Source organism: Hemicordylus capensis, chromosome 2 (genome assembly GCF_027244095.1).
Source record: "Hemicordylus capensis ecotype Gifberg chromosome 2, rHemCap1.1.pri, whole genome shotgun sequence".
Taxonomy (NCBI): Eukaryota; Metazoa; Chordata; class Lepidosauria; order Squamata; family Cordylidae; genus Hemicordylus; species Hemicordylus capensis.
In genome coordinates this window covers 247,426,098-247,685,679 of record NC_069658.1, presented here as the reverse complement: position 1 = coordinate 247,685,679, position 259,582 = coordinate 247,426,098, and the positions used below count along the sequence as shown (strand labels likewise).

The following is a 259,582-nucleotide window of genomic DNA, read 5'->3' as shown; positions in this document are numbered from 1 at the left end:
TTAAAACGGGCTTTAACATACTAGTTACCTATAAAGAGCCAGCATGGTGTAGTGGTTAGAGTGCTGGACTAGGACTGGGGAGACCAGAGTTCAAATCCCCATTCGGCCATGAAACTAGCTGGGTGACTCTGGGCCCGTCACTTCTCTCTCAGCCTAACCTACATCACAGGGTTGTTGTGAAAGAGAAACTCAAGTATGTAGTACACTGCTCTGGGCTCCTTGGAGGAAGAGCGGGATATAAATGTAAAAAATAATTTAAAAATAATAATAAAGCCCTTAATGGCTTAGGTCCAGGGTACTTAAGAGAGTACCTTCTCCGTCGTGAACCCTGCTGCCTATTAAGATCATCTGGAGAGGTCCGGCTGCGGTTGCTACCAACTTGTTTGGTGTCAACTTGGGACCGGGCCTTCTCTGTGTCTACCCCAGGGTTTTGGAACGCGCTCCCTGCTGAAATAAGAGCATCTCCTTCTCTGTTTGTTTTTAGGAGGACCCTGAAGATGTACCTATTTTCCCAGGCTTGTAACTGAAATCCAATTTTTAAATTTTAATGTGTTTTTAGTTATTATGATTTTTATCTTTTTATGAATTTCAAATGTTTATATTTTGTATTATGTTTTAAATTTTATACACCACCTTGAGATTTTATATTAGGTGATATATAAATGCAATCAATCAATCAATCAATCAATAATAAACATTCATATATAATGAATGAGCTTGCTCTTTGAGAGGTGATGCCTCCCCATTGGCTGCTGCCTGTTTGTGATGTCACAAAGGGACATGGGCAGTGTGAAGCACAAACAGTTGAGCTAGAGGTGAAGTGAGCAACTGCCAGTGCCAAGGAGGTATGGAGGCGAGAGGAGTCCCAGGAGAAGGAGGGAGAGGCAGAAGAAGCTGGGGCCACTGGATAGGAACAGCGAGACGGGGCCAGCAGGACATACAGGAGGGTTCACGCTCACCTGGCCTGTGGAGTTCTTGATTTAAAGTATTGCAAGGTGAGGATAGATCCATGATGCCCTGAGAACATATACATCCTGAGAACTTGCCTTGGGGGGTGTAATCTGTGGGACTGAGGCAGAATGGCCCCTGAGCCCTTCAATAAACACATCTTGACATTTAATTTATTTTATTTTTTACATTTTATATCCCGCTCTTCCTCCAAGGAGCCCAGAGTGGTGTACTACATACTTAGGTTTCTCCTCACAACAACCCTGTGAAGTAGGTTAGGCTGAGAGAGAAGTGACTGGCCCAGAGTCGCTCAGCTAGTATCATGGCTGAATGGGGATTTGAACTTGGGTCTCCCCGGTCCTAGTCCAGCACTCTAGCCACTACACCACGCTGGCATTGTAATTCTGTCGTGACTGCCTCTGGTGGATAACCCTTCATACCCCAGTATCTAGATTAGCTGTAAGCTTTATCAGGAAACTTTTCTGTGTAAGACTCCAATACAGACATTACACTGCATGTGGGTTCATGTTCCATGTTCCTGACAAGGGTATTGTAATGAGAGTATTGAGAAAAATTTGAGAGAAAAACATCTATAAATCAAATAAATAAATAAATATCAAATTATCCATTTACTTATATAGCAAACACTTAAGAACCATCACCCCAATACCTTATTGTGAGTAAATTTGTTACTACAAAAGTAATCTAAATGCTCCAAAAAGAAGAAAAGAGAGAAGCTATGCTCTAGCAAGAACAATCTGTTTTTGTTTTTTATTTCTGCCTTTTGGTTTATCATGGTGACTGTTGGGGTGGGGGTTGAGGATATTAGGTCCTTAATAAGGATCTAATCTGGCTTTAAACTGGTATGTGTTTTTGTTTGGTATGTATATGTGTGGCATTGCCACACATATACATACCACAAATAATATAAATAATATCACAAATATTATACCTGTATGTGATATTATTATATTTGTGTTATATTGGTATATAATATTATTATATATTTTATATATTATATTATATTCTTAAATATTAAGAATATTTATATCCTGCTTTTTAACAAAAAGTACTCAAAATGACTTTTAAAGAAAATGCCCCCCCGCCCCCCAATGACTCAAAATTCTGTGTGTAGGAATGGGAGTGTGAAGAATCATAGGTTGTTTGCTGGTGCTAAGGTGACATGATTGGGATTTTTCTCATTATATAATATACCATTTGCAGGTCCTTAAAGAGTCCTCAAGAAATTCATACCTGCCGTGTCCCAATTTTCTCATACAGGTGAATGGGAAAATAGGGACATGTTGGCAGGCATGGAGATTTACTTAGCAAAAGAAATGAGAAAATAGACACTGTGTCTATTTTATTTTGCTTTGTCCTTGTACAGGGGCGTAGCAAGGTTGGAGTGGGCCCAGAGACAAGATTTTAAAATGCGCCCCCTCACTGAAACTTAGCTCATGAAGTAAAGAAATCTTAAATGAGGCCGAATTGTGATAACACAAAGCGTGTGTGTGTGTCAAGTAATTTAATGGCACTAGAGAAAGACATGCTGTTCTGGTAGCTCCAGGTCTTAACACTCCCATCAGTTTCAGCGGATGAATACAACTGAAGGAAGCCCGGGTGGGTGCGTGGCTGGGGGAGTCAGTCATGTGACTTGCCCCCAGACAACTGTCTCCCCTTGCCCTGTTATAGTTACGCCCCTGTCCTTGTACTATAAAGTAAAGTGTGTCATCACACACACACACACACGGGGGAACAGCCCCACATTTTTGAAAGTGGCTTCACTCTTCTTCACAAACTACAAAACTGAGAATCAAGCATTTTCCCTCACCTTCCCACCCCGTCCCACCCCAAATACATAATTTTGTGATCTCTTTTTTTGCATTTATTTCAAAATAAACCTTTCTAAATCAGATCATGGGGAACCTGTTTTAAAGGCTGCCTTTTTCTCTTGCCCTTGAAATGCTTGTTTATCTTTAATTGCTAAGAAACTGGAGTAACTCCACATATGCCATTCTGCAGTTTCAAATGGTGGTTAAATAGATCTAAATTGTTCATAAGTTGATGACTTTTCCTAATCTTTGACATGCACTCTAATGTGTTGCCTCTATGGTATTAAGGAATTCTGTGTGATATGTGATTATGACTTCAAAATGAAAAAAAAAAGTTAATTGAAGAGATCAAAGTGGGCTACTCATCTCTGTGATAGCATCTATTTGATGCTATCTATTTACATCTATTTGAATTTACTTCTGGGTTGACATCTTAGGATAGAAGTGCATGTAGCTAAAGGTGAACATAAATCTGCATATGTGCATCTATTATGGAATTTATATACTGCTCTTCCTCCAAGGAACTCAGGGTGGTTTATTAGTATTATTATTATTTCTTGTTCACACAGTCAGACAGGTGTTATTGACTGGTTTGTTTTATCCAGACATTGAGTCCTTCCCAAGGACCTGGGATGCCAGAATTTTATTGTCAGTTGTTATAGATATCATCGCAGAATATAGGCTGTTCCCAATAAAACTGCTTTTTGTAATTGGCCAATGGTGATTTCTGTGGCCCCTATGGTGTTAAGGTGCTCTTCAAGGTCTTTTGGAACTGCACCCAGGGCGCCAATTACCACTGGGATTATTTTGGTCTTTTTCTGCCACAGCCTTTCCATTTCAATTTGTAGATCTTTGTATTTGGTTATTTTTTCTATTTCTTTTTCTTCTATTCTGCTATCCCCTGGTATTGCTATGTCGATTATTTTGACTTGTTTTTCTTTCTTCTTGACTACAGTGATATCTGGTGTATTGTGTGGCAGATGTTTGTCTGTTTGTAGTCGGAAGTCCCATAATATTTTTACATCTTCATTTTCTTCAACATTTTCAATTTTATGGTCCCACCAATGTTTGGCTACAGGTAGCTTGTATTTTTTGCAGATGTTCCAGTGTATCATCCCTGCTACCTTGTCATGCCTTTGTTTGTAGTCAGTCTGTGCGATCTTTTTACAACAGCTGATTAGGTGGTCCACTGTTTCATCTGCTTCTTTACAAAGGCGGCACTTGCTGTTGTTGACTTTTCTACTTTTGCTCTTATTGCATTTGTTCTTAGTGCCTGTTCTTGGGCAGCCAGTACTAAACCCTCTGATTCTTTCTTCAAGTTGCCATTCGTAAGCCATTGCCAGGTCTTGGTGATGTCTGATTTTCCACTTATATTGTGCAAATATTGACCATGCAGGGGCTTATTTTTCCATTTTTCTGCTCGGCTCTTGACTTGTTCTTTCTTGTAGGCCTACTTTGTTCATTGGTGTTGAATAGTTTCGCATTATTGACCATTTGAAGTGCATCTTCTTCACTGTCCTTGATATATTCTTCAAGGCCTCTTTTCTCCTCCTCTACTGTTTGATGGACTTGCAGCATTCCTCTTCCACCTGAGCTGCGAGGGAGGTAGAGCCTATCGACATCACTGCGGGGGTGCAGAGCATGATTGATGGTCATTATTTTCCTGGTCTTACGATCTAGCGTCTCTAGCTCTGCCTGGGTCCAGTCTATTATTCCTGCAGTGTATCTGATAACAGGTATAGCCCAGGTGTTTATGGCTTGTATGGTGTTCCCGCCATTGAGTTTGGACTTGAGGATTTTTCTGACTCTCCTGATGTATTCACTTCCCATTTTTCTTTTAACTTCAGTGTGTGCAATGTTATCAGCCTGGAGAATGCCCAAGTATTTGTAATGTTCTTTCTCTTCCAGGTTCTTGATCTTGCTTCCATTGGGCAGTTCTATTCCTTCTGTTTTTCTTATTTTCCCTCTGTTCATTATTAATGCAGCACACTTGTCTAGTCCAAACTCCATTGCTATATCGCTACTGAATATACGGACAGTGTTTAGCAGTGATTCGATTTCTGACTGGGACTTTCCATACAACTTCAGATCGTCCATGTACAGCAGATGGTTGACTTGACTTGATGTTTTAGATGTTTGGTATCCGAGGCCTGTTTTGTTTAGTATATGTGAAAGTGGGGTCATGGCGATTACAAACAACAGAGGGGATAGTGAGTCCCCTTGGAAAATGCCTCTTCTAAAGCTAACCTGTCCAAGTGCCTCTCCATTGATTGTTAACTGTGTACTCCACATGCTCATTGCTTTTTAAAAAAATAAATATCTGAATGTTTTTGTTGACACCAGTTGTTTCTAAACATTTTAGTATCCATGTGTGAGGCAATGAATCGAAGGCTTTATTGTAGTCAATCCATGCAACACTTAGATTGGTTTTTCATCTCTTGCAATTTTCTAAAATCATTTTGTCAATCAGCAGCTGGTCTTTTGTGCCTCTGGTGTTCGGGCAATTTCCTTTCTGTTCAACTGGAAGCTGTTTGTTAGTTAATAAGTGTTGCATCACTTCATCTGCTATTATTCCAGTTCTTCAGCTTCTTGTCTTTCATATCTTTCAATTTACTAGCATCTGATCTGAGCCTGGAGATTTTATTTTTTAATCTAATCTTCCATTTAGGTGATGTACTGCTTTCTTTTTTTACAGGTCCACTGATCTTATATCCGAGCTCTTGTGTTGTTATTGTTGCTGCACTGTACATTAGTTGGTTTGTTTCTTGCAAATTATTGGTTGATATTTCTGCAAGTGCAGCATTGACATCTTTTAATGCCTGAGTGAGTTGTTTTTTGGCAACTGTTTTTAGAGCTAGAAATCGAACCCTGGTGGTTGTTTGGTTCATATGCTCAGTTATTTTTTGTTTTAGTTCTTGTTGCTTTTCTGTTAAACGGCATTTGGGTTTTTGAGGTGAAGGCAAAGGGGAGGTTGCCTGGTTTTGATTTTGAAACAGTTCAGCAACAGTGGCATCCTCGATTTCCAGCATCTCCTCCACCTGCGCCTGAGCAACTGCTTCAGTTGGTGGTAATTCTTCTTCCATATCTTGAGCCTGTGTTGCTCTTTGCAGTTCTTCCAGCTCAACTCCTGTGAATACTTTATTTCTTATTATGAATCTTCTCTGGTCTGCTAGCCTTTGTTCTGTTATTTCTGTATCTGGATGCTTCTCTTTCCAAATTTGGTACATTCTTTTAAATAACCCCTTCTAGTTGGACTAGACTTGTAATAGCAGATCATTATTTCCTTGTTGGCATTTTTCGTGTTGGTTTTTTTTTTGGTTAAGCGACGTTTCTTCCAGTAACTTTGCTGTCTCCAGCCCTGGTTGCTCAACTGAAGATCCTGAGTCCTGTTGCCTACTTGCCACCAGATGTCCAGGGACTCCAGCACCTGGCACGGTCCTTGTTGACCCGGGCGACGACCGATCCGGTATAGATTTATTAAAGTTACGTCTCACCATATTGTTGATGGGAGAGGCACTCTTTGTCTGGCTCCTCTGGTGAGACCTGTCCAGTATGGTTGGACCTCTGGCATAGCTCTCACCTTCCTCAGAGCTCGCAAGCCCCACAACCAGGCCAAGGTAGTGCCTCACTGGGGGATTATTATTATTAATTATTATTATTATTATTAATTATATATTTTATTACTATATCCCACTTTTCCTCCAAGGATCCCAGTGGTGTACAACATACTTAAGTTTCTCTTCACAACGGTTAGCCTGAGAGAGAAGTGACTGGCCCAGTCACTCACCCAGCTAGTATTATGGCTGAATGAGGATTTGAATTCGGGTCTCCCCTGTCCTAGTCCAGCACTCTAACCACTACACCATGCTGGCTCCCTGGTTTACATGGTTCTTCCTCTCCAGTTTTATCCTCACAACAATCACGCAAGGCAGATTAGGAGTGGGGGGAGAGTGTCTGGCCTAAGATCACACAGTGAGCTTCATGGCTGAGTGGGAAAGGACTTGAACCCAGGTCTCACCAATCTTATTCTTAACCACCACAACACACTGGCTCGCAACTGTGTGGGATAGATTACAGGAGAACTCTTCTGCAAGGAATAAAAGAAGATTTAAATCTTCATTTTAGCTGTGAAGCAAACAAGTGAAGAAGATTACTTTAGAGAGCATGAAAAGGTTTAATTATCAAAATGGGAGGCCTGCTAGGCCTTGGATCTTTTCAGCATCACCAAAGACCCTGTTTGAAACACGAGCAGGATACTTCCTGAACCATCCTGTGATGTGGATGTGCTGAAATCTGTGGATACCCACCGCCTCCTAGGACTGGGTTTGGAACCTATTCCATGGTAAGGAGAAGAACTTCAGCACCCTTTTTGACATCCCCCTCTCCTTCATGGTTTCTGTGTTTGACAGGAGGAGAGAGAGAGTGCTGGCCTAAGTGAGCTTCACAACAGAGTGGGAAAGGACCTGAACCCAGGTTTTCCCCACCCTTGTCTTAACCTTGAAACCACCACACCACGACCACACCAGCTCTCCATTGTGTGAGGTATTGATTACAGGAGAGATCTGGTGCTGGAGAAGAAGAAGAAGAAGAAGACTGAAATCCTCGTTCTACCTGAAGCAAACTAGTGGGGAAGAGATGGCTGGATTCCTTTAGAGAGCATGAAAATGAAAAGCTTTAATGATCCAAATGTGGGGAGGCTATGAAGAGATCTGGGGCCTGGATCTCTTTAGTATCAGCAATGCCCCAGTTTGGGAAGCAGTGTTGGAGATGAACTTCCAGTGCATCGACCTTTTGCACCAACTGTCCTAATGACCACTAGGGGCATTGGGAGTAGAGACAGTGAGTCAGGGTCTCCCTGTCTGTCCCTAGTCTATGACCCCTGAACTGACTCTGCAGCACTTCCTGTGCTGAGTCACAATCCTTCCTTTCCTCCTAGAGAGCAGATGGAAACATCTCTCTCTCTCTCCTTACCTATCCACTATGTAGTCCTTTAGATTAGAGATAGGTCTTTCCTATCTAAGTGTATTTAACCAATAAATGTTTAGTGTTTAGTCACACAAGGATCTCCATGTGTTTTCTCTAAATAGCTGCAATATCCAAACCATCCTCTGCTACCTACTCTGTAACTGGAGTGTGTGCTCATTCCTTAGTGCTCTGCTGTTTTACCTATTGTGGGTAAAAATCAACAACTTCTGAGCAAATGAGTTCCGCAAATGAGTTCCGCAAACATCCTGTGCAACCACTAGTTCACGTAAGCTGCATCTTTGAAAAAGACTGAGCCGGGTCTCACGATCAGTGAGACCTGGTTTGTGCAGCAGAGTGGGGAGAGCAGGCTAAGCCCACTCTCCCCACAGATGATCAGAGAGGGAGCCCTGGGCAGCTGAATCGGCCGCCCACATGATTTCCGGCTCCATGACGGAGCCAGTGGGGGCTGGGGGGAGCAGGGGCCGATCAGCCCCCAGAAGCTCCAGCATGCCCTGTGCGAGCGTGCAGGGCATGCTGGCAAGACCCCCGGAGCCAGGAGGCGGCTTTTCGCCTCCCCTCCGGGGGTCTCCTCATAAGTAGCCGTGCCGCAGTAGCCGTGCAGCTACTCATGATTTAAAAAAAAAAAAACGGGTTTGCGGAGTGCTCGCTCCGCAAACCAGGTTTTAGCGGAGGGGTACTTAGGCGTGTTAACCGCTTGGGAGCCACCTAGGCTCCCCTAGCCCGATTTTGCCTGATTGTGGGAATAGCCCCACTGAGTTGCAGGTGCAAAGCTTGTAGGTAAAAGGAGTTCCAAGTAGGCCACTGTCTCTAGGCCTAGCTGAATCCAAATGGAATCAAGGAGAGATGGGGTGGTTTTCTGCCAAATATCCATGACAGTTCTCAATTGTTTCCCTCCCAGGAAGACTGAGGTGAGCATGCAGAGGAAGCCTGACTGACACCAGGGTGGAGGAGACCATTTGGCAGCAGTGGAGCCAAGCGATCTCTACACAGACGGGAGCGGGTCATGCAGTGGCTGCGGAGACGAGGCAAGTTCTCTTGCACGGAAGGCTGGAGGCGAGCCTGCGCGTGAAGCCTGCTGATGCCAGTGGCTTGAAGCTGGTGGATGCTAGCCGAGCGGACCCGGTGGAAGCTGGTGGATGTTGGGGGTACGGAAGCCTGTGGCCATCCGTATTCGGAAGCCGCTGGATTCTGTCGCTAGGCGGAAGAAGCTGGTGGATGTTTGCAGATGAAAGCTGGTGGAAGTCCCCCTTCGGAAGCCCGTCTCCAGAAGCTAGTGGATACTTGTGGATTGAAGCTGGGGAGTGTATGTGAATGGCTGGTGACCGAAAGGGAGTGAATGGATGTCGGCGGTGTCCCTCACAGGCTGCCCTGGCGTGCGAATGTGTGTGTGCGTGGTTGTGAATGTGGTCGAGGCGAGTGTTAGTCTATAGTGATGTGTGAAAGGATAACCGGTGGATTGAAGCGGTTGAAGCTATGTGGAAGTTGACAGGTGGAAGTCGGGGATGATGTTGGCTGGCCGAAACTGGCGGATATGCCCGGGCGCTGCTCGCGGATGGTGTGGATAAGCCGACCCCTTCCATGGCTGTCTTTCTTTTTCTTGCAGAGATGTCTGAAGCTGGCGCGCTTTTCTCATGTGGACACCCCAAAAATTGAGCCAGAGGATGGGTGGATGTGGTGAAACCTGCGGATATCCACACACTCTGAGGACTTGGTATCTGGACCCCTCACCATCTTTGTTGTCTCTGGAACCCATCCCAAGGTATGGAGAAGATCTTCAGTCAGCACCCTTTTGACGTCCCCCTCTCCTTCATGATTTGTATGTTTGCTTGGAGGGGAGAGAGAGCGCTGGCCTAAGTGAGCTTCGTGGCTCAGTGGGAAAGGACTTGAACCCAGGTTTCCCCCATCCTAGACTTAACGTTCTAACTGTTGGAAATTCTCTATGGTAAGAGAATCCCTTTCTCGTTATAGCAGAGTGCACAGAGGCACAACACAGCGGAATTCACTTAGGCATGCGTGTATGCTGAGAGTAAAGTAACTTGGAGCCAATTCATAGTTTCAAATCAATATATAAGGCATTTATTAAGGAACTCCATTCTAGATAGGAAAGTGAGGAGTTAGGATCTCTAATCTATCTGTCTAGCTGGATGCAGATGGATTCTGCATCTTGTCTGCACACATGGTGCAGGGAGAGGAGCTTGCCATGTTGCAAGGTAGAAGGACAGGAAGGGAAGAGAGAGAGGAAGGAAGTTAATCCCTAAGAGTATCAATCTACATTTCAAAGGGATAGTGTCAGAGCAGTGGAGAAGGGATGACCAATGTCTTGACCCTCTAGCCCTCTGACTCACTAGTCTGTCCTCCACTGTCTGAGACAAGAGACAGCGCAAAGTCCTTAAACTTCCAACACTAACAACCACACTGGCTCTGCATTGTGTGGGGTATTGATTACAGGAGAAATCTGGTGCTGGAGAAGAAGAAGGCTGAAATCTTCGTTTTAGCTGTGAAGCAAACTAGTGGGGAAGAGATGCTTGGATTCCTTTAGAGAGCATGAACATGAAAAGGTTTAATGATCCAAATGTGGGGGGGGGGGGGGGCTGTGGGCCTGGGCCCTGGATTTTTTCAGTACCAGCAACGCCTCAGTTTGAGAAGTGAGATCAAGTGGCCACTCCAGAAATTGAGCCAGAGGTTTGGTGGATGTGGTTAAACCTGCGTATATCCACAGCCTCCCTTGATTTGGTTTCTGGACCCCTCACCATCTTTGTTGTCTTCAGAACCCATTCCAGGATGTGGAGAAGGACTTCAGTAGGAGTTTTCCTCTCGGTTTAGGATTGTATAACCCCTTCATCATTTGTACATTGAGTTTTGGCAGTATACAAATACGTTAAATAAATAAATGGTTTTTAAAATAGTAAAGTCTCCTCCTGCCAATTGCTGCACCTCTCTGTCTGTTTCATTTCTGGTCAGGGTGAAGATATCGAAATATATGGAGTCTGCCTATGGAAAGTAGTGGGGGGGGGGTGTTTACAGGCATTGGGAGTGAGCAAGAAGCACCTTCCCTTGCAAGCTTGGGAGTCAATTCACCCAGTGGGCATGCCATCCAGTGTTCCCTCTAACAGGGATTCCCATGTATTGTATACTACAACTCCCAGAATCCCCAGCCAATGGCTACTGCAGCTTGGAATTGTAGTGAACAACATCTGGGTATTTCTGTTAGGGCAGGCCTACTCAACTTAGCCCCCCCCAGCTGTTTTTGAACGATAACTCCCATAATTCCCAGCCTCTGTGGCCAATAGCCAGTGATTATGGGGATTTGTAGGCCAACATCTGCAGGAGGGCCAAAGTTGAGCAGCCCTGTGTTAGAGGGTACAGGGGTGCCAGCCCAACACAGTGCACTGCCTGAAATGGCTTCTCTCTTTGTGAGGGAGTTTTGGCCAAGGGAGAGTGACTGGCCCCAAATCAGCCAGTGAGCTTCTGAGAAAGTTAGAAGTTAGAATGTAAATTGAGAACCGAGCTGAGAGACACTCCTGCCCTGCAGACTTGGAGAAGCCGCTGCCAGTCTGTGTAGACAATACTGAGCAAGATGGACCAATGGCCTGACTCAGTATATGCCGGGTTCCTATGTTTTATACAGGGATTTTCCATAATGTTTCCCACATTAAATTAGCGCCCCAATCTCATAAATGTTTATTGGGGCAATTTCAATCGATGAAAGGCACTAATGCCAGAGTGTCAAACTGTGGTCCTCCAGCTGCTATTAGCCTGCAATTCCCATTATTGGTGGTGACTGGGGATGATGTGAATTGTAGGCCAACAACAGCTGGAGGGCTGCAGTTTGACACCCCTGAGAGCCTCAGCCAGTAGAGATGTGCACGGAACTGGTTCCGAGGCCCTTTTTGGGCCTCGGAACCAATTCAAATGGTGGGTGGTTCTGCCCATTCGAAGGTTGGGGGTGCATCTTTAAGGGCGGGAGAGGGTACACTTAGCCCTCCCTCTGCTTTCCCCCTGCTGATGCTCCATTTTCTTAAAGTCCACCGGGGCATCAGTGTACCTCCCTGCTGCCCAATTGCCCCCTTTAGCGGAAGTAATCTGAAGTATCCGATGCACTTGTGCCTCCGCCCATGAAGCGCCTGGGCCCGGCGTGTGCAGAGGCATCAGCTACTTCTGGTAAATGGGGCAATGGGGCGGCGGGGAGGTACGCTGCCGCCCCGATGGGCTTTAAGAAAATGGAGCGCCAGCAAGGGGGGAAGTGGAGGGCGGGGTAAGTGCACCTTCCCCCGCCCTTAAAGATGCACCCCCCACCCCCGCCCGGTTCTGTGCACATCCCTATCAGCCAGTGCGGTACACGTTTTGACCAGGGTCTTAACCAGGCCTGTTCAACTTAGGCCCCCCAGCTGTTTTTGGACTACAACTCCCATAATCCCCAGCCATAGTGGCCAATAGTCAGGGATTATGGGAATTGTAAGCCAGCATCTGCAGGAGGGCCAAAGTTGAGCAGCCCTGGACTCTTAACCAAGCATGTGGAACGTGATATGTGAAGAACACATCAAGAACAAAACACAGAAGTACAAGGGTTGTGTGAAGCAGTCCTGTTTTGATCTGGGGAAGACTTTGATGCTTTGCAAGGGGCTCCCCCACTGTCCTTTGGGATTTCAGGTGAGGGGCGCCAGTCCTCCAAAGCTGCACTTCTTTGGCCTCTGTCTCTCCCTGTTGAAATACTTACAGGACCACATGGGTCAAGAGGCAGACTGCTTTCCTGTATCCACATTTAAATACAAAGATGAAGAAAAATATTTATATAGGCTTTTCAGCAAAAGTTCCCAAAGATGTGTTAACTTACATAGATGTCAGTAGATAAATAAAATGGCTCCCTGTCCCCAAAGGGCTCACACTCTAAAAAAAAACCAGCAACAGCCACTGGAGGGATGCTGTGCTGGGGATGGATAGGGCCAGTTGCTCTCCCCCTGATCAGTAAAGAGAATCATCCCTTCAAAAAGGTGCCTTTTTGCTCCGTTAACAAGGGAGCTGTATTTCCTTTAACCACCGTGGGACGTTTTGTGAAGATGTGAGATATACCTATTTTAAACAAGCATTTTCTTTCTCAGTAGTGAGGGAGCAGGAAGTGTTTTCTGCAATCTCTATATAAAATCGCTTGAATGAAAACAAACAAACAAAAGTCAACATGCTGCACAACATAGCACCAGAATTAGGAACTTGCCAGGACACCAGCCCTGCTGGCGCAGTGTGACAAGGAAGCTACACAATGACTGAAACCACTTTGGGACAGTGATGCCACACAACTTCAGTTGTTCTCAACAGAGGCAGGGTCACACAACTGTCCCAAAAGGTCACTGAACCGTCAGGGTTGCCTTTCAAGTCGCACAGCAGCTCAAGCAAGTCCTGAACTCTGGTGTGGTGTTGCACTGTGCGGCATGTCAGCCACTGTCCCTGGAGTCCTAAAACTGGCACTGGTGCTCCTGGGAGTTGTAGTCTTTTCTGAGGCTGCAGCCATTTTCTGAAGGGTTTGGTCTAGTTTGCTTTCCTTTAGTCTGGATTTGACCCTAACCAGATGGTGTTTTGCTTTAGGATGACGCTAAACAGGCCCCAGAAGACTCACACAGCCCTAATAATCATTTTAATTTTAATGAGTTTTAATCTGGTTTAAATGTTTTCTGATTTCAGTTTTTTTATTACGAACACAAACCTTTCAAGACCGCTTTAATGCGCAAATAAAACAAAACATAAAACAAACGTTTCGATGTTACACATTCGCTTCAGTGCTATACCGTTTTGCTGAAACGTGCTCTTAAGTACAATACCTCCGGTACTGCATGTTTCAGCCACCATGGTATAGCATTGAAGCTGATGTGTAACCTCAAAACATTTGCTATTTTAAATATCTGTTTATGTTTTATTTTATTCACGCATTAACGAGGTCTTGAAAAGTTTGTGTTCTTTTGGAGAATGTGTATTTCATCACCGTTAAACCATCTTGTTTTATTATGTGTTTTTTATTTTAATGTAAACCGCCCTGAGCCACTTTAGGAAGGAAACTGAATGAATAATACACCAACAAATGTATACTTTGTCACTAGTAACAGGACTTATTTAGAACACATGACCCAACAAACAGGCAATCAGTTAATATGGTGACTGACATGGCCAGCATTACAGAGCTGTTGACACAGTGCCCTGGGTGGGGCTGGGGTGTGTGTGTGTGGAGGGGGGCACTAAGAACCTCTGGAGGACCATGAAGCAGAAACACAGATCAAGGCATCTAACAGTCTGCCAAATCAACATTAAAAAAAACCAACCCTCACACACATAATCTGGGGCAAATTTATTAAAAATTTATAAACGCTCCAACAATGTTGTGCCACGAGAAATTCAAATTTGTTTCATGTCCTTAAAAATGTGGAGTATACAATACAGAGATTGCTTTGCTCTATCTAATGGTTCCTCTTGTCCAGGATGCTGTCCTCAGGCAGATGTTTCTGGGGAATTCCTGAGCAGGTCACGGACATGTTGAGATGGAGAGGCTATTTGTCCCTAGCGCTTAGTAGTCAGAGGTATTCTGCCCTGGCAAAAGGAGGGTCTGTTCTTGGGTGTCGTGGATGTCTCACTATTATAGAGCTCTCCTCCATTAATTTATTTCTGCTTTAAAAAATAAAGCTGTTGGCTGGCCACACATCCTGTGGCAATGAGTTCCATAAATCAATGTTGCATTGTGTGAAGCAATACTTCTTTTGCCTGCCCTGAATCAACTGCTGAAGTATCAATTGCATTAGGGAACTTGCAAGTTTTCAGGTTATGGGAGCGGGCAAGTCTCTTTAGTTTCTACACAATATTCATAAATACAACTCTATCATGTCTCTGTTCATTTTTCCTAAACTCTTTGCCTGTTGTGACAGGGAAGGCTCTTCAGCCTCCAGGGCTGTCATTTTGCCCTTGTCGACACCTTCTCCAGATCTATGGTATCCTTTTTGAGAAAGGAAACTAGCATGCATTTGGTATACCCAACAGCTGCCGCTTGTTTGAATGCTGTTTGGTGCCACACCTGGGAGGTCGGGTCATAGGATTGCCAACTTTTTAACCTGCTACTGCACCAAGGTCTTTAACAGCCACTTGGTCAGTAGACATTAGCAGAGGGAGATGATTATCTCTTGGTTGTGAAAGGTTTCACCTGACGATTTCTGCAAATCAAGGTGCTAGACATAGGAACAGACCAGGCCATTTTTTGCTAGTCGGTTGGAAGACTGACAGTGGCCACTGGGTGGAAGAGATGAAGACAACTAATAAGAAAACCTCTATACATCAAAGGAGCGTGCTGAATTCAACGTGTAGCTAAAATGCTAGTTAGTCTGTTACAATAAAGGAAAAACTAAAGTGGTTGGTGTACCAACTAGAGTTCTTTGCTTCTACAATCTCAAGAGTAAACATAAAATAAATATTGTCTTGACTTTGCTTCTTTATTGCTAGGTCAGATCTGACCTTAAGTTTAGAGTCAAGTGTAAGACCAGGTTAAGTATTGCTTGTTAACAATCTCCATCCATAAACAAAAGGTTTTGTTTCGATTTTGCATCTGAGCAAGAAACGTGATGTAGGAAATAATAAAAGATATTTCTCCTTGCAAAATTTGTGGGGAGATTTTTAGGTCTGTAGCTGTGTGTGCGCAAACCATAAAAACATCCTCTTTTGCCTCGGCTGTTAGGATTGTACAACCCCCCTGCTTTAACAGAACCACAAATGATACAAATTTCGACAAAATGTCCCATCTTTGGTTCTTCCAAAGGGTGCAAAGATATTCACTGAGATTTTGTCCCGTTGTGTCTTCCGTAAAGAATGAAATGCCGCTACCACTGTGGATTCACAGCAGATTTATCAAGCAAACTGTATCAGCTTAATTAAGGTTGATGTTAAACATAAAGAGCAGCAGGGTGTTTACGCAAACCTTGGGTCCCCAGATGTTGTTGGACTACAACTCTCATCATCCATATGGCTGGGGAAGGAGGGAGTTGCAGTCCAACATCATCAGGGAACCCACGTTTGAGAAAGAAACTGGGGCTGAGTGCCACATTCTCAATCAGTTCTGCTCTATGTAGGGATAACTGGATACTTATGGGCCTCCCGTTTTCAATCAGAAAAAAAGCACGTGCCTTTAGCACCAGAAATTTGGAGAGCACTGCTAGACAGGGTTACCCACCCACTTCCCTGTATGCCTGCCCTGCACTCCCCTCTTTCACCTACTCTTTACCTCCATATCACCACTGGCTGGCCTCTCCTTCTATAGCTGGCCTGCTCAACTTTGCCCCTACCCCAGGCTGTTTCTGGACTACAGCTCCCATAATCCCTAGCCACAGTGGCCAATAGCCAGGGATTATGGGAGTTGTAGGCCAACATCTGCAGCAGGGCCGAAGTTGAGCAGGCCTGTTCTATGTAGACTTGTGCTTGAGAGGATCTGTATCCAGGTTCACTTTTAAAATGAACGCAGGTACAGCCATTCACACAAAAACATGCAGATGTGTACAGACAGGTGGACACATGCCAGAAATGTGGGGTGGAAAATGTTCCCATACTTACTTTTCCTGTGGAAATATTCCATCTCTAATACTTCTGCTTCACTAGTTGAAAGACTAGAAATACAGCAAGGGGAAATTAATATAGTGGAAGTAGTGGTTGTTGTTGTTGTTTTTACAGTATAAAAATGCCAAATCAGGTCAAAATCAATTTAGGGCATTAGGAAAATTGTGTGGTAATTTCTTTAAGGGGGGGGCGGAATAATACAATTTTGATGCAAATGAAAGGGAAATTTTCATGGGAAATTTTTCCAGGAAATCTTGCAATTCAAAAATTTCAAGAAAACTCACATCTCTGCCATACATACAACATAATGTCCAAACAGGGCTCCAGTCTCACCCAAATCTATTAGCTGAGGGGGTGGTGGTGGTGCTATGCTCGATACCCACAAGGCTGAGGGTCCCTGACATATTATTATTATCTACTGACCCCTCCCTCCCCTCGGATGTGTGTGAAACGCTTCGTGCACATCCGTACAGGATTTCCAGTGGTTGGTAGGCAGGCGGGCAGGAAGGTGGAAGACAGGAGTTTTATTGCCTTTCCTCCTCACAGCAGAAGCAGAATAAATTACACAAACTAAGGAAATCTATGTTTAATTTAAACAGTTTGCGAAATCTAACTGTTGTAGGTGAAGAATATGGGATACCAGGCTGCACAATTTTGAGGGTTATTTTGCACTGAGCACATAGAATCCTGATGTAGGCCCAGTTCATACTAAGGCGATCAGGCTATGACTGGAAGCTGAGACTTATATTATAAGTGGAGGTGCATTCAATACACACAAAATCCCTGCATACAGAAAGTCAGCATCTCAGGGAGTCAATTGAGTTTAGAAGCCTGAGGTGCCAGTTTTCTGTAAGTGGGGAGTTCTGTTTGTTTGTTGCATAGAGGTGGATTCAAAGACATGAGCCCTCTGCTGCAGAGTGAGTTGGTACAGCCTGTGCTTAAACCCATCTGCAAGAAGCAAATGAGCCCACACTTGCAGACTAAATAGGTACAGTCCAGACACAAAGTGAGAACTATGCCCAAATCTAACGAATGACATACTGCGCAATGGCATGTCAGCCTAATAGCATTGCCTTTGTGCAAGTTTAATTTCCAATGGCCTTACTTTCCTGTAACACAATTTGCTCATGTTGTGCATTTGCATGATATTTTGCATGCGCACGTCGGGTACTTCCGGTCACTTCCAGTCCAAGAAGGCAACGGGGCAGCAGGGAGGTACGCTGCTGTCCCACCAGACCCTTTTACATTGCGGCACCAGCGGGGGAAATGCGGCCAGGGGGTGTGGAGTGCACCCTCTCTAGTCCTTAAAGGTATCCCCCCGCTTGGAACCAGTTGAACCACCAGTCTTTCGAACCTGTTTGGAGGCCTGTAAAAGGGCCTCCAAACAGGTTTGTGAACATCCCTACTCCCCAGGCTGGCTGCTCAGGAAGGAATCTAGCCCTATTCAGATATTATACTCAATGCCCATATAATCCATATGCCGTGTGCCCACATGTATGCATGTATCTGTACATACGTACAGTAACTCACACATCATATTGAACATACGTACTCATCTGTACACATGTACAATTAGTTATTCACCAGTTATGTTGGACACACATACAGCTCTGTATACATATACAGTTCTTCAGATCTGTCTGTACACAAGTAGTTATTCACACGTTGTGTTCAACGCATGTATAATCTGTGTATGGTGTACACATGTGATATTCATACATCACGTTGAACACGTGCAATTTCTGTACACACAAACATCTGTATGCATGTCGAGTTCTTCAAAAGTTATGTGATATGCATGTACAATCTGTGTATAGTATATGCACATATAGATCTGTATGAGTGTATACTTATTTATACCTTGTGTCAGATGCACTAACAGCAGTACACTTCCTATTTGTGCCTGCATCTGACCAGGTGTGTACCCAGGTTCATTTTCTAAGTGAATGCATGCCATTCTCACAAGAACGTGTACATGTGTGCAGATACCTGAATGCATGCACAACATAATCTCTGGATAGGACTTCTAAGATGCCTCATTCCAGACCTCCTCTAAAGCAATGGTCAGGGGAGTGCCTCACTCTACAGATCTGTAAGGGTTGTACCCCCGTGGCAGAGTGCAAAAATACTATGCTGTGTTCAGTTACTGGGGTGTTCAGAATATGAAGTCAAGCTTCAGAGATGGCCCACAGGTTCAAAAAAATGTGGGGAGAGATTGGGCTGGAGGTATAGCTTGCAGGACAAGTGGTTTGAATCGTGTGCCGAACCCGGCAGGCAGGGAAAGGAAGGTGGAGAGGAAGGAGGGGAGGGGAGGAGGCCGTAGCGTAGCGCAGTGGCAGAACATCTGCTCTGCATGAAGAAAGACCCAAGTTCAATCCTGTGATGTCCAGGTAGGGCTGGGGAAGATTCTACCTAAAACCATGGAGAGATGCTGCCAGTCAGAGTAGACAGTACTGAACTAGATGGACCAAAGGTCTGATTCAACAGAAAGTAACATCTTATATTCCTTCCTAAAGCAAGCCAACAGGCTTGGTCCATCTGCAACAAGATGTTGTTTCCACTTGACATCTGAGTGAGAAAAGTGAGCAGGAGATAGTCAACTGCTCCAGAAAGGAATTTAAGACGGTTATAGCTTATAAGCTTGATAACAGTGGGGTGGGGAGTCTGGGCCTCCACCATCACAAAGCAGCACCTTCCGGCAGCACCTGCCCTGGCTGGATCAGCACTCCTCCCTCAACCTTGGTGGTGCAATGGGTGGGGGGCATTTGTTTGCCACCACAGTGACCAAAGGAGAAGCAATACTAGGCACAGAAGCCATGGTGGGCACCTAGCCTCTGCCCTTTCTTCCTCCCAGAAATCACCAGGCTTCTGTCACAGGTCACCCCACCACGATGCAGGGAAGGCGGTTGGTGCAACGAGCTGATGGCTAACATGGCTTCGACTTCTGCAATGATAAATGAAATAAAGCAGAGGTTCTCAAACTTGGGTCCCCCAGCAGCGTTCCCTCTAAGGCGTGTGCATGCGCTCCCAGTGTGAGAGCCAGCATGGTGTAGTGGTTAGAGTGCTGGACTAGGACCGGGAAGACCCAAGTTCAAATCCCCATTCAGCCACAATACTAGCTGGGTGACTCTGGGCCAGTCACTTCTCTCTCAGCCTAACCTACTTCACAGGGTGGTTGTGAGGAGAAACTCAAGTATGTAGTACACCACTCTGGGCTCCTTGGAGGAAAAGCGGGATATAAATGTAATAATTATTTTTGGATGGCCACTCAGTTAATTTTAGATCCTGCTCAGGTTGAATCAGGAAGGCCCCACTCTGAATGCACACGCACATACACTGCCTTGATACTGCTGCCCAGAACAAAACTCATCCTGCACACAGATGAAAGAGATTAGAGGGAACACTGGTCTCCAGATGTTGATGGAATTCAACTCCCATCTTCCCCAGTCACAATGGACAAAGGCCACTGTGGCTAGCATCATGGGACTTGAAGTCTAACAACATCTGTGGACCCAAGTTTGAGAACCCCTGAAATAAAGACTTGTCGTGCTGTCAAGGTTAAGGGAGGCCCTGGAGCCCAACCCCAAACCTGGAGCTGGCGGTCCCCTCCATACCTGCAGCAGGCCCTATCTGCCACCTCCCACTCTCTCTCTGGAACAGTTCTCTCCCCACAAAATACCTAGTTGGTTGTCAAGGCAACAGAGGGTGCACAGAACCTGTTTCAACATTTTCACTCTCCCTCCGGACTCTCCTGGCCTTCACACACAAATCCCATTGTGGCAAGGGGTGCCTTATGTTGCCTTAATAGGTTACGTTAATATGACTTTTTTTAAAAAGCAAAAGGAAACCCGATTGCCTCTCAGTGATGGTGCTTGATAAAGTTTGAGTTGTCACTGAATCTCTTCCCGCAGACAGAGCACTCGTACGGCTTCTCCCCCGTGTGGATTCGCTTGTGGACGATGAAGTTGGAGTAGTCGTTGAAGCGCTTCCCGCAATCCAAGCACTTGTAGGGCTTCTCCCCGGTGTGGATTCGCTTGTGCCTCGTGAGGCTCGAGCCCGTGTTGAAGCCCTTCCCACAGTAAGAGCACTTGTAGGGCTTCTCCCCGGTGTGGACCCTCTGGTGGATGAGGAAGGCGGCACGGCTGACGAAGCTCTTCCCGCAATCCGAGCAGTTGTACCACCTCTCCCCCGAGTGGGTTCTCTCGTGTGCGATCAGGTTGGACCGTCGGCGGAAGCCTTTGCCGCACACGTGGCAGGCATTGTCTCTCTCGCCAGGGAGGCTTCTCTGCTGCACGATGCTCTCATCCAAGTCCTCATACGTCCCCTGGGAATTAATGAATTTCCCCACTTCCTTCTCTAAGCAGTTTCCAAAGAGGCTCTCAGAGGATTCTCCACTCTCAAGACAGTGAGGAACGTTCTGTTCAGATCGTCCGGATAACATCCAATTGTCCAGCTGCCCAGAGTTTTCTGGCTGGTTTTTCTCCTTCCTGCATGCCTTCTCGTCACCCGCTAGAACATTGAAAATAAAGTAAATTTATTCTAGATTTTCAAAGAATTTGTATGTGAAAAATAAAATCATACTTCTCAATGACCTACAGATTCCAAATTTTACATGAACAAGTCTGCCCAATACACTATTTTTACATCTGAATATGCTCAGGGGAAAGGTTAATTTTTTAAAATATATATATTTTTAAGAAGAAATTCTGAATATAATCATCATATTTTAACTGTTATTGTTCTCAACAGATTTTTAACACTCAATAATCAGATCACTAATTCCAAAACATCATACCCGAGAAAAGCAGAAGATCCTTCTGAGATTCAAATTTACTGTGATTTAAAAAAAATATATATTTGAAGTATTTATATTTATGCCCCACCCCTACAAAATAAATCAACATCCCTGTATTTAGAAAATGAGTATGTCAAGGAGAAAGGTTTTAGTCTAGCCTTTTCCCTGACATGCTAGTTTTCTATGTACAGGAATTTTGTTAATGTTGCTGTTCTATGGAGGAGCATTCAGCTATGTGAACCTGTATCTGTGGTCATAGGAACATAGGAAGCTGCCTTATATTGCGTCAGATCATTGGCCCATCTAGCTCAGTATTGTCTGCACAGACTGGCAGCGGCTTCTCCAAGGTTGCAGGTAGGAGTCTCTCTCAGCCCTGTCTTCGAGGTGCTGCCAGGGAAGGAATCTGGAACCTTCTGCATGCAAGCATGTCGATGCTCTTCCCAGAGTGGCCCAATCCCCTAAGGGGAACATCTTACAGTTCTCACATGTAGTCTCTGATTCAAATGCAAACCAGGGCGGACCTTGCAAAGGGGACAATTCATGCTTATTATCATAAGACCAGCTCTCCTCCCTCTAAGGAGGGTACAGCCTACATGCACACTGATAATTTCCAGGAGAAACAGGTATGTTAGGCTGAGAGACAAGTGGTTGGCCCAGAGTCACCCAGTGAGTTGCATGCCTGAACGGGGATATGAACTCAGGTCTCCCCAGTCCTAGTCCAACACCCGAACCACTACATCAGCTGAGTAGCAACATGAACAGAGTGGATGTTCTGTTCATCTTCATGTGTTCATCAGAAGTTCGGCTCATCTTAGACATTTCAGAGCAACTCCGAGTCCTTACCCAGCAAGGTGGCATCTTTGCTGCCCTCCTCTTTGACACCTCTGAAGAGCGGCCTCCGCCAGGCGTCCACTGGGGCCTTCTCCAATATGTCTTCCTCTTCAAGCGGAGGCATCACCTGAAGCAGCACACAAGATCCCATTCAAGGACAAGAGACAGTGCAAGTGGCAGAGAGCAGTGTGCCTTCTAAGGCGTGCACACGCTCACACACATTTTTTGGTGTCTGCTCAGTTAATTTTAGATCCTGCTCAGGTTGAATCAGGAAGGCCCCACTCTGAATGCAGGTGCGCACAAACTGCCTTGATACTGCCTCCCAGAACAAAGCTCATTCCGCACATAGATGAAAAAAATGAGAGAGAACACCGGCAGAGGGATGAATGGAGTTTCTCCACCCACAACCCTGCCAACACCCCACTGAAAATCGGTGGGGTAGGAATCATGGTCTGGTTGTTCCCCTGCCTTGTTTCTGCTTGCTAATTTTTTATTTTAAATTAAAAGGACCACCAATGCCTACATAAACCTGATGAATATTAAGATTATAATATTATAATTTATATTCCGCTTTTCAACAAAGGCGTTCTCTCAGAACGGTTTACATAGAAAAAGAATGATAAGATAATTCTCTGTCCTCAATGGGCTAAAAGTCTAAAAATATAGACAAGGGAGACATCAGCAACAGCCACTGGAGAAAAGCTGTGCTGTGTCGGACCATCACTTTAAAAGGTGCCTCTTTGCTCAGGTAGAAGGGGCACCAGCTCAAAGCTCAAAGATGGGGGTGGGGGGTGGGGAGTCGTCCCTGCAGTTTCGTTGAGCCTCAGAAGTGCTCCAAAGCTGTCAAAAGAAGACCACTCCTTCCAAGAGATTAGGGTTGGGTTTTTTTAGCAAGCACACATTTTGACCAGAGACCAATGCCAGTGCAAAGGGATAGACCCTGGCAGACATATGAAGGTGCTCTATCTCGTGCCCGACTATTGGGGTTCATCTAGCTTAGCATGGTCTACTCTGACTGGCGGCAGCAGTTCTCCAGGGTTTCAGGCAGGAGTCTTTCCCAGCCCTACCTGGAGATGTCGGGATCCTTCTGCATGCTAGGCAGATGCTCTACCACTGAGCTGTGGCCCTGGCAGTGTGGAATGCAGGGTTTTGCCCATATCCCGAGTCCTCTTCCCCATGCCCAAGCTCTCTCAGTCCCAGCAGCATGTCTCACCTGCTCTTCCTGCAACTCATCTTGTTGCCGCTGCAGAAAATCTTCAGCCAGGATGACGGCCTGGGCGCAAGTCTGGGGGCTGCATTCCCGTACCCAGCCCTGCATCTCGTGCGGCAGGATCATCAGGAATTGCTCCAAGATGACCAGCTCCAGGATCTGCTCTTTGGTATGTCTCTCTGGCTTCAGCCACTGGTGGCAGAGCCTCCGGAGATGCCTGCAGGCCTCTCGGGGCCCTTCGGCCTCCTGGTAGCCGAACTGCCTAAAGAGCCGGCATTCAGCGTGGGAACTGGACATCTCCTCACCCAAGAGCTCCCACTTGGCTTTCCTGCCATCTGTCTTGTCTTTGGCTTGCATGTTTCTCTTGGCTTGGAGGGTTTCTCCACTGAGGCTAGGTAGGGGCTGGGCACCTCTCTCTTCTCTAGGCCGCTGGCTGCCGTCAGCCATCCCTTCAAAGGGTGTGAGGCAAGCCCGAGTATTATTTCTTGGAAAAGGCCCCAGGGACTGTGGGATGCCCGCTTCAGGGTGGGGGGACTCCAGAGCCTTCAGGAACTCTTGTAATTGGGATTCCCACCTCTGTTGCAGGCCCTTCCGTTGTTCCCGGGTCACCTCCTCTGGCATGGTCCTTTCCCAGAAGTCCCGGATGCTCTCCACATGGAGGGCACGGGAGCCTCTTCCTTCTCCCTTCCCTGCCTCAGGGCCTGCCGGGCTCTGCACTTCCATTTTCGCCCCCTTCTCCTGTTTCTCTTCCTCAGCCTGCAAGAGTCCCACGGCTGAGGCATCTCTGTGCTCTGTAGCCATTTTTCTCTCTCAAGGCAAAATTGGCCAAAAATTGATCAGTTGGTCACTCTTGGCAGTGTTAGTAACTGCTACTCTCCCAAAGAAAGGGAGAGGGCACAGAGGTAGAAACTGAAATTTCTAGATAGGGAGCAGGGCCTCTTCCTGAAACAGAGAGAGAACATCAGTCAGTATCAGCAAACCTATAAACTCTATTCAGACATTATGTTGTGCTTGAGTTCAGGTGTCCGTACACCAGGGCTTGAAAAATCCCAGGAAACAGGGAGCCATGGTGCCTAGAAATTTAACTGGGGTGCCTACACTAGGATATTGTGGCAAAGTAATTTAATAAAAACCTTTATTGGTTGCAGTCACCCCTGTTTCTATTCAAAGTACATTACCTGTAAAGAAGACAAAGAGATATCCATTTACTCTCCCTCCCACAATGTGGGAAGTCCAATAATTACTTCTGGGCTGGCTCCTAGATCCAAAGAAAATTTGTCAAGGCCTGCTGTGCGCAACATGCACATGGTTTTGTGTGAATGACTGCATCTATGTTCAAAGTAAAGCTGGATACAGGCCCCCTAAAAGGCATGGTCCAGATAGGAAGCATACTGCTGTATGTGCGTACAACATAACATGTGAATAACACAGGCCTTGACCATTTTTCTGTGGATCGAGGAGCCAGCCCCCCAAATTTAGGAGCCAGACAATGGTCACTTGACGAAATTTCTGGACTTAGTGATTCAGGATGTGCACAAATCGCAATCTGAACAGCGATTCGCAGCACATCCCTGGCACCCTTAAAAGAGAAGAAAGCGGTTCCATACCTGCTCCTCTGACACTTCCTGTTTTGGCAGTGCTCCCCCCAGCTGCCCTCATGCAACAGCAGCATACATATGGCCTCCGTGCATGTACGGAGGCCATTTGCATGTGCGTGCAACCGTCACACGAGGGCAGCTGGTGTGCAATAGGGGTGTGCACGGAACCGCAGAGCTGCAGTCCGGCACTGTGGGGTGGGTTTCTTTAAGGGAGAGGAGGGTTTACTTACCCCTCCCGCCGCTTTTCCCCCTCCAGGGCTCGTATATATTGTAATAATTGGGGCGGCAGGATACCTCCCTGCCGCCCCTTGTCCCTCTGAATGCCGCCTCCAGGACGGGGTGGGCGCGTGCGCGGCTCTGCGAAGGGAAGATCCTGAGGACTCGCGTTTTAAAAGTTAACTACCGATGGCAATGGTAAACCCCAACGAGAAGGCCGCACAGCACCGAGCCGGCCTCCAGCGCCTCTCCGCTCGGCGGCTCCCCCATCCTGAGCCGCCGCCAGCAGCCACTGCGAGGAGCTCCGCCAGGGAGGACACGCCCAGCCCACCCTCACTTCTGGCTCCCAGGCGACTTCCCCCCACATACAGCGTGGCTGCCTGCTTCTCCTCCTCCCATTGGGCCACGCTGTATGTGGGGGGAAGTCGCCTGGGAGCCAGAAGTGAGGGTGGGCTGGGCGCGTCCTCCCTGGCGGAGCTCCTCGCAGTGGCTGCTGGCGGCGGCTCAGGATGGGGGAGCCGCCGAGCGGAGAGGCGCTGGAGGCCGGCTCGGTGCTGTGCCGCCTTCTCGTTGGGGTTTACCATTGCCATCGGTAGTTAACTTTTAAAACGCGAGTCCTCAGGATCTTCCCTTCGCAGAGCCGCGCACGCGCCCACCCCGTCCTGGAGGCGGCATTCAGAGGGACAAGGGGCGGCAGGGAGGTATCCTGCCGCCCCAATTATTACAATATATACGAGCCCTGGAGGGGGAAAAGCGGCGGGAGGGGTAAGTAAACCCTCCCCGCCCTTAAAGAAACCCCCTCCACCCGAACCGAACCAGCCAGGTCCGGACCGGTCCGGACAATCCGGAAGCCTTTACAATGGCCTCCGGACTGGTCCGGACCCATCCCTAGTGTGCAATGATAGCTGGGGGGAGCACCGCCAAAACAGGAGGTGGCGGAGGAGCAGGTATGGACCTGCTCTCCTCCCTTTTAAAGGTGTCGGGGATGTGCTGTGAATCGCTGTTCGAACTGCAATTTGTGCACATCCCTAATAGTGATGGAAATTTGGGGGGGGAGAGTAAATGGATTTCAAGTAATATTACTTTGCAAGTAATATCCTTAGAACAGAAACAAAGTTGCTTGGGACAAATAAAGATTTTATTAAATAACTCAATATCTGAATATCCTAGTCCAGGCACCGCTGTCGAGTCAGTGTTGACTCCTGGCGCCCACAGAGCCCTGTGGTTTTCTTTTGGTAGAATGCAGGAGGGGTTTACTATTGCCATCTGCCATGCAGTATGAGATGATGCCTTTCAGATTCTTCCTATATCATTGCCGCCCAATATAGGAGTTTCCCATAGTCTGGGAAACATACCAGCAGGGATTCGAACCCGCAACCTCTTGCTCCCTAGGCAGGTTACTTCCCCGCTGTGCCATTAGGTGGCTAACACAGAGGGAATGTGTATTGAACATAATGTGTGAATCAGGCTACTGCCTGGGGTGACCTTAGTTCTAATCCTAAAATCAATGGTATATAAGAATAGCCCTGCTGGATCAGATCAAAGGTCCACCAAGTCTAGCACCAGGTTTCTCACAGAGACCAACCAGATGTCTCTGGGAAGCCCACAAGCAGGACAGGAAGGGAATAATCTTCCCAGCATCTTTTTCTTCTTGTTCTCCTTCCAGCAACTGATATTCAGAAACATATTGCCTCTAAACTTCCATCTCCAGGTAGGGCTGGGGGGAAAAACTATGAAGCCCTCGAAAGTCACTGCCATTTATAGCAGTCAGTATCTAGCTAGATGGACCAACGATCTGACTCTGTGTAAGGCAGCTTCTCTGTGCTTCCAATATTCCAATTTAATGAAACTGTTTATATCTAGCTAGCTAGCTATTTATTTATCCACTGTATGTAAGTGTCTGGTGATGCAGTGCTAAATAATAATTAGCATTGACTCTGCATAACGTTTTCAAATATCCAAAGCACTTCAGACACATCATTTAGAAAACCAACATGTCAGGGAAACTAGGCTAGAACTCTTCTCCCTGACATGCTAACTTTCAAAGTGCAGAGGATTCTTTTTTGACATGGGACATTTCTCTCTGCCTACTTTTTCCACTTCATTCCTAATTCTATAGACATCTCTCACATCTCCCCTTAGTTTTTCTTTCTCAGCTAAAATATTCTTTTGAAAATATTCTTTTTAAAAAAATTAAATTGTTGTTATGTTTTAAATTTTTCATTTTTGTTTTAACTAATGTTTTACTTTTTTTTTTTTGTAAACTGCCCAGAGACGTAAGCTTTGGGAAGTATAAAAATATGTTAATAAATAAAAATTAAAAAATAAATAAAACACCCCAAATGCTTTAGTCGTTCTCTTCTGCTCATTTGGTTGTCCTCTTCTGCCCCTTTCTCAGCTCTACAATATCCTCTTTTGAGAAACAGTGACCAGAACTATGCACAGTATTCCAAATGTGGCTGCACCAAAGCATTGCATAAAGGCAGCGTGACACTAGATGCCTTACTTGCAGCTCCCCTCCAAATAATCCCTAGCACAGAATTCACCTTTTCCACAGCTGCTTGCCGACTGAGTTGAAGTTTCTATGGAGCTATCCATCACGATGCCAAGATCTCTCTTCTGGTTTGTCACCAACCACTCAGGCCCTCATCAGCGTATACATGAAGTTATCACCTGCTAATGTCTGCAGATCAAACTGCTGTTAAAAGACACAGGGGCTGAAGCAATAAAAAAAAGTTGGCAGCCCTAGCCTGTACTTGGGAAAAGAACCTTCTGCTTTGTGTTTCCCCTCCATTTTGCACCATCTTCTCTGGACTGCTCACCTCCTTCCAAGCGGATCATTTCTCTTCTTCACCAAAATGCACTTTTAACTTACCTGATTCCCCTCCCAGGAGCCAGGAAAGACCTTCCAGCAAGAGTCTAGGAAATTCAAAGGCCACTTTCCCATTGTAGGCGGGGCAGGAAATGACTTCCACTGTTTACATCCCGCCCTTCCACCACAGCATCCTGTCCCTTCTAGGAAAAATAACCCTACTTGTTCCATTTAACCCTGGAAACACTATTAACATTACAGTTACATATTCAAATAAATTAATTCATAAAGTTTTTTTTCCTCCCCGAAACACACATTCCTCTTTATAAACTTACAAAATAAACAATAACCACCCTTTCTTGCTTTGCATCCTGAAACGTGTAAAGAAACTTCCTTACGTTTCAGGATGCAAAGTCAAGAGATCCGTAACTGTATCCATAGTTTCTCTCGCGGCACCTCACTATCACTAAAGAGATTCAGTGTCCGTCTAACGTTATATACTTACGCCCGATTTACTATATTACTGGTTATATTGTATTACTGGTTGTACTTCTCCCCTTCTCCAAACTTGAAGTCATTATTTGTTTGGTCATATATTGTAATGCGAAAATCTTTCTCTCTCCTATGCAGGCATCACGTTTGCATAGGTTTGATTGTACGTACATTTTTAGAACTGAAATATTTCCAATATTACACTTTTATTATTTATTTATTTATCACATTTTTATACCTCCTGATATGTATATCTCTAGGCGGTGTACAAAATTTAAAATATTTAAAAGTTACAAATTAAAATACATGACGATAAAAATAATAGAATAAAATTATTAAAACAAGTTTTTTTAATTATTAAATTTAATTATAATTAAAAGCCTGAAAGAACAGGAGGATCTTGAGGTTCTTCCTGAAAGCAGGAGAGGAGAGCTGGTCTTGTGGTAGCAAGCATGACTTGTCCCCATAGCTAAGCAGGGTCTGCCCTGGTTGCACATGAATGGGAGACTTGATGTGTGAGCACTGCAAGATATTCCCCTCAGGGGATGAAGCTGCTCTGGGAAGAGCAGAAGGTTTCAAGTTCCCTCCCTGGCTTCTCCAAGATAGGGCTGAGAAAGATTCCTGCCTGCAACCTTGGAGAAGCCGCTGCCAGTCTGTGAAGACAATACTGAGCTAGATAGACCAATGGTCTGACTCAGTACATGGCAGTTTCCTATGTTCCTAAACAGAGAAGGAGATGCTCTTATTTCAGCAGGAAGCTTATTCCAAAGCCCTGAGGCAGCCACAAGACCTCTCCAGAAGATCATAACAGGTGGCAGGGATTATGACAAAAAAGGTGCTCTCTCAAATAGCCTGGACCCAAGCCATTAAGGGCTTTATAGGTAATAACCCAGCTCTTTGTAATTCACCCAGAAACATATCGGCAGCCAGTGCAGTTCTTTTAGAACCAGTGTTATGTGGTCCCTTCATGTTGTCCCAGAGACCAATCTGGCTGCCGCATTCTGTACCAAGTGTAGTTTCTGGACTACATACAAAGGCAGCCCCACATAGAACGCATTTCAGTAGTCAAGCCTGGAGGTTACAGCATATGTTGTTGGAGATGAACTTCCAGTGCATCAACCTTTTGCACCAACTGTCCTAATGACCACTAGGGGCATTGGGAGTAGAGACAGTGAGTAAGGGTCTCCCTATCTGTCCCTACTCTATGACCCCTGAACTGACTCTGCAGCACGTCCTGTGCTGAGTCACAATCCTTCCTTTCCTCCTAGAGAGCAGATGGAAACATCTCTCTCTCTCTCTCTCTCTCCTTACCTATCCACTATGTAGTCCTTTAGATTAGAGATAGGTCTTTCCTATCTAAGTGTATTTAACCAATAAATATTTAGTGTTTAGTCATACAAGGATCTCCATGTGTTTTCTCTAAATAGCTGCAATATCCAAACTATCCTCTGCTACCTTCTCTGTAACTGGAGTGTGTGCTCATTCCTTAGTGCTCTGCTGTTTTACCTATTGTGGGTAAAAATCAACAACCTCTAACATATGTACCACTGTTTTAAGGTCATTCACCTCTAGAAATGGCTGACCTATCAAGCTGACCTATCAACCGAAGCTGATAAAAAGCACCCCTGGTCACTGCCTCCACCTGAGAAAATAGGGAGAGCTTTGGGTCCAGGAGCACTCGCAAGCTTATTAATCCCTTCAAGAGCAAACATGGAACAGAACTGTGCAACAGCCTGCAACAGCCCAGGCTATTTCACTTTTATTAACTCTTCCACAGCCGGAACTGTGTGAAAAAGCCTGGTACAGTCCAACTGCATCCCCAAAACACCCAGACCCCTACTTCCACACAAGTCACCCTACCCATGACTGCCTGGGGTCCCCTTGGGCCTAAGTTGAAGTCCCTGGAATGGTGGTGGTGTGTCTCTACGGTTTGGGAATACATTACCTGCAGAACCGGCACAACCTCCCTCCCCTCGGGTCAGTACCACCATGACACACGAAGGTCATATTAATTTTTTATCCACCCCTATCTTTGGACTTGACTGTTGGTACTGCTTGCCCAGCAACTGACTGCCTTGGAATAAGAAACTGAGGTCCCTGTCTATCTCCATGCTCAGACTTTGGAGTTGACCAGTGCAGTGCAGACCTTGAGACCTCCTCAATAAGATCTATCCACTTGGCATCACTCCCAAGACAGCAGAATCTATTAAAGATATAAAGTCTCCCCCCACCTCCCCACAACAGGACACGTTTCACAAAATGTTTTAGTTTTGCTATTGCATCCAGTTGCACAGCTTTTCTTAAAACCCCATCTCCTCCCCCACCCCCGCCTGCCCCACCCCACCCTCCTTCCTATAGAATCACAGGAGCCAGCGTGGTGTAGTGGTTAGAGTGCTGGACTAGGACCGGGGAGACCCGAGTTCAAATCCCCATTCAGCCATGATACTAGCTGGGTGATGCTGGACCAGTCATTTCTCTCTCAGCCTAACCTTATTTACACGGTTGTTGTGAGGAGAAACTCAAGTATGTAGTACACCGCTCTGGGCTTCTTGGAGGAAGAGCGGGATATAAATGTAATAATAACAATAATAATAATAAGACCTGGCAATGGCTTAAGAATGGCAACTTGAAGAAAGAAACAGAGGGTTTAATACTGGCTGCACAAGAACAGGCACTAAGGACAAATGCAATAAGAGCCAAAGTCAAAAAATCAACCACAAACAGCAAGTGCCGCCTTTGTAAAGAAGCAGTTGAAACCGTTAGATGACAACCTAATTAGATGACCACCTAATCAGCTGTTGTACAAAGATCACACAGACTGACTACAAACAAAGGCATGACAAAGTAGCAGGGATGATACACTGGAACATCTGCAAAAAATACAAGCTACCTGTAGCCAAACATTGGTGGGACCATAAAATTGAAAATGTTGAAGAAAATGAAGATGTAAAAATATTATGGGACTTCCGACTACAAACAGACAAACATCTGCCACACAATACACCAGATATAACTGTAGTCGAGAAGAAAGAAAAACAATCAAAATAATCAACATAGCAATACCAGGGGATAGCAGAATAGAAGAAAAAGAAATAGAAAAAATCATCAAATACAAAGATCTACAAATTGAAATTGAAAGGCTGTGGCAGAAAAAGACCAACATAATCCCAGTGGTCATTGGCGCCCTGGGTGCAGTTCCAAAAGACCTTGAAGAGCACCTCAACACCATAGGGGCCACAGAAATCACCATCAGCCAATTAAAAAAAGCAGCTTTACTGGGAACAGCCTATATTCTGCGACAATATCTATAACCACTGACAATAAAATTCTGGCATCCCAGGTCCTTGGGAAGGACTCAATGTCTGGATAAAACAAACTAGTCAATAACACCTGTCTGACTGTGTAAACAAGAAATAATGTTAAAGTGGAAGGGAACTTGGTGGTTGTAGAGGTTGCAAAGACAGACTAACAGCCATTTCAGAAGAAAGAGTACAACAGAAGAAGTCATCTCCCAGGAGAAGCAGCCCTTCTTTTATTTAACTCCATGTCCCCCTCACATGTTAACCGTTTAACGCTTTAAGTGCTATACACTGAGGTGGGGGGGATCTTCTGAACCTGGGATCTTCTGCATGTAAATCAGATGCTCTTCCACTGAGCTATACGAGTCATAGGAAGAACATAGGAAGCTGCCATATACTGAGTCAGACCATAGGTCCATCTAGCTCAGTATTGTCTTCACAGACTGGCAGCGGCTTCTCCAAGGTTGCAGGCAGGGATCTCTCTCCTATCTTGGAGATCCTTCCAGGGAGGGAACTTGGAACTTTCTGCTCTTACCAGAGCGGCTCCATCCCCTGAGGGGAATATCTTGCAGTGCTCATACTACTAGTTTCCCATTCAAATGCAACCAGGGCAGACCCTGCTTGGCAAAGGGGACAAGTCATGCTTGCTACCACAAGACCAGCTTGTCCAGATAGAACTATGCTAAATATGGATATTCATCTGTACCTCCTCAAAAAAATTCAGCTTACCTTGTCTCTTTGATTTCAGTGGTGTTCAGCTACAACTAACTTATTCTGGATGCTGCCCCACCCCCACCCCCCGACTGCTTCTTTTCCTGTTACGGGAAAGATGCACAGCCAGAACTAAGATGAGGTGTCATTAGGGGCTGACTCATGGGACTAGGGCCCCCAATGATGGCTCAGAGCCCTAAATCTAATCAGCCACATCCTTCTCATAAGAACAGAATAACAGCCCTGCTGGATTACTCCCAAGACCCATCCAGTCCAGCATCCTGCTTCACACAGTGGCCCACCAGATGCCCCTGAGAAGCCCACAGGCAAGAGGTGAGGCCATGCCCTCTCTCCTGCTGTTACTCCCCTGCAACTGGTATTTAGAGGCATCTTTCCTCTGAGGTTGAAAGTGGCTCATTACCACTAGATTAGTCGCCATTGATAGACTTGTCCTCCATGAGTTTGTCTAAGCCCCTTTTAAAGCCATCCAAGCTAGTGGCTGTCACCACATCTCATGGCAGATAATTCCATAGATTAATTATGCGCTGTGTTAAAAAAATACTTCATTTTGTCAGTCCTAAATTTCCCAGCATTCATTTTCATGGGATGACTCCTGGTTCTAGTGTTGTGAGAGAGGGAAAAAATTGCTCTCTGCCCACTCTCTCTACTCCATGCATAGTGTTATATACCTCTATCATATTTCCCCATAGTTGCCTCTTTTCCATACTAAAAAGCCCCAGACGCTGCAGCCTACTCAATTTCGGGGGCAGCTGGTTGTCTCTGCTGCTGCTCCAGCAACAATGAATGATCACTTCTCACCTCTGTCTCCCGCTTAAAGGGTGTTGTGCTGGGGACAAAAACCGATGTTTCAGCCCCCAATATGGTATCTATCTCCACCAGTTTCCCTTTGGGGGAATGTGAGGATTAATTATTATGTGGGGCGGGGGGGCAAGATTGAGTTTAATTATCAAAAGCGGGGCCATGGGCCCAGGGCCGAGATCTTTTAAGTACCTAGGAACCAGGAGTGGCTTGTTCCAATGATTAACCAGCCACAGTGCTCTACCTGATGAATAGCCAGCCTGCAAGCAGTGCAGTTCTCATTAACACTGGGATGGGGCAAGATGGGGGAGAAAGGAGCAAATGGGGCAAGGGTATCACTAGGAGAGAAGGGGCCCGTGTTCGTCCATCTCTCTGGTGGCCCTTCGGAGTGAGGGAAATCATGGAGAAAATAGGGAGGGGTGGAGCTGGAGGCCCTCAGGAGCTGGTGGGCCCAGGTTTTTTGTGTTGGAAGTTAAAGGAATTTGTGCTGTCTCTTTGTCTCAGACAGTGGAGGACAGACTAGTAAGTCAGAGGGCTAGAGGGTCAAGACATTGGTCATCCCTTCTCCACTGCTCTGATGCTATCCCTTTGAAATGTAGATTGCTACTCTTAGGGGATTCAAACTTCCTTCCTCATTCTCCTCTTCCTACCTGGCCTTCTACCTTGCAACATGGCAAGCCTCTCTCCCTGCACCATGTGTGCAGAGAGGATGCAGAATCCATCTGCATCCAGCTAGATAGATAGATTAGAGATCCTAACTCCTCACTTTCCTATCTAGAATTGAGTTCCTTAATAAATGCCTTATATATTGATTTGAAACTATGAATTGGCTCCAAGTTACTTTACTCTCAGCAAACACGCATGCTTAACTAAACTACTGCTGTGTCGTGCCTCTGTTGCACTCTGCTATAATGAGAAAGGGATTCTCTCACCACAGAGAATTTCCAACACTTTGAACCCCTTCGCTCAATTATAGCGATGCCCCTGAAATGGAGCTGCTAGGAAGAAAGGCAGCTATGCCTCCTTTGCTGCCACCCCCCTCCTCCCACTTGGTCGGATGAGCTGTTCCTCCTAGGAATGCCCCTGGAACTATGGAATTGAGCACAAGTTCAACCCTACCATTTGATTTTGGCCATAGAGCTAAGAACACACTCCCCCCCTGCACACTCCCCCCCCCTGAACACACTCCCCCCCTGCACACTCCCCCCCCGAACACTCCCCCCCCTGAACACACTCCCCCCCTGCACTGCTGGTCCTCCCCCACACCTGCCACTCTGCACAGAAGCTCTGTCCAGCAGCTCCATTTCACTACCCACCCTCTCTCTTTCACAATTAGCAAAGCAAGCCTTCTTACCAGCAAGACTGGAATAAAGCAGCAGGACAACAGAGACTGACAACTGGTGTGCCATTCTCCCTTCCCATTTGGCTAGCAAATCAGATACTGTAAATGAGTCTGGGATCTACTAGTAGGTGATGCTCTACACCCCTGCTAGAGAGATCTCCAAGATCTCCTAGAACAGGGACAGCCAAGCTGAGTCCACACTGCAAAATGCTACAATGAATAAAATGCGGGGCAAGGCTTCTTAGAATGGAAAAAATACAGCTACTTTCCTGCAGTGCATTTACAAATGGCCTAGGGCAAAAACGCATCATTAAAATTCGAATTAAGGCATGGAAAATGTGAATGCACCCTGCTGACAACTTAGCAATGTGGAAACACAGGCAATTTGGAGGGGCACTTAGAGGATGTGGTGTGAGTACTTTACAGTGTATAATCTGGAAAACACTTGGGTGTTGTGGTCTAGCAACAGCTGGAGTGCCTCAGGTTGGTGATCCTTCTCCTAGAGATTGGGAAAGTGAAGGAGAATGCCAAGAGACCATGTTGGCTCATTAGAAAAAAATCCCAAAGACCAATTTGGACAATACCTTTGTAACTAGACACAACAAAATTACACAAAAGCCTTTGAGCCCTCCAGAATTCTTTGTCATGCTGGATGTGAAGCCATGCAAACAACCAAACAAATAAAAACTGCAGGAGTTACACACAACTCTTGCTTCAGATTCCCATTTGAAGCTGCAAAGTATAGGGAGAGCATAATGAGGGGGCCATTCTATCTCAGATCTCTGTGGCTCCCTGTAGCTGCTCGCTTTACTACCTCATTCTTGACGTGTGGTTGTGCGTGTGTAGGCCAGGCCTCCAACTGAGCTACTGAGGTTCCTGAGGTCACAGAGACTGAAGGAGGGCCTTTCTCTCCTGACAAATGGCAGTGGCCTTTCAGGAGGTGGCTGTGCATTTCTCAGCGCAGGAGTGGACTCTGCTGGATTCGGACCAGAGTTTTGCATAGGGAGGACATTACAGAAATGTTTTTTCCCCTCCCCATGTTTAAATTTTTATTGATTTTAACAGTATCTTAACATTTACATCACATTAAACAAATATTGACTTCCCACTCACACCTCCTCGTGAATCACCAACTATAGAATTAACCCTTGCTATAATAGTAATTCAAAACATATATCTTAAACCTTACAAACTCGATATTGATCTACCCAACCGGCTATTATTACTAAATTTCAAACCCTATTGTAAAATTAATATTAGGGAAATAGTTCTTTAAGTATAATAAAAATGGTTTCCAAACTTCTTTAAAACATTCCACATTTTGATCTCTTATCAGTGCTGTGAGTTTTGCCATCTCCGCATATTCCAAAATTTTTATCAGCCAATCTTCTTTTGAAGGCAGTTCATTACTCTTCCATTTCTGCGCATATATTATTCTGGCCGCCGTAGTAGCATACATAAAGAATGTTAAATTGGTTGCAGAAAACACTCCTTGTGTTATTCCCAGCAGGAAGGATTCTGGCTTCTTAGGAAATGTCATTTAAAATTTTTTCTTTAACTCATTATATATCATGTCCCAAAAGGCCTTAGCCTTCCTACAAGACCACCACATATGAAAAAAAGTTCCTTCAGAGTGTCCACATTTCCAGCATTTGTTTGAAACACTTTTATACATTAATGTCAATTTTTAGGCATAAAATACTACCTATACATCATTTTATAATAATTTTCTTTTAAAACATAACATTCAGTGAACTTTAAATCAGTTTTCCATAATTTTTCCCAGGCTGCCATTTCTATATTATAACCCACATCTTGAGCCCATTTTACCATAGTCGTTTTAACCACTTCATCTCTTGTCTCCTCCATAAGCAAGAGCTTGTACATTTTGGAGACTAATTTTTCGTCATTTTCACACAGCTCCTTCTCAAATCTCGACATCTGATCCTCAAATCCAACGTTAAGATCTTTCTTATAAACTTCATTTAACTGATGGTACTGAAACCAATTACTGACCCAATTTTGTACTTCAATTAAACTTTTTAACTTACAATCCTTTTCTTGAAAACATAACAAATCCCTATAAGTACCCCATTGCAATTGCATATTTACCTCTTTACGTACTAAAGCTTCAATCGGAGATAACCATAGTGGAGTTTTAGGTTCCAACCATTTTTTATATTTTACCCAAACTCTCATTAAACTCCTTCTTATATAGCGGTTAAGGAAATCTTTATGTACTTTACTTTTGTCATACCACAAATAGGAGTGCCATCCAAATCTTCTGTCAAATCCCTCCAGATCAAGTATTCTAGAATTTCTTAATGTTATCCATTCTTTTAACCACGTCAAACAAACAGCATCAAAATACAACCTTAAGTCTGGTAGGGTAAGACCACCTCTTTCTTTTGCATCTGTTAAGTTTTTAACATCGATTCTTGGTCTTTTCCCTTGCCAAACAAATTTAGTTATGTCCTTCTGCCATTGCTTAAAACAAGTTAAAGTATTAATTATGGGAATAGTCTGGAAGAGAAACAACGACATTACAGAAATGTTAGGAATTTCAGGATGAAAATAATGGTGGTGGTGGTGGTGGTGATTGCTACTGTTGGGAATTATCTCTGATAAGAGATACCCTTCTATTACAGCAGAGTGCACAGAGGCAAAACACAGCGGAGTCTGCACAGGCATGCGTGTCTGCTAAGAGCCAAAATAAACTTGGAGCCAGTTCATAGTTTCAAGTCAATATGAGGAGTCTTTATTGGAGAACTCCATTCCAGATAGGAAAGTGGAGAGACAGGATCTCTAATCTAGCTAGCTAGCTAGATGCAGAAGGATGGTTTCTGCATCTATGCACACATGGTGCAGAGAGAGAGGCAAGCGTGTGTGATAGGGAGAAGAAGGAGGAAGGAAGGAGGGGGAGGCAGGCAGGAAGTCCGTGAGAGTAGCAATCTACATATAGGGATAGTGTCAGAGCAGTAGAGAGGAGGAATGACCAATGTCTTGACTCCTCTCAGAGGCGTAACTAGGGAAAACGGCGCCCAGGGCAAGCACTGAAATTGTGCCCCCCCCATCAGTACAATAGCAATCACATAAAGCTGTAAAAACACGCAATACACGTTTCCCATGCAAATAGCACTAGATCAGAGCATGCAATTGGTGAGACTGGAAGACATCTGCAACTCCTTCTGTTTACACCTGTAAAGTGCTGAGCCTCTCTCATGAATGTTGTGTGTCATGTATGAATATGCTTAGTGCAAAAGATATACTGAGTATACATTTTGGGCAATGGAGGTTTTACATCTGTTTTGCAGATGGATTCCAGCCCAAACAGATTTTTAAACCCTGCATGCTAAAAACACCCGGATCAGTCAGTCCTTAAGGGGGTTGATATTTCTACGCAGCCAGTATAAAAGTAATGCTTCTTACAACCTGCAATTATCTTACAAAATTCACTGCCACAAGATTTGACACTTGGTTTTAGATGGGCTTAAAATGAGATTAGCAGAATTCAGGGAGACAGAGAGGTCTAGCGACAGCAGTTCTTAACCACAGTAGTTTAGGGGAACCTCCATGTAGAAAGGTAGTATATCTGAACACCAGGTATAGTGGTAGAGCTGTGGTTTTCATGCCCTGCCTGTGAGCGTCCAAGAAGCACCTGTCTGGCAACCAAACACCACCAGACAGAACATATCTTTGATATTCTTATAGAAATTCTCCCAACACACATAATACACATGCACACACATATTAAGATAGCAAAGCAAAGGACCATGGCCCCAAATTCCATTCCACCATATTTAGTCTTTTTAATGCCCTCTTCCTCATTAGCCTAGGAGTCCTTGTTTTATTCCTCTATTCTTTTTTCCAGGACGAAAGGAATTCTGGCCTCTGCCTCCTCCTGCCGCAGCGACTGGCAGAACTGGGGTCCCTCAAAGGGGTTAATTCCTGGCAGGCTATTCCAACCCATTGGTTTTTCTTTTCTTTTCTCCTGCCTGTTTTCAACTCTGGGGCGCAAAAAAGAGGGGGCGCTTCACGTGCACTCTGCGCCCCTTGACACCAGCTAGAGTCACTTCGAAGGCTCTGGAGAACGAAGAGGAGGTGCGGGGCAGCCTTTTCCTTTTTTAGAGAGCCCTCGTCTTCCCTCAGAACTGGGGCTGGTGCGGGGAAGAGCAGGGAGGAAGGGAGGCATTTGGAGAGGATCCCTAACTAACTTGGCCGAGAGGGAGAGCAGTGTGTGTGTATATATACACACACACTCTCCCTTCTTCCTCCCTGCTCTTCCCCGCCCCGCCAGCTCCAGTTCTGAGGGAAGCAGGCTCTCTAGAAAAAGGAAAAGCGGGGGGGGGGGGGCATGGATGGTTTGCGGATTTTACTTGATCGGATCAAGTAAAAGTTGCAGCAACACAAAGATCTTAGATATATGTACATTAATTGAATAAAAGATTGCTTATAAAATAATTGCTTTTTTTTCGTCGTCCGCGGTCCGTCCCCCCGCCGCCCTTTCCCCTTCAGCCTTTAGCGAGGCTGGGCAGAGACTAGAGGATAAGTTCAGATCACACACAACACACACCTATTGTTAACTTTCCTCCCTCCTCCGTCCTTGATGCTGGCTGGCTGAATCCTTCCTCCGACTGTCCTCCCAGTCCGCTCTTCCTTGTCCAGACAGCACGTGCAGGCGGCAAGCTCTAGGCCAGACACGCATGCGCGGCGTATTCTCCCGACACGCATGCGCAACTGGTGGCAGGGCGGGGTGGCGACTGAGCATGTGTGATGTCAGCGGACTCTCTCAGAGTGTCGAGTAAATTGACGAAGAAGTCTGTGAAGCTGCAAAGCAAGCAGGCACTGCAAACAGCAAATGCGGCGCCCAGTGCAGCGCCGGAGGAGCTGAGCAATCGGGGGGGGGGGCGCCAGCGCCAGGACAGGGGAGGGGGAGGGGAGGGGGACTGCTCTTAATGCAGACTGCTGCAGTCAGTGCACACTCAAAAAAAAAAATCACAAAAAAAATTTCCCTAAAAAGGCAGGGGATTGGCGGGGGTACTTTTTGACACCCCCTAGCAAGTGGCGCCCAGGGCACGTGCCCTGCCTGCCCCCCCATCATTACGCCCCTGACTCCTCTAGCCCTCTGACTCACTAATCTGTCCCCCTCTGTCATTGAGGCATGAGACAGAGCAGAGTCCTTCACTTCCAACAATTATTTGGGGGACACTGTTCCTATTTGCCGTCCTGTTGCTATCCCCCTGATGCCACATGAGTAGTAGGGCTTAGATCTTTTGGGATAGCTCCACAGTCGTCACGGTGACCACAAAGTGCTGGGCTGCCCCAGAACAGAAAGTCTCAGCATGGATGTCAGAGTCCCTCCGTTCATAAACTTGGAGAGCTTCAATACCGGAGCCAAGACCACTTCTGTCACACTGCATATCCCCTCATCCTTCTCCATTCGTCTTTGTGTGAAGGTCAGACCTCTGCCTGAGCTGCTGAGAGGGTTTCTGAGGTAGTGTGGAGATGGAGGGAGGGCTCTTCTCTTCTTTCAGACGGGAGTGACCTTTGAGGAGGTGGCCGCCGTGCATTTCTCCACAGAGGTGTGGGGCCTGCTGACTCCAAACCAAAGAGCCTTATACAAGGAGGTCATGCTGGAGAACCATGGGAACATGGCCTCACTGGGTAAGGAGCCCTCTTCCTCACTGGGGGTGGGGGAGGTGAGCCGAGAGAGTTTCATCATATTAAGCGGCCAAATCATTCGTTAGCTTTCGCCTAGTCCCTCTTTTCAGGAGGAGGTTTACTAAAAAAAGCCTTATTTAATTTTGGAAACTGCAATTCAGTTTCTTCTTCCTCTTACTGGGAGCCAGCATGGTGTAGTGGCCAGAGTGCTGGACTAGGACCGGGGAGACCCGAGTTCAAATCCCCATTCAGCCACGAGACTTGCTGGGTGACTCTGGGCCAGTCACTTCTCTCTCAGCCTAACCTACTTCACAGGGTTGTTGTGAGGAGAAACTTAAGTATGTAGTAGTACACCGCTCTGGGCTCCTTGGAGGAAGAGCGGGATATAAAATGTAAAATAATAAAATAAAATAAATCCAGTTTCTTCTTCCTCTTACTGGGAGAGTAAAGGAGGGTTGTGGCATATCCATCTCTCTTTGGCTTCTCAAGGCTGTTCCTCCAAGGCAGGTTAAGGTGAGGGGTGGTGCCTTCCCTGAGGCAATCCCCCCAAAAAAACTTGCTGGTGCTGAAGAATAAATAGGGCAGTTTGACTTTGGTAGTGCCGTTGGTATTTCTCTTTTTGCCATCTCATCTGGCATTCCAGCATCATCCCTTTACTCCAGGGCCAAGGAGGAAGGGCCTCGCTGTGGAGGGCTGTCCAGTTGCCTCAGGCAGAGCCTTTTAACAAACTGATTGATTGACTGATTGATTAAGTGCCATCAAGTCGGTGTCAACTCTTAGCGACCACATAGATAGATTCTCTCCAGGAAGATCTGTCTTCAACTTGGCCTTTAAGGTCTCTCAGTGGTACATAACAAACTGATTACTAATAATAAAACCCAGATTGGATTCTTATTTACATAGACATCCTGTCCTTTCTCCAAGGAATGATGTACATGGGAGATCTCCTTTCTGTCCTCACAACAACCCTGTGGGGAAGGGTTAGGCTGAGGCAGACTGACTTGCTCCCGTTGCCCAGGGAGCTGCATGGGGATTTAACAGGGGTGGGCAGATTTTAAGCGGGAGCTACCTCGACATCGACCCGATGGCACACTTTACCTTTCACTTCCTATCCCCCACCTCTCCAGAGCTCTGGGAGCTACCAGCACAGGAAAGAAGCTTCGGGTGCCAGAAAATGGTGGTTTTGCAGTGGAGCAAGTTGCAATAAGGCAGCTTGTACAAAGATTAACACCTACAGAATAAGGTATTTTAACATCCAACTCCTTGAATCTCCAGGGAGTTATTCGCACATCATCATCAATTATTATTATTATTATTATTATTATTATTATTATTATTATTATTATTACATTTATACCCCGTTCTTCCTTCAAGGAGCCCAGAGCGGTGTACTACATACTTGAGTTTCTCTTCCACAACAACCCTGTGAAGTAGGTTAGGCTTCATGCTGCGGGGTAAATGTTGAGCGAAGCCACTTCGAAGTACACTCGCAGCCTTGAGGGAGGTGGCCCCTCCCCTCTGCTCTCCGATTTGCTTTTGATGCAAAAGTTTTCCTTCTAGCCAGTGGGGGGCGGGGGGGAGAGAGATTACTAAAGAGCGACATCGGCATTTCTAAAGAGAGCATCCTTCTACATCAGTGCCTCTCCCTATTTACTCCAGTGTTTTCAGAAAAGGTAGTGTAAAACCAGCATTTTAAAAAACAGGAAATACCTCAAGGTAAGCTAGAATTCTCAAAACAAAGCCCGACTTGTGTGTGGAGTGCCTTCCAAGGATCTTGAAGGGACTTTGGGGTACGTTTGGCTGGTGTGTGAACGCACACACACTCTCCTGAAGGAGATTTGGGGTAGAAGCCCTGTGTGTAAAGCTTCCTGGGGAATTTTGCTGTAGAGCAGGAGGAGAGCAACAGACACTGCTTTATGGTGTAGTGGTTAGAGTGCTGGACTAGGTAGGACCAGGGAGACCTGAGTTCAAATCCCAATTCAGCCATGAAACTCACGGGATGACTCTGGGCCAGTCATGTATCTCTCAGCCTATCCTATCAGGGTTGTTGTGAGGATAAACATAGCCATGTACACCGCTCTGGGCTCCTTGGAGGAAGAGTGGGATATAAATGCAAAACAAACAAATATTTGTTTGAAAAAGAAATGTGATAAATGATGAGAAAGTAAAAGCAACTAGGGATGTGCAAGGAACTGGGTGGGGATGGCTAGAGAGGGTGGGAGGTCTCGCTTTAAGGGCGGGAGGAGGGTGCACTTATCCCACCTCCTGCCAGTGCTCAGTTTTGGTAAAAGACTTCGTGGCAGCAGGGAGGTGCACACGCTCACCTGATACTTCCGGCCACTTCTGGCCAAAGAGGAGGAAGAGGCAGCAGGGAGGTACACTGCCGCTCCAAAGGCTTTTACCAAAACCAAGCACCGGTGGGGGGAAAGTAGGGGGAGGGGTAAGTGCACCCTCCCCCACCCTTAAAGCGAGACACCCCCCTGCCCTTGAACCTTGAACCCACCCAGTGTTCAAACCTGTTCGGAGGCCCATAAAAGGGCCTCTGAACAGGTTCGTGCACATCCCTAAAAGCAACCTTGATCACTTGGGAAGAGGAAGAGGTTCAAAATGGTACAGGCATGCCAATGAGCCAAAGATTCAAAATGGTACAAGCAGCCAATCAGATCTGCAGTATTTGCTGGAAGGAAGGGCAGGATGAGCAAACACCTGCTTCAGATAAGCCTGGAAGCTAACAGTAGCTCCCAAGCTACCTAACTCCCTCTCCAGTTTAGAATAAAGGGCTTCCCCATACATACAGTGAAGGGAGTCTTCTCTGTCCAAAAGATTTGTGTTGGCAATGGAGCAGTGTCATTGTGGATCCTCTCCTCCTCCTGCAGAAAGGGCCTTGCATGTCTGTGAGTTGGGGATGTTTTATGATGTGTGATGGGATTCCTCCTGATGCACCGTTCCCCCCCCCCCATTTCCCATGTGGGATCTCCAGTCCCTAAACCTGACCTCACCTCTCAGCTGAAGCAAGGAAAAGAACTATGGGTGCCAGACGGTCTGGTTTTGGATGAAGTGGCAATCTTGGAGTGTGACCCCAATTCAGGTAAGGAGACTGGGGTGAGCCGGGTGAGCCACCCAAAGCCCATTGGCAATTTCTCCTCTCCTGTTGCAAAATGGCAAGCTATGTTCTTGGTCATCTCACTCAAAAGCACTGGATGAGCTGTCCACAAAAACTCTGGTCATGTTAAGATAGTTCCCTCACCAAGCCAGCCCTGCAAGCATCAGATTTAATTTAAAATGAGGACTTTGGAACCTTGTAACACCAAAGTTACTCAGTGGATTTTCAGCAAACCACAAGGGGCATCCCCGGCAATAGCTTTGTATTTTTGACATAATTGAAACTGGGACCAAGGGGAAAGCAAAAGTATATTTGGGTCAGCAAAACTGGGTCTCAAACAGTGAAAACTATAGGGACATGGGAAGCTGTCTAATACTGAGTCCGACCTCCGTGTTGATGCCACACACATGTATGTGGCCAGAAATTGGAGTGGGGACATGCAATCCCTCACCTCCTCCCAGCTGGCATTTCATTTGCTGGCTGGATGCTTTCTTTCTCACCCTTGTGAGCAGGGGTGTCGTTAGGGGAGAGGGGGCCTGTGTCCACCCCTCTCTCTGGTGGCCCCTCAGAGGGAGGGGGATCATGAAAACAGGGCAGGGTGGAGCTGAGGGCCCCCAGGAGCTGGGGGCCCGGGTTCTTTGAACCCTTTTGCTCAATTACAGCTACACCACTGCTTGTGAGCGTGAGAAAGAAAGCATCCAGCAAGCTGGCCAAGTGTGGGCTGGGAGGAGGCAAGGGGCCACAGCTTGAATTCCACACTGGCAAGTGCTTCGGGAGCTAGCTGGGTGCAGGAGGTTGGTAAGGGGTACCTTGGGGGAGTGGGGGAGAGGGCACCATAGCAGCTCCCAGACCCTGATGGCCCAGGGACATTTGTCGTCATCCCCCCACATCCATTGGTGACTATGTCCCTGGTTCTCCTGTGGTCTTAACTCTCATCTTCCATGTGCAGATGACAATAAGGTAGGCAGCCCTTCTTATTTTATTTATTTAATTTATATACTGCCTGACTCCGAAGGCTCTAGGGGTGGTTCACAAAAGTACATACACTAAAGGCAAGATAAAACAACCATTAAGACAACAATTTAAAACATTCACAGGTTACTAAAAGCCAGACTAAAAAGATGCCATCACCAATGGTTATAAGGAGGGCATTCCAGAGCCCAGGAGCAACCGCAGAGAAGGCCTGCTCCTGAGTTGCCTGAGCACACACACACGTGCAGCCCAAACACACACACACGACCCCGGCTCAGGTTAAGGGTGTGCTCGTGCCCTCTAAAGCCGGATAAGGGCCAGGGGTTAAAAGTTGGGCTTGTGGTGGAGGCAGCACCAGGATTGGCCTTGATCCAATCCTGGGATGGGCTGCTCATGTGCACAACCTCAAGGTCTTTCCCCCCTCTTGTAATTAGGGTCAAAACGGATGTTCTAAGAGACATAGCGTGCCTTTCCCTGCTCAACAAACCTCTAATTTAACACAATGGGTGATCCGATGTCATTATGCTGTGCATTGCCCCACTTTATTGCCCCACCTAATATCATTGTGACAGTGTGATGACATCATGTTAAAGACTTGGGTCAGAGAGAGATATGGAAGATATTGTGGATGCCTGCTGGTTTGTTTGTTTTATTGCAAGCCCTTTGGGGACAGGAAGCCATCTTATTTTTATTCTTTTTTAAAATAAACCACTTTGTGAGCTTTTTGTTGAAAAGGAGTATATAAATAACAGTAGCATTTTTTTTCTGAGGTTCTTTCCCAGCCAGACGATTTCTCTGCCACACCATTGCATTCTCTCAATGTCATCCAGCGGGACCTTTCTGGGTGGTGCGGGGCCTTTTGAAATCTGACCCCAGGCAAGATGTATTAGAGCCCTTGGTAGCATGCTTTGACACATTTGCACAGCACTTTGAGTGTAAGGTTGCTTGCATTCGCCAGGGCGTTTTCCAGATTACATGCTGCAACGTACTCACACCGTATCCTCTAAGTAGCAGCAGGAGAGAGGGCATGCCCTCAACTCCTGCCTGTGGCTTCCAGTGGCACCTGGTGGGCCACTGTGTGAAACAGGATGCTGGACTAGATGGGCATCCTTGGGCCTGATCCAGCAGGGCTATTCTTATGTTTCTCAGTGCCCCTCCAGATTGCCTGTGTTTCCACATCAGTGTCACTGCATTGTCAGTAGGGTGCGTTCACATTTATGTTACATTTATGAATATGTTACAGTGCTCACGCATGTCTCTCATTCAAATGCAAACCAGGGCAGAGCCTGCTTAGCAAAAGGGACAATTCATACTTGCTACCACAAGGCCAGCTCTCCTCCCTGTTAAGAGTTGGAAGAGAGCTCAGAGGTCTTGTGCAAACTCCTGTTCAGTGACGGAACCTGCTATGGTGCAGCATCCCTAGAGGAACATATGCTAGTATCGGCTCCCATCGGACCTCTAAGTGCAGCTCCCTGACTACTTGTTTACTGGGCCTGTGCAAAGCTTTGGCTGAAGCTGAACACTCTGCACAGCCCCCCTGGCCCTCCCACTCTGCAGAGCTGCCCTTGGCCCAGTGCCGGTGGGGCTCCTTTAAGGGAAACAGAGCCCTTGCACCCTCTTAGAAGGTGTGAGCAGCAGTGTTCCCTGTAACAGGGATTCCCAGATGTTGACTACAACTCCCATAATCCCCAAAGGCCACCTAGAAATCCCTGCTACAGGTAACACTGGTGCACAGAGTGCTGGGAAGACTGCTCTCTTTCCCAGTGCTTTCCCCATAAAGCTCTTAAGAGAGGGCCCCATCTCTCTTACAGGGGGCTCCCAGCACTGAGACAAGCAGAGTACTGTTGTGTGGAGGTCAGCACAGAGAAATGGCTCTCACACTGAAGTGTTTTTTTTTTTGCCAAAGTGGCCACTTCTTGAAAGATAGTAAAGATCACTGTGCTACCGTATATGTGACAAATGGTGATTCAGCCTGTTCATAAACCTCCAATGAAGGGAAGCCCACCTCAGCATGAGGCAGACTGTTCCACAGCTTAAAGTTAGGTATGTCATTTACATAACCAATACAAGTCACAGGAGTCAGTATTGTAGGGCAGAGTGCACACAGCCTCCAGTTTTAGTTAAAGTTTTATTACCAGCTTTAAACACTTGCCGTCCAACTAACAATCTATACAAAAACACACCAATTCTCTTTGAAGCTCTGCTAAATCCGTTCTCCAACAGAAGATGTCCTAACTTTGGGGGCATTCATGTAGTTCCTCTCTTCTGAGGGATTTATTGTGCGTTGGAAGGCCTGCATTGCATGGATCCTTTCATGCGCGGTAAGGTTTGCACTCTGACTAAAACTTTTCCCACAAGTTGGGCATGTGTATGGTTTGATACCCGTGTGGGTCCTGGCATGGACTATCAGAATGGACCTCTGGTTAAAGCTTTTCCCACACTCTGAGCACGTGTACGGTCTCTCCCCTGTGTGGATCCGCTTGTGCGCCTTCAGGTGCGACGGGTTGCTGAAGCTTTTCCCACAGTCCGAGCATTTATGCGGCTTCTCTCCCGTGTGGATCCTTCGGTGTGTAATGAGGTGCGACTGATGGCTGAAGCTCTTCTCACAGTCGGCGCACTTGTACGGCTTCTCTCCCGTGTGGACCGTTTCGTGGGCGCTGAGGTTGGAGCGGTGGCTGAAGCTTTTCTCACAGTTCGGACACTTGTATGGCCTCTCTCCCGTATGTGTTCTCTGATGTATAATGAGGTTCGAGCGACGGCTAAAGCTTTTCCCACAAGCTGAGCATCTGAATGGCTTCTCTCCTGGATGGGTGCTTGTCTGTGTGGCAACATCAGGATTCCAGCTAAAGCTCTGCCCACACTGAATGAATGTGTCCCCTTCTTTCTCCAGACAGCCCTTTTGATGGCTCTTGGAGTCCTTCTCTTGCTCAGGAGTCCCTTCTCTTGCTCTTGGAGTCCCTTCCCTTGTGTTCCTCTTGATTATTCCTGGCAATACCTCACTTAGTTCCACTGCCCTGTGATCTCCTGCTTGATTCTGTGGCATATCCTCTGTCTTCTCAGCACCTGTTGGTATAATGACAGATTTCTACCATGAGTGGCCCATTCAGCCATTATGTTCACTTGTACAAATGTACAGTGTACACAGTTACAGTCATTCACATGTTATGTTGAACACAGGTACAGAAATACACTTCCTATCTGTACTATCTGGTTCCTATCTCTACCATGCATTTAAAGGGCCTGTATCCAGGTTCACTTTTAAAATGAACACAGGTACAGTCATTCACACAAACATGTGAACAAGTGTACAGATATCTGTTCACTCCCACAGCATAATGTCTGAACTGGGCTAAAGAGAAGCTTATAATGGGCTGGACCAGGCAATACCTTAGCCCACATCCTCCACATCATCTTTTAACACCAGAGTGTGTGTGTGTTCATATGAATATAGGAAGGTGCCATATACTGAATCAGACCAATGGTCCATCTAGCTCAGTATTGTCTACACAGACTGGCAGTGGCTTCTCCAAGGCTGCAGGCAGGAGTCTCTCTCAGCCCTTTCTTGGAGATGCCAGGGAGGAACCTTCTGCATGCAAGCAGGCAGGTGCTCTTCCCAGAGTGGCCCCATCCCCTGAAGGAAATATCTTACAGTCCTCACACATGTAGCCTCCCAATCAAATACAAGCCAGGGCTGACCCTGCATAGCAAAGGCAACAATTCATGCTTGCTACCAAAAGACCATGCTGGGAGGTTGTTGGGACATTCTCTGCAGAAATCCTGACAGTCATGCTACCAGCGCATCCCCTTTCCAAAAATGTGAGCAGGGACTGTACATCCAAACCGGCACATTAAGGTTCCATTGTTTATCTCCTGCATGCTCTCCACAGCTGATTTCTCTTTATTGAGCAGGGTAACTGGCCCTATCCACCCCCAGCACAGTACCCCTCCAGTGACTGTGGCTGGTGTCTATTTTATGTTTCTTTTTAGATTGTGAGCCCTTTGGGGACAAGCATCCATCTTATTTATTTATTATTTCTCTGTGTAAACTGCTCCGAGCCATTTTTGGAAGGGCAGTATAGCAATCGAATGAATGAATGAATGAATAAAATCTTTGGCTTCCTAGTCAAGTCATTTCCCCGCTGTGCCATTAGGTGGCTGACAGCCTGGGTTTTAAATCCAGGCAAAAAGTGAGGGAGGAGGGTATGTGTCTGCCTACCCAGTCCTGTGGATCTAGAGTAGACTAAATTAATCATAACCAACTCCCACTGAAATTAATGGGATGGAAGTGAGTCACGGCTAACTTATCTCATTGATTTCCTATTGTGTTTAGTCACTACTAATTTAGTCTAGATCTTCCCCAACGTTATTGATTTTGTAACAGGAAAAGGTGAAACAGTGGCATATCCCACTTAGACTGAGTGGCATATTCCATTGCTTAGACTGAGAGGCCTAAGGAATCCTTACCCAATGAAGCAACGTCATGGTCCTCGTCCTCCTGTTTGATGATGAAAAGTGACCTCTGCCAAGGAGCTGAAGAAGCCCCCTCTGCCTCAGAGGAATTCACCTCCTCCATTTTGCATGGCGCTGACATCTGAAACAGCAGTAAATAGCCCACTCAGAATGGATTAGCAGTGGGAGGACCGTAGCTCAACATCTACTTTGCATGCAGAAGGTCTCAGGTTCAATCCCTGGCAGCATCTCCAGGTAGGGCTGGGAGAGACTCCTGCCTGAAACCCTGGAGAGCTGCTGGCAGTCAGTGTAGATCAGTGTTTCTCAACCACCGGTCCCTGGACCGCTGCCGGTCCCCGAAGGGTTGAGTGCCGGTCCCTGACTGGGAGTCAACCCCCCCCCAACTGAAATCAAGGCACTCATTTCCTCAATTTTGCACATGGCACGGAAGAGGAAGAGTATCACGGAGGCGTGGGACCCTTCTTGTGCCTTGCCTCCACGTGCTGCTGAGATCTTCCTACAGCTATCTTATTCCCTATCTTTACAGCTTCAAACTGTATGTGATGCGGGGGCATGGAGGAAAAAGTATGGCAGTGGGCGCCACTTGAAGGGCTGCTGGTTCTTGCATGCTCATTGTTTGCAGCCAAAGGTTGGTTGATTGAAACCCAGCTGCCTGTTGTGGTCGAGGCGCCTTGAGAGGGAACGCTGTTTCCCTCTTGCATCAGTGGGGCTTGCTTGTATGTTGTTTTCATTGGCCCCATGTAGCTTTTGAATTTTTCTAATGGCCCAACATCCCCTCTCCATTGAGTAATCACAAGCACCTCCACTCCAGACATACTGGAGACAAATTTGTTCACCCAGGCTTTTAGATTTAGGGGTTCTCAACCTTGGGTACCCAGACGTTGGTGGACAAAATGCCATTGTTGTTGGGGGTTATGGGAGTTTAACTGAGGGACCCAAGGTTAAGAACCCCTAATATTCCATGTTTGCAAAAGATTCCAAATTTAATTATTTTAATGCTTATATTATTTTCATTCTAAACTGCCCAGAGATGCAAGTTTTGGGCAGTATAGAAGTCTGATAGACAGATAGACAGATAGATAGATAGATAGACAGACTTGAAACCCCTTTACTAACTGCTGGTCCGGGAAACTGCGCATGAAGAATGTAGCGGTCCTTGAAACTCTGCACGAAGAATTTAGCGGTCCTTGACTCCAAAAAATTTGAGAAACACTGGTGTAGATGATATTGAGCTAAATTGGCTGACTCCATACAAGGCAGCATCCAAAACATTCTGAACTTTTGTATGGTGTCCCTCCGGGCTCCATATTGTCTCCAAAGTTGTTTAACATCTACATGAAACCGCTCAAGGAGATCATCAGGAGATTTGGTGCAGGGTGCTATCAGTATGCTGATGACACTCAAATCTATTTCTCCTTGTCAGCATCATCAGGAGAGGACATAACCTCCCTAAATGCCTGCCTGGAGTCAGTGATGGGCTGGTTGAGGGATAACAAACTGAGACTGAATCCAGATAAGACGGAGGTACTCATTGTGCAGGCTCGAAACTCGAGAGACAATTTTGTTCTGCCTGTCCTGGATGGGGTCGCACTTCCCCAGAAGGAACAGGTACGCAGTCTAGGGATGCTTCTGGATCCAAGCCTCTCCCTGGTGTCCCAAGTTGAGGCAGTGGCCAGATGTGCCTTTTATTATCTTCGGCTGATACTCGCCAGCTGCGTCCATTTCTTGAGATGAACAACCTCAAAACAGTGGTATGTCTGCTGGTAACCTCCAGACTGGATTACTGCAAGGTGCTCTATGTGGGGCTGCCCTTGTATGTAGTCCGGAAACTACAGTTGGTCCAGAATGCGGCAGCCAGGCAGGTCTCTGACTCATCTCGGAGAGACCATATTACTCCTGTATTGAAGGAGCTACGCTGGCTGCTGATATGTTTCCGGGCAAAATACAAGGTGTTGGTTTATTTATTTATTATTATTATTATTACTACATTTATATCCTGCTCTTCCTCCAAGGAGCCCAGAGCGGTGCACTACATACTTAAACTATAAGGCCCTAAACAGCTTGGGCCCTGGGTCTTTAAGAGAACGTCTTCTTCGTCATGAACCCCACCGCCCACTGAGATCATCAGGAGAGGTCCGTCTGCTTTTGCCACCGGCTCGTCTGGTGGCCACTCAGGGATGGGCATTCTCCTCTGCTGCCCTGAGGCTTTGGAATGCGCTCCCGAGTGAAATAAGTGCCTCCTCATTTCTGACAGCTTTTTAAAAGTCTCTAAAGACACATCTGTTCACCCAGGCTTTTAATTAATATTGTTTCAATTGTTTAATGCTGTTTTAGAATATTGTTTTAAAACATTTTAATTGTTGTGTTTTAAATTTCTTGTTTTTGTTTTAAACTAATGTTTTACTTTCTGTTTTTATTTTGTTGTAAACTGCCCAGAGATGTACGTTTTGCGCGGTATTAAAATATGTATGTTAGTTAGTTAGTTAGTTAAATAAATGTACACAGCTCTAGGCTCCTTGGAGGAAGAGCGGGATAAATAAATAAATAAATAAATAAATAAATAAATAAATAATAAACCAATCAATAATACCTGTCTGACTGTGTAAATAAACAATAATAAAACTAGCAGGTGTCATGGACCAGACGCAGCCCATATTTTTCAACACCCCCCTGCCCCACCCCAAAGTGAACAGAACTGCACAAAGCTCTATGGCTAGAGATAAGCATATTGCTGGGGAATTGTGGGCTATAGATGTGTGAGTCAGAGACACAGCTGGAACATGCTTCTGTGACTGCCTAACTACCTCCGAGCCGTCTGGCCAGTGTCTTCTCTTTACTGCTCTTCGGATGTGTATCCTAAGAATTCCCCTGGAGCTCACACCCTCCCATTTTCTTCCTACTTTCCTCCCTTCCTTCTGATGAATGGCAAAAAGACCACTCTGAGGAGACTGACCAGGGGCTTTTGCTGCTCAAGGACAATGAGTTTTTTTGTTTGTGTGGGGCACACTGGAGCTGGTAGAGGGAAGTGATAGACTGTGGAGTGATAGACTTTGATATACAATGTAGAAAAGGGGTGCAACACAGGAGAATGCTGGAAAGGTAAAGGCCAGAGAGACAGAACCCCCAAATGAAGCAAGGGGGAAGCGGAGCCTCCTCACTTTGCCAAGCTGCGGGCCCCGGAGGGGCCAACATAGGAACATAGGAAGCTGCCCTATACTGAATCAGACCATTGGTCTATCTAGCTCAGTATTGTCTTCACAGACTGGCAGCGGCTTCTCCAAGGTTGCAGGCAGGAATCTCTCTCAGCCCTATCTTGGGATGCTGCCAGGGAGGGAACTTGGGTCCTAGATGCTCTTCCCAGAGTGGCTCCATCCCCTGAGGGGAATCTTTTTCAGTGCTCACACTTCTAGTCTCCCATTCATATGCAACCAGGGTGGACCCTGCTTAGCTAAGGGGACAAGTCATGCTTGCTACCACAAGACCAGCTCTCCTCTCCCACTTTTTTGTGGAAGCTGCAGACCAAAAGTATCAAAGCATCAACAGCCCTGGGATGATATGTGAAACAGACTCTGCTTAATCCATCCTCATCCCTCTCCCTGCTGCCTCTTTTATTTTCCCATGCTGGTTCTGGGTAGCTTGACTGTGAGCTGGCTAATCAGCATCATTGCTTTTTATTATACACTTTTCTCCATCTCTCCTAAATAAATGCATAAAGGAATTTGGTGTGTGTCTCTTGTCTCCACAATCGCCAACACAAATACGGAACCCAAGCAAGGCTGTGCCAGACTCCTAGTGCTTATGCAGAGCATGTACAGACTGCCCTAGGAGTACCTGAAGCACCAGGCCTTGGCAAGTTTTCTTTGGATCTATGAGGCAGCCCAAAAATTTAGAAGTCAGACAACGGGCACTTGGCAAAATGACTGTACGTAGTGGCAGACACTGTGAATGGGGAGGGTAAAAGGGCTTCTCTTTATCACCTCTACAAGCCACATCCTTAGAACAGAAACAGGGCTGCCAGGGACAAATAAAGATTTGGTTAAATAACTCTACCTCTGAATATCCTAGTCTAGGCGCCACAGCTAAATTCCCAGACGCTAGCATTTGTCAAATGCTGAAAATCAGCATTCCCCCACCTGCGGTCTGAAGGGGTGCTCATTGGGCCGCATACACACAGACCAGCCTCTGTTCTGAGCGCTTGCGCTCTTCCAACCTCTTACCTGCTCTTCCCACTTCTTTGCCTCTTGTTGCTTAAGCAGGAAGTTTTCCACCAAGGCAACTGTCTGGGTGCAGGTCTCTGGGCCACTTTCCTGAACCCAGTTCTGGATGTCCTTTGGCAGAATGGTCAGAAACTGCTCCAGGATCACCAGCTCCAAGATCTGCTCTTTGGTGTGTCTCTCCGGCTTCAGCCACCGATGACAAAGTTCCTGGAGCCTCTGGCAAACTTCGTGAGGCTCATCTCCTTCCCGGTAGCAGAACTGCCTGAAGAGCTGGCGCTGGTGATCCAAGTGGCCAGCTGCTGCCGCTGCCTCTTCCACTATCTCTTCCTTCACTTCCTTGCAGTCTGCATCACCTTTGGTCAAGAGGTCATTCTCAGTCCATTGAATCTGCCCACTGAGGCCTGGCAGGACTTGGGTCAGCCTCTCCCCTCCAGATTGCCAGCCCACATCAGCAACATCCCCAGAAGAGGACAGAAAAATGGTAGATTTGTCCCTTGGTATGGATGGCAGCAGTTGTGGATTGCCCCCTCTTAAGTGGGGGGACTCTACTGTGTTCAAGAACTCCTGCAGTTGGGTTTCCCACTGCTGCCGCCGCCCTTTATATCGTTCTTGGGCAACTTCCTCTGGCCTGGTTCTTTCCCAGAATTCCTTCATGTGCCCACTTTGGATAACTTGGAGGTTTCCTCTTGATTCAAGGTCTCTCTCTTCCTCCTCCTCCTCCTCCTTCATTCTCTTCCCTAACAGAGCTTGCTGCTGGAAACCCAGGGCAAATTCCCTTCCTTGGTTCTCAGCCATTTCCCTCATTCGGGTCAAGGGGCTCCTGAAAAAGTGCAAGAAGGGCTTCCTTAATGGGAGAAATCTGACCTTTCAGACTCGTGAGAAAAGCTTCTCCCTGTGGGCAGGGGTAGGAGAAGAGACCATTGTCAAGAATACTCTGGTAATTCAAGGTTAATTACCCTCTCAATTTAAAGCTTCTATGAACTCAAAAGATAGGTGGTTCTTCTTGGAATGTTGGATGCTTTTTTTTTTTTTTTTAAATCAGGTCTTGGCCAGTTTTCTTTGACTCAAGGAGCCAGCCAAAAATATTGGGAGTCAGACAATGGACCCTTGACAAAATTACCAGACTTAGTGACAGGCACTGTGGAGGGGGTGGATAAAGGGGCTTCTCTTTATTTATCCCCTTGACAAGTGACATCCTTAGAACAGAAACAGGGCTGCCTGGGACAAAAATATTTTATTAAACAACTCCACATTTTTTAGATTGTGAGCCCTTTGGGGACAGGGATCCATCTTATCTATGTAATCTGCTTTAGAAGCTTATGCTGAAAAGCAGTATAAAAATATTTGTTATTGTTGTATGACCTAGCCTAAGTGCCACAGTTAAATTTCTAGGTGCCATGGTTCCCTGGCACCTGGGATTTGTCAAGCCCTGTTTTATTGATAAATGGAATCAAAATTATACTAGACCAGGAGGATTAAAGGTAGTGTTTATGCTGTAATATTTTAATGCTACCTTGTAAGACAGTGGAAGTTGAACTCTGTATTCAATACTTTTAATATTTGTTAAAATATTGTGTTCGAATGCAAGATGTCTTTGAGGTATTTCTGTCAACAGTGAAATTATTTACTATTTTGCCATTTAAAATGGTATTGTCTTTTTATTTTGTAAATAAATTGTTTTCAATGAGAAAGGAGGACGAGGGAGGCGAAAAGTTTTTATTTGGAAGCACATTTTTGTAATGATCTGTATATTCTTGAGGGAATTGCTTTAAATGGTATATCATAATAAGATACTTGCAGATAGAGTTGCCATGCCCCCTGGAATTCTGGGTTTCACCCAGGCTTCAAGCATCTCACCCTGATTGCTTAGCCCACCTATATTAGCCCAGATTTTTGCTTTCTTTCTTTCTTTCTTTCTTTTTAAAGCTAAGCTCTAGCACTTGTAGAAGCAGAGTTATGGAGCAAAACATGCAGTCAATATTCTGCTCAAAAATTATTTTCAAGCCAATTTACATAATATGCAAAATTAGGCACCCAGATTTGGAAAGCTAGAATATGGCAACCCTACTTAGAGACCCCTCTGCCCATAAGAAAGATGTTTAGTCTAAATGTCTGGGGCATTTTTCACAAAACAAATTATTAATTATTAGTACCTTTTCCTTTGCTCTTTGGTTCTTTCCTGATAACTCCTCCCCCGCCCAAGGCATACTTCACTTTCTCTGACAGTAGCAGCACTTGGTTTTGGAATATAGAATTTGAAGAGAAACAAAAGACCGGCCCTACTGTATCCATGTAAAGTGGTATTTGGTTATTTCAAGCATTTAAAAAAAATTACTGTAAATGAATCATGTGGAAAGTAGCTTACAGCATGATTCAGCCAAAGTAGAGACCAAGCAGAACACTTTCCACATACTATTTTATAAAGCAGGGGTATAGAAATCGAATGAATGAATGAATGAATGATTTTGCAAAAGGGCTCCTTTAACTGAAGACTGGTAGGCAGGAGTTCAACAGATGAATAGTTTCCATTTAGAAAATACTTCAAGGCACAACCAGTCTTTCCCAGTGAGGGAAAGACAAGATAAGTTATTGCAACTCACAAATTACTAATCCGGTTGCTGACAAAACCAGATAAGGACCAGTTACAACAGCCAACTCTGTTTATGTTCTTTACTCCATTTCTGTGGTCCTTTCTCTTCCCCACACCTCCTTTTTTCTTCTTTAGCATTCTGGGAAGTGTAGTCATTAACAGAGTCTACAGAAAATCTCAAGGAACAAACTTGCCAATATACAAACGCGGGTAACAACTGCAGTGACAAGGAAATAAGGAGCACGCAAGCAAAAAGGGAACTGGTAAGCGAGATCTGTAGAGGGCGTGGGAGATGAAAAGGGACAGGTTTTGTTTTTCTTTAGTCTTACAGTTGTGCCAGGAATTTAGTGACGAGATCTGTCTCTTTTATGTTGCTTCTGGCGCTTATTTTGAAATCTCTGCTGCTTTTCCTGAGTTTTGCCTCCCCTACGACTGCAGTCTTCGTCTCCCTTCATCGAAAAAGCCCTTTGCACTCACCTGATTCTCCAAAAGATTCCTCCAGCTGCAGGCAACCCGCGTGGGAAATTCAAACGCGACTTTCCCACGGTAGGCGGAGCCGGAAGTGACCTACTGCGCGACTAACCAGCATTCCTACCTACCATTCAGCCCATCTAGGAATCCTCCTCCTTCAGCTTTAACTCTTACTTTTATCTAGAGTTATGAAGTCCAGGCTTGGAAACAATGCGGACCCAGAAGCAGAATGTCAAATCTTATGTAACCTTTCAAAGTTCAGTGGAACTTTTCTTTTGTCGTTTTGTGTGACTGTTTACTGGTTGAGCTGTAGTTTTTCAAATCTGCTTTTAAAACAAAATAACAAAATTTAAGTTACGGCGGATTTCATGTTCTGTTGTTTTGTTCTGTTTGAATTTTCAAACAGTGCTGAGAAAGGATTGGCGAAAAAACGTGAAAAGGCATAATATAATCAGTGTTTTAAATAAGCATATAAAGTAATATTATTCTTGTTTCGCTCGCTTTGTGGTTGACAAGAATGCTAATGCCCAATACAAATGACATTTTTCGCCCTCCCTTTCCCACCTTAACATATCGCACGATGCAGACCCCTGGTCCCTCTAGATCAGGATTGTCAACACTGACTGGCAGTGACTCAAACAAGGTCTTCCCTAGTCATGCCTTGAGATGCCAGGGATTGAACCTGAGACTTTATGCAGGCAAAGCAGGAGCTCTACCACTGTTCCAGGAACTGACTATATATATAGGTAAAGTTGTGCCCTAAAGTCAGAGTTGACTCCTGGCAACCACAGAGCCCTGTGGTTGTCTTTGGTAGAATACAGGAGGGGTTTACCATTGCCATCTCCCGTGTAGTGTAAGATGATGCCTTTCAGCATCTTCCTATATCTCTGCTGCCTGATATAGGCGTTTCCCATATTCTGGGAAACATACCAACGGGGATTCGAACCGGCAACCTCTTGCTTGCTAGGAAATATATATACCGTATATATATTACTGATATTACGATCCTGCTAACACAGGACTGCTTATTTAGATACTGCTTTTCAACGACACAGTTTCCAAAGCGGTCAGGAATAAAATGGCTCCCCGTCCCCAAGGGGTTCAGAATTTAAAAAGAAGCACGTGGGACTCAGTGCTGTACTGAATAAGGGACTCCTGCATTTTGCCTGCTACATAGAAGAGAGCCGCCCTTTGAAAAGGTGGCTTTTTGCCAGGTTGGCAGGAGTAACATTCCCTATCCCAAAGGTGCTCACAGTCCAAAAGGAAGCACAAGGAGGGGGACACCAGAATTAGGCACTGTACCCTAAGGCTGAGCCTAATGCTATGGCTCCTCCCCCAAATACATGAAGTTGCCTTACACTGAAGGCAGACTCTTAGTCTCTCTAGCCCAGTACTGCCTGCTTGGATGGGCAGCTGCTGCCCAGGCCCAGGGCTTGCACTGGAGGTCTTTCCCCAGGCCTGCCTGGAGATGCTGCTAGGGATCAAAGTTTCAGAACTACCAGTTTAAATGAATAATTGGGGAAGGGCTAGAACTCAGCAGCTCAGGGCTCTGTGGTTGCCAGAAATCAACACCAACTCGATGGCACACTACAGTGAGCTAAGGCTAAATTTGTAGATCCCTGTACTCACAGGAAAAGGTGCCAAAGAGGGCAACCAAGATGATGAGGGGCCTAGAGCACCTTTCTTATGAGGCAAGGCTACAACACCTGGGGCTATTTAGTTTAGAAAAGAGATGACTCTGGGGAGATGTGATAGAGGTCTATAAAATCATGCATGGAGTAGAGAGAGAGAAATTCTTCCCCCTCTCCCATAATACTATAACCAGGAGTCATCCCATGAAACTGATTGCTGGGAAATTTCGGACCAGCAAATGGAAGTACTTTTTTCACACAACCATAATCAACTTGTGGAATTCTCTGCCACAAGATGTGGTGACAGCCAACAACCTGGATGGCTTTAAGCGGGGTTTGGATAACTTCATGGAGGAGAGGTCTATCAACGGCTACTAGTCAGAAGGCTATAGGCCACCTCCAGCCACAAAGGCAGGATGCCTCTGAGTACCAGTTGCAGGGGAGTAACAGCAGGAGAGAGGGCATGCCCTCAACTCCTGCCTGTGGGCTTCCAGTGGCATCTGGTGGGCCACTGTGCAAGACAGGATGCTGGACTAGATGGGCCTTGGGCCTGATCCAGCAGGGCTGTTCTTATGTTCTTAAACACTTCAGCCATCATTTTAACACAGAAAATAGTTCATATTCTTGCCCCCTCTCCAAGATTTTTGCAGGAAAAATGGCTTCTGAAGAAAAAAAATAGTTTCTCTCACCCTCCCAATTTTTCTGACTGCCCCCACTTCACATTTTTACAATTTCCCTGCTGTAATGATGGACATGTTGCTAGTTTTCAGTACAGGCAGCTGCAGAGCAGAACATCCTGTGACTGTAGCCCTGTTCAGATATTATGTTGTGTCTGTGTGCCTACTGGTGCCTATACTGTACACATGTACCTATTTTTGTGTGAGTGACTGTATATGCATTTGTTTTAAATGTTTGAGGGTACAAGCCTCCTCAAACTCAAGGTGCAAATAGGAATTGTAGTATTGTATGCACTTTGAATATAATGGCAGATATCCTAACACTTCACTTAGACTTCACAGTCTAAGTCTTCTCTGAATATACTAAGCAAATAATTGTTCTTTGAAACTGACTTTTCTACTCTTCTATAAAGTTACATGGTCATACTTAAATCCAGAAATGGCCCACAAAGTATACTTCTTGCCTGTGGGCTCCCCAGAGGCATCTGGTGGGCTACTGTGTGAAACAGGATGCTGGACTAGATGGGCCTCCTTGGGCCTGATCCAGCAGGGCTGTTCTTAAAGCAGAACCGACCACAAGCCTCTCTTTGTGGAGGACTAACACTGTGCTAACACAAGGCTGTTGTGCAAAATCTGGAGCTTTATTTATTGTTAGATTTCTATACCGGCTTTCATAAAATTATCTCAAGGCAGTTCGTCTTGCTTTCCGGAGTAGCATGGTGCTAGCACAAACATATCAGTAGCACACCTCACATGTTTTATTGAGAATTTTGTGCAATAATGTAAGAGTGCACTTTGAATTTCCCCGACTGATCGTACAGCTGCTCAGTCTTCTTGCGCTAGCCCAACTTCCTTTATTGCACAAGAGCAATATTAGGACAGAAACACAGGAAGCTGCTTATACCAAGTCAGACAGTTGGTCCATCTAGCTCAATAGTGCCTACGCTGATTGGAAGCAGCTTTCCAAGGTTTCAGGCAGCAGTCTTCACGTGGAGGTGCAAGGGAGTGAACCTGGGACCTTTTGCAAACAAAGCATATGCTCTACAGAGGAGATACAGACAATGTGTGGATAATCACTCTGTGTGTGTGTGTGGATATGTACATGTGTACACTATAAACAGAAACCCTATTCACACATTACATTCAACACTCATACGAGGTACAGATATGTACACAGGTACAGTTATTCACATATTATGCCAGACACAGGTAAAGCAGTACGCTTTCTATTTGTGTTCTGCATTTTAGGAGGCCTGTACCCAGGTTCACTTTTAAAATAAACGCAGGTACAGTCTAGTGTTCCCTCTTACAGGAATTCTCAGATGTTGTTGACTACAACTCCCAGAATCCTCAACTGCAATGGCTTTTGCTTGCGGATTATCGGCATTGTAGTCAACAATATCTGGGAATCCCTGTTAGAGGGAACACTGGTAGTCATCCACAAAAAAACAAACATGAGTGTACAGCGTATAGAGTTACAATCTAGTCCTATTCAGACAAGTGTTGAATGTGATAAGTGAACAGAACCCGTGTAGTAGCATTAATGGACAAATTAACACAACAGCCACATATATTTTCTGAGATGTCTCATTCCGAGACTTTCATTATTTGCTGGTTCCCACTAATCACTTGTGCCAATAATCACCAAGACGTTTGTCATATTACAAGTGGTCATTATACATTTTGGAAAGATGTCCTTACAGTATGATAACTCTGTGTAGTATGTATATACAATTTTACTTTGCCATGTTCATGAAATTTTGTTTCACAAAAATGTCAGAAAAACCACAAATAAAAAAAATAGGGCTCATGTAGCTTTTTTTCTTCAGAGTTGGTGTATACAGCTCTTCAGTTCAAAAATGCTTTATGTCTTTCTTTTATCTGTTGTCCTCCAAACAACCTTGTGTGTGAAGTGACTGTTATTCCCATTTGTCAGAAGGGGATGAGCTCAGGCTGAGAGAAAGAGACTCCCCCCAAGTCACAGAATTTGTCCACGGCGCTGGCGGCTTGTCACCAAAGGGAGCCCTCTGGTCCACCAACGAGACCGAGCCATCACCCTTCCCAGCCTCCAAGCACTTTAAAGATTTCTCCCCATTGTGGATTCGTTCGTGTCTAATGAGAGTTGACTGGTGACTGAAGCTTTTCCCACACTCTGAGCACTTATATGGCTTTTCACCCGTGTGAGTTCTGTGGTGGGCAATCAGAGACGACCGATCGCTGAAACTCTTCCCGCAGTCCGAACAAGAATATGGTTTCTCTCCTGTGTGAGTCCTCTTATGCGTGGTCAACGTGGATCGGTCGCTGAAGTTCTTCCCACAGTACGGGCACTTGTAGGGCTTCTCTCCTGTATGGATGCGCTCGTGTTTCACCAGGTGAGGCCTCTGGCTGAAGCTTTTCCCACAGTCCAAGCACTTGTAAGGTTTCTCTCCAGTGTGAGTCCTCTCATGCAGAATGAGGTGCGATCGCTGGCTGAAGCTCTTCCCGCAGTCCAGACATTTATACGGCTTCTCCCCAGTGTGGATTCGCTGATGAGTAATAAGGACGTTTCTTCGGCAAAAGGTTTTCCAGCAAACTGAGCATTTATATTGGGACTCCCCAGTGATAGTCCTCTCGTGCACAATAAGATCAGATCTGAGCCTAAAAACTGGGTCCAACTGAATGCCTGTGTTCTCCCTTCCCTTGAGGATTACTGGTTGCTGCATCATGTTTTCGTTCAGATCCTCATAGCCCCCCTGAGAATTAATGAATTTCCCTGCTTCGGACTCCGGATTATTTCCCTGTAGGTTCTCCAACTCCCGATCACGGTGGCAGACAGCTTTCTGCTCAACATCTCCTGACAACTTCCCAAACGGCTCCTGTTCCTCAGGATTGCCTGGGCAATTTCTCTCCTTCTGACCACCTCTCTCAGGACCTGCTGAAATGAGAAGAGAATTCAGAAGAGTAGCTTATCCTCTGCCGAAGGAAAGCGAGTCTCGTCAGGTTTAACACTGATCAACTCATCAGCCATCTTCTCTTAGGTTACATAGGAAGCTGCCTTATAGCTCGGTACGATCTACACCAGTTATTCCTAATCAGGGTTCTTCCAGATGTAGTTGAAGTACAACTTCTAGCATCTCTAGCCACAATAAATTGTAGTTGGGAATGATGGGAGTTGTAGTTCAGCAACATCTGAAGGAAGTCTGGTTGGGAACCACTGTTCTACACCGACTGGCAGCAGGGAACCATCTAGTTTATTCTTCTATGCTAACTGCTTTGAGAATTTTTGTTTTAAAAGGCAGTCTATATTATTAACAACAACAACTTTCCAGCTTAGATGATGGCCCCAGAGAACCTATAGCAGAACTGAGTGGTTAAAAGGATAATGGAGAAATATTTTATTCTTGATCTTTAGATATTTATAAACCAAGTCTCTCCTCTATATCTATATCTATTTTAATTTTTAATTTAATTTAATTTTAATTGTTGCATTTCTATACCACCTTTCGTTAAAAGACAACCCCAAGGCGGTTTACAAAAGTTAAAAACATACAATAAAAAGACAATAAAAACATCAAGCTAAAAAATATATAAAAAAATTTTTTATCTATCTCTCCTCTATTTCTATATCTATTTTATAGTTAGATTTATATACTACCTTTCATAAAACCTATCTCCAAGGCGGTATACAGAAGTTAGAATACAACAATATAAATCCATAAAAGTCCCTTTAAAACATTAAAATCAATTACAAATAAAAACCATAAACAAGGGACAAATTTATACATCACAAAATCACACATATACAAATGTCACAACCATCCCTGGCAGGCAAGCAGCTTTAAAGCAGGGGTAGACAACTTTGTCTCTCCAGCCGTTGCTGAACTACAACTCCCACCATCCCCAGCCAGTGGGTTGTGGCTGTGGATGATGGGAGTTGTAGTTCAGCAACAGCTGGAGAGCCAAGTTGCCTACTCGTGCTCTAAAGGCAGTTCTAGTTTTAACTTTTTAACTTTTTCATTGTTGAAATGTGTCAATCTTTTTATCGGTTGTTTTTATTGTTTTGTAAACCACCCAGAGAACTTGTGTTTTGGGAGGTATAAAAATATGGTAAATAAATAAATAAAATAATCTCACTGGATTTCTTGAGAGTTTTCCTTCACCTGCACTCTAGTCACCGTCCTGACAATTCTATCACGTGCCTCCCTTGTACTGGTGAGCGGCTTAGACTCTGTTCAGGAGCAGCATCAGACACCTAGAGGTATTGTGTCAACAGGTCAGACAACGGCAAGCCTTACCCAGAGAGGTGGCATCTGTGTCGACCTCTTGTTTGATTTCCCTGAAGTGTGGCTTCTTCCAGGTAAGTGATGAAGCCCGCTCTATCTCAGGGAAGTGACGTATCGCCTCCTTGAACGGTCCCAGCCCCTAGGAACAGCAAGAGAGGAGGGTCTCATTTGAAGGCTGAGGCAGGTATGCTATGGGTAACAGCTGGAGGCCCCTGACCAGATGTATCCCCCCCACTCCACTGCTAGCCCTATAAGTCAGGATGCATTTTTAGCCTCAGAGCTGCTCTTCTGGAAGCAGGTGTGATTTCTCCCCTTTGTTAAGCAGGGTCCACCCTGGTTGCTTATGAATGGGAGACTGCATGTGTGAGCACTGTAAGATATTTCCCTTAGGGCATGGAGCCACTCTGGGAAGAGCATCTAGGTTCCAAGTTTCCTCCCTGGCAGCATCTCCAAGATAGGGCTGAGAGAGACTGCTGGCTGCAACCTTGGAGAAGCCACTACCAGTCTGTGTAGACAGTACTGAGCTAGATGGACTAATGATCTGACTCAGTATATGGCAGCTTCCTATGTAAGAAGGTTTGACCTGTAAGGATTCATCTTAAGCCTGGGCGACAACTATGTTAGATAGAGAGCTGCCTTATACCAAGTTGGATCATTGGTCCATCTAGCTCAGTACTGTCCACACTGACTGACAGCAACTCTCCAAGGTTTCAGGCAGGAATCTCTCTCGGCCCTACCAGGAGATGCCAGGGATTGAACCTGGCAATTTCTAAATGCAAGCAGATGCTCTTCCATAGTCTTTCCCCAAATGCTAAACTAGACAGACAGGTGTCTAGGAAACCAACCTTCTTGATGCAAGGAATGTATCAATCTGAGCTTGCTCAGGTTCCCACAGAAATTTTTTTGAGAATAGGGGATAATATTTAGAAGTGTCTCATGTCATTATTACTCAATATAGAACTTATTGCTTAATATGAAAATGGCTTGGTTGCTAAGCCAATTAGAATACCAGAAAGGTTGGAGTAATCTGGTTGGACTATTAAACTTGCTTACTAGGGAAAGTGAGCTTCCTTTTTTCACTTTACTCTATCCCTTTTGTATTTCAACCCAAAACAGGGCTTCTCAGACTTGGGCCCTCAGTTGCTGTTGGACTACAACATCCATCATCCCTAGCTACAATGACCTTGGTGGTTGTGGTTGAGGATGATGGGAGCTGTAGTCCAACAATTCTGAGGACCCAAGATTGAAAACCCCTGCCCTAAGGAAAGGAAAAAAAACCCTTTGGAAAAGATTACTTCCCCATTTTAAGCTACACATTCTTTTTCTGGTGGCATTTTTTGTATTTTTCTCCTGATTTTTACATTTGACCTTATCCCTTTTTATAATTCTTTGATTTTACCTTCATATACACTTTCCTTGGTTGGGGGTTCCAACTTAAAGCAAGAGACTCCAACTTTGGGGTTCTTTGCTCCTTTTCTATTCTCATCTTCTTTGGTGGCGAAGAGAAGTTTCTCCTCTTTTTAAGCAGTTTCATTTTTAGCTGGAGATTTTGCTTTCATCTGTTAATTTTTTGCAGGACTCCAGACTCATAAACTACTTTTCCTAGAGTGGAAGTGCCAATCTCAGGTCCTCAAATGTTGTTGGACTACAGCTCCCATCATCACCCCAACCACAGTAGCTGGGGATGATGGAAATTGTAGTCCAACATCACCTGAGGACCTAAGATTGTGAATCTCTGTCCTAAAGGATTAACAGTGTTTCTAACTAGTGGGGACTCTTGAGGTCTCTCCAACATTTAAGAACGTAACATAAGAAAAGCCCTGCTGGATCAGGCCCAATGCCTATCTAGTCCATATAAGAGCCCCTGGTGGCGCAGTGGTAAAACTGCCGCCCTGTAACCAGAAGGTTACAAGTTCAATCCTGACCAGGGGCTCAAGGTTGACTCAGCCTTCCATCCTTCCGAGGTCGGTAAAATGAGTACCCAGAATGTTGGGGGCAATATGCTAAATCATTGTCAACCGCTTAGAGAGCTCCGGCTATAGAGCGGTATATAAATGTAAGTGCTATTGCTGCTAAGTGCTAGTCCAGCATCCTTTCACACAGTGGTCCAACAGATGCCTCTGGGAAGCCCAGAGCTGAGGGCATGCTCCTACTGTTACTTCCCTGCAACTGGTATTTAGAGGCATCTTGCTTCTGAGGCTGGAGGTGGCCTTTAGCTTTTAGCCACAGATAGACCTCTCCTCCATGAATTTATCTAAACCCCTCTTAAAGCCATCCAGGCTGTTGGCTGTCACATCTTGTGGCAGAGGAACCCATAGGTTTATTATGCATTGTGTGAAAAGAAATAAGTACTTCCTTTTGTCAATCCTAAATTTCTTGGCAATCAGTTTCATGGGATGACCCCTGGTTCTAAGTGTTATGCAAGAGGGAGAAAATTCTCTCTCCATCCACTTTCTCCACATCATGCATGATTTTATAGACCTCTATCATGTCTCCCCTCAGTCATCTTTTTTCTAAACTAAAAAGCCCCAGGTGTTGGTAGTCTTGTCTCATAAGAAAGGTGCTCTGGGCCCCTGATCATCTTGGTTGCCCTCTTCTGCACCTTTTCCAGTTCTACAATGTCCTTCTTAAGATATGGTGACCAGAACCATACGCAGTATAAATGTGGCTGCACCATAGTTTTGTATAAGGGTATTATATTAGAATTTTTATTTTCAATCCCCTTCTAATGATCCCTGGCATGGAATTGGCCTTTTCCCCAGCTTCTGCACATTGAGTCGACACTTTCAATAAGCTGTCCACCATGACCCCAAGATCCTTCTCCTGCTCAGTCAGGCTCAGATCCTATCAGTGGACAGCTCAGATCCTATCAGTGCATATGTGAATGCTATATTAGAATGCTAGATATCAAATTCCACATACAGAGGTCCTTAAACGTGAGCCCCAGATGTTAGCTTTCACCATTATGGTTGGGGATGGCAAGAGCTGTAACCCAACATCTGGGGACCCATGATCAAGAACTCCTGCTTTAACGCAATAAGCTGTAAAAATGTTACTAGATATGGGGTGGTGAGATGGCTGCTAGCATTTCTTTGTCCTTTAAATAGCTCTTCTGTGTGCTCTGATCCATTGTGCCTTATTTTACTGAGGACAGAACTTGAACCACTGGATTGAAGTCACTAGGATTTAGGGTAGACCTTAGGGGGAATCTCCTAACATTCAGCTCAACCAATCAGTGTCAGAGAGGTGTCACTGCTGCAAGCACTACACAGTGCAGATTATGAGATAGGAAAAAGAAAATAACTATAAGAAATGATCTTAAAATACTCTCTCACTCTCTCTCTTGCAATGAACTATGAATCCGAGAGCAGGCTTTCTAACACTGATGCAAGACTCGTTTCCTGGCACTGAAATCCAAACTGGTACACAAAGACTGGAGCACATAATCCACTGTACCTGTCCACAGAGATGTGGGTTTTTGGAAATTTTTGAATTGGAAAATTCCTTTCCCCCCAAATTTCCCATGCATTTTAGCTCATTCAGGGCACTCAGGAAGTATCAGGCAATCCTGAGCGAAGATAGAGATCTGTGTTTTGTCACAATCTGTAAGAAGTTTCTTGCAGAAAATTTTACTAAATAAATTTTTCAGATGCCCTAAATAGAGTCTGGCCTGATTTGGCATGTTGTTTGATCCGTATATTTAGTAAGAAAATCTCAGCATATAGAATTTCAGACACTATCACCAAGTTTTGCAAAAACTTTATGGGGTTGGTGGGGAGCGGTAAATAAAGACACTTAATATTGTTTAAAGGTTATACTGAAACAAAATTCAATGGTGTGGGCAGATATTTAGAAGTAGAAAATTTTCCACAGAAATCCTACATCTATGCCTAGCAATTCCCTGCTGTTTCAAAAATACTGGTATTGCACAGTTGAGGCAAGCTGATTTTATGCTCCGAATCCTTACATGGACTCTCAGGCTTTTGGAATCGCCCGTATCGAACTGACTTACCTGCCCGTTGTCCTCTTGCTTCCTCAGCAGAAAGTCTTCTGCCAAGGCCACTGCTTGAGAGCAGGACTCCGGCCCGCCTTCCCTCACCCAGTTCTGCATCTCCTGGGGCAGGATGGCCAGGAACTGCTCCAAGGTCACCAGCTCCAGAATCTGCTCCTTGGTGTATTTCTCTGGCAACAGCCACTGGTAACAAAGTTCCCGGAGTTGGTTGCAAGTCCCTCGGGGTCCCTCGGCCTCCCGGTAGCTGAACTGCCTGAAGTGCTGGCGCTGTACATCAGAAAAGATGGCCGCCTTCTCCACCTCCTCCTCCAGGACCTCTTGTTTCACTTGCCCACAGTCTGCCTTGACTTTGGTCAGCATGCTGTTAGCCGACTGCTGGGCGTCTCTCTTTAGGCCTGGCAGGAATTGGGGCATCCTTTGCCTCCTTGAACACTGCCTGGCATCATCTGCTCCCTGAGGCGGTGACAGGACAGTCTGAGCCTTATCCCTTGATGCCGACCCTAGCTGGTGGGGAGTATTTCTCCCTTCCGAGTGGGAGGACTCCATTTCCTTCAGGAACTCCTGCAGCTGGGATTCCCAGGGCTGTGGCAGCCCCTTCTGCTGCTCCCGTTTAACGTGGTCAGGGAGCTTTCTTTCCCAGAATTCCTTAACACTCCCCATCTGGGCGAGGCTGGGACCTTTTCCTACCCCCTCCCCTGGTTCAGATGGGTCTGGCTCCTCCACTTTCATTCTCTGTTCCACCACGGCCTCTGGCAATGGATTCAGGGTTGCGGCATCTCCTCCTCCAGTTGCCATTTTCCTCCTCAAGCCGACAGGAAGCTACGCTGGTGCCAGTGTGTTATCCAGTCTAGCAGAGTCTCCGTCAAATGCTAATGTCTCCAGTTGGGTAGATAGTTTGCAGGCAAAATGCAGTGTTCTGAAAGAGGGGTGGGGATGGGGGCGTGGAAATGACCATGACAAAGAATTAGACCATTCTTATCCAAGTGATGAACAAGTCATTCTAAGTTGAGGCCACTTCCATCTACTTAGAAAAGGGATGGGGCTTTTGATCTGTGGTAGAGCACCTGCTTTGCATGCAGAAGGTCCCAGGTTCATTCCCTGGGATCTTCAGGTAGGGGCTGGGAAAACCTCCTGTCGGAAACCTTGGAGAGCTGCTGCCAGTCAGAGAAGACAATACTGAGCGACTTGGACCAGTGGTGAGACTCAGCAGTCGGCAGCTTTCACTTCTTTTAACATGGTGACTCTTACCTAGGACCCCTTCCTGTGTGCTGTGATTTTGGTTTGTATCTAACATGGTTTGTTTCCAACATGTCAGAACATAGTTTACAAAGGGGTAAACCTTTGGAAGCCATGTTCTTGTTACAAAGTATACTTTGAGTGCCTGTCATCTTGAACCATGGATTGGCCCGAAATATAGGAACATACGGTAGGAACATAGGAAACTGCCATATACTGAGTCAGACCATTGGTCTATCTAGCTCAGTATTGTCTTCACAGACTGGCAGTAGCTTCTCCAAGGTTGCAGGCAGGAATCTCTCTCAGCCCTATGTTGGAACCTTCTGCTCTTCCCAGAGTGGCTCCATCCCGAGGGGAATGTCTTGCAGTGCTCACACATCAGGTCTCCCATTCATATACCCAGAATGTTGGGGGGCAATATGCTAAATCATTGTAAACCGCTTAGAGAGCTTCCAGCTATAGAGCGGTACATAAATGTAAGTGCTATTGCTATTGCTATATGCAACCAGGGCAGACCCTGCTTAGCTAAGAGGACACCCCTTTCCCTGTGCAATGAATGTGGTTTCTATCTGACGGTAAACACAGAAGGTGTTCGACAGGGACACACACATAGACACACAAACACAGACATAGTGATGTCATAAGTCATCTTCCCTTCAGAGGGACTAGGTCTTGACTTTGATGTTATATGGCACTTCAGGGGTGCTTCAAGCTCTTCTGAGGCCCAGTGGGGCTGGAGAGATAAGCTCTGAGCCGCCTCCCCAGCTCTAGGGTTGTGGGGAGTAAGGCCATGTTCCTGTCTGCTGAGCCTCAGAAACACAGGAAAATCTACAATATTTTGTGATATTAAAAGGTAAAGTGTGCCGTCAAGTCGGTGTCGACGCCTGGCGACCACAGAGCCCTGTGTTTTCTTTGGTAGAATACAGGAGGGGTTTACCATTGCCCTCTCCCACGCAGTATGAGATGATGCCTTTCAGCATCTTCCTATGTCACTGCTGCCCAATATAGATGTTTCCACCAGCGGGGATTCGACCCGGCAACCTCTGGCTTGCTAGTCAAGTCATTTCCCTGCTGCGCCAGTAGGTGGCTAGCTTTGTGATGTTACTGAACTGTTATTGGCCATAATACTGGAGCTATGGTGTCCCTATGCGGCCTCAGGAACAGGACTTCCTTAGTTGAGTAAGTTCAGCTATAGAGCAGGAATGCCCGGCTGTGGGTCCCCAGATGTTGTCAGCCATTGTGGCTGGAGCTATAGTCCAACAACATCTGGAGACCCCAGATTGGGAACCCCTGCTCCATAGCTGTATTTACCCAGCTAAATCTGCCAGTGGTGTGGATCAGAATTGTGGAGTATGCCGGTACAGTGAATAAACAGAGTACAGTCTTATTAAGCCTCCTCTTTCCTTTGACTTGGGAGAAACCCTGCTGCAGGCCTGTGTAAGGCACCCTATCTGGGAGCTGCATAACAAAAGAGTTTACATCCCGGCTCAGATAACACAATTATCTACTTTCTGTCAACTCCTGATCCAACCACCACCAGTAGAATATATGGCACCAGGCCAGCTCAGACAGTATTTCCTCTCCCCCCCCCCAACTAAAATGGGAATCTGTCATTTATTCACACATCTCAGCATCTTCCTAGCATGTCATCCCTGCATGTTTCTTAATCATACAAGTGAGTGGTTTGTCCAAATTGCTCCTCTGCACATGCTATACATTTATAATTTAAAGTTTAAAGCTATTAAGGAATGCACCAAGAGGAGATTTCTCCTGGATCAAGAGAGAGAGGAGGTTGTGCTGTGCTGAACAAGGACAGTGTGCAGTTTATTCACTGTGCCAGTGGCCTGCCAGTGGATCATACCACACAGTCATGATCCACTGGCAGACTGCTGGTAAAGAGCCAGCGTGGTGTAGTGGTTAGAGTGCTGGACTAGGACTGGGGAGACCCAAGTTCAAATTCCCATTCAGCAATGGTCCTTGCTGGGTGACTCTGGGCCAGTCACTTCTCTCTCAGCCTAACCTACTTCACAGGGTTGTTGTGAGGAGAAACATAAGTATGTAGTACACCACTCTGGGCTCCTTGGAGGAAGGGAGTTCGATCCTGACCAGGGGCTCAAGGCTGACTCAGCCTTTCATCCTTCCGATGTAAGTGCTATAAAAAGTAAAATTAAAAAAAAATTGTGGCAGGCTACTTATTTGATGGGTGGGGAAGCAGCATGGGGATGTCCAGGGTAAATAAGTAAAATATTTTACCAACTATCTTTCAGCCATAAGGGCTTCCAAGACTATTTGCAATTAACACAAATTTAAGAGTCAATTCATGACAAGAATCAAATCTAAAAACAGAGGCTGGCCTCCAGAGCAAGGAAGGGCCAGTGTAGCAAGAGAGCAGCTCAACAGAACTTTCCAAGTAACTGTACTGGGAAAGCAGCAATTTTTTATGCTTTCCCCTTTCTCAGGAAGTCCTCTGTGCAACCTGAAAAATATGTTCCTGAGGATTGTGCAGCCCATCCCTACTTGGAGATGCTGGGTGACTGAATTGAGAGAGCCAGTGTGGCGTAGTGGTTAGAGTGCTGGACTAGGACCAGGGAGACCTGAGTTCAAATCCCCATTCAGCCATGAAACTAGCTGGGTGACTCTGGGCCAGTCACTTCTCCCTCAGCCTAACCTACTTCACAGGGTTGTTGTGAAAGAGAAATTCAAGTATGTAGTACACCGCTCTGGGCTCCTTGGAGGAAGAGCAGGATATAAATGTAATAATAATAATAATAATAATAATAGGGAATCTTCTACATGCAAAGCAGATGCTTTGCCACTGTGTGCTCCTGAGAAACATATGATGCTGCTATGTACTGAGTCAGACCCTTGGTCCATCTAGCTCAGTATTGTTTACACTAACCGGCAGCAGCTCTCCAGGCAAGAGTCTTTCCTAGCTTTACTTGGAGATGCAATGGATTGAACCTGTGACCTTCTGCATGAAAAGCCGGTAGAGGTAGAGTGTGCTGTTGAGTCGGTTTCAACTCCTGGCAACCACAGAGACCTGTGGTTGTCTTTGGTAGAATAGAGGAGGGGTTGACCATTGCCTCCTCCCACGTAGTATGAGATGATGCCTTTCAGCATCTTCCTATATCACTGCTGCCTGGTATAGGAGCTTCCCATAGTCTGGGAAACATAAAGCAGGTGCTCTACCACAAAACTACAGCTGCTCCCTTAATGACAGATCTTTTATCTATCATTTTCAAGTCCATCAAGAAGTTCTTAAAAACACAAGCCTAGGATTTATAACAACAAAGGTCCATTTAAAAACAAAAACAAAAAAAAACCCATTACCACCGACGATACAAGCCACATCATTCCACAGAGGTATAAACTCGTAGATGCAGACGCAAAGAGACAGCAGTTTTTAAAAAGGAAGCATCGTTCACAAAACTGCAATAAGGATATATACGGATCAGTCTTGAGATGAAGGCTGCAGAGAAAAAGCTACTAGTCCTCAGCAAGTTGCACGATTTATTTAAATTCACTTGATTACCCAGTCACTCAACTAGCAGATGATCAATTCCACCACTCACCTGATCATCCCCCAAGAAAGCTTTCCTCCCCACACTTCTTTAATTTAGGCTTGGCCGCGCCTGAGAAATTCAAACTCCACTCGCCTTTCCCATAGTAGAAGAAAAAGGAAGTGATCACAGCACTAGAAGGAGGTTAAAAAAAGAAGAAAGAATAGAGTCACGCAACAGGCTGAACTTCCGGTATTGTATTGAAACCTGCCATTGGCCCATAGAGATAAAGTTCTATACGCCCCCTGGTTTCCGGTTTGCTTTGGACGCTCCATGTTATGGTATTGAGAGTGGTAAAAGCACAACATACCTGCGTAGGAGTGAATGCGACGGACTACCTGCTTTCCTCACTGAGTGCTGGCTTTGGGAACAAGTTAACTAACATATATATTCGCTGCAGTCTAGGTGTGGATGTGGACTGTGCGCGCGATCTCTTCTGCAGCAGTTTTGGACATTTCTGTGTAATGCTAAACACACTTAGGAGTTAGGGAAGACCCACTCACCGAACAGAGTGGAGCTTAATTCTAGGTAAGTGTCCATAGGATTGCGGTGATGCAGAGCAAGCCTATGCCTATGTAGAGCCAGCGTGGTGTAGTGGTTAGAGTGCTGGACTAGGACCAGGGAAGCCCGAGTTCAAATCCCCATTCAGCCATGAGACCTGCTGGGTGACTCTGGGCCAGTCACTTCTCTCTCCGCCTAACCTACTTCACAGGGTTGTTGTGAGGAGAAACCTAAGTACACCACTCTGGGCTCCTTGGAGGAAGAGCAGGATATAAAATGTAAAAAAATAAAAATGTTTACCCACTGTATTCAATGACACTTTCTCAGGTAATCATGCTCTAACAGTGTAGCCTTAGTCATCGTGTCCAAAGGAACCAGGAAAATTGGGCTGGTGGGGGGAAGGAACTGACAATTTTCTAGTTTCTTATTCTAGATCAGGGTTTCTTAACCTTGGGCCCCCAGATGTTGTTGGACTACAACTCCCATCATCCTCAGACATGGCCTTTGTGGCTGAGGATGATGGGAGTTGTAGTCCAACAACATCTGGGGGCCCAAGGATAAGAAACCCTGTTCTAGAGGGTTAGCCCTGTGTTACCCAGCAGCAACAGAAAGAAATCTTGTGTTACCTTGGGGACTAACAGTTTATCCGTGATCAAAAATGGAATGAGGCAGCAGCTTCATTAGGCTAATTAATATTTAATACATGGGCTTGCGTGGGTTATCTCACTTCCTCAGACGGGTGAGGTGAAAGGGTTTGTTGTAGTAAGGATTTGTTGTAGTGAAAGCTTTCCACTTCATTAATGTCTGTGTTCATAAGAAGAACCACACAGCCTGAATGCTATCAGTAGTATACAGAGATATGGTAAAAGCTTGGAATACATGTAAAGTATTATAAAATCCTTTGCTTCCATCACGATAATTAGGTAACGGTTAAAGCACTAGCAGAAATTCAACAGGCATGGTTCATCCTTCTATGAAGTTTGAGTGCTAGGGATAACTGCCTGTTGCATTTTTCCCTGCTATGTCTGAGGCTCATGTGAATAGTCCCAGGAGCATATGAATCCTGTGTGTGATTAGAGTCACAGGATTAATATGAAGTTGACTTGCCATGTTGTTATCAGTGATCTGGCTATTCTAGTGCTGCCTACTAACAGTTCCCCAACATCCTCTTGCTAGCTGGGCTGAACAACCTTGAGCATGCATTTTAGGCTCAAAAAGAGGTGTTCAACATGCAAAGTTGCCTTATTGTACTGAGTCAAGCAATCTAGCCCAGGAGCAACCAGCTCTGAGTCCCCAGATGTTAGACTATAACTCCCATCATCCCCATGCCACAATAGCCCTTGGAGCTGGGGATGGTGAGAGCTGAAGTCCATTGTGGCTGTGGATGATGGGAGTTGAGTCCAACACTATCTGGGGACACAGGCTCAGGAACCCTTGATCTAGCCCAATATTGTCTACCCAGGCCTCTCACAGTCCCCTACCCATTTGAAATCCGTTTTTTTTTTTAAAGCAGAGATACCAGGGACTGAACCCAACATCAAGCTCATCTAGATGCAAAGCATTCTACTACCTTCCAAATTAACTAGTTTATTCATTTTATACAGTCCCTGACAGGACTCCTCATAATGGAGGCTTCCTTGACTGAGGGGATCACACAGGCTTCATCCCACTTTATAGGGAATGCTGGGATTCTTTGGAGGCTTGTTGGGAATTCCTCCATGAGAAGGCTGGAAATGAAGAACATGCATTGCTGAAAGGCAGTTTGACCCACCAGTCTTCTCCGGCTGTGACATGAAGCCACAGGGGGCTGTTCTGGAGTGCACATTCAGTCCACAGGCAGCAATATAGTATAAACCAGTGTGGTATATAGTGAGCCCATTCCCAAGACTGGGCAGGACTTTGCCCCACTTACCTTCCTCCCCAGACAATTGATAGTTGCTGGGAGCACCATCTGCACTCCCACACAATCCATCCCCGGAGATCCAGGATGACACGTCCCGACCTTCGAGTATCCCACAATGCACCATGCACAGTGCACTGGGGGATTCCCTCAGGGGATGGCCGCTCTAGGCACCTGTCTCTGTGTCAGCATGAGCTGTAAATAGCTTGCACTGACACATGATCCTGGGAGCCGGGCTTCACCGTTGGGTTTGGCGCTGCAGGGTCGCCGGAATCCACACAGATCCCAGCAGTTCTCTGGGTGTGGCTGCTCGTGAGAACAGCCTCAGTGTGTCCAAACTTGGGAATAGGGCTGCAGCTGAGTGATAGAGCATCTGCTTTGCATGTAGAAGGTCCCAGATTAAGTCCCCGGCATCTCCAGGTAGGGCTGGGAAAGACTCCTGCCTAAAATCCAGGAGAGCTGCTGCCAGGCAGTGCAGACAGTACTGATGGACCAAGGGCCGGACTCCGTATAAGGCAGCTTCCTACATTCCTAGGATTAAGATGTCTCTAGTTCAGATCCTTACCCAGTCACAAAACTCACCACAGGTGCCTTTCGACTACATCTGCTGCTTCTCCATTTGTCGCTTTTTATTTTCCTGGTGCCCTTTAAATGTATCAGCTCAATTATGCTTTGTGAATTTGTTTCTTGCTTAAAACAGAGAGGAGAAATTTCTGGGGCTATTCTCACGACCAGCAAAAATCGGGCTAGGAGAGCCTAGTCTGATTTTTACTGGTCATGTAAACCACTGGGCTTGCAAGTGAGCCCGGTGGTTTGTTTGTTTGTTTATTTATTTAATTGCATTTATAAACCGCCCCATCCAGAGGCTCTGGGCGGTATACAATAACTTTTAAAAAGATATAACACCCACAATTAAAACAATGCTAAAACAATATAAAGACAATTCAAAAATGATTAAAACTATTTAAAACCAATTAAAATACTTTTAAAAACAACACTTTATAAGCCTTGGAAGCGGGTTTACAAGCGGGTAACCCGCTTAATTGCTCCTGCCGCGAGTGCTCTGCTAACTCTGTCTTTGTGCTCATGTGTTGCTGCGGCGCGGCTCCGCACCACAGCAACTCACGAGTAGACCCCCAACTGGAAGGCTAAAAAACAGCCTCCCGGCTCGGGGGTCTCTCCAGCATGCCCTGCGCACTTGCGCAGGGCATGCTAGAGCTTCCAGGGGTCATGCATCCCCAGATCCTCCCAGCCCCCACCAGCTCTGTAATGGAGCAGGCAGTTGTGTGGGCGGCTGCTTTGGCCGCCCAGAGCAGACTGCCTGCTCGTATGTGGGGAGAGCGGGCTAAGCCCCCTCTCCCCGCTAACCCACTCCAGGCTCTTCTCACTGATCGTGAGAAAAGCCTGATTGATTGATTGATTGAATTTATATACCGCCTAGTCTAAAAATCTCTAGGCGGGGTACAGATATAAAACATAAAATATAACATATTTACAATTCATAAAAAGATTAAAATTATAGATAAAAACACGTTAAAAACACATTCAATTTTTAAAACGGAATCTCAGTTGAAGGCCTGGGAAAACAGGTACGTCTTCAGGGTCCTCCTAAAAGCAAACAGAGAAGGAGGTGCTCTTATTTCAGCAGGGAGCGTGTTCCAAAGCCCTGGGGCAGCCACAGAAAAGGCCTAGCCCCGAGTTGCCACCAAACGGGTTTGCAGCACCCGTAGTCAGACCTCTCCAGATGATCTTAATAGGCGACAGAGCTCACGACAGAGAAGGCACTCTCTTAAATACGCTGGACCTAAGCTGTTAAGGTAATAACTAGCACTTTGTATTTCATTCAGAAACCTATCGGCAGCCAGTGCCAGTGCCTATCGGTGCCTATCGGCAGCCAGTTCTTTTAGAATTGGTGTTATATGGTCCCTTCAGGTAAACCCAGAGACCAGTCTGGCTGCCGTATTCTGTACCAATTGTAGTTTCCAAACTATGCACAAAGACAGCCCCACGTAGAGTGCATTACAGTAGTCAAGCCTAGAGGTTACCAGCATATGTACCACCGTTTTAAGGTCACTAGTCTCCAAGAACAGACGTATCTGGCGTATCACCTGAAGCTAATAAAAAGCACTCCTGGCCACAGCCTCAACCTGAGAAACCAGGGAGAGTTTGGGATCCAGGAACACTCCCAGACTATGAACCTGATCTCTTAGGGGGAGTGTAACCCCATCCAGAACAGGCAGATCTAAACACTTTCAGATACCCACTCCCTACAGATAGTACCTTCATCTTGTTTGGTTTCAACTTCAGTCTGTTATCCCTCATCCAGCCCAATATCGTCTCCAGGCAGGCACTCAGGGGGATCATGCCATTTCCTGATGCAGTTGGTATAGAGAAATAGAGCTGGGTGTCATCAGCATATTGAGAGCATCCCAGTGTCACACCCCCAGTCTCAGATAGTGAGGAGAAAGGGAATACTGACAGCCCTCCATCCAAAGCAGGGGTACCTGGCGGGTAGCAGAGCCCGGCTGTCAGTTCCCAAGAAATAGCTGAAGCAGGTCCGGCTGCTGTCCCAGAACAAACACAGCAGTCTGAGGCAGCAGAGTCAGGGACTGAGGAATCAGGTGATGAATTAAACAGGCAACCCCCAATGACTCCACAACAGAGGCGAGTCACAAGATGGCACCAACAGCTAGAAACCGTCGGGAGAAGTAGGCGGACCTTTCAGAAAGTTGATAAGCCCTAAATCCCTGCCAGCTGAGAGTTATCAGCTCAGACTATAAATCACGTCTGCAGCCTGCAGTCAGGGCTGGAAGACAACATGCATCTTGTGTGGAGCAATTATCAGCCCCTAACTTAAGCCAGAGAGATTCCTAGCCATGTGTTAGCCTCTGCGACCCAGACTGGAACACTGTCTCTTGCCAGGCCCTGCTCTGCTTCCGGCCCTGAAGACTCAACAACTTCTCTGCTTCATCCCTTTCTGGACAGACTCCCACACCGGGTGGCTTAGTTGCTGACACCCAGAGCAAACTTCCTGACGATCCTGAAATAATGTCACCTTGTGCTTTTTTGAAAGGAAAGATGGTCTGAAAAGTCCTTGGTAAATAAATCCTTACACTTAAGCCACCTCACAGGATTATTGGGAGGATCAATCATCTCACAAAATTATGGAAATATTATGATCATTAGGGGTCCATAACTGGAGCACTTGTGGGTGAGAAGTATCAGCAGACTTAGGGTAATTGCAGATATGTTCGTTTCACAAAAACTTGAAGAAAGCCTAAGGGACAACCTCCCCACAAACTGCTCAATGGAATGGAATGTATGCAGAATCAGAGGCAGCTAAGAAATAATCAGGTAGGCGGAGCTAATGGAACTCAGAGGCAAGGGAGATGGGGGAGTGCTTGAACAAAGAGAGTGGGAAATTTCTCAACTGGAAAAATACTCCCTCAAGACAGTCACAAACCTTATGCTTCTGAGGGGAAAATGTGCCTGAAACTTTCACCATCCTCAAGCACAGGCTCAGGTAACACATGCGTGCCAGGGATATACAATATAGATTGTATTTTAACTTTTGTAAACTGCCCTGGTATGTCTTATGAAGGGCAGTATAAAAATTGAACAATAAATAAATATATTGCAACATCTTGTTGTGGGCCGCTGCTACTACTACGATGATGACTACTACTACTAATAATGGTGTGATCTGCTGGTGAGACTGGACAACAAAGCAGGTAACGAAGGGTCTTGTTTTTTATTCTGTTTTTAAAACCTATTTTTAATCTGTTCCTTTCATAGTAGTTCATCAGTAAATAAGTTAAAACATTTCCCAGGTCCCTCATCCCCATTCACCCATTCCAATCAAAATCCATTACTGCTACCTTCATGGGTTACATTTGTACAACTGTTTTGGGTTTTTTTAGCAAATGGTTTCTCCGTGGATAGTCTGATGCTTGTTATAATTGGAGAGGTCATTAAAGCTTCTCCCACAGACAGAGCACTGATATGGTTTCTCTCCTGTATGAGTCCTCCTGTGCACAATGAAGCCTGAAGTGTCGCTGAAGCTCTTCCCGCAATCTGAACACACGTACGGTTTCTCTCCTGTGTGGATTCTCTTGTGCCTGATGAGTGCCGATGTCCCATTGAAGCTTTTCCCACATTCCAGGCATTTGTACGGTTTCTCTCCTGTGTGTGTCCTTTTATGTACAATGAAGCTTGAAGTGTCATTGAAGCTCTTCCCACAGTCGGAGCAGATATAGGGCTTCTCTCCTGTGTGGATTCTCTTGTGCCTAATAAGGTGCGACCTGTCGCTGAAGCTTTTCCCACAGTCAGAGCACACATACGGCTTCTCGCCCGTGTGTGTCCTCTGATGAATTGCAAGGACATTGTTCCTGCAGAAGCTTTTCCCGCAATCCACGCACTTGTACGGCTTCTCTCCGGTGTGGGTCCTCTTGTGCAGCACAAGGTGTGAGCTGCGGTTAAAGCTTTTGCCACAATCTGTGCATGCGTATGGCTTCTCCCCCGTGTGGATTCGCTCGTGGCTTACGAGCTGTGACTGCTGGCGGAAGCTCTTCCCACAATCGGAGCATTTGTATGGCTTCTCTCCCGTGTGGATCCGCTGGTGGTTAATGAGGACGGACCTATTGTTAAAGTTTTGTCCACAGTCTGGGCATTTACAGGGTTTCTTTTTCATGTGCGTTTTCCCCACAAAGGGTTTTCCACATTCAGTGCTTGCTTCTTCTCCCTGACCCTTGAGGAGCATTGGCTGGATTAGTCTCTCCTCAAACTCCTCGTATCGGCCCTGACAGTTAATAAACTGTTCCTTTTTCTTCTCTGGACGGTTCCCCTGTTGGCTTTCAGAGGTGTCTGCTTGATCAAGACTGCAAGAAATATTCTGTTCAGCTGTTCCGGGCCACATCCTTCGTAGTTTCAGCTCGCTGGCATTTTCTGTCTGCTTTTGCTCTTTTTCAAGTGAGCTCTCAGCATTAAATCCTGGAACAAAGAAAACAGCCAAATATGAGCTTTCCCCCTACCAATGAGAACATCTATATATTGGGAGACAATGTGGTGTAGCAGATAATGTTAGACTAGAACCATGAAGACCTGAATTCAAATCCCTGTTCAGCCATGAGGCTCTTTGGGTAGCCTTCGGTAATTTGCCATCTCTAAGCCTAAACTTCCTTGCAGGCTTCTTGTGAGGATGAGGTAGGTGGAAAAACCATATGTGCTGTCCTGAGATTTTTGGGGGACTGCAATAAATCACATCTGTATTCACATGGTGGCCCACCAGATGCCGCTGGAAGCCACAGGCAGGAGTTGAGGCAGGTGCGTGCCAGCATTGCGCAGGGGCAGCTGGGGGAAAGCGCCTTGATTAAAGCAGTGGTGGCATCAGGCAGGGCAGGTACGGGCCTGTTCTCCTCCATGTTAAAGGGGATGTGTAATCCTTCCTGTTTTAAAGGGATGTGCTGCAATTCAGACTCCGAATCGCGTTTCGGGCACATCCCTACCAGGGACTGAACCCAGGACCTTCTGCATGGGAAACAGGTGCAGTTCCACTGAGCTACGGTCTCTCTGAACCCACTGCACTTCCAGGGTTGAAGCAGGGTTAAGAACATAAGAATAGCCCTGCTGGATCACGCCCAAGGCCCATCTAGTCCAGCATCCTGTTTCACATAGTGGCCCACCAGATGTCACTGGAAGCCACAGGCAGGAGTGGAGGGCATGCCCTCTCTCCTGCCATTGCTCCCCTACAACTGGTAATCAGAGGCATCCTGCCTTTGAGGCTGGAGGTGGCCTTTAGCCCTCCGACTAGTAGCCGTTGATAGACCTCTCCTCCATGAAGCTATCCAAACCCCGCTTAAAGCCATCCAGGTTGTTGGCTGTCACCACATCTTGTGGCAGAGAATTCCACAAGTTGATTATGCGATGTGTGAAAAAGTACTTCTGTTTGTTGGTCCTAGATTTCTTGGCAACCAGTTTCATGGGATGACTCCTGGATGCTGGACTAGATGGGCCTTGGGCCTGATTCCAGCAGGGCTGTGCTTATGTTCTGTCCTTATCTGGGAGAGGGGAGCTGGTCTGGGGAGAATGAACTGGTCTGTGTTAGCGAACGTGACTGGTCCCCGTGCTAAGCAGGGTCCACCGTGGTTTTCATTTGGGTGGGTGACATGTGAGCGCTGTTTGCTATAGGATATTCATGTTATATTTATTTATTTATTTATTTATTTAATCCATTTATATACCACCCCAAACCAAAGTCTCGGGGCGGTTCACAACTATAAAACAACAATATAAATAAATAAAACATTAAATTCAATTAAAACTCCCAAAGCTGCTAAAAACAATACTGAAAATTACAGAAGTTAAAAGGCCTGGTTAAAAAGATGAGTCTTCAAAAAATCTTTTAAAAACCGCTAGAGATGGGAAGAGTCTTATCTCAACGGGAACGGCATTCCAAAAGTCTCGGAGCGACAACGGAGAAGGCCCACCCCTGAGTGGCCACCAAACGACTTGAGGGTAGCCACAGACGGGCCTCCCCTGACGAACACAGTGGGCAATGGGGATTGTGCAGAAGAAGACGCTCTCTTTAATACTGTGGCTCAGTGGCAGAGCATCCGCTTTGCATGCAGAAGGGCCCAGGTTCACTCCCTGGCATCTCCAGGGAGGGCTGGGAAAGACGACTGCCTTGGAGATCGGCTAGCATTCAGTGCCGACAATCCTAAGCTAGCAGGACCAAGGGTCTGCCCTGGAAGAAGGCAGCTATATCTATAGCTACTATATAGCTATATCTTCTATATCTGGAAGAAGGCAGCTTCCTGTGATGTTATCCACCATTGGCAATTCTGTAGGTGGTGGTTTTGATCTTGGAAAACAGCAGAAGGAAAAGTGTTAAGTCTCTCTCCTCTATATCTTATTCCAGGCCAAGCTGCGATCTCTGCCAAGGCAGGGATCCACAAGAGACACAGACCCTGGACAGCTCCAAAGGAAAAGGGGCCAGGATTTAGCTCTGTGCAAGAAAGCAAGAGAGCTGGTTCTAGCAAGGCAAGAGGGATCTGGCTTGAGCCGCTGCTTGGACTGTGGGCTTTTATGGATGCTGCTCTGACAGAGTGAACTGGCCCTTCCCTAGACAAGGCTCTGTTGTTTAAAGGGGCCTCGCACCATTTTCTCTGCAATGGCTCTGGCAGTGCAGGGGATCATAAGGACACAGGAAGCTGCCTTATACTGAGTCAGACCATGGGTTCATCTACCTCAGCATTGTCTACACAGACTGGCAGCAGCTCCTCCAAGTTGCAGGCAGGAGTTTCTCCCAGCCCTATCTTGGAGATGCTGCCAAGGAGGGAACTGTCCTGCAACCTTCTACATGCAAGCAGGCAGGTGCTCTTCCCAGAGCAGCCCCACCCCTAAGGGGAACATATGACAGTACCCACATCCCATTCAAATGCAAACCAGGGCAGACCCTGCTTAGCAAAGAAGACAATTCATGCTTGCCGGGATCTCCACCAGGGCTGACTGGTTCACACAGCACTCTTTTGAGTCAGATGATAAGAGCAGAGCTGTATCCTCAGGTCATAGAGGGGGTGCTGGCTGGGGTTCTCCCTGCTTCTCCTGGTGTCTGGTTTGTAGGATCTTCTCCCCATCTCATCTCCTGGCCAGTCTACTTTGTCCCCCATTGGGGGGGATCCCCGATCTGGGGTCAGGACACTCTCCCAGTGCTGCTAGTAGCTACCCCAAGCTAATGCCACGCCCTCCCTACACCAGGCATGGCTCTGAGATCTGATCACAGATCTCTGACATCACACCTCGCTTGCCCTTTAGACTGTTCTGTGCAGCAGCCAACACAATGCACTAGAAAGGAGTTGTTCAATGATACACTCTTCTCTAAAAAGGTAGGGATTTGTTTAAGTGCCTTCTGCCCCATTCCTCTGGAGCCTGGAACCTGGCCTGCATTATCAACTGCCAGGGATCAGAAGAGACTCCCCAAAGCACCTCCTTCCAATATATCACACCTTTTTGTGGATTTGAATTGCAAGCCCTGTTGGGACCCAGTCCTGGCTGAAAAGCAAGTTGTGATGTAAATAGATAAATAACATCTTGGTAAGCTGCCTTGGGGCCCCCCATAAGGGACCAAAAAGTGGGATAGAAATGTCTTAACAAGTGGACATGGGAGAGGCTGCAGGGAAATTTAATCTGGGGGTCACAACAAGAGATAATGGATTTCATATACCTACAAGTGGTCCCAGTTTCTTCCTAGGACTACCAGAACATCCATGAAGCCCCTGTTCAAGGAATTCTTACCCATAGACAGGGCATCTCCGTCCCTCTCCTGTTTGATCTCCATGACGAGTGGTCTGTGCCAGGGATCTGATGGAGCCTTCTCCGCCTCTGATAAAACAAGAGCCTCCTCCTTCAAATCCCTAGGAAACTGAGCAGCACAGCAAGGATCCTGTTGAGAGGACAAGAATGATAGGGGGTAAAAACAGGAAAGAGATGGACTGTTTCTTACCCATTCCCATCAATTTCCACACTTATGGGTAGAAATAGATCTCATGAAGGAAACACACGGCAGGGGTGTGCAGGGACTGGTTCATGGTCAAACTGGTCCACTGTGAACCAGGTGGTCTGAGTAATTTGACCGTGAACCACTCCAAACCGCTCCGAGCTGGTTTGTCGGTCCCAATGGCCCAGCCGGTTGGTCTGACCAAACCGGTTCACAGAGTAGTGGTTTGGTCTGAATTGGGAATATACTGGCACACGCTTGGGAACTCCAAAGCTTGTCTGCGGTAGTGCTCCAGGCTTTGGGGCTTGCTTCTCCCTCATTTCCTCTCAATGCTGCACATTGTTATTCAAGGCTAAATTTAATCAAACAATCAATCAATCAATCAATCAATTAATTGTATTTGTATACCAACCCAACTTCCGTCTCTGGGCAGTTTACAACAAAATAAAACAAATTAAAACAGAAATCAAAACCTTAATACAATTTAAAACCACAAATCTAATTAAAAAGCTTGGATGAATAACTGTGTCTTTAAAGACTTTTAGAAAGTTGTCAGAGATGGGGAGGCTCTTACTTCAGCAGGGGGGAACATTCTAAGGTCTCAGGGCAGCAACAGAGAAAGCCCGTCCCTGTGTAGCCACCAGACAAGCCAGTAGCAACAGCAGAAGAACCTCTCTAGATGATCTCAATGGTGGTGGGGCTCATAGTGAAGAAGACATTCTCTTAAATACCCTGGTCCTAAGCTGTTTAGGGTTATAAGCAGTACCTTGTATTTTGCCCCTGAAACTTATTGATAGCCAGTGTAATTCTTTTATATTATGGTAATATAAAAGAGTAATACGGTCCCTTTGAGATGACCCAGAGACCTACCTGGCTGCCACATTCTGTACCAACTGCAGTTTCTGGTCTACATACAAAGGCAGCCCCACATAGAGCGCGTTGCAGTAAAGTCTGGAGGTTACCAGCAAGTCTGGAGGTTATCAGCATACTACTGTTCTGAGGTTGTTTATTTCAAGAAATGTATGCAGCTGGTGAAGCAGCCAAAGCGGATAGAAAGCACCTCTGGCCACTGCCTCAGCCTGGGACACCAGGGAGAGGTTTATGTACAGAAGCACTCCCAGACTGCATACCTGTTCCTTCTGGGGAAGGGTGAACTCATTCAGAACTGGCAGATCAAAACTGTCTCCCGAGTTCCGACCCTGCACAACAAGTACCTCTGTCCTATTTGGATTCATTCTCAGTTTGTTATCCTTCATCTAGCCCATCACCATTTCCAGGCAGGCATTGAGGGAGGTTATGCCTTCTCCCGATGATGCTGTCATGGAGAAAAATATTTGGGTGTCATCAGCATACTGATAAGATCCTGCACCAAATCTCCTGATGATCTCTCCCAGCGGTTTCATGTAGATTATTGCTGGTGATTTTAATGCCAAAATCAGATAATAATGGGAAATAATACAATAATGGGAAATAAACAATAATGGGAAATTTGCAAGGCTGGGTTTTGATTGGAAATATATTTTCCCTTTGGGCAGTTGCTCTAAAGATTCCTGTCTAAGCAGCAGCAGCATTCAGCTCTCTAAGCATATTCACCATCCTAACTTGCTCCCCACACCTCCAAAGGGAGTTTTCTTGATAGATCAGAAGATAACTTTACCTTCCTGGCATTGACTGGTGCCTCCATGATTGACTACCTCTTAATCCCCCCCCCCATTATTAATGTCAACAGTCTACTGGATATCCTAAAACAAATTCAAAGTGGTCACTTGCCCTTAGAATGTTTTGCTGTTAAAATCCCTCATTGTTTCAATGTGAATTTTTGTCCAAGCTGCCATTTTGAGAATGGCAAAATGCCTCCCCAAGCAGCTATTTCAAGCCAGTAGCTCCCAAGGCTCTGGAAAAGGATCCTTCTCTGGAGAGCTGGCCTTGCGGTAGCGGCATGATTTGTCCCCTTTGCTAAGCAGGGTCTGCCCTGATTTTCACTTGGATGGGTGACTACATGTGAGCATGGTCTGCTTTAAGATATTCCCCTTCAGGCAGGGTTTCCCAACCTGTGGCACTCCAGCTTGCTAAACTACAACTCCCATCATCCTCAGCTACAATACTGAGCTTGATGGACCGAGAGTCTGGCTTAGACTCAGCTGCCTTAGACCAAGTCAAACCCTTGGTCCATCTAGCTCAGTATGGTTTCCTCTCTCACTGGCAATGGCTCTCCAGGGTTACATGCAGGAGTCTTTCCCAAGCCTACCTGGAGATGCCGCCAGCGATTGAACCTGGGACCTTCTGCATGCAAAGTAGATCCTCTTCTGGTGAGTTATGGGCCTCCCCCCAACATAGGAAACTGCCTTTGTCTGAGCCAGATTCTTGGTCCATCAAGCTCAGTATGGTCTACCTGACTGGCAGTAGCTCTGCAGGCTTTTAGACAGGAACTCTCCGCTACTTGGAGATGCCAGGAATTGAATCAGCAACTTTCTGCGTGCAAAGCAGGGGCTTGACCACTGAACTACAGCCCTTTGCCTCCACCATTGTTCCCCTTAGCCCAGCAGAGAAGAGAGCTGGTCTTGTGGTAGCAAGCATGACTTGTCCCCTTAGCTAAGCAGGGTATGCCCTAGTTGCATCTGAATGGGAGACTTGATGTGTGAGCACTGCAAGATATTCCCCTCAGGGGATGGAGCCGCTCTGGGAAGAGCAGAAGGTTCCAAGTTCCCTCCCTGGCAGCATCTCCAAGAAAGGGCTGAGAGAGATTCCCGCCTGCAACCTTGGAGAAGCCGCTGCCAGTCTGTGTAGACAATACTGAGCTAGACAGACCAATGGTCTGACTCAGTTAGTATACGGCAGCCAGCAGCACCCTTGACCAGTGGCTCTACAAGGCCTCAGTCAGAGATCTTTCCCAGCTTGGCCACCTGAGATCTATTCAACTGGATTTGCTGGGAGGTGAGCCTACGACCCTCTCACATGCAAAGTATATGTCCACCCTTTGAACTGTGTATCCTCTCTGTATTCAAGAAGCTGTTTTCCCCATTTGGTGTATGACTGAAGCCTCACCGCCCCCCCAACCCTGCTGCTAGATTTCTATATTGTAGTGAATAGAGCAGAGCTTCTTCGCTTTGGGTCCATGGATCCAGGTGGTTAGTGGGGACATCTTTGCTGCACTGGATTTAAGTTGCTTGCTGCTGAGCCAGAATAAAGTTCTTGGGGAGGGGTGTGTGAAGAAGAAGCTGTACCCCCTTCCATCTCTCATAGTTCCTAATGAACAGGAGCATGCGAAGCTGCCTTATACTGAGTCAGACCATTGGTCCATCTAGCTCAGTTTTGACTGGCAGTGGCTCTCCAGTTTCAGGCAGGAGTCTCTCTCAGCCCCACCTGGAGATCAGTGTCCCCTCTAACAGGGATTCTCAGACATTGTTGACTACAACTCCCAGAATCCCCAAGCAAAAGCCATTGGAGCTGAGGATTCTGGGAGTTGTAGTCAACAACGTCTGGGAATCCCTGTTAAGAGGGAACACAGCTGGAGATGCTAGGAAGTGGACCTGGAACCTTTTGCATGCAAGCATGCAGTTGTTCCTCTACTGAGCGATGGCCCCAGGGATATCTTACAGGGCTCACATGTAATCACCCATCCAAATGCAAACCAAGGTGGAGCCTGCTTAGCAAATGGGGACAATTCATGCTTCCTACCACAACAGAGGCACTCCTCCCCTGCAATTTTGCTTGCCTACACTGAAACACATGGAATCCTCACTTCATCTCCGTGCACATATTCTTAAACTTGAGATTACATAGGAACATAGAAGTGACCATATACTGAGTCAGACCATTGGTCTATCTAGCTCAGTACTGTCTTCACAGACTGGCAGCGGCTTCTCCAAGGTTGCAGGCAGGAATCTCTCTCAGCCCTATCTTGGAGAAACTGCCAGGGAGGGAACTTGGAACCTTCTGATGCTTTTCCCAGAGCAGCTCCATCTCCTGAGGGGAAGATCTGACAGTGCTCACCCTTCTAGTCTCCCGTTCATATGCAACCAGGGTGGACCCTGCTTAGACCAGCTCTCCTCTCCAGACCAACCCCAGACACTCTCCCACCTGTGTTTCCTGTCTCTTGTCCTCTCGCTGCCCCAGTACAAAACTCTCAGCCAGGGTCACTGCTTGGGAACAGGTCTTCGGACCCCCTTCCCTGACCCGGCTCTGGATTTCCTGGGGTAGGATCATCAGAAACTGTTCCAAGACCACCAACTCCAGGATTTGCTCCTTGGTGCGTCTCTCTGGTTTCAGCCAGTGGTGACAAAGCTCCCGGAGTTGCCTGCAAGCCTCCCGGGGCCCCTCGGCCTCCAGGTAGCAGTACTTCCTGAAGCACTGGCGCTGCACATCAGAGCTCACAGCCTCCTCCTCTGGGATCTCTTCCTTCATTTCCCCACAGTCTGACTTGTCATTGGCCAATGGGTTGCTGGCCGTCTGCTGGGCTTGTATACTGTGGCCTGGCAGGAGGTGGATCCTCTCTTTAGGTCGCTCATGAGTGTCGGCTGCTCCCCTGACGTGATGCAGAAAATCCTTGGTCTTCTCAAGAGGCTTCAGCCTCAACGTCTGCAGGGTTCTCCATCCAGAGTGGGTGGTCTCTGCTGTCTTCAGGAACTCTTTCCACTGGGCTTCCCAGCGTTGCTCTATCACCTCACCTGGTTCCTGTTCAGCTTGTTGCAATACCATTCGTTCCCACAATTCCCTGATGCTCTCAGCCTGGGTGACAGGAGGACCATTTCCTGTTCCATTTCCTGCTTCAGGACCTGCTGGATCTTCCTCCTCTGTTTTCATGCCCTGTCCTAGGGTGTACATCAAGTGGATGCCCCAAGCCGACGTATTCTCTTTGTCTGTGGCCATTGTCTTGGGAGGCAAAGGTGGCCTAAATGGGGGTTATCACTTCCTAAGGGGAAAAAAAAGAAATATTTGAGAGAAAGAACCTTCAGATGGGCTGTTTTCAGTCCACCTCACCTCCCCATCATGATGCTATCACTGCTCCCCAATGGAGAACACCACTGGGATGACAAAGGGAGATCTATAGTTAGATACCGTATTTATTTATTATTTATTTATTCGATTTCTATACCGCCCTTCCAAAAATGGCTCAGGGCGGTTTACACAGAGAAATAATAAACAAATAAGATGGATCCCTGTCCCCAAAGGGCTCACAATCTAAAAAGAAACATCAGATAGACACCAGCAACAGTCACTGGAGGTACTGTGCTGGGGGTGGAGAGGGCCAGTTACTCTCCCCCTTCTAAATAAAGAGCATCACCATGTTAAAAGGTGCCTCTTTGCTAAGTTAGTTACCCAAATAGAAGATGACTCTGAATCCCTCTTAAAAGCTAGAGACTAAATACAGGTATATACCCCAAAAGAGAAGGGCTTGGAATTTAGGTAAAAAGTAAAGTTGTGCCGTCAAGTTGGTGTTGACTTCTGGTGCTCACAGATGTGGTTTTCTTTGGTATAATACAGGAGGGGTTTACCATTGCCATCTCCCACACAGTATGAGATGATGCCTTTCAGCCTCTTCCTGTATTGCTGCAGCCCGATATAGGAGTTTCCCATAGTCTGGGAAACATACCAGCGGGGATTCAAGCCAGCAACCTCTTACTCCTTAGGCAAGTTACTTCCCCAGTGTGCCATTAGGTGGCTTCGGAATTTAAGACAACCCTGCAATTTCTAAAACCAAAGAACTCAGAAAAAAATTAGTCTTGGATTCAGGCAAGTACAGTAATAACATAGGATGAGCCCAGCTAGACCAGACCAAAGGTCCAGCAATTCCAGAATCCTGTTTCCCACGGTGGCCTGCCACCATTTGGTACTCCAGTGCATGTATCTGCACACTAACAACATTTTTAAAAAAGCATCTCAGGGACGATGGTTTATCAGGGATGTGTAGCAGAAAACCAAGACTGACCCTGGTAAACAGAGAGATTTTAAAAACATCTCATTTATCATGTTCGAGATTTCTTACAAGTCAGTAGATCAATAAAAAAACAATAAACTTTAAAAACAAACCCAAAAGCTAGAAGTTAGAAGTCATATAAAGGATTTCCTAGAACACTTGTCTTGTTTTTAGATTGTAAGCTCCTTGAGGCAGAGATCTGTCTTCTTATTGCTACTCTGTAAAATACTAAGAAGCTGCCTTGTACTAAGTCAAACACTTGGTCCATCTAGCTCAGTGTACAGTGAACAGTGGCAGCTTTCCAGGGTTTCAGTGAGGAGGCCTATTAACCTCTTATTTGTATCATTTTATGTACTTAATAAAGTAGAGAGTTTCAGATTACAACTCACATGCACTTGCTGGGGAATAGAATCATAGAGTTAAAAGGGATCTTAGAGGTCTCCTAGTCCAATCCCTTTCTCAGTGCAGGAGAAATCTCATTGAACTCAGTGGACCTTTTTGAATCAGTGTGCTGAGAATTGCACTGTGACATTGTATAATAAGTGTTTGTATAAATCATGTGTAAACAGACACCACAGAGCAGTGTTCCCTGTAACAGCAAATTCCAGAAGCTGTTGACTACAACTCACTGCATCTTCAGCTGCAATGGCCTTTGGCCGGGGATGCTGGGACTTCTAGTCAAGAACATATTGGATCCTCTGTTCCAGGGAACTGGGCTGCAGAGGTATGTCTTAGACCCCAGCAAATTGTAGGAAGGCATTTCCACTGCTAACTGAGAAAGAAAAGGCCTTCTAAAGTGGTGGCTCTCTTACACTGAGCAGGGAGAGAGCAACTGTCCCTTTTCAACCCCAGCCATGGGCGTAGTGCCTATTGGATAAGCAGGGACAAATGTCCCCGGAGGCCCAGAGGGTCAGGGGGCCCCCAAGGGTCCCCCGGGCAGACTGCCCCTGTCCTGCCTCTGCCACCGCCCCTGCCTCCCTGCCGTTAATCATGTTTGCCTCCGGGCAGTCCCAGGGGGGTGGATGAGCTGGGTGGCGGCGGGTGCTGTAGCTGGCCAGCTGGCCTCTTCGGCGGCCTCTCTGGCTGAGCTGGTGGCAGCAGTGGGTGCTGTAGCTAGTTGGCAAACAACAGAGATTTCATTGAAATCTGTGTACTTGCTCTGTTATGGGATAGCTGGATTAGATGAAGAATTCTTCCAGAGCACACACATCTGGGATTCTACAGCACCTCTGGAAGGGTCCCTTGGCATATCCATTAGCACCAGCAGTACCCTTCGGGATGAGGCGATAGTTCATTGGTATCTGTTTTGCATGCAAAAGGTCTGACATCTACAGGCAAGGCTGTGAAATACTCATTTGAAATCCTGGAGAGTTGCTGCCAGTCAGTGCAGACAGTACTGAGCTAGACGGACCAAGAGTCTGACTCAGTATAACGCAGCTTCTTAACTGTTTTCCTTTTGTTTCCCTTCCCCTCCACGTTCACAGACTGGGTTTATGGTCTGATCTCTTCACTCATATATCTGTCCGTGTTACTTCCTCCTCTCATAACCTTCATTAGAACACGCATCTGCTTTCTATGTAAACACTCTTTTAAAAACAAACTCACTTGGTCTCTCTTTGAAGTCTTGCAAAATATCCTAGCCCTGATTCTGAGCCTGGGAAACCCAGAGGCCATTTTCCCACGATGAGCGGGTGCGGGAAAGACCTTCACGTTCCTTCCGCCATTCTAAACACCCGTGCTTCTCTAGGAACAGGAATTCTATGGATTTAACCCTTGCTTGGAAAGCACCTTAGTGGCAACAAAAAGGAGAAACCGTGTTCGTCCATACCTGCCTTATGTTGCAACGAACCATCTCTGTATTCTGATACCTGTTCCTGGCATAAACAGTCCATATTTTTATGCCTTTTGAGCATCTTCACATTTGTAGGAAGAGTTGCTGACCGGCGTGCAGATGCATCTTGTCTCTAACCCACGTGCATGCGATCAGGACTCAAGTTTGTGCGGGATTCGGAGATGGGTAGTTATATGGAGAATGTGTTCATGTGTGTGAAAGTGTGTTCATGTGTGTGAAAGTGTGTTCATGTGTGTGAAAGTGTGTGTGAACAGAAACGTTTCTGTTTTGTTTGTGAAATGCGGTAGGGTCAGTATTATTTATTTGTTTATTTAATCGCGCTTATTTTGCTCCCCTTATTTTTAGGAGCATGTGGTTATTGTTGTTGTTGTTGTTGTTGTTGTTGTTATTGCTACAACTGTACTGGCTCCCACTATCTGAAGAATGTAAGGCACTTCGTTTCTAAGCTGGCCAGGGACTTTGAAGGAAGGCATATGCTAAGCTGAGTAGAACTCGATGATGTATCCATTGCCTTTGCCATTATGAAACCAGTTATATGACTAATATTTACCAATACATCGAATATTTATATACTGCTTTTCAACAAAAGTTCCCAAAGCACTTTACATAGATAAATAGATATAAATAAATACATACATACATACAATGGCTGTCTGCCCCCAAAGGGCTCACAGTCCCCCCCCAAAAAAATGTAGGATAGACACCAGTCACTAGAGCAGGCCTGCTCAACTTAGGCTGCCCAGCTGTTCTTGGACTGCAGCTCCCATAATCCCCAGCCACAGTGGCCAATAGTCAGGGATTGTGAGAACTGTAAACCAACATCTTCAGGAGGGCTGAAGTTGAGCAGGCCTGCACTAGAGGGATGCTGTGCTGGGAATGGATAAGGTCAGTTGCTCTCCCCCTGCTAAATAAAGAGAATCACCACTTTAAAAAGATGCCTCTTTTACTCAGCAGTTGTGAAGAGTAACAGTATTTGTGAGTTGTAGGAGTAAACTCTTTACAAGCAAACTTGTAAACTCTTAGCTGTGAATTTCTAAACTGAGCCACTGATGCAGACAAAGGAAGGGTCGAAACGCATTTGGCCAACAATTCATCAGCAGCAAACAGTTCATCTATTATTTGGCGTATTTATTATTATTATTTTAAATTTGATTTCTATACCACCCTTCCAAAAATGGCTCAGGGCAGTTTACACAGAGAAATAATAAATAAACTAGCTGAACCAGGCGCAGGACATCTGCACCTCTAGTCACCCCCTCCCCGCTTTCTCCCCCCCAAGCCCACTCGCCAGTTGCTGCTTTCTTCCCCCCCCCTCCGTCCGCATCCGCTTTCTCCCCCACCCCGCCATGGCTTTTTTCTCCCTCCCATCCGCCCGCCGCCGCCACTTTTCTCTTCCCCCATCTGCCTGCTGCCGCCACTTTTTTCTCCCCCCATCCGCCTGCCGCCGCTTCCCCCCCCATCCACCCATCGATCCGCCCACCTGCCCAGCAGCAGCCGCTGCTGCTTTCTTCCCCCTCTCCCTCCTTACCTGGCCAGGCTGCCTCCATTATTATTGCCGGAACTCTCACAACGTGTCGTGAGAGTTCCGCTGCCAAATCCTGGGTATTCATGCCGGCTAAGAGAATTAAATATATAGATATATATATATGGATGGATGGACCATCTTAGAATTCATTGTTTTGCATACCAGTTAATTTCAAGTCTCTTTTGCATGCTGAATATTGATTATTGTACATTAAGATATTTTTGTCATATATCTGGGGATTTTTTGAAATTGATATCAGTATTTTTAAATTATTTGAATAAATATCACCGGATGCAAAGCACACATTTCTGCCCTGGAGTTAAAAGCTGTGAATATTGTACTGGGCCATGTTTTTCTTGTTTTTGATTTTGTGATGGTTCCCTCCCTCCCACACCTTCACCTGGGGGCAGAGCTAGGGCTGAATGGAAATGTTTGAGAAACCAATGGGACTTTTCCTGTTGTAAAAACAAAGGTTGACATCCTGACTAATGGAACCTGTGTGCTCACTGCCAGAAGCCCCCTGCAAGATCAGAAAGATGAGGGTCCGTTTGTTGTAACTGTGGGGCAATTTTTAGCAGACTGTGTTGCATTTAAGCATATGATGTGTAAGGTAAAAGGTAAAGTTGTGCCCTCGAGTCGGTGTTGACTCCTGGCGACCACAGAGCCCTGCGGTTTTCTTTTGGTAGAATACAGGAGGGGTTGACCACTGCCTCTTCCCGCACAGTGTGAGATGATGCCTTTCAGCACCTTCCTATATCACTGCTGCCTGCTATAGGTGTTCCCCATATACTAGCAGGGATTCGAACCGGCAACCTCTTGCTCGCTAGGCAAGTCATTTCCCCGCTGCGCCATTAGGTGGAAGAGTCACATGATGTGTAGACCTTGTCAAATAGATCACATGTGCCAAGTTTCGATTTATTAGCTCAAAAGGGGTCACATTTATAAGAAATAGAGGTTTGAGGCTTGTAATGGTGAAAACTTCTTTCTTTTGCAACTCACCTTAACTAAAGCGGCCTCCCGTGCTCATTTAAATGAGCATACACATTAACCTTTAATCCCCAGCTAACTGAGCAAAGAGGCACCTTTTTAAAGTGGTTATTCTCTTGATATCACAGTGGGAGAGCAACTGGCTCTATCTATCCCCAGCACAGCATCCCTCCAGTGGCTGTTGCCAGTGTCTATCTTATGTTTCTTTTTTAGATTGTGAGCCCTTTGGGGACAGGGAGACATTTTATTTATTTATCTATATCTATGTAAACCACTTTGGGAACTTTCCCCCCCAAGCAGAATATATATATCTGTCATATTCGTAACCTTAGGAAAATAGAAATGTTAAGGAGAGGAGAGCTGGTCTTGTGGTAGCAAGCATAACTTGCCCCCTTAGCTAAGCAGGGTCCACCCTGGTTGCATATGAATGGGAGACTAGAAGTGTGAGCACTGTAAGATATTCCCCTCAGGGGATGGAGCCGCTCTGGGAAGGGCAGAAGGTTTCAAGTTCCCTCCCTGGCGGCATCTCCAAGATAGGGCTGAGAAAGATTCCTGCCTGCAACCTTGGAGAAGCCGCTGCCAGTCTGTGAAGACAATTCTGAGCTATATAGACCAATGGTCTGACTCAGTATATGGCAGCTTCCTATGTTCCTATATGAGGCAGGCTAGCAAATCTGACAAGAGCACATTACATTTCTAGCCTTATTATGCTGAAATTTGCTCATGGCCCACTAAATAAGTAAAAAATGGCCACGTGGCCCTCCCTTGTGTAAAAAGACAGGAGAACCCTGCTGTAGCCCACGTTATCATCCACATTATCATCCAGCAAAGGACTTTCCCAGCCAGCTCACATGGAATTCAGGGCCGATCCAGGCAATGTGTGAACACACACTCCCCATGGGCCTGACCCAGCAGAGCTGTTCTTATGTTCTTATTCTGGAGGATCTGTGAGCTAAAACTCCTGTGAGGAAGATTTCCTGGAGATGTCAGAATTATACTTGGGATCTTCTACAGGCAAAGAACAAGCTCTACCATTGGGCCACTGGAGGCACCAGGAAAAAAAACTGAGGGGGTGGGCACAGTAGGGGCAAAGTGCATTTTGGGGTGGGTGAGGGGCGTCTCACGTGTTTGATTTCTGAAACAGAAATGGGGGCGGTAGAGTAGGGGGGGCACTTTTCTGGGTGCACTTCCTTGTAGAGATCATCATCTAACCAATGTGCGAGGCCTGAGAGGGCTGAAGGTAGGTTAAAGAAAATCCCTTTGAAATGAAGGTATTTCTAAAAATCCCTTTTTTGTCAAAGGTTTGGCAAGTGGTTCTGCAAACTGCCCAGAGGTTGCCACCCCAAATCCTCACTTCTGGGCAATGTGGCCACCCTGAGGCCACAAAGAGAGGGCTCCCCCCTCCCATAGATGACCTATCACCACTTAAGGCTGCCAACCCTCCAGGAATCTGCATCAATATCCAAGTAGCTATTGAGATCGATCTTGGAGATTTAATGGCTTGACAACTGTGACAAATCTTGGAACGAATAAATCTCTGAGTCAAGACATGCCCTGGTTTTCCCCCTGGGTATCCTGGATCTCCAGCACCCCCGACCTTGTTTTGAGGATGGAGGAGGGTGGAGGCAATGGGTGCTCCCTGTCACCACCCCCTCTGGAAGTTACCTGTCCCCCCTCCTTCCAAGGCCAAAGGGGGAAGGGATGGGCAGAGCACCTTCTCCCAGGGTCCTCTTCCGTCCCAGGAGTGGAGGAAGAGGAAATAGGGCCGAGTGCTTGGTGGCCCATCCCTCCCTCTTTCCATTCCAGCGCACACAGACTTGAAAAGAGGAAGCGGGGTTGCTGGGACTGTGGGCTCTCTCGGAGAGGTGGCCCCAGCCTTGTGGCACTGTGGACACATTGATATGCTATTGTGGGTGGCCAGCCCTCCAGGATGGACATTAATCTTGACTCTTGAAAGCATTCCTGAAGATTTCGGTGCTTTGGTTTTGCATACAAAATACTGAGGGGATAATCTGCAGGAATAGCTTCAGTCAGAAGCAGGCAACCCTATGCTTGAATGGATTTTTACTTGAAAGCAAACTGTCTGTCTGTATATATATGTATGATGAATGAATGATTTAATTGAATAACATGGAAAAAAAGTCAGGGGATCCTGGTGATGCCTCCCCAGCTGTTGTCATTGGCTGCTGGCTGTTTGTGATGTCACAAAGGGACATGGGCAGCGTGAAGCACAAACAGTTGAGCTAGAGGTGAAGTGAGCAACTGCCAGTGCCAAGGAGGGATGGAGGCGAGAGGAGTCCCAGGAGAAGGAGGGAGAGGCAGAAGAAGCTGGGGCCAAGGGAAAGGAATGGCGAGATGGGGCCAGCAGGACATACAGGAGAGTTCACGCTCACCTGGTCTGTGGAGTTCTTGATTTAAAGTATTGCAAGGTGAGGACTGGTCCCTGACGCTCCCAAGAACATGTACATCATGAGAACTTGTCTTGGGGGTGTGTGTCTCATCTGTCACTTGGTGGGACTGAGGCAGAATTGCACCTGCACTCTTCAATGAATCCATATTATTTTATTTTATTTATTTATTTCACACATTTATATACTGACCTATATAAAATCTCTGGGCGGTTTACAATGTAAACAAACAGCAACTTAAAGCTAAAAATAATATAAAACAGAATAAAACTTTGAAATATCATTAAAAATCGTTAAAAAACAAGCATCTTGAAGTTTGCCTCTGGTGGATAACCTTCACATCTCTGTGTTGAAATTAGATTAGCTGTAAGCGATATCAGGAAACTGTCCCGTGCAAGGCTCCAACCTAGAAATTACACCGCACGTGGGTTCATGTTTCTCACAAGGGTTTTGTAATGACAATATTTAAAGAGAAAAATGTGAGAGAAAAACTTGTCTCAAACTATGAGTTGACTTATACAGCTTCTAGTACAGCAAATGTAAGCCCCCTAATGGCGCAGCAGGGAAGTAACTTGCCTAGGGAGCAAGAGGTTGCTGATTAGATTACCTGCTGGTATGTTTCCCAGACTATGGGAAACAACTATATCAGGCAGCTGCGATATAGGAAGATCCTGAAAGGCATCGTCTCCTATTGTGTGGGAGATTGTAATGGTCTACCTCGCCTGTATTCTACCAAAGAAAACCACAGGGCTCTGTGATCATGAGGAGTCGACACTGAAGAGACCCCCTGGGGGCCCAGGAACAACATTCTTGTAGGGGGCCTCACCTCTTGCATGTGCAAGGTGTGCACGGCCCCAAGACAAGCCCCCTGCATCTGATGTCACACGCAAGGGGCGGGGCAACAAACATATCTCCACTGCAGCCCCTGCCTTTGCCCCACCGCTGCTTCTTATCTTTGCCACCGTGTGTCACGCCCTTGATCTCAGACAGCGAGGAGGAAGGGGAAGCTGTCAACTTTTCAGCCGATGCCCGGGGTGTCTGAGGGGCTGCCCGGCTATCAGTTTCCAAGAAACGGCTGAGGCAGATCCGGCTGATGATTCAGAGCAGGCACAACAACCTGAGACAGCAGAAACCATGACGGACCAATCAGAAGAGGAGCTATGCAAGCAACCCCCACTGACTCCACAACAGAGGCATATTACAAGAAGAAGAACACAGCTAGAAACTATCAGGAGGATTAAACGCCTCTTGCAGAGGGCTGATGAATTCCTGCCAGCTGGGAGCTCTCGGCTTGTGCTATAAATTATGTCACAAGCTTTCTATTCACTGCTGGAAAGCAACATTTGTCAATTTCCGTGTCGACAGCTTGCAGCCAAGCCTGATAAAGAAGAAGCTAGTGGATACTTGTGGATAGGGGTGTGTCCGAACCGGTCTGGAGGCCATTCTAAAGGCCTCCGAACTTCCAGACCGGTTCGGACTTGGCTGGTCTGGGTCCGGGTGGGGGGTCTTCCTTTAAGGGCGGGAGGGCTTGCTTACCCCTCCCGCCTCTTTGCTCCCTCCAGCGCCCGTATTCTATTGTATAATTGGGGCGCTGGAAACCAGCCGCCCCAGCCGCCCCAGCCGCCCCCCCGCGAGCGGATTAGGGGCAAAGGAAAGCTACTCCCTCCCCCCTCCCTCCCTCCTGCCGCCCCCCCGAGTGCTCACCACGTTTGCCAAAAAAAGAGAGGAGCTCGCAAATAGAGCTCCTCTCTTGCCAAAGTCTCCGGCCCAACTGGGGCCTTGGGCGCGCACGCACGCGCGATAGGACTCCTCAGCTAATGGAACTTTCGCCAGAGGCCTGGTCTACCCGGTCTACCTCTTCCCGGCAGGTAGACCGGGCCTCTGGCGAAAGTTCCATTAGCTGAGGAGTCCTATCGCGCATGCGTGCGCGCCCAAGGCCCCAGTTGGGCCGGAGACTTTGGCAAGAGAGGAGCTCTGTTCGCGAGCTCCTCTCTTTTTTTGGCAAACGTGGTAAGCACTCGGGGGGGCGGCGGGAGGGAGGGAGGGGGTGCGGGAGTAGCTTTCCTTTGCCCCTAATCCGCTCGCGGGGGGGGCGGTGGAGGCAGCTGGGGCGGCTCATTTCCAGTGCCCCAATTATACAATAGAATACGGGCGCTGGAGGGGGCAAAGAGGCGGGAGGGGTAAGCAAGCCCTCCCCGCCCTAAAAGGAAGGCCCCCCTTCGGTGCCGGTCCGGACTGCTCCGGACCACGAACATCCCTACTTGTGGATTGAAGCTGGGGAGTGTATGTGAATGGATGGTGACTGAAAGGGAGTGAATGGATGTTGGCGGTGTCCCTCATGGGCTGCCTTGGCGTGCGAATGTCTGTGTGCATGGTTGTGAATGTGGTTGAGGCAAATGTTAGTCTATAGTGATGTGTGAAAGGATAACCGGTGGATTGAAGCGGTTGAAGCTATGTGGAAATTGACAGGTGGAAGTCGGGGATGATGTTGGCTGGCCGAAACTGGCGGATATGCCCGGGCGCTGCTTGCGGATGGTGCGGAGAAGCCGACCCCTTCCACAGCTGTCTTTCTTTTTCTTGCAGAGATGTCTAAAGCTGGCGTGCTTTTCTCATGTGGACACCCCAGAAATTGAGCCAGAGGATCCGTGGACGTGGTGAAACCTGCAGATATCCTCCAACTGCTAAGACATGGTTTCTGGACCCCTCAGCATCTTTGTTGTCTTTGGAACTCATCCCAAGGTATGGAGACGATCTTCAGCACCCTTTTTGATGTCCCTTCTGCCTTCATGGTTTGTATGTTTGCTAGGAGGGGAGAGAGAGCATTGGCCTAAGTGAGCTTCATGGCTCATTGGGAAAGGACTTGAACTCAGGTTTTCCCCACTCCAGACTTAACGTTCTAACAACCACACCAGCTCTCCATTGTGTGGGGTAATGATTACCGGAGAAATCTGGTGCTGGAGAAAAAGAAGACTTGAATCCTCGTTTTAGCTGTGAAGCAAACTAGTAGGGAAAAGATGTTTGGATTCCTTTAGAGAGCATGAAAATTAAACGGTTTAATGATCCAAATGTGGGTGGGGGCTGTGGGCCTGGGCCCTGGATCTTTTCAGTACCAGCAACGCCCCAGTTTGGGAAGCAAGAGCAAATGAGTTCCTCAAACATCCTGTGCAACCACTAGTTCACATAAGCTGAATCTTTGAAAAAGACTGAGTTTCAAGTGCAAAGCTTGTAGGTAAAAGGTGTTCCAAGTAGGCCATCGTCTCTACACCTAGTTGAATCAAAATGGAATCAAAGAAAGATGGGGTGGTTTTCTTCCATATATCCATGACAGTTCTCAATTGTTTCCCTCCCAAGAAGAGAGCAGAGAGCATGCAGAGGAAGCCTGACTGACACCAGGGTGGAGGAGACCATTTGGCAGCAGTGGAGCCAAGCGATCTCTACACAGATGGGAGCGGGTCATGCAGTCGCTGCGGAGATGAGACAAGTTCTCTTGCACGGAAGGCTGGAGGCGAGCCTGCGCATGAAGCCTGCTGATGCCAGTGGCTTGAAGCTGGTAGACGCCGGCTGAGCGGATCCGGCAGAAGTTGGTGGATGTTGGGGGTACGGAAGCCCGTGGCCGTCCATATTCGGAAGCTGCTAGATTCTGTCGCTACGCGGAAGAAGCTGGTGGATGTTTGCAGATGAAAGCTGGTGGGAGTCCCCCTGTTGAAACCCGTCTCCAGAAGCTAGTGGATACTTGTGGATTGAAGCTGGGGAGTGTGTGTGAATGGATGGTGAAGGAAAGGGAGTGAATGGATGTCGGTGGTGTCCCTCATGGGCTGCCCTGGCATGCGAATGTGTGTGTGCGTGGTTGTGAATGTGGTCGAGGTGAATGTTAGTCTATAGTGATGTGTGAAAGGTTAACTGGTGGATTGAAGTAGTTGAAGCTATGTGGAAGCTGACAGGTGGAAGTCGGGGATGATGTTGGCTGGCCGAAACTGGCGGATATGCCCGGGCGCTGTTTGCAGATAGTGCAGATAAGCCGACCCCTTCCATGGCTGTATTTCTTTTTCTTGCAGAGATGTCTGAAGCTGATGTGCTTTTCTCATGTGGACACCCCAGAAATTGAGCCGGAGGACACGTAGATGTGGTGGAACCTGCGGATATCCACCCACTCCTAGGACTTGGTTTCTGGACCCCTCAGCATCTTTGTTGTCTTTGGTACCCATCCCAAGGTATGGAGACGAACTTTAGAAGCAGGTTTCCTCCCAATTTATGATTGTATAGCCCTTTTTCATATCCCCTTCTCCTTCCTCATTTGTATGTTTTCCCCACAATAAAGTCTCCTCCTGCCAATCACTGCATCTCTGTACCTGTTTCATTCCTGGCCAGTGTGTAGATGTAAAAAGGCGAGGAGAGCATCTGGCCATGAAAAGTAGGGGGAGGGAGCATGTACAGGCATTGGGAGGGAACAAGGAGTATCTTCACTCCTAAGTTTGTGAATCAACTCACCTGTGAATGGGTGTGCCAGCCCAACCTGGTACAATGTCTGAAATGACATTTCTCTTTGTGAGGGAGGTTTGGCCAAGATTGAGTACTAGCCTTGGCAAAGTGATCTCTCATGGGACCCACCCAGACTCTGACTTGCAGGAGAGCATCCCAGAGGAAGAGGAGAATGAGGATGCCTTAGTCAAGACTCCTCCCCCAGTAAGACTCCCTATAGCATCATGCAACAGACGCCAGTAGCCAGAGTCTGTCACCCCTGCAGTCACCCTCTCGGAGAAGTCCTTGAGCTCTGGGAATCTGGTGCCCCAGCAAGGAGATCTTGTCCCTAGAACCCACTCCATCTCCCTGGGACCCTAGAAACAGAGGTAACACCATGCCAGGACCAAACTCCAGCACCAAAATCCAAGGGCTCAGTTGGCTTCTTGGACCTACACCTCAAAAACATTCAGATATTTATAAAAAAAGCAATGAGCATGTGGAGTACACAGTTAACAATCAATGGCGAGACACTTGGACAGGTTAGCATTAGAAGAGGCATTTTCCAAGGGGACTCACTATCCCCTCTGTTGTTTCTAATCGCCATGACCCCACTTTCACAAATACTAAACAAAACAGGCCTCGGATACCAAACATCTAAAACATCAAGTAAAATCAACCATCTGCTGTACATGGACGATCTGAAGTTGTATGGAAAGTTCCAGTTAGAAATTGAATCACTGCTAAACACTGTCCGTATATTCAGTAGCGATATAGCAATGGAGTCTGGACTAGACAAGTGTGCTGCATTAATAATGAAAAGAGGAAAAATAACAAAAACAGAAGGAATAGAACTGCCCAATGGAAGCAAGATCAAGAACCTGGAAGAGAAAGAACATTACAAATACTTGGGCATTCTCCAGGCTGATAACATTGCACACACTGAAGTTAAAAGAAAAATTGGAAGTGAATACATCAGGAGAGTTAGAAAAATCCTCAAGTCCAAACTCAATGGCAGGAACACCATACAAGCCATAAACACCTGGGCTATACCTGTTATCAGATACACTGCAGGAATAATAGACTGGACCCAGGCAGAGCTAGAGACGCTAGATCGTAAGACCAGGAAAATCATGACCATCAATCATGCTATGCACCCCCGCAGTGATGTCGATAGGCTATACCTCCCTCGCAGCTCAGGTGGAAGAGGAATGCTGCAAGTCCATCAAACAGTAGAGGAGGAGAAAAGAGGCCTTGAAGAATATATCAAGGACAGTGAAGAAGATGCACTTCAGATGGTCAATGACGTGAAACTATTCAGCACCAATGAAACAAAGCAGGCCTACAAGAAAGAACAAGTCAAGAACCGAGCAGAAAAATGGAAAAATAAGCCCCTGCATGGTCAATATTTGCACAATATAAGTGGAAAATTAGACATCACCAAGACCTGGCAATGGCTTAAGAATGGCAACTTGAAGAAAGAAATAGGGTTTAATACTGGCTGCACAAGAATAGGCACTAAGAACAAATGCAATAAGAGCAAAAGTCGAAAAATCTACCACAAACAGCAAGTGCCGCCTTTGTAAAGAAGCAGATGAAACCATGGACCACCTGATCAGCTGTTGTAAAAAGATCACACAGACTGACTACAAACAAAGGCATGACAAGGTAGCAGGGATGATACACTGGAACATCTGCAAAAAATACAAGCTACCTGTAGCCAAAAATTGGTGGGACCATAAAATTGAAAAAGTTGAAGAAAATGAAGATGTAAAAATATTATGGGACTTCCGACTACAAACAGACAAACATCTGCCACACAATACACCAGATATAACTGTAGTCGAGAAGAAAGAAAAACAAGTCAAAATAATCAACATAGCAATACCAGGGGATAGCAGAATAGAAGAAAAAGAAATGGAAAAAATCACCAAATACAAAGATCTACAAATTGAAATGGAAAGGCTGTGGCAGAAAAATACCCAAATAATCCCAATGGTAATTGGCGCCCTGGGTGCAGTTCCAAAAGACCTTGAAGAGCACCTCAACACCATAGGGGCCGCCTTAGCCACCTGCATGATTTAAATGGTTGGTTCTGAGACTTTGGTCCCTAGCAGCATCCCTAGGCAGGGCTGGGAAAGACCTCTGTTGCAGACCCTGGGGGAACTTCTGCCAGTCAGAGTGATACCTGTGAGTGAACCAAACTAACACCACGATCTTGGTGAACTCAGCATGAACTGAGCAAGTCCTTTATAGCAGTTTTATATCTTAGAGAATATATGGCTTACATCTGCTTCGTTGCTCTACTCTTGCCTGACACTTGCCTTGAGATTATCAACCAAGTATTTTTTATTATTATTACATTTATATCCCACTCTTCCTCCAAGGAGCCCAGAGCGGTGTACTGCATACTTGAGTTTCTCCTCACAACAACCCTGTGAAGTAGGTTAGGCTGAGAGAGAAGTGACTGGCCCAGAGTCACCCAGCAAGTCTCATGGCTGAATGGGGATTTGAACCCGGGTCTCCCCGGTCCTAGTCCAGCATTCTAACCACTACACCACGCTGGCTCTCACTACACCACACTTCCTGCTAGGCTTTCTGATCACAGCAGGAATGCACCCTGATAAGGGTTAGCTCTCTAGAAACAAACAATCAGGTATGTGAACAAAGACATTGCTGTGATCTCAGTTTTCTTTTATGATGATGCATCATCAATGAACTACATGTCGAGGCTGTTATTGCAGAATGTAGCAAATAGTTGGAATTGTAACCCTTTTCTATAAACTGCTAGGACAGACTCCATTTTAGGGTCATCCTGTTTTTGGAATCCATTTCCCAGGGCCGCTGCTTAACTTGCGCAGCAGAGTAAATAAAAGCGCTTAAATATTAGTCTCCTCTTGGTTCGTTTATTGGCTACAAGCACACCAGGCTAAACCTGTTTGCAGGTAACAAGAGTAGACTGTCTTCGGCTAGAGGAACCAACAGTCGTGAGTTCAGTGTAAGGCAGCTTCATATTTTTGTCTCCACTCTCCAAACAGATTAAGTCATGGAGACCAATTCAATGTTCATGCCCAGGAGGCTTTACACTTGTGGCTTTTAGCTCGCATCCCCTCCGGGATGGAGGCTGCGAGTCCACATATCAGCTAGATTTACCCCGAAGTCCCTGCGAGCTATCAGGGACCAGTAAACACCCGACTCTGCTTTCCCCTGAATTAATGTTAAGAATGACTGCGCATTCTAGCTTGGCCTAAATTATTTCTGGGGTTTAAAAAAATCCTTTATTTGCGGCAGCTTTTTAAAAGGAAAACCAAACTGTCTGGAATGCTGTGGGGCTTCTCCCTTGATGTGTGGCATGGCCATTGCCAGTAATTCAGCGTTTTCCAAAACTCAATGAATGGGAGTTTGACAGCTGTGTTGGGTATGATTGGAGCATCTGCTGATCCTCTTCACAGCCTCCCCCTGCCTGGGAGGGGCAGCAAGCTGCCTGCCTGCCCTGCATCCCAACTACTGGTGTAGAAAGCACCTCCATGCTAGCAGGCTGCGCCCAAGTGCAGATGACCTGGGAGGATCCCTGCTGCTGGTGGGGGGCAGGTAGGTGGGTTATTATTTTTATTTTTACATTTTATATCCCGCTTTTCCTCCAAGGAGCCCAAAGTGGTGTACTACATACTTAAGTTTCTCCTCACAACAACCCTGTGAAGTAGGTTAGGCTGAGAGAGAAGTGACTGGCCCAGAGTCACCCAGCAAGTCTCAAGGCTGAATGGGGATCTGAACTTGGGTCTCCCCGGTCCTAGTCCAGCACTCTAACCACTACACCACGCTGGCTCTCCTTTGGTTGCGAACAGGCAGGCCTGAGGTTGCACACCATCCACTTCCTGGCTGGGTCTGGGTCTCTGGAGTGCTGTGGGGATCGACTCCCTGTGCCGAGTAAGAAGCGCAGGGATGCTGCTACTACAGTGGCGGTGGCAGCCACACCAAGCAGAGGAGCTTCTGGAGCCATCCTCCCTCACTGCTGGGGGACCCGGGCATGCCCTCCCTGCCAGGCAAAGCTGTCCCCCCTCCCCGCCCACGCCATCACCCCACACACACACTGCCTCACCTGCCTGGCCAGAGAGACACCAGGCCTCTGATTGCGGAGTGGGGGACTTCAAGCTGAGCTGCTCCTCTTGGCTTCTCCAAACTTTAACCCACCCACCTGCTCAGCCCAGCCCTCTACCTTCTGCAAAGTGCCAGCAGCAGCGTGGGAAATCATCAGCTTCAATGTAACCTGAGCCCTTTAAACTTCCCGACCTCTTAAATCGTCTGGGGTGTTGCGGGGGAGGGTTTATGAGGTGATGAAGGCAGTCACTCACAAAGGCAAGTTCATTATAAATATCAGCAAGGATTTGGGTTAAGTGCTCTGCTGTTTGATCTGGCTGCTTGGCAACTTGTCATGCCGTTCCTTCTTCCGTAACCAGCTGTCAAACTAACAAAACAAAACGAGAAGAAAAAGGTCTCCCTGCCTCCTCCTCTGGTATGTGATTGGTGGGAGAAAAAACCCGGAGCAATCAGTGAGAACGCACAAAGGCGAAAGATCGCAGAGAGTGTGGGGAGAAGCCAACGGTTATGTGAACTGTCCATCTAATCCCCCGAATTAAACATCAGATACATGAAGGCATGTGTGAATAACTCCCAGCTGAGTCTTTCTTTATGTCAGAAGTACCTAAACATCGAAGACTGTTCTCTATGGCCAGATTTTGGTTGGTTGGTTGGTTGGTTGGTTTTATTTATATGCTACCTGACTCTGAAGGCTCTAGGTGGTTCACAAAAACGAAACATGAACCAAAACAAACATGAAAAAGCTCAGAAACTTTACACCACTGTTTTGAAGACAATGTCACATCATTTTACAGAATATGAAACATAGAAAATGATGAAAAATTTAAAAATTACATATACCTAATGCTAAATGCAGGAAATGGCCAAATTCGAGGAGAAAGAAATGGTGAGTGTTTTTTCTTTCTCCTTTGTGTTCTTAGGAATACCCACTGAGAATTTAGCAATGATTTAAAAAGTAGATAAATACGGTTCTGTATTGCAGAGGTCTAGAACCTTCAAGTTGGTTTGCTCTGAAAAGATAACCAGGGAGCCCTAGAAATTGTCCTCTCTCTGGGGTCTATTTGCTGTTCTGGTTTTGCTGCTGGGTTAACTTATTCATTTGGGAGAATGGCCAACGTCCAGGCTAACACTGTGATTGACAACCGAAAAGCTGCTCAGATTAACAAGGAAGATTTTTAAATAGAAAAATGTGTTATTTAATTCCTGGCATTTCCACATACGGCTGAGTTGAAATTCTGTTTGCAGCCCTGGAAAGCTGCTGCCAGTCAGTGTAGACCAGGCTGCACAACTTTCAGCTGCTGTTCGACTACAATCCCCATCATCCCTGACTACTGGCTACTGTGGCTAGGGATGATGGGAGTTGTAGTCAAACAGCAGCTGGAAGGCTGAAGTTACATACCCTTGGTTGTAGACAATACTGAGCTAGACGGACCAAGGGTCTGATTCACTGTAAGGCAGCCTCCTACATTCATTAAAGTGCTGCGTAAGATTTCCTGGAGTCAGAGAGCACGGCTTAAGTAGAGAAGCAGCAAAACATAGAACGCTCCATCTTTTCAGTTTGCATAGGCTGCAACTTATCTTGACATAGTATCTTGATTTAAAATAATAATAATAATTAGTATGAGGTACACAAACAGCCTTGGGACTGACCAAAGATTCTGCCTTATTGAGCATAGGAAGCTGCCTTATGCGGAGCCAGACCTTTGGTCCATCTAGCTCAGTACTGTCCACACTAACTGGCAGCGCCTCTCCAGACTTTCAGATGAAACATTTTCTCAGCTGTTACACCAGGGACTGAACCTGGGACTTCCTACATAACCAAGCAGGTACCATGGAGCAAAGGATGCTCTTGACGAACATATGAAGCTCCCTTGTACTGAAGCTCCCATCTGCCTTGGTATTGTCTACTCTGACTGGCAGCAGCTCTCCAGGCTTTCAGACAGGGGTCTTTCTTGGCCCTATTTGGAGGCATCTGGAATTGAACATGGGATCTTCTGCATGCAAAATAGGGGCTCTACTAGTACATAGGAAGCTGCCCTATACTGAGTCAGACCATTGGTCTATCTAGCTCAGTATTGTCTTCACAGACTGGCAGCAGCTTCTCCAAGGTTGCAGGCAGGAATCTATCTCAGCCCTATCTTGGAGAAGCTGCCAGGGAGGAAACTTGGAACCTTCTGATGCTCTTCCCAGAGCGGCTCCGTCCCCTGAGGGGAACATCTTACAGTGCTCACACTTCTAGTCTCCCTTTCATTTGTAACCAGGGTGGACCCTGCTTAGCTAAGGGGACAAGTCATGCTTGCTACCACAAGACCAGCTCTCCTCCCAAGCAGCCTTTGTTTTGCCTAATTACTCAGTGCATTAATAAGATTATTCTTGTGCATGTGTTCTTTCATGTTTCACACAGTCAGAAATTTGAAAGAAACCTTTCCCACAGTGCGAGCACTGATGCACTTTTCCCCCTGCATGAGTTCTCTTGTGTTCATTTAGACTCGACCCCGTGCTGAAGCTTCTCCCGCACTCCAGACATTTATATGGTTTCTCTCCCGTGTGTCTCCTCTGATGAGTCACCAGGTCTGTCCTCCTGCTAAACTCCTTCCCGCAAATAGAGCATTTGTACGGTTTTTCCCCTGTGTGGATTCTCTCATGGTTAATCAGCTGTGATCGCTGACAGAAGCTTTTCCCACAGATTGAGCATTTGTATGGTTTCTCTCCCGTGTGGATCCTTTCGTGCTTCATGCAAGTCGAGCTCTGGCTGAAGCTTTTTCCGCAGTGCGAACAGCGATACGGCTTTTCTCCCGTGTGAGTCCTCTTGTGCGTATTTAAATTGGATCGGTCGCTGAAACTCCTCCCGCATTCAGGGCACATGTATGGCTTCTCTCCCGTGTGGACTCTCTCGTGTGCGATGAGGTGAGGCTGCCGGCTGAAGCTTTTCCCACAGTCTGGGCACTGGTACGGCTTCTCCCCTGTGTGCATCTTTTTATGGGCGATAAGGCGGGATTTGTAACTGAAGCTTCTGCCGCAGTCTAAACATTCATACGGTTTCTCGCCGGTGTGCATTCTTTCGTGGGCAGTGAGTTCGGCTCGCCATCTAAATGCTTTCCCACACTGAAGGCACGTTTTGTCTCTCCCACCCTTGAGGATTCTTGGCTGTGCAGGCCTCTCACTAAGATGCTCATAGACTTGTGGGTAATAGAAGTCCCCATCTTTATCTGGAGAGTTGACCTGTTGGTTCAGAGGCACTTCTTCCTGATGAGAAGGCTGGGAAACATCCAGCTCTGTTCTTCCTGACAGCATCCAATATGGCTGTAGCTCCCCGGGGTTGATTTTGGGTTGATTGGTCTCCTCACAGCACTTCTCATCACCTGCTTGGATAAGGAGAGAAGCCTCATGTGAGTGATTTCAAGCTCCAAAATATACAAATCAAGAGGGACGCTGAGGGCCAGACTACATGTGACATCAGGGATTCCTAAAGTTGGGCCCCTAGATGTTGTTGGATTACAACGTCCATCAAGCCCAGCCACAATGGGGATGGTGGGAGTTGTAATCTAGTACAGGGATTCTCAACATAATGTAATTGGACTTCAACTCCCATAATTCCCAACCAAAGGCCACTGGGGCTGGGGATTATGGGAGCTGAAGTCCAATTACATCTGGGGACCCACACACTGATAAACCCTGGTCTAGTAGCATCTGGGGATCCAAGTTTAAGAACCTCAGCATTTAAGAACCCCCAAGTTTAAGAACCTCTGTCTTTCAGGAGAACCCTTAAAACCGATCTGTTTGGCCTGGCCTTCCAGGGTTTTTAAGTTACTGTAAACTGTTTTAAGAGGTTGCCCTGGTTTTCCAGGGTTTTTAGCTGTTGGAATGTTTAAATTGGTTTTATTATATTTTTATAGTTTTGATTTTAATTGTTAACTGGTTTTAATTGTTGTTATCCTGGTCTAAACCACCCTGAGCCATTTTGGAAGGGCGGCATATAAATAAAATACATAAATAATAAAATAAATAAATCACACCGTGCCTGTTATTAAGAGGCAGGTTGAATACAGGAAGTGGTAGTAACCTTTTTTTCCGTAGTGGTAGACCCCTATGGTAGTGACCCTTTTTTTGTGGGGGGGGGGTCAAAAATCCGCTGGGATCAGAAAGGGCAACATCAATTTTGGAACTGCAAGGGGAGGGGCTTAACACTTCCCCCCCAGCTATTGCAAAAAAAAGAAAAAAGAAAAGAAAGCTGCCCCCCCCCCCGTACTTTGAAAAGGCACTTTGGAAGCAAATTGCTGGGTCAGGGTGTAGGTTTGGTAGGAAAGTAGTAAAAGGGGAGCGTGTGACATGTGCCCTTCCTGTGGTTCTGAGCCAGATCTCCCCCTGCCCGACTGCTTTTTGGACAAAAAGGGACACTTCCACCCCACAAAGGAAGGTTCACACTGCATCTCTGTGTGATGTACTGCTCAGGATTCAATCTCCTTCCAATCATCTTCGCCTGGTGATGGGTCAGTCTGCAGCACCCATACATCAAGTGAAACTGTACAGTTCAGTCATGCCAACTGAATTACCTGGCCTCAAAAGGAACACAACTGATATTTATATGCCGCTTTTCAACAAAAGATCCCCAAGCAGTTTACATAGATAGATAGATAGATATTCAAAAAATGGTTCCATGTCCCAGAGGGTTCACAATTTTAAAAAGAAACATAAGACAGATACACCAGCAACAGCCACTAGAGGGATGCTGTGCTGGGGATGGATAGGGCCTGGCTGTACTATGGGCAGAAACGATATAGGAAGATGCTGAAAGGCATCCTCTCATACTGCGCGGGAGGAGACAATGGTCAACCCCTCCTGTATTCTACCAAAGACAACCACAGGGCTCTGTGGGCGCCAGGAGTCGACACCAACTCGATGGCACAACTGACTGGGCTTGCCTTCTGTTGGGCTCCTCCTCTCCCAGAGCGGTCTTCCTTGGTGACCGTTCCACCTGGTCATTACTATATAGCAGTGGTAGGCCACCTCGGCTCTCTAGTTGTTGTTGAATTCCAACTCCCATCACCCCCTGCCACAATGCATGTCCAGTCCTCAGATGCAAGGCCACCTTACCCACAGAGAGGGCACCTCTGTCTGCCTCCTCTTTGACCTCTCTGAAGAGCAGGTTCTGCCAGGTGTTTGATGGAGGCCTCTCTGCCTCTGGAGAATTAGCAGCTGCCTCCTTGCTCATCCCCAGCTCCTGAAAAAGCAGCAAGAACCACATTCATTGCAGAGGACGAAGAACACCAGGGGGAATATGAGAGAGGAAGGGCTGCCAACTGTTTTATCAGCCTCTGCTCCTGTGTCTTTCGTACAGCAATGTGATCTGCAGATGGGAGCAGGTGAGAACGCTCGCTCGTCTTGAGGCCACAAAACTCTTCACCTGCTGATTCCTGCATACCAAGTGGAGGTTTATGAGAACCAGTGTAGTGTTGTGGTTAAGAGACCGACCGGTGAATTGGGAAATCTCTAGTTCAAATCTCCCCTTCTCCATGTTGCCTACACCTGCCCTATATAGCAAGGGGTACTCAACTGGTGGTACTTTAAATGTTGCTGGACTACAATTCCCATCATCCCCAGCCATAATAAACTGCAGCTGGGGATGATGGGAGTTGTAGTCCAGCAACATCTGGAGTTGTTGGGAACCCCTGAACATCACCAGTTGGGAAGCCCTGCTCTATAGCATGGGTGGCCAACCTGAGGCGCCGCTGTTTTTATTGAACTACAGTTCCCATCATCTACCACTGCAATTTATTGCAGCTGGGGATTATGGGAGTTGCAGTCCAACTGTTGGAGAGCCTCAGGTTGGCCGCCCTTGCCCTACAGCGAGAGGCTCCCATTTTGACTAGAACGGCAGTATTTTGGGGAAGGCTGTTCAACCATTCGCTTTCACTTTCCCTGCAATCTGAATTCCTCCCTGAGAAAGCTATCAGCCCCTGTATGGGGGGTGGTGGTGGTGGAATGCAGGTACATACAGCTTTGGGGTGGGGGATGGAAATTTAGATCAGGGAAACAGTGTGGAGGGGTGGGGGGAGAGAAATCTCTCCTCTCCCAGCAGCTAATTTTAACTAAAATTAAAAAAAACCCTACGATTTGATTATTTATTTATTTCTCATTAGTTAATGTGCCATTACGTTTATATTTTCATAAGGCATATTACAACGCAAGTATTGAAACCACACAATCAACAAAACAGTAAAACACAGCTCACAGAAGCAGCAGCAATGCCTAAAAACAAAACAAAAAAACCCCAGTACCCCTTAAAAGACAAAGGCCTGATTAAACAAGCTGGTCTTTACTTGCCTCTTCAAAAGGCAGAGAGGGAAACGGAAGAGCGGATGTTCATTGAGAGAGCCTTCCAAAGCCTAGGGGCCATGACTGAGGAGGCCCTGTCCCATGCACACAACAAATAAGCCTCCCGCAATGTCGGCAAATGGAGCACAGCCACCTCCTGCGTATCTTGTCTAGCAGGCAGAAACATTTGGGAGCAGTCCTGCAGGTATTAATTATTAGTTAATTATTATATTTATTTATTCGATTTCTATACCGCCCTTCCAAAAATGGCTCAGGGCGGTTTACACAGAGAAATAATAAATAAATAAGATTGATCCCTGTCCCCAAAGGGCTCACAATCTAAAAAGAAACATAAGATAGACACCAGCAACAGTCACTGGAGCTACTGTGCTGGGGGTGGATAGAGCCAGTTACTCTCCCCCTGCTCAGTAGAGAGAATCACTACGTTAAAAAGTGCCTCTTTGCCAAGTTAGCAGGGGTTATCCAGGACTCAAACCACAGCTCAAGGCTCTGTGTGCCAGATGCTCTCCCCACTGTGTTCACCCCCCTCCCCTTCGTCCCCCTTTTGAAAATAGGGGGCAGAAGGGTATCTTGCTAACTCACTGGTGCCCCAATAAGTCTGCTGCCCGAGGCAATCCTCCTCATAGGAAGAACATAGGAAGCTGCCATATACTGAGTCAGACCATTGGTCTATCTAGCTCAGTGTTGTCTTCACAGACTGGCAGCGACTTCTCCAAGGTTGCAGGCAGGAATCTCTCTCAGCCCTGTCTTGGAGATGCTGCAAGGGAGGGAACTTGGAACCTTCGGCTCTTCCCAGAGTGGTTCCATCCCCTGAGGGAATATCTTGCAGTGCTCACACTTCTAGTCTCCCATTCAAATGCAACCAGGGCGGACCCTGCTTAACTAAGGGGACAAGTCATGCTTGCTACCACAAGACCAGCTCTCCTCTCCTCTGGTACTTCCTCTCATGGAAGGACCATGCCAGCCAAAGGATGAATGGCTTTGATCAGCTTGAATTGGATCTGGAGACCCATTGGCAGCCAGCGGTGCAGCTCTTTCAAAATGGGTGTAAGCTGCTTAGTACCAGATCTAATGTAGGATGGACAGCATAGAATCGCCTTACCTGCTCTTCCCACCTGTTATCCACATGCTGTTCCTGCAGGAGAAAATCCTCCGCCAGGGCCACCGCTTGTGTGCAGGACTCTGGGTTTCTTTCCCTGACCCAGATCTGGATTTTTTGTGGCAGGATGCTCAGAAATTGCTCCAAGACCAGCAATTCCAGGATCTGCTCCTTGGAATGTTTCTCTGGCTTCAGCCACTGGTGGCAAAGTTCTTGGAGCTGGCGACAAATATCCCGGGGCCCATCAGCTTCTCGATAACAGAGTTGCCTGAAGCGCTGGCGGACGGTCTCTGCATCCAGGTTCTCCTCCTTTACTGTCCTGCCGTCTTGTTCTTCTTTGGCAGAGAAGTTTTTGCGGGTTGGATGGACTTCTCTGCTAAGGCCAGGCAGGAATGCCCTTTCTCCTCTAGGTTGCAGAGAAGACAAAGCAGGCTGGGGTTCGTCCCTTTGCCCAAGCCCGGGTGGCTCTGCATTTCCTTGTCCAGAGTGAGGAGACTGCACGGCCTTCAAGAACTGCTGCCATTGGGCTTCCCAGCATTCTTGCTGCCCTCCCTCGGGTTCCCGTTTAATGTGTCCTGGTGCAGCCCCTTCCCAGAATTCTTTCATATGCCCTGGCTGGGCAGCACGAGGGTCTTTTCCCACACCCCTCCCTAGTTCAGCATCTCCTGGGTCCAGCTTCTCCATTTTTACTCCTGGCTGTGCCATGGTGGCCTCTGTGCTGGGATCAAAGTTGGAGGCATCTCTGTCCTCTGATGCCATTTGTATTCTCAAGCGAGCATTGGCCTGAATAGGCAGGATTTGCCGCCCATCAAATTAGCAAGTTGATTGGTCCTCCAGGGCAAGGAAACTGGCATCTGCTTGGGGGGAAAGAGAGACAATAATCAAAGAGGACATAGAACACTTATATTGTGTCAGACTATTGGTCCATCTAGCCCAGTACCATTAACTCTGATTGGCAGGTGGCATTCTGGGATCTCCAGCCGTGCTCCCTGAGAGCCTTTTAACTAGCAATGTGAGGAATAGAATCTGGGATCGTCTGCCTTTGCTCTGTCCCAAAGTTAGAGCCCCTCCCCACACCATCATTAAGGCAGCAAGGTGCTAATTGGAGGGCAGACCTGGAAAGAGGTTGATGCACAGCAACACTGACAAAGGAGAGGGCAGCTGTAGAGAGCACACTCTAGGCAGCAGCACAAACATAAATGTGGAAGCAAATTAAAACACACACACACGTAGATCATTAATTGCTCTCTCTTTATTACAATGAGATCACAACAGCGTGGTGTAGTGGTTAGAGTGCTGGACTAGGACCAGGGAGACCCAAGTTCAAATCCCCATTCAGCCATGAAACTAGCTGGGTGACTCTGGGCTAGTCACTTCTCTCTCAGCCTAACCTACTTCACAGGGTTGTTGTGAAAGAGAAACTCAAGGATGTAGTACAGCGCTCTGGGCTCCTTGGAGGAAGAGCGGGATATAAATGTAATAAAATAATAATAATAATAATAATAATAATAATAATGATCAAGGATAGTAGCTTAGAACACCAATATTTATAAAACCATTTAAACAAATATGTATTTAAGAATTCTCCCAAATTCCACTAATGCAACAAGTCACTTCTGTGCCTGGTGCATGACAGCAACACCAGAGGCACCTCTGAGACTGGTGGATCCCATCTTTAGCAGGGAGAGCAGCTGTGTCTCTGCTGAGCCTAGGATTGTGTTCCTCCTAGTGGACACTGTTGGGGTCTCCCTTGAGTCTCTTTCTAGAGTGTGAGCTCTTTCGGGAGAAGGAATGCATTACCAATGCCAGAAGTACCGTGGGCTTGGCCGGGGTCCAGGGACAGGCTGCCAGTTCCCCAGGCTAGCCACCCCCCCTGCGCTGGTGTCAGACCCAAGCTGGCACAGGGTGTGTGGCTAGCACTGGGAAGGTGCTGCACGGCCCCAGAGCTGCTTTGTTTGACAGCTGGATGCGTCTTCTCCCTTGCTTCTGCCTGTTCCTTAACAGACAGAAAGCACTCAGCCGGCAGGCGAAGCACTCCACTGGGAGAGGCCAAGGGGCTGTGCCTTGTGCTCTCAGCCATTCAGCACTTCGTTTGCTGGCTGTTTGCAAGAGAGGGGCAAGGGGGTTCCCTGGGGGAGGGGTAACATGGTGACCCACCCACTCCCAGACCCCAGGGACGTTTGTTTCTCCTTGTGCAATGGCGGCTATGCCACAACCCTGCTAACTGGGGAACATAGGAAGCTGCCATATACTGAGTCAGACCATTGGTCCATCTAGCTCAGTATTGTCTTCACAGACTGGCAGCAGCTTCTCCAAGGTTGCAGGCAGGAATCTCTCTCAGCCCTATCCTGGAGATGCTGCCAGGCAGGGAACTTGGAACCTTCTGCTATTGGAGCGGCTCCATCCCCTGAAGGGAATATCTGACAGTGCTCACACATGTTGTCTCCCATTCATGTGCAACAAGGGTGGACCCTGATTAGCTAAGGGGACAAGTCATGCTTGCTACCACAAGACCAGCGGAAAGAAGCATTTTTTAAAGTGGTGGCATAATTAGGAGGGGGAGAGCAACTGTCCCTGTTAACTGAGCAAAGAGACAGTTTTAAAGCGGTGATTCTCCTCTATTTAGCAGGGGGAGAGCAACTGACCCTATCCAACCCCAACATCCCTCCAGTGATTGTTGCTGGTGTCAGCATTATATTTCTTTTTTTTATTGTGAGCAATTTGGGGACAGGGAACCATTTTATTTATGTATTATTTATTTTTCTATGTAAACCACTTTGAGAACATTTTGAAGAGTGGTACATAAATAATTGTAGTAGTCCCTGTGTAGGCCAGCATACCGTCTTTTCCAGTAATCGTGCACATGGTGGGGTTTCACAGTCAGAGGCTGAACTTTAGGGGAACCTCCGTGATAGAGCCTCTGTTTTACGTGCAGAAGGTCCCAGGTTCAAGCCCTAGCATCTCCAGGGAGAGATGGAAAAGGCCCATGTTTGAAATCTGAGACAGCTGCTGCCAGTCACTGTAGACAATACTGAGTGAGATGGCAGTTTCATATTTTAATATATGTCACCTTAAGTGGCGCAGTGGGGAAATGCTTGACTAACAAGCAGAAGGTTGCTGATTCGAATCCCCGCTGGTACTATATCGGGCAGGAGTAATATAGGAAGATGCTGAAAGGCGGCATCTCATACTGCGCGGGAGGAGGCAATGGTCAACCCCTCCTGTATTCTACCAAAGACAACCACAGGGCTCTGTGGGCGCCCGGAGTTGACACCAAATTGACAGCACACTCTACTTTTAGTTACATATATGTTCATATACTGCTGACTGCTTACAAAGTGTGTGGATATGCACAGAGCCTCTGCAAGCTCCCATTAAGGGTGGGGGCATTTGGGGATGCTGGAAGGTGCCACTAGTGATGTCAAAAAATGTAAGTTTTTTGGGGGAAGCCCATACTTCCCCACAGAATCAAAAAGCATCTCTTAAGAGGCAGAGAGCACATATGCTTTGCAGCCACATGGAATGCATGAACAGAGACTCTGAAAGGAGGTTCTTTTCCTCCTGTCAATCAGTATGGCACAGCCATTAACACTGGAAGTTTGCGGGGAGGAAGATGAAGAAAGAAGTGTATGGAGGGAGAGCAGGAGCAAGAAATACCATTGACAGTAGGTGAATGTTGGTGTTAACTGTTACAGAAGACATAGGCTATACAAAAGAGGGAGAAAATGCCAAACACAACAAAGAGAGTACGCCCTAAAAAAAACAACTTTTTTAAAAAAAAAGTTTAGTTAAAAAAAAAAACACTAAAGGGGAAAATAGAGAAAGCAATGGAATATAAAGGTAAAGTGTGTCGTCAAGTCAATTTCAACTCCAGTTGCCCACAGAGCCCTGTGGTTTTCTTTGGTAGAATAAAGGAGGGGTTTATCCATTGCCTTCTCCCGCACAGTATGAGATGATACCTTTCAGCATTTTCTTATATCGCTGCTGCCTGATATAGTACCAGAGGGGATTTGAACCAACAACCTTCTGCTTGTTAGTCAAGCATTTCCCCACTGCGCCATTAGGCAGCCCAATGAAATATACTGCACCAAAAAAGAAAACCATTCTGACAAGACCCTCTTAACCCTATATTTCACCTTCCCTCTGCCCATCAATGTCTGCTCTGCCCCTTCCTGACCATTATCACACATGAGATTTCAGATCTGGTGCAACTTTTATGTCAGAGGTTTGGTTTATACACTTATGCTGGAAAATAAAACCCTGAATTTCTAGGGGCATGCATCCAAGATCATTTAAATAGGACAGGGCTGCTAAAATTCAGCCCTCCTGCAGATGTTGGCCTACAACTCCCATAATCCTTGGTTATTGGCCACTTTGCCTGGGGATTATGGGAGTTGTAGTCCAAAAACAGTTGGGAGGGGCTGAGCAGACCTGAAGGAGAGGAGAGCTGGTCTTGTGGTAGCAAGCATGACTTGTCCCCTTAGCTAAGCAGGGGCTGCCCTGGTTGCATTTGAATGAGAGACTAGAAGTGTGAGCACTGTAAGATATTTCCCTCAGGGGATGGAGCTGCTCTGGGAAGAGCAGAAGGTTCTAAGTTCCCTTCCTGGCTTCTCCAAGGTAGGGCTGAGAGAGATTCCTGCCTGCAACATTGGAGAGGCTGCTGCCAGTCTGTGAAGACAATACTGAGCTAGATAGACCAATGGTCTGACTCAGTATATGGCAGCTTCCTATGTTCCTCCTATGTTCCTAAGACCACTGACCCTAGAACTGTTGACTTTGACTTCTGAGCAGGACTCCATCACTGTGCTGGGAACAGCTAGCTCTACTGAGTATAAGATTGCCAACTTTGGAAGCAGCCCCTCAAGCTGTCCCTTAAACAGACACTTGATTTGTAGCCATTAACCAGTGATGGTGTTGCAGTCGCGAAGGCTCCACTGGATCACACTAGCTCAGCCAATCAGGGGGTGCTAGGCTCCACTGCCCCAACCACAGATTTGTATTCCTATCGAACATTTGCAGGATGTCTTGCTTTTATTTATTTCTTGCACTGTTTGCAGCCTTATCTCCAAACCTCCCACCTAACTCACCCAATCCCTTGCCGAGAAGATCCTTCAGATCCCTGAAGACACACCTGAGAAATTTAAAACTGCTACTTTTTTTCCTCCCATAGACTTTCACCAGAGGAGGCGGAGTAGGAAGTGACTTCCTGGCTTAACCTCTTTCTCTCTCTCCCCCTTCCCAGGTTTGTCTAGGAATCAACTTGTTCAGAGAGAGCAGCATCACGCTTACCTTGTCCAGGCAGCTCCTGAAAGAACAAAGCCACGGATGGTGTGTGCTTGAATCTACAGCACAGAAATGCCCGGGAGGGAGGATTTCCTATGGGAAAGCTCCATCTTCGCCCCTGCAACTACGTTCCCCAGACTCAGTGCCTGGGAGAAATAAAGCTAGGAACGGGTTAGGGTGGGCTCTTGCGACACAAAGAGAACCCTTTTCCGCGGCACAGCTGTGTCACCATTTCCACCTCAGTCAAAACTACCATTCCCAGAATCCCTGAGAGAAGAGGCGGGGTTAATCCAATCAGCCGCAGATATAATTGCCCTCCTTTCTGTAATGGTTAGACCGTAGCAGTCTGCCTTGTGGAAATCAGGTCCTTTAATTGCCGCAGGGGGCGGCGAAAATATGGTACTTGCTCAGAAAACCCATTGTGGGTGGGTTGGGATGATGGGAGTTGTCGTGCAATCCCTGGGGACCTGCGTTTGAGAACGCCGGAGCGAAATCATTCTCTTTGAGGACCGGTTGCTACCTAAAAACAAGGTGTATTATTTGTTTCCTATTGCAGCACAAGTGCTGTCTGGAACTTACCTTACCATCCCTTTACTCCAGAATTTTCTAAGCGAAAGGAAAAAAGATGGAATAGGAGAGTGAAGAGCGAGGGAGGGGGACATAAATGCGTGAATAAGAGAAGAAAAGGGGAAAATGAGAATGAATGGAAAAAGAGAGGCGGAGGCGGGGACAAAGACAGTCAAGGAAGCAAGCAAAATGGAGGTGCCTTGTCAAGAAAGGCCAAGAGTAGGAGAGAGCTCCAATATCCTTTAAAAATAAGATTATGAAGTTTGAAACGAAATGATCTCTCCCTTATTTTCTTTTTCTCTGGTTTTCCTTTATTACTTTTGAAGAAACCACTTACTTCCGTATTCAGCGCTCTAGGCCTTACTTACTTAAACTGTAGTTTACGCAGCATTTTTTTGCTTTGCCCTGCACAAATTGTCAGCTGCACATTAGAATAAATCTTGAAGTAGCTAAGGTGGGGGCTGCATCCAATATGGGTTATGAAAGATAAGGGAGCCTGGCTGCTGTGGAGGGAGCTGAGCCCTTAAGGAGGACAATGCAAATGTGCAAAGTTTTTAACAAGGCACCCTACAAAATCAGGGAGAAATAGCAGAAAATAGGGCCCGTTCGTTCACGTGTGTAGTCCCAACATTTCACCGAGGAAACCTGGGACATTCGTGTGCATCTGCAATGCTCCCACTTCCCCTGCATTTATAAAGTACTGCTGAAACTAAAGAAGAAACTAAAAAGCTGCGGGGAAACTCAAAAGGTCAGAGCAGCTTGTAGCACTGATAGGCAGTTTCAATGCAAGTATCACAACGGAAAAGTCCCGTCTTCACACCCCACCCAGCCAGCCTGATTTCCAATGGCTACAAAACTTGAAGCCACCTAATGGCACAGCAGAGAAGTAACTTGCCTAGGGAGCAAGAGGTTGCTGGTTCAAATCGTCACTGGTGGGAAGGAGAGCTGATCTTGTGGTAGCAAGCATGACATGTCCTCTTAGCTAAGCAAGGTCCGCCCTGGTTGCATATGAATGGGAGACTTGATGTATGAGCATTGGAAGATCTCCCCCCCCCCACCAGGGGATGGAGCCGTTCTGGGAAGAGCAGAAGCATCCAAGTTCCCTCCCCAGCAGTTTCTCCAAGATAGGGCTGAGATTCCTGCCTGCAACCTTGGAGAAGCCGCTGCCAGTCTGTGAAGACAATACTGAGCTAGATAGACCAATGGTCTGACTCAGTATATGGCAGCTTCCTATGTTCCTAGACTATGGGAAACACCTATTATCAGCTGAAAGGCATCATCTCATACTGCACAGGAGATGGCAATGGTAGAGCCAGCGTGGTGTAGTGGCTAGAGTGCTGTGACTAGGACCGAGGAGACCCGAGTTCAAATCCCCATTCAGCCATGAGACTAGCTGGGTGACTCTGGGCCAGTCACTTCTCTCTCAGCCTAGCCTACTTCACAGGGTTGTTGTGAGGAGAAACCTAAGTATGTAGTACACCGCTCTGGGCTCCTTGGAGGAAGAGCGGGATATAAAATGTAAAATAAAATAAAAAAATAAATAAACCCCTCCTATACCAAAAACCCCCACATGGCTCTCCGGTCACCAGGAGGACGACACTGACTCGGCCAACTTTACAAGACCTGAAGCAGGCCCTCTGATGATGAGCACCACAGTGAGTGGGACGGGAGCATCATGCAGGAGACGATCCTTCAGTCTGGATTCAAATTATTCAGAGCTGTAGCTCAGTTGTAGAGCATTTGTTTTGTATGTAGAAGGTCCCAGGTTAAATTCCTGGCCTGGGGGAGAGACTCCTGTATGACACCTTGGAGAGCTGCCACTACCAGTTAGGGATGTGCATGGGACCGGCTCGGAGGCCCTTTATGGGCCTCCAAACCAGATCGACAGCAGCGGGGGTCTATCTTTAAGAGTGGGGGAGGGTGCACTTACTCCTCCCGCCGCATTTCCCGTTGGCATCCGTTTTTGTAACAGCTAATGGACGCCGCAGCATACCTCCCTGCCACCCCATTGCCCCTGTTGGCAGAATATGGCCAGAAGTTCCAGACGCACCTGCACGTGCCAGAGCAGGCGATGTGCGTGTGCCCACGCAGGAGCGTCTGGAAATTCCAGTCAACAGGGGCAATGGGGCAGCAGGAAGGTACGCTGTTGCCCCGATTAGCTATTATAAAAAAACAGACACCAGGGAGAGGGAGTGGTGGCTGGGGGGGGGAGGAGGGAGTGCACCCTCCCCGCTCTTAAAACAGCACCCCCACCACATTTCCATGCACATCCTTACCACCAGTCATTCCATGCCATGAAAGGCCGATTTCTGCAAATCAAACCAAGACACAGAAATAGGCCAGGCCCATTTTTCTGATCAGTTGGCAACTTTATTCTCAGACACTGAAGCTCCATCTGTCATGGAAGCAGTTCCCACATTAAGATGATGTATAAGCCACCTTTCAAATCATAAAACTCCAAGATAAAGTTCTAAATTGTTGGGACTTTGAACTCCTTTGTGGCAGGGAGCCATCTTCTCATTTCTTTGAAACTGCTTTGTGAAAAGTTGTGAACTACAGAAATATTCTAATAATAGAGTGGTTTTCAAACCAAGTTTCAAGGAATCCTGCAGAGGCTCAGTATTAATTATATTTTTACTCCAGCTTTCCTACATATAGCTCAGGGCAGGGTACACAGCTCTCCTCGCATACCTGCTTTACCTTCACAACAGCCTGGCAAGGTAGATTAGGCTGGTTCAAGCGTTGGCAACTCTATATTCCATAGACCCACCATTCCCTAGCATGAAGATTATTTATTTACATTTCCACCCCCCTCTTTCCCACTAAAGGAATGCATGACCATGTCATCCAATTAACTTCACAACTTTGCATGGTAGGATAGGCTGAGCGAGAAAAAGGGACTAGCCCAAAGTCACCCAGTGTGCTCTCTCAGTTGTGGGGATCTGAGCCCGGGGGAATAGCACAGCGGGGAAATGACTTGCCTAGCAAGCCAGAGGTTGCTGGTTTGAATCCCCGCTGGTATGTTTCCCAGACTATGGGAAACACCTATATCGGGCAGCAGCGATATAGGAAGTTGCTGAAAGGCATCATCTCTTACTGCACTTGAGGAGGCAATGGTAACCCCTCTTGTATTGAAGGGATAGAATCTAACAAGCTAGAAAACCTAGGTGGACTGGAGTCCTCCACAGAAACCCTGTGGGTGACTATACAAGGCCGGAAAGGAATCGTGCTACTGGGGACATGCTATCGCCCTCTGGATCAAAATGGCGACAGTGACTGGGAGTTGCAGGAGGAAATCAGGGAGGCATCAAGGAGAGGCAGGGCTGTAATTATGGGTGATTTCAACTACCCACACATAGACTGGGTAAATTCACATTCAAGTCAGGACAAAGAGGTCAAATTTCTAGATACGCTAAATGACTGCCTTAGAACAGTTGGTCATGGAACCGACCAGAGAGAAGGCGACCTTGGATCTAATTCTGAGTGACACCCAGGACCTGGTGCGTGATGTCAGTGTCAACGACCCTTTAGGGAACAGTGACCACAGTGCCATCAAATTCAGCATACATGCGGGGAGAGAATCACCAATGATGTCAAACACAGACATTTTAAATTTCAAAAGAGGAAACTTCTCCAAAATGAGGAGTATGGTGAAAAGAAAGCTGAGAGGGGAAATCAGGAGAGTCACTTCGCTCCAGAATGCATGGCGTTTACTCAAAACCACAATACTAGAAGCCCAATTAGATTGTATACCCAAAAGGAGGAAAGGTACCACTAAGTCCAGGAGGATGCCAACATGGCTAACGGGTACCGTCAAGGAAGCCATAAAAGGGAAGAAGACTTCCTTCCAAAATTGGAAGGCCTGTCCAAATGAAAAGAACAGAAAGGAACACAAACTCTGGCAAAAGAAATGCAAGGTGACCATAAGGGAGGCAAAAAGAGAGTTTGAGGAACATTTAGCCAAAAGTATCAAGGGGAATAACAAAAACTTCTTTAAGTACATCAGAAGCAGGAAACCTGCCAGGGAGGCGGTTGGGCCATTAGACAATGAGGGAGTGAAAGGGATTATTAAGGAGGATATGGAGGTTGCCGAGAAACTGAATGAGTTCTTTGCCTCTGTCTTCACGGCAGAGGATACTGAGCATATACCTGTTCCTGAACCAGGCTTTTTAGGGATGGAGGCTAGAGAGCTGAGTCAGATAGAAGTGACAAGGGATGATGTTCTAAACTGTGGAAAAACTGAAAGCTAACAAATCACCAGGGCCGGATGGCATCCATCCAAGAGTCCTCAAAGAACTCAAATGTGAAATTGCCGACCTCCTTGCCAAAATACTTAACTTATCCCTGAAATCGGGCTCTGTACCAGAGGACTGGAGAGTAGCAAATGTAACACCGATTTTCAAAAAGGGATCCAGGGGCGATCCGGGAAATTACAGGCCGGTTAGCCTAATGTCCGTTCCAGGCAAATTGATGGAAAGCATCCTCAAGGATAAAATTGTAAAGCACCTAGAAGAACAGGCCCTGCTGGGAGTGAGCCAGCATGGCTTCTGCAAAGGTAAATCTTGCCTCACCAACCTTTTGGACTTCTTTGAGAGTGTCAACAAGTATGTGGATCAAGGTGATCCAGTTGACATAGTCTACCTGGACGTCCAAAAAGCTCTTGACAAAGTTCCTCATCAAAGACTCCTGAGGAAACTTAGCTTTCATGGAATAAAGGGACAAGTACATGTGTGGATTGCTAACTGGTTGAAAGACAGGAAACAGAGGGTAAGTATAAATAGAGAGTTTTCACAATGGAGGGAAGTAAGATGTGGGGTCCCCCAGGGATCTGTACTGGGACTGGTGCTTTTTAATTTATTCATACATGATCTAGAAGCAGGGGTAAGCAGCGATGTGGCCAAATTTGCAGATGATACCAAACTCTTCCGGGTAGTGAAATCCAAAACGGATTGTGAGCAGCTCCAAAAGGATCTCTCCAAACTGGGGGAGTGGGCGACAAAATGGCAAATGCGGTTCAGTGTTAGCAAGTGTAAAGTGATGCACATTGGGACGAAAACCCCCAACTTCAAATATATGCTGATGGGATCTGAGCTGTCGGTGACGGACCAGGAGAGGGATCTTGGGGTTGTGGTTGACAGCTCATTGAAAGTGTCTATTCAATGTGCGGCAGCTGTGAAAAAGGCCAATTCCATGGTAGGGATCATTAGGAAGGGGATTGAAAATAAAATGGCTAATATTATAATGCCCTTATACAAAACTATGGTGCGACCACACTTGGGAGTACTGCGTACAATTCTGGTCACCACATCTTAAAAAGGACATTGTTGAACTGGAGAAGGTACAGGAGAGGGCAACCAAGATGATCAGGGGCCTAGAGCACCTTTCTTACGAGGCAAGACTACAACACCTTGGGCTTTTTAGTTTAGAAGAAAGACGACTGCGAGGAGACATGATAGAGGTCTATAAAATCATGCATGGTGTGGAGAAAGTGGAGAGAGAGAGAGAGATTCTTTTCCCTCTCACACAACACTAGAACCAGGGGTCACTCCATGAAATTGATTGCCAGGAGGTCTAGGACCAACAAACAGAAGTACTTTTTCACGCAACGCGTGATCCACTTGTGGAACTCTCTGCCACAGGATGTGGTGATGGCCAACAACCTGGATGGCTTTAAGAGGGGTTTGGATGACTTCATGGAGGAGAGGTCTATCAATGGCTACCAGTCAGAGGGCTGTGGGCCACCTCCAGCCTCAAGGGTGTGCCTCTGAGTACCAGTTGCAGGGGAGTAATGGCAGGAGAGAGGGCACGCCCTCAACTCCTGCCTGTGGCTTCCAGCGGCACCTGGTGGGCCACTGTGCGAAACAGGATGCTGGACTAGATAGGCCTTGAGCCTGATCCAGCAGGGCTGTTCTTATGTTCTTATGTATTCTACCAAAGACCTTGACCTTTGGTCCCCTAGTCCAACTCTCTTAACCCAGAGGTTTTCATCCTTGGGTCCCCACATGATGGACTACAATGTGAGAACCCCTGATCTAACCACGACGACTGGCTTTCTAGCTCAATGGTGGCTTCTCAATGAGAAGAGACTGGTAAAGGTGGAGAAGCTTGTCAGAACAGATTGGATCACCCCTTCTAGTCTTTCTATGCTATGGGGAACCTTCATTCTAGACCTCATGTCTAGGCCTCAACCAGGCCAGTAGGCTGTCCAATGTGTACATTAGAATATGTCCCAGAATCCTTTGCAGCAGACAGGAGTTAGCAGACAAGCAGATGTGGAAAAAGGTCCCCTGATGGTAGAGAGCTTGAAAGCTTGGCTGGTGAGAAGCTAACTTTCCAGAATAACTGAACCAGAAACACTGCTTTGTTGATCAATAATCTTTATTATTCTGTAATGCTGAATACAAGATAGCTGAATAAAATACAATCATTTTTTTTAAAGAAAGGTTAGGAGAGTACAAGGTTATGTAGCCAGATTAAAAAAACAAAACAAAACAAAACCAGAACAAAAACAGAGCAGTTCTTTTGCAGAGTGCAATATGGCCTGCTATTCTAGGTATCTACTTTTCCAAGACTCCTGAAAGGCTCAGAGAGGGACTATCCTTCTATCCTCCTCCTCCAATGAAGCAAATCAGTAATGGTGGATGAAAACTAGCTTGCTTACCCACTGCTGATCTTCCTTGCAAAGTATAGCCACTGGAGGAATGCTGGGAGTGCTGCAGGTTCTCGGGGTGGGTGGGAGGAAAGGCCAGAGCTCCATGCGGTGACTGTGAACCCTAGGATATATATCCCCATTGAAGAATCCTCTCGTTCTTCAGCAGATGGCTTGATCCAGACGGCTCCCTGCTCTCTGAAAGGCTGCAAGCCACTGCCGTCAGCCAGTGAACTAGTTCGATGGCTTTCTTACGGAACAGGAGGGAAATAAGAGGGTCCCCAACATGCAGCAAGGCTTGGACTCAGCCTGAACCCTTTGTTCATTACATTTCTGTTAGGGCTGCAAAATGGATTTTCCAATTCTGACAAAAACGCCTCAGATCCCAGTGCAGCTTGGAGATGGGCACTCCTGGTGGATTCCGCTCCATGCAGTTACCTGCCATTTTTTGTGCCAAGGGAGGCTTTTTGGCCTAACTGGGAGGTGCCCGGGGACCCTGAGAAGGTGCAAAGGGGACATATAGGAAATGTAGTTCCTCCCAGTGCTTTCCTCACGGGTAAAGCACTGGAACGAGAGTTTGCAAATGCACGGCATGGTTTCTCCAGCATCTCCTTTACATGCTCATGGCATGCCTACATGCCTCGGTTCTGCTCAAAAGTCTCCCCCAGCACTAGAAATAGCTGGCTACACCAAAAGCACCCACCTCCCTGTGGCACCAGGAGGATGGTGCATTTTTGTCAGAATCTGGAATTCCGACACACTGCGCTACTTTCTATCCCACCCTTCCTTCAGGGCATCATACATGATTCTACTGCTACCCATTTTTGCCCCACAACAACCCTGCAAGGCAGCTTAATCTGAGGGATAGAACTGGCCAAAGTCACTCTGAGCTTCACAGCTAAGATTTGAACCTAGATTTCCCTGGTTCTAGTCCACTCTATCCACTACACCACACTACACTTCTCCATTTGCTGTTTTACATCACACATGGGGGTGGGGAACAGTTCTGCTCTCTCTCCTTTCCCTATTTGATAGCGGCAGGGAATGTAAAGAAACAGGTATTAGAGATATTGCAAATTCATAACTTTTATTTCTTTTAATATTTTCTTCCTCATGGGGACCAAGTTGTCCCTGAAAGTCTTCTCAAACATTTTGTTCTTCCTCTTTTATGTGGGTTTTCTCATGCGCAATGAGGTTTGGCTTCTGTGTGAAGGACTTCCCACACTCAGAGCACTTATAGGGCTTCTCTCCCGTGTGGATCCTTTCGTGTTTCAAAAGATTCGAGCGATGACCGAAGCTTTTCCCGCATACTGAGCAACTATATGGTTTCTCCAACGTGTGGGTTCTCCTGTGCACGACAAAAGCAGATTTATCCCGGAAACTTTTGAAGCAGTCTGGGCATTCAAATGGTTTCTCTCCTGTGTGGATCTTCTCATGCTGAACCAGCCCGGCATTCTGGGAGAAGCTTTTCCCACACTCCAAGCATTTATATGGCTTCTCACCCGTGTGGGCTCTCTTGTGTTTCATAAGGGACGATGCGTCGCCAAAGCCCTTCTCACATCCATCACACTTGTATGGCTTCTCTCCGGTGTGGATTCTTTCGTGAGCGACGAGGTTGGTACGATGCCGGAAGCTTTTTCCACAGGTCGAGCACCCATATGGCTTTTCCTCTGTGTGGATTCTCCGGTGTACCCGGAAAGCTGATTTGTTCCGGAAACATCTCCCACACTCAGTGCATTCATGCGGCTTCTCTCCCGTGTGGATTCTTTGATGTCTAATCAGGTCGAATCGCTGCCGGAAGTTTTTCCCACAGTCAAGGCAGTTGTAGGGCTTTTCTCCTGTGTGGATCCTCTGATGAGCAACCAGTCCAGTTCTCCTGCTAAAACTCTGCCCACAGTCAGTACAGACAAACGGTTTCTCTTGGGTGTGGGTTCTCTCATGCGCAGTGAGATGCGATCGCTGATTGAAGCTTTTGCCACAATCTGGGCAGATGAAGGGCTTCTCTCCGGTGTGGATCCTCTGATGAGCAACCAAGACGTTCCTCCTGCAGAAGGTCTTCCCGCAGTCTGAACAGATGTATGGTTTTTCTCCTGAATGCATTCTCTGGTGTTCGACGAGTTCAGACCTGCATCGAAAGGTTTTGTTGCACTCATCGCATGTCTCACCTTTGAGGATTATTTGTTGGACTGCCATTTCACAGAATTCCTCAGTACTCTGCGGAAAATGATCAGGTTGGCCTTCTTCATCACAGAGCTGTATCTTCTGCTGGCTCTCGGAAGCTTCTCTTTGACCAGGAGACTGGGGATTGCCCTGCTCTGCTCTTCCGGGCAGCATCCACTGAAAACTCCCCGAGTTTTCGGACTGATTTTTCTCTTTCCAGAAGGCTCCCTCCTCATCTGCTAGAATAAGGAGAGAATCTTTATAGGAGGGATTTCACCCGAGAAGGACGACCTTAGATCTAATCACACACCAGGAAAGAGTTTTGTTTGTTTGAAAAGATATATATTGTATATTATTTATCAAATCTGAGAATCTGCCTTACACAAAGGCAGACTATTTAGCTCACAATTATCTATTTGGATTGGCAGTGGTCAGATAGATCTTGGTCTCTCAGGAACATAGGACGCTGCCTTCTACCAAGTCAGACCATTGGTCCATCTAGCTCTGTGTTGTTTACACGGATGGACAGAAACTCTTTGAAAGTCCCAGGCAGAAGTCTTTCCCAGCCCTACCTGGAGGGATTGATCCTGGGACCTTCTGCTTGCTCTACCTTCAGCCCCATCCCCCTTTGTCCAAGAGGTCTTTCTTAGCTCTGCTGCCCAAGATCTTTTTAACTGGCAATGCCAGGGAGCCTGAGACCGTTGTCAGCAACACAGCTGCTTGACCACTGCGCTTGGGGAGAAATACACCCCAATCCTACAAGACCTGGGAAAGCGTAGAGACCAGTGCCTCCTAGAGGAGGACCTCAAGTCTAAAAGCACTTGTCAACATCCATCCTTCCCTTCCTGTGATTTGCCCCATGGTCTTTTGAACTATAGGTTCCTTGGGAGTAGGGACCCGTCTCAGAGTTCCCCAACTATACTGTAACTGAGCCTAAGTACGCGTACATGAAATAACTGTATATTCCCCCCAGATTTATCCATGTCCCCACCCCTCCTCTGTTGTGCCTATTTTTAGACTGAGAGTCCCTTAGGGCAGAGACACCCCCCTCCCCAACACACACTGTAACTCCAACACTCCAACGTAAGTAATAATAATTAATAACTAGCTGGGCTAGGTGCAGAACATCTGTGCCTCCAGTTGGCCCACCCACCACTGCTGTTCCCCACCACCACCTCCACTATGCTGGCATGCCTGGGTTGCTGGCTGGCTGGCTGGCCGGCCGCTCTCCTCCTCTTGGCAGGCAGGCAGCTGGGTCAGGCCGGCCCACCACCATTGTCTCCCGTCCCGTCGCTATTCCCCATCCACAGCTGCTCTCGCGAGATCTGCCATACATGGGATTAGTGACGGGTACATTTAGGAGAATCAGACAGACAGACAGAGTTGGCATCAGAGTTGAAGTCTGCCATAGGGAATTCAAAACATATGATCAAGGAATCCCTTACCAGGAGGTCCCCAAACCTGGGTCCCCATATGATGGTGTACGGCAACTCCCATCATCCGCAATGGCTGCGGGTGATGGGGGCTGTAGTCCAACACCATTTGGAGACCCAGGTTCAGGGAGCCCTGCCTTACCTAGAGAAGCAGCGTGGTCGTTGTTGTCATCCTCCTGCTTGATCTCTCTGAAGAGCGGCCACTCCGAGGAGTCTGGCGGAGGCCCTTCTGCCTCAGAGTCTTCATCAGGCCAAATCATCTGGAAAGGCAGCAATAACCCATTGGGGTAGAATAAGAAGGACTGGCAGAGTTATGGCCCTTCACAATCCCATCCCAAACCTTTGGGCAGAACCCTTCAAAAAGGGGTCAGAAGGTTAATTTTCAGCAGAGTATGTATTTATCTACATTTAAGGCAACCCCTGCCAATTTGGCAAAGAGGCACCTTTAAAGGTGGTGATTCTCTGTATTAAGCCAGCGGAGAGTAACTGGCCCTCTCCACCCGCAGCAGAGTACCCCCGGTGACTGTTGCTGGTGTCTGTCTTATGCTTCTTTTTAGATTGTGAGCCCTTTGGGGACAGGGAGCCATCTTATTTGTTTATTTCTCTGTGTAAATGGCCCTGAGCCATTTTTGGAAGGGCGCTATAGAAATCAATCAATCAATCAAATAAATAAATAAACCCACACGGGGTTGCCAGGCAGTCACCCATCCAGGCACTGGCCAGAAGTAGGCCAACTTTGCTTCAGCAAGGTGGCTGTGTCATGTGTAGTGTAGTGGTTAGAGTGATGGGCTAGGACCAGGGAGACCCGAGTTCAAATCCCCATTCAGCCATGGAACTCACTGGGTGACTCTGGGCCTGTCACTTAACTCTCAGCCTAGCCTACCTCACAGGGTTGTTGTGAGGATAAAAATAACCACATACCCAGCTCTGGGCTCCTTGGAGGAAGAGTGGGATATAAGTGCAAGAAATAAATAAATGTGCCCTCAGACCAGGCCCTGGAACCCTGTGACAGAAAGTGGCAGACCAGAACTGGACCACCAGGAATAAATTACCCCAGCTAACTGGGCCAAGAGACTCCTCCAAGAATAGCGACTCTCATTCAGCAGGGGAGAGCCTCTCATTGACCCATCCCACGCCCCATTGTGCTTATTTTTAGACTGAGAGTCCCTCAGAGCAGAGACCTATCTTCTCGTACTTTTCGAAGCCTCCCCCACACAGACAGATGGTGCTTATCTCTCTCTCTCTCTCTCTCTCTCTCTCTCTCACACTCACACACACTCACACACACTCACACACACACACACACTCACACACACTCACACACACTCACACACACACTCACACACACACTCACTCACACACTCACACACTCACACACTCACACACACTCACACACACACACACTCACACACTCACACACTCACACACACACACACTCACACACACACACACTCACACACACACACACTCACTCACACACACACTCACTCACACACACACTCACTCACACACACACTCACTCACACACTCACTCACTCACACACTCACTCACTCACACACTCACTCACACACTCACTCACTCACACACTCACTCACACACTCACTCACACACTCACTCACTCACACACTCACTCACTCACACACTCACTCACTCACACACTCACTCACTCACTCACTCACTCACACACTCACTCACTCACACACTCACTCACTCACACACTCACTCACTCACACACTCACTCACACACTCACTCACTCACACACTCACTCACTCACACACTCACTCACACACTCACTCACACACTCACTCACTCACACACTCACTCACTCACACACTCACTCACACACTCACTCACTCACACACTCACTCACTCACACACTCACTCACACACTCACTCACACACTCACTCACTCACACACTCACTCACTCACACACTCACTCACTCACACACTCACTCACTCACTCACTCACTCACTCACTCACTCACTCACTCACTCACACACTCACTCACACACCCTACCTGTCCCTATTCAGCCCAGCATAGCATCCCTCCCAGGAACTGCTGCTGATGTCTCCTTTGCGTTTTTTAGATTGTGAGCTCCTTTGAGACAGGAAATGAATTCCCTCTAATTGGTCAGAGACACTGTAGAAACTGGAGGCTCTCCTATTTCAGCAGGGGGAGAGCGACTGTCCCTGTTCAGCCCAACACAGTATCTCTCTTCAGTGGTTGTTGCTGGTATCTCCTGTGTGAGCCCCTTGGGGACAGGGAACCTTTTCCTCATTTCTTTTGCTATAACTGCTTTGAGAACTTCTGTTGTCGAAAAATGGTATATTTATAATTTACATTTCCTTATACTGTATATTAGACATATACCCCGCCTTTCTTCAAAAATTGGAACGCAAGATAGTGGTGATGATAACAAAATTACAATGGTGCTCCCCAATCTGTGCTGGCTCCCTAGTCAAGGTGCCTAAATGGCTCAAGCTCAACATAGTTCCTCCCATTAGGATCTCTGAGATCTGCCAAGGGCTTCCTCAAGGACAAGCTCTAGGGACAAGCATCAGGAGGGCACTGATGGATCAGACCAAAGGTTCCTCTTGCCCATCATCTCAATCAAGGGCGTAGCTAGGTGAGAGGGGGCCCGTATTCACTTCATCCCTCTCTCTGATGGGCCCTCCGAGTGAGGGAGATAATGAAGAAAATAGGGAGGGGTGGAGTTGGGGGCCACTCAGGAATTGAGGGGCCCGGGTCCTTTGAATGCTTTCACTCAATGATAGCTACACCCCTGATCTCAGTTCCAAGAGCAGAGAGCAAAATGCCTCAAGGAAGTCCACAGGTAGAGATACATGGGAAGCTTCCTTAGGCTGAATCCCACCCGCAGTCCATCTAGCTCAGCATTGTCTACTCTGATTGGCAGCAGCTTTCCACGGTTTCAGACAGGATACTTTCCCAGCCCTACCTGGAGATACTGGGCATTTAAAAAAAAATGCTTCTCAAAGTTGCCTTCTACCATGCCAGACCCTTGGTCCATCTAGCTCAGAATTGTCTACACCGGGACTGCTCAGCTTTGGCCCTCCTGCAGAGGTTGGCCTACAACTACCATAATCCCTGGCTATTGACCACTGTGGCTGGGAATTATGGGAGTTGTAGTCCAAAAGGAGCTGGGGGCCCCAAAGTTGAGCAGGTCTAGTCTACACTGACTGGCAGCTCTTGGGGACCTTCTGCATACAAGGCAAGTGCTCTGCCACTGAGCTATAGTCCTTTACCTCGTGACGGCAACCACCCTCTCCTATCCCTCCAGCAGCTGGTACTCAGAGGAATACTGCTTGGAGGGGTTCTGCTTCGGTATTATGGCGAGTAGGAATTGGCAGAGCTCTCTGCTAGGAATGTGCTGAATCATCTTTCCATCTATCAGAAGAATTAGATCAAGATAAATAGACTAAATATTATTATTATTAATTAGATTTTTATACCGCCCTTCCAAAAATGGCTCAGGGTGGTTTGCACAGGAAAATAAATAAATAAATAAGATGGATCCCTGTCCCCAAAGGGCACACAATCTAAAAAGAAACACAAGATAGACACCAGCAGCAATCACTGGAGGGATGCTGTGCTGGGGATGGAAAGGGCCAGTTACTCTCCCCCTGCTAAATAAAGAAAATCACCACGTTAAAAGGTGCCTCTTTGCCAAGTTAGCCGGGGACAATATACGAAACTAAATAGTCATAGGGCAATGCTGCATTGGGGTTGGATGGGGCAGTTGTTCTCCCTTTGCTAAGTAAAGAAGAACCACCACTTTAAAAGGTGCCTCTTTGGTCAGCTAGCAGAGGACAATAATCATACCATATTTACCCAAATAGAAGGCGACTCTGAATTTAAGATGATGCCTTAAAAGACAGAAATTAAATACAAGTTAAACCTGTACTTACCCAAAAGAAAGAGGACTTTGATTCCAAGACAACAACCCCCACCCATATTAACAAGGGGGGGAAAGGGGGGAACCTCATCTCCAATTTAAGCAAATATGGTAATAAATCTATCAAATCTGTCTAAAGCCAGCAGCCCATAAAACAAATAAAAATTCCATTTAACAGAAGTGAATGCCTGTGGTTAAGTATCCCTATTTTCTGAGCTGGACCACTCACCTCCGGGATCTCTTGATAGTCCTCTCTGCGCTGGAAATCTTCAACCAGGTTCACCGCCTGAAGGCAGGTCTCGGGGTGGCTCTCCCGGACCCAGTTCTGCATTTCCTCGGGCAGGACAGTCAGGAACTGCTCCAGCACCACCAGCTCCACGATCTGCTCTTTCGTCTTCTTCTCCGGCTGCAGCCACCGGCGGCAGAGCTTCTGCAGCATCCTGCAGAGCTCCCGGGGGCCGTCGGCATCCTGGAAGCAGAACTGCCTGAAGCACAGGCGGTCTATTTCGGAGGCTACAGGGACCTCATCCGCTATCTCTTCCTTCACTTTTATGCACTCCGCCTCGTCACTGCAGATGCCACCTGAGAGCTGGGTTGCCTTCTCTTGCCTAGGCTGCAGTTCGCTGTCTGAAGCCTTCTAGAAGAGAGAGGAGGCAGTCTGAGAACTGTCCTGAGGCAGCTGCGCATTTCGCTGCCCGGGGAATCTGTAGCATTCAAGATGTGGGTGCTGCTAGCACTGGGCACATGCCCCAACTAACTAGCTGCGTGCCTCAGACCTCTTGCCCGCCTGTCCCCACACTGACCTCATTCGGGCAAAGCAGAAGGCAGTGGCTGCACCTAACCATTCCAGCCCTGCAAGTGCTCTCTGTCACTACAACCTCCTCCTCCACCAAGCCTCCCTACTCTGCGCACTTGCAATGGAGCAGTGGGGGGAGACGACGGAGCCACTACGGCAGGCCTGCTCAACAGAACCCCCCCGGCTGTTTTTGGACCCCAACTCCCATAATCCCCAACCAGAATGGTCAAGATCATGGGAGCTGAAGGCCACCATCTGCGGGGGGCGGGGGCAAAGTTGAGCAGCCTTGCACTAGAACAATGAAGCAAAAGGTTGAGGGGTGTCAAGCTAATGCACAGTACTCTCTGCCCCCAAATGTCACACAGAGACAAGGTTGCCACAAGTCGTGATTGCAGAGGGGAAGGAAATCTGAAAATAATGCAAGTGCTGTGGGCCAGGAACTCAATCCTAACAGAATCCGAGCAACACCCTTGGCTAAAATGAACCAGGTATAACAAGGATATACCGGTGATTAATCGCTTCAAGAACCAGAAGAGCAGGTTGGGTTCCTTTAGAGGGCAAGAAAAGGTTGAGTTATCAAAATGGGAGCTTGAGCAAGGCCCTATTGGCCCAAGCCTGGATACTTTAGATCTCTCTCAACACCCCCGATTCAATCACTGTTGCCACTGGACACCCCAACTTTCCCAAAACCCTCCCTCTGCTTCCCCTTTAACATGTTATAGGGCAGTGCCTTCCCAGAATCCCTTACTGCTGACACAAGGGTCTTTTCCCAAATCCAGGTCCAAGTCTGCTGGATCACATACCTCCGGCTTTCCCTCCTTGACTGCAGCACTCGGAAGGAGATGCCGAATGACGGTGTTGCTCTGCCCTTCTGCCATTTTCACTCTCAATGCAAAGAGCGGCCGGAAGTGGTGCCAGTCACTGCAGTGTGGTTAGTCTGTGTTAGCTGGCAACACAGACGACGTTTCAGGATTGGATCCAAGGGTTTGCGATAGTCTAAGGTGAATGGTGCTTCTGCCTGAAGGAAAGAATCAGATGGGAACATATGATGCTGCTTGTACGGAGTCAGACTGTGGTCCATCTAGTTCAGTGGTGTCCACTCTGACTGGTAGCCTCACCAGGGTTTCAGATAAGGGTCTTTCCCAGCCTTACTTGGAGATGCTGGAGCTTGAACCTTGGACCTTCTACATACAAGAGCCCCTGGTGGCGCAGTGGTAAAACTGCCACCCCTGTAACCAGCAGGTTACAAGTTCGATCCTGACCAGGGGCTCAAGGTTGACTCAGCCTTCCATCCTTCCGAGGTCGGTAAAATGAGTACCCAGAATGTTGGGGGCAATATGCTAAATCACTGTAAACCGCTTAGAGAGCTCTGGCTATAGAGCGGTATATAAATGTAAGTGCTATTGCTATTGCTATACAAAGCAGGTGCTTTGACACTGAGCTATGGATGCTCCTGATGAATGTTTTCATAGAATTCATTATTCTTGTTCAACTCACTAAACAGAATGCTGGACTCTATAAACATGGAAGTTACCCGTGTAACTCACCAGACGAGATCTGGGGATGGACACCAGTTAGATGACTTATTATTAAAGAATATTTATAGACTGCTTCCCAATCCCGCCAAAAAATGTTCTCAAAGCATTTAACAGAGAAAAGGGAGTAAGACGGATCTCCGTCCCCAAAGAGCTCACAGTCTAAAAAGAAACACAAAGTAAGGATCCAGCGACAGTCACCAGAAGGACTGCTGAGCTGGGATCAAATGGAGATAGTTGCTCGCCATCTGCTTTTAAAATGTGACAATACATAATAGAGCCTCCATGTTCAGAGACAGTATACGTCTGAACGTCGTTGCTAGGAGGCAGACAATAGCAGAGGTCTGCGGTCTTCATGCTCAGCCTATGATCACCCCAGAAACATCAGCCCACTGTTGACAACAGCAGGCTGGTCTTCGTGTATCTCTGGCAGGGTGGATTTGATTTAAATCAAACTATTTAAATCACGATTTAAATCACTAGCAGGGTGGATAAAAATCAAAAAAATCCGATTTAAATCAAAAAAATCTGATTTAAATAAAAAAAATCCAATTTTTTTGATTTAAATCGGATTTTTTTTATTTTTATCCACCCTGCTAGTGATTTAAATCGTGATTTAAATCAGTTTGATTTAAATCAAATCCACCCTGATCTTTGGTCTGACAGGACTCTCATGTTCTTTAAAGAAATGGGGAGCAGACTTAAGGTTTCTGGGAGGTTTGTGTGTGTGTTTTGCACCAGAACCTTGGGAACTACCAGCATGAATTAGTGGCTTGAGAAGATGGAGCCTGTTACAAAATGGTGGCTTGGGGGGGAGACAGAACCAGTTCTAAAATGGCAGCTGGTACAAAAATTTACATCAAGAAAATAAGGGATCTAAACATCACAACCCCTGAATTCCAGCATAATTTTGCTCCCCAAGGGATGGGAGCAAGATAAGAAAGGCTGCTTTATAGGGAAGAAGTTGGAGAGAGAAAGAAAAGGAACCCTGAACACCCAAAGAAAAAGAAATTGAAAAATGGTGCAGCCAGACCCGAGTCAGCCAGACTGATCATGCTGACTGCAAGGTGAGGGGGAGAGAAGCCCAGCTGCCTAAAGAGCTCCTTCTGGTAAGCCTGGGAGTTACCAGCAACTCCTGAGCTCTCCAGTAGTCACCCCTGCTTTAAAGCAAAGGGGGGAGGGGAGAGTCTCTTCTCTGTTTTCCCCCAGGGCTCTTGTCATCCTCTTAAAAGTGCCCTTCTCTTCTTTCCTGCTGTTTCTATGGCAGCCACACACCCAGACATGACCCAAGCATGGGGGTGGGGAAGGCTGCACTTCACTAGGGCCCGGATATCCAGGGAGGACGTGACCCAGGCTGCAACCCTACTATTATGAAGGGGAAAAAACGCTTAAGGCTGAATTGTCCAAATCTGTAAATGTTAGCCTTAGGGACTGGACCTACAATTAACCCCTGCTAACCGAGCAAAGGGCAACCTTTTTAGTGGCAACTGCCTTGTACTTAAGAGGGGGAGAACCACCACCCCTATCCAATCCCAGCACAGAATCCCTCCAGTGTTTATTGCTGGTGTCTGTTTGAGGTTTCTTTTCAGATTAAGTGTCCTTTGGGGACAGGGAGACATCTTAGTTGTTTTCTTGTTTTAATGTAAACTGCTTTGAGAAGGTTTGCTGAAAAGTGGTATAGAAGGAGAAGGAGGAGGATGATCTGTAGGCCATGCTTAAAGATATTCATGGAAAATGACATACTACTTATTGGGTCTCCACTGTGAGATTTGCTGGTGTCTATCAGAAATAACGTCCTGAACAGCAAGTTGTTGGCCCAGGGCCCCGACGTGAGAGAGAGAAGCCCTATTCACACATTATGCTCAGCACTCATACAAGTGTATACGGGAAGTTATTCACACATGATGTTGAACAAGTGCAACCGTACACTTTATCTGTGGCAGGTGTGGTGTCAGAGCCAGCGTGGTGTAGTGGTGAGAGTGCTGGACTAGGACCGGGGAGACCCGAGTTCAAATCCCCATTCAGCCATGAGACTTGCTGGGTGACTCTGGGCCAGTCACTTCTCTCTCAGCCTAACCTACTTCACAGGGCTTTTGTGAAAGAGAAACTCAAGTATGTAGTGCACCGCTCTGGGCTCCATGGAGGAAGAGCGGGATATAAATGTAATAATAATAATAATAATAATGCACATGAGGGGCCTGTGTCCAAGGGCACTGTTAAAACACACACAGGTACAGTCACTCACACAAACACATGTATGAGTGTGCAGACATCTATATAATCAAACAACACAGGGTCTGAATAGGGCCAGAGAGCATGCTTGTGCAGTTAGTTCTAGGACTTATAGTATACTTCCTTATGTGGCCTGCTCCAAGGAACCACAAGCCCCAGAGCCCCTTTTGCATATAGATGGGAGAGGGGAGGGACAATGCACAGTATTTATTTTTGTTATCTATATACACCACCCTTCATTCTAAGGTCCCAGGGCGGTTAAAAAGATAAACACAACATTTCAATTGAAGCAACATAAAAACAGAACACACAGAGCTAGGAATTTAAAGCAAGAAGGGGCCAACTCATTGGCTGAAAGCCTGAATAAAAAGGGCAGTCTTCACTTTCCTCCTAAAGGCTGGGAGAGGGAGCCATGAAGATCTCAGCTGTGAGTGCCACAAATGAGCCTCAGCAGGTGTCAGCATGCAGAGCCCAGCCGCTAGCCCCACCCTCGCCTGCAGCCAAACTGGTCAGGTAAAGAGGTTCAGCATGGAGCAAGCAATCCCTAAGGTACCTGGGACCCATGGTTTTTAGGGCTTTAATTTGGGAATAACCAGCACCTTGAATTGTACCCAGAAAGAGATTGGAATATAACCACACTGACCCGGGCACAGGGGAAGCCAGTTACTGGTAGAATTAACAGCTCCAAAACTGATTAATGAGGTAGGCCTAGTGGTCTACACCAGAGAACATAGGAAGCTGCCATATACTGAGTCAGACCACTAGTCTATCTAGCTCAGTGTTGTCTTCACAGACTGGCAGCGGCTTCTCCAAGGTTGCAGGCAGGAATCTCTCTCAGCCCTATCTTGGAGATGCTGCCAGGGAGGGAACTTGGAGCCTAGATGCTCTTCCCAGAGCGGCTCCATCCCCTGAGGGGAATATCTCACAGTACTCACACTTTTAGTCTCCCTTTCATACGCAACCAGGGCAGACCCTGCTTAGCTAAGGGGACAAGTCATGCTTGCTACCACAAGACTAGCAGGCATTCAAGACCAGGGGCAGGCATTCAGTAGCTCAGGAACTATGGTAGGCTCCCAGGCTTGTCTGAAGTAGCTCTCCTATAGGGATGTGCACGAACCGATGCACTGGGTCAGCACCACGGCGGGGGGGGGGGGGGGGAGTGGGATCTTTAAAAAAAAAAAAGAGGCGAGCAGGTCCTTACCTGCTTTCTGCATGCAGCTTCCTGCTGTGACATCCCTGCCCCCAAGAACTCGCATATGGTCGGCACACACCATGCTGCAAATGGCAGCCACGCATATGCCATGTGTGTGCTGGCACTGTGTGTGGGTTCTTGGGGGCAACGCCATCGCAGCAGGAAGCGGCATGCGGCAGCAAACACATAAGGACCTGCTCTCCTCTTTTTAAGAGACCCCGCTCGCCACTCCCCTTCCTGGGTGCCGAACTAGTGCACGAACCTTGGTTCATGCCCATCCCTACTCTCCTGGTGTTTGCACTCGCTGCTCTCTTCCTACCAGTCAATACTGCTAATCTGACGGGCTGGCTATGCGGGGGCATAGCTGCACCATTTTCTGTTGCACTCAGAACTGCTTTTGTTTTCTCTTCCAGGAGATTTCTCTCCAATTTCTTCCCCTACCCAGCAGCAGCTCTTCCTGCCCTCTTGCCCTGCAGCAAAATGCTCTGGGAATTCAGGTGTTTTTGTGTTAACATCCCTTATTATATTATTATTATTACATTTATATCCCGCTCTTCCTCCAAGGAGCCCAGAGCGGTTTACTACATACTTGAGTTTCTCTTTCACAACAGCCCTGTGAAGTAGGTTAAGCTGAGAGAGAAGTGACTGGCCCAGAGTCACCCAGCTAGTTCATGGCTGAATGGGGATTTGAACTCGGGTCTCCCTGGTCCTAGTCCAGCACTCTAACCACTACACCACGCTGACATTTTCTCAGTGTCAATTTTTGTATAAGCTGCCATTTTGTGCCTGGCTCCAGCTCCCCCAGCCACCATTTTGAGCTACTAGATCCTAAGACTCTGGCAAAATAAAAAAAAAGGAAGAGTGAATCCTTAAAAGTCTCCCCACCTCTGCTGTAGTGACTAGAGGACATTCATTTCTCTCTCACACACACCCCACCTGCAAACAGCTATAAATACAAATCAACCAGCCAGAAATGTAAGACGAAGGGAATTAAAATAAAGGCACCACTCAATTTGCCAGTTTTTCAGATAAGATAAGTCCATTCTGCAGCCTGGCGCAGGAAGAACCCTAACTAAGGATATAAGTGAAGAAAAAATGGTTTCGGTATAGATTGTACCTACTATCGAAGAAAAGCTTTCAAATGTCCCCTGCTAACTGAGCAAAGAGACACCTTTTAAAAGTGGTGATTCTTTTTATTGCGCATGGGGAGAGCAACTGGCCCTATCCATACCCAGCACAACTTCCCTCCAGTGGCTGCTGGTGGTGTCTATCTTATGTTTCTATTTTAGATTGTGAGCCCTTTGGCGACAGGGAGCCATTTTATTTATTTCTATATATACAGATCGCTTTGGGAATTTTTGTTGAAAAACAGTATATAAATATTTGTCGTATTTGTAATAAATAATGCAAACTAATTTTTTTTCAGTCCCCAGCACAGCATCCCTCCAGTGGCAGTTGCCCTTTGGGGACAGGGAGCCATTTTGTTTGTTTATAATTATGCTTTGGGAACCAGTGTTCCCTCTAACAAGGATTCCCAGATGCTACTGACTACAACTCCCAGAATCCCCAGCTGCACTCGCTTTTGCTTGGGGATTATGAGAGTTGTAGACATCTGGGAATCCCTGTTAGAGGGAACAGTGTTGGGAACACTTGTTGAAAAGCAGTATATAAATAGCTGTCATATTTGTATCAAAGCAACTCAAATCTCAAAAGATAGTTAGCTAGTATCAGCAAATAGCACCACTATATTTAGAAGGTCTATACAAAAGGAGGGGAGAGGAGTATGATTCATATTATAGTCATACCCAGCCCAAAACATGAATTCTATCTGGCATCCTGAACTGTGAACAAGTGTAGAAGCTAACAGTGCCAACAGTGTTGGCGGGTATGATTTTCCTGCATTTCTTCTCAAATGTAGGATTTCCAATAGAGAAAATAGATTGTCTTATTCAATCCAGATTAAGATTGAGGAGAATTGGTCTTGTGGTAGCAAGCATGACTTATCCACCTTATCCAAGCAGTGTCTGCCCTGGTGGCTTATGAATGGGAGACTTGATGTCTGAGCACTGTAAAATATTCCCCTCAAGGGATAGAGCCACCCTGGGAAGAGCAGAAGATTCCAAGTTCCCTCCCTGGCAGCTTCTCCGAGATAGGGCTGAGAGAGATTCCTGCCTGCAACCTTGGAGAAGCTGCTGCCAGTCTGTGCAGACAAGACTGAGCTAGATGGACCAATGGTCTGACTCAGTATATGGCAACTTCCTATGTTCCTAATCCCTGGCAGCATCTTCAGATAGGACTGTGAAAGTCCACTGTTTGAAATCCTGGAGAGTTGCTGCCAGTCAGTGCAGACAAGACTGAGCTAGATGGACCATGGGTCTGACTTGGCAGAAGGCAGCTTCAAGTGCTCTTGAAGAGCATCCACAATTCAATGCTAGAGGTCCCAGGTTCATTTCCTGGAATCTCCAGGTTCTGTTGGTAAAGATCCTTGTCTGACCACTGCTAGTCAATGTAAATCAGTGGCAGGCACTAGGTAGCTCAAGAGCTTTCAGCAGCTCCCAAACCTATCTGAAGTAGCTCCTCAAGATTTGGGCTTCCCCTCCTGCTCCAGCCAGTACTGCAAATCTTATTGGCTGGCTGAGTGAGGTGTGTGCCATGCCATTTTCAACGTCTCTCTTTCCCCTCATGGTCACTCATTTCTTTATGCAAATTCTTACTTATGACAAACAGGAAAGTGTGGGGAAAGTTTCTTGGAAGTTCTAAAAAATGAGTGGATTTTTGTATGCTGTGAGACAGAATGTATAGTCTGGTAGAGTTTTGTAGCAAGGGCGGTGAGTAGGCTTGCGCCTCCATTATGGAGGCCTCCGAAACATTTTGGCTCCGGGGGCCGTTTCGGTGCTTTGGCACCGGGGGGGGGGTAGTCCTTTAAGGGCAGGGGAGGGTGCACTCACCCCTCCCGCCGCATATCCCCCGCTGGCACTCCGTCACTTTTAAGCCCCTCGGGGAGGCAGCATTCCTCCCTTCCGCCCCGTTTTTGTCATCGTCCGGTTTTGATTTTTGCTTAACTTCTAAGGCTGCAACCATTTTTAGTTGCTTGATTATTAAAACCGGGCTATCGATTATAAATACTGAAACAACTTGCCCCTTTAAAAATTGCAAATAAGAATTCAGTGGCTGGCTTTGGGTTTCTCTGTCAGCCTTAGTGTTCCTCATCTGGTAAGTGAACATTAATCGGTTGCCTTTGATCAAGCCTTGGCCCAGTTCTGCAGGCCATTTGTCATGTTTTGATATTAAAATTGCTTAATCTGTATAGTTTCACACATTTTGCAGCTGCCATTCTGTGACTGCTCCACCTCCCTAAGCCACCATTTTGCACTGATAGCTCCCAACTTAAACTCTGGCAAAAAAGAAAAGAAAACCTTGGGTTCCAGAAGCCTCAACTCTGCCCTCCTCTAGATAGACTAATGGTCTGACTCAGTAGAATATCACCACCTCTAAACCCCTGCTAACTGGGCAAAGAGGCACCATTTTAACATGGCAATTCTCTTTATTTATCGGTGGAGAGTAACTGGTCCTATCCATCCCCAGCACAGTACTTCCAGTGACTGCTGGTGTCTGTCTTATGTTTCTTTCTAGACTGTGAGCCCTTTGGGGACCGGGAGCCATCTTATTTATTATTTATCTATGTAAACCGCTTTAGAAATGTTTGTTGAAAAGCAGTATATAAATGTTTGTTGTTGCAGTGTCGCAGGCCCTGTTACTAACAGATTCGGTAGGCAGGGACTAGGGACAGCGCTCCACCCCACCCCCATGCTTTGTCAATCTCCCTCCTTGGATAGATTTAAATATATGAATGTGACAAATATTTATATATCTCTTCTCAACAAGTGTTCCCAAAACAGTTTACACAGATACTAAATGGCTCCCTGTCCCCAAAAGCCTCACAATCTAAAAAAGAAACAATATACCAGCAACAGCCACTGAAGGAATACTGTGCTGGGGATGGATAAGGCCAGTTGCTCTCCCCAATAAAGAGAACCACAAATTTATTTTATTTATTTAAAATACTTATACCCCACCCCTCCAGTACACTACTGCTCAGGGCAGCTCACAACATTAATAAAATAGATACAATGAGAAATAAGACTAGTAAAGTTAAAAATTAAAAGACCAGACTAAAACCACAATTAACCACAAGTTATTTAAAGAGCTAAAAACTGGCAGCTATTTTAAAAAAAACAACCCTAAAGAACCTACCAGATATACACAGCAGATGGAACATTAAAAAGCCTCTTTAAAAATGTGTTTTGTTTAATAAAAAAAAACACTGAGGGAGCATGGCAAAGCTCTTTATTTTAAAAAGATTCCTTTTTGCTCAGTTAGCAGAGAACAAATATGAAAACAATCTTTTTAAAAGAAGCATTTTAAAGTTTGTTTCAACTGGGTTTGCAGTGTTAATCCCACCTACTATTTTATTTTGCAACCATTTTGTTTTAATGTTTGCTTTATTGTAAGCCAGTCCGAGCCACAGTGTGCAGGAGGATATAAGCATTTTAAATAAAAATTGGGTTTCCAGTTTTAATCCGTTTTAGTCTTGTTCTGCTGTTTTTTTTATTGTGTTATTGCGGTTTATTATAAGCCACCCTGAGCAGCAATGTGCTGGAGGAGCAGGACAGAATTATTTCAAATAAATAAGGCAGCTTCCTATATTTATCAGGATTATCCAACAACCAAAAAGTTACAAAATAGCCCGTAAGTTTTTCAATCCTGCTCTCAGACTGGAGATTAAAAACAAACAAACAAAAAATCGCAAAAAGAAGGGCCTGATGTGGGGGCCTCGAAAAACCCCACCTGTGCCCCTTTGGAGAAATGCAGAAAAGGTAATTCGGGAAACACTTTCCTCCATGACTCATGCAATTGTATGGAGGGTGGCATGGCGTGCATGGGGGAGGGGACCCCGTGCTGCAAATTGTACTGCGCCCAAAGAAAGGAGGCTCAGGCTCCATCTCCAGCTGCTCTTTGCGCTCACCTGGCCGCCGTCACCTCCTGCTACTGCTGCTCCTAGCAGCCGAAAAGGACCCTTCCCGCCTCCGATGCTACGCCTGGGAAAGTCTTTAGGAGCACAAAATGCATCACGGAGCCATTAAGAGAAAAAGGAAGAGAAGGACTTACGCTGCCTGCGTCACTTCCTTCCCTCCAAAGAGACGCTCTAGCAATCTCGTCTCGCTCACCTTCACCCTTGAGTGACGGGTCTAGCAGACAGAAAAGCTTCTCTCTGGGTGGGAGCTACTTCCTGCCCCAATTTAAGCCTCCGGAGCTGTGCTGCTGGCTCGGAAGCCTCGAAATAGCTGAGCCAGTCGCAAAATGGCAGCGTGTGCAAAAATTTGCATGGACCAAATAGAGGGTTTTAACATCAAGAGTTCTAACGATTGGGGACGGGGAGAAATTTTCAATTTCTGGAAAGCAAAGTTAGCTTTCTGTCGGAAAAGCTGCCATTTCAAATTAGTAGCAAATTAGGATGATGAATAGGCTTAAAGGACGTAATGCCCCTGCTATTGAAACAGGAATGGCGGTTCTCAAACGTGGATTCCCAGAAGTCGTTGGATTACATTTCCCATCATCCCTAGTCATAGTGGAGGGTGGCGGGAATTGTAGTCCAACAATGCCTAGGGATCCATGTTTGAGAACGTGCCTTATTATTGGAATATTGAGTCAGGAAGGCGAACGCAGATGGTCCAAGTCCCCGAGGAGATTACAAATCTAAAGCAGACTGGAGAAAACAACTGAGGAGTTGGATAGGCAGGGGGAACGAGAGAAAAACGATATCAAATAATAGTGATGACAGGGTTGTAGTAAAACTCATTTTTTAATCTGCCCGCTTTTCATTCAAATCGAATTATTTTCACAGCATCATACAACAGATTGCAATAGAAGTGCAATAAAAAAACAACGACAACCAACACACGTGAGCACTTTACAATTCTCTCTTCTTAGCATCGGAGCATATGACAAAGGGAAATATAATAACGATAACGCTAGAGCTACTACAGCAGCTTTAACCGTTGAGAGGAGACTTGTCACATGGCGGGGCGGGAGGAGAAAAGCTGCCTGCATAGGAAAAAAAATTCCTTCGCAAGTATTCAAGCTGCGAGTTCATGCACGCATAAAGGATGTTCAGACGAGCGAGCTCCTCCACGCGTGTTCTGGGCGCGTAGAGGAAAGTGTAGTCCGCTGAAAACGCCTCCCAATTCGGCGCCCACGTTAATCTTAAAAACCCATGGGGATGGTTGGGAATTTGTCAAGAAGACTGCAAATTCCACCTCCCCCCCGCCCCGCCGCCGCGCTTGCTCTCTCTTCCAGCCCGGACCAAGCAAGTTCTGTCTTCCCTCAGCTCTTCAGAGGAAGGGTTAAAACGACCAAGTCTTTCCTTAGGAGGGATCCGCTTGCCAGGATGGAGAAGAAAAAATCACTTCCTGCTCCGCCTACCGTGGGAAAGTCGTGTTTGAATTTCCCACGCGGGGCAGCAGAGGATGGAAATCTTCTTGGGGCTCCTGGAAAAGGAAGCGGTGGAGGAGCTCAAGGGCGAGACGTGGCGTGAGTGTCGGGAGAAAGGGAGCAGAAAAATCAACACTCCGGATTTTAAGAACTGAGGTCAGGCGAGCAAGCCACTGGAAATGGCTGCCTCCCATTGTGTCCTGCCTGTGGGCATCCCAGAGCGCAAGGCTGCATGGGCCTCTGGGTCTGATCCAGCACAGACCTTACGCTCTTTTAGATGGGAAAGATTGTGTTGGGTGTGATATTAAGGTACCTCACTGGGGAGTCTCTTGGGAGTAGGGTTGTATGACCTGGGATGGGCCAAAGCTTATGTTGGAGCATAGAAAAGCTACATAATTGCACACTTACCTGGGAGTAAATCCCATCTAACACAACAGGGCTTACTTCTGAGTAAACATACATAGGAAACTGCTTTCTACCAAGTCAGACCATTGGTCCATCTAGCTCAGAATTGTATACCCAGACCGGCAGCAACTTTTCTAAGGTTACAGGCAGTAGTTTCTCTCAGCCCTGTCTGGTTTGTTGGTTCAATAAAAAAAATCTTATCCTATTTTTTTAAAAAAATAAAAAAATCTTGTCCTATCTGGAGATGCCATGGAGGGAACTTGGAACCTTCTTCATGCAAGCAGGCTGATGCTCTTCCCAGAGCAGCCCCATCCCCTAAGGGGAATACCTTACAGTGCTCACACTTGCAGTCTCCCATTCAATTGCAAACGAGGGCTGCCCCTGCTTAGCAGAGGGGATAATTCATGCTTGCTACCACAAGACCAGCTTAGATTTGTCTGTATTAGACCATACTTAGACTTGTCTCTATTCAAGCTGCTACTGGAGGATCCCTGGTTTCAGTGATACTGCTATAAATGATTGGGCCCTCTACCAAATACCCAGACTCCGCACCTGCAACAGGTGGATAATAATCCTGGTCTACACGGTAGAGCTGTTGCAAGGATGATTGAGAGAGAGAGCCGCCAATTTGAATGCTCTTGAAGTGTGTGTGTGCTTATGTGTCTTTAGCGGGTAGAACTTCTGCTCTGTATGTGGAAGGTCCTAGGTTCAGTCCCTAGCAGCATCTCCAGGTGGGGGCTGCCTGAAACCCTGGAAGGCTGCTGCCAGTCAGTGCAGAGCAGACCATGCTCAGCTAGGTAGTCCAAGAGTCTGACTTGGGTATAAGGCCACTTTCTGTGTTTGGTGCTGCAGGGCCGTAGTCCAGTGGGAGAGCTGGTCTTGTGGTAGCAAGCATGACTTGTCCCCATAGCTAAGCAGGATCTGCCCTGGTTGCATATGAATAGGAGACATGGTATGTGATCACTGCAAGATATTCCCCTCAGGGGATGAAGCCGCTCTGGGAAGAGCAGAAGGTTCCAAGTTCCCTCCCTGGCTTCTCCAAGACAGGGCTGAGAGAGATTCCTGCCTGCAACCTTGGAGAAGCCACTGCCAGTCTGTGAAGACAATACTGAGCTAGATAGACCAATGGTCTGACTCGGTATATGGCAGTTTCCTTTGTTCCTATGTTCATCTGCTTTGCGTGCAGAAAGTCCCAGTGTCAGTCTCTGGCATTTCCAGATAGGGCTGGGAAAGATCCCCATCAGGAACTCTGGAGAGCCACTGCCATTGAGTGACAATGCTATACTCAGTAGTACAGTATTGTCAGTGTGCAGGCAATAGAGTTAGATGGACCAAGCTTCTTACTCATCAGTAGGCGCTTTCATACGTTCATCAGCAGCATCTGCAGCTCAGTGGTAGAGCACAAGAGCTGGCCGTGTGGTAGCAAGCATGGCTTGTCCCCTTTGCCAAGCAGGGTCCACCCTGGTTTGCATTTGAATGGGAGACTACATGTGTGTGCACTGGTAAAAGATTCCCCTTAGAGCAGGCTTCCCCAGCCTCCAGCCCTCCAGATGTCGCTGAACTACAACTCCCAGCATACACAGCTACAATAAATTGTGGCTAGGGGTGCTGGGAGTTGTCATTCAGAAACATCTGGAGGGCTGCAGGTTGGGGAAGCCTGCCTTAGAGGATGGGAAGAACACCTGCCTGCCTGCATGCAGAAGGTTCCAGCTTCCCTCCCTGGCAGCATCTCCAAGGTAGGGCTGAGAGAGACTCCTGCCAGCAGCCTTGGAGAAGCCGCTGCCAGTCTGTGTGGACAATACTGAGCTAGATGGAGCAATGGTCTGACTCAGTAAAAGGCAGCTCCCTATGCCCCATGCTTTGCATGCAGAAAGTCCTGCGTTCAATCCCTGCCATCTCCAGTTAGGACCTTGAAGAACCACAGTCTGAAACCCTGTAGAGTTGCTGCCTCTTGGTGTAGAGGAGACAATACCGTTGTGTTGACTGGGTAGGAGGCAGCTTCGCATGTCCATCAGGAGCATTTATAGCTCATTGCAAAAGCATCTGTTTTGCATGCAGAAGGTATCGGGTTCGATCTCTGGCATCTCTAAATAGCGTTGGGGTGTGTGTGTGGGGGGAACCCCTGTCCAAAGCTTGGAAGGTTGCTGCCAGTTGGTGCAGATCAAGGGCCCCCAAATGTCCTTGAACTGCAACGGCCTTCCATTGTGGCTGGAATTGATCATCCAGCCATATCTGGGGACCCAAGGTGTGAACTCCTGGTGTAGACATTACTGAGCTAAATAGACCAATGCAGCTTCCTATTATGTAAGCTCAATCCCTGACATCTCCTGGTAGTGCTGGGAAAGACTCCTGCCTGAAACCCCGAAGTGCTGCTGCCAGTCAGTGTAGAGCAGGGCTGCTCAACTTTGGCTCTCATAAGGACGTAAGTCAGTCTCGACTCCTGCAGATGTTGGCCTACAACTGCCATAATTCCTGGTTATTGGCCACTGTGGCTGGGGATGATGGGCGCTGTAGTCCCAAAAACAGCAGGGGGGCCAAAGTTGAGCAGGCCTGGCAGAGACAATACTGAGCTAAATGGACTAATGGTCTGACTCGGTATATGGCAGCTTCCTATGTACGACGGGACGTATAGTGCCTCCCCATAGCTAATAATAGGGAGCTGGCAATGGTCAACCCCTCTTGTATTCTGCCAAAGAAAACCACAGGGCTCTGTGGTCGCCAGGCGTTGATACCGACTCGACACGGCTTTACCTTTATATAAATGCTGTGTTCCGATCAAGGGAGAATAGGTGGAGGGGGAGAAATAATAATCACAGAGGACAGGAGATAGTCTGGCTGAGGGTCAGGATGGGAATGAGAAGTTAGATTGCATGCGTGAGAAAGTAGGGGTGGCAATGGCTTTTTTGAGGGAAATGAAGACAGAAGGAGAAGATTGCAGGGGCCTACACCGTTTGACTTTTAACCCCTAAAGATGTTATAATCCACCTCTTAAGTGTGCTGCTGGTTTTGAGGTTCACCTAGCCTTTTGACCAGCCACCTAATGGGACATCGGGGAAATGACTTGCTTAGCAAGCCAGAGGTTGCCAGTTTGAATCCCTGCTGGTATGTTTCCCAGACTATGGGAATCACCTCTATCGGGCAGCAACGGTTTAGGGAGATGCTGAAAGGTATCATCTCATACTGCACGGGAGATAGCAATGGTGAGCCAGCGTGGTGTAGTAGTTAGAGTGCTGGACTAGGACCGGGGAGACCCAAGTTCAAATCCCCATTCAGCCATGATACTAACTGGATGACTCTGGGCCAGTCACTTCTCTGTCAGCCTAGCCTACGTCACAGGGTTGTTGTGAGGAGAAACCTAAGCATGTAGTACACCGCTCTGGGCTCCTTGGAGGAAGAGTGGGATATAAAATGTAAAAAATAATAAATTAAATAATAATAATAAACCCCTCCTGTATTCTACCAAAGACAACCACAGGGCTCTGTGGTCGTGAGGAGTTGACACCGACTCAACGGCACACTTTGCTTTTTGACCACTGTCTCTCTCTCTCCCTACTAGTTTAGACCCCACCACAAGGCCTGGGAGACAAAATGGCCACCGAGGATGGAGATGCCTCCGCCCTGGGCCTCCCGTGCCCCGCTGTGCTAGAAAAGAAAATGAAGGCGGAAGAGCTGCATCTATCGGGCCTTGAGCCAAGGAAGGGAGAAGAAAACTGCCCCTTGGCTATCCAAGCTGGGCTTGCTGAAGGGCCTGGGCGGCGAACCGTATTGGAAGAAGTGGACGAGGAGCCAGAGGGAGGTTTAAAACACTGCTGGGAAGCCCAGTGGCATCAGTTTTTGAGAACAGTGGAGGCTGCACCGTCAGAAGGGGGAGGCCTCCAGGAGGTGGCACCAGTGGAAGACGCCAGGGGTTTTCTGCATCATTTTGAGAGGGCAGCTGATCCTCGGCATGGAGGAGAGAATCCGGCCCAGTTTCCCCCAAGTCTGAGCACAGAGGCCCGATGGACTGACAGCCATCCGTTGGCTGAAGATCAAGCAGACCACCAGAACGTGAAGGAGGAGGCCTTGGATGAGGAGGTCTGCGGTGCGGAGATGCAGCGTCAGCGCTTCAGGCAGTTCCACTACCAGGAGAATGAAGGACCTCGGGAAACCTGCAGCCGACTCCGGGAGCTTTGCCACCAGTGGCTGAAGCCTGAGAGGCATGCCAAAGAACAGATCCTGGAGTTGGTGATCCTGGAGCAATTCCTGGCCATCCTGCCCCACGAAATCCGGAACCGGGTTCAAGAAGGTGGGCCAGAGACCTGTTCCGAGGCAGTGTCCCTGGCTGAGGATTTCCTGCTGAGGCAGCAGCAAGGGCAGGTGAGAGAGAATGCTAACCCCGAGGTATGCAGGCTGAGTGCAAGGGACCCAGAAGTTGATCCATGCATTTTATGCCAGAATGATGGGGGAGGTAGCATGGATGCTACCACTTCAGGCTGCAAGTGGGTGTCACTTTTTTTTTTTAAACATTCCCCTGTATTAAAAACCAAAACTCTTCCCAGTAAGTAGAAAAGTAGCACTAAAGGGGATAGGCAGGGCCACAACCTTCCTTTCTGCTGAGCTTTAAAAAAAAATGTACAGGGGAGTTTTTACTGGCTAGAGCACTGAGTGAAGTTTCCCACCTGTGGAATCCAAAATGAAACCCTCTACCCCCTCATTCTTCTATATCTAGAATGAGGACTTGCAAAACAAAAGCTATTTGTTCCATTTGCGGAACATCCCAATTGCGGTGTTTCATGTTCCTTCCTGCTCCTTGGCCATCCCAGGGCAAGAGTTGATAAGTTGGTGATGCTATGCGCCTATTAACTTCCAAACAGTTCTCTCCACCACATCCTCTTTATCTGCGCAGAAAATAAAATATTATTCACCAGATGTTGCAGGTTAAAAAGCAAAACAGTTTCAGTGTTTAAAAAAACCTCCACCATCTTCAGTTGCTAATACAGACTGTGTCTATTGCTTATCTCTTCCTTCCCACAAGATAAGCAAGAGGCAGGGGAGACAAAAGAGGGAGGGAAACATCACAGCTCCAGGGGGAAGAAAAATTAACACAGCTTTCATCATTTCAAAGACTAATAAATCTCTTTATTAGCCAGTGTGATGTAATGGCTAGAGTGTTGGACTAGGACCAGGGAGATCAGAGTTCAAATCCCCATTCAGCCATGACTCTGGGCCAGTCGCGTAACTCTCAGCCTAAACTACACCTCACAGGGTTGTTGTGAAGAGAAACATAACCATGTACTGGGCTTCGTGAAGGATGAGCGGGATATAAAATAAAAATAAAATAATAATAATAATAAATGTCATAGCCAGAACCATCTCAACATTTATACCTGGTTTTAACTTCTCTGTATACATTGCCTCCTTTATTTTATGCTTCTGCAAGTTTATTTCCACCATTGGTACAGAAACCTTAGTTCCAGCCACTCGTCCAGCATGCCTTCTATACGTAGACCACAGTTTGGCACATCTCCAGGGCAAGAGGTTTGGGTTGCAGAATGCAGCCCGTCCCTTTTCTCTCTCCTAATCCTGAGCTGTCCTGTGTATGCGCTTCTCCTTCTTGTTTCAGGGGCTGAGGCTATTCAAGGAAGAGCCAACGGATGATTTCCCTGAGGCAGAGAGATCTCCAGCAGACACCAGGCAGAAACAGCTCTTTGTAGAAATCAAGCTGGAGGAGGAAGGAGATGCCACCTTACTGGGTGAGGAAGGATCCCTTGACTTAATACATGCTCTAAGTAGGCTGGGGCAAGAAAGGTAGCTCAGTAGAAGCGCATCTGCTTCACACGCAGGAGGTCCCAGGTTCAATGCCTGGCATCAGTACTGCCTACACTGATTGGCTGCAGTTCTCTAGGGCAGGGATTCTCAACGTTGGGTCCCCAGATGTTATTGGACTTCAACTCCCATAATCCCCAATTGCAGTGGCCTTTGGTTAGGGATTATGGGAGTTGAAGTCCAATAACATCTGGAGACCCAACGTTGAGAATCCTTGCTCTAGGGTTCCACATAGGTCTTTCTCTAGAGATCACAGAGCTGGAACGGATTTTGGAGATCTTCTAGTCTAGACCCTTTTCAGTGCAGGAAACTGCCACAGGTGGTTGGACTAGAAGATCTCCAAGGTTCCTTCCAACTCTAAAATTGGGCTGGTTCTCACGATCCCTGTGATTTCAGGGGGACTGGGAGTCAGGAGATTTGTGCTCCTGCTTTCCGATTGTAAGAACCCAGAGGTTTCCAGCGATGTCTGATTGTCAGAGTGCCAACCCAACATTTAACTGTGATTGGTAATCTAAGGTTTGATCTAGGGTGGCTGATCCCGGTTAAATGTTTGATTGGCAAGCTGCCAAAACTTCCCTTCTGGGTCCTTACGATCAGAAATTGGAAGTGCAACTCTCGTGATTCTCAGTTCCCCAGTATCATGGGGATTGTGAGAACCAGCCCGTTCTATGAATTCTCGGTAGGGCTGGGAAAGACTCCTGCCGAAAGCCTTGGAGAGCTGCAGTCAGTCAGTATAGACCAGGCCTGCTCAACTTAGGCTCCCCCAGCTGTTTTGAACTACAGCTCCCATAATCCCCAAATACAGTGGCCAATAGCCAGGAATTATGGGAGCTGTAGGCCAACATCTGCAGGAGGGCTGAAGTTGAGCAACCCTGGTGTAGATGATACTGAGCTAGATGAACTAATGGTCTGACTTGGTGTAAGGCAGTTTCCTAATGAAATGTTTCTGTCCAAAATGTATAATTGGTGTATGGAGTAAAATGCTGCATCATCATCATCATCTTTATTAATATAATACTACCAAGAATAAACCACCACAACAACAAATATCAAAGCAGTTTACACAGCAAAATACATGAGAAAATTACTCTTGTCTCAGAAGGGCTTGCAATCTGAAAGAAACCCTGGGAAGACACCAATCACAGCCACTAGGGCAGATGTTGTGCTGGACAGAGCTAAAGCTACTTCCAGACAGGGGTGCTTTTTTTGCAGGCGCTTCAGTGAAGGACCTCAGGAACTTCTTGCCAGAGTCAGTTTTGGGCATCAACACCTACGTAGCTTTCTGGTCGTTCTTCCCACCTTTTTTCTGGTCTCCACAAGAGCAGATAAGAATGATGAATATTTATATACCGCTTTTCACCAGGAGTTCCCAAAGCAGTTTACAAAGATATAAATAACTAAATAAAATGGCTCCCTGTCCCCAAAGGGCTCACAATCTAAAAAACAAATATAAGATAGACATCAGCACTGTTCCTTCTAAGGCGTACGGACGTGCGCGTGCTCACAGGTTTTGGGATGTCCGCTCCGTTCAATTTAGATCCCGCTCAGGATGAATCAGGAAGGCCCTGCTCTGAATGCAGGACTGCCTTGATACTGCCACCCAGAACAAAACTTATTCTGCACAGAGATGAAAAAAATGAGAGGGACCAATGGACAGCAGCAATAGCCACTGGAGGGATGCTGTGCTGGGGATGGATAGAGCCAGTTGCTCTCCCCCTGCTAAATCAAGAGAATCACCAATCACCACTTTGTTGTTGTTGTTAAATTTATATACCACCTTTCATTAAAACAATCCCAAGGCGGTTCACACAGAAAAAATAAAACAAGACTATAAAAATGCACAATTAAAATTTTAAGCTAAAATATAAAAACATGAATCTGACTAGATTAAAATACAAGCATAAAATAACCATACAAAATACAGTATACAAAGAAGCAGCAGTAGAGACAATCATATAAACGCTTGGGTAAAAAGCCAAGATTTAACACGCTTTCTTAAAAATGTGATGGAAACTGAAGAGTGAATAGCCACCAGGAGACAATTCCAGAGTCTTTAAAAAGGTGCCTCTTTGCTCAGTTAGCAGGCGACAGGGATGTTGTGGGTTGCAGTCCCTCCCGCAGTCATTCCATTCACTGGAATTCTGAAAATTTCTCTTTAATTTTTTTCTTAGTATCCTAGGCTTTCACTACTTCCCTGCTCATAAGTTATACACAATGGCGCTCTTACCCCTGGACTTCACTGTGTGTGTGTGTGTGTGTGTGTGTGTGTGTGTGTGTGTGTGTGTGCACGCATGCGTGTGTGTGTAGGGGGATGATGCTTAACTTGCAGCGGGGGGACAGGCTCCAAAGGCCTTTAGGTCCAGCCTCCAAAATTACCTAAGTGCACCTCTGGTTATGCATTCCTTCTACATACTCACTATGTCACAGAAGATGCCAAAGTTACTGCTGCATTTTGGTCCCCACTCCCACCAGCTATTAAGGCAAAAGCACAATAATGCTGTTGCACTGGGTTTGTACTAGGAACATAGGAATATAGGAAACTGCCCTATACTGAGTCAGACCATTGGTCTATCTAGCTCAGTATTGTCTTCACAGACTGGCAGCAGCTTCTCCAAGGTTGCAGGCAGGGATCTCTTTCAGCCCTATCTTGGAGATGCTGCCAGGGAGGGAACTTGGAACCTCCTGCTCGTCCCAGAGTAGCACCATCCCCTGAGGGGAATATCTTACAGTGCTCACACTTCTAGTCTCCCATTCATATGCAAACAGGGCAGACCCTGCTTAGCTATGGGGACAAGTCATGCTTGCTACCACAAGACCAGCTCTCCTTTCCCACTAGACCAGTATAACACAAGCAATGTCTTTCCCTGCTCCACAAAAAGGGATCAAATACCACTCAGGTTATACATAAACAGCTAAAAAAAGAGCCGATCTGTATGCAGAAATGCTCCTTTCCTTTTCTCAATGAAACACTTTCTCCCCCATTTTTCCCTTGTGCAGAGAGAGACTCGCATTTGGATTCTGTTCCTGAAGGTCATCGGAGGCCATATGGGAAAGAGAAGGATCAGGCAGAGCATTCCAGAGAATTGGAACCAAATGAGATGTTGTCAGGGAGACTGGAAGAGAACGTTTCCCATTGCCCTGATGAGGGAGAAGCCTCAGAGAGCCAGCTGGAAAGCTTTTCGGAAAAGGAAGGGGTTCGATCCGTTCAGAGTGACCTTCTAGCACACAGTAAGATGCATTCAGGCAGGAAACCACTTAAGTGCTCCTTCAGCGGGAAATGTTGCAGCCAAAAGAAGACACTTACTGCGCATGAGAGAATCTACACTGGAGAAAGACCCTACAAATGCTCCCACTGCGAGAAACAGTTTAGCCACCTTTCGACTCTCACTGCACACACAAGGATCCACACGGGTGAGAAGCCATACATCTGTGGGGTCTGCGGCCAGAGCTTCAGCCGGAGCTCCTACCTTATCCTTCACAAGAGGATCCACACGGGAGAGAAACCCTTTCAGTGCTCCGACTGCGGGAAGAGCTTCAGTCAGCGGTCACAGCTTGTGAACCATCAGCGCACCCACACTGGGGAGAAGCCGTACGCATGCTCTGATTGTGGGAAGCGCTTCAGCCATCGCTCCAACCTTAATGCGCATGCGAGAAGCCACATGAGAGAGAAACCCTATAAATGTGGCCTCTGTGGGAAAGGGTACAGCCATCACTCAACCCTCATTGTCCACGAGAGGACCCATACAGGAGAGAAGCCATATAAATGCTCCAGCTGTGGCAAAAGCTTTAGTTATCTTTCCAACCTTTATGCGCACGAAAGAAGCCACACGGGAGAGAAGCCCTTTAAATGTGGGGTCTGCGGGAAAGGCTACAGCCACCGACCATATCTCATAGCTCACGAGAGAATCCACACAGGGGAAAGACCACACGCGTGTTCTTCCTGCGGGAAACGCTTCAAGCAGAGATCGGCTCTTATTGTGCACGAGCGGATTCATACAGGAGAAAGGCCCTACAGATGCTCCAACTGTGGGAAAAGCTTTAACCAAGTGGCAGCTCTCACGGCGCACGAGAGGACCCACACAGGAGAGCGGCCGTATACTTGCTCCAATTGTGGAAAGCGCTTCAACCACCTTTCTGGTCTCACGGCCCACGCGAGAACACACACCGGAGAGAAGCCCTATAAGTGTCCTGCCTGTGGGAAAAGCTTCAGCCAGCGCTCACAGCTGGTTAACCACCAGAGAACCCACACTGGAGAGAAACCGTTTAAATGCTCCATCTGCGGGAAAGATTTCAGCCAGAGTGCAAATCTTACGACGCACCGGAGAACCCATATGAGTTAGAAGCCAACCTGTGGGGGAAATTGTAGTGATGCTTAGAATATGGGGAAAGGTTGGGGCCCTTTGCACAAGATTCCAGTGCTATGGGGGGGGGGGGCACATTGCCCTAAGTTCATCTCAAGGCGTTGCTGTAATATTTGAGGACCTGCAGTCTTGTGGGTGGCACTGAGTTGGTCAGTATTTTTTCTGGATGCGCTAAAAGAACTGCACGACCCACAATGCACTGTGCTTAGTGCTTAGGTCTTAAAGCTTTCTGATTAGAAGGGAGGGGGGGGAAGCACATTTTTAAAAGACAAGCCACAAGAGGGGAAAGTGGCTGCCGTTGCTTTCATCCACCATTCCATAGGGAGCAAAGAGGAGAGCATTGTGCTTGCTGCCGCCAGGGACCTCCAGTAAGCAGGGGAGAGGACAAGGGGGAAAAGGGAGGCGGGAGCAGGGGAAAGGCCAGGGGAGGAAGGTGACGGGCACGAGGCCAACATATCCATACAGGAGAACCCTCATTACTCATGGAGGTTCTGAATTTAAGACATCTCCCCAATTTCTAATATCAAAGAACTTGGAAAGAACCTAGTCTTGGATTCAGGTAAATACAGTATTGTCGGCAAACTTTCCCTTCTCTTCTGACCCCAATCCTTGGGAGAGGCCCATTGTGGGCCTCCCAACAGTTTTCATTTTCACTACTCAGGCCTAGGAATGTGCACGGAACCGCATGGGGGAGGCTCGAAGGTGGAGGGGGTGCTGCTTTAAGAGCAGGGGAGGGTGCACTTACCCCTCCCACCGTGTCCCCCCCACTAGCATCCGTTTTTGTCAAAGCCCATTGGGGTGGCAGCATACCTCCCTACTGCTCCGTTGCGCCTGCGCATTGGCTACTTCCAGTCCTATCCGGACAACGGGGGCAATGGGGTGACAAGGAGGTAGGCTGCCGCCCGGATGGGCTTTGACCAAAATGGATGCTGGCGGGAGGGGTAAGTGCACCCTGCCCTGCTCTTAAAGTTATAGACCCCCTGCCGTCGAACCAGTGAAACTGCCGGTTACGTGCACATCCCTACTCAGGCCTAGAGCTGGAAGCAGGGCCTTTATGAAAACGCCCCCAGAACTCTGGAACCAGGGGGTCATTTAAACATTTCAGTTTAGTTCCAGTTCTTATACTAAGTTTCAAAACAGGCCAGTTTTGAAGTGGTTTGGAATGGATACACTGCATGCAGAATGATAATATGGTCTCTTTTTGCCTGCAATGCAATTTAAATCCAGTGGGGCAATTCCCTCCCCCTCCTGTTAAATAGTTATATATTTTAAACTGTTTCTTTTAGAATGTTTTAAAAAGTCGTCCCCCCCGCAAACAGCATACCTACAACAAGATTAAACAAACATAGGTAAATAAATGACTCATCTAACAATTTTCATCTGAGTGCCTGCTTATTGATTCACTTACTTTGAACCATTACCACTGCTTGTGTTTAGGGATTTGGTTCTGATTCAGGTTGCTGCTGCTGCTGCTATTGGGTACAGACCACTTTTCAACAAAAGTTCCCAAAGTGGTTTACAAAGCAGAAGGGGTAAGGGAATGTGTCCTTGTCCCCAAAGGGCTCACAACTTAAAAATAAATTGATGCAAAGGAGGCACCAGCAACAGCCACTAGAGAAACGCCATGCTGGACAGAATTGAGTGGGGCGGGGGTGGGGGCAGTTGCTTTCTTAATGTTATAAGAGAGCCACTGGCGTTCTCTCTCTCTTTTTCATCTGTGTGCAGAATGAGTTTTGTGTGCAGAATGATCCTGGGCAGCAGTATCAAGACAATATGCACATGCATTCCGAGTAAGGCCTTCCTGATTCAACCTGAGCAGGATATAAAATTAACTGAGTGGACATAAAAGACTGTGTGAGTGCACACGCATGAGAGGGAACACTTGAGAGCCACCACTTTGAAATGTGTCTCTTTGACTACTTAGCAGAGGTTCAAGGTAGCCAAGAGATATTAGGTAAGATATTAGGGAATATCTTACAGTGTTCACATGTCGTCTCCCATTCAAATGCAAACCAGGGTGGACAAGCCTGGTTAGCAAAGGGGTGCAATTAATGCTTGGTACAAGACCAGCTCTCCTCCTCTTTTATTCCTCCTTCATTCCCTCCCTTTTATCCTTTGCAATAAAACTGCCTTTGAGGTAACAGCTCACCTCATGCTAGCTCCATCAGCTTCATCCTTTGCTAATGCAACCCCCTCCCAACCTGTTAAACGCTGCCCTTTCCCAGTTATTCTTCTTATTCTTCAGTCTTTCTCTCTAGGAAACACTGCTCCGTGTGCTTACGCCTTATGCTGAGATAATCCAGTTGTGCTGAAATGCTTCACCAATAGGCAGCATCTCCAGTGCAGAGTAGCAGGTAGAAATGCCAAGAGCAACACAGGCCTTAAATCACAACTGTCCTTTATTGTTTCAACATGAAAGATGAAGTTTTGTTCCATCCTCAGCGGCTCCTCCCAAAACTATATGAGCTGAGAAGGTCCAAAAAGCACAAACCACAGCGCTATTTTCAATCCCAGTTAAAAATAATAATAAAGTAGGGTTTCTTAAATTGGTGCACCCTTCCTCCTTTTTAGAGCTGTGTCCAGGAATTCCCTCCGACTCATGTGGCACATGGCAACCTTATTCATAACCCTTCTTCAGTCTTCTTCCCTCTCTCCAAGTCTTAATCCTGGGCGTTTTTCACACAGGGCTTTTAGCTCGCATCTCCTCCAGAATGGAGGGTGTGCGTTCACATATCGGCCAGGTTTACCCAGAAGTCCCTGTGAGCTAATCAGGGAGCATCACACACACGATTTGGGTTTTTCATTGCGCATTAAGAGTGTAACCCGATTTATATGCAAGGTTACAAATTCCACTTCTTGCGTCAGTTTTTTGGGATAATTTCAAACTCGCAGTAAAGCCTCGCAGTAAACTTGCGGTAAAGCCTGCTGTATGAAAAAAGCCTCGGCATCTCCTGCCCCCAGCTTAGCTTTCTCTCTTTCTTACCATAAGAGACATATTGAGCAGAAAAGCTCTTGCTTGCTTCTTTTTCTTCCTTCCTCAATCCTCTCCCTAGCTCATATGGACAGTATCCCCTTCAGATATTGACCTGGCCCAGAGATTCTCAACTTTGGTTCCGCAGATGTTATTGGACTTCAGCTCCCATAATCCCCAACCAAAGGCCAATGGGGCTGGGGATTATGGGAGTTGAAGTCCAATAACATCTGGAGACCCAATGTTGAGAATCCCTGACTTGAACAACCATCTGGTTTGTTCACCCCTAACCCTAACCAGCTAGGGAGCAAGGCTTAAAATTGAGAATCTTATACAGAACTTCAGCGGTAGGCTTGTTGGGGGCCTCTCTACTCCCTGCCATTTCCACTCTCGCACAGCCTTTTCAGCCGGAGAAGTTTTTTCGGAGGAGGCGGATTGGTCCAGTGCTAGCGGGGCCTGGTTGCTGAAACCGGGCAGAAGCATTTTACCAACAAGTTCTTTAAAAGACATTGACAAAAAATAAAGAGCTGCTCACAATAGAGTTGAAGAGAGAAATTTAAAATTTGATTTTTGCAAGCCACTTTTTTTTTTAAAAAAAGGAGCGAATCAACCATTCAGATTGCGCTTCCTCCCTTGCACAGTCTTTTCAACCGGAGCTTTTTGCGGGGAGGTGGATTGGTCCAGTGCTAACTAAAGCTACTTTTCAGAGCCGACCTGAGAGGTCATTGCGGCGGATAATGCAAGCTGTAATCCAACAGCATCTGAGATGGGCTGGGATGCTGAAGCCAGGTAGAAGCATTTTTAACAAGTTCTTTAAAAAGCATTGCCATAAAATAATCAGCTGCTTACTTTAGAGTGGAAAACACGAATTTAAAATCTGATTTTTGCAACCTGCTTTAAAAAGGTGAGTAAGTCAACCACTCAGACTGCGCTTCTTCCCTCCGACCTCCCAATAAAGTGAGGCAGAACGGTCATCAAGAACAGGTGGCTAAGCTACCCGAAGGCAGCACCACCTGCTCGCTTCACGCTCAGGAAGAAGCACTCCGTCTCCTCATCGTGGCTGACGGGACCGATCACGTTTGAACGCGCTTCTCCAGGCAATCACTATAGAAATGATCCCTGAAAGTATAGTCTTAACTCTCCTTCGCTCCGCCCCGCACCCAGACCTCCCGCTCAGCGCTCTCTAACTCACGGTGGACAGAGACCTGCGGGCTCTACCGGGCTGCGCTCCGCGCCCGCCTCCCAGTCACGGCCCCCGGATCCCGCGCCCCAGAGCGCCTGAAGGGCGGCTGCTACTTGATCCCGCCGCTGGGCTGCTCCTTCCCCGCGCTGGGCTCCTTCCTTTCGCAGCGCGGAGGAATTCCCGGCGGCAGCGAGGTTTATCTGCATAGTCTCCGCCCCCAACCCCGCCCTTGTGTGCTTCGCGACGTTACTGTCTTCCCTTTACAGTCACTGCTGGATTCTGCACAGACTGACTGACCGTCGCTTATTCAAGATGCTGCTGATGTTGTGTACAGACCACTTTTCAACAAAAGTTCTCAAAGTGGTTTACAAAGCAGAAGGGGCAAGGGAATGTGTCCTTGTCCCCAAAGGGCTCACAATTTAAAACTAAATTGATGCAAGGGAGGCACCAGCAACAGCCACTAGAGAAACGCCATGCTGGACAGAATTGAGTGGGGCGGGGGTGGGGGCAGTTGCTTTCTTAATGTTATAAGAGAGCCACTGGCGTTCTCTCTTTTTCATCTGTGTGCAGAATGAGTTTTGTGTGCAGAATGATCCTGGGCAGCAGTATCAAGACAATATGCACATGCATTCCGAGTAAGGCCTTCCTGATTCAACCTGAGCAGGATATAAAATTAACTGAGTGGACATAAAAGACTGTGTGAGTGCACACGCATGAGAGGGAACACTTGAGAGCCACCACTTTGAAATGTGTCTCTTTGACTACTTAGCAGAGGTTCAAGGTAGCCAAGAGATATTAGGTAAGATATTAGGGAATATCTTACAGTGTTCACATGTCGTCTCCCATTCAAATGCAAACCAGGGTGGACAAGCCTGGTTAGCAAAGGGGTGCAATTAATGCTTGCTACAAGACCAACTCTCCTCCTCTTTTATTCCTCCTTCATTCCCTCCCTTTTATCCTTTGCAATAAAACTGCCTTTGAGGTAACAGCTCACCTCATGCTAGCTCCATCAGCTTCATCCTTTGCTAATGCAACCCCCTCCCAACCTGTTAAACGCTGCCCTTTCCCAGTTATTCTTCTTATTCTTCAGTCTTTCTCTCTAGGAAACACTGCTCCATGTGCTTACGCCTTATGCTGAGATAATCCAGTTGTGCTGAAATGCTTCACCAATAGGCAGCATCTCCAGTGCAGAGTAGCAGGTAGAAATGCCAAGAGCAACACAGGCCTTAAATCACAACTGTCCTTTATTGTTTCAACAACATGAAAGATGAAGCTTTGTTCCATCCTCAGCGGCTCCTCCCAAACCTATATGAGCTGAGAAGGTCCAAAAAGCACAAACCACAGCGCTATTTTCAATCCCAGTTAATAATAATAATAATAATAATAATAATAATAAAGTAGGGTTTCTTAAATTGGTGCACCCTTCCTCCTTTTTAGAGCTGTGTCCAGGAATTCCCTCCGACTCATGTGGCACATGGCAACCTTATTCATAACCCTTCTTCAGTCTTCTTCCCTCTCTCCAAGTCTTAATCCTGGGCGTTTTTCACACAGGGCTTTTAGCTCGCATCTCCTCCAGAATGGAGGGTGTACGTTCACCTTTCGGCCAGGCTTACCCAGAAGTCCTTGTTAGCTAATCAGGGAGCATCACACACACGATTTGGGTTTTTCATTGTGCATTAAGAGTGTAACCCGATTTATATGCAAGGTTACAAATTCCACTTCTTGCGTCAGTTTTTTGGGGTAATTTCAAACTCGCAGTAAAGCCTCGCAGTAAACTTGCAGTAAACACTGCTGTATGAAAAAAGCACCAGCATCTCCTACCCCCAGCTTAGCTTTCTCTCTTTCTTACTATAAGAGACATATTGGGCAGAAAAGCTCTTGCTTGCTTCTTTTTCTTCCTTCCTCAATCCTCTCCCTAGCTCATACGGACAGTATCCCCTTCAGATATTGACCTGGCCCAGAGATTCTCAAATTTGGTTCCGCAGATGTTATTGGACTTCAGCTCCCATAATTCCCAACCAAAGGCCAATGGGGCTGGGGATTATGGGAGTTGAAGTCCAATAACATCTGGAGACCCAATGTTGAGAATCCCTGACCTGGACAACCATCTGGTTTGTTCACCCCTAACCCTAACCAGCTAGGGAGCAAGGCTTAAAATTGAGAATCTTTGCTACCTGCTGTTAGGGTGAAGACAAGTATACTGAACTTCAGCGGTAGGCTTGTTGGGGCCTTTCTTTCTACTCCCTGCCATTTCCACTCTCGCACAGCCTTTTCAACCGGAGAAGCTTTTTCGGATGAGGCGGATTGGTCCAGTGCTAGCGGGGGCCCGGTTGCTGAAACCGGGCAAAAGCGTTTTACTAACAAGTTCTTTAAAAGACATTGCCATAAAATAAAGAGTTGCGCGCAACACAGTGGAAAGGAGAAATTTAAAACCTGATTTTTGTAACCCGCTTTAAAAAGGTGAGTAAGTCAACCACTCAGACTGCACTTCTTCCCTCCGACCTCCCAATAAAGTGAGGCAGAACGGTCATCAAGAACAGGTGGCTAAGCTACCCGAAGGCAGCACCACCTGCTCGCTTCACGCTCATGAAGAAGCACTCCGTCTCCTCATCGTGGCTGACGGGACCGATCACGTTTGAACGCGCTTCTCCAGGCAATCACTATAGAAATGATCCCTGAAAGTATAGTCTTAACTTTCCTTCGCTCCGCCCCGCACCCAGACCTCCCGCTCAGCGCTCTCTAACTCACGGTGGACAGAGACCTGCGGGCTCTACCGGGCTGCGCTCCGCGCCCGCCTCCCAGTCACGGCCCCCGGATCCCGCGCCCCAGAGCGCCTGAAGGGCGGCTGCTACTTGATCCCGCCGCTGGGCTGCTCCTTCCCCGCGCTGGGCTCCTTCCTTTCGCAGCGCGGAGGAATTCCCGGCGGCAGCGAGGTTTATCTGCATAGTCTCCGCCCCAAACCCCGCCCCCGACCCGCCCTTGTGTGCTTCGCGAAGTTACTGTCTTCCCTTTCCAGTCACTGCTGGATTCTGCACAGACTGACTGACCGTCACTTATTCAAGATGCTGCTGATGTTGTGTACAGACCACTTTTCAACAAAAGTTCTCAAAGTGGTTTACAAAGCAGAAGGGGCAAGGGAATGTGTCCTTGTCCCCAAAGGGCTCACAATTTAAAACTAAATTGATGCAAGGGAGGCACCAGCAACAGCCACTAGAGAAACGCCATGCTGGACAGAATTGAGTGTGGCGGGGGGTGGGGGCAGTTGCTCTCTTAATGTTATAAGAGAGCTCCACTGGCGTTCTCTCTCTCTTTTTCATCTGTGTGCAGAATGATCCTGGGCAGCAGTATCAAGACAATATGCACATGCATTCCGAGTAAGGCCTTCCTGATTCAACCTGAGCAGAATATAAAATTAACTGAGTGGACATAAAAGACTGTGTGAGTGCACACGCATGAGAGGGAACACTTGAGAGCCACCACTTTGAAATGTGTCTCTTTGACTACTTAGCAGAGGTTCAAGGTAGCCAAGAGATATTAGGTAAGATATTAGGGAATATCTTACAGTGTTCACATGTAGTCTCCCATTCAAATGCAAACCAGGGTGGACAAGCCTGGTTAGCAAATGGGTGCAATTAATGCTTGCTACAAGACCAGCTCTCCTCCTCTTTTATTCCTTCTTCATTCCCTCCCTTTTATCCTTTGCAATAAAACTGCCTTTGAGGTAACAGCTCACCTCATGCTAGCTCCATCAGCTTCATCCTTTGCTAATGCAACCCCCTCCCAACCTGTTAAACGCTGCCCTTTCCCAGTTATTCTTCTTATTCTTCAGTCTTTCTCTCTAGGAAACACTGCTCCGTGTGCTTACGCCTTATGCTGAGATAATCCAGTTGTGCTGAAATGCTTCACCAATAGGCAGCATCTCCAGTGCAGAGTAGCAGGTAGAAATGCCAAGAGCAACAGGCCTTAAATCTAGGGGTGAGTCCGAACCGGTCCGGCGGCCATTCTAAGGAATGGCCGAACTGCCGGACCGGTTCGACCCTTGCTGGTTCGGGTCCTGGTGGGGGGTATAACTTTAAGGGTGGGAGGGCTTTCTTACCCCTCCCGCCTCTTCGCCCCCTCCAGCGCCCGTATTTAACTGAATAACGGGGCACTGGAAACCAGCCGCCCCCGCCCCCGCACCCCCTGAGCAGATTCACATAGAAAGGTGCCCATACCCCTGCCGCCGCCGCCGGCCGGCCGGCCCACCAGCCAGCCCTCCCTCCCTCCCAGCTGCCCGCCCGCCCACCCGAGTCCTTACCGAAAGCTGCAGGAGAAAACGAGAGGAGCTCCCGGACAGAGCTCCTCTCGTTAGAAAGGCCTGCTGCAGAATGAAGGCGCTTTGCGCGCGCGCGCATGCGCGTGCCACAAAGGACGCCGGAGGCCCGGTCTACCCGCCGAGCTCCTCTCTACCCACCGAGCTCCTCTCGTTTTCTCCTGCAGCTTTCGGTAAGGACTCGGGCGGGCTGGCGGGCAGCTGGGAGGGAGGGAGGGAGGGCTGGCTGGCGGGCGACGGCGGCAGGGGTATGGGCACCTTTCTATGTGAATCTGCTCGGGGGGGCGGCGGCGGCGGCTGGTTTCCAGCGGCCCGTTATTCAGTTAAATACGGGCGCTGGAGGGGGTGAAGAGGCGGGAGGGGTAAGAAAGCCCTCCCGCCCTAAAAGAAAGGGCCCCCCTTCGGTGCCGGTCCGGACTGGTCCGGACCGTGCACATCTCTACTTAAATCACAACTGTCCTTTATTGTTTATACATGAAAGATGAAGTTTTGTTCCATCCTCAGCTGCTCCTCTCAAAACTACATGAGCTGAGAAGGTCCAAGAAGCACAAACCACAGCGCTATTTTCAATCCCAGTTAAAAATAATAATAAAGTAGGGTTTCTTAAATTGGTGCACCCTTTAGAGCTGTGTCCAGGATTTCCCTCCAACTCATGTGGCACATGGCAACCTTATTCATAACCCTTCTTCAGTCTTCTTCCCTCTCTCCAAGTCTTAATCCTGGGCGTTTTTCACACAGGGCTTTTAGTTCACATCTCCTCCAGAATGGAGGGTGTGCGTTCACGTATTGGCCAGGTTTACCCAGAAGTCCCTGTGAGCTATCGGGGAGCACCACACAGACGATTCGGGTTTTTCATTGTGTGTTAGAGTGTAGCCCGATTTATATGCAAGGTTAAAAATTCCACTTTTTGTGTCAGTTCCCCCCCACCCAACTTTGAACTTGCAGTAAAGCCAGCATGGTGTAGTGGTGAGAGTGCTGGACTAGGACCGGGGAGACCCAGTTTCAAATTCCCATTCAGCCATGAGACTTGCTGGGTGACTCTGGGCCAGTCACTTCTCTCTCAGCCTATCCTACTTCACAGGGTTATTGTGAAAAGAAACTTAAGTATGTAGTACACTGCTCTGGGCTCTTTGGAAGAAGAGCAGGATATATAATGTAAATTAATAATTAATAATAACACCTGCTGTATGAATAAAGCCCTGACATCTCCTACCCCCAGCTTACAGGTGAAACTCAAAAAATTAGAATAGCTTGCAAAAGTTCATTAATTTCAGTAATGCAAATTAAAAGGTGAAACTGATATATGAGATAGACGCATTACATGCAAAGCGAGATAAGTCAAGCCTTAATTTGTTATAATTGTGATGATCATGGCGTACAGCTCATGAGAACCCCAAATCCACAATCCCAGAAAATTAGAATATTACATGAAACCAATAAAACAAGGATTGTAAATAGAACAATATCGGACCTCTGAAAAGTATAAACATGCATATGTATTCAGTACTTGGTTTGGGCCCCTTTTGCAGCAATTACTTTAAGGGCTAAAACCATCATTGACACCCTCCATAAGGAGGGAAAGCCTCAAAAGGTAATTGCAAAAGAAGTTGGATGTTCCCAAAGTGCTGTATCAAAGCACATTAATAGAAAGTTATGTGGAAGGGAAAAGTGTGGAAGAAAAAGGTGCACAAGCAGCAGGGATGACCGCAGCCTGGAGAGAATTGTCAGGAAAAGGCCATTCCAAAGTGTTGGGGACTTTCACAAGGAGTGGACTGAGGCTGGAGTTAGTGCATCAAGAACCACCACACACAGACGGATCCTGGATATGGGCTTCAAATGTCGTATTCCTCTTGTCAAGCCGCTCCTGAACAACAAACGACGTCAGAAGCGTCTTACCTGGGCTCAAGAAAAAAAGAACTGGTCTGTTGCTCAGTGGTCCAAAGTCCTCTTTTCTGATGAGAGCAACTTTTGCATCTCATTTGGAAACCAAGGACCCAGAGTCTGGAGGAAGAATGGAGAGGCACACAATGCAAGATGCTTGAAGTCCAGTGTGAAGTTTCCACAGTCTGTGTTGATTTGGGGAGCCATGTCATCTGCTGGTGTTGGTCCACTGTGCTTCATTAAGTCCAGGGTCAACGCAGCCGTCTATCAGGAGATTTTGGAGCACTTCATGCTTCCTTCCACAGACGAGCTGTATGGGGATGCTGACTTCATTTTCCAGCAGGACTTGGCACCTGCCCACACTGCCAAAAGTACCAAAACCTGGTTCAATGACCATGGGATTACAGTGCTTGATTGGCCAGCAAACTCGCCTGACCTGAACCCCATAGAGAATCTATGGGGCATTGCCAAGAGAAGGATGAGAGACATGAGACCAAACAATGCAGAAGAGCTGAAGGCCGCTATTGAAGCATCCTGGTCTTCCATAACACCTCAGCAGTGCCACAGGCTGATAGCATCCATGCCACGCCGCATTGAGGCAGTAATTGCTGCAAAAGGGGCCCAAACCAAGTACTGAATACATATGCATGCTTATACTTTTCAGAGGTCCGATATTGTTCTATTTACAATCCTTGTTTTATTGGTTTCATGTAATATTCTAATTTTCTGGGATTGTGGATTTGGGGTTCTCATGAGCTGTACGCCATGATCATCACAATTATAACAAATTAAGGCTTGACTTATCTCGCTTTGCATGTAATGCGTCTATCTCATATATCAGTTTCACCTTTTAATTTGCATTACTGAAATTAATGAACTTTTGCACGATATTCTAATTTTTCGAGTTTCACCTGTAGCTTTCTCTCTCTTACTATAAGAGACATATTGAGCAGAAAAGCTCTTGCCTGCTTCTTTTTCTTCCTTACAGATACGGTAGTAGCCCCTTCAGATAGTGACCTCGACAACCATCTGGTTTGCTCACCCCTAAGCCTGAGGCTAGGGAGCAAGATGGAAAGCTTAAAATTGGGAATCTTCGGTACCTGCTGTTAGGGTGAAGACAGGTATACAGAACCTCAGTGGTAGGCTTCTTGGAGCCTCTCTACTCCCTGCCGTTTCCACTCTCACAGTCTTTTCAACGCAGGTTTTTGCGAGGAAGTGGATTGGTCCAGTGCTAACTAACACTACTTTTCAGAGCTGGCCTGAGAGGTCATTGTGGCTGCGGATGATGCAAGCTTTAATCCAACAGCATCTGAGATGGGATGCTGAAGCCAGGTAGAAGCATTTTACTAACAAGTTCTTTAAAAAGCATTGCCATAAAATAAACAGCTGCTTACTTTAGAGTGGAAAAATCGAATTTTAAAATCTGATTTTTACAACCCGCTTAAAAAGAATGAGTAAGCCAACCACTCAGACTGCGCTTCTTCCCTCCGACCTCCCAATAAAGTGAGGCAGAACGGTCATCAAGAACACGTGGCAAGGCTACCCGAAGGCAGCACCACCTGCTCGCTTCACGCTCAGGAAGAAGCGCTCCGTCTCCTCATCGTGGCTGACGGGACCGATCACGTTTGAACGCGCTTCTCCAGGCAATCACTATAGAAATGATCCCTGAAAGTATAGTCTTAACTTTCCTTCGCTCCGCCCCGCACCCAGACCTCCCGCTCAGCGCTCTCTAACTCACGGTGGACAGAGACCTGCGGGCTCTACCGGGCTGCGCTCCGCGCCCGCCTCCCAGTCACGGCCCCCGGATCCCGCGCCCCAGAGCGCCTGAAGGGCGGCTGCTACTTGATCCCGCCGCTGGGCTGCTCCTTCCCCGCACTGGGCTCCTTCTTTTCGCAGCGCGGAGGAATTCCCGGCGGCAGCGAGGTTTATCTGCATAGTCTCCGCCCCCAACCCCGCCCCCGGACCCGCCCTTGTGTGCTTCGCGAAGTTACAGTGCTGGATTGTGCAAACTTCTTCCTTCTTTCCCTCTAACAACAACAATTTACATACCCCTTTCAACAAAGCTTTCCAAAGTGTTTTACATAGACAGATAATAAATAAATAAAGATAGATCCCTGTCCCCCAAGGGCTCACAATCTAAAACTACACAGTATACACTACACTACATAACTTTAGTGGTTAGAGTGTTGGACTAGGACCTGGAAAACCCGAGTTCGAAATTCCAACCATGAAACTCACTGAGTGACTCTGGGCCAGTCATGTGTCTCTCAGCCTAATCTACCTCACAGGGTGGTCATGAGGATTAAAAATAACTATGTATAGTGCTCTGAGTTCCTCAGGGGAAGAGTGGGATATAAATGTAATAAATAAATAGAAACATAAGCAGGGGTGTAACTATAATAGAGCAAGGGGAGACAGTTGTCTGGGGCACACTGCCTTTTGGGGGGGACCCAGAGGCAAGTCACATGACTTACTCCCCCAGCCACGCACCCACCCAGGCTTCCTTCAGTTGCATTCATCCTCCGAAACTGATGTGATGTGAGTGTTAAGACCTGGAGCTACCAGAACAGCATGTCTTTCTCTAGTACCATTAAATGACTTGCATCATCCAGAATTTACAAAACCTTAAAAAAAATAATTTAGGATGATGTTCTATTGTGGCACATAGTGTGTGTGTCTGTGTGTATGTATGTATGTGTGTGTATCTATCTATGCTTTTTGTTACCACTATTCAGCCTCATTTAAGATTTATTTACTTCATGAGCTGAGCTTCAGTGAGGGGGGGCCAATTTTAAAATCTTGTCTCTGGGCCCTCTCCAACCTTGCTACACCTCTGAACATAAGATAGACACCAGCAACAGTTCCAGGAGGTACTGTGCTGGGGGTGGATAGGGCCAGTTACTCTCCCCCTGCTAAATTCTAAAGAGAATCATCATGTTAAAAAGGTGCCTCTTTGCCCAGTTAGCAGGGGACAGTTTTCAAAGCAATTTTAAAAAATGTTTAAAAAGAGAAAAGGGGGAAAAATATTTAAAGTGTTGGAGAAATGCTTGATAAGAGAAACAGGCCAGACACTTGATGAATAAGAAACACCACAGTGAGGGAACATGTGGGGGAGAAGCAAAGAGGATTTGAAGCAGATGCTGCATATTTTCAAGGGCAGAGGGAGAAGGGGAGATGGTCCCTCTCCCCGTCAAAAGATCCAAACCTGATCTTGTTCACTGATATATCTGTCTTCTCCCTAAGCACAGTTTCCTCTAGATTCTAGTACAGGTGTTGGCCCACAAGTGACTGGAAAGATAGGATTTTTGTGACCTCTGGAATCACCGCAAAAGGTTTCCCACAGCATCCATAGCTACAGTTCTGGACACAGTTATTCAGATGTTATGTTGTACACAGATACAGCAGTGTACACCTCCTATCTGTATCCTGCATTTCAGAAGGCCTGCAGCCAGGTTCGCTTTTTAAATGCATGCAGGTACAGTAATTTACACAAAAACACATGCATGTGTGCAGTCATCTCAATGCAGCTACAACGTATTTAGCTGGTTTGGACACAGTCTTCGAGTTTCCTTCATCAAAATTTATATTTTAAAAAAAGGTAGCCGGGAGTTCTCAGACTTGAGTCCCCAGTTATGGTCCCTCTAAAGCAGTGGTTCTCAATGTGTGGGTCCCCAGATGTTGCTGAACTACAACTCCTATAATTCCCAACCAAAGGCCAATGGGGCTAGGGATGCTGGGAGTTGTAGTTCAGCAACATCTGGGGACCCACATGTTGAGAACCACTGCTCTAAAGTGTGTGTCTGCATGCCTACGCACAAAAACACTGTCCCCTTTGCTCAGTAGATTCCAGCTGTGCTGGTACCATCTCCCCCGCCCCCCCCCCCCGCCCCGCCCCGGTCCCACATTAGCTCTTGCCATGACTAGAGCTTAAAGTGCCGGTGCTGTCTTCCTTCTGCTACTGCCCCCCCCCCCACCGTTAGCTTGGTCCACCCACATTAGCACTGACAGGCAGCCACCCCGCCAATAGCTCTTGCCACAAGAGAGCCAATTCTCCTGCTCTGGCCCGAGCAAGAGTCTACTGAAAAAAGTGAGAGGTGCTAATGTGCCTTGAAAATGGCATAGGGCACATATGTGCAGGCCTCCATTCCTAATCGGTTCTTGCCTGTGCAGGAGAATTGCTGCCATTTGCAGAGCAGCCACTGGAGGTTGTGGGAACTCATTGTTGGGGTTTGTGATTATTTAGCAAAGCACCAAGGAAGCTACCACTCCAGTTTCGGGTTGCCAACATTGCGTTGGCTGAAATTGGGTCAAGGACTCTGAGGGGGCCGGGGGGGGGCATGGCCACCTATGGGTGAGGCTTGTCTTTCTTTCTTTTAAAAAACCTTTTACTCCCCGCCTCCCAAACTATGGGAATGGGCCATGGCTGCTCTGGGGCAGGGGCTCACTGGGGCAGGCGCGCTGGCGAGAGGCGCATGGCAGCGGAACTAAAAGCATTCACCTCCCAAATGTGGCAGACAAGCCGGGGCAGAAGCCTGAAATCGGCCCATCTGCCTCATTTGGGAGGTTGGCGGGGCCAAGGAAGGGACTTTTTTTGCCACCTTCTCTCACACTCCGTTCCTCCCTCCTGCAGTGAGTCAGTGGCAATGAGTGCTTGAGTCAGGGGCATAGCAAGGTTGGAGTGGGCCCAGAGACAAGATTTTAAAATGCCTCCCCACCACTGAAGCTCAGCTCATGAAGTAAAGAAACCTTAAATGAGGCTAAAAAGTGGTAACAAAAAGCACAGTAAAAGATATCTATCTATCTATCTATCTATCTATCTATCTATCTATCTATCTATCTATCTATCTATCTATCTATTGTGGATGATGCAAGTCATTTAGTGGTACTAGAGAAAGACATGTTGTTCTGGTAGCTCCAGGTCTTCACACTCACATCAGTTTTGGAGGATGAAGGAAGCCCGGGCGGGTACGCGGCTGGGGGAGTCAGTCCTGTGACTTGCCTCTGGGGGGCCCCTAAGGCAGTGAGCCCCCAGACACTGTCTCCCCTTGCCCTATTATAGTCACGCCCCTGGCTTGTGCTTTTCGTTCAGCCAGCGTGCCCAACCTCTTGCCAGCCCGCCCGCCCAAGCCATGGCCCATTTCCAGTTGAGGAGGCGGGAGAGTTCTCACCACCGTTCTGCTCCGCCACTGCTGAGTGGCAGCTTTAAAAGCTAAAGACATTTTTTAACGGTTAAGAAGCAGGAGAAATTGCATTCTGAACAGGATAAGCATTTCCCCACAGAAGTAGGAACATCCTGCACAGTGTGGAACAGTTGGCAACCCTACCCCAGTTAGAGAGTGCAGAGTTTAGTTGTTGCAGCTGTTGCACCTGCAACCCAGGGCCTAAGTAACACACATGGAGATCACTGTACACTCTACAGTGTAGAGTCTAAACTAAATTGATTTACTGTGAAGTACATTTGAGATAGGAAAGTCCTAGTCCTATCTATCAGCTACATAATGAATAGGTAGGGAGAGAGAGATGTTTCCATCTTCTCTCTAAGGAGGAAAAGAAGAGGACTGACTCACTACAGGTACCTGAGGAGTCAAGGCAGAGGTCACAGAGCGGAGACAAGCAGGGACAGGTAAGGAGACCCTCACTAACTACCTCTGCTCCCAATGCCCCTAGTGGTCACTAGGATAGTTGGTGCAAAAGGTCGGTGCACTGGAAGTCCATCTCCAACACTCAGTTGTGTCCTTGTGTCTCTCCCTCTGTGGCAAAATTTGTTCAAGGTCTGAACTTGCTTGCTTGGAGACAGAGGACCGTGGGAGAGTGCAGACAGTGAGTAATTGTGCTACTGCATGAGGAACTTGTATGTGAAAGGAGAGCAAGTTTGAAGAAAGGGGAGGGCATTTTAGAAGAGGGGAGCATGAGGAAAAAAATCTTAAGCCTATCTGCAGAGTAAGTGTGGACTGGAAGCAGAACGAAAGTGTTAAGGAATCCTTTCCAGATTAGATGGTTGGTTGGTTTTGAAGGGATTATGGTTCCTGCTCTGCATGTCTATTGAATGGGCAGCCACCATTATCCACGACACCTCCTTCCATTGTAAGAGAAGTTCCGTGGTCCATAAGGTCCAGTTTTACACCTTCACTGAATACAGGCATTCTGAGAACAAGACACACACACACACACGGTTCTGAGAATAGTGCTATGTGACACAGCTTATTTATTTACTTTCTTACTTCATTGTCTGTCTTTCTTAGGCTCTTGCCAGAGTGAGAGGATTGCTGCCATTCACAGAGTAGCGGGAGAGCTCCCGGAAATCACTGGTGTTTGTCTCTCACATGTGCGCATGTTTGAACTGCTTTGGCAGCAGACCTGCAACCTCAGTGCTGCCAAGAGAGTGGCGAGAGAGTGTGGCTAGACTGCCAGTGCAGCGAGTGGAGAGGAGAAAGTGAGGGAGAGAAACAGGTTGAAAGGTCCCCTGCTTGAATAATATGCCACAGATGTGTGTGTTATAGATGTATGATTTAACATGTAGTCTGCAGCTGGGCTCATCTGCTTGAGTTATCCTCTCTGTGTGGAATTTTAGTTCTTGCTCTCTGCTTGTTGACATATATTTATTTATTGTTTATTTAAAATATTTCTATACCACCCAAAACTTGCGTCTCTGGGCGGTTTACAATTAAAATCATTTAAAAGATTAAAAACATTTAAAACCCAGTATTGAAATTATTTAAAACTATAAATCTAATTAAAAGCCTGGGTGAATAAATGTGTCTTCAGTGCCCCTTTAACAGTTGCAAGAGATGGGGAGGCTCTTATTTCAACAGGGAGTGCATTACAAAGTCCAGGGCTGCAAAGGAGAAGGCTCATTCCCGAGTAGCCACCAGACGAGTTGGCGGCAACTGCAGGCGAATCTCTCCAGATGATCTTAGCAGGCAGTGAGGTTCATGGTGAAGACGTTCTCTTAAATACCAAGGGGGTTACCAGCATATGTACCACTGTATTGAGGCCATTCATCTCAAGAAAAGGACGCAGCTGGCGTATCAGCCGAAGCTGATAAAAAGCACCTCTGGCTACTGCCTCAACCTGGGACACCAGGGAGAGGTTTGGACCCAGAAGTACCCCTAGACTGCATACCTGTTCCTTCTGGGGGAGTGTGACCCCATCCAGAACTGGCAGATCAAAATCATCTCCCAAGTTTCGACCCCACACAATAAGTACCTCCATCTTATCGGGATTCAGCCTCAGTTTGTTATCCCTCATCCAACCCATTACTGCCTCCAGGCAGGAGTTTAGGGAGGTTATGCCTTCTCCTGATGATGTTGACATAGAGAAATAGATTTAGGTGTCATCAGCATATTGATAACACCCTGCACCAAATCCCCTGATGATCTCTCCTAGCAGAGACCAACAGAGTCACACTCCCTCTGTCAATTCCCAATTGGAGATCGTCCATCAGGATGACCAAGACAGTCACCACCCCATAGCCCGCTTGAAAGCCAGTTTAAAATGGGTCTAGATAATCAGTTTCCTCCAAGACTGCCTGGAGCTGGAAAGCCACCACCTTCTCAATCACCTTGCCCAACCATGGAAGGTTGGAGACAGGCCTGTGATTATTTAACTCTGAGGGATCCAAGGCAGGCTTCTTCAGAAGCGGTTTAATGATTGCCTCCTTAAGACAAGGAGGCATCAGTGCCCTCCCTCAGAGAAGCATTTATAATTTCTACCAGGCCCTCTACAACAGCCTCCCTGCCAGACAGCATAATAAGCCATGTCAGGCAAGGATCGAGAGGGCAGGTGGTAGGCCGCACCATTCCAAGCAACCCGTCCACATCCTCAGGAGCCACAAACTGAAACTCATTAATTATTATAATTATAATATAACTTTATTTTTTTAACAGCCATGCCTAAACACAAGCCAATGGCATCACCTAGCAAAGGGCCAAAACTTAAGAAATGCTGTCTCTTGTTCAAAAAAGAGTGGCTTGATGAAACAGATTTCCACAAATCTAAAGGTAGGTTCATGTAAAGCTGAGGGAAATATTCCACCACAATGAAGATACAGGCTTGGTTTGCAAAATATGTGCTGAAGCCCAAATATCCTGTGACTTCTCTACTGGCAAGAAATGGGAAGAGGGGTAAAAGCTGGACTATCTGAAGAGCCACTTGTCACCCCAAAGTCATGACTCTGCTGTACAAATCCTTAGGAGCAGGAACTTCGCTAAATCTAGCTTGAAAAACATGCTTTCACAAGCCAAGATGGACAGAGAGAAGAAACCGGAAATGATGGAAAGAAAATGCTCAAAGCCAGAAGAAATTAAACTTCTTATAGACAATGTTCTGCTTGCAGTACAGATGAACTCCTCCTCTGTGAACGCTGTGCAAACTGTATATGCTCACATTGGAAAGTATATGCAGATACCAGTGAGATGGCACAGCAAAAATTATGCTTTTGAGTTTTGGGAGCCAATCAGTGTTGTTGTCCATGCAGAGGTCATGTCAGGGATCCATGGGTCTTTCTATCACCCCCTTATTACTTGATGAAGGCACAGATATTTATGTTACCAAAGAGTTTATTTTGTACTTCAAGTTCAGAGATGCAAATTCTGCTGCAGTGCACCAGCCAGTTTTTGGTGGGATTGTTGACCTGACGGCTTGTTATGCGGAAGCTATTACAGCTGCTGTAAAAGATTTTCATACTCTGAATAGGCTGGACATGATGAAAATGGTGATGTTTACTTCATATGGTACTTCTGTTATGCTAGTGAAAAACAATGCTGTTGGCACAAGACTGAAGCAGTGGATTCCACATTTAGTGGAAAAGCACCGTGTGGCTCATTATGAAGATTTGGATTGGTTGACACATCGAGGAAAGTACCAATGATGAAGAAAATACAAACACAGTTAAGGGGCATGTATTCATTCTTCTGCACACACACACCTGCCGAACAGAATCTCTGCGAAAAACGGGGTTCTCCGGTATCATTTAAATATCTGCATGAGGTGAAGTGGCTTTCCAGACATTTCGCTGTAAATGCCTTGATGCGCAATTACGAGACTTCTCTGACATACTTTGAACATCAAGTCTCCGGAGATAACGACCCATTTCCAAAGTACTGCTGGACAAAGCTCTCTGATCTCAATTATCACATCACTCTTGCAGCACTGAATGATGTCTTATATAAATTAGCTGAGCTGTCTAAATGTTTCTAGAAAAGCTAACAACGGTGGAAGGTGTACAGCTAGCAAGAGCAAAAATCCAGAAGATGAGAGTGCAGATCAATTATGGGTATGGAACGGAGAACGTTTGCAAGCTAGTGGACAAATACAAAGACATCTTAGACCTTGGTCAAACGCATTCCTCTGCTGAAAACACCATGATGGGGGGAGAAGGAATTTGTTCTGAATAGAATAAAGTTATGATATACACTTCTTTCCTTCCATATTTAGTGTGTGTGTTATCTATAGTGGCGCATAATGTACTTGTGCACACACTGCCTTGATACTGTCACCCAGAACAAAACTCATTCCACTCACGGATGAAAAAAATTATAGGGCTCACTGGTCCCCAGATTTTGTTGGACTACAATCCCCATCACCCCCAGCCACAATGGCCTTTAATTGTGGCTGGGGATTATGGGAGTTGTAGTCCAACAACATCTGGGGACCCAAGTCTGAGAACCCGTGAGATCGCCATATTTGGAGGAAATCACTCCTTTTCTTTGTTCCCTGAACAAGTTTCACCTGGTCTGTAGGTTTTTCAGGAATAAAAGTTTCCTAGCCTTTTATGAATTATTTTTACACTGATTATGCTCTGGGCGATTTACTCATTTATGTTTTTATCCCACCCTTCTCAGAACAGCATACACAATCTCACCAGTTTATCCTCACAACCACTCTGCTAGGCAGCTTAGGCTGAGGGGAAATCACTGGCCCAAATGTCACTCAATTAGCTTCATGTCTGAGCAGGAATTTGAATCTGGATCTCTCAAGAGTACTTTATATGACCTTGTATCAGTCCAATCTGCATATATTGCCCATTTCCAGATGTGTTGTGAGTTTTCGTGTGTGGGTAAGAATCGGCAGTTGAAGCTTTCAGTACATCTACGGCTTATTTTCTGGATGGATTCTCTGATGACTAAGCAACTGTCGCTTCTCCCCATAGCTTTTCCCACACTGGGAGCATTTAAATGGTTTGTCTTCTGTATGGGTTCTCTTATGAACATAGAGACTGGAAAGCTGACTAAAGGACTTCTCGCATCCTCCACACTGATGCGGCTTCTCTCCAGTATGGATTCGCCCGTGTAAGTGAAGGTACGATTTGTAGCTGTATCTCTTGCCGCAATCAGAGCAATGAAATGGTCTTTCCTTTGTGTGGATCCTCTTGTGCTCTTTAAGGTGTGTGTTGCGATGGAATCCTTTCCCACAGTCAAAGCATTTGTACGGCTTCTCTGCCGAGTGGATTCTCTCGTGTTTGCGGCAGTTGTCGGGGTCGCTGAAGCTCTTCCCACACTTGAAGCATGAATACGGCCTCTCACCAGTGTGGTTTCTTTGATGTGTGATAAGGCGGGTCTTGTGGCTGAAGCCTTTCCCACAATCTGTGCATTTGTGTCGCCACTCTCCAGTATGAATGGTCTCATGCCTTCTCAGACGTTCTTTGGAGCTGAAGCTTTTCCCGCATTCTGAACATTCATATGGTCTCTCTCCAGTATGGCTTCTCTCATGTATAGTAAGTTCGTATCTCCTTTTATATACTTTCCCGCATTGAAAGCATATGTTTTCTTTCGCACCTTTGCGAATGCCTTGTAGGTCTGTGTTTTCACCAAGTCTCTTGTTGTCTCCTTGAGAGTGAATGGATTTCCCCTGCTTTTTTTCAGGCTGGTTTCCCTTCTGAGTCTCAGAGGCATGTCCTGGGTCAGGACCATGGGAAACTTTCCATTCTTCTCCCAATGTCATTCCACCTGGTTGCTTTCCCCTGGAATTTTCTGAGTGTGTGTTTCCTTTCTCACACAAACTCTTGCCATCTGCTGAAATACAAGCAGAATCCAAATATATATCAGCCCGATGATGTGTGGGTGGACCCAAACCAGTGTTCCCTGTAACAGGGATTCCAGTTGTTGACTACAACTCCCATCCCCTGCTAACTGGGCAAAGAGGCACCTTTCACCGTGGTGATTCTCTTTATTTAGCAGGGGGAGAGTAACTGGCCCTATCCACCCCCAGCACAGGACCTCCAGTGACTGTTGCTGGTGTCTATCTTGTGTGTTTTAGAATGTGAGCCCTTTGGGGACAGGGAGCCATCTTATTTATTTATTATTTCTCTGTGTAAACCACCTTGAGCCATTTTTGGAAGGGCGGTATAGAAATTGAATTATTATTAATCATCATCATCATCCCCAACCAAAGGCCATTGCAGCTGGGGATGCTGGGAGTTGTAGTCCACAACATCTGGGAATCTCTGTTATGGCAAACACTGCTCCAAACCCTAGGCCTTCCAAGTGCTGGACTGGATCAGGGAACTTTGAGGCATTGTGCTGTGATTTTCACTGCTCCTTTCTGTTCCTAGATAACCTTGCCCTTACTATTTAGTGCAGGCGTTCTTAAACAGTCAGTCATAGTCCAACGACAACCCAGATGTCATAGTCCAACGACAACCATCATCCCCAGTCACAATGGCTGAAAGCCAAAGGATGATGGGAGCTGTAATCCAACAACAGCTGGGGATCTAAGTTTGAGAACCCCTGTCTTATAGAGTGCTTTTCTGAATCTATTGCTCATCACTAGATTAGTGAAGATTTAGTGTTACGAGAACAGAAGACAACTTTCCTGTATCTCCACCCCTTCATGTTATCTGAAAAGTAGAGACCAACTCTAAAGTCCCACTGATTTCCCACTTGTTAGTCAACAAAAATGTGGGGGTCTAACTCACTGTAACATTTTAAAAAGGAAAAGTGAGAGTTGTACGGTTTCTGGAATTGCCATGAAAGTTTGATACAATTTGGGGGAAACAAGGACGCACACCCAGGCAAGAGACAATAACCTGAGTCACTGATATATTTTGGTTGTTATCTACACTTAACTGAACTGGTTTAGAAAGTAAACAAACAATCCCCAGAAAACCTGAATTTCATTCTGCAAGGAGGAAGGCTTTGGAGATCACCATAGCCCCCTTCAGACGTTATAAAAACGCCTCGCTGTAGCTGTGTGTAGCGGGGAGAAGGGGGAGGAAGTCCCGTCCGCATATCACTCACTCATGCACCCCTCTGCTCACATTTACTGTGAGGCTCATCTGAAGAGTGCAGAACTCTACCTGTGATAGTGGGCACTCCTGTGATTGCGAGACTGGATCAATCTAAGCTCGCAATCACGGGAGCACCCACCATCACTGGTAGGGCTCTGCAGAGAAGCTCTACTGTAAATGTAAGCAGTGGGGTGTGCGCGTGAGTGACACAGCAGAGACAGAACTTCCTTTTTAGAACATCTGATGCTGTCTCATGTCTCATGGGTCTCCCTCCAATAGCTTTTGGGTTAACAGTCCAATAAAAACTAAAGTCATAGCATATAGCAGAGGATCTTAGAGGATCCTGGTGAGGGTATTTTTTTGCTGACTCACCATGTTGTTTCAAGATGGCAGTCATGCAAAGTATAGGCAACACTCCCTTGAAACCCATGTGCTGATAGTCAGATGCAAGCCAAATTCACAGCACATGGAAGGTGGTCTAGAGAAGAATCACCATGAAAGTGATGGAAGGAGAAAGTAGGCTCTACTAGTTCTACTTATATCTAATTATTTTAAAGTCTCTAAAAAGTTCAAAGCCTCCAATAAATCAAGGCAGAAGGTATCTACCCAGTGAAGTGGATTTTCCACCATCTTCCTGTTTGATCTTCAAGTTCGGCTTCCACCAGGTGTTCAGTGGAGCCCTTCCTGGCTTGGGGAATTCCACGGCCTCTTCCTTCACTGCTCCTGAAATCTGAAGCAACAGAGAGAAACATATTTAGAATGCGGGCACAATTGCTGCGGTGGAGGGGGTGAGGGGTGGGATGGTGTGGCCAAAAGCAGAACTTCCCTCTGTCCAGTCTGACCCATGCATGAGAAGCAGTATGGTACAATGGGCAGATAAGGTTAGCATACTGGATTAGGCCCAAAAGACTGGGGTTCCAACCCCTGCTTAGCAGTGAAGCTCAGTGGATGACTTTAGACTGGGTCCCATGTTCAATCCCTGGCAACTCCATGTAGGGCTAGGAAAGACCCCTGCCTGGATCCCTGGAGAGCTGCTGAACATCAGACCAGACAATACTGAACCCGATGGACCAGTGGTCTGACTCAGTACATTGCAGCTGTTCTGGAGGCGATAGGGCTGTAGCTCAGAGGTAGAGCACTTGTTTTGCACACAGAAGGTCCTAGTGTACAATCTGAGTTCAACCCCAAGTTTCTCCAGGAAGGTCTGAGAAATACCCTTCTGAAACCCTGGGGAGTTGCTACTAGTCAGTAGACAATACAGAGTTTGATGGATTAATGGTGAAGGAGGAGAGCTGGTCTAGTGGTGAAGGTAAAGTGTGGCATCAAGTCAGTAATGACTCCTGGAGCCCACAGAGCCCTGTGGTTTTCTTTGGTAGAATACAGGAGGGGTTTACCATTGCCTCCTCCTGCACAATATGAGATGATGCCTTTCAGCATCTTCCTATATTACTGCTGCCCGATATAGTAGCAGTGGGGATTCTAACTGGCAACCTTCTGCTTGTTAGTCTAGCATTTCCCCGCTGCGCCACCTAAGTTAGGAAGCATTAATTGTTCCCTTTGTTAATCAGGGTCTGCCCTGGTTTGCCTTTGAATGGGATACTACATGTGAGCACTGTAAGATATTCCCCTCAGGGGATGTCGCCACTCTGGGAAGAGCAGAAGGTTCTAATTTCCCTCCCTGACATCTCCAAGATAGGGCTGAGAGAGACTCCTGCCTGCAACCTTGGAGAAGCTGCTGCCAGTCTGTGAAGACAATATTGAATTATTTGGATCAATGGCCAGACTTTGTATATGGCAGCTTCCTATGTTCCTAATGGTCTGATTCAGTATAAGGCAGCTTCATGTGTTCACCTCACTGACTCTGCCCAGATGATGAACAGAGATCTTGTTTTAGGCCCTCTAGTATATCTTTGTCTTCTTGCGACTGCTGATATTAAACACTCTCACCTGTTCTTCTTGCATCTTGTCCTCTTGATGCCTGCACAGGAAATCTTCCACCAAGACCACCGCCTGGGCACAGTTCTCTGGACCACTTCCTCTGACCCAACTCTGCATTTTCTGAGGCAAAATGGCCAAAAACTGCTCCAGGATTACCAGCTCCAGAATCTGCTCCTTGGTGTGTCTCTCTGGCTTTAGCCACTGAAGACAAAGCTCCTGGAGTCGAACACAAACTTCCACAGGCCCTTCTCCTTCATCATAGCAGAAGCGTCTGAAGCGTTGGCATTGTATGTCCCAACTGGCTGTCTCTTCATCTAGCTTCTCTTCCTTCCCTTCCATGCCATCTTCTGTCTTGATTTTATCCAATGGGATGCTGTTGACCAGTGGAGATTCTCTACTGAGGCCTGCTCCTTGGATCTCTTCATCTAGCTTCTCTTCCTTCCCTTCCATGCCATCTTCTGTCTTGATTTTATCCAATGGGATGCTGTTGACCAGTGGAGATTCTCTACTGAGGCCTGCTCCTTGGATCTCTTCATCTAGCTCCTCTTCCTTCCCTTCCATGCCATCTTCTGTCTTGATTTTATCCAATGGGATGCTGTTGACCAGTGGAGATTCTCTACTGAGGCCTGCTCCTTGGATCTCTTCATCTAGCTTCTCTTCCTTCCCTTCCATGCCATCTTCTGTCTTGATTTTATCCAATGGGATGCTGTTGACCAGTAGAGATTCTCTACTGAAGCCTGCTCCTTGGATCACACCTTCTTGTCTAGGCAGCTGGCTGGTGTCACCTGGGCCCTCAAAGGGGGCAAGAAAGGCTTTCGAATCATTCCTTGACATGGGCCGCAGCAGCTGTGGGTTGTTCCCGAGTCTCCTCACAAACTCCTGCAGCTGGGCGTCCCATTGATCTGGCAGGTCCTCCTTTACTTCCTCTTTAACTTGCACATTTCCCCCGAAGAATGCCTTAAAAGCTGCAGCTTGGATAACTGGAGGGACTTCTTCTGCCTGCTGTCCTGCTGCTGGCTCTGGATCCTCCATCTTCACTTCCAGTTTTGGCACCAATTTTGTTTGGGATCTGAGGGCCACCCCATCTGCTTGATGTCCATCCATTTCCATTGTCAGGTCAGCACTGGTTCTGTTGGCTTTACAAAATCTCTGTTTCCTGTCAGATGGAGGATAGATAGGCAGGATGTAGTATTCCTGGCTTTTGAAGGTAGCTCCTCCCTAAGGAAAAAGAGCAACCATTACCAAGATTGAGACAGTGTTAACCAATGCAGCGCCATTTTATATATCTAGCTAGTGAACCAAAGTTATTCCATTTTGTAGAATCATAGTATTAGAGGCCCCTTTTTATCCTGAACTTTCTTGCACTTTTTCTAGAGACCTTGAGTTACTGAAGGCATACACAATCTCCCCCAGATGCAGAAACCAAGCTAACAAGCTGGAATGCTTCAGGAACAGCATAGATAAGGAGGACCAAAGTATTATATGGTGGCAATAATTCAAGTCTCTGAAGTTGCTAATTAGGCAGAAACTCCCTGTCATGATTGTTGTTGGAAAATACTGTACTGTGTCGTAATGCTTGAAACCATGTATATAAGCTCTGCGCTGTTTTTGCTCAGGGCTCCTTCATGTTGAGAATTTATTCCTGAAGGTGCCAATTCTCCGCAGAGAAATAAACTTTTTGAAAACGCTCTCTCACTGGTTGTGTCAATTGGCTTAGCACTTCCAGGCTTAGACCTGCATTTGGGGTAATAACAGAATGGTTGAGTTCAAAAAGCAAAGATGTATTAAGAAACTAGAACATCACATTGTATTTAAATTTTTAAAATCCAATTTTGATTTTAGAAAAACCCCCACAAAACACCGATTTTTATCAACCTGTGAAGCACATACTAATATACAAAGGGGTGCCTCTGAGTACCAGTTGCGGGGGAGTAACAGCAGGAGAGAGGGCATGGCCTCAACTCCTGCCTGTAGCTTCCAGCAGCATCTGGTGGGCCACTGTGTGAAATAGGATGCTGGACTAGATGGGCCTTGGGCCTGATCCAGCAGGGCTGTTCTTATGTTCTTAGCTAGGAGAAGCTGGGGCTTGAACCAGGGATCTTCGGCATGCAAAATAGATGCTCTTCCACAGAGAGATACCCCCTCCTACCTTTTATTGTTTCAGTTGTTATTTGTATATGCTTTGGATCCATGCCATTGCCTGGAACGGCATACCTCCAGCAACCTGTAGAGAACAGAGAGGGGCTCTCTGGCAGGATGCAGAGCAGACAGTGGGGAGGAGGAAGAGGAGAGAGTTTGATACCATCTCTACCATGGGAGAGCACAACCTTCCTTTCCTTCTCCCCCCCTCTCTTTCTGGGACAGGCTGTTCCCCACAACTTTCTTCCAAGACTTGTCCTGGTCTTGATTTTTATTTGCCTCCTAGAAATTATAATTATACCACTTTTCAACAACAGCAACAAAAGTTTTCAAATAGTAGTTTGCATTATTTATTACAAATACGACCAATATTTATATACCGCTTTTCAACAAAAGTTCCCAAAGCAGTTTAAAGGTAAAGTGTGCCGTCAAGTCAATATCTTTTAATTAGATATTGTTTTAATTGTGTGTTAATAGTTTCAACTTCTTAAATTTTAATTGTTGAAATATGTTAATCTTTTTATTGGTTGTTTTTTATTGTCTTGTAAACTGCCCAGAGAAGTTGCATTTTGGGCGGTTTAAAAATATGCTAAACAAACAAACAAACAAACAAATAAATAAAGTCGATTTCAACTCCTGGTACCCACAGAGTCCAGTGGTTTTCTTTGGTAGGAGGGGTTTACCATTGCCTCCTCCTGCCTTTCAGCATCTTCCTATATTGCTGCTGCCCGATATAGTACCAGTGGGGATTTGAACCGGCAACCTTCTGCTTGTTAATCAAGCATTTTCCCGCTGCACTACTTAAGGTGTCCTACACAGATAAATAGATAAATAAATAAAATGGCTCCATGTCCCCAAAGGCTCACAATCTAAAAAAGAAACATAGGATAGACCCCAGCAACAGCCACTGGAGGGATGCTGTGCTTGGGATGGATAGGGCCAGTTGCTCTCCCTCTGCTAAATAAAGAGAATCACCACTTTGAAAAGGTGCTTCTTTGCTCAGTTAGCAGGGGACATTAATTAATAATAAATAATAATATGGTTCTCTGCCCCCGCCCCCGGCTCACAATCTAAGAAGAAACCCTAGGAGACAGAGTGCTGGATTTAGGCACAAACTAGGTAAGCCACAGTAGGCCTCTCATTATGATGAGCCTCTCAGTGCAAAAAATGACTAAATTTCAAGTTTTACATAATATATTTTCATTATAGATTCTCAAAGGCAGGATGCCTCTGAGTACCAGTTGCAGGGGAGCAACATCAGGAGAGAGGGCATGCCCTCAACTCCTGCCTGTGGCTCCCAGCGGCATCTGGTGGGCCACTGTGCGAAACAGGATGCTGGACTAGATGGGCCTTGGGCCTGATCCAGCATTATGTTCTTATGTTCTTATTTCTTGTTTAAAGGCATTCTGTTCTTATTTAAAGGCATTGCTAATACAAATAGGTCTATTGCAAGATAACTGTTTTTGTTAGATTATTAGTTTGGTGTTGCATCTTTGCAAGCAAAAATAAAGAGGAGTTATTTACTTTCAGTCATTTTTGTCATAGATTTTTAAAATGTAAAGCTATAGGGACTTTTGGGCTTAGCAAAGCTTAGGGCCAAAGCATGTCATAATCCTTCCAGCCCAGGAAGATTTTCCACACCTGGCTCTTAGCTTGCATCTTCTCCAGAATGGAGGCTGTGCGTTCACATATCAGCCAAATTTACCCCAAAGTCCCTGCGAGTTATTGGGGAGCACGTCACACACAATTCAGGTTTTTCATTGCACATTAGAGTGTAGCCCGATTTATATCTGGGGTAAAAAAAATCCACTTTTTTGTCGGTTTTGGGGGGCAACTTCTAACTCACAATAAAGCCTGTGGCAGCATGCTACTGATGGGCTGAACAGGGCGAGACAATTGCTCTGCTGAATATTTAAGCCCAACTTTGAAAGGTGTTTCTTTGTCCCATTCAGCAGGGAAATGCAAGCCAGCCCCCTCTGCATGCTCCTACAGATGCTCTTTTTAGATATCAACCCCCCCAAAAAACTCACCTGTTTGCCCACCTACCTAGAAGCCTTCCTCCCAGCAGCTGATGCTCCGAGTGGAAATTCAGAAAGGGGGTGGGATCTCATCGCCCCTTCCTTTGCAACTCAGTGATCTTTCTAGGAATCCAGACTTGCCCAAGGGAAGCCACTCAAAGAGGAAAGAAAAGGGATTGGTTGATTGGCTGGTTCCCTTGCTGTGCCTCTTGGGAGAAAGCAGACAGATGTTGCAGCTACCCAAGCCATTGATGAACATATTGTTACAAAATGGTGGGCAGTTATCTGAGGGGCCCTTGCTTTATAAGTCAATCACTGCCTGATGGCTCAGACTCAGAGGGTGTTTCTGAATAGCTACAATCACCCTTCCTTGAAGGCAACTGCTCTTCTTTCGGAATCCTGCTGCATGTGTCTTAATTGTTATTTTAACTACTTTAATTGTTTTTAATCGTTGATATTGGTTTCGTTGTAAGCTGCCCTGAGATGTAATGACTGGCAATATATGAATATAATAAATAAAATAAAACAAGTGTCACATTTCTCCCAGCTCGTGGCAGAGGTTCATGGGAAAGTACATGATCCCCCCTTCTCCTTTTCCACATACCCTGGAGGTATGTCTGAATCACTGAAAGAAACCACTGGCAGCTTCTAGCCAAGGGAGCCGGCAAAAGGATTTTAAGAGCTTAAAACAGAGATTCTCATACTCCCCCCCGCCCATGGATCCCTTGAAAATGACTTTGGATCACAGCAAACCACTTAATAAACTTGCTCTCCTGCAAGTGGTGTAGTGGTTAGAGTGCTGGACTAGGACCGGGGAGACCCGAGTTCAAATCCACATTCAGCCATGAGACTTGCTGGGTGACTCTGGGCCAGTCACGTTATCTCTCAGCCTATCCTACTCCACAGGGTTGTTGTGAGGAGAAACTGAAGTATGTAGTACACCGCTCTGGGCTCCTTGGAGAAAGAGCGGGATATAAAATGGAATAAATAAAAATAAACTGGTATTCAGAGGCCTCCTGCTCTGAGCCTGGAGGTAGCCTATAGTAGTGTTCTTCATAGTAAAGTCCGGGGTCCAGTAGCAACTCTCATTAACACTAAATGCAGCTCCTGACTAACTGTTTACTGGGCCTTTCATTTTTATCCTTTCAAAGCTCAATACTTTGCACAGTATCCTGGGCACTACGTGGAGGCAACTGTTGCCACGACAGCACTGTAGTGTTGTGCTTTGCCCAGTGCTGGGAGAGGCTCCTTTAAGGGAAACAGAGCCCTCTTGAGCCCCTACACCATCTTGGAAGGTGTGCATAGGATGCTGGGAAGGGTAGCCCTTCCCAGCACTTCCCATCTATAATTATTTTTATTTCAACTTTTGTTGAAAAGCAGTAAATAAATATCCTCCGTCGTCGTCATCTATTTAGCGATCACAGCTAATACACATTGATAGACTTATCCTCCTATAGGAATTTGTCTAATCCCCACTTTGGAAAGAAAGGTTGTGCCGTTGAGTCGGTATTCTTGGTAGGATACAAGAGTGGTTTGCCATTGCCTTCTCCCGCACAGTCTGAGATTCAGCACCTTCCTATATCACTGCTGCCCAATATAGGAGTTTCCCATATTCTGGGAAACACTCCAACAGGGATTTGAACCAACCGCCTCCTGCTCTCTAGGCAGGTTGCTTCGCCGCTGCGCCATTAGGTGGTTCAATCCCCCCTTTAAAAGCCATCAAAAACTGCAACCTTGTGAATGCATTTATTCTGTCTGCCAACATACTTTTTCAGCAATTAGCTTCTCCATAGATAGCTGGAGATGTAATAAGTAGCAATAAACGTTTGAGGGGGTTATGAAGCTTTATTGAAGCAATTCCAGCTCCCAATGAATATTAAGCAAATTCATTATCTTCAGGGGAAAACAGCTAATAGCAGAGATGTGGGGTTGAAATTTTTCCATGGAAAATTTTCCCGTACATTATTTTTCCATGGGGATTTTTCCATTTCTAAAAATTCATTGTTTCATAAAATGCATAAGTAACAACAAATGGATGCCAACGCAATATGAGGCAATTTCAAAGTTGTAGTTAATGTTTTTCAGGTGCTTATCCCTAGGAAGTGTGTGAGAGAGTGCATATACATTTATTAGTTTGTAAACAGGAAGGCAATATGCTGGATTTTTGTTTTATTTTATTAAATATATAGGTCAAATGACATGTCAAATCAGATCACAGTCTTTTAGGGCATCAGGAAAATTGACACAGTATAATTTTCTGAGGACAAATTTTGTGCAAAGAGAGAAAATTGCATGGCAAACTTTTCCAGAAAATTTCCAAATTCAAAGTTTTCCAGAAAACCCACATCTTTGGCTAATACAACTCACTAGAGAAAATGAGCTTCATGTTTGTTCTCTGACAAACTTGAATGGGAAGTGGTGTAGCCAGGGCATGCCGCTACCTCTCAGCTTCTTCTCCCTCCATCCCCATCTGCAGTACAGAGATAATAAAATTGATCTACCTTACAGGATTGTTGTTAGCATTACAGAAATAACGTATGTGAAGTCCAGCTTTTCTAAGAAGCACTTTATATCAGTGTTAGATTCCATGTCCACAAAGTTACTTCTGATTTCTTACTACCATCAGGGAGTTGCCCTCTTGTTGCTGGTTTTTTCATAATGGCAGAGATTAGTCATTGAAGCTTTTGCCACGTTTGTGCAAAGTTTCTCTAGACACAGGAGGCGGATAGCTGTGGCCAGATTCAGGCATGCAGAGAAATGAGATGGGAGAATCTAGGTCGTTGAATGGATGTATTGCTTTGAATAGCAGGAGATAATTTTTTTTAAAAAAAATTAAAAACAAAAAGAAAAATAACTTTTAAAATTAAAAAGCACACCTCCTTGCTCCTAGCAGAAAACTATCACATCAAGAAGAAAGCTTCTGACCCAGCTCTTGCCGTGCTGGGCTAGATTTCTACTTATAGGGAGGTCTTTTTATACCAGGGAGCATTCAAGCATGCAAGTTTCAGCTGCAACCTAGAATATAGAATTGTAGAGTTAGAAGGGGCCTTAGAGGTCTTTTAGTCCAACCCCCTGCTCAGTACATGAAACTACAGCAGTGCCAGAGGTGCTACAGCATCTCTGAAAGGTGCCTGTCCAGCTCCTATTTGAAAACCTCTGGTGGAGAGCCCACAACTGCATGAGGCAGACCGATCCACTGTCAAATAGCCCCTGCGGTTAGGAAATTCCTCCTACTGTAGCCTGATAATTGAGCAAAGAGGCACCTTTTAAAAGTGATCTCTTTATTGAGCAAGGGGAGAGCAACTGGCCCTATCCATCCCCAGCACAGCATCCCTCCAGTGGCTGTTGCTGGTGTTTATCTTATGTTTCTTTCTAGATTGTGAGCCCTTTGGGGACAGGGAGCCATTTTATTTATTTATATCTCTGTAAACTGCTTTGGGAACTTTTGTTGCAGAGAGGTATATAAATATCCGTTGTATTCGTAGCCTGAATCTGCTTCCTTGTCGTTTCCACCCACTGCTTCCAATCCTGCCCATAGAAGCAACAGAGAACAAGTCTGCTCCTTCTTCTGGGTGACAGCCCTACAGATATTTGAAGATGGCTATATCATTTCGCCACATAGTCTTCTCTTCTTCCTTGCTGGGCTAGTCTACTTTGCAGGGAAGTCCAGTTTTCTGCCTGCTCAACGTACCCCACTACAATAACAAAGATAAAGAACAGGGAATCACGGACAACAAGTCAATGAATACAAAACCAAACCCGTGAACAACCTTGGACAGGTCGAAATGTGAAAAATGCAGAATACACATGTAAAGGGTGAAAAAAATACTCCAAGTATAATCTGACCCACAAACCACAAAAGGCATCAACAATACAGAGATACTGTAAATACAGACAATGTGGGCTAATGAAAAGCTCCACAAAATAAAAGATGTTGTTCTTGACAGAAGCTGACGTAATGCTTGTAGTGCCAAATTGCTTGAAGTAGATCCTCATAGGTGAGAGATAATAGTCCTGAACAAGAAACTTGACAGACTTCCTAGGCAAAGGTCAGTTATGAGATAGTCTTCATCAGAAGTACCATAATCTTCTTTCCGGAAAAGCCTTGCCTCTTAGAGCAGCACAGAAACAAGTGCCTGCTAGAGCATGCTAATCTCCTTGGTAAACTGCACATCAACATACCCAGCTTCTTCAACCATCCTACATAGGACTTGGCTTCTTCCCAGCTCCTCAACATCTTGGTTGCCCTCCTCTGAACTGAAATGCCATAATCCATTCTACTATTCCCACCTCATTCTGCTTGCAGAGAAAACTCCTAGCTTCCCCTCTGGCAACAGCATTATTTATATGACTTTCCCCCTGCTGTGGATTCTCTTATGCCTGATGAGGATAAAGCTCATGCTGAAGCTTTTGCCACACTCTGAGCACAGATAGGGTTTCTCTCCTGTGTGGTTCCGCTTGTGCTTGATAAGGAGCGAGCTACAACTAAAGCCCTTGCCACACTCTTTGCACTTATACGGCTTCTCCCCCGTGTGGGTCCTCCTATGGTCAGTGAGGTTCGAGAGTCGAGTGAAAGTTTTTCCGCAGTCTGCGCATTTATGAGGTTTCTCTTCCACATGGATTCTCTTGTGTGCATTGAAATTTGATCTCCCACTGAAGCACTTCTCACATTCCAGGCATTTATACGGCTTCTCTCCTGTGTGGGTTCTCTTATGGTCGGCCAAACTCGCGTGGCGACTGTAGCATTTCCCGCAGTCTGTGCATTTGTACGGCTTCTCTCCTGTGTGTATCCTCGCATGGGTATTGAAACTTGATCTGTCGCAGAAGCCTTTCTCACATTCAGGGCACTTATAGGGTTTCTCTCCCGTGTGGATTCTCTCATGCTCTACAAGGTGTGCGCGCCGTCGGAAACTTTTCCCACATTCCAAGCATGGGTATGGTTTTTCACCAGTGTGAATTTTTTTGTGAGTGATTAGGTGTGAGTGCTGACCAAAGCACCTCCCACAGTCTAAACATTTGTACTTTTTCTCTACTGGGTGGGACCGTTCTTGCACAATAAGATCAGAGCTCTGTCTAAAGCTTTCTCCCCATTCCACTGGGATCATTTCTCCAAACCCTCTGGAAATTTCTTGCGGCACAGCCATTCCTGGGAGTTCCTCATAGGTTCCCTGAGCACGTATGAAGAGGTCTCCTTCTTTTTCTGGTTGGCTTCCTTGCTGGCTGTCAAGGGCATCATCCTGATCAGGACTGGGGGAAATGACCTTTTCTGGTCTTCCTGCCAACATCCTGTCTGGTTCCTGTTCTGTTGATTTTTTGTGCTGAGTTTCCTCATTCTCATATACCATCTCATCACCTTCTGGGGGGAAAAAAGGAGAGACTCTTAAACTAAGGGTTCTCAAACTTGGTTTCCCAGATGTTGTTTGACTACAACTCCCATCATCCACAGCCACAATGCCATTTATTATTTCTATTTATTTATTTATTTGATTTGTATACCGCCCTTCCAAAAATGGCTCAGGGCAGTTTACATGAAAACAAAACTAAAATCAATTAACTATTAAAATCAAAAACTGTAAAAACAACATAAAACCATTATTAAAACAGTTTTTAAAACCCTGGAAAACCAGGCTGAACCTTACGGTTTAAAAACAGTTTAAAAACTCTGGAAGGCCAGGCCAAACAGATAGGTCTTAAGGGCTCTCCTGAAGGCCAATAATGAGCTCAGATTACGGATTTCTGCTAGGAGTGCATTCCACAGCCCAGGAGCAGCTACAGAGAAGGCCCGCCTCTGAGTTGCCTCTGAACAGCTTATTATTTGGGGAGGAGACATGTTGGTGGCAACTGGAGACGAACCTCCTCAGATGATGTTAATGTGCGGAGGGGATCATGCAGAAGAAGGCGCTCACTAAGACAACTCGGACCTAAGCCTTCTGCTGGGGATAATGGAAGCCACAGTCCGACAACATCTGGAATTCAAGTTTGAGAGCCTCTGCCTTAAACTATCATTTGCCCATTTAGACACCACCACAATCATCTGTTTGTTTATTGTATCGTACCAACCATGTTATGTATCAGGGCTGAGTAGGCTTAAGTCTTCTGGAAGCTACTTTTTTTCAGAAACTTGGGAGCTACCCACACAAAATATTGGCCTGGGGAGTAGCCAGACATAAAATAGCAGCTTGGGGAGGCCGCACCAGTGTCAAAAGGGCAGCTTGTGCAGAAACCAACAGCAACAGAATTAAATATTTTAACATCAAAGCTCCTGAATTCCAGGAGTATGTTGCTGCAGGACAGGAGAGACGCAAGAAAGAGTGCTCAGTGGGGGAAGAAGCTGGAGAGAAATTAAGGGGAAAGAAAGTAAAAGCAACCCTGAACACCTGAAGAGAGATTTTTAAAATGCCACACCCACAACCCCACTCAGGCAGCCAATCAGATTTGAAGCACTGGCTGGGAGGGAAGGGAAGAGAGCTGATTTTGTTGCAGCAAGCATGAATCGTCTTTGTTGCTAAGCAGGGTCCACCCTGGTTTGCATTTGAATGGGAGACTACATGTGTGAGCATTGTAAAATATCCCCCTTAGGGGGATGGGGCCGCTCTGGGAAGAACATCTGCATGCAGAAGGTCCCAAGTCCCATGCCCCACCACCCCCTGGCCATCTCCAAGATAGGGCTGAGAGCTGGCTTAAACCTTGGAGAAGCCACTGCCCATAGCTTATTATTTGGGGAGGAGAGCTGGACTTGTGGAAGCAAGCATGACTTGTCCTCTTTGCAAATCAGGGTCTGCCCTGGTTGTATATGAATGGGAGACTATAAGTGTGAGCACTGTAAGATATTCCCCTCAGGGGATGGGGCTGCTCTGGGAAGAGCAGAAGGTTCCAAGTTCCCTCCCTGACATCTCCAAGATAGGGCTGAGAGAGATTCCTGCCTGCAACCTTGGAGTCTGTGTCGACAATACTGAGCTAGATAGACCGATGGTCTGACTCAGTATACGGCAGCTTCCTATGTTCCAAAGGAAGAAGAAATCTTTGAATGTACAGGATAATAACTGTAGCATTCCAAATGCGTTCCTTCTAGTCCCATTTGCAAAAAAGACAGGAGGGGAAGGGAAAGGTGGGAGGCAGCCCTCTGCATTGTTCATCTTAGTGAGAAGCAAAGAGAGAGGGAGTTTTTAAAACTTCAAACAGATAATACAAGTATTATCTGGATCCCAAAAGGATGCAGTTCGTAAAAAAGAATGTATTGTATGTGTGAGTAACATTAATCATGTTCTGTGAATGTATGTTTAACTTAACAGAAATATGAAAATATATGGTCTAGATGTTTCAGCTTCTGCCTTCTTCAATTGATCAGTGTTATTGGGATGATACAGTACTGTACCTTTCCAAAAACATCAAATTAGCTAAAGAAGGCAGAATATACAGTATCTATCTTTATATTTCTCTTAGGCACACCCATCGCGAATCCCACGTGTGGCAGCTCTTGCGAGAGTTCATGAGCAAGCTGCCGGCAGGGGAAGAAAAAAGTGGAGAAACAAAACAGTGGCGGGGAGGAGACAAAATGGCAGCGGGGGTTGGATAGGATAAAACAGCGATGGGGGGCAGGCAGGGGGAGAAAACAGCAAGGGCGGCAGGTGGGGCAAGAAAATGGCGGTGGGGGCGGGCTGGAGGGCAGGTGAGGGAAAGCGGCAGTGGGCGGGCTGGGAAAGAAATCAGCAGCGGCAGCAAGCGGGGGAAACTAGAGGCACAGATGCTCTGCGCCTGGCCCAGCCAGTATATATTAAAGAGCTACTGGGCCTCACTGGTTCAAATCTGACTTGGCATAATGGTCTGACTTGGTATATCAGCTCGGTATATCAGACTCAGTATATCAGAATCAGCTTCTTATGAGTCTATGGAAGGCGAGGGGAGGGGAGGGAAGGCGAGGGGAGCCCAAAGGCCTGGACAGCTACTTCTGGCAAGCCAGGTTGCTTCTAGTAGTTCCCAAGCTACCTACCTCCTGCCCCTGTTGTAGATGGCTCTTTTCATAGGACAGGTCCCTGTCCTGAAGGGCTTAGAATCTAAACAAATAGACCCAAGGCCAGCACAAGACTAACACCGCACTTGCACAAACATGTGGCACTAGCCAGATACACATCAGCAGCTTGCACTCCAGACTCAAGTTGTGCGAGCACCAACCTGTTTGTGCATGGGCGGGAAGGTGGCACGATGTCTCCTGCCCTGAAACCTCTTCACCATAGGCTTCCCAGAACACTTCTGTTGCACAAGAGTGCAGCTTTGAACATCTCCATGGCTTTGTGCAGCGACGCGACTGTCTTGCACGAGCGCAACGTAATTTGTCGCACAAGCACAAATAGGTTGGTGCTAGCAAAACACAAAACTATATGTGGACAAAACTATATATGGACAGAACTATATATGGACAAGTTACATCCCCATGGTAGTGGCTACAAGTATCTCCATATTTATATGTGAGAATCTAAGCATTCATTTTTATTATTTATTTATTTATTTATTAACATATTTTTATGAGGCCCAAAACTTACGTCTCTAGGCGGTTTACAACAAAATAAAAACAGCAAGTAAAACATTAGCTAAAACAAAAAGTTTAAAACATTACAATTAAAAAATTGTAAAATAATATTTTAAAACAGCATTAAAACCATTAAAACAATATTAATTGGGTGATGGCTGAAGGCTTATCTCAGTGCCAGGTTTAGTCCAAATTACTTATCAAGCATAGTACAGAAATGATCTGTGCAAATGTCAGTTTCCGACTTTTAGATATGTGCCTTTAACAATCAGAACTTAAACGCCTTAGCAATTTCAAAATCGCTTCTACCAAACTTCTGCCCTAACATGTTATCAAAAAGTCATCATTCTGGTTAGTCTGGGTGGTGGTCACAGGAGACCACAGAGGAAGATGGAGGCAGGAATGAACAGGGGAAGAAGATGCTGCTGTTGCAGTTGCTGTGGGCCACCTCCAGCCTCAAAGGCAGGATGCCTCTGAGTACCAGTTGCGGGGGAGTAACAGCAGGAGAAAGGGCAGGCCCTCAACTCCTTTCCTGTAGACTTCCAGCGGCATCCGGTGGGCCACTGTGCGAAACAGGATGCTGGACTAGATGGGCCTCCTTGGGCCTGATCCAGCAGGGCTGTTCTTATGTTCTTAAATTCTTTGGGTATGAGAGGACTGAGGAGTTGTGCCAAAAGTGTCATGGGGGGAAATTACTAGTTTTGTAGAGGGATTTGAAAGAAAAGGGGTGTCATCATGAGAACATTATGGAAGGCAGTTCCAGACATAAGCAGTAGAAGGCAGTGGAGAAAAAGTAGCTGTTGGCACACAGATTTGCACTTGTCTTGGCCTCTTTCTGGCTGCCTTTCTGCCTCTTGCCTTGCTTCGCCTCGACATTAAACCCAGGTGTGCAGGCTCATATCCTCCAGGTTGGCAACCTGGCAAACAGCAGCATGCTCACCTGGGGTTGATGCTGAGGCAAGAGACAGAAAGGCAGCCAGGACAGGGTGAGATGAGTGCAAATGAGCCACAACTATGGCTTGTTTTCCACCCCCCGCCCCACTGTACAGGCCACCGCTTATAGAAGGCATCCTTACCCAATGAGGTGGCATCCCAGTCATTCTCCTGTTTGAGCTCTCCAAAGAGTGGCCTCTGCCAGAGACTTGTCTCAGCCATCTCCACCTCAGGGAAATTAACAACGATCTCCTTGAACGTCTGAAAAAACAATGTGCGTCTCAGGAAGCAAACATGAGGATAAATTCAACAGGTAAGGGTCCATTTTCTACCCCCCTCTTTAAACTTTTGTTGCCCACTCCGCACTCTGAGGAACCCCTGAACAAGCCAGCACCCCAAATCTTAACTGTGATCCCCCCCTCATTTCTTTTACTGGTGGGAGGGGGCAGGAAATGACCAGCTGCAGCACTCAGCTATTTAGCAAAGCCAAATACCCAACAAGTTAGTAGCCTTCTAAATATGTTTAATAACCTGCTTATACAACCAGAAAAAGTTGCTTAATTAGGAATACAATTTTAGATTATGAGCTCCCATGGAACAAGGAACCATATATTTCATTTATTCTGCATATAAACTGCTTTGAGAAGTGGATCTCTGTTTTCACCTGTAAAATGTTGGAGGGCATGGGCTTGGCTCATAGGAACATAGGAAGCTGCCATATACTGAGTCAGACCATTGGTCCATCTAGTTCAGGATTGCCTACACAGACTGGCAGTGGCTTCTCCAAGGTTGCAGGCAGGAGTCTCTCTCAGCCCTATCTTGCAGATGCCAGGGAGGGAACTTGGAATCTTCTGCATTCAAGCATACATATGCTCTTCCCAGAGTGGCCCCATCCCCTAAAGGGAATATCTCATAGTGCTCACCCATGTAGTCTCCCATTCATATGCAACCAGGGTGGACCCTGCTTAGCAAAGGGGACAAGTCAAGCTTGCTACCACAAGACCAGCTCCTTCTCCTCTCTTTGGGGAATCTGCTCCTCTGCTTTGGGAAACTGGAATCATGTGCTCTGCATGGATTGTATAACCAGTTTTCCATTTGTGGCACGTTTGTAGACAGAATTGTACTCCGTGCCTGCCAAATTGCTTGGCTGTATCCCTACACCCTGTACACCACACCTCCCATGTTACCTGACCACACCTCCTACACATTCACTAGCATGTCTCTACTTTCATTGGGGAAATGTTGGAAGGTAACAAATAAATTTGCTTCTGTGACAAACGCAGACCTCCATCATCTTGAAGTGAGATCATCACTCCACATAGACCCTCCCTTCACCAATTCCCTAATCTTATCTGACACAGGAGATAGGGACACTTTTCATCTCACACCCCAGAGGGGAGGAAATTGGAATGCTCTTTGAACTATGGACAGGTGTGAGACCCACAATTGCCTGGGCCCAGCTCACCCCCTAAAGCTAGAGGACAAAGGCCTGGCCAGTGTTCACCCTTTTCCACCTGCAAATGGGTGCTCCAAGGGAGAAGCTGTAGAGATTAACACTCTCTCAGCCAAGGACCTGCCTACTGATAGACTAAGATAAAACTCTGTGCTAGTCAGTTAGATAATGCTTTTGTATTTCTTTTGAATTCCTGTGTGCCTTTCTTTATTTACAGTTATTCAACTTATTCCCCCCCACCCCCCCAGTTCCTTATTCTGTGTGCAACCCTTGTTTCTAATAATGTTCATATACTTAGAAGTGGCTTGTCTGGTTTAACAGGTTCTGGAGGGTTACTTGCAAAACTCTTCCCCATGTGCTTTGTAAGGTCATTTACTACAGTTGAGATGTTTTCAGAATAATATCTTGTTGTCTAGAGCTGGGTTGTGTGGACTCTGGCTGTACAATGCCTGTAAGTCCCAAGCCAGACAGTTATAGGTTGTTGGAGCTGTGTCTCAGCTGGGTCAGTGGCTTTAGATCAATCTTCAACAGGTGGCAGCCTACCTTGAAGGAGCGGCGTGCTCCTAGAGACTGGGATCATAGCAATCTCTCTACTGAGGGTAGATCCCAGGAAAGCCTAGAGTCACCCCCATTTTGTCACATCTTCAGACGCAGGATAGTTGGTATAGGTAATTAAGCTAGTGGATTCCTTCCATCTTTACAACCACGAAGGAACAGCGGTTGTGTTTTTTTGCACTGTGAAAGCCAGTTAAATATGTTCAGCAGAATCAAGAGACAAGGTTTTACCTGGTCTGTACCATTTAAGGCTGCAGGAGGGGAGCTCTCTCTTTTTTGAGAGAGAGAGAGAGAGAGAGAGAGAGAGAGAGAGAGAGATGCAACTCCGTCCACATTGAAGGAAGAAATCTACACTGGAATCCTAGTTTTATATATGCAGTGACTTTTTTTTTTAAAGGGTGAGTATTCAAATATACAACCTGCTACCTGCGGCCTGAAGTGGTACAATCCAGGAAGAGCTGTATCATTTTACTCTGCTGAATGTATTAAAATGGCCGAGATAAAAGCCAATGCTCCATAGTTATGGAACAAACTCACCCCATATAGGAACTACCTGTATCAAACATTCTCACCGGCTCCTCCTGTTTCTCATCCTCTTGCTGCTTCAGCAGGAAATCCTCGGCCAGGGCCACTGCTTGGGAGCAGGTCTCCGGACTGTGCCGCCTTACCCAGCTCTGCATTTCCTGAGGCAGGACAGTCAGGAACTGCTCCAGGATCACCAGCGACAGAATCTGCTCCTTGGTGTGTGTCTCTGGCCTCAGCCACCGATGGCAAAATTCCCAGAGTCTTCTGAAGGTGACCCGGGGCCCGTCTGCTTCCTGGTAGCAGAACTGCCGGAAGTGTTGCTGTGGGGTATCTGAGCTCACAGCCTCCCTGTCCACGTTCTCTTCTTTGACTTCTCCGGAGCCTCTTTTGTTGTGTGGCAACAGGTTGGCATCAGTCCGCTGGGATTCCATACATAAGCCTGGTGGGAACGGAGCCATCTTCTCTCCGTCAGGATGCTGGTTGGGGTCAGCTCCATCTCCAAAGGAGGACAGAAGAGCCTGACATTTGTCCCTTGGCCTGAACTGCAGAAGCTGAGAGTTGGTCCCATCTGACGGAGGGGACTCCAGAGCTTTCACAAACCCCTGGAATTTGGCTTCCCAGCACTGCTGCAACTGTTGATTTGACTCCTGCTTAACCTGCTGAGGTGCGGTTCTTTCCCAGAATTCCCTAGTACTTCCGGCTTGGCTGTCACAAGGATTTATTCCCACTTCCTTCTCTGGTTCAGGGCTTTTGTCCAGCCCCTCCACAACCTTCACTGGGGAATCCAGTGCTAACTCATTGCCCCTATCTGCTGCCATTTTCCCTCCTTGGGGCAAGGGCCTCTGGAATAGGTCCTGCCAATTATTTCCACAGAACTGGCAAATCTTTCAATGGGACATGTCAAAATACCAGTGACTCCAGAAAAGCAGTTGGTTGACAGGCAAAATTGTGAATTCCTGACTGAGAGAGAAAAAGAGATTGAGATTGAGATTGAGATAGAGAGAGAGAGAGAGAGAGAGAGAGAGAGAGAGAGAGAGAGAGAGAGAGAGAGAGAGAGGAATTAGCCACAGCTTCTCCCTCAAGAAAAAGGAACGACCATCAACAAAAACCACAGGACATCTAGCAGGGCCAGCCCAATCCAATGGGCAGTGCAGATGGACACCTCCAGATGTTCTTGAACTGCAACTCCCATCATCCCCAGCCAACCCCCAGTGGCTGGGGATGATGGGAGTTGTAGTTCAATGACATCTGCCCAGCCCTTGCCTAGGGGCATGATCGTTGCTTCAGTTTCAAATCCTATTACATAGCTGTTGACATTTTGCCAATAAAAATAGGGACATGCCTCTGAACGTATAGAGGGGGTGTGGCCAAGCAGCCTGGAGATGTGACGTACAATTCTGACTCCTAGCATGCCACAAAGGGAAAGGAGGTAATAAAGTACATGCAGCGAATCCTTTATTCCAGATGACCAGAGCGGATGAGCCAAGCCCATACCCTCCAGTATTTTACAGACAAAAACAGAAATAGACTGGTAACACCCAGTTCTCATACCAAACGGTTACACATCACTGAAGACTAGAGTTCACCCTCTAGCTGTTGTGCCTTTGTGTTGCACACCCACTTGCATGCAGGTGCATTACGAACACGATGTATCCACCCACCCACTTGGAGATATAATTCCTAGAGACTCTGGGGAGGGAGCTGAATCCTGAAGAATGGCAATTCTGGCAACTTGCATGAAAAAAACCAAAGGCCAAAGCCAAAATTGTGACAGTGATTTACCTGTATATTTGTTATATATGTTCTGTATATTTCTCCATTTATAATTTTGTATAATTGTCCATTTAACAGAGCCACCTAATGGCACAGTGGGGAAATGACTTGACTAGCAAGCACGAGGTTGCCAGTTTGAATCCCTGCTGGTACGTTTTCCAGACTATGGGAAACACCTATATTGGGCAGCAGCGATATAGGAAAGATGCCGAAAGGCATCATCTCATACTGTACGGGAGATGGCAATGTTAAACTTCTCCTGTATTCTGCCAAAGAAAACCACAGGGCTCTGTAATTGTCAGGAATCAGCAACGACTCGATGGAACACTTTACCTTTTACCATTTAACTAAATGGAATGCATGTTCTTCCATCAGCCTCTGCCTCCATCTCCCTCCCTTTCTTCCAGTGCCTTTCCTCGATAGAATTCAAGACTGTAAACCCCATGGGGCAGGGAACCTTTCCTCTTATATTCTGTAAACCTCCATGCACATTCACATATTATAAAAATTCAGAACAATAATACTTAACATGACTTGCATTTGGGGTGTATACAAATATGTTAAATAAATAAATAAAAATATTCACTAGAGCAAGGGATGGGGCCATAGCTACGTGACAGAGCATCTGCTTTGCATGCAGAAAGTCCCAGGTTTGATCTGTGAGATCTTCAGGAAGGACTGGGAAAGACTCCTACCTGAAGCTTTGGAGAGCTGGATGGACCAACGGTCTGACTCGGCTTCCTATATTCCCAACCTCGGCTCCCTGGATGTTGTTGGGCTACAGTTCTCATTATCCCCATGTCTGGAGAGTTGTAGTCCAACAATATCTGGGGACCTAAGGTTGGGAACCCCTGCCCTAGATGCATTAGGACCCCACTCGAGAGATGTAGGCTCTTGAGACCTTGGCAGGCTAGGGCAGAAGTTGAGCTCTGAACAACTTTAGCAACCCATTAACCACACGGTAACAGGAGATCCTACAGGGCTGCACAGCTTCAGCCCTCCAGCTGTGCTGGACTACAACTCCCATCATCCCAACCCACAGTGGCCAATAGTCTGCGATGATGGGAGTTGTAGTCCAAGAACAGCTGGAGGGCTGAAGCTGTGAGAAAACTAGGGACAGCGACTCACCAGGTGTAGGTTCCTGAAAGCAGGGACAGTTCCTAGAAAAAAGAGACAGAGCAGAGGATGATGCTTTTGAGCAGGGAATCAGGGTGGCCAATCCAAGGATCCTCAGCTCCTGTTTGACTACAGCTCCCATCTTCCCCAGCCGTTTACTGTGGCTGGGGATTATGGAAGTTGTAGTCCTGCAACCGCTGGAAAGCCTCAGGTTGGCCACCCTTGCTCTAGGTTTCAAAATTTTTACAGCTTCCCTTACAGCTTCGAACGGAACATGGGCGCAGTGGTGGCAGCAACAGTGAGAAAAAAACGAAAAAGAAAACGGGAGGCGGGGCAGGTCTGGAAAAGAGATGGAGGACATGTCTGCATTAGAGGCGTCTCTTTGTTGGGGGAATATATGTTTCCCCGCCCCGGCCCCCCCTTATGGACTGGCGGCTGGCCACCTCCACCTCCTGCCTCTTGACTTTCCTTTCCTGCCCGCTCCTCCGGAACCCCGTCTCCCCTCCACCCGGGGGCTCTTTTCCATTCACCTGGTTCTTTCCCAGGAGGTCCCGATCCTGCTTCCCCCCAACCACCATCGCCCTCCTCCGACGCGCCCCGCGTGGGAAATTCAAACGCCACTTTCCCGAAGAAGGCGGAGCAGGAAGTGATTCGCTCTCCATCTTACTACCTCGCTCACTTCCTAACGTTCAGGCCTGGTCTAGGAATCCGGAGCTGCTCCGCTTTGGGTCCCTTCCTTGGGAGTCTCTCGACCAAGAACGATCCAGATGGTCCTGGACCTGTCTAGGTGTTCCCCTCCTCCATCTGCAATGTATGTATGTGTGTACAGTTCTATATCAATACAAGAGAGAATCATATTTTCCCTTCAATTCTCAATCTCTATTGCTGGCAGCTGATAGAACATTAATGAAAGTTAAAAGGGTGCCAGTGCCACTGAGCATATGCAGAGTGTGCTCCCTTTTAGCATCAGTATCTGCTGATGCTGGTCAGCATCTTCCACCACTACAGGGTTCTTGTGCTTCTAGCAGAGACATTTTTTGTACAACTGCCAGTGATTTCCTTGTTTGCCAGACAGATTAGTGGGCTTGCGAGAGAATGGATCATGGACCAGGAAATAGAACACTAAATCATTACACTAAATAATTATTTATTATTTATTTATTTAACATATTTTCAATACCTCAAAACTCTGGGCAGTTATTTTATTATTCATTAATATGAATAACATTCACAAAATATGAATAGTATTATTCATTAATATGAATAATATTCATAATATATATATTATTATGAATATTATTATATATTAAAGGCCCCTGTGAGGCCAAAGCTGTTGCCCACAAATGAGGCTGCCTGCTGGGCCGCTGTATGAGTCATAGCTCTGGCCTTACCTCTTGACAATCAGCTTCTGCTCAGGGTAGGTATGTCACTCTTCTATGGAGTGGGATCAAGCCATTCAGTCACTCCTGATGCAGGATAAGTTCTCTTCCCACCCTCCAAGGACTGTTTGATGCATCTCTGAATCACTGCTCTGGCCTTACCTCCTTCCAGGCAGCAGTGCAGCCTCTGGAATTCCGCTACACGTGAAGCATCTAACTAACAATGCTAAATGAGTTTTTTTTAAAAACCCAACACCCTAACAGTGTAACAACTTGGGTGTTTCCAGCTGTTTGAAATAGAGCATTGATAATGGACTTTGAAACATGTTTGCTCCATTTGGGAAGATCTGTCATTTATTTTATTCTGTTTTATGAAATAAAGTGGTCTAAGAAACTTGCTTGAAGAACAGAAGTATGTGTATATCATTGCCACTATATTGTCATCTTAACAGCAAGTAGATGTTGAGAGGAGAGGAGAGCTGGTCTTGTGGAAGCAAGCATGACTTGTCCCCATAGCTAAGCAGGGTCTGCCCTGGTTGCATCTGAATGGGAGACTTGATGTGTGGGCACTGGAAGATATTCCCCTCAGGGGATGAAGCCGCTCTGGGAAGAGCAGAAGGTTCCAAGTTCCCTTCCTGGCTTCTCCAAGGTAGGGCTGAGAGAGATTCCTGCCTGCAACCTTGGAGAAGCCGCTGCCAGCCTGTGAAGACAATACTGAGCTAGACAGACAAATGGTCTGACTCAGTATTTGGCAGTTTCCTATGTTCCTATGTTTTAGGAACATAGGAAACTGCTTTTAACCGAGTCAGACCATTGGTCCATCTAGCTCAATATTGCCTACACAGACTGGCAGCAGCTTCTCCATGGCTGCAGGCAGGAATCTCTCTCAGCCCTATATTTGGAACTGGAAAAGGAACCAGGCTTGAGGGTCATAGAGGCTGGAACCCTGCTTGTTTGTTACATTTAGATCCCTCCCTTCTTCCATCATGGAGCTCATGATGGCATTTATTCTTTCTTTATTTGCATTTCTACCCTGCTTTTCTTCCAAGGGGCCCAGAGTAGTGTACATGGTTATGTTTATCCTCACAACAACCCTGTGAGGTAGGTTAGGCTGAGGGATAAGTTACTGGCCCATATTCACCCTGTGAGTTTCATGGCTGAATGGGGATCTGAACTTGAGTCTCCCCAGTTCTACTCCTATCACTACACCATGAGCTACTTTCTCTTAAAGAAGAAAAGTGCTGAGGGAAGGGGGATCTTTGGACAAAGGAGGAAAAGACCAGACTCTATTTTAGTTAGTTTTGGTCAAAGTCACAGGAAATCTGTTGAGGCTTTGGCAAAAGACAGAAAAAAGGCTCTTGGGCTAAAATGGTTTGACTTGTTCTTATTAATTTGTGTGGTCTGGAGAGTGAAACCAGCTGGGCCTGTAAGGAAGATCATGTGGGTACCTCAGGGAGAGAGTCTGAGGTGGGCTTTTTCGCATAGAAAAAATAAGGCGCAGAGGGTCTCTCCGGGGAAGGGGGCTCCTGAGAACATGTACAGCAGAGCTGAGGTGTCTGCATTGAAAAAGGTCAGTCGCCCCCCTGTCACAGTTCAAAGATACTCGGATCCTCAGCTCCCCGCTCAGAGACACAGGGGGGGCACTAGCGCAGCTGTAGGCCCAGTACTCACCGCACAGCTTCCCCAAGGCAAAAACCCCTCCCTCCAGATCAGGCCTGCTCAACTTAGCCCCCCCCAGCTGTTTTTGGACTACAACTCCCATAATTCTCAGCCACAGCAGCCAATAGCCAGGGATTATGGGAATTGTAGGCCAACATCTGCAGGAGGGCCGAAGTTGAGCAGGCCTGCTCCAGATCGAAGTCAATATCGCCCTTTCCCCTCACAGGTTTTCTGGCGACCCCCAGAGACCAATCTCCCTCACCTCCCACAGTGACTTCCCAGCAATGTCTGCCTGCTGTGAATCCCTCACGTCCCAGCACACAAGGCAAAGAGTTGTCAAAGGTCTCAGGATTGTCAGGCAGATCTTGAGCTTTGTGATCCTATTTCAAGCTTTTACAATCCTCAGACAAGATGAGTTTTGGATGAGCCATGTCTGGATCCAGAGAAACATTTGCTGTCGTGGGGAGAGGGAGAGGAGAGGAGAAAGGAAGTCAGCTGAAAAATGGATGGGTGTCAGATGCTTAATTCCTAGGTACTTAACTGAACCACTGTGGCTGGTTCAGGCCCATTTCAGATTGTAGCTTCAGTTAACATAGGAAGCTGCCATATACTGAGTCAGACCATTTGTCCACCAAGCTCTGTACTGTCTTCACAGACTGGCAGCAGCTTCTCCAAGGTTGCAGGCCGGAGTCTCTCTCAGCCCTATCTTGGAGAAGCCAGGCAGGGAACTTGGAACCCTCTACATGCAAGCATACAGATGCTCTACCCAGATATGTGTATATTCAGGATTGTCTCTACTCTAGTTTGCAGGACCCAGGGCAATAATTTATCTCCCTCCCTGCCTGCCCTCACCCCCAGCACTTTGAATAAGGCTCGGGACCTTACTAAGTTGGGTAGATTCAGATGAGGCTAGGTAGCCTGTTAGATACTCCGTCCCATGCTGTTTAGGGCTTTGCAGGTGACGACCAGCCCCTTGAATTGTACCTGGAAATAAACTGGTAGCCAGACCAGATGGAACAAATCAGAACTAATATGTTCCAGGCCAGATGCCCCTGACACAAGGTTGGCCGCCACATTCTGCAGCCACTGTAGTTTCTTCCAAGTGCTTTTTAAGGACAGCCCCACACTGAATGCATTGCAGTCAGCCAAGCCAGGCTGTGACCAAGCCATCTGCTCTGCTGGGCTGGGTGGGGTGAGGGGTTACAGGGATACTGGGTGGGTTGGAGGGAGGCCACACAGCCATGCAGTTAATCAAAATTTACACGTTTACTACCACGTTTCTTTGTAGGTCTGTATTGGCTCAATTGGATACTTCACAGCCCAGATCTCTGAGACCATCTCTGTGCCTCTTGACTTTGTGTGTGATGGGAGTGGATGGAAGTCCTTGGAACCCACCCAGGTGGTATGGGGCCCATAGAGGGCAAACTGCTGGGGGTCCCCTGAAACCTGGGGTCATCCCTGCCTTGATTAGATCTCAGTATTTACCTTTCTGCAGCAAAAGTCCAGATACCAGAGTGTCTAGGGAAGCAAGGAGAACAGAGATTAAGCGTCATATCATTGTGCTATAAAAAATCTCGTAACAAAATTCCTGCTTACTTTTCTCCACTAGCTGGGCTGGCATTCTGTTGTGCAGTATATCAGCCAACAACATCAATTAACAAAATATCCTCAGGGTAAAGGTAAAGTAAAGTGTGCCATCAGGTCACTCCTGGCAACCACAGAGCCCTGTGGTTTTTCTTTGGTAGAATACAGGAGGCGTTTACCATTGCCATCTCCTTTCAGCATCTTCCTATATTACTGCTGCCTGAAATAGGTGTTTTCCATAGTCTGGGAAATATACCAGTGGGGATTTGAACCAGCAACCTCTGGCTTGCTAGGCAAGTCATTTCCCTGCCGCACCATTAGGTGACTTATCCTTAGGGACACAATGACAAAAAATTCTTGAGCTTTAAATATACAATATCCAACATTCAACATGCAAAAGAAACCTTAATTTAGCGGATATACAAAATCATGAGTACTAAACCAAATAACAGATGAACTGTTTGCCAATGATTAACTGCTGGCCAGACGTGTTTCAACCCTCCCTTGGTCTTCATTAGTCATCCATTAGAGCAGGCATCCCCAAACTGCGGCCCTCCAGATGTTGCTGAACTACAACTCCCAGCATTCCTAGCCACAATTTATTGTGGCTGGGTATGGTGGGAGTTGTAGTTCAGCAACATCTGGAGGGCCGCAGTTTGAGGATGCCTGCATTAGAGAAATCCACAAGTCAGAATTCACAACGTTGCGCAACTCCACAACTCCTGGTCCTCACACATACTGTCACTCTTCATGATTGGTTTCATAATGGCAGAAACATGGATATCCCATCCAGTGCTACCTAATAAAAGATATGTCTTCCTTTCAGTCTCTTGGCCTTATAAGTGCCTTATATTATCCAGACAGAGGGAGCCAGTACAGCTGTAGCAATAATGAATCATTCTTCACAGAGATGTGAAGAAAGGCATACAAACGACTTTTGAAAACACCCCGTTTCATCAGGTTTTTAGTTTATGATGTTTTAAAGTTTTATTTATGGTAATGTTAATCTTTTATACTATTTTTAGGTTTTAGCTGATGTTTATTTAAATTGTAAACTGCTCTTAGATTTAATATAGGGCAGTATATGAATGTGTTACATACATACATATGGTAGAACCAGCTGGTTATGGTGGGGAAAGGAGTATTGGGCCAGATGCACTCCTTGGTCTGATCCAGCAGGGGTCTTATGTTCCTAGTGGTCTGCCAAGGCTTTTTCATGGGCTTCCCCTTACTGTGAGTTCTGTTAAATTGGTTCTTCTGTACTATGATTATTATATTTTCCAGCTGGAAAATAGGAAGCTCCCATTTACCGAGTCAAACCATTGGTCCATCTAGCTCAGTATTGACTACACAGACTGGCAGCAGTTTCTCCTTACAGGCAGGAGTGTCTCTCAGCTCTATTTTGGAGATGTCAGGGAGGGAACTAGAAACCATCTGCTCTTCCCAGAGTGGCTCCATCCCCTGAGGGGAACATCCTACAGTGCTCTCACTTCTAGTCTCCCATTCAAATGCAACCAGGGCAGACCCTGATTAGCAAAGGGGACAAGTCATGCTTGCTACCACAAGACCAGCTCTCTTCACTGGTGCCTGGTCACAGCAGTAGCAGCAGCAGCAGCAGCATGTACAGGAGGCTCCTGCCTTATGGAGCAGTGGTAAGCAAAAGGTGGCTTTTTCCTGAACTGTCGGGGTGCTGATGGAAGTTAATGTGGATCTTCTGTGTGCACAGCAGAATAACCTGGAATAATAACCTGGAATAACGTGGAATAATCTGAATAACCTGGAATAATCTGTTGACTGAGTCAATCACCTCATTATGAGGTTGTTCCAAATAACAGAGATCCTGAGGACAGGACTAGGGCTGCATTGTGCTTTTCACTCTTGTGTAAAGGTAAAGTGTGCTGTCGAGTTGGTGTTGACTCCTGGCGACCACAGACTCATGTGTTTTTCTTTGGTAGAATACAGGAGGGGTTTACCATTGCCTCCTCCCGTGCAGTATGAGATGATGCCTTTCAGCACCTTCCTATATCACTGCTGCCCGATATAGGTGTTTTCCATAGCCTGGGAAACATACCAGCAGAGATTTGAACTGGCAGCCTCTGGCTTGCTAGTCAAGCCATTTCCCCGCTGCACCACTGTACCTTGTATTAAATTTCTCCACAGACTTAGTCGTACAAACTTAATCTCTGCAACAGCCTGGGATTGCAGTGCACCCACTGCAGCCCCTGGAAAATCTACGGCCTGAGGCAATAGCCTCATTTTAAGGCTGGTCTTGATGAGGCCATTCCAAATGAGAAGAGTTCTGAGGAGTAGGGCTGCCTTGTGCTTTTGAGCTTCGTGCATCCTATATTGAGCTTTCCCATATATTGTTCCACATATTTTTAACAGAGGTGCACCTAGGTAATTTTGGAGCCTGGACCTAAAGGCCTTTGGAGTCCCCCTCCAAGCAAGTTAAGCATCATCCCCCTACGCACACACATACACATCCCGTGACACAAGCAGTATTTTTTAACACATGGGTTCTTGAGGGCACAAACAGCAACTGAACTCACAAGATGTAAGAATATAAAACAGGTAAAAGGTAAAGTGTGCCGTCAAGTCGATTTCGACTCCTGGCTCCCACAGAGCCCTATTTTTTTCTTATTGCCTCCTCCCGCGCAGTATGAGATGATGCCTTTCAGCATCTTCCTATATCACTGCTGCCCGATAGAGTATCAGCGGGGATTCAAACTGGCAATCTTCTGCTTGTTAGTCAAGCATTTTCTGGCTGTGCCATTAGGTGGCTAATATAAAACAGGTATATTTATGCGAATATGCATTAGCAAAAACATTTCAACAGGCAACTGAACATATTCCCATCCCACATATTTCTTTTCCCACTCCCCGCTCTGCCTCTAAATCAGAAACCATGCTCAGCTGCCTGGCGCAAAGCAGGCTGGCGGTGTGGTGTGGCCACCACACCACCCGGGACAGACTGAAGAGGATTTGGGGGCCCGGTCCTAGTAACACTTACAAGTAGGTCCTGGCTTTCCTTTTCTGTGTCTGCATGGTGTGTCAGAATTTTCTTTCTCTTCCTCCTCAGAAACTTTAGGCGGCTGCTGATCTGATTCTGAAGAAAAAAAACACATTCAGGTTTGGTTCATTAAAAAAACAAAAATGGCATAGTATATTTACAGATCAAAACTAAAAGAGAGACAGACAGATTGAACATGCTGCTCACTCTTTGAGCTCTGCCTCACCTTCCAGTGCAAGTTTCGGGGGGGGGGGGGTGTTTCCCAACTCCCTGTGAATCTCTGTGACCAGTCTCTGTGGCTCTGTGAGCCAGTGTGGTGTAATGGCTAGAGTGCTGGACTAGGATCGGGGAGACCTGAGTTCAAATCCCCATTCAGCCATGATACTTGCTGGTTGACTCTGGGCCAGTCACTTCTCTCTCAGCCTAGCCTACTTCACAGGGTTGTTGTGAAAGAAAAACTTAAGTATGTAGTACACCGCTCTGGGCTCCTTGGAGGTAGAGCAGGATATAAATGTAATAATAATAATATTATTGGCAATTTGGGGCCCAGAGTTCCCAAATCAGCAGCTTTGGTGATTTTGCAAATTGGACATGATGCAAAAGCATCTTGTAGTGGGGAGTCTCCTGGTGGTGTGGATGTATGATTTGGGGTGGCAGAAAGCCTTTTTGAGGGGCTAGGAACATAGGAAGCTGCCATATACTGAGTCAGACCATTGGCCCATCTAGCTTAGTATTGTCTACACACAGACTGGCAGTGACATCTCCAATGTTGCAGGCAGGAGTCTCTCTCAGCCCTATCTTGGAGATGTTGTCAGGGAGGGAACTTGGAATCTTCTGTATGCAAGCAGGCAGGTGCTCTTCGCAGAGTGGCCCCATCCCCTGAGGGGAGTATATTACAGGGCTCACATGCAGTCTCCCATTCATATGCATCCAGGTTGGACCCTGCTTAGCTAGGGGGACAAGTCATGCTTGCTACCAAAAGACCAGCTCTCCTCCCTTAAGGCAGCTGTGCACACTGTCTGTTTCTTATTTCTTTATAAAATCTATTGGGAATTAGTGTTGTGGGGGCAGAGTGCTTGATGCATTCTTGCACACAGTGTGTTGGGACAGACACACTGCTGGGGTGTCTCCTTGGAGACATTCTCCTGGTGCTGTGGGTGTGCCATTTGGTGTCGCCCATGGTCTATATTTTGTAAAAGTCCCTGTTCCTTTTTCCTCAGTGTTGCCTGGGGTCATAATGTCTTAAAGCAAGTTGTGCAAAAACAGACTTTTGGGTTAGACAGAATACTTGTACATCTTGAAGGGGACTTTCTTCTAGTCATAGAGGTGTATGATGTGAGGCAGTTCAAAGTTTATGGGTGGAGAGCTGCTCTTGTGGTAGCAAGCATGAATTGCCCCCTTTGTTAAGCAGGGTCTGCCCTGGTTTGCATTCAAATGGGAGACTACATGTGAGTACTAGAAGATATTCCCCTTAGGGGTTGGGGCTGCTCTGGGAAGAGCACCTGCCTGCTTGCATGCAGAAGGTTGCTCCAAGATAGGGCCGAGAGAAACTCCTGCCTGCAACCTTGGAGAAGTTGCTGCTAGTCTGTGTAGACAATACAGACCTAGATGGACCAATGGCCTGACTCAGTATATGGCAGGTGCCTATGTTTAATTTGGAGTTATGTGAACAGGGAACATCACTTCCTTATGCAGAATCCACATACAGCTGTGTCAAGGAGGGAACCAGGAAGGATCTAATTCTCCAACCAAATTCACAATAATCCCTACCTTATACTCTTCAGAAGCCTCCTCCTAAGGAATGACGGTGTGCTTTTCATGTTCCTTGGATTTCTCACACACCACACAGATGGGGCTTTCATGGTCTTTACAGAAGAGTTCCAGGGGCTCTTGGTGTTTCTCACAATCTCTCTCCTCTCCTTCCTCCCGGTTTCCTCCCTGAAGACTTAATTTCTTGGTTATTTCCACAAAACCTTTCAGTTGCAGATTTGGGATGAAATTCCTTTTCTGAACAGTTTCTCTGCACTGAGGGCAGGATGCTTCCGTGTTTGACTCCCCCCAGCACTGGGTCAGGCAGGCTTGGCAGAAATTGTGCCCACACTCTAGAATGGTCACTGGATCTGTGAAATACCAGCCAGATGGGACAAGTAGCTTCATTGTGGAAATCCTTCATGGGAGCCCCAGCTGCCATGGCTGCTTCACCCCGAAAAAAGAGCAACAGATTTTATTTACATTTTCAGTCAGTGAAGGGTGTGAAAGGCCTCTGGATCTCTGCTGCTATCAGCTCAAAGCATGCGGGAAGCTGTTCTGAAATACCTGATCTCTCCACATAATCTATAGGTCATGGTATAAGATGGACATCTTTCATGGTAGAACACTGACATCTAGTGGTCTGTGACACTATTTTGGAAAAGCCCACTCTCCCCACCCCACTTGAATTATTATTATTATTATTATTATTATTATTATCTCTCTTGTTTACACAGTCAGACAGGTGTTATTGACTGGTTTGTTTTATCCAGACATCGAGTCCCTCCCAAGGACCTGGGATGCCAGAATTTTATTGTCAATTGTTATAGATTATTAGATTGTTATAGATTATTATTATTATTATTATTATTACATTTATATCCCGCTCTTCCTCCAAGGAGCCCAGAGCGGTGTACTACTTCCTTGAGTTTCTCTTTCACAACAACCCTGTGAAGTAGGTTAGGCTGAGAGAGAAGTGACTGGCCCAGAGTCACCCAGCTAGTATTATGGCTGAATGGGAATTTGAACTCGGGTCTCCCCGGTCCTAGTCCAGCACTCTAACCACTACACCACACTGGCTCTCAACATGTGCCCTAGGCCTGGACCAGGACCAAGCCTGATCCTTACAGGTATAAGGGAGATTTCCATGTTTCTATGTCGCCTAGGACTACATTAGCTTTTTAAAAGCAGTTGCATCACATTGCTTCCTGAAGTTCAACTTGCGGTCCACACATGTGCTTCACTTGGCTTTTCCTGAGAATATGAGCCAGCGTGGTGTAGTGGTGAGAGTGCTGGACTAGGACCAGGGAGCCCCGAGTTCAAATCCCCATTCAGCCATGAGACTTGCTGGGTGACCGTCACTTCTCTCTCAGCCTAACCTACCTCACAGGGTTGTTGTGAGGAGAAACTTAAGTATCTAACACACCGCTCTGGGCTCCTTGGAGGAAGAGCGGGATATAACATGTAAAAATAAAATAATAATAATGAGTACATCTCACGGACACAAGTTTCTTTCCCGGACCCGGGTGTGCAGGCTGTTCCCCCAAAGTTCCTGCCCTGGACACTGGATGCCTGGCGCGGAAGAGGCTACAGAAAAATTGTCTGTGAGGTGGAACTCCTTGAAGCTACCCAGATGGCTGGGTGTGTCTGATGGCACCCAATGCAGTGTCTCAAAAGTCACCCACAAATTATGAGGGCATGAGAGCTTCCATGGAACTCTTGACCTATCGACGTTGGCGGGCGGGAGGTGGGGGAGAGGCTTGTTTGCCCTCTTCCAATATGACGGCACTGCACTGTATTGCCAGTATCCTCAACATAGTTGCCTGCCCGTTCTCTTTCAAGATGGCCACGCGCTGGCAGTGCCCGAACAAATGTCCGCCCCTCTGCCTTTTTCCAAGATGGCCGCACGGCATGCACTGCCAGTAACCTCCCCCGAATATATTTATGCCTGCCTGCCCTCTTCCAAAATGGCTACGCGGCACGCATTGTCTGTAGGGTAAACTTTGCCCTCTTCCAAGATGGCTGCGCTGCATCCTTTGGCAGCATAGCCACCTTGCTCTTGGGATTGAGAATAGGATTTTGCAGAGAGGCAGCGGCTACGAGGGAAAAGTAAGCGCAGCCAAGGCAAGGAAGTTATGTATGCAAACTCTGAGGCGCAAATGGCATTTTAACACACATTATATTTTCCACGTGTACACTTAAGAATGGAAAGTGAGGTAAACACGTGCGTTATACAGGTACATTCAACTAGAAACCTTGATTAACTGTGGACTCCGTCTCCAGGGTAGATCTGGTGGCGAAAATAGATTTGCATCTGTGTTATCTGTAAATCAGTTCAAAGTGGGAGAGAGACTATAAAAATATAAATATAAAAATATAAATGCAAAGTGGGAGAGAGATTGGTGTGTGCATCTAAGAATGAATCTGAGGGACAGAAATTGAGGGTGGAGAGAGAGGGTTGTAAAAGCATGCTAAATGTAAATATATGGGTGTGGCTTTCAAGCTTATGGCAAGCAGAAGGTAAGGTGAGCAGACACAAAGAAGGGAGCAGGCAAGCAGTTGCCCTTGCCCAGCCCAGGCAGGCAGCAGTGAGGTGGGGGCTCCCCAGCCGACCCAGGCAGGCAGCAGCTTCCCCAGGGGCCTCGGCCAAGAAGGGATTCAGACCACGGTGCTGCCTGCTGCTGAGTCCGACCCATCCTCCAGGGAGGCCAGTACTGTCAGCATGGTAGGCTTCTCCTACCCAACTGATGCGTGAGAGAAGCTGCCTATTGTCTGTTACAGTCAGATTGCTTGAACTGATTATTTTCAAATAATGGAGGCCTTTTAAAAGAAATTGAGAAGCCACATCCCCTCTCTCCTCTCTCCAGAGCAAGCTGCAGAAGCCGGAGTAGCCAGGAAGGGAATGACTTTTCTCTAGCAAAACCCTCCCTCCCCTCATGACGTCCTTTGCTCCTCAAATGACGGTCTTTGCCCTCCCAAACTAGCTGTGTTCGAGGTAGATAGAAAAGGCACTAGCCCTTCCCTGCACCGAGGGGGGGGTTGGACTAGAAGACCTCCATGGCCCCTCCCAGCTCTGTGGGTCTGGGCAGGGGCGTAACTATCATAGGGCAAGGGGAGACAGTTGTCTGGGGCTCACTGCCTTGGGGGGTCCACTGCCTTGGGGGGCCCACTGCCTTGGGGGGCCCCCCAGAGGCAAGTCACAGGACTGACTCCCCCAGCCACGCACCCGCCCGGGCTTCCTTCAGTTGCATTCACCCTCCGAAATTGATGTGAGTGTTAAGACCTGGAGCTACCAGAACAGCATGTCTTTCTCTAGGACCATTAAATGACTTGCATAGCCCACAATTTACAAAACCTTAAAAAAATTAATTTAGGATGATGTGTGTGTGTGTGTGTGTGTGTGTGTATACACCTAACTATGCTTTTTGTTACCACTATTCAGCTGAGGGGGGGCCCATTTTAAAATCTTGTCTCTGGGTCCACTCCAACCTTGCTACTCCCCTGGGTCTGGGATTCTATGCCAGTCTGTCTGTCCAACCCCCCCCCCTGAAAACCCAGGTACTAATGTGTTTGGTGCTGCTGTGTGTTTTGACTCTAGTTGCAGTTATTCTAGGAGTAGAACAGTTGTAAGAGGAGATCTTATTAATGTGGTTACTATATCCACAGGAAAAGCCAAGGAAGGAAGAGGATGGGAGCAAAGGCTGAGGATGGTGAGAATTGTAGTCCAACAACATCTAGGTTGGACTACAACTCCCAGCATCCTTGGGAACCCCAGGTCTATTGCAAGACAAAGAGCCAGATACCTTGTGTGTTGCCTGAGTCTTCATACTGTTGTTAGCTGCCCAGAGATGTAAGTTTGGGTGGGGTATACATTTAATTAACAACAACAACAACAACAACAACAACAACAACAAAATAACAACAACAACAACAACAACAACAACAATAATAATAACACATTCACCATTTTGCTTCTAAGGAACCTAAGAAGCTGTGTTGTACCTAAATTCAGTTTGTTTGTTTGTTTGTTTGTTTGTTTGTTTGAACATTTATTGGATCAGTTAAAATCAAATTTAGAAATCAAAATTTAAAAGGCCTGGGTGAACAAGAAGGTCTTTAGGTGGCGTCTAAAAGAACCAAGTGATGAAGTCAGGCGAACCTCATATGTGGGGTGCCACCACCTAAAAGGCCCTCCCCCAGTAGCCACCCGCCTCACCTCATTTGACAGGAGCACCCGGAAGAGGGCCTCCGAAGAAGATCTTAAGGTACGGGTAAGGACATATGGGGCAAGGCGCTCTCCCAAGCTATTTAGGGCTTCAAAGGTGAAAAACAGCACTTTGAATTAGGCCCGGAAACGGACTGGGAGCCAGTGCAGCTGACGAAGCCCTGTCGTCATATGATCAAACGTCCAGTTAATCATTTTGTAGCCCTATTTTGTACCAGCTACAGTTTCCGGACCGTTCTCAAGGGCAGTCCCACATACAACGCATTGCAGTAATCTAAGCAAGAGGTTACCAGAGCATGAGTAACTGCGACCAAGCTCTCTCTGTTTGAATATGGTTGCAGTTGGCATATCAGCCAAAGCTGATAAAAAGTGCTCTGAGCCACAGAGGCCACTTGAGCCTCTAGTGACAATGATAGATTGATGGGTTGATATTCTATTTATTCTAAGCAAACAAACAACAAGCACAGCAACCACAAGCACCGAAGCAACTGCCTGATGAAGAACAGATCCCTGCATAAAGAAGAGGAAAGAATCCAAAAATGCCAGGGCTCCCAAAGATACGTCTCATTGTCCTGTCCCAAAGAGTCCCGCACATCCTCTGGGTGGTTCTACCTTCATCATCCAGAGTGACATGTTATCTGCCATGACGCTTCCTGAAAAACATGCCCTCCGACATTTCAAGGATGAAATGTCCTCTTCCAAATGTATTTCTAGTCCCCCATTCCCACCAGAAGAGACACTGCTTGGCAGAATCCACCCCCCACCCGCCCCGGCTGCAATTACTACAACAACAAAGATTTATGTGCCAATTTTCACCATTATTTTTATTTACTTGTTGTTCGATTTATATATTGCTTTTCATTCAAATCATCTCAAAGCCACTAGCTTGGATGACTTTAATAGCGGCTTGGACACACTCATGGAAGACCGGTCTATCCATGGCTACAGGTCTGGTGGCTATAGGCCACCTCCAGCCTCAGAGGCCGGGGTGTTGCTATAATTGAGCAGATGGGTTCAAAGAAGCCCCCCAGGTCCACCCCTCCCTATTTTCTTCATTATCTCCCCCTCTCCCCTAGCTGAGGGGAGGTCTACCTGAGAGGTACAGGTGAAACTCGGAAAATTAGAATATCGTGCAAAAGTCCATTAATTTCAGTAATGCAAATTAAAAGGTGAAACTGATATATGAGACAGACGCATTACATGCAAAGCGAGATAAGTCAAGCCTTAATTTGTTATAATTGTGATGATCATGGCGTACAGCTCATGAAAACCCCAAATCCACAATCTCAGAAAATTAGAATATTACATGGAACCAAGAAGACAAGGATTGAAGAATAGAACAATATCGGACCTCTGAAAAGTATAAGCATGCATATGTATTCAGTACTTGGTTTGGGCCCCTTTTGCAGCAATTACTGCCTCAATGCGGCGTGGCATGGATGCTATCAGCCTGTGGCACTGATGAGGTATTATGGAAGACCAGGATGCTCCATTAGCGGCCTTCAGCAATTCTGTATTGTTTGGTCTCATGTCTCTCATCCTTCTCTTGGCAGTGCCCCATAGATTCTCTGTGGGGTCAGGTCAGGCGAGTTTGCAGGCCAGTCAAGCACAGTATACTGTATACTTTTCAGAGGTCCGATATTGTTCTATTCTACAATCCTTGTCTTCTTGGTTCCATGTAATATTCTAATTTTCTGGGATTGTGGATTTGGGGTTTTCATGAGCTGTACGATATGATCATCACAATTATAACAAATTAAGGCTTGACTTATCTCGTTTTGCATGTAATGCATCTGTCTCATATATCAGTTTCACCTTTTAATTTGCATTACTGAAATTAATGGACTTTTGCACGATATTCTAATTTTCCGAGTTTCACCTGTAGTCTTTATTTCGGTCTTTGACTAGCATAACAGTTTTAAATATTTGGTCTTTTCGCAAACACTAGAATCTTGGTTTTGCTATTATTAATTTCAAGAAGTGAGTGCTCCTTACAGTATGAGACCAAAGAGCACAATGATCTTCTTAAACCTATTTGTGTTTGCAAAAGAATGACAGCATCATCTGCATACAAGAGAACAGCAAGATGCTTATCTGCTAATTTTTTTTGGGGGGGGGATGTGATGATGATCCAAGTTGTTTAAATGGGAAGCAAGAGAATTAATGTAAAAATTAAATAATATCGGAGCCAAAATGCATCCTTGACTTACTCCCCTAAATGTCAGAATTGCCTTGGTGAGGTGCCCCTGTGTGCTACAGCGTATTCTTATATGGGAATTTTCATGAAGTTTTATTATCAAACATAATAGCCGCTGATCCATTGATGAATTAAGAAGCTTGTTCTAGAGTTTCTCCCTAGGAATCAAATCAAAGGCGGCCCTGAAATCAACAGATCCTGCAAACTAAGCAAAGCCAGAATTAGGGAAGTATTTCCCTACAATATGCTACGACCCACAATTAAGGCAGGGTTCATGACAGAGCAACCTGCATGGAAGCCAAACTGCTCCTCGGCCAAGATGTTATCCATTTCAAACCAGTCTAGCAATCTCTCATACGAGTGTCTGGCAAAGAGCTTGCTTATCACAATGAGAAAACTAATCCTCTCTAATAAAAGGCTTGGTGTCCGTCCGTGGACAATCAAGCGTGTGTCCATGCCTCCCTCGGCCGTTCTACGCATGCGCAGAGCGCATGCGCAGAACGGCTGAGACAGAAATGGACAAAGGGAACAGGCGGCCATGTTTGTGACTCTGCCCAGCAAGCTTCCCTTCTGTTCCCCAGAGAGGTCGCTGCTTTCCACCCTGGCGGAACAAGGAAGCGGAGGAGACTCCACAATCCCGAGGCCCACTCCCGGGCCGGCAAGCTCCGCATGTCACAACGTGCATGCTCGGCAGAGGCGCCGATTTGGAAGGGCCGGGGATTAACCAGCGGGAGTGGGGGTGGTGGTGATGGGTGGCGGTGCTCGGCCCAGCTCAGCTGAGAGGTGGCTGCAGCGCCCTGGGGGTTGTGCGGGTCGTGGGAGCCCACTGCGGAGATGGCCAACAGCTGCGGAGGCCAGCGGCGGGCCACAGAACTCTACGGACAATGACAACGCCTCCATGGCGGTTGCCGTTGCCCTTCGCCCACCGCCAGGAGAGGGAGAGGAGGAGGATGCGCTGCCGGACTGGCTGCGGCCCCTTCGGCCGCGCTGCACCCCCTCACAGCGCTGCTGCTGCCGCCGCCGCACGCCGAGAAGAGCTGCCGCTTCTGGCCCGAGCCTGAGCTGGCGGCTGCGGCAGCAGCAGCAGCAACAACAGCGGCCCTGGAACATCCGGCCACCTCGCCATGCCTGCCAGCCTCGCGTTCTTGCCCGTGCTGCCGCCGAGAAGCCAGGGAGTGGGCTTCGGCTCCGTGTCTCTCCCCCACATGACTAGCAAGGTGTTGCGTCTCCCTGCGCTGAGCTCTCAGGTTAGACGCTGCTGACGCTGCCATATATTCCTCTCAGGTTAGACTATGAAGAGGCGCCGGTGAGGACAGTGTTCCCTACCCAGAAACTCTCCACTTTTAGATTCACTGACTGTCTTCGTATAAGGTATAAACAGTTTTATATCAACTCTCAGTGCAGCAGTGGGGCAGACTATGACTGTAAGCTGCACGCTTTAAAGAGACTTTTATAGCTTTTAATATATCAAAGGAAAAAATTAGCACACTTTGTGGCAGCCAGTGATGGAATTTATTCATTAGGAAGGCATTGGTTTCCTGTCATTAAAACTACATCATGTCCTTTTCTATTAAACTTGAACTGGGGGCAGTAAGAAGTCACTAAAAGGAAATGAAGAGGTTTCTTGACAGTGCTCTCATGCAATGATTTAATGCTGCTAAAAGATAGCAACCCCATAATGTATGCCAACAAACATAGTTTATATTATCAAGCTTCCAATTAGCATGTTTTCTTCATCAAGGAGGAAGGCAAAGACACACAGAGAGACAAGGGGGGGGGAGGATTGAGGGAGGGAAGGAGACAGGACAATAGAAAGATGGAAAGAAGGAAGGAGAGAAAAGAGAGAAGGGAGGGAAAAGGACAAAAGGAAGAAGGAGGGAGGGAGGGATGGAAAGAAAGAAAGAGAGAAGGAAGGAGAAAGAAAAAGAAAGGAGTGAGGGAGAAGGACAAAAGAAAGACGGAAGGGAGACAGGAGCAGCCAGCCCCAAAGAGCGAGCCCGTTAAAGGAAGAAAAGAGGAAAAGAAAAAGAAAACAGAAAGAAGGGAGTGAGAAGAGGTGGAAGAAAGGAAGGAAAGGAGAGAGAGGGAGAGAGAAGGAAGGGAGAAAAGAGAGAGAGAGAAAGAAAGAAAAGGAAAGGAGGGTGAGAGGGAGGGAGAAGGAAAGAATGGAGAGAGAGAGAGAGGAAGTAAAGAGGGAAAGAAAAAGAAAAAAGAAGGGAAGGAGAAGAGGGGGAAGAAAGGAAGGAAAGGAAAGAGGGAGAGGGAGAGAAAAGGAAGGAATGAAAGAGAGAGAGAGAGAAAGAAAAAAGAAGAAGGAAGGAAAGGAGGGCGAGAGAGAGGGAGAAGGAAGAAAGGGGGGGAGGTACTAGCCCGTTATTGTAACGGGCTTAAAAATACTAGTAGGTCTATAATTCTCAGGGAGCTTCTGATCACCTTTCTTGTAAATTGGAATAATTACGCCGCACCCCAGTCCTTTGGGACATGAACTGTCTTATCACTATATGAAAATAACGAGGCCAGGACCGGGGTCAACCATGCCAGATTGTTTCTAATAACCTCAGTTGATATATGGCCAAATCCTAGAGTTTACCAGGTTTTAACTGTCCAACCAAAGCTTCTATTTCAGAACAAGACACAGGTGGCCACTCTGGCAGCTGGCCCACATCCCATATTGGGGCTGTTCCAATTTCTTCATCTCTTTTGTATAACTCACAGAAGTGTTCCTCCCAAACTAAAGAGGGGATTACACAATTCAGGTGGGCTAAACCCCGAGATGAATATAGGGCAATCATACACCCAAACAATGAGGGGTTTTTAGATCTTGTGGCTGCTATAAATTGAGGCCAGTCTATTCTCATGGCATCTCTCTTTTTATTTTTCAGCAGCTGCTTAGATTGTTTTTTCTGCAATATGGTGCTCTGGAGAGCACCAAACGAAGGGCAGTGCCTGGATGCTTGATACGCAATAATCAGCTCACTTTTGGCATTGCTGCTGCAGTCTTTATAAAACCCAATACCATATGGGGAATCACGGACCAAAAACCAAATGGGAAACAAAAAATCTGTGAAAGAGTCTAGAAGGTCAATGTATATGACACAAACAAAAATGTAAATATATAGTTTATATGACAAATACCAAACCATTCATGAAACCAGCATATACAATGATGGCAAAGATGGAACAATTGGCAAATATAAAGGTTCAAAGTTCAAATTTATTCATGGCCTCTTTGGAGGATTCTTTCATTTGGAATGAAAAATGTTAACCCATTTTTTTCTGAGATATTTATATTCAAACGCTTTATTGATGACATTTTAGTTGTGTTTGCTGATGCTGCACGGTTTAAACCATTTGTCATTTGGATGAATGGGATTCAAGCCAGTATTAAGTTTACTAGCCATTCTAGCTTGAGTGAGGTCCCATTCTTAGACACTATCATTCAGGTTAATATGGAGTGCAGGCTGAGTTTCTCTTTGTATAGAAAACCCACTGATAAAAATACTTATCTGCGTTATGATTCTTGGCATCCTCAACATTTGAGTGACAACTTGCCTGTTGGGCAATTTTTACGGGTTAAGAGGAATTCCACAGATTTAGTGGATTATAGAAAAGAAACCGAAATTTATCTTTGCAACTTGTTCAGAGAGGATACGCTAGAGAGGTGGTTGATAAAGCTGAATCTAGAGCCAATAAAACCAGGTAGTGTAGTGAGCTACTTCGGGATCTACCCAGGAAGCCATTGGACTGGTTAGTATGGTCCATTGATTATACTCCCTTATCTTATCAGATTAAAAAGGTGATTTATAGGCATTAGTATTTGATTAAGGATATACCAGGGTGCAGTAATGTACCTATTATAGTGTTAGGAAAACAAAAGGTTTAAGGAATTTTTTTGACCCATTCAGGTTTTTAAAAGAAACCCTTAGAGAAGGATGTTCCTCAAGGGTTTACCCCATGTGGTAATTGTTTAGCTTGTCCTTTGGGTCTTCAAATAACTGAATATTGTTATCCAAATACTAGGAAGTATGTTCCTTTATTTTTTTTTTTTTTTTTGCCAATTGTAAAATTAAATATACTGTATATGCTTTCATTTGCCCATGTGATTTATGGTATATTGGGATTAGTACTAGAACCAAGACCTGTATACCTGAGCATAGGTCTAGGATTAAAAATAGAATACTAGATGCCCCATTAGTTCAACATTTTGTGGATAAGTCTCATTCACCGGATGATTTGAGGTTTTTTGTTTTATTTAAATATTCTCTGAGTTTTTGTTTTTTTTTAAAGCAGGATATTCAGAGGATTCTTCTTCAGAAAGAAGCTTGGTTCATCTATAAATTCAGAACGTGCTCTCCTACAGGGTTAGATGTTAACTGTGATTTTTCTAGTTTTCTGTAGACATGCGTTGTTCATCACTGTTTGAGAATATACTGAGTACATCTCTTCCATCTGTTTTTAATTGGATGATTTAGCTGATGTGTATTTTAACCTTGAGTGTGCTTTGTGTGTGGTAAGGAGTCAAGCAAGCATATTCATGCAGATAGTTGTTACGGTTTGACAGAGTGAGGCTGTTCTGGATAGAAGGTTTGGTTGCACTGAAGCAAAGGAATAAGTTTGTTCATTTGGAATGTATATTGTGTCAGTTTTTGTTGTTTATATATAGCTATGACACACTTCAGAGGAAGATTGTTTTCGAAACTGGCAAAGATAACCTAGGACGCCTGTTAAGGGATTTATACATCTCACACTTGTGAAGAATGAAGATTTTTGCCATCTCCAGCTTTGAAGTATTTTTCATGTTGTGTACTCTAGCTGTGAAGATTGGACTTTGAACATTTATATTTGCCAGTTGTTCCATCTTTGCCATCATTGTATATGCTGGTTTCATGAATGGTTTGGTTTTTGTCATATAAACTGTATATTTACATATATGTTTGTGTCATAGACATTGACCTTCAAGACTGTTTCATGGATTTGTTGTTTCCCATTTGGTTTTTATTGAACCAGCTCTTAGAGTAAACTTTGGGCTTGTTAGTCTTTGGGGGTCTGGAGCGGGTCAATACAGGCTGGAGTGCCTGAACGATGCCATTGTAATGGTCTAGAATACCATCATCTTTCCCATTTGCTAGTAGTGCCGAGCGGAGAGAGACAAGACTTTCAGATCTCAGCATTAACCCGACCTGCTCCCCCAGACTATCAGACCATCTAACCGAGGAGGGATGCACCTCCAGATCTAAGTTTGAAAGATAGGTTGATTCAGCAAATGTTAGGTTTCCAGAAAGGTTCAAATGTAACTCTCCAGGGAGGTGATCACTCTCCAGGCGACTAGCAATTTTAAATTTCACAAGATATATAAGTAAGCCAGAAGAGATCGCCATATAATCAATAGTGGAGAATCTGGAACCATCCTAAAAAGTGTACTTAGCTGGGTGGTCATCAATTGCCGCACCATTCAACAATTGCAAGTTGAGTTCATCAAAGGTTTGGGACAGACACAGACCTGTGTAATTCTGTCCTATGCTGTCCTTAAATTGACGGGCAATCAATGGTGGAGGAACTTCATGGGCCAAGGGAAAGCATTGGCATTTAGTATACAGCGTCTGATCATTAATTCCCATTCTGGCATTGAAATCACCAGCAATCACAGTATATACGTGTGGTAAAGAGCATAGCAGCTCTTCTATATAGGCCTTAAGTTTAGACCATACAAACAATCTTAATCAGAGAGTGCTGGCGAGTGGGTGAGATACAGACATTTACAAAAAGCAAGGATATATTGTTAAATCTGACCATCAAGGCCATAGCATAATGCTCGCAAATAGGCAAATTGGGAACTGAGGCCTTGATGGTAGTGGTGACAAGTATACTCAGCCCACCGCATGGCCGGCCTCTGCCACCCCCTGGGGTTGAAAAGGCTGTAATGCCATCAAGGTGGGGTTCTTCAGACAACCATGTCTCCTGAAAGAGCAAAGTCAGCAATGTGTCTGACAAATTCAGCATCTGCTAGCCTTGATTTTAAGCCGGCCACATTCCACATCAAACATTTTAAAGGGCACTGATGCAAGCAATGTCAGTCTGAAGCGCCAGAGGGAGCTTTAGTTGGAGTGGAGTTTGCCAAAGGGCAGTCAATAGCAGGGGGATTTTCCGTTGCCTCTGTAAACTTGGGTGGCGTCGCCTTGTGACGGTTGACCCACACCCTGAGATATGATTAGAGTGGGTAGGAGAAAGAGATCTAGAGGGGGTAATCATGCATGTGAATCAAGGTTGCAGGAATTAACCACTGTTCAAACTAAAATAAAAGTCTAATTTCATAAGGACGTCTCATTGGCTTTTTAACATAAAACAGTAGATCAATCAAATTAGGTTGAAATCGTAGGATCTGAGTGAGAAAACGTTTAATGCAAGATTTATTATCCCAGCGTCACACATTTATGCGGTTTAAATATATTGTTAGCAGGATCTGGTTGGGCTGAAGGACTCTCTTAGAAGAATAATTAGCAGCTGGTGCGGTGTTCAACAGTCTTCCCATGCTCTATCTCAGCTTCAGCCCCAGCTTGAGCTTTGCCTGGTTTGTTCAGCTTTGCCTTGATATCGTCTAATTTTGCTGTAATGGCCAAGAGCCATTGGGAAAGGCATCTTAACATTTCTGAAGTTAAAACTGAGAATTTTAGATAAGGGTCAGAAATTGACTCAGCAAGGAGCAGAGTAGCCTCAGAGTCTTGAGGGAGACTGTGCAGAGCTCTTAATTTGCTGAGATCCGAAGGTAGTGCATTATGGCTTGGCTCAGACAATGAAGTTGTCGAGAAAAGAGTTTTGATTGTATTTACAGCGTCCTCTTTGCCTCTCCCTTCCTTAAATAGAGCATCCAGCCATAGATCATTTTCTAAGCACTCAAATCTGTTGGCTACTGGAATTTTATCAGCCCTCACAGTCTGTTGGGAAGTCAGGAAAGAGTCGATCTTAGGTTGTTTAGAGAGCTTTTTGTTCTGACCTGATGGAGATTTCCTGCTACGTTTTTTGCTTCTCGTGTTGTTTCCGGAGAATCAAATCATGCTGATCTCTCTAAGTGTCAGAGCCAGTCAGTGACAAAGCCGGGTATTATCCAAAACAGTTGTTAAAATGCAGTAATTAAAATCAAGATTAAAAGACAATTATCCAGGCTGGTAGGAAAAGGAGAGCCAAGATAAGAGAAAGTTTTGGAGAGGAGCTGACACCAGGAGTGATCTTCACTTCGCCATCTTGGATCCTCCCCTATGAGTCTCACTATGTATTACGGAAAGGCACATATAGTAGCAACTGCAGGATGCAGAGGCCCACAGGAGAGTCCTTTACACTCACGCAGGCCCCGATCCAAGCAGGCCAAAGCCTGACCATCTCAATGGTTTTTGAGCTCACGGAATTCTTCTTTCTTTTTAAGAACTTGAATAATTTAATGACAAAGAAAAATATAAAGTGTAGAAATTAGTCTCGTTCAAAACAGTTGGAATAAAGCTGAAGAACTGTAGCAGGGTCCAGGATTTAGCGCCTCCAGAAAGAGCCCTGAAAGTGTTAAGACAGGGAGTGAATTGATATGGATGTAGTCTTGTTTGCCCATCACACTGTGCAGGTTCCATCTGCAGAGTTGTCTCGGTAGCAAGAGCTTGCTGTATGAAGCCCAGCACCATTCTTGGGCATATTTACACAAGTCACAACGTATCTGAAAGGTTTCCCCAGCTTGGTTAGCTGGCTTAGAATGGGCTCTACAACACAACTTGCAGTCCCCTGGTTCCAGAGGCGTAACTAGGGAAAATGGCGCCTGGGCAAGCACTGAAATTGCACCACCACCCCCGTCCAAACATCTGAAACACATCTTTCAGAAAACATGTCTTTTACCATAATATTAGCTCAAAAATAAAAAAATTACAAAAATACAACAACCCTGTGAAGTAGGTTAGGCTGAGAGAGAAGTGACTGGCCCAGAGCCACCCAGCAAGAAACCAAATGCCAACCTGAGGTATGCAGCAGAAGGCTGTGCGCCTATGCAGGCAGCGGGGCCAGTCGGTTAGGATACCCATTTTCCAGATACCTTTACCATAAGATCAGCTTAAAAATAAAAGTCAAGCTTGTTAATCTTTTAAACAACAAATTATTGCCTACCTGAAAGTTATAACTACCATATCAGCAGTCAAACACTCAGGCAGTCAGTGATGGTTTTTCCAGCAGCATAAGCCCCGCTTCCATTCTAAATCCAGCAGAATCTGTTGGATATGAAATGTGTTTGTCTTATGTTTCTTTTTAGACTGTGAGCCCTTTGGGGACAGGGAGCCATCTTATTTTTTCATTATTTCTCTGTGTAAACCACCCTGAGCCATTTTTTGGAAGGGCGGTATAGGGAACTCACATCCTGCATTCTGTTTTGAAGAAGCTGACAATACAATCAATCCACAAAGATTTCTGAAAGATTTGTATTGTGGCAGGGGAGAGTTTGCTGCCCTCAAGTTTGATGACTTCAGGAAAGGTGGTATGCCATCTCCTGTGTATGATATTGACCCAGGACCACTTGCAGATGCAAATAATTCTTATCCATCAGTGAACTGCTACGACATATGACCACACACACAAACACACCTGGCAATTAAATTGTTTAATATGTGAACTACTGAAGACGAGAACACAAAAGAAAAAGAAACTACCAGATAGATCCAAACATTTCTCCACCTGTTACAAAAATGAATAGGCTAGTACTCTCAGGCATATACCCCTTCTACACATTTTAATAAACTGAAATTATAAGCTCATTCTTCAACACAGCTTAAAAATTGTTCAGCTAGAAATAGCAAGAAAGAAAACAAACATATACTCACACTATTAGGGGGAGGGGGGAAATCCCTTAAAAAAAATTTTTTTTCAACAACTCAGCCAAGGCTTCGCTGGCTTTATAAGGAAACAACCCACACAAAAGATAAAGGGGAGAGAGAAATGAGAGGGAGAGAAAAGCAAGCAGCAAAGCCCCGAGAAACACAGGCAAGGTCCCTCTCACTTAATCTATCTCCCCCAAGCAGAGTTTGGAGTTCCTAAGTTTTTGGTGTTTGGACTCGAGTTCCGAACAGTTCATCTCTCTCTTTCCCAAGCGGAATTTGGAGTTTTCTCCCCTCTACAAGCGGGAGTTTTTTCAAATCAACTCTGGCAAGGTTGAATTTGAAAAAGGAGAGCAGAGAAGAAAGGGGGGTGGGAGGAGTGGAAGGGAAACATTGATGAGAGTCCGGGCCTCCAAAGCTATCTTCAACTGCATGCACAACACACCTTTCAGGCTCTCAGTTGAGACTTTCAACACACACTGACACAGACACATACCAAAAACCCAACAACTTTGCACAGTGTTTATATTTTAAATCCCATTTGCTCCGATATTGATCTCCATGTTATGGTAGGACTTAGGCACATTCTCACACAAGAAACCTCCTCCAAGATTCACACATATCAACAGACTAAGACACCCAGACCAAAGGAAAGATTGCTATCCTTGCGCCCACCCGCCCATGCTTCTTTCAAGAGATCAATGACCTAGAGCAGAGCAGAAGCAGTGGGGCAAACAAAGCCCCCCTCCACTTTCAGGAAGTTGGAACTCACTTGTGCAAGCTTCCCACCTCCCAGACAAAGACCAAACCCTGGTCCCTGCAACATGCCCGCGCCTCACAGCAGGCAGGAAACTCTGCACGCACACAGAGTTTCCCTTCCCGACTCCAGTCCCCACCAACCTTCCTCCAAGGAGGACTCTTTACACTGGCATGAGGGAGGGAGCAGGAGAGAAGAGGAAGATGATCATCTAAGGATTGGGAAGCAGGCAGGGCTAAATTGAAGCTTCCGAATCCTCCAGAGAGAGCAGGCAGCCGAGAGAAGGCTGAGTGCCCCACCCAAGTACTGTGGGGTGGGGAGGTCACCCGTGACCCCGCTGCCCCCACACACTCCCAGCTTAGTGAGAGACTTACCCCGAGAGCCCCAAACAAGTCTAGAAAGAAGAACCAAGCAGCGCCGCTTCAACACGTGGGACTGGAGGGAGGTCAGCCGCCACCCACCACCACCACCCCTCCCCCCCAATAAATTTTATTTAAATAATTTCTTTAAAAAAAAACGCCATGCACACACCTGGATGCTGCTGCACACACTTTATTTGTTGTTCTCTCAATGTGTGAATGATGATCCGATTCCTCCTCCAACCTACTCCGCGTAGCACTACTGCAGCCGAAGAAGCCCAGAACTGAAGAGAGTGCCGGCCCTGCGAGCACACCCAGCAGACCCCCGTTTCTTGCCACCTCGCCGGCTTAGCAAAGGGGACTAAGTAGTAGTAGTAAGCAGAAGCACAGGCACAGCTTTGCCTGTTGTTGTTGCTCCCGTCATCCCTCCTCACTCGGCAGGCAGCCAGGCCGGCTGCAGCGGCAGAGGCAGCAGCACACATGATAGGAGGGCAGCATGCTGTGCTCCTCGTCATCGTCCAGCCACGCGGCGCACGCTCTCTCCACTCCTCTGCTCGCCAGGAGCCAATGGGAGAGACCGCCGCCCCACCCGGACAGATCTCGCGACTGGTGAGTCACGGGGGCACCTGCGCTGACTCGGGGGGAGGGGGAGGGGGCACTGCCGCCGCTCAGACTCAATTTTTTTCAAAAAAAAAAAAATTAAATAAAAATTTGTGCGGGGGGAGTGGGGGCGGGGCATGGCAGGCACTTTGCGCCCCCCCTTTGGCTGCACCTAGGGCACGTGCCTTGCCTGCCCCACACTCGTTACGCCTCTGCCTGGTTCCCTTGGCTGGGCGTGCATGCATGGCCTATGGTTGTGCCTTCTAGAGCCTCTTTTATGCCGGTGCTGACTTCAGCCACAATCAACACAGTCGCCTCTACAGTCTGGAGTTCATCCATTGGGGTCCTCCTTCCTTCAGGAGCTTTGCCTCCGCTCTGCCTCCAACCTAATCACACAGAGAAATAATAAATAAATAAAATGGCTGCTCGAGTCACAATCGAAAAAGAAACCCATGATAGAGACCAGCAACAGTCACTGGAGGGATGCTGTGCTGGGGTGGAGGGGGCCAGTTACTCTCCTCCTGCTCAACCACCACATTGAAAGGTGCCTCTATGCCCATTTAGCAGAAGAAGAGTCCCAGCACGGTTTGGTTTTGGAAAGGGGCAGAGGGCCCTGCCTGCCCCCAAGAAATGGAGTTGCAATTCCCAAAAGGGAGCAAAAGAAATGGCTTACCCCACCTGAACTAGGCCACGAGGCTGCATCAATCCTCCCAAAGGAGGTCGTCTGTTTGGGAGAGAAGACAGGAGAATTCATGAGAGCACAGCTTGACTTTGGAAAGGGGCAGAGGGCCCTTCCCGTCCCTGAGAAATGGAGGCGGCTTTTGGGCTGGAATCCCCAAAGGGAACAAGAGGAACAGCTTCCTTAGCTGCGGTTTGGCCACAAGGCATTCCTAAGGGAATGCCATGTTTGCCCTGGGGCAGGATGGGGAAGCCAAGGCACTTTCTCTGGGGAGGGCACTTGGAGGCAAGAGAGACGGAGCATGTGGGCTCCTTGCAGACCCACGTCGGGCCCAGAGGGGGAGCCGCCCAGGCCCAGAGCAGGGAGGGAGCTCTGCCTGCCCCATTCCCTTGGGGGTGGACATTACCTTCACTTGATGAATCACAACCATCTCCCTTGGCCCAGGCCGTCATCCTCCTGATCCGGTGAATCGCCAGGGGCAGCAGAGGTTTGATCATCTCCGCTTGCAGAGAGAGGGAGAAAAGAAGGCCCATCAGTGCTTGTCTGGGGACCCTGGAACTTGGAAGAGGGGAGCTGGGGATGCTGGAGCAAGGCCAGGCCAGCATGGGGGAGACTGACCTCAAAGTGGAAGTGGGGCCCAATCGCCAGGTTCAGCAGGAAGAGGCCAGCCTTTGCTGCCACCGCCACTTCCCGCTCATCCTCACTGTACATGTCCACATCGATAGCCTGTAGGACGAAACACTCCCGCCGGAAGAAAAGCTGAAGAGGACCCGGGTGGGTTCCATCAAGTATGCCCATGGACCCCAAAAGAACCCACCACCACCTCACTGCCTAAGAGGTTATGCTTTGAAAGGAGGCGTGGACTCTGGGAAAGGGTCAAGTTGATGGATGGTGGAAGAATGCAATTCCTCCAACACCAGGGAATAAAAAGACAAGAGAAAGAAAGCAATCTGATAAGCCATCTCATTGGACTCATCCAGGTGAGCAGTGTATATTTTAAAAGTAAATGCAGGTAACAATGAAAAACATTGTTTATCACGTTAAATGAGATTGCTTATTCAATGTTTTTCTTTATAATATATCTTTTTACTCCCTGGTGTTTGGAGATATTGCATACTTCCTCCATCCAGAGACTTGATCATTTTCCAGAATTCATATACACTTTTAAAGCAAAACCTTTTTGGCTATTATATGGGTCCTTTGGGGGTCCCTCCAGTCCCTCGAAATGCCACTGCCCTGGGCGAAATCCTCACACCAGGAAGCCAACAGCTGGGCCCCAAGACGGAGAAGAATTAAGAGGGGGGCTTCTCTCCAATGAAGCTTCCCCCAGTATTCAGGGAGTCTTCTGCCCCCCCCACCAGGTCGGGTGAGCCGGGGGGAAGGGGCATCCTCAGAGTGGGGGCCCTCCTGTGGATTGCTCAGTCCCCCTGGCTGCTCAGAGGGGGAGGCAGTGCCTCAGGGAGTTGTATGTGTGAATGCTGCCCATGGGGTGGATGGGGGGAGCTGAGGCCTCTCTCACTGACTGCGGAGGGCTGTGGGCCACCTGCAGCCTCAAAGGCAGGATGCCTCTGAGTACCAGTTGCAGGGGAGTAACGGCAGGAGAGAGGGCATGCCCTCAACTCCTGACTGTGGCTTCCAGCGGCATCTGGTGGGCCACTGTGTGAAAGAGAATACTGGACTAGATGGGCCTTGCACCCGATCCAGCAGGGCTGTTCTTATGTTCTTATGACTTGCCTAACCCTAGCCCGGCAGAGCAGGGCAAGGCAGGGGACCCCAGCTGCTGACCCCCACTGGACCAGGGGATCCCCTCCCCTTGGCTGGAAGAGGCCACCCTCTCTCCCACTTACCTCCGCCATGTGGATGAGGTGTGCCATCGAGGCCTTCTGTGCCAGCATTTCCCTCAGCATGGCCTGGAGGACCTTTTCGGGGGGGCAGAAAGGGGCTCTGCAAGGGAGAAAGGGAGCCAGAGTGTAGATTCCCGGCCCCTCCTCAAGGAGGGGAAAAGGCTCCTCTGGGCCTCCCAAGAGCCCTGCCTGTCCTTTCCACTCACTGGGGCTCAAGGCGCCTATCTCCATCGGGGAGCTAAGTAGGCCCCCCACTGAGGTAGCACAGGCCCAGAGAGAGTCTTTGCCTAGGTGTGTGTGTGGGGGGGGTAGAGGAGCTCTGTAAATATCTACCTGCTGATCTCCCTCTGGAGCGTCGCCCAGAACGTGGCCCATGCTGAAGAGACACCCCATGATCACCTTCCTCTCTCTATAGGCCCCGGCTGCCAGGAGAAAAGGGGAAAGATGAGGAAGCCAGCGGTGGGGGCGGGGGGGGGGGGGAGAGAATGCCATCAAGAACCTGGCACCGGAAGGGAAAGGTCTCACCCCCTCCCACAGGCAGGGCCCCAATCCAAGGATTCCTCAGGACTCCAAGCAGAGGAAGGAAGCCAGATCCTCAATGGCACTCAAGCCATGCCTCCAAAGCCCTGGAGGAGCGTTCCTCACTGCTGCCACCACCATGGACCCTCATTCCCCTCAGGCTGCTGACAGGCCCAGGCCCATCTCTTGCTGCCTGCCTCAGACAATGACCTTGGTAGCCCCAAACAGCAGCAGTGGTTGACTGGGCCCTTCCTTGCTGCTAGTGCTGCCATGGCGGCTCATTCCCCTCAGGCCGCTGACAGACTCAGGCCCGTCCCTTGCCCTTCCTTCTGTCTCTCTTCCCCCTCCCTTCTTTTTCTCCTTCTCTCTCCTCCACTCACTCTTCCCCTCTCTCTCTTTCTTCCCCCTCCCTTCATGCATTCCAACTGACCTTAACCATCACAGGCTCCTCCTCCTTATCTGCATAAGGAATCCCCACTGCCCAGTCACCACAGTGCCACAGGTTCCTCCTCCCTATCTGCATATGGAATCCCCACTGCCCAATCAGGTGCTGCTTGCAAACTCTGTCAGCCAATCTCCTCCTTTCTACCATGCCCCCCCCACCACATGGCCCATCTTGGAGAAATAATAATATAGATAAGGTGATATAGCAATACTTACATGATGATTAGGATCGTGGTTCTTCTCCAATCAAAGCTACTGTAACACTAAGACTAACTAAAACTAACTCAACAAGAAACAACAACAACTAAAACTACCAGAAACAACAACAACCCCAGCCCCAACCGCCTCCCCCTCCCTATCCCAAACAAATCCCCGCTTCTGATCGCTCCGATATTTAATCTCTACTCTCTACTCAATCTCTCGCTCTTTCTCTCTCTCTTTCACTCTCACAGTCTTGCTCAATTGTACTCTAAATGACTTTCGCTCTCTCAGCCACTGTCTCAGACACTTGTTCTCTTCCACTCTCACATTCACACAAGGGAGCCAGCAATGATTCCTGCCCCAGGACACCGTAGTGAAGGGTAACATCACAAAGGGGGACGCATCACCAGCTAACTGCCAACTCAACAGCTGCTGGTCCTCTGTAGTCAAGGACCCTCTTTGGAACTCTGAGGCCCCTGTGGTTCTCTCCCTTTCCGGCCACGTCCCTGTTCCCCCAAGAGGTCCCCGCCTTCCCCACCATGGCTAGTGGTGCACTGCCCCAAATCCCTCCTGGGAGACCCTTCCCACCTCCAGGACTCCCTTCCTTGCTGCTGTCAACTCCACAAGACACAAGGAGGAGGCCTCATTTTCGGGGTCCAAATTACAGCCTCCTTCCTAGAGCAATGTTTCTTCCCAAGAGGACTCCATGTACAAGTGGCGATACCTTCACCATCCAGACTGACCATGGCACCTGCCCCAAAATTTTGTCCCAAAGCTGAATGGCAAATTAAAAGTACGCCTGTTCAAAGATGGGGTTGGGGAAGCAAGACAGAGACCCAATGCCTTTGCATCACTGTGACACAGCCAAGATGAGCTGAGGATATGCAAACAGCTCGTACATTTCCCTGCAGCTGAATGGGAGGGTTTCTTGGAAGTTACTTCACCTGGGATGATTTTAACCATGAAGCTGGATCTAGGCCCCTTCAAATGCTCCTGCCAGCGCTGCCACTGTCTGTGCACACAAATCTGCATGTGCGCCAAGTGTGTGGACAGATTATACGTGCATGAAGCGGAAAACGGGTATATGCCGACTGTGCTCCTTTCATGTGTACATTGCTAGTGAAAGTATTAAACACAAGTCTTAAAAATTCAAACGAGAGTGGACTCTGCTTAGCAAAGGGGACAATTCCTGCAATCTCAACTGCTCATCATCAGAGACAGAGACATTAAAAAACAAACACCAGTTCATTTTGAGCACTGAACAGGACTGCAGTCAGGTGCAGATTTGTGTCTAGCACAAGTGGGATACACACACACACACACACACACACACACACACACACACACACACACACACACCCTGTATAAGCCACAAGCAAAGCACAGGCCAGCTACGAAAGGTGACTTCTATGGAGAGCAAATGCTTCCACTTTGTGGCACAGTGCTGAGCACGTTGGAGGCATAGGCTGGGGAAATACAAGCTGCAATCCACGTTCAGCTGTGGAACTCCCCAAGTGACTCTGGCACACATTCACTTCTCTGTCTGCATAATAACCTACCTCACAGGGTTGTTGGGCAGAGCAATCTAACAACGCCCAGCACTCTGTGCTCCTCCCTTGGAGGAAACACAGACTGTAAATGTGAACATAGACAGAGATGCCCTCCTCCCCCAAACAAAGGCAGCACTTCTCATTGGATTTCAAGGAGTTTAATATTAAATTTCAATATGCAAATCAGATCGATGCGAGTGGTGGAGGCGGCCACTCCTGGCGCATCTAAGATCAGAGCCCAGACAGTCCACGTCAGAGCACAGAGAGGTAGGGAGGCAGAGAGGCAGGCAGGAGGGTCGGGTAACGGCTTTCCAGAATTCAAAAATTCAAATTGGCGGCTGCTGTGTGTGCTTGAAAGGGTCGAGGGGGGGCGGGGCGGTGGTGCCCCTCCCAGGAACCACCACTGGATCTGAAAAGAGTCCAGCAGGTTTCCACTGAGCTGCCTGCCCGCAGGGGGAGCGGGTGTCACTCCTGCTCTTGGAGGGCTAAAGCCTGAGGTGTGAGAGGAGGGAGCTGGGACCACCATCTCTGCTTTCTTAGAAGGGCCCAACCCTGAGAGGAGGATCCGGAGCGGCCTGTAGAAGACGGTCCTGGCCTGGAGCACTCCTGTGGGCGGCTGGCTTGCTAAGGCTAGATTTATGACTTTCAAGGATGAGGGCTTTTTACCTGGTTGCTCTTGAAGTGACGCATTGAATAATTTTGTGTGATTACAAACTGTAATAACTGTGGGGTATGGAAATATTCCAGAGGGGATCCTGAGAGGCCAGCAGAAGATGGTCCCTGCTTGGAGGGCTCCTGTGGGCGGCTTGTTTGCTAAGCCTGGATATTCTTCATTTCACTTTACTCGCAAATAAACAAGCCAGCAACAACCACAACAAAGCCTCCCTTTGAGACACACAGGAGGCGGAACAAGTTTTGGTAACTCTCTTTTATTTTGTAAATCCTGTTGTTTGGGTTCAGAAAGATAAACTTTCAAGGGCAACATTTAATTGTTATTATAAGGGTGTCCATTGATATGGAAAGTCAGAGGAAAAGAAATCCCACCAGGCAGGATGACAGGGGGAATTGTCAAATGACCCATCCCTGCAGTCAAGAAAAGGTTATAGGCTAGCACCATTGCATCTTCCCAGCAGCCCTGCGGAGCGGGTAAAGTTCAGAGACAGATGAGACTGAGGGAAAGAGAAAACAAACCCAAAATAAGGGGATAACGTAAGAGGAGAAAAATCCCTAGTTGTCTGTCTTGTGTCTCTTCTGATGAAGCTCTTCATCGGAGGACCAAAAATATAGGTACAACATCCCTATTCTCGTCATTTATGAGATATTGATGATCGCCACAAGACCATGAGATGGCTGTGAAAAGTATAACCCAAGTATCCTGTTTCTAATTCCTGAACATAAGACTGGTACTGTAAACCTTTCGAAGCAGATAATGTAAGCTGTTCTTACCCAACAGAATTCAAGGGACTGAAAGGAAACAAGTGGCACAGAAGTCAAGGGAATCTACACCACCAGGTGAGCATTAACTCAGGGAGGAGAGATGGTCTTGTGGCAGCCAGTGTGAATGGTTCCCTTTGCTAAGCAGGGTCTGCCCTGGTTTGCATTTGGGTGGGAGACCACAGGTAAGAGTTTCCCCTGAGGGGATGGGGATGCTCGGGGAAGAGGACTTGCCTGCTTGCATGCAGAAGGCCCCAAGTTCCCTCCCTGGCAGTATCTCCAGATGAGGCTGACAGAGATTCCTGCCTGCAGCCCTGGAGAAGCCGCTGCCAGTCTGTGCAGACAATCCTGAGCCAGATGGACCCATGGTCTGACTCGGTCTATGGCAGCGTCCTCTGTTCCTAAACTGAAAACTGTTTTCTGAGATTAGCTTGCCCCTAGGGCAGGGGTGGGCAAGTGTGGGCCTGCAGCTGTTGCTGGATTATTATTATTATTATTACATTTATATCCCGCTCTTCCTCCAAGGAGCCCAGAGCAGTGTACTACATACTTGAGTTTCTCTTTCACAACAACCCTGTGAAGTAGGTTAGGATGAGAGAGAAGTGACTGGCCCAAAGTCACCCAGCTAGAACTTCCATCATCCCCAGTTTAATGTGGGAACTGACAGAAACGATTTCATTTGACAACCAAGTTTATGAACAAGCTCAGCTCTGCAAATGCTCAGGAACCATGGACATACTGGTATGCTTCGTGTGTCTTTCTTTCTGCTTTTAAGAACGTAAGAACAGGCCCCAGGAGGGCCATCTTCTCCTCCATCTATGCCCGGGGTTTCCCCTTGTGGTCCTCCAGGTGTGGCTGAACTACAACTCCCAGCGTCCCCAGCCACCACACATTGGGGATGATGGGAGTTGTAGTTCATCCATGTCTGGAGGACCCCTGAAGCCCTGAGTGATGGCAGTCCAAAGAAAGGTCTGGAGCTCAGGAGAACACTTTCAAAGTTGGAAAAAGGTTTGCAGGAAATCATGAAAAAGCAACCAGCAGCTTGACTTCCTTCCAATGGAACACACGGAGTCCTATTCTCCTGAACTGGCTACCACTGTGTGAAATATCTGTTGTCGTAGTAATAGAAGTAATTCTGTATTTAATTTCCCCCCCAGGTTCAACAGAGGCAGCCGTGACCATCGGGCCTCTGGGGAAGAGAGCTGGCCTTGTGGGTACAAGCATGAATGGCCCCCTTTGCTAAGTGGGGTCTGCCTTGGTTTGCATTTGGATGGAAGACTACATGTGTGAGCACTGGAAGAAGTTCCCCTGAGGGGATGGGGCCAAAGCTGAGGGGAAGAGCTCCTGCCTGCTTGTATGCAGAAGATCTCCACGGACTCCCTGGCATCTCCAGGTAGGGCTGGGAGAGACCCCTGCCTGCGATCTTCCATCTCTTCTGCCTGTCAGGAGGAGGTGAGTCCAGCAAGAACACCGGCTCTTTGAAAGGCAGTCCACACACCATGCCAGTGGGATCAATCAATTCAAATTTAATACTAAGCAAACAACAAGAAGCACCAAAGCAACTAACTACAAGACGAGCAACAGATCCCTGCAATGCTGCACAGCTATAAAGAAGAAGAAGAAAGAATCCAAAGTAGCAGTCTCCCCAGAGAGAAGACTTGCTGTCCTGTCCAAGACTGCACGGCAGGGTCCTCTGGGTCTGGTGGTCAAGGAAAACCCAGGCCGCCCTGTGATGCTCCGCCTCCCTGCTGAAAGAGTGACGAGGTTCAAGCCGGAGCCTTGCCTGGATCCAGCTGCAGAGTGTGGGGAGAGGCGGAGAAGGCAGAACAGTGAGTGGGCTGTCTTTCCAGCCGGGCCACCACCCTGGCCCCACAATCCCCTGCAAACTGGGGCACCTCTTCACCTCCAGCATCCTGAGCAGGGGTCTCCTCCAATGGCCCCGGCTTGGTGCTTTCTCCCACTGGCGGCAGTGAGGGAGTGGGGCAGATGGCGGGGGCGAGGGTTCTCTGGAGACTCTGGCCCACGAGAGCTCTTCTGGAGATCCTGAACCCGGGAGGAAGAGCACCAGAGGATGCTAGAGCCAAGCCAGGGAGGAAGGGGGACCTAATCGCCAGGTTGCGGAGGAAAAGGCCAGCTTTCCCTGCCACCTCCCACTCATCCTGACTATACATCTGCACGTCAATAGCCTGGAAGAGGAAACAGGCAAGATCCTCACCCCGGTAGCCCCTCGCTTGACTGCAGTCAGCTGGGCCCCAAGACGGAGAGGAACCTAGAGGGGGGCTTCTCTTCAGTGTTTCTGCAGCAGCCTCACAAATGAAGCTTCCCCCAATGTCCTCTGAGTATCCAATGGGCCCCCCCTCTGGGTCAGGAGAGGAAGAGGGCATCATTGGGGTGAGGGCCCATCTGTGGACTGCCCTTCCCTGGCTGCTCAAAGGGGGAGGCAGCGCCTCAGGGAGTTGCATGTGTGAACGCTGCCCATGGCATGGTGTTGGGGAGCTGAGGCCTCTCCCACTGACTTGCCCAACCCTACCAGGGCAGGGCAGGGCAGGGCAGGGCACGGCAGGGGACCCCAGGTCTTGACACCCACTGGGCCAGGGGATCCTCTCCCCTTGGCTGGAAGAGGCCACCCTCTCTCCCACTTACTTCTGCCATGTGGATGAGGTGTGTCATCGAGGGCTTCTGTGCCAGCAGTTCCCTCAGCATGGCCTGGAGGACCTTTTCGGGGGGCAGAAAAGGGCTCTGCAAGGGAGAAAGGGAGCTAGAGTGTGGATTCCCAGCCCCTCCTCAGGGAGGGGGAAAGGTTCCTCTGGGCTTCCCAAGAGCCCTGGCTGTCCTTTCCGCTCATGGGGGCTCAAGGCGCCTATCTCCATCGGGGAGCTAAGCAGGCCCCCCACTGATGTAGCACAGGCCCAGAGAGAGTCTTTGCCTAGGTGGGCAGGGGTGGGTGGAAGGAGCTCTGTAAATATCTACCTGCTGATCTGCCTCTGGAGTATCACCCAGCACGTGGCCCATGGTGAAGAGACACTCCATGATCACCTTCCTCTCTCTATAGGCCGTGAAGCAGGGCTTCATCTGGCTGCCAAGAGAAAAGGGGAACGATGAGAAAGTCAGCTGGAGCGGGGGGAGTGAATGTCATCAAGAACCTGGCACCGGAGAAGAAAGGTCTCACCCTCTCCCCCAGCCAGGTCCCTGATCCGAGGATTCCCCAGGACTCCAGGCAGATGTCGTGAATCTGTTAGTTCTGCTAACCCAACAGGATTTTACAACCCCCTTCAGCACACCCCCTGAGAGTAAACAGAAAACAGCAGCGAAACGGAATGAAGGAAAATAAAAGGCTCAAAAAGAAAATAGTCAATGGATTAAGTCCCCTGAACTGAAACTAGGTACCCCCCTCTAACACTAACTGAGTAATAAGTAGAAGGAAAAGACAAAACAAGGAATGAAAGGAACAATGCAGGAAAGTACAGATAAGGCAAACAGAAATGGTTGAAATTCAAGAGCACACTATCTGCAGCCAACAAAGTTGCAAATAGCATCTGAGCAATGAGAGACTGTTGAATATATATGGCTCAAGAGAACCAGCAGCCAATCAGTCTTCCCTGAGTCAGCACTTTGGCTTTCTTTCTTGGGATCTCTTACACCTACGTGACTCCCACTGAGCCTGCCTCTTGAGACGTCGTCTTAAGACCCGTGAAATCCCAGGCTCTTCCCCATGAGAGATCATGTCTGGCAGCTGTTGTGAATCCTCAGCTCCAGAGTCTGGTTTCTTTGCCAAATCCTGTGGCTGTGCCTCTAAGCCCTCACTAGCTGGTAAGTCCTCCTGTTCCAACTCTTCTGAGTCAGAAGTCTGAGCCATGACAGCAGATGAAGGAAGCCAGATCCTCAATGGCATTCAAGCCATGCCTCCAAAGCCCTGGGGGGCCATTGCCAAAGGCTGGGGGGAATTCCTCTCTGGGCCTCCCCAGGCCTGAGGGTGTGGAGGGTCAAGGGGCTGCTCCCTCCCCCTGCTTGTTCCCCACGGCCTCTGCCCTCCACATGGACTCTTCTCGGCCTCCCTGACATTCTCGGGGGGCGGGCGGTCCCACCACTGGCCACACTATTCCTTTCCAATTCCCTGCTCTGAAGACTGATCCCACCCCCCAATGTACCTCAAGAAGGCGATGGCCTCTGTGCACAGAGAGAAGAGGTGATGGGGCATGGGGTCCTCTGCAATGCTGTCCAGCTCATCCTGGAGGGAACAGAGAGCAGGATGGAGACACCCCAAGGCCCAGGGGAGGGGCTTCCCTCATCCTGCCCCACATCTGCCCTGTTCTAAGGGTTGCCTCTACCCCCCAGCTGGCTCCTTTGCCCCAGACGTCCCTGCTGCCATTCACTCACCAACACGGACTGGGCTGCCTGCTCCTTGCAGAATGGGAGGCGTCGCTCCCCCTTCTGGAGCGCCTCCTTACAGGCCTGGGGGATGGCCATGAGAAAGTGGACCTGGGCCCTTTGGTCCTGAAAGGGGCAAGCATGGGGCTGTTCAGTAGGGCAGGATTCCCCCCTCCCTCCTCCAGAAGGGACCAGGCAGCAGGCCCCCTTCTCGGAGAGGCTGCTGCCATCCCGCCCTTTTTCAGGACCCTGGACAAGGCTCTGGGCTGCCCAAGGGAAGTCCTGTTAACCCCTGCTAACTGGGCAAAGAGGCACCTTTTAACGTGGTGATTCTCTTGATTGAGCAGGGGGAGAGGAACTTGCCCTATCCAACCCCAGCACAGCATCCCTCCAGAGGCTGTTGCTGGCATCTATCTTATGTTTCTTTTTAGATTGTGAGCCCTTTGGGGACAGGGAGCCATCTTCTTTATTTATTATTTCTCTGTCTAAACTGCACTGAGTGGTTTTTGGAAGGGCGGTATAGAAATTGAATTAATTACAACAACAACAACAATAAGTCCTGGGTGATGGGGGGTTCCCTACCTTCCCTGCTTCTTCCCCCAGGGGTTGGGCCCGATTCCTCTGCTGCAGCTAGGCCTCAACCAGGTAGCAGGGTGTTAAATCTGCAGAAGCGGGGAGAGGTAGAGAAGGCAGGACAGTGAGCGTGCTGTCTTTCCAGCCGCCCCCAAACACCTTATTGCCCCGCCTGCCTAGCCCCACCATCCCCTGTGAACTGGGGCAGCTCCTCACCTCCATCATCCTGTGAAGGGGGCTCCGATGGCCCTGCCGTGCTCCTCTACCCAACTGGCGACAGCAAAGGAGGCGAGCGGGGCGGCGACAGCGGAGGCGGTGGCAAGGCAGTGACGGCAAGTGGGGGGGGACACCGAGGGAAGCGAGCGGGGCGGGGACGCCGAGGGAGGCGAGCGGGGCGGGGACGCCGAGGGAGGGAGCAGAGTGGAAGCAAGGGAGGATGCGGGGGTCACACGGTTCCTGTGATCGCAAATCTGCAGCAGGATGGGCGGTTCTAAGCTGCCCTGGGGCATCCAGAGGGGCCACTCTGCTCATCTTTCTGTCCAGGAAGGCACGGATCCTGCACAACCTAGAAGAGAGTGGGGAGACAGTGAGAAAAAGGCCCTTGGGCAGAACAGTTGGGGGGAGGGGGCCCGGGGTGTGGGAATCCCTGCAAAGCAGCCAGGAAGGGGGTGCAGGGAGCCTCAAGCCGGCCAGCACTCTTCAGTCAATGAGGTGGCTCCTTGGGCAGGAACCCGCTGAGCAGATGAGCAGAGGGCAAAATACCCAGAAAATGTATTTTAGATACAAAATAAAAAATACTTGGTAAACAACCAATAAAAATTCAAAATAATATTGTAAAATGCATCTTAAAATACAAAACAAAATGCCTGAAAAAAGGAAACAATTTTGAGATGTTCGTTACTTATCCAAACTGGTTTCCAATTTCCATTAAGCAAAACAAGTTTTTCAAAGATTAAATCACTCAGGTTCTGCCTCCTGGGGCTGTGAATCATCCCAGCAAAGGAAAACCGCCTTTCTACAAGACCACTTGATGTTAGACTAGTATTGGACAATGGGATACCCACCCAACAGACTAATGTGTATTTCAAGATGCCTCCAAAAACTGGTTGCAGGGGAGCAAGAGCAAGAGAGAGGGAATGTCCGCCGCTCTTGCCTGTGGGCTTCTCAGAAGCGTGCAAGAGGATGCTGGATTGGATGGACCCTACACATAGGAAACATAGGTCCAGCCATAAGGATTCTCCATTTCTCTCACCTCTTTGCAATTAGGAGGCAGATGAAAATCTCCCACTCTCCCCCACGGCCCCCACAACCCTACAAAAGTAGACCAACAAAAGGAAATTTGGGACCAACAAAAGGAAGTCCTGGGCCCAGCTCTGGCCAACCCATTTCCCAAAGGATGTCTCAGGCTGGGGGAGGTGCAGAAAGGAGCTCTCCGAACCCGCATCCAGGGTGGGGAGTGGAGACCCTTCCTTGTATGGAAAGACTAAACCCTCCAGGGCTAACCCCTCCAGCAAAGACTCAAGAAGGTTGTGCATGCTGGAGAAGGGAGGTGGCTTGCCCCAAAGTGCCCAATATTTGGAAGACCTGCCCCGGATGGCCAAGGAGGAGCCTCCTTGGGCTGATCTGAATGGCAGGGGGAGAACTCAGACAGAGACACTGTGGTGAAATCCTACTTTGCATTGAAACCACCACCCCCTCGCCATTTACTGAGATAACACTTTTAAAAGAGAGATTAACACTTTTGAAAGTGGAGTTTTTAAAACGATTTACTTAAAACTGCCATTTTAAAATTGGTTTTTATTTTTAATTTTTTATTGGATTGTTTTTCATTTGTATACATTGCCTTGAGATATTAGATGGTTTAGAAATAAAAAGAAATGAAAAACATAAAGCAATACTTACATGATGATTAGGATCCTGGATCTTCTCCAATCAAAGCTAACACTAAGACTAACTACAACTAACTCAACAAGAAACAACAACAAAAACTACTAGAAACAACAACAACCCCAGCCCCAACCACCACCCCCTCCCTATCCCAAACAAATCCCCGCCTCTGATCGCTCCAATATTTAATCTCTACTCTCTACTCAATCTCTCGCTCTTTCTTTCGCTCTTTCACTCTCACAATCTCACTCAATGATACTCTAAATGACTTTCGCTCTCTCAGACACCTGCTCTCTTCCACTCTCACATTCATTCAAGGGAGCCAGTGATTATTCCTGCCCCAGGACACCATAGCAACGGGTGACATCACAAAGGGGGAACGCATCACTAGCTAACTGCCAACTCAATGGCCGCTGGTCCTCTGGAGTCGAGGACCCTCCTTGGAACTCTTGGGCCCCTGGTTCTTGCTCCATTGCAATGGGGATTCAGAGGCATCTTCGATGAAACTGATTGCCCAGAAATTTAGGACCAACAAAAGGAAGTACTTTTTCACACAACACATAATCAGCTTGTGGAATTCTCTGCCACAGGATGCCAGCAGTCTGGATGGCTTTAAGAGGGGTTTAGATAAATTCATGGAGGACAGGTCTATTGGTCTGAGGGCTCTAGGTCACCTCCAGCCTCAGAGGCAGGATGCCTCTATATACCAGTAGCAGGGGAGCAACAGCAGGAGAAAGGGCATGCCCACCGCTCTTGCCTGTGGGCTTTTCAGAAGCATGAAGGAGGATGCTGGACTGGATGGACACCGGACATAGGTCCTTTCTCCAGCCATAAGGATTCTCCGTTTCTCTCGCCTCTTTGCAATTAGGAAGCAGATCAAGATCTCCCACTCTCCCCCCCTACCCCCACAACCCTACAAAAGTAGACAGTTCCCAGGATGGAGCAACCCCCCTCCCCCAAATACCTAACCCACAGGGTAGCTGCTGGTGAGGAATCAGACTTTGATTCCCAGCCAGCCCACAGCCCAAAGTGTTTGCAAAGAGTTTTGAAGAAGATAAAATAACGATTTACCTCTTGCCCTCCAAACTGTGCTTTGCTGATTGCTGTACTGCTGATTAGAGAAGGACAATGTGTAGGAAATTCTCAATTAACCCACCTGTCTGCAAACCCTTCCACCTTCAAAGAGGGTGGGGTTGGAGTTTGCATCCCAGTGTGGGTGTCACTCATCATTGAAAGAAATTAGCCTGGCCATTTCAAACGGGTCCAGCCAGTTATCACTTGCTTTCTTCCTGGTTACAAGACTTCTAATCAGAGAATCTGAGAGCGAAAGAGCGCGCCTCCTAAGAACCTGCTTTGCTGAGTTGCTACAGAGACAACACAGGACTGACTGGGTTGTTCAGCTGACTGATGAACTTGAGCAAAGGAGCTTGCTGAGGCTCATGGGCTGCTTGCTTGCAATACAAAGGCAGCTCCTGAAGCAAAACAACTCAAAAGAGATCCGAAGCAATGATTGGCTGATGTGTTTTGGTTTTGGAAATGTACTTTGAAAATACCAAATATCTGAACAAATGCATTTTAGATACAAAACACTGTTCTGAAAAGTATTTTAGACACAAAATGCCAAAGTATTAAAAATACGTATTTTAAGATCCATGTATTTTAGATACTGCCCATCTCGGGCAGCTGGCTGCTTCAGCATAGCCCCTTTGGGCATCCTGGGCCCAGCTCTGGCCAACCCATTTCCCAAAGGATATCTCAGGCTGGGGGGGATGCAGAAAGGAGCTCTTTGAACCCGCATCTGGAGTGGGGGGTGGAGACCCTTCTCTGTATAGAAAGGCTAACCCCTCGAGGGCTATCCCCTCCAGCAAAGACTCAAGAAGGGTGTGTGTGCTGGAGAAGGGAGGTGGCTTGCCCCAAAGTGCCCAATATTTGGAGGACCTGCCCCGGATGGCCAAGGAGGAGCCTCCTTGGGCTGATCCGAATGGCAGGGGGAGAACTCAGACAGAGACACTGTGGTGAAATCCTACTTTGTCATGAAACCACCACCCCCTCACCATTTACTGAGATAACACTTTTAAAAGAGAGATTAACACTTTTGAAAGAGAGATTAACACTTCTAAAAGTGGGGTTTTTAAAACGATTTTTAAAAAACTCATTTTAAAATTGGTTTTTATTTTTAATTTTTTTATTGGATTGTTTTTCATTTGTATACATTGCCTTCATATTAGATGGTTTAGAAATAAAAAGAAATGAAAAACATAAAGCAATACTTACATGATAATCAGGATTCTGGATCTTCTCCAATCAAAGCTAACACTAAGACTAACTACAACTAACTCAACAAGAAACAACAACAACAAAAACTACCAGAAACAACAACAACTCCAGCCCCAACCGTCTCCCCCTCCCTATCCCAAACAAATCCCTGCTTCTGATCGCTCCGATATTTAATCTCTTCTCTCTACTCAATCTCTCGCTCTTTCTCTCACTCTTTCACTCTCACAATCTCGCTCAATGGTACTCTAAATGACTTTCGCTCTCTCAGCCACTCTCTCAGACACCCACTCTCTTCCACTCTCACGTTCATTCAAGGGAGCCAGCGATGATTCCTGCCCCAGGACACTGTAGCAACGGGTGATGTCACAAAGGGGGACGCATCACTAGCTAACTGCCAGCCTGGGCCCAGGTCTGGCCAACCCATTTCCCAAAGGATGTCTCAGGCTGGGGGAGGTGCAGAAAGGAGCTCTTTGAACCCGCATCCGGGGTGGGGGGTGGGGACCCTTCCCTGTATAGAAAGGCTATCTAATTGAGGTGTTGGGATTCCTCGTGTGAGAAGTTGATTTGTAGTTTGAACACGTGGCTCATTCAAAAAGCTGGAACATTCAAATGATTTTCTCTCCTCTTCCCTCCTTCCCCTCTGGATTTTTTTTTTTTTTAATGGCGAGGTGGTGTGCCTACATTCATGCTGCCAAAGGGGCTTGGTGGCAAGACAAAAATAAAGTCATTTCCCCCAATCTCTCCTCCTTTTTCTTTTCTTTTCTTTTAAACCCACCATCCTACTTCCAAAAGCATCATGATTTCCTCTATCTCTCCGGATAATGCAGCGAGCGTTTAGTATTCTGATTTGATCACGGGCTCCCCCCCCTTTTTTAACTCCATTAAGAGAGAGGGGGAAAAGGAGTGGGTGTGGGAGGGACAGATACAAGCAGCAGCCGCTCCCCCCTCCCTTCTTGGTGTTTGTTTGTTTTGGCAAGACAAGGTGTGTGTGTGTGTGTGTTTTAAAGTTCAGTTGGGAGAATGTCCTCCAACTTCTCAACCTTAGCTACCCTTCCCCGCCCCATAATCTTTCCGGGGGCTATTCTCTTCGGCTCATGTCCTGGTCGTTCCTGCCTCCGGTATGTTGCCCCTGAATGCTAACATGGACCGAGCTCTTTTTGCAAGAGGTGTTCAGCCCGGCTTGTAGAACTGGGCTGCACTTATTTAGTAGAGCTTCAGCTTCAGTAGCACTATGTGAGGCCTTTAGGGGGGTTGGCGCTCGGTTAGCCTGGGCAAAGACCTGCGTAGTTTGTGGTCCTCTCTTCTCTCTCCCCACTTGCAACTCACACACGCTGCCAGGTAACGTGCAAAGTGGGATTCTTAAAAGCCTTTTCATCATTGAGGAGGAGCAGGGCCGCCACGAATTGGAAGAATATTTTTTTAAAAAACACGGAGGTTCACAGCATGCAGGGGGCGGGGGATAGAAGGACTACTGACTCACCCCCCCCCCACACACACCTGGCAGCCATCCCCAGACAACCCCTCAGTCACGCTCCGGCTGGCATTGGAATTTTAAAAAATACATGGAGTTTCATGGCATGGGAAGGCAAGTGGCAAGCAGAGCGAGGTGCAGCGCGGTGGGGTGGTTCTTTCCATCAGTTTCGTTTTAAACTTTCTCTCTCTCCCTCAAGCCAGACCTACCTATCATGTTTCCATCTCCTTCTTTTCTAGCTTTTTCTTTCTTTCTCTTCCTCTCTCTCTTCAAGCCTGCCTCATCCCCTTTTCCTTTTTCTATCCCTCTGTCTCTCTCTCTCTCTCTCAAGCGAAGCCTACCCCATTCTCTTTCTCAAGCCAAGCCAGAACTATTCCCCCCCTCTTTCTTTCTCCGTCTTGCTTCTCTCTTTCCTTCTTATAAAAGCCTGTGTGGTGAAGGATAAAAACAATCTTATCAAAAATTAAGAGAAAAACTTCTCTAATTTTTTTCCTTAGAAATGCTCCATGTTAAGTGTGATGATTTGGCAGAGGTAGAAAGGAAGAACAATGCATTTTATTGTTATGTTATGTATTTTGTACAGATTGTATTGTATTTATTTTATTAGAATTTTTAATTCAATTTATTTTATTTTAATTTAAATTAATCTTGGCCTGCCAGAGCTTCAAAATTTTTGATTAAATTCATTTCAATTAATTTCACTTTGATTTAATTAATTGATTGATATTAAGTTGAGTTGTGCACACCTGTAGTATACTTTAGTACTAATAGATAAACTTAAAACCCTTTTACTAACTGCTGGTCCAGGAAACTGTGCACAGATAATGTACCGGTCCCTGAAACTGCGCACTAAGAATTTACCGGTCCTTGACTCCAAAAAGGTTGAGAAACACTGCTCCAAATGACTTTCGCTCTCTCAGCCACTTTCTCAGACACCTGCTCTCTTCCACTCTCACATTCATTCAAGGGAGCCAGCGATGATTCCTGCCCCAGGACACCATAGCAACGGGTGATGTCACAAAGGGGGACGCATCACTAGCTAACTGCCAGCCTGGGCCCAGGTCTGGCCAACCCATTTCCCAAAGGATGTCTCAGGCTGGGGGAGGTGCAGAAAGGAGCTCTTTGAACCCGCATCCGGAGTGGGGGGTGGAGACCCTTCCCTGTATAGAAAGGCTAACCCCTGGAGGGCTATCCCCTCCAGCAAGGACTCAAGAAGGGTGTGTGTGCTGGAGAAGGGAGGTGGCTTGCCCCAAAGTGCCCAATATTTGGAGGACCTGCCCCGGATGGCCAAGGAGGAGCCTCCTCATGCTGATCCGAATGGCAGGTGGAGAACTCAGACAGAGACACTGTGGTGAAATCCTGCTTTGTTATTAAACCACCACCACCCTCGCCATTTACTGAGATAACACTTTTAAAAGAGAGATTAACACTTTTGAAAGTGGGGTTTTAAAAACGATTTACTTAAAACTGCCATTTTAAAATTGGTTTTTATTTTTAATTTTTTATTGGATTGTTTTTCATTTGTATACATTGCCTTGAGATATTAGATGGTTTAGAAATAAAAAGAAATGAAAAACATAAAGCAATACTTACATGATGATCAGGATCGTGGATCTCCTCCAATCAAAGCTAACACTAAGACTAACTACAACTAACTCAACAAGAAACAACAACAACAAAAACTACCAGAAACAACAACAACCCCAGCCCCAACTGCCTCCCCATCCCTATCCCAAACAAATCCCCGCCTCTGATCGCTCCGATATTTAATCTCTACTCTCTACTCAATCTCTAGCTCTTTCACTCTCACAGTCTCGCTCATTCGTACTCTAAATGACTTTCGCTCTCTCAGCCACTCTCTCAGACACCTGCTCTCTTCCACTCTCACATTTATTCAAGGGAGCCAGCGATGATTCCTGCCCCAGGACACCATAGCAACGGGTGACATCACAAAGGGGGAACGCATCACTAGCTAACTGCCAACTCAATGGCCGCTGGTCCTCTGGAGTCGAGGACCCTCCTTGGAACTCTTGGGGCCCCTGGTTCTTGCTCCATTGCAATGGGGATTCAGAGGCATCTTCGATGAAACTGATTGCCCAGAAATTTAGGACCAACAAAAGGAAGTCCTTTTTCACACAACACATAATCAGCTTGTGGAATTCTCTGCCACAGGATGCCAGCAGTCTGGATGGCTTTAAGAGGGGTTTAGATAAATTCATGGAGGACAGGACTATTGGTCTGAGGGCTCTAGGTCACCTCCAGCCTCAGAGGCAGGATGCCTCTAAATACCAGTAGCAGGGGAGCAACAGCAGGAGAAAGGGCATGCCCTCTGCTCTTGCCTGTGGGCTTTTCAGAGGCATGAAAGAGGATGCTGGACTGGATGGGCACTGGACCCTACACTTAGGAAACATAGGTCCTTTCTCCAGCCATAAGGATTCTCCGTTTCTCTCGCCTCTTTGCAATTAGGAAGCAGATGAAAATCTCCCACTCTCCCCCCCCCACCCCCACAACCATACAAAAGTAAACAGTTCCCAGGATGGAAAAGCCCCCCTCCCCCAAATACCTAACCAACGGGGTAGCTGCTGGCGAGGAATCAGACTTTGATTCCCAGCCAGCCCACAGCCCAAAGTGTTTGCAAAGAGTTTTGAAGAAGATCAAATAACTATTTACCTCTTGCCCTCCTAACTGTGCTTTGCTGATTGCTGGATTGCTGTAAAAACCAAAACAAATCCGAAGCAATGATTGGCTGATGTGTTTTAGTTTTGGAAATGTACTTTGAAAATACCAAATATCTGAACAAATGAATTTTAGATAGAAAACACTGTTCTGAAAAGTATTTTAGACACAAAATGCCAAAGTATTAAAAATACATATTTTAAGATCCATGTATTTTAGATACTGCCCATCTCGGGCAGCTGGCTGCTTCAGCATAGCCCCTTTGGGCATCCTGGGCCCAGCTCTGGCCAACCCATTTCCCAAAGGATATCTCAGGCTGGGGGGTGGGTGCAGAAAGGAGCTCTTTGAACCCGCATCCGGGGTGGGGGGTGGAGAACCTTCCCTGTATGGAAAGGCTAACCCCTCGAGGGCTATCCCCTCCAGCAAAGACTCAAGAAGGGTGTGTATGCTGGAGAAGGGAGGTGGCTTGCCCCAAAGTGCCCAATATTTGGAGGACCTGCCCCGGATGGCCAAGGAGGAGCCTCCTTGGGCTGATCCGAATGGCAGGGGGAGAACTCAGACAGAGACACTGTGGTGAAATCCTGCTTTGTTATTAAACCACTACCACCCTCGCCATTTACTGAGATAACACTTTTAAAAGAGAGATTAACACTTTTGAAAGTGGGGTTTTAAAAACGATTTACTTAAAACTGCCATTTTAAAATTGGTTTTTATTTTTAATTTTTTATTGGGTTGTTTTTCATTTGTATACATTGCCTTGAGATATTATATGGGTTAGAAATAAAAAGAAATGAAAAACATAAAGCAATACTTACATGATGATCAGGATCGTGGATCTTCTCCAATCAAAGCTAACACTAAGACTAACTACAACTAACTCAACAAGAAACAACAACAATAAAAACTACCAGAAACAACAACAACCCCAGCCCCAACTGCCTCCCCATCCCTATCCCAAACAAATCCCCGCCTCTGATCGCTCCGATATTTAATCTCCACTCTCTACTCAATCTCTCGCTCTTTCTCTCACTCTTTCACTCTCACAATCTCTCTCAATCATACTCTAAATGACTTTCGCTCTCTCAGACACCCTCTCAGACACCCACTCTCTTCCACTCTCACATTCATTCAAGGGAACCAGCGATGATTCCTGCCCCAGGACACTGTAGCAACGGGTGATGTCACAAAGGGAGACGCATCACTAGCTAACTGCCAACTCAACGGCCGCTGGTCCTCTGGAGTCGAGGACCCCCCTTTTAACTCTGGGTCCCCTGGTTCTTGCTTCATTGCAATGGGGATTCATAGGCATCTTCGATGAAACTGATTGCCCAGAAATTTAGGCCCACTAAAGGAAGTACTTTTTCACACAACACATAATCAGCTTGTGGAATTCTTTGCCACAGGATGCCAGCGGTCTTGATGGCTTTAAGAGGGGTTTAGATAAATTCATGGAGGACAGGTCTATTGGTCTGAGGGCTATAGGTCACCTCCAGCCTCAGAGGCAGGATGCCTCTAAATACCAGTAGCAGGGGAGCAACAGCAGGAGAAAGGGCATGCCCTCACTTCTTGCCTGTGGTCTTCCCAGAAGCATCTGGTGGGCCACTATGTGAAAGAGGATGCTGGACTGGATGGGCCTTGGCCTGATTCAACAGGGCTGTTCCTAAGTTCTTTGACTAAAACTGATCTGCTCAGGTGCCAGGAGAAATGTTCCTGGAGGTCCCTGTGAGTTTCCCAACAGGAGCAGCGACAATGTACTTGTCAGAACATACGCAGAGGCAGCTCAGCAGCCCACTCCAGCAAGAGGGTGGAGGAGATCCCAGTTTGCTAGGTAAGGACTGGTTGTGTCTGAAGAAGTTTGGGACTTCCTTTTACCTGATGATGGGGCTGTTGTCTTGGGCATCTTCTTTCTCTTGGGCCTGAAAATTGGGGACTGTTTTTCCTGTACTCCTGCTGTCTGGGCAAAGAGGCATCTTTCAAGGTGGTGATTATTTTTACATTTAGCAGTGGGAAAGCAATTGGCCCTATCCAAGCTCAGTGCAGCATCCCTTCAAGGACTGTTGCTGTTGTCTCCCTTGTGTTTCTTTTTAGATTTTGAACGCTTTGAGGACAGGGAACCATCTTCTTCTTATTATTATTTTTCTATGTAAATCGTTTTGAGAACTTTCCCACTGAACACCAGTATATAAATAATATAATATGCCTGAGCATGGAGGGGAAAACCAAGGGAAATTCCTCTATGCAAAAGCTGCCTGCCTCTGTCCTTTTCCCTGCCCCTTTGTCCAAACACAGATTGTAAATTCCTGTGGGCAGTAGCTGGCCTTCTGGCAGCCTTAAAATGCCATCATTATGAATGGCACTATATACATAATAAATATGAACCAAAATAAATTGTTAACCCTCCTAATTGAGCCAAGAGGCACCTTTGAAAGTGGTGTCTCTCTTATATTTAGCAGGGGGAGAGCAACTGTCTCTATCCAACCTCAGCACAGTGTCTCTCTGGAGGTTGCTGGTGTCTCTCCTGTGTTTCTTTTTAAACTGTGAGCTCTTTGGGGACAGAGAATCCTCTTATTCTTTTTTCTGTGAAACCAGCATTGAGAACCTTTTTTGCTTGAAAAGTGGTATATGAACATTCTAATTCTTATTAATAATAAGGCAGAGGAGGTGTATAAGGAGAGGAGAGAACCAATTCTGGTTCAGATTTGAGGTAACCAAGAGACTTTTGATTCAGATTCAGATTAAGTTCTGGTTAACTGAAAAAAACCTCTCTGAACTGATTTTTGGGTTTCGTTCTGGTTCAGTTTGATTCCCTAAGTGTGGGTATCAACTTCAATTCATTTTTTATATCAGGCAAACACTTCTATTTGCCCAAACCAGTGTGTGTGCGTGTGTGTGGTGTTGCTGGATTTTAGTTGGGTTTTGCTGCTGCTGCTGCTGCTTTTATCTTACAGTTTTGTCTGGTTTGTTCTTGTCGGCCTTTGCTCTCAATTCTGGCAGGTATTACTTGGGAGAGAGGGCTGAGGGAGAGCTTCATGGGGTGTCATTGGAAGGATCTGAGTGCCAAGTGCCAGAAGAAAATAATGGGAATTCGGAGGGACCAAACTGGCAGGAGAGAAGTAAAATGAAGAAATGGAAAGATTCATCTGTCGCTTGCTACCCAGATGATGGTGACTGTCACAAGATCTCATTCCAGCCAAGAATGGGTAAAGGGAACATGAAGAGTAAGTACATGCTGTGTGGGAATTCTCATCTCCATCAAAGTCAGGGGTGAGGATTCCATGTCCAAGTGTGAGCCAGCTGTTGTCGCTAAGCAGGGTTGCCTTGTTGCCAGTGTTCCCTCTAACAGGGATTCCCAGATGTTGACTACAACTCCCAGAATCCCCAGCTGCAACGGCTTTTGCTTGGGGGTTCTGGGAGTTGTAGTCAACAATGTCTGGGAATCCCTGTTAGAGGGGACACAACGGGCCATGTGAAGTGAAGGCAACATGTTCACTTCACACAGCAATCTAAGTTTTAACTTAGTTTAAGCTGAAAGTAGTAAACACACACACACAGCACTCAGGCTCCCAATTACTTCTGCATAGTCCCTGTCTTGTGTTCCTTATTCGTGCCGTGGAATGTTGGCAAACCTAGTTGAGGGTAATCAGCTGCTCAGATGGCAAGGCCAACAGACAGGAACAGTTAAAGTAGCAAAACAGCAACAGTTGTAATCTTTGTGCCAGAGATCTCCTCACAGGTAAGCTGTAGCAAGATGAGAAGTCTATAGATTTGGTGCTAGGTGTTATCAGTATGCTGATGACACCCAAATCTACTTCTCCTATTCATCTTCAGGAAATGGCACTCATTCTCTAAATACCTGCCTATAGGCAGTAATGGGCGGGATGAGGGATAACAAATTGAAACTGAATCCAAGCAAGATGGAGGTGCTCCTTGTGGGGGCTCAGAATCTGAGGGGTGTGCTAGATATTCCTGTGCTGGATGGGGTTACACTGCTCCAGAAGGAGCAGGTACGCAGCTTGGGAGTACTCCTGGACTCAGGCTTCACCCTGGTATCTCAGGTGGAGGCCATGGCCAGGAGTGCTTTCTGTCAGCTTTGGCTGATTTGACAGCTGCACCCATTCCTTGAAGAGGATGACCTCAAAACAGTGGTGCATCAGCTGGTAACCTCCTGGCTTGACTATTGCAATCTGCTCTATGTGGGGCTGCCTTTGTACGTAGTCCGGAAACTTCAGTTAGTTCAGAATGCGACAGCCAGATTGGTCTCTGGGGCAACCCAGAGAGACCATATGTTTCCTGTTTTGAAACAGCTACACTGGCTGCCAATATGTTTCTGGGCAAAATACAAAGTGCTGGTTATTACCTTTAAAGCCCTGAATGGCTTGGGTCCGAATTATCTTAGAGAGTGCCTTCTTCTACATGATCCCCACAGCACGTTAAGGTCATCAGAGGAGGTCTGTCTCCAGTTACCACCAGTTTGTTTGGTGGTGACTCAGAGGCGAGCCTTCTCTGTAGCTGCTCCTGGGCTGTGGAATGCACTCCAGCAGAAATCCGCAGTCTTAATTGTTTATTGACCTTCAGGAGAGCCCTTAAAACCTATCTGTTTGGCCTGGCCTTCCAGAGTTTTAATTAGTTTTAATTGTTTTAATGCTCTAACCTGGTTTTCAGGGTTTTAATTCTTATTGTTTAATTGTTTTTTCAGATGTTTTAATTGTTAATTGGTGTTTATTTATTGTTTTAATTGTTGTTGGTTTTAATGGTTTCTGTTTTAATTGTAAACCGCCCTGAGCCTTCTCAGAAGGGTGCTATAAAAACGGAATAATAAATAAATAAATAAATAAATAAATATCGCTTACTGTTGCCTCCTCCCCAACAGTCTTTGATAGATTTGTCCTCCATAAATTTGTCTAATCTCTCTTTATTATAGGAGGTGATGGACAACAGGCCAATAATGAGCAGGAAGTACATGGGAAGTCATTAAAAGAAGCCAAGCAGTGTGGGTTGGTTGAAAATGATGAGAACCCAGATGGGCCAGAATGGCAGGAAGGAATCAAAATGGAGAGCTGGAAGGACAGAACTGTTGCTTTTCAAGGTGTCGACTCCCAGGAAATAGTAGTGCAGCAAAAAAGACAGGAAGGAAAGAGACGGAATAGGTGTAATGTGTGTGGGAAAACCTTCAGGCATTACTCCAACCTTAGAAGGCACCGGAAAATCCACACAGGGGAAAAACTGTTTGAGTGTTCCTTATGTGAGAAAAGCTTCTATCAGAAGCAGCATCTCATAAGTCACCAGGGAACCCACACTGGGGTGCGGGGGGGGGGGGGAGTTTGAATAATCAATATGAAGGAAAAGCTTCTCTCAGAGGCAGCATCTGAAAAATCACCAGGGAATCTAGGGATGTGCGGTTCGGTTCGGATCCGGACCGGTTCGTCCGAACCGGTCCGGATCCGGCGGCTCGATCCCGGACCGAATCGGGCCCTTCCGGGGACCGAGCCGGACCGAATTCGAGCCGGTTCGGGAATGAAATTGAGTCTCTGGAGTGTCTCTTTAAAGTTGCAAGTGTGTCCTCCATTTTGTGTCTCCTTCCCGAAACTTTTGCTCCTCCTTGCATCCATTTTGTGATGCTATTTCCAGGCATTGTATTGGCTGCGCTATTGATCCTTGATTGGCCAGAATGAGTCCTTTGGTCTGGTAGGCTGCTTGGCTGTTGCACTGTTGAGAGCTGGCACCCTGTTGGCCGTGGGGGGAGTGCAAAGGTGGGGGCTCCCAAAGGAGGGAATTTCAAACCTATATAAACCCAAGCCTCTTCTCTGGAAACTTCTCTTGGCTGCAGTTGTGGGATCATCTCTGAGACCTGCTTGCCCTTTGCTGGCTGCTCTGGTGTCTCTGTGAGTCCTGACTGTGTCCTGTGTCTCTCTGTGTGTGCTCTGTCTAATCCTTTGTCCACCTGCCCTTTGTGACTCTCTGTGTGTCTCCTCTCTCTGTCTGTCTCTTGTCTGTATACTGTGTGTTACTTCACTTTACTTTCTTCTTAATTTCCCCCAATTTTCCCTGTTCCTTGTCTGTCTGCTTTTCTCCCCTCCTCCCCCCCCTTTCCCTTCTCATCCTTTGGGCCTACCCTCCCCCTCCCCCACTCCCACCCACTGCATCCTCATTGCTTTAAATCTTCTTCCATTAATTATTGCTCTTTGTCCTGCCTTGTTTTTGTCCAACTTTTTGATTTTCACATTGCATTCCATTGGTTTCATTTATATATTGCTTGCTGGTTTTGCTTAAATTGTACCATTTTGTTTGTTTCTGCTGACTGCTGCTGCCCTGCGAGTTGGTTCCCTGAATCCCTCCCCCCCACCCCCAGAGGATTCTGTTGTTTCTTGTTGTCCCATATAATCAGTTTTGGTTCCCTGCTCCAAACTTGCCCCTCCAAGTCCAACCACACCCCACCCCAACCCCACCCCATCCAGCCTTCTCCCAAGTTTGCTGCTGCCAAACAGAGTCCAGTTTTCTTTGCTTGGTTCCACTTATTCATTTGCTATTATTAATTTGCAGCAATTGTGGTTTCATTGTCTCTGTTCACTTAGTGGCCCCCCTCAGAGTCTGTGTTTGGTTCCCCCTCCCCACCCCCCCACCCCCAAGTTTTTTCTGCTGGTTATAGTCTTTCTTTTCATTTTTTTTAAACTTCTGGCTTGTGTTCTCTTGATATATATTGCTTTATATATTTTGCTACCCTCCTCCTCCTCCTCCCCCCCTGCCTGCCCCCCCACCCTCCCTCCTCCCAGACCCTAGCCCAGGCCCAGCTCCTCCCCCAACCACCCCATCCAGCCTAATCGCTGCTGCTGCCCGAGTTGTTCCAGTTTCTCCTTTGCTGTTTGTTGTTGCCCCCTCCCCATCCCCCCAACACCCCTCTGCCACACACTAGCCCCCAACCACACACACCCTCTCTGCTCCCCCCACCCCACCTCTTTTTCTCCTTGCCCCTGACTCTCTCCACTCACCCCAGGCCCCCTGCCACACACTAGCCCCCAACCACACACACCCTCTCTGCTCCCCCCACCCCACCTCTTTTCCTCCTTGCCCCTGACTCTCTCCACTTACCCCAGGCCCCCTGCCACACACTAGCCCCAACCACACACACCCTCTCTGCTCCCCCCACCCCACCTCTTTTCCTCCTTGCCCCCGACTCTCTCCACTTACCCCAGGCCCCCTGCCACACACTAGCCCCCAACCACACACACCCTCTCTGCTCCCCCCACCCCACCTCTTTTCCTCCTTGCCCCCGACTCTCTCCACTTACCCCAGGCCCCCTGCCACACACTAGCCCCCAACCACACACACCCTCTCTGCTCCCCCCACCCCACCTCTTTTCCTCCTTGCCCCTGACTCTCTCCACTTACCCCAGGCCCCCTGCCACACACTAGCCCCAACCACACACACCCTCTCTGCTCCCCCCACCCCACCTCTTTTTCTCCTTGCCCCCGACTCTCTCCACTTACCCCAGGCCCCCTGCCACACACTAGCCCCAACCACACACACCCTCTCTGCTCCCCCCACCCCACCTCTTTTTCTCCTTGCCCCCGACTCTCTCCACTTACCCCAGGCCCCCTGCCACACACTAGCCCCAACCACACACACCCTCTCTGCTCCCCCCACCCCACCTCTTTTTCTCCTTGCCCCCGACTCTCTCCACTTACCCCAGGCCCCCTGCCACACACTAGCCCCCAACCACACACACCCTCTCTGCTCCCCCCACCCCACCTCTTTTCCTCCTTGCCCCCGACTCTCTCCACTTACCCCAGGCCCCCTGCCACACACTAGCCCCCAACCACACACACCCTCTCTGCTCCCCCCACCTCTTTGGACCGCTGCTACTGCTGTGTCCTCCCCCCACACCTGAATCCCCCCTCCCTGCTGCGCTGCGCTTCTCCTCTCTCCTCTTTCTCTCTATCATCTCTCTTTCTCCTCTCTCTCTCTTTCTTTTCTCTCTCTCTCCTCTCTTTCTCTTTGTCCCTGCCCCCCCTCTCTTTTCTCTCTCTCTTAGTCTTTTCTCTCTCTGCTCCCCTTCACTTTCCACCTCCTCTCCCACAGCTGCAGCCGCACACAGTAGCCTACCCACCTGGCGGCTGCCATCGTTTTTTTTTTCTTTTTATAGTTTTTGGTTGATTTTGTCTCTGCTTGGGGGTGAGTTGAGCGACACAAATAGTGTTGTCTCCTCACTTCTGCCCCTCCATCGTTGTTGAACTACCCCGGTTGCCTGTGTGCCTCGTGCGGCCGCCCTGCTGTGTCTCAGCCCAGGGTGGCTGGCTGGCGGCGGCGAATCCGTGACCAGCAGTGAGCGGCAGGAGAAGGACCGGAAGAAGAGGGGTTAGTGCGTGTGCGATTGTGCACCTTTTGTTGCCCCTTTCTCTCCCTAGCTGGCGGTTTTAAATAGGGACACCCCTATTCTGAAATGCATTTGGGTGTGGGGAGGAGGGAGGGAACCTTGGAGAGGAGATGTACTGTTGTAAAACTTGTGTCTTCATGCCCATGCCCAGTAAAGAAATTGCTGCTGTGTGTTGCGTTGCATTGCATGCGTCTTGCAGGTGGTTTTTGAACAGGTGCCTTCCAGAGTGCTTCCTTGCCTCTGGGGCAGTCTGAGTGGGGTCCAGGGTTCTGATGCGATGCTGCCACTACATGCTGGGCCCATGCCATGCCAGAGTGCTTCCTTGCCTCTGGGGCAGTCTGAGTGGGGTCCTGGCTGGGCTCTGATGCTGCCACTACATGCTGGGCCCATGCCATGCCAGAGTGCTTCCTTGCCTCTGGGGCAGTCTGAGTGGGGTCCTGGCTGGGCTCTGATGCTGCCACTACATGCTGGGCCAATACACACGTATGATGATGATCATGATGTTCAATCCATGAGGCTGCCATCAAGTGTTTGCTGCTGCTTGCTTGCCATGGCATTGGGCAGGCAGAGTCACAGAGTGGGTGGGTTCAACCTCTGTGTTGGTGTGACTGGGTTCTGGTTTTGGTTGTGTGCAATTTAGAGTCACTAAATAGGCTGCATTGAGTTTGATGCTCCCCCCACAGGAGCATTACTTGAGAGCCACCCCCCAGAACCCACACTTTGTGTTCCAGTTCACTAAATAAGGGTTTCCTCCTTTGATCTGCAGGTTCCCAAGCGTTGACTGCATCCCTCCCCCACCCCCGGTAGGTGCTGTGCCCTCCCCCCATCCACTCTCCCCCCCCCCAAAAGCTAAAAACTTGCCACCCACACCACAACTACTCCACCCAACTGCCCGTGCCACCCTCCCACACCGGGGTTCCACCCTTTAACCCCCTATTTTTCTAAAAAAAACCCCTCCCAGACCCATCTCCTCAATTGGCTTGGTGGTTGACTCCCAAATTCAAAAAGGACACCCTCCCCCTCACTTCGATTGGCTTCCCCCCCCCATATCAAAAAGTCTTCCTTTCCCCCCAATTGGCTTCCTTTTTTGAAAACAAACTTCCCCCCCGCCGCCTCCAAATCAGCTGCCTTTTTTTTGGCCCCTAAGCCCCTCCAAATTATTTTTCTGACCCTGTCTGGCCTTCCTCCTAAAGTCTCCCTCCTTCTGACCTAGCAGCATGTCTGAGCGCCGTGTGGCGGGCAGGGCTCGCTCAAGGCTGGCAGGCAGAGGTGGGAGAGGCCAGGTGCGGGGTGCGCCTGCGGCACGGGGAGGGAGAGGACGCGGGGAGCCTGAGGACACCCCAGTTCTCCCCATTGGAGAATTCTTTGCTCCGGCCCCATCTTTGGTGCGCAGGATTCAGTTCCCCACGCCTGCTGCCGCCAATCGCGGCAGAGGCAGAGGCACCGTTAGGGCTGTGGCGGGTCCCTCCTCGCCGGCGGCACCAGGTGCTGCTGAGCTACCGCCAGTTGTTGAGGTGGAGGAGACTGTGGAGTTGGAAGAGCAGGTAGAGGGCGGTGAGGACCGTGCGGCTGGCAGCGATGCAGCCAGGTTCTCCCTCCCTCTGGGGCCCCTTCCCCCTATCCTTTCGCCGCTCAGTGGGGGCCCCCCCTCGTGAAGCCCGACACTCTGGTGGGGAGCGGTCTGGCGAGGTGGTGGAGGAGAGGCCTGCCTCTCCGATGCCAGTTGAGCCGGGCCCTTCCTCCGCTGTGGAGGGCGGAAGGGGCGGGTTGGGTGGCAGCAGTGGGCAGGCAGCGGCGGCCGCCCCCCCCCCAGGACTGCAGCCACCCTGCGAGAAACGGCCTAGGACGGCGCCCAGGGCGCAGGAGGCCAAGGGCAGTGGTGCATGGGTGCATTTTGAGGTCCCTCAAGATGACCCATTCCACGCCCGCTGTGTCCACTGCAGGATGCTTGTCAGCCGTGGAAGGGACCCTGCGCACCTGGGTACGACGCCTATGTGGAGACACCTAGAGCGTCACCACCCAGGTCTCAGGGGACAGGCTGGCAGCGCTAGTGCGCCTTGTGCATCTGCCACTAGGGCGGGCAGCGGCAGTGTGCCAGCCAGCAGGCAGGCTACACTGCCCGTCCAGCGGTGGACGCAGTCCTCGGGCAGCCAGCGTATTGTTCGCGTGGACCATCATCACCTCACCCGCCTCATAGGGGAGATGATTTCCACCGATGACCAGCCGTTTCAGGTGGTCGAGAACAACGGCTTCCGCCGTATTCTCCAATACCTGGCTCCCGAATACGTCATCCCCTCAAGGACGACGTTCAGCCGGAACGTGGTCCCCTCCCTGTACCGCCGGTGCAGGGAGCTCGTGTCGGCCGAGCTGCGTGCAGCTCCGGCCGGGACAAGCGTGCATTTCACGACTGACCTCTGGACCAGTGTCAGTGGGATGCACGCTTCTTTCCTGGCCCTCACTGCCCACTGGTGGGGACCGGAGAGTGAGGGGACCTCCGCGGGCGATGCTTCCGGGTCCGGCGCGGCTCCCGCTGCACTACGGCACAGGTGGGCCGTCCTGCACGTGGAGACGATGGACACGAGGCACACCGCGGAGGAGGTGGCGGCCGTACTCGACCGCCAGATAGAGGAGTGGATTGGCGGGTGTCCACACCTCTCCCGCGGCTTCATTGTCACCGACAATGGAGCCAACGTTACCGCCGCTGTCGAGACAGTCATGGACTGTGTGAACATACGGTGTATGGCACACACGCTCCATCTGACCGTCAGGGACGCCCTTGGCCTTAAGGAGCTGAAGGCGTCCCAGGAGAAGGGGGCCCGCCCCATCGCAGCTGCTGTTGCTGCCACGGCCACGCTTGTGGATAAGTCCCGCAAGCTGGCCGCCCACTTCCACCGCAGCGAGAAGTCCAGGAGACTGCTTCGCCAGAAGCAGGATGACCTTGGCCTTCCTCGCCATCTCATCCCTACGGATGTGGAGACGCGGTGGAACTCCACCTTCCTCCTGTTCCAGCGCCTGTTGGAGCAGGAGAGAGCCCTTGTCGCCCTGGCGAGGGACGAGTCCTTGGATGTCTGCGACTTCTCGAACGCAGAGTGGAAGCAGATGTCCGAGGCGGTGTCGGCACTCGAGCCCTTCCAGCTTGCCACGAAGGGCTTGTGTGGCGACACCACTCCCTTGAGCCAGGCGCTGCCCACAGCTGTTGGTCTCGAGAAGCTGATGGGTGGACTCCATATCTCTCTGACCACGCCAGAGGGTCGTGCTCTGGCTGGGAGGCTGAGGTCTGGGGTTGACAAGCGGCTCGTTGATGTGCTGGGAGACAGGGAGGAGTATGTCCTCGCTTGTCTCTGTCACCCAGCCCTCAAGGGCAATGCCGTGAGTGCCGACGACTTGCCCAGGTGGAAGGGCATCCTGGTCGAGAAGGTTAGGGAGGAGGAGGCCGCTAGGGCCCGCAGAGACCAGGGTGTTGGTAGTGGTGCGGGGGCAGCCCTCGCGGCCCAACCCGCACCCAGCAGCAGCATGGGCGGCCAGCCGGCGTCAGCTTCCCCTTCCCCTCCCTCTTCCCAGTCCAGCAGCGCGGCATCCCAGGCGGCGCCATCGCAGCAGCCATTTGCTACCGACTCGAGATCCGCCCAGTGGTTTCAGCGGTTCTGCTATGGCGCCATGCCTGGTATGCGGGAGGCTCGACCTGCCAGGCCCCCCTCCAGTGCTGAGCAATGCGTTGCGCAGTACTTGGAGGAGCCTGTGGAGGGAGACGGCGTGGACTGCGCACAGTTCTGGGCGAGCCGCCGCCAAGTCTGGCCGGACCTGGCGGTGGTGGCTGTGCGCCTCCTCTCCTGCCCCCCAACCAGTGTCCAGAGCGAGCGGGTGTTTTCACGTGCCGGGGATGTGGTGACACCCTCTCGCTCCCGCTTGGACCCTGGTCTGGTGGAGCAGCTGGTCTTCCTTAAGGTGAACCTCCCCCTGTTGGGCTACCCCAAGCTGCAGTTTGAGACGGGCGAGTGATTACCGTGGGTTGCCCCATGGTTGGTCACCTGCCTGGCTCGACCTCTGCTTATCCCTACCCTCCCCCCTTCCACCTCTAGCTGAGCTGACGTGACAGATGCTGAGCCGTGCCAGCCAGTCGCAGCGTGTAGTGTGCCCACACAGAGATGCAGTTGTAGTAGTAGTTGTAGTGCTGCGACTGGCCAGATGTTTACAATGCCCACGCCCACCTAAAAAGAAACCCAATGCTGACCAGCACAGGCCCTTTATCTATCCACCTGTCAGCATTTGGGGACCTGGCGTGGGCACGGCACACCCCCCCAAAGTAGCACAGCCCACGGAGTACTAGACTTAGCGGCAGCGGCGGGTATACGTTCAAAAATGCAGTGTAGATATGTAAATACTAGTAAATAAACATGTAAATAATTTTTTCTTTAAAAACCCCATGTCAAAATCAAGCCTCAAAATTATGCGAAAGAAAAAAAGGTGACAAAGGGAGAACAAAATGATGAATGCCAAATGAATTGATTTTATTGAAAATGTCACCAGAAATCATGTGTGGGGGGCTTGGTTTACATGGAGAAAATGATTGGGTGATTTTTTGAAATGAAACGAATGAATTATTATCATCTTATGTTCATCTTGATTGTGGTCACTGTTGATGTTGGCTGATGGCAAAAAACCCAAAACCATCAGAATAGCAATGAACTGGCTGCCAACACAACATATTGATTGATAACTGTGCAGGGGGGGAATTGGGTCTGTGTGTGTGTGTGTGGTGCAGGCTCAGTCTGTCTCTTCCTGTTGTGTGTCTGTCTGTCTGTCTGTCTGTGTGAATGGATGCCTAGCACTGTCTCTGTGTGTGGATGCTTTCTGTGTGTAGTGTGGTGTGTGTCTGTCTACATGTTTTTTTTCCTCCCCCCCATGCCTCCCTCCATCCTTCCCCTCTCATCCTCTCCCCTTCCTCTTCACCACCTTCCATCCTCCCTCCCTTCCAGCCCACCACCGCCTCACCTGCCCCCAACCCCGGTCTGGCAGATGATGAGAGTCTGGTCTCTCCCACCGAAGCACACACGTGAGCACGTGTGTGCACAAATATGTGGCTGACCAACTCTGAGCCGGACCCTCCCCCCTTCAATCCCCTCTACATCCCTCTCCCCCTCCCCTTTCCTCCCCCCTGCCTCCCTGCCTCCCTCCCTGCCTCCCTCCCCCCTCCTAGCTAGCAGCGCACACATACACACACAAAACACCTGTGGTGGCAAACACCACCAGCACACATGCACTCACACTGGTGCCACCACCACCTCTGCCTTGGGCCTCTGTGTCCTTGAGCAGATATGTGGTGGTGGACCAGAGAAGCATTTCTTTCCAGCAAGGCAAAAGGCATGCACTCACTGCACACACACACACACACACGAAGAGGTGAAGACGAGAAGAGGCAACTTCTAGGACCAGCAGCAGCAGGTGAGTGTCGTGTAATTGTGTTGCTTCCCAAGGCCACTGCCCATGCTCAATGCTCAGTCTGCTGAAACTAAAGAACTAGCTACAATCACCCTTCCTCACATGCAGCTCAGCTCAGCTCAGCTCAGCTGCACAGCACACTGACTAACTAGACACTACAGCTGGTGGTAGAAAAAACAGAAGTCTAGATTCTAGAAGATGTCCTGGTGGATTTTAAACTTTCAAATCTGTGCTAGGATTGCCTTGCCTCCTCCTCCTCCTCCTGCCTGTAATTGTGCCCTCTCCCCTTGCAGTTGCGCCGTCGTGATGGGTTGGTGATGTGCGTGCGCCGTCTACTTGTTAGCTCTCTCCTCCTCATGTTGGCTGGGCTTGCCAGGCACTGGCTGGCAGCAGCTGTTGGCTGTGTGCTAGGCTCAGGCTGTGGCGCGCGTGACTGGACTGGGAATGTTATTGTAGCGGCAACACTGGTTGTGGTGGTAGCAGTAGTAGCTGTTGTTGTTTCTGGGCTGGTGGCTGCTGGCCTGTGCTGACTCTGCGCACTTGGTCTGGTCTGGTCTGGTCATTGGGATGCAGATGTAGGGTGTGTGTGCATCATCCATGGGGAGCATCAGAGCAGAGCAGAGCAGAGCAGGTTGGCTGGCTTCTGTCTGTCGGGCCTAGTCAGTGGCAGGCACTGAGTGAGGCGGTGGTTTCTTTGGGCATCACGTCACCCATCATGCAGAGCGGCAGGTCTGCTGCTCTGCTGCTCCGCCTCCTGCTTCTTCTCTGTGTGTGCTGCTCTTGTGCTTAGTGTGCTGCTCCGCTGCTGCTGCTGTGCTGGCAGGCAGCACAGCAGTGGCCTTTTTGTTAGATCAGAGAGTGGGTGTTGTCTCTCTGAGTGTCCTCCTCTTACTTGCTTGGATAGGAGTGGTGGTAGTAGGTAGGCATTAAGATGGACTGACTAGGTGTTACGTGTTAGGGCGCCCAGAGAGAGGGGCCAAAAAGATGGGGTGGCAATTGTTGGGTTGCTCCTAGTATTATTGGTGAATTTCTGAAGAAAAATTTTTTTTCCATTGGCTAGAATGGGGGTTCGGGGCTGCCCCAGACCCGCCTCTGTGGGGTGGCAGCACCGCCAAAGTGGGTCCGGGGCCATGGCAAAAATGCCCTCAGTCCCTCCCAGCAATCCCCGTAGAGATAGGAGTGATGGTTCTGTTGTTTTTCTGAGGTGTTCTGAGTGAGTGTGGATTCTGTGATAGCAAATGAGAGTGGATTCATGGTGTCTCATTGGAAATCTCATTAGCTATCATAGAATCTACACTCAGACAGTGGAGGACAGACTAGTAAGTCAGAGGGCTAGAGGGTCAAGACATTTGTTATCCCTTCTCCACTGCTCTGATGCTATCCCTTTGAAATGTAGATTGCTAATCTTAGGGGATTCAACTTCCTTCCTTCTCTCTTTCTTCTTACCTGGCGGTCTACCTTGCAACATGGCAAGTTTCTCTCCCTGCACCATATGTGCAGAGAGGATGCAGAATCCATCTGCGTCCAGATAGATAGATAGATTAGAGATCCTAAATCCTCACTTTCCTATCTAGAGTGGAGTTCCTTAATAAGTGCCTTTTATATTGATTTGAAACTATGAATTGGCTCCAAGTTAACTTTACTCTCAGGATACACGCATGCTTAACTAAACTAAACCGCTGTGTCGTGCCTCTGTGCACTCTGCTATAATGAGAAAGGAATTCTCTCACCACAGAGAATATCCAACAATTTTAGCAATTTTTAAAGTGTTATTTTAAAAATAAATACATATGAAAATTGCAGGTGGCAGGTTCCCTTTGCTCTTAGGGCGTGCCTCTTTTAAGATAGTTTCCATATGGCAAAAAAGTGTGGAATCTTCAAAGCTTTTGCACAATATTCAAAAGCAGTCTTACTGTACAGTCTCCTAGGGGTTTCCATGCTCCTCCTTAGCATGACCTTACCCTCTGTACACATGCTGAGCAGGGACATGGTGTGATTTTTACATCTTCACCTGCTGGCCAGTCCTTGTATGTTAAGAAGAACTCACTCTTCTCCCTAGTCAGCACAAAAATGGTACTGAAAAAATTGGTGTTTTCTTCTTGGAATGCAAGAGCTGGCCAGCAGGTGGATCTGTGAAAACCACACAAGGTCCCTGCTTTGGCATGTGTGTAGAGCAGGGATTCTCAACGTTGGGTCCCCAGATGTTATTG

The 259,582-nt window shown here is 47.3% G+C and overlaps 7 protein-coding genes, 4 long non-coding RNA genes and 3 other non-coding genes across 35 annotated transcripts; 5 read left to right on the top strand and 9 right to left on the bottom strand.

The window, feature by feature from the left end:
* The first annotated feature begins 9,373 nt into the window (after positions 1-9,373).
* On the top strand, positions 9,374-10,676 carry LOC128342718 (uncharacterized). The gene is made up of 2 exons (XR_008315127.1): positions 9,374-9,525; positions 10,535-10,676. It is a non-coding gene; the product is annotated as an uncharacterized LOC128342718 (long non-coding RNA).
* A 3,409-nt stretch (positions 10,677-14,085) lies between these two features.
* LOC128342653 (zinc finger and SCAN domain-containing protein 21-like) lies at positions 14,086-27,941 on the bottom strand. 3 transcript variants are annotated; one of them, XR_008315101.1, is made up of 5 exons: positions 27,540-27,941; positions 23,183-24,121; positions 21,982-22,096; positions 20,078-20,852; positions 14,086-17,078 (listed from the first exon to the last, which is right to left on the bottom strand). XR_008315101.1 is itself a non-coding variant. In XM_053290284.1 (5 exons), the coding sequence occupies exons 3-5, from the start codon at positions 23,978-23,980 to the stop codon at positions 20,203-20,205; spliced, it is 1,563 nt and encodes a 520-aa protein (XP_053146259.1). In that variant the 5' UTR covers positions 23,981-24,121; positions 27,540-27,691; positions 27,869-27,926; the 3' UTR covers positions 14,086-20,202. The 3 variants fall into 3 exon arrangements, 2 of the variants coding, with proteins under 2 accessions (XP_053146259.1, XP_053146260.1); XM_053290284.1 differs by having other exon boundaries at positions 14,086-20,852; positions 27,540-27,691; positions 27,869-27,926; XM_053290285.1 differs by having other exon boundaries at positions 14,086-20,852; positions 27,869-27,938.
* An 11,988-nt stretch (positions 27,942-39,929) lies between these two features.
* Positions 39,930-56,706, top strand: LOC128342722 (uncharacterized). Its single transcript, XR_008315131.1, has 4 exons — positions 39,930-40,132; positions 41,257-41,372; positions 43,110-43,217; positions 55,617-56,706. It is a non-coding gene; the product is annotated as an uncharacterized LOC128342722 (long non-coding RNA).
* Positions 46,288-56,108, bottom strand: LOC128342624 (zinc finger and SCAN domain-containing protein 31-like). 6 transcript variants are annotated; one of them, XM_053290175.1, is made up of 4 exons: positions 55,959-56,108; positions 52,892-53,711; positions 48,669-48,795; positions 46,288-47,267 (listed from the first exon to the last, which is right to left on the bottom strand). In XM_053290175.1, exons 2-4 carry the CDS (start codon positions 53,693-53,695, stop codon positions 46,408-46,410), a joined length of 1,791 nt encoding a protein of 596 aa, XP_053146150.1. In that variant the 5' UTR covers positions 53,696-53,711; positions 55,959-56,108; the 3' UTR covers positions 46,288-46,407. The 6 variants fall into 6 exon arrangements, with proteins under 6 accessions (XP_053146150.1, XP_053146151.1, XP_053146154.1 ...); XM_053290176.1 differs by having other exon boundaries at positions 52,892-53,783; positions 55,959-56,105; XM_053290179.1 differs by lacking the exon at positions 55,959-56,108 and adding an exon at positions 55,811-55,940.
* Positions 56,707-59,831: 3,125 nt separating the features above from the next.
* Positions 59,832-90,125, bottom strand: LOC128343928 (uncharacterized). Its single transcript, XM_053293360.1, has 8 exons — positions 89,971-90,125; positions 86,306-87,137; positions 82,024-82,171; positions 77,653-78,720; positions 72,559-72,635; positions 66,535-67,353; positions 62,535-62,661; positions 59,832-61,174 (listed from the first exon to the last, which is right to left on the bottom strand). Exons 2-8 carry the CDS (start codon positions 87,092-87,094, stop codon positions 60,180-60,182), a joined length of 4,023 nt encoding a protein of 1,340 aa, XP_053149335.1. The 5' UTR covers positions 87,095-87,137; positions 89,971-90,125; the 3' UTR covers positions 59,832-60,179.
* A 4,635-nt stretch (positions 90,126-94,760) lies between these two features.
* On the top strand, positions 94,761-99,246 carry LOC128342712 (uncharacterized). Of its 2 annotated transcripts, none has more exons than XR_008315116.1 (4): positions 94,761-94,935; positions 97,498-97,653; positions 98,266-98,511; positions 98,970-99,246. It is a non-coding gene; the product is annotated as an uncharacterized LOC128342712 (long non-coding RNA). The 2 variants fall into 2 exon arrangements; XR_008315115.1 differs by having other exon boundaries at positions 98,266-98,601.
* Positions 99,247-104,201: 4,955 nt separating this feature from the next.
* Positions 104,202-141,833, bottom strand: LOC128343927 (uncharacterized). The gene is made up of 11 exons (XM_053293358.1): positions 141,697-141,833; positions 132,515-132,729; positions 131,145-131,552; positions 127,140-127,257; positions 124,550-125,803; positions 118,806-118,914; positions 116,768-116,794; positions 116,195-116,210; positions 110,909-111,718; positions 108,565-108,691; positions 104,202-106,835 (listed from the first exon to the last, which is right to left on the bottom strand). Exons 2-11 carry the CDS (start codon positions 132,587-132,589, stop codon positions 105,838-105,840), a joined length of 3,942 nt encoding a protein of 1,313 aa, XP_053149333.1. The 5' UTR covers positions 132,590-132,729; positions 141,697-141,833; the 3' UTR covers positions 104,202-105,837.
* Positions 141,834-142,357: 524 nt separating this feature from the next.
* On the top strand, positions 142,358-155,108 carry LOC128342600 (zinc finger protein ZFP2-like). Of its 5 annotated transcripts, none has more exons than XM_053290082.1 (4): positions 142,358-142,632; positions 147,124-147,923; positions 149,170-149,299; positions 152,370-155,108. In XM_053290082.1, exons 2-4 carry the CDS (start codon positions 147,156-147,158, stop codon positions 153,710-153,712), a joined length of 2,241 nt encoding a protein of 746 aa, XP_053146057.1. In that variant the 5' UTR covers positions 142,358-142,632; positions 147,124-147,155; the 3' UTR covers positions 153,713-155,108. The 5 variants fall into 5 exon arrangements, with proteins under 5 accessions (XP_053146057.1, XP_053146058.1, XP_053146056.1 ...); XM_053290083.1 differs by lacking the exon at positions 142,358-142,632 and adding an exon at positions 143,013-143,261 and having other exon boundaries at positions 147,129-147,923; XM_053290081.1 differs by lacking the exon at positions 142,358-142,632 and adding an exon at positions 143,013-143,318 and having other exon boundaries at positions 147,129-147,923.
* A 2,512-nt stretch (positions 155,109-157,620) lies between these two features.
* LOC128348365 (small nucleolar RNA U3) lies at positions 157,621-157,839 on the bottom strand. Its single transcript, XR_008318101.1, has one exon. It is a non-coding gene; the product is annotated as a small nucleolar RNA U3 (small nucleolar RNA).
* A 2,520-nt stretch (positions 157,840-160,359) lies between these two features.
* On the bottom strand, positions 160,360-160,578 carry LOC128348366 (small nucleolar RNA U3). Its single transcript, XR_008318102.1, has one exon. It is a non-coding gene; the product is annotated as a small nucleolar RNA U3 (small nucleolar RNA).
* A 4,964-nt stretch (positions 160,579-165,542) lies between these two features.
* LOC128348364 (small nucleolar RNA U3) lies at positions 165,543-165,761 on the bottom strand. Its single transcript, XR_008318100.1, has one exon. It is a non-coding gene; the product is annotated as a small nucleolar RNA U3 (small nucleolar RNA).
* Positions 165,762-171,955: 6,194 nt separating this feature from the next.
* LOC128342606 (zinc finger and SCAN domain-containing protein 30-like) lies at positions 171,956-183,679 on the bottom strand. 3 transcript variants are annotated; one of them, XM_053290102.1, is made up of 5 exons: positions 183,561-183,679; positions 182,414-182,609; positions 178,254-179,462; positions 176,913-177,036; positions 171,956-175,092 (listed from the first exon to the last, which is right to left on the bottom strand). In XM_053290102.1, the coding sequence occupies exons 3-5, from the start codon at positions 179,352-179,354 to the stop codon at positions 174,170-174,172; spliced, it is 2,148 nt and encodes a 715-aa protein (XP_053146077.1). In that variant the 5' UTR covers positions 179,355-179,462; positions 182,414-182,609; positions 183,561-183,679; the 3' UTR covers positions 171,956-174,169. The 3 variants fall into 3 exon arrangements, with proteins under 3 accessions (XP_053146077.1, XP_053146080.1, XP_053146079.1); XM_053290105.1 differs by having other exon boundaries at positions 171,956-175,089; XM_053290104.1 differs by having other exon boundaries at positions 182,430-182,609.
* Positions 183,680-186,213: 2,534 nt separating this feature from the next.
* LOC128342636 (zinc finger protein 436-like) lies at positions 186,214-207,545 on the bottom strand. 8 transcript variants are annotated; one of them, XM_053290223.1, is made up of 6 exons: positions 206,686-207,545; positions 204,916-205,011; positions 201,807-201,839; positions 194,442-195,354; positions 192,005-192,122; positions 186,214-187,757 (listed from the first exon to the last, which is right to left on the bottom strand). In XM_053290223.1, the coding sequence occupies exons 4-6, from the start codon at positions 195,210-195,212 to the stop codon at positions 186,745-186,747; spliced, it is 1,902 nt and encodes a 633-aa protein (XP_053146198.1). In that variant the 5' UTR covers positions 195,213-195,354; positions 201,807-201,839; positions 204,916-205,011; positions 206,686-207,545; the 3' UTR covers positions 186,214-186,744. The 8 variants fall into 8 exon arrangements, with proteins under 8 accessions (XP_053146198.1, XP_053146201.1, XP_053146200.1 ...); XM_053290226.1 differs by lacking the exons at positions 201,807-201,839; positions 204,916-205,011; positions 206,686-207,545 and adding exons at positions 197,296-197,327; positions 197,814-197,996; XM_053290225.1 differs by lacking the exons at positions 201,807-201,839; positions 204,916-205,011; positions 206,686-207,545 and adding exons at positions 197,296-197,327; positions 197,814-197,996 and having other exon boundaries at positions 194,442-195,350.
* Positions 207,546-229,166: 21,621 nt separating this feature from the next.
* On the top strand, positions 229,167-233,658 carry LOC128342720 (uncharacterized). Its single transcript, XR_008315129.1, has 3 exons — positions 229,167-229,794; positions 230,330-230,388; positions 231,468-233,658. It is a non-coding gene; the product is annotated as an uncharacterized LOC128342720 (long non-coding RNA).
* Positions 233,659-259,582: the final 25,924 nt, after the last annotated feature.

Excerpts from the sequence above, each read along its gene's own strand:
- LOC128343927 (XM_053293358.1), bottom strand. The coding sequence starts at position 132,589 with ATGGCAGAAGGGCAGAGCAACACCGTCATTCGGCATCTCCTTCCGAGT. Across the intron at positions 127,258-131,144 it reads ACTATCAAGAGATCCCGGAG|ATGATTTGGCCTGATGAAGA; the intron begins GTGAGTGGTCCA and ends CTGCCTTTCCAG. Across the intron at positions 116,795-118,805 it reads GCCTGCTCTGGCACGTGCAG|AAAATTCTGGAGTAAAGGGA; the intron begins GTGCGTCTGGAA and ends CCTTTCGCTTAG.
- LOC128342600 (XM_053290082.1), top strand. The coding sequence starts at position 147,156 with ATGGCCACCGAGGATGGAGATGCCTCCGCCCTGGGCCTCCCGTGCCCC. Across the intron at positions 147,924-149,169 it reads TGAGGCAGCAGCAAGGGCAG|GGGCTGAGGCTATTCAAGGA; the intron begins GTGAGAGAGAAT and ends TTCTTGTTTCAG. Across the intron at positions 149,300-152,369 it reads AGGAGATGCCACCTTACTGG|AGAGAGACTCGCATTTGGAT; the intron begins GTGAGGAAGGAT and ends TCCCTTGTGCAG.
- LOC128342606 (XM_053290102.1), bottom strand. The coding sequence starts at position 179,354 with ATGGAAATGGATGGACATCAAGCAGATGGGGTGGCCCTCAGATCCCAA. Across the intron at positions 177,037-178,253 it reads ACAAGATGCAAGAAGAACAG|ATTTCAGGAGCAGTGAAGGA; the intron begins GTGAGAGTGTTT and ends CTGTTGCTTCAG. Across the intron at positions 175,093-176,912 it reads TGGAAAATCCACTTCACTGG|CAGATGGCAAGAGTTTGTGT; the intron begins GTAGATACCTTC and ends CTTGTATTTCAG.
- LOC128343928 (XM_053293360.1), bottom strand. The coding sequence starts at position 87,094 with ATGGCCACAGACAAAGAGAATACGTCGGCTTGGGGCATCCACTTGATG. Across the intron at positions 72,636-77,652 it reads TATCCACGGAGAAACCATTT|ACATTAATGAAGTGGAAAGC; the intron begins GCTAAAAAAACC and ends TTATGAACACAG. Across the intron at positions 67,354-72,558 it reads CACCTCACCCGTCTGAGGAA|CTTCCTGTCGGCTTGAGGAG; the intron begins GTGAGATAACCC and ends GCACCAGCGTAG.
- LOC128342624 (XM_053290174.1), bottom strand. The coding sequence starts at position 55,637 with ATGACTACACTTCCCAGAATGCTAAAGAAGAAAAAAGGAGGTGTGGGG. Across the intron at positions 53,712-55,491 it reads AGCAACCGGATTAGTAATTT|GAGCCCCTTGACCCGAATGA; the intron begins GTGAGTTGCAAT and ends GCACTTTTTCAG. Across the intron at positions 48,796-52,891 it reads CAAAGAAGTGGGAAGAGCAG|ATGTCAGCGCCATGCAAAAT; the intron begins GTAAGAGGTTGG and ends CTGCTGTTTCAG.
- LOC128342653 (XM_053290285.1), bottom strand. The coding sequence starts at position 23,980 with ATGGCTACAGAGCACAGAGATGCCTCAGCCGTGGGACTCTTGCAGGCT. Across the intron at positions 22,097-23,182 it reads ATGAGTTGCAGGAAGAGCAG|GTGATGCCTCCGCTTGAAGA; the intron begins GTGAGACATGCT and ends GTGCTGCTTCAG. Across the intron at positions 20,853-21,981 it reads CAAAGATGCCACCTTGCTGG|CGGGTGACGAGAAGGCATGC; the intron begins GTAAGGACTCGG and ends TCAATGTTCTAG.
- LOC128342636 (XM_053290223.1), bottom strand. The coding sequence starts at position 195,212 with ATGGCAGCAGATAGGGGCAATGAGTTAGCACTGGATTCCCCAGTGAAG. Across the intron at positions 192,123-194,441 it reads ATGAGAAACAGGAGGAGCCG|ACGTTCAAGGAGATCGTTGT; the intron begins GTGAGAATGTTT and ends TTGTTTTTTCAG. Across the intron at positions 187,758-192,004 it reads CTGGGATGCCACCTCATTGG|AAGGTGATGAGATGGTATAT; the intron begins GTAAGGATGCCT and ends TTTTCCCCCCAG.